Consider the following 288,358-nt stretch of genomic DNA (forward strand, 5'->3'; position numbering starts at 1 on the left):
CGCTATTAGAAAAATGTTTTTCTTAATTTTGGTGTTTCACCGAGATTCGAACCTACGTTCTCTCTGTGAATTCCGAATGGTATAAATGGGAGATACATTTTCGGGATTCTGCTAGTCTCGGGATTTTGGGGATCTTATTTTGTAATAGTAGGGTTTGTTATTAATTTTTTTTTTAAATTTGTTATACAGCAGGCTAATTTCAGTCCCGAGTTTATAAAAATTAGTAAAATTTAATTTGTCGAATCAAACAAACTCATAGGCTATGAGAGTTATAGCTTAAAATTTAATCTCAGAATATAAAAAGCGTGCATGGTTTTTATCAATCCACTATAAGAGGCCAAAAGTAAGCGTTTCGTATTTTTATTTACTGAATCGTATATCAGACTGAAATCCTAACCATTAATGAGGTAGCTGCCTGGTTGGGCAAAAATGTGACTATCTTCAGAGGTAGCCAAACGGCGATTAAATCTCTTGGAGGAGTTGCCATTTATTCTACATATCATCGCTCGCAAGTACCGGCATCTCTTAACGAGATGATGGATTACTTCCGCATTCATTTGATATGGGTGCCAGGCCATAGTGACATGCCAGGGAATTGTAAGGCAGACAAATTAACGAGAGAGGGCACTACCACTCGTCTCTCTCTTGGTATGGATATTGATGGTATACACCTTTCAATCTACAAACTGCGTGGTACAAGTAGCATTGCCCAACACGAGATGGGTTGATAGTCTGACAAGTAATACTACAAAAGATTCAACTCGTTCCAAAACTGTTCAAAATGGAACGCCAGGCGCTGAAAGACGTTACTTAATCGGTGAAGGAAAAACGTATCTATGTTAGTTGCTTTGACCACGGGCCACTATATTCTAGGTCGACAAGCCCAAAGATTGAACGCACCTCATTTCAACTAGTGTAGAAGATGCAAGAATGAGGAGGAAGAATCTGTCAGATATCTTGTTTATCACTGTCCCGCGTGGCGGGCCACTAGGTTTAGATACTTTGATTCATCGTTCTTTAATAATACAGGGTGGCTGATGAATTTTGCTACATTAAGAAACTCAAATAACTTTTTTTTTAGTGTATGGAATTCATTTATTTTTTTTTTTTTCAAGTTGAAGGTCATTAAATTTTATTAAATGTAGCTTAACTAGTTTTAAAAATAATTGAATTTAAATGCCCCCAAAAAAAAAATTCAACGACAGCAATCGAAGATTCTTCGAATTTTGACCATGTCTGACAGGTACACGAAAAATGGTGACATCCACAGGACTTTTAATATAGCAACAGTAGACGAAGAGACCAAAAAAATAGCAAGAAGCCACTTTGAAAAAATACAGGGACACAATAATGCAGAAATCAACAAACTTCTGGAAAGGGAAAAAAACACTGAAAGACGCTTAAAGAGAACTCGACCAAGCGACTTAATGAATGCTAGAAAATAATAAATGTGCAAAGGGCTTAAATTGCTGTTAAATTGTTGTAAAATTTGTATTATGTAGAGTAAAACTTGTATTGAAAATTTAATAATTGTATTTAATTGTATATAGTATTAATTCGTTTATTTTAATTTTTATCGCTTTGGCACTGGTCATAAGCGATGTATGTAAATCCTGACCAAATTGTTAAACAACGTACTTAATGTCAATGGACAGATGTATAAAATAAAGGGGATAAAAAAAAAAAACAAAAAAAAAATGCCCCCCATGCTCGTTGACACAAGTGCGGCATCTTAGTAAAAAGTTGTTCATTGCTGCTTTGAGAGTTGCGACAGGAATAGCCGCAATTGTTGCCCGAATGGATTGTTTTAGTTCATCCAAATTTGTTGGCTTTGTTTTATAAACTTCTTGTTTACATAAACCCCACAAGAAAAAGTCAGGTGCAGTAAGGTCAGGCGACCTGGGGGCCAACGAAATTCGGAGTTTCTTGAAATCAGTTTATTGGGAAATTTTCGTCGCAACTCTGTCATAACAGTCTGGGCTATGTGAGACGTTGCCCCATCTTGTTGAAACCACACAGAGTTGAAAGGAATTCTCTTTCGGCGTAGTTCTGGACAGAAAAATTCTTTCAGCTTATTCAAATAACGGTCTCCAGTAACCGTAACGGTGTGACCATTTTCTTCAAAAAAATAAGGCCCGACAATACAGCGTGAAGGAACCGCACACCACACTGTCACGCGAAGAGGATGCAATTCCGTCTCGTGGAGTATCTGTGGGTTAGAAGTACTCCATATTCGACAATTTTGTTTGTTCACATTGCCGTTTAAATCGATATGGGCCTCATCAGACATGAAAAGGCAGTTTAACATGTTTTGGTCTTCTTCCACCATTTGCAGGATCTTCTGGCAAAATTCCAAGCGAATCGGCAAGTCTGCTGCATTCAGTTTGTTAACCATATGAATTTTGTAGGGAAATAAGTCTAAATCTTTGTGCATTATTGTTTGCAAAGTCTGTCGGCTGACACCAAGTTGAGCAGATAAGCTTCTTGTTGAAACCCTTGGATTGCTTTGTATAGCTGCAGCTACAGCAGCGATCGTTTCCTCCATCCGAACTGGTGGGTTTCGATGATAAGGCCTTCTTGCAACTGTTCCTTGCTCAGCAAAATTATTCACCAGTCTCATTATGGTCCATCTGCTCGGGGGATCGCCGCCAAACATCCGCCTGTACTCTCTCTGTACCAAAACTACGGACTCCAGTGCGTGATAGCGGCGGACTATCCAAATTCATGTTTGCGTGTCCCAGTTATCCATTTTAATAAATTTTAAAGATCAATCTGCAAATTAAAACAAAAACGGAACAGATAACTTAAAAAGAAAAAAAGTTATTCAATTTTTTTTTGGTAGCGGCTTTCATCAGCCACCCTGTACTTATGACTTTGAGATACGAGTATAAATATCTGCGAGATAAATGGGTTTGCACTAAAAAAACCGTTGTTTAACGAGGAGTTGCAGGTCGGCAACTGTCTGGGTTAGGTAAGGTAGTGCTGGCTGATCTATAAAAGGATCCTCTATGGTCTATTGCGTTACCAGTTCTATGTATTTGGAGTCGGATTATTATTTTATGTAATTCTTAATGTACGTCTTCGCGAGGCTTAAGAACTCGTTCAGCTTTTTGTCGGCAATATCCCTCAAGGAAGAAAAATATGTTGATCCTAGGCACATTTCTCGATTCCTACAAAGAGCAGAACAGTGGCAGTTTTGTACGTGGTTGACTGTACCTTTTGGTGTGTTTTATTTGAAAAAAAAAGAATCAGTTCTTAGCCTCTAAAACAGCACCCGTTTAATATAAACTTGTAATAATAACAACAAGTGTTCGAGGGGATATCCTGCTGTCACAAAACCCAATAAAATATCCTAGCAAAACAAACAATGTAAACAGAAAGAAGAAACGAAATAGACTGGAAACTCAATCCACGCATATACCCTTCAAGCCAATACTCGTATGTGTGTATATGTGTATGGATGCGTGTATGTGCAATATATACAATACTTAGCGAAGGCCTTTCAAAATAATTGCAAACCTTAGAAGGATGACGGGGTACAAGAAAAAACCACTCAAATGAAATCAAATAAAATAAATGCACTCTGGTGGTAAAATAAGAAAACATTCTCACATACACACACACACACGCGTACATCGATATGTGTGCAGGCGACAATTGGGAATACTCTCGCGCAAAGCCCAACCGCATTACCAAAAACAGCAGAAAGCGAATTCTCATCATTACCAGCAACAAATAAGAAATCAAATAAAGGCTTTTGACAAAGCGTCGATTGAAAAAGAAAAAGAATATTAGAAAGAGAGAAAAAAGTAGACAGCCTCAGTGGTACAAAGCTTAGCGATGAAAGTCCCAAGGGCAGTGCCATAAAGCATTGTGCAGAGTAAATGAAAGTTTGACAACCCAGTAAGAAATGTAATACGAAGGAAAAGTTAGAGTTAAACTCGATCGTATATTACAAAAATAGGTTTTTGTATGAATAAGTTGGTAAAAACAATGGATTTACTTAAAAAACGTTGATTTGCCGGCTCGAGGCGAGACTAAAATACTCCGCTGATTGTCTTTGTCCTTTGTGTGGTTGAACCACTTTCTCGTATCAAGCGCAGGTATGTTTTTCTGCATTTCATTTTTTTCATTTTTTTTAGGCGTTCACTCATGGATGCCGTGGTGAGGGATTTTTACACTAGAACATCAAAAAAAAACTTGTTTGCAGTATTTAAGGTTATATAACAAGATAAGGTACTCCTTTCTCAAAAAGTTCGTTATCGTTTCTTCAGTAATATTTGTTTTTTTTTTAATGTTAAGAAGAGTTGAGAGAAGGAGATTCATTATTCTTGCATAACTTCAGAAGGAGCAAAAAATTAGATTTGCACCTTCAAAAACATCAAATTTTATAATAATCAACAAATTTTCAATAGCACTAAATTCTTTTCAGCATAAACTTTAAATGCAAAAGTGACCTGTTTTAGCATTTCTTTACTTATAAATTTTTTTTTTAACTCTCAGTTTTGGTAGCTTCAAATTAGAAAAAGAAACAACTACCAAACTCAAAATTGTTCGCATCTTGGCTATAAAGAAGCACAAAATTTGTTGAGAGGAGCAAAGGATTGGCAACACACTGCATTACCACACTAATGTGACGTCATGCACTCTCTGACGGGTACAATATTGATTATATCATTCCTGGCACCAACTGAGTGTGAACATAGCAAGCACTGAGCATCATCATCATTGTTTTCAAGAATCCCAAGCGGGATATAGGGCACAACACCTACGCGCCATATCGTCCGATTACTGGATAACGCTTCTAGCTTAACCCGAGTTGAGCCATCTCGCGATCCACAGTTCTTTCCATGTTTCCCTTGGCCTGCCAAGTGTTCTTCCTTTCGATGTGGCTGGGTTCCATTCCATTGCCTTTTTCGTTATGTTCACATCCATTTCTGTCTTAGAAGACACTGGAGTAGAATCCAAATGTTTAGCAGCTCCATATTTGCTTTTCCCAGAAATTCCTTTTCAAGCATTATATTTGACCAGAAACTTCGGAATATAATCCTTAGGCAGCGGTTGGCGAGAACTTGTAAGCGACTGTTTATGATTTTCTAGGTAAAGCTACTGTACAGCAGTACCGACAACACATTCGACTTGAAGAGCCTAATCTTTAAACTGGAACTCAGGTGGTTGTTTCGCCCTACAAAGTACAAGATCCCGAACGCCCCTCTGGCTTTTTCGTTTCGGGAGCGTATGTCTATGTCCATACCACCGCCCGAGGTATTTTTCCTGCCGAGATAAGTAAGTTTCTCCACTGTTGCGATAGGGTTACCTGCAATCTCTACACACCCACCCGTTTTATTTGACAGACTCTTCACCTTCGTCTCGTCAAAATTGATTTGAAGGCGAGCAGACGTGGCTTCCCTTTAAGGCGCGGAGCCCATTTCCTTAAAATCGGGTAGGCGATATGCCAAAAGGCACATAGATCGCATAGTCGATGTGTTGTAGCTTACTAGTCATCGTCCATTTAAGACCGCAGTTGTGAAGAGGGCTTAAGGCTGTTTCGAGGACGGCTCCTATTACTAAGTGGAATAACATGGGCTATAGAGTACTCCGCTTCGAACTTCGAATGATTATACACGCGTAACTCTAAATTGACCAACTCTGATCTGAAAGAGCGATGATACCGAGTAATTCCGACGCACCGAAACACTGAACTTTGGGTTTCACTGGGTCATGCAGAATGATTTCCTAGCGGGTCTTCGGCATGCCAGCAACAACTTGCACTATGTAGTGTATTAACAAAATGCACCAGCAGCAACAACAAGTCTCATACGAGCAAATCAAACCGCAACTGCTGTTAAATTTTGTGTCGCCTCATTAGGAGTCTTCCTTTGTGCCCAAACGAAGCTAGCAGGTCATTGCATAAACGAGGACACATCCACTTATACGCTTTCGCACTCACACATGCATGCAATTGAGTGTGAGTATGTCAAACAATCAACCCACTGAACGTTCAACCGAGCGGCCGATGGATGTCGCACTCTTGGAGATGTCACTGCATGTTGCCAGCCTCATTTCAAGGGTGCAATTAAGTACTCAGCCGTGTCTAATGTCGATGGGCAATGATGGGCTAAAGATGTGCGTGCATATGTGCAAACATGTGGGTATTCACACACGCACACATACCCTTACAAAAGGCACACATAATGCCGTATGCGATTCGACTTTGTCTTAGCTACTTTAGAATTTACCTTGGCACTTGTTCCAAATATTCAATTTCAAGTATAAGCCGAAATTCGCATGCAGTCACACAAAGTGCTGTATGCAAGTATATTTGTGTGTGTGTGAATGATTACCCTATTTCAAAGTTCGAAAATCTATCGTACCTACTTACATACAGACACATACATATATACATTCATATGTAGTCAGTTCCAGCACTAACCATCCATGTGCTCACCTGACCTCAAGAGATCGCAGTCCTCGTAATTGTATGTATGTACGTATGTATTTTATGTACACACACATACATGTGCATGTGTGCGGTTAAGTCATGAAATCCATTCATGTAATCACAATAGACTATTTGAATAGTTGTACTCATCAATGACAATTGTGCCCCGATGAGTATTTGAATTTGTTGCTGTTACTGTTGTCAGCTGGTCTATTGGGAAATTAAGGGTTGAAGGGTTTGCGTGTTGCATCTTCAAGTTGTTGCATGTGCTAGTGCATGTTCAAAAAGCTTACGAAAATTTCATTCAAAATATCATTTTTTGTCTAAGTAAATCCAGCCGAGCCAAAATATAAAGGAAATTATTTTTTCTATTACCCTGATGGGTTGGTAAAATCTCTGTAAAAAAAATTCATTCGTCTTAAGTTTATTTTAATTAGAAAAATACCGTTATACCAAGAATATATCTTTTTGTAAGTGTGGTTTGCGCTCCGAGCTTCGCTAAGGTATCTCAATATGCATTCCTATTATCCTTTGCACAGGACGACGTACAGGTAGAAATCGTAATTTATGTTATATGAGAGGTGGGAGTGGTTTTAGCTATTTTCAATCATTTTTATGATTATACATACCTAGAGCGGCTGCTATTACCAAATGAGTTGGTGCATGGCAAAAATTCCGTAGTGCCTAGTCTCGAAATTTCAGGTATGAAATAACAAATGATAAGAAAAATTTTTCTATTGCCCTGAAAAAGCTTCTCTTGAAAAATCATCTGATGTTCGAAGTCAGCATAAAACTGTAGGTTCCTCCATTTGTAGAAAAACATCAAGACGCGCTCCACAAATAGATGGAGGAGATCAATTAACCAATAAAGGATGTAATCGCTAATTATATATAGTATATAAAGGGTTTTCCAATAACAGGTGTTATTTTGAATAGCCCGCTATTTCGGTAGATGTCAATTTTGAAGCTGTCATTTTTTGATATTTGACAAGTAGAAACTACGCCATTAATAAAAATGGAACGATACACGATGAAACAACGCAATGAATCCACTATAAAAATGGTGAAAATTTGGCAGAGAGGGTTCGTAAAACTCGAACAGGGTCATCGATCCTTGTCGGACCGCAATACAGAAATTCGTGAAAAATTCGAGCTGTTGGGACAAGTTAGTGATGTGAAGAATAAAATCCGTGCACGTCGCTCAAGAACAACCGAAAATTGCTGTTGAAGAAAACTCAGGTTTGTCCATTCTTCGTCGTTCTTTGGAATTAGGCCCTCCCCAAACGTCATTACACCGTATTTTGCATTAAGATTTGGGTCTTAAGGCTTATAAAGTCCAGTTAACACAAGAACTCAAGCCAACCGTTCATTAACAACGTCGTTTCTTTGCTGATTGGGTCGTTGAAATGTATGAAAATGATTCGGAATTCCATCGAAAAATCATCTTGAGTGATGAGGCCCATTTCCACCTCGGTGGCTCCGTCAGCAAGCAAAATTATGGGATCTAGGGGTTCAGAAAATCTAAGAGTTATTGTTGAAAAGTCTTTCTATCCTCAACGTATGACTGTTTGGTGCGGTTTATGGTCCGGCAGAGTCGTTAGACCTTACTTTTTCGGAAATGAAGCTCCAGCAACAGTTACGGTGAATGGATTGCGATCGAGAGATGATTAACAATTTTTTATGACCGGAATTAGATGGTATTGAACTCGACAACGTTTATTTTCAACAAGATGGCGTTACGTGCCACACAAGCAATGAAACTATTTATCTTTTACGGGAATAACATGTATGTAGGTAAGTAATTTAGTAAAGTAAGCGACCTCAACCCATCGAGTCCCGAGTAATAATCAACCAAAAGCAACCGGTTTAGAAAAATGACACTAAAGCTAAGCGAATCTACGAACTATCTGGAAATAATACTCAAAAAAGATGAACTGAATTCAAAATATTCAGGAGCGGATGTGGAAGGTAATAAATTTGAGTCTGAATATCTTAATCATATACCCCAATAGGAAGAAATGTGTCGCAAGTGCCGTCCTGATGATACTTCAATCTAAAAACTGGAAACTGAAAAAATCCATCATACTAATATTCTTGCTGATCCATACGGATCAAATACAAAGGTACACGGCGTCTTCATGTTGTAGGGAGTCGTAGACCGAAACAATTTCAAGATCCGACGACTATTTTTGGTTCTGCACAGGCTAGTTAGTTTTATTGGATCATAGTGCATTGCGATCTCTGATACGTTATGTTGTGCCTTCACATTGGTCTTTATGGAAGGCTTCTAGTGAATTGAATTAGAGCACTTTTTTGGTTCTACACTAAGGGGCACAATAAGATGCCTATCCGGAAAAAACGCTTCCATACTACTGTAGCATATTTCCAGCCGAACTAGAGACATTACATGAAACTGTTAACGGCTACCTCTTAAATTTGGATTAGATTCGATTAGATTACTTCGAGGTTTGTACTTCGACTTTACAGTCTTTTGTGCCCTCTACTCATCACAGTACCTCATCTAGACGCAGTCTCCTTATTAAACTCAAGATAGAGCTCGGTTGGATTGAGCGTATGTGCCTCTCTCCTGGCTACAGTTGACTGAGATGTCTCAGCCTTCTCCGCGCTATAGCGCTACATTGATAAGATGCATTGGGGTCTCCTGGGATTGGTTGCAGAAACGACAAGAATCAGTGGACCATATCCCAATTATGTGCATATGACTACGCAGTCTACAGTGGCCTGTGGGAATGCTCGTGAGCATTCTCAGTTTATCCTTGGAGAAAGTTATGAGTTTTTAGTCGCAACAAATAATATCTACTCATAAAGCTGCGTTGCCTTCAAGACTATATCATGATTTATTGGAAAAGCAAACTGCTGCAGAATCCTTTATGTTATGAAAGAACAGTTCGTTTTTCATCTGGTATGGATAATGGAGGCCGCCGTAGCCGAATGGGTTGGTGCGTGACCACCGTTCGGAATTCACAGAAAGAATGTAGGTTGGAATCTCGGTGAAACACCAAAATTAAGAAAAACATGCAATGTCAAACCTCCGAGTGAATTTCTGCCATGAAAAAGCTCCTCATAAAAATATCTGCCGTTCGGAGTCGGCTTGAAACTGTAGTTCCCTCCATTTGTGGAACAACATCAAGACGCACACCACAAATAGGAGGAGGAGCTCGACCAAACACCCAAAAAGGGTGTATGAGCCAATTATGTATATAAGGATAATGAAGCATTGTAAAATACCAGTCAAAAAACCAAGCAACGCAAAAGACAGATAAGGTTGCAGAAAAGGATACTTCCGTAAAAATTTCACTGATCTAAATGTGTTTAGGCATACTGCACGTTTCCTGAAAGCCTTTCAATTGAGTCGCCAGTTGGACACTCCAAGTAAAGCCAAGTCCCTCTCCACCTGATCTTTCCAACGTAAAGGAGGCCTTCCTCTTCCTCTGCTACCACCAGATGGTACCACAAGGTAGACTTTCAGGGTCGGAGCGTTTGTATCCATTCGGACGACATGACCCAGCCTTTATTCACTGCGCTATGTATGTCTATCGTCGTAAAGCTCATCTGCAGTTGGTGAATTCATCGGCAACTTCATTTCTTTGAACAGCGCGGTGTTCTAGAACCCATATAAGTACAAGGTTATTCCGTCTTGCAACATAATTAAGCTTCTTCTTACTTTTTTGAAAAGTCTTTGTGGTTTACTTTGAGCTCTCCAGGGCCTTCAGTGCAGCTTGACTGTCACTCTGTTTCTCGCTCCATCTCTTCTCAATTATACATTCTGCTAATTTCAGTATGGCAAAAATTTCCTTTTGCAAAACAGTTGTAATTTCTCCCATAGGCACAGTGATACTTATTACTATTGTTTAAGTATCACCCGGCTCGAGAACCTATTTCCTTCTTGGACCCATTGGCAAAGAAAATATCCGTAAAATTTCTTTGAATGCACTCATTGCGTGAGCAGAGACATGACATCAAATTTCCTTCCAAATGATAAACAGCTACTGTACTGGAAAGGAATTTCATCTAATTTTAACAAAAATTAAATTCTGTATGTACTTTTAACACGAAAAAGAATTTTTAGAAATGCTGAAGTCGAATGGAAGGATTTTTTTTCCATATGGTAACTAGTCTAAAACTGGTTATTTTCGAAACATATTGGAATAGAATTTTTTCTTCGTATCAATTGGTATTCAACTAGTATTTTGCTGATGCATGGCTGATCAATTGACATTTCGTAGGACATCTCCATATTAAAAATTGCTTATTGGTAGCATGGAAAATAGCATGAATATAGTAGGGGAAAAGTGAACTGGTAGTATTCTAGTTCACAACTGGTATTTTTCCCTGCATGGTATGAACTGAATGAAATAGAGAAACTCATATATATGGATTTGAGTGGAAATATCTAGGTAAAATGAATGAGGTAATTATTTGCTGATCTGAAAAAAAACAATTTTTTTTTTTTTGCAAAATATGAAAGCATACTTTCTAAAAAGCAATTGAATTAGTAATAAGTTTTCAATGATTCTAAATGGTTGAAATTGTTCACGTGCATTTGTATGTATGCAGCAATTAAATAAAATTTGATGCTATAGATTCATGGCAAATGGCATTGGATTGTAAATACATTAGTATTTTTGAAAGTTGTAAGCATTTCGTGCTGTATTAATCCGTGAAAACAAAAAAAATACTAAATATTACGCAATAAATCATTTTGCAAAAACAAAAAAATGTGCGCATGTGTGATAATTTATTCAAACATTCACTGGAATAGTTTGCACTTGAAAATTAAAAATTATTGAAATGTCTCCGACATTTGTAATCGCTTGTCCCTGATACAAATTTATTCAATTGGAATGTATGAAAATATTTAAAAATGCGATTATTATACAGCTACATATATATACGAGGTGTGTTCAACTATAGATATGTATATGTGAAAGGTGTGTTCAAAAAGTATGATTACCTTTTATTTCTCTGAAAAAAATATTTATTTGTGTTCTTTACGGTTGAGTTCCATATTGAATGATGATGTTGTTTTGCTTTGGTTGGAAAATTAAAACAAAATTAGACTCCCCATCAAAATTTTCGGTAGATTTTTCATCATTGATTATTAAATTATGAAGTACTAAAGACACCATTATGGGTTGTTTAGCAATTTTTAAATCTTGGAAATTAACCTAACTCAAATATGTAATATCCTAATATCTCGAAAGAAAGGTCGAACTTGAAGCAGTGTTAAATCGTATTGGTAACAAATACCCATCGTCCATGAACGGGACCATCCGAAATATTTCCATTATGGAGGAAAAGGAATACGGTTGTCGACGATTGCGCTCATAAGCTGCCAAACAGAGTCATCATGGCAACGCTTCGGGTGACCAACAAATGCGTCTATGAATCAATAATGATAGGGCCGAGATTGCGCCCATCAGGGAGTTCGTGATGTCGTATTAGTGTAGTAGTGCAGTGTTGCCAACACTTTGCTCTCCGCAATAAATCTAGTCCATTTTCATACTCAAAATATAACAATTTTTGAGTTTGGTGCTTGTTTCTTTTTTAATTTGAAACTATCAAAATTGTGAGTTAAACAAAATGTGTAAAATTAAAAAAAGGATATAAAATGCCACTCTGTGGAGACTTTAGAGTGATTTGAAATTTGTTGATTCTTATAAAATTTGATGCTTTGAAAGTGCAAATCTCATCTTTACTCCGTTTGAGGTTATGCAAGATCTACTTCACTCAAAACTGCTTAGGTTAGGTTATGTAGCCAGGTTGCTTGTTTACGACAAGCCACTTTGAGTTCTATCCACTAACTAAGTTGTTTAAATCACTTAAATCTTTTTATGAAGGCAACAAGTGGCTCCAGTGACACATTTTGCAAATTTTCCAGGTCTTCAAAGAAATAATCGCCAAGATATTTGCCACGGCTTATTTGAAATTCTTTGGACATTTACAGAGGAGGTGTTGCAATGACTCAATTTCTTCTCCATCTTCACATTTCCTGCAGAAGTCATTGTGAGGTTCACTCATTCTACTAGGATGCTAGCATGCTAATAGTGCAGTAACACTCTCACAGGTGTTGGCTCTGGTAGTTGATTGCTTGAATCCAAGCAGAAGTTTTGTTCTTGTAAGATTCAGTTTTCGCCAGAGCGTTTTGAAGACCCTGCAGTTAGTAGTCAGATACCACCTTCCATTGGTTTTTTCGAATATGCTCAGATCCATCGCAGTGTAGAGTTCGTTTAGACGAATGCTTATGTCCTCTATCACTCGCTAAAGGTCAAACTCAGAGCCTTTCCTTGCACATTTATCCGGTCATTCATTTTCCTTCACTCCAAGGTCGCCGGGGACGCAACAAAATGTGTTGCTGTGTTGTTGGATAAGCGAGAGTGCTCTCCTGCATTCTTTAACACATCTTGAGTTGATGCGCGGTGAGGGAGGCCAGTGCCGTGATCGCTGATTGGCTATCAACAAAAACGGTAGGGCTTTCCAGAGTTAAGTTCATTAGTCTTAGTCTTCTGGGACCAGATCATATGTGACCAGATGATGAAAAAAAGTAAGGCTAAACAGAACTGAGTGAATTATTGAACCAGTTTTTAAAAAATGTATCTTTTACATAATTAAGAACATCACTTTTTAATTAGAAAAGGCTCGAAAAATGTCAGGAATAAGGAACTAAAACTCCGATTCTAAAGAGCAAAAATATGTTAAATCGAGCTGCGAAATTGGCAATCTGGTCGCACTGATCATCAATTGCGTAAGGGTGACGAAACGAAAACCAGCTGATAATGTCAAATACGCTAAGAGCAAATTAACGGTACCGCGATAGGTGCCACGTCTTGTGCCTATGAATCTGAATTAGGTATCTGCAACAGGCTATAAAAGATACAAAGGAGTAATTTGTGTATATTGCAATTAGTTTTTTAGTTATGTTAACTGAACCACAACTCAGCACGTATCTACCCTTCCTGTTGTGATAGCTAATACCGTACAGTTAGTAACATAAATAAGTATACAGGAGCCTGATTTATGGAATCGTTTGACGCTAACGCTTTCCTTAATATGTAATCAAAATATTTTACACATGTAAATGAGTACTGGGATAAGCTTTCATATGCGCCTTAATTTAGCTGTAAATTTTAGTTACCGTTATCCACGCTTTGCTTTGTCTTTGATGCCAGCGAAATTTATGTCACAAAAGTTAGTATACAGCAAACGATTGTTCAGTTAGCATAACATTTATTTTTACGCATTGATTAAAAAAGTTAAAGCTATTAAAAGGAAATAATTAAAGTGGGTATAAAAATTTAGGGAAGTACGTTTTGTATTAATTTTTGCGACATTTTTAGTAATGGCACCAAGAGGAAAAGAGCTTTCTGATGATTTAAAAAAACTGATTATAAAACATCACAAGGAACATAAATCGTTGCGAGAAAAAAGCTTAGTCTTACGGAAAATCAGGACAAACCCCAAAATAAGAGCCCCAAATTGAAATCTAAAGTTAAAAATGAGCCTGGAAAATAATTTAGCACCCAAACTATTCGCCGGGTTTTGCATAGTGCTAGTTATCATGGGCGCAATGTTAGGAAAAAGCCCTTCGTGAGTAGTGTAAATCGGAGTACACGGATTTCATTCGTAAAAGATCATGAAAAATATGATCAAACGTTTTGGAACCAAGTCATATTTTCTGATTAGTGTAAGTTCAGTATCTGTGGATCTGGTGGCCGTGAAAAAGTTTGGAGAAAAGTTAACGTAGAACTGGATCCAAACAATATGACCGGCACTGTGAAGCATGTAGGGGGCTCTGTGATGGTTTGGGGATGTATGGCTGCGAACAGGGTTGGAAACTTGGTATTTATCGAAAATATTATGGACCGATATGGTTCTTTAAATATTTTGCAAAATGATTTAAAAGAAAGCGCTACGAAATTGGGCCTTGGAAGAACGTTTATCTTCCAGCAGGATAATGACCTCAAGCACACATCCAACATCGTACGAGAGTGGCTGTTATACAATGTGCGAAAACAGCTGAAAACACCGCCACAGTCCCCGGATACCAACCCAATCGAACATTTATAGGAGCATTTAAAGCGGCAAATAAGTAAACATCCCATTAGAAATAAAGAACAACTAAAAAACGTGCTTCAAGAGGAATGGAGTAAAATACCACCAGCTGTAACTGAAAACTTGGTGAAATCAATGCCATCACGACTTAAAGCCATTGTAAAGTCGAATGGTTATCCTACCAAATACTAAGATTTGATTTTAATTATGTTTTTGATTTCACAAATTATTGTAATAATATGATGAACTGTATACTTACTTTTGAGACATGAATTTTTAAAAAGTTTAATATAAAAAGCTATAAGTTGGTTCCTTTTTAAAATTTTGTCATTATTTGGATTAAATATGATTTTTGTATTTCATTCATGTAAATAAAACACAATTTTGTTTTAACTTAGGTTGTTTGAAGGAATCGATTGGGGGAAAATTGAAAGCGCGTCCGGTGTATACTTACTTCTGTAACTAACTGTATATACTTATGGTTAAGTTTTGTAGACAGAAATTTGATTAGCTGAATTTTCAGTTGAGAAATCAGTTTTTGTGGTTTTAACGAATGCCCAGTAAGTAGTTTCACCCCCAAAAGTTAAATGATTACTAACTTCGCCAAAGCTGCTTTGGTTAGCATTTTCTAAGGGCATACTCCTGCGTAAGGTCGATTAAGATCACTTTATGAGAGTTTTGATAGACGCACATTTTCGGGAAAACGCAAACGTATTTAGTGTGAAAACATCTCGTAATATTTAAAACCTATCCTTAACCCCTCACTGACTGTTGCATAGAGAAGCATATTTTTTTGCTCTGAGCAGCCACTGTCAACATTTCAAGTCGTTTGGAATTCTTTACCAAATTTTTTTCACAAAATTTGATGCAAATTCCTAGATCACCCTTTTCGATAGCATAAAATCACCGATCACAGCAAAACTTGATTACCCTTCGCATCTGTCAAAAACAAACTTAATATGTCATACCGACACAACAAAACAAAAAAGTCTAAAAGCGAATTCGCCCGCGAAATTTTAAAAGTCATCTTATTTTTGAACAAACCTCGCACATAACTGAAGCACACACACTTGCACATACATACCCTGCCTGTATGTAGTGGATTTATTTATAATGCTTCCTTTGCACCCTTTTACCCACCGCAATTGTACTCACAAAATATTTCTCTAATTTTTGATTTTCTCCCTTTTTTCTCACCCGCAGCGACCCGCCAATATTGCAAGCCCACAACAATACCGACATCATACTGCGTCTCCCCATGGGCAAAAGGATTAAGGATATACGATGGCTATCTGTGTGGTGCAGACGATTTACGGTAAGAAGATTTACTTTGTCCTTCCTTATGTTGTGGTTCAATATGAAATATGTGCGCATGTTTGCAATCGTGGTTGCATATTTGCTTTTTGACAACTGTCAAAGTGGTTACGAAAAACTGGTCGCGTGTAAGTAACCATAATTCATTTTTAATTAAAGCTAAAAGTGCATAACCAGAAATAAATTTGAGGGAAATGTAATTAAAAATATGGACGAAAGTTGTGTAAAAGAAAGCGAAGGAAATTTAGTAGAAAATTGTGTGGAAAAGATGTGATGATCCAGTGCTATCGGGGAAGTATCAGAAAATTCATGAAGCTAAGTACGATATGCGAAAATCAGGTTACGGAAATTTCATTATAACTCGAAAACTAATAACAATGCGTTTTTCGTAAGCATACGGGTGTCTGGAAAGAGGTGACCATCTTTTAGTAACATTCGAAGCATAAATTCGTTTGGTTTTTAAATGTTCGTTTTTAGTGGCGTCGAGAAAATGAGTGACCCCCATTACAAGGAATGTGTAGTGTGTGCGAAAATGGATTCACTTTCCGAACACATGCAGAGTTTGAATGAGTCGGATAGTTAAAGATGATAAGATTTGGTTGGATGTGTGAGAACGATCCCAATATCTGTAAACACAGTCAGCAGTGGGTGGGGATATGTTGGCCTCTGGAGGCAATTTCTCAAAGTCAAAAGCGTAGATTGCATTTGAATGAGGGGATAATCTGTACTGAATCTGTACCGAGTGAAAAGTCTTTAACCTCTGTTCCAAGATAGAATCGGGAATTAGAGCAAGGGTTTTTTTTAATCAGTCAGTTTATCCATTTCCTTAAAACTGCCGAATACTTCTGGTGTTTTTCAGGCAAAAGTCTTCAATATCCTGCAGGCATGCAGAATGCTTAGGGAACGTGGGAGTGAGAAAGATATTAACAATTTTTCCGATAGTAAAGCCGCGATCAAGGCTCTGACGACGGCATGGTGCAGATCCAAAGTGATCAACCCCTATCCGGAGGAGATCACATCTCTTGGGTGTGCAGATAACACTTCTCTGATCTAGATTTCAGAACATAGAGGACATAGGAGCATAGAGAGAAATGAAACTGATGAGTTTGCCAGGAAGATGTCGACTGAATTGGTCGCAGAGGTTTCCCACCCGGTCATCGGCATCCTGCTGACTTTTGTTAAAGACGAAATACACAACTTGATTCTCAGGATAGTGCAGAAAAGAACTAGCTCCAGTTCTTCGTGCGCTATTTCGAAACCCCTTTGGCCCCAGAACAATAAGCGCCGGACGCATGAAGTCCTGGGAATGCCACGGCACTAAATTTCCAAACTCGTAGCTGTTTTTGCCGGTCATTGCACGATCGGCACTCATGCAGAAAAGCTAGGGTTACCATTTAATCTCCATTGCAAAAGCTGTGGGGCCCTTTCAAAGATGGCGACTGTTGCGCACTTTCTCTTTAAATGTCCGGGTTTGATTGCTAGACTATTAAGGTTTTTGAGTGTTCCCTTCTTTGACAGCCTGAGGCAGTGGGCCAACCTCCCATCAATCCCATCAATATTTTCCATTACATAAACAGCTCTGGCTGGCAATAAATATCTGCCTGTTGGAGGTCTCATAATGGTATCAAAATGGCACTACTTGGGAAGTGCCGGACTGGGGTTTCAACCATTTCACCTACCTGCCTAACCACAACTTTAGTCTAAGTTTATGTAATTTTAAGCAACAAATAAAGGGTGATCAATTTAGAGGTATCCGATTTTCAATTGAAATAAAACAATCGAAAATTCAAATTGATTGGGCAATCTTTATTCTTTGTATTTTTGTGTAGAACCAGTCATGACATTTAATTTTTAAATATAATTCCTTTCAAATGTTGGCCGCAACTGCGCCGTAATTGGGCTATCCGTGAGCACCAATTTTGAATGACTCACTGGAGGACTTCGGTGGGTATCTCGTGCATAACTGTAGTGATCAGGGCTTCAATGCCTGGTTTATCCAGAAAGCTTTTAAACTTTACATAACCCCACAAATAAAAATCCAAAGGTGTTATATCACCCGATCTTGGTGTCCGATCCACTGATCCGAGACGAGAGATTAATTGCTCATCGAAACGACAACGCAGTAAAGCCATTGTTTCACGGGCTGTATGGGCTGTATGGCAAGGAGCACCGTCCGCTGTCTTATTGGAACCACATATTGTGGTGATCACGGGCTTCAATTCGCGACATTTGGCAGCAAAAAGTCGTTTATCATAGCGCGATAGCGTTCGCCATTCACTATTACATTGGTGCCTGCCTCGTCTTCAAAGAAATATGGGCCGATGATTCTTCCAGCCCAGAGGCTGCACAAATGGTTGTAATCGCTGTTCTTGAATGGCTTCAGGTTGCTCTTCAGCCCAAATACGGCAATTTTGCGAATTGGCGTAGCCATTAAGCACCAAATGGGCTTCATAGCTGAACAAAAATCGGATCAGAAATGCGGATCATCGGTGAGGCCAACGACACAAATTATGACACTTTGGAAGATCGGCCGGCTTCAAGCCCACTTTAGCTGTATTTTATATGATCTCAAACAAAAATTATTGCGTGAAATCGCCCAAGTAGGGCAATAAGCTGAGCCAAGTTGTTGAGATCGGCGCTGAATCGATTATTCCGGGTCTTCGGCAAAACTCTCATTTACAGCTGCAATATTCTCTTCACTTCCGGCTGTGCGTGGTTTAGTCGATCGAGTATTATCCAATAATGTAAAATTATTCCTAATTTTGCTGATGGTTTGCCGGAGAGTGCGTTTGGTTGGACGGTTAAATAATCATAAGTTGGCCTGAGCGCGTGATGAACACTTTTCACAGAGCACCGATTTTCATGATACAAATGTACGATTTGTAAACGTTGTTGCGACCTAAGTCTTTCCATGATGAAATGTCTATGAAACTGAAAAAAATTATTTGTTTAGTTTAATAGGTGTCAAGCGTAATCTGTCAAAAAACCCCTATTAGAAAAAGTACCTCAAATCTGATCACCATTATATGCAATCTTTAATTTAATACTCAAACACACAGTTCATAGAGTCTGTGAGATTTATCTGTATACTGAAAAAAAGAAATACAAATTAAAAAATAAAAATAAAAAAATATAAAAAAGTAAAATTTATAGGTGGTCGTAAACATACAAGTACATATGTATGGATTTACCCATAAAAATACGTATCTGTGCATATTCATGTCAAATCTTCACCCTGAAACAGGTTCAAAGTCATATTGGTACAGTAATCGATTGTGTAAATATTTGTCAGCAATCACAATTCAGCTTCCTGCAGCGCTACTACTATGCGAGTACACTACAATAACAACGCGAAACGTGTGCGAGCAGCATTTAAAGCAGAACTCTGAATTCCGACCAGTGCGACATTCATTGACGGCCGATTTATGACAGGTGTGAAACGATTCGTGCTAAATAGCTGCACACAAGGGCACCAACAATTCAATTGGCATAGCTTTAATACGTTTACACACACACTAGCACACACTTGCATGCACATGGCTGGCTGTGTGTGCACAGATTTTGTTAGTCAGTTATGCGCCTTTGGGCCTGATAAAGGAAAGGAAAACACAACATCAATGCGAACTATTTAAGTTAAGGGTCTACAACAAACTTACCCATGCACATACACGTACACTCGCTTGTATGCGTGTGTGTATATGCAAATATGTAGGTATGTATCTGCAAAGCAAACAAGAGCATTCGCAGACACTTGGCACAATTGGATTTAGCGCCTGAAAATATGCAACATTTATGCGAAAGCGCAAAATAGTGTAGCCAAGTAGTACCAACAACTGCGTCTGTGGCCAGAACAGAATTATTATAAGTATTTTTTCGGGGTTAATATTCGAACCGCGCCCATTTTTGATGTGAAAGTTGCGCATTCAAGTGCGTTCACTATGATAAAGCCACTTACACCCTCAGTACAAGTGTACCGACATACCCACTATACGTGCCATGTATGCATGCGAATGTGTGTGTGTGTGTGTATGCGTGTGCTTAGCTTTCATAAATTACATTTGTTTTATGCCATTCGTGTGTAAAATGTGAAAATAAAAAATAATATTATTATTGGTGGGTGGAATAAGGAGAGAATGAATGAACGAACGAAAGCAAAACAGGAAACGGAACAGGTGCTATTTGGTGCTGAAGTGCACAAAGGAGACAAGCGAGGTGGCGTTAAGTTAGAGAATAAAAGATGGCGTCGTGGTTAAATAAATTACAGCAGACATTTTTGATTAACTGAAGTGTGTACAGAAGTAGGCGTGGAGGTGGAAAGTATGCATGTGTGTGTGTATGTGTGAGTGCATGTACATTCCCAAATAACCTCTCTATATGTATGTATGTAGGTAAATACCTATACATGCGCAGTTTGCGCGCTCAAAGTGGCTGTAGTATGTTTTACATGGAAGCGAAATACTTGCACCCATTTTTGTGAATATATGTGTGTATGTTTATGTAGTACAGGGTGTGCTAATAGTAATGTATGCAGATACGTATCACGTTTGGCGTGGTGAGTTTATTTATTGTGTGTTATAAGCAGCACAGCCGTCGTAGCCGAATGTGTTGGTGCGTGACTATCATTCGCTAGTGACGGAATTCGAAACCCACTACGGGTTTGAAGCACTAAAAATGAGAGAAACGATTTTTTTCTAATAGTGGCCACCCTAAGGCAGGCTATGGCAAATCTGCGAGTATATTTCTGTCACGAAAAAGCTCGTCATAAAAAATCATCTGCCAGTGCCGAAGGTGGCATAAAACTGTAGGTATCTCCTTTTGTGTAACAACATCAAGACGCACAACACAAACTAGAGGGGTAACTCGGCCACATACGCAACGAAGCGCGGGTGCATATATAATATGTATATTGATATTTATGCACAAGTGGACAGTAGCGATCAACTACAGTTGAACATTGATAAAATCGAATGGGCTTTACTTCTTTTTTTTGCCACTTAGTTTGCATATCTTTCTTGTAATTTTTTGAGTGTGCGATTCGTTAGTCGTGGTAAAATGCCGAACCATCAAAGAATTAGCAAAAGTTTTTTTTATTTTTCTTATATTTTTTTATGATTTTTTTTTTATTACATATACATCCGCAGCGAAAAGTGTTTACACAAAGCTGAAACTTCGCATAAAATTAAACGCTTGCCTTAATGTGGAATATACCGTTATTGTATTTGAATTCGCGCTAGTTTTCTTTGCATACTCTAAATATTTCAACAACAATAACATTTTTCAATACAGTCATTTAACAACAACAAACAATGGCCTTCTAGAAAATTTGTCTGGAGTCAACGGGTTAGGCCCGAGGTATTGGGAAGTTTGCTAGCTTCCTCATTCATGTGCCTTTGAAGGCTGAGGGACTTCTGCTCGTTTTTTAATATCTGCAGCGATCGTAGAGACCTTGAAGTCACGTGAAATATCCTTATTGCGAACGAACCAAGGTGAGTTGAGAATATCTCGAAAGATTTTATTCCGGAGTCGTTGAAGTATATTTATAATACTTAATAAATAGCGCAAATCCATAATGCGCGCCATTGAACCATACAGGTTTTATAATTTATTTATACCCTATGATCAAAAAGTAAAGTGAAGGTGATGTTGACTGTTTTCTACGATTGCCAAGGCATTAATTAGTGACTTTTTTTTTTGAGACTAATGACGTGAGATTGCTTACTGTATTGCAACTAGTCTCAAAATCAAATTTCACCACGAAAAGTCTCAATTAGTGACTTGAGACTGCTTACAGAATTCGGGCATTAGTAAGGCCATAATTGTGCCCCAAACTAATTTAAACTTCCAGTCAGCAAAAAAACTTTTTTTTTAAATACTCCAATTTAAGACTATTAAAAACTTTTAAAACTAGTTGAATAAGTGAATAGTTATTTCCACCAAGAGCCCTATATTTCATATTAAAACAGCTAAGTATATGGCCAACTGGAGTGTGATTTTACTTGACTTATTAAACAATTTCAATGAACTGGTAGTTTAAAGAAGGAAGCAACGAAAAACTTCAAGGCAAGATGACTTCCTAGTAAAAAGAGGAATTCAAAGTGACCCTACAGTTTCTTCTAATCAAATAAAAAGTGAATTAAATTTGCCAGTTAGTGCTAAGACCATTACGACGAGCAGTGAGGCCAGACGATTCAGTTGACGACCAGCGAGAAAGCCATTTATTTCGCCCAAAAACAAGAGACCAAGACTTGATTTGGCCAAATCCCGTCTTAGCAGGTCAGTTCAGAAATGGGAGAGAGTGTTGTTCTTCCATGATTCCAAACATGAATATTTTATTCAGACGGTATAAGGCGAGTAAGAAGGAGAAAACCACAACGATTAAGTTCTCGATATTGTGTCGTAATGGCAGGGGGAATTTTTGATCTAAGAAAGCTTCTCTGGGCAAGGTATCGGTTCTATTCACCGAATAGCGATTACACCCTCTGTTCGGTTTCTATATAAAAAATTTAATATACGTAATGTTGCCGTATATTTAGGAAGAAATGCCATTAAAATGCAAGTTCTACCAGGATAACAAGGATATCATAAACAAATCTATAGGCACTGAAAAACGTGGTTACAGCGAAATGATATATACGTCTTAGATTGGGTCGCTCAATCTCTCAATCGCAATCCGATTGGTAGATATTTCATGGCAGAAATACACTCGGAGGTTTGCCATTGGCTGTCGAGGGGCGACCGCTATTAGAAAACACTTTTTTTTCATTTTGGTTTTTCACCGAGACTCGAACCAACGTTCTCTCTGAATTCCGATTGGTAGTCACGCACCAACCCGTTCGGCTACATCGGCCGCTGATACTGAATTACTTTTTATATATATTTCACTAAGTGTACATACATAAAGTATGTTTCAAAGGTTCCGACTGTTTTCTTTGGAGCCACGTGAAGGAGAAGGTCTACACCAACAGCTCAGGGCCGATTCAAGACCTCAAAGATGGAATTCGTGAGGCTATCGAGGACATTTGGTTATGGAAAATTTCATGAAAATGATATTGTCCTGTAAACGTGGCCGTGGTGGTCATTTGCCTCATGTTATTTTCCACTATTAATGGCATACCTTCCTCTTTATAATGAAATAAACATCCGATCATTTATATTAAAAATAGGAATTTTCTTTGAATATTAAAATAACACCTCTGTTTGGAAAACCCTATACTAAATAATAAACGTAAATATTGTATTAAATTAGATTTTTGGGGGATTGGACTACATCCGGATAGATTACAGAAAAGGAATATTATATGGATGGTACGAGAAGGGTGCTTTAGTTTTGACCATTTAATTTTTGAGTACTCAAGATATTTCCAATTTTAGTTTTTTATATTAAATGTATTGAATAATTTGTGCTATGTTTTATTAATACTGAATTACTTTATATATATTTCACTAAGTTAGTGTACGTGCACAAACTAGGTTCCAAAGGTTCCGACTGTTATACATAACAGAGTCAAAATGCTGCTAAAATGCCAAGAACTGTTAATGTCAAGAACTGGCAAGTAACTGGAGAAGTGCTGATGCAACAGCAGATAACAAGCATTTTGCAGAGCATAGGCCTGCTAACCTAGCAAGTGTCTAGCAGGGTATCGAGCAGTGCGAATAGATCTAACTTCGCTCGAGTTTCGTTTTATGTTTCGAATTGGTGAAAAATATATATTTGTATAATAATTAACCGTTAAATGCATTTCTTTAGCTTTCCAACGAATATGAAAAATGATATATGTATGAAAAATTTGTAAAACTTAAAAAAAGAGTGCTGTCAAACAAGTTAAAATAATCAAAACAAGCTTTGCTCAAATGTCTCAAAAAAACTCGATATGCTCGATCTCATGCTCAAAAATTTTCAAATAATGAGCATCGAACCGCTATGCAGGTACTCGTTGCTCATACGCCCAGGCTGTTCGAAAATATGCGCACAAAATCGAGAGCTCCGGTATTTAGCAATGAGAATAGTTAAAAGGTCTTCCTTCATTAATAGTTGAGTTGCGAAACAAAATAGAGACTCGTTAGTTCCTAATGCAAATGCTTGCCCATACATTCACTACCACACTGCGGCATGGGGATATTATTTCACTGCATTTCCACCACAGCTGGGGAAGTTGGAGAAATAAAGTTGTATCGCATAACACGCATGCATGCATATATGTATATGCGCGCGCACATTTCTCCGCATTTGCTCTGTGTGAAGCTGATGTAGCTGCATGGCTCTACATACCTATTTTAAGGGGCATGTGATTTATGCTTGTAAATAGGTACATACATACATATACCTGCATATTGACAATAAAAACAAGAACAAGTTGTATATATACATAAAGTTTAAGCATATAATTAATCTTATGTGAATATAAATATCCATACAGTTGTTTTATTTGTGCATACGTTTATGCTATATTGCTGGTGCATATGTGAGTGCCTGTGTGTGTGTGTGCAAAAGTGGGTGTATGTACATAAAACAAATGAGAATTTTCGGCTATAATTTCGTTTGTCTGTATGCAAATATGTAAATGGTATAATTATTTTCACTAAAAATTTGCATTTTTATATCTTCATCGACTTAAATGCATTTTCCGTCAGTTTTACGATTAAAGCAGGATGCTTTTCTGGGATCACTGTGATTTTAATAAACCTGGAATTGTTGGAAAAAAGAACAAAAACAATGGAGCATGTTGCTCTTTGTTTTTAAAATGATGCAACAACTTGCCTTCCTTGTATTTGACTGATTGATTTATTTTGTGCATTTATGCATTTATCAATGACCATTTAAAGACACAGCAAAAAAAAGAAAAATACTTCTACCTACTGATTAAAGACTGGTACTTAGAGATTCATATATTTTAAATAAACCAATTTTATATAAATAGTTTCATAAATGCTGCTTAAAATATTACTTTTGTTTAAGTAAAAAATATGCAAATAAACGCATAATTAATTTGTGCCCACAATTATGAAAGTGGCCTAAGTCAAAATTAAAAAAAAATATTTATCAATCGTTTCGCACCACATTATTTTAACCTAAATTTATTAAATGTCATTTTTGTTGGTGGTTGAAATTTCAACTTTATATGAAATTCATTTAGCGGTAATTATCAAAGTGGTCAAAGACAAAAATTTTAAGAAATTATACAAACATAACTTAAAAATGGCGCATGAATCTATCTAAATGGTTAGGGGTAGTCAGAGGCCCGAAAAAATTATGATTTTCAATCTTTTTTTTTCTAGTCAAATGCTTTATAGTATTTTACAAAAATAAAAACATAGCGTTAATACATCATGTTTCGACTTGACTTTAGCAAAATTTCAACAAAAAAAAAAATAATAATTGTAAAGGTTATCGGTGTTTGTGTAGAACCTGTTTCTCCTGAAGTCCCTTGCCGTGATCACCACAAGTCCTTGGATATTCATCTAAAATCAATCGGACAAGAGAAATTATTGGGTGCGCAATTAGGTTCTCGCTGTTTTTTTGATGAATATACAACTTGATTCTGAAAAAATGAATCATTGAAAGTATTGCCCATCGCTGGCTACTACTTTTTCCCATCTTTCTGGTAGATCTCTTATAGCCTATTCATCTTTTGAGGCTATCCACGGATCAAGCCATATTTTGATGTCTTCACATGAATGAAACTGGTGGTCAGCTAGACCATGTGCCATCCACCGGAACAGGTGATAATTGGTCGGCGCAATATCTGGAGAATATGGCGGATGGAGCAGGATTTCCCATTGCAGTGCTTCCAGGTAGGTTTTAACGGGTTTGGCAACGAGAGGCCGAGCGTTGTCATACTGTAGAATCACTTTCTCATGCCTCTCCGCGTATTGCGGCCGCTTTTCAGGCAGTGTTTGGTTCAATCGCATCAATTGGAGACGATACCGATCCCCAGTGATGGTTTCGCTTGGTTTTAATAGACGGAGAAAACCCTTCCTTTTTCGCCGCTGGAGCAGTTGTTCACAGGCGAAAAAACGACGTTCAACATCCCTTGGTTTGAACTCATAAGGAAGCCAAGTCCTCTGTTTCTTCTTGCGTCTGACACGGATCCTCATTGAGCAATGCCTCCAGGCTCCAATTCAGCGTCTTTGAAGGTTTTTGGCCTTCCTTCACGCGGACGGTCGTCCACATTAAAATCACCGTCTTTGAAGCGACGGAACCAATCTCGGCACGTTGTTTCTCTTGAAGCAGCATCTCCATAAACTTTTTGTAGCTCTCGATGCGCTTCAGATGCCGATTTTTGTTTTTTGAATCGAAGAGGACAATCAACACTTCACACAAATGACGATTATTCGGCACAAAATCAGACATCTTCACAAAACCAAAAGTATATGATACCAAAACAAAATCTCTAATGTGTCGAAGCAACTTGTATACCATATGTCTAATCTTGGTTTATGATGTTTAGGTTATGTTAGAATCGATTAGCAAACACTGCTGGCGGCATCTATTGACAAACAGCGAGAACTTAGTTGTGCACCTAATAGTTTTATTAATAGATAATCTTGTGCCTGATCGAACCTTTTTTTTCAAAATTAACAATATGGCGGCCTCCGGAAATATTTTTTAGATTTTCGAGAAAAAACCGACAATTAATTGTTGAAAAAAAATCGAAATTAAAAAAAAAAATCTTTCGATCAGGCACGAGGTTTTTATGTTTTTCAAAAGCAGTATAAATTTGATTGAAATCTACCAAGCAGTTTTTAAGGGGGTGGTAGGGTTTAGCGCTAAAAAAAAACACTTTTTTTTTAATTTTTTACAGAAATATGGCTTAAGATACTTTAATAAAATCAGTTGCATGTTATTGTACATCTTTTCAATAAGTTTTTAAAAAATATTAATAATAAAATATTGACAAATAAGCCCATGACAGAGTTTTTTTGGAGATATGTTTTTCGAGAGGTGCTCTGCGGTGCCAATCGGCATTCGTCGTAGAATCATCTGAAACTAAAAAAGTCGAATTTTTCAGTTAAAGTATGACGTAATCCTCCCCCCCCCCCCCCCCCCATTAATAAAATTTTTTTTTTTTTTAATTTTTGTAGTTTTGGTGGCAAAAAAACGTAAAACGAGCATTTTTGGCGAAAAATTTCGCCATATTTGTAAGTGAAAAACAACCTTAAAAAAAAAAATAAAAAAAAAACAGTGGGAGGGGGGAGGTATTTTTGATTTATAAAACGTGTGCCAAATTTGAAAAGAATCGGTTGAATAGTTTCGAAGTTGTGATTGGCACCGACTTTTAAGAAGTCGTTTCGGGAAAAACGCGTTTGAAAAAATGACTCTGAAAAATTATCGATGCTCCGCATTCGAGGTAGAGTGCCTACAAAGGCTATAACTTTGAGAGTTCTGCTCCGATCCACTTAAAATTTTGACACAACATTCTTGAAATGATTTACTATAAGATGAGTGAAGAAAAAAAATTTCGATTTTGTGACCCTACAAGTTACATTGATCACAAGTTCGAAAAACATAGTTTTAAGAAAAACGCATCTTAAATTTTGTTATCTATTGCCGATTTGCCCGAGCGCCCTTCGTTAATTGTTGAATAACTCGAAAGGTATTTGACGGATTCGCTTCAAATTTTTACACAATATTTTTAAGATATTACACTTTAAGAAAATGCAAACTACGAAAAATCCAACTTTTAAAAAATTCTGACTACCCCTACCCCTTAACGATGCCTGTTCAGGTCAAAATCGTAGCATTAAAGTGGCTTTGACATGGATGAAAATTGCTCAGTGCTCAAATAATAATATTGAAACAAAATTTTGTTATCGAGTTATTCCTTTCCACTGAATGACCGTGATTTTGGGTTGATAAAAAAGTAAATTACTTATACAATCCAGCGCATTATTATGAATTGATGGAAAAATGTAGAGAAGAAATATATTTTCAATAAAACGAATGCTGTGGATGGATTTTCTTTCAACGAAATCATTAGAAGAGTCAACAACCAGAAGCGTTAAACGTCATATGTTCCTCGGCTGCAAATACAATGGATGAGAAATATACAATCCTGAAAAATCTACCTTATAAAATGTTGTATAAAACTTCTTTAGATGATTGTAAATTCCACGTTTGGGATTTTTCACCTAAAAGAGATAGACCAAACATAGACAGAAATGTTAAGCTACTTCCATTATATACCACTATTAGACCAGCACAGAAGAAAAACATAAATCTATCACGTGGCATTTAAAATTGCATGGCATTTATTCTTTTGAATATCAAGTCGGTCATATGTGTAAGTTCGCCGCGGCTACGAGTTACATGGTCCATTCGATCAGTCTGATTTGTGACTACTTGTTCCCATAAATCTGAATAATAAATCAAAATTAGCCCAATCAGCAAAAATGCGGCGCAGACGATGATCATTTGGCTTCAATTCTTGCACCAGAGGCACGTAGGCCAAGATCCAAGAAACACAGTTTGCCATTCCAAGCTGTCAAACCAATCTCATCAATATCGATAGTTCTCATGCAGCTGAAAAAACACCCGATACATACAAACTTAGCCCTGTAGAGAAATATGTACATATATCAGAGGGCCTGCATTAGTAGCCTCATAGCGGTACTTTGAAGTTTTTTAAATAATTTTTAATTTGTGAAGTAAGCCCAATGAATACTGTAGCTCTCATCCCGTCTCTACTTCAATTATCAAATACTACAGAAATTAGGAAGATTTCTCAGCTAAATCTTACACGTCTGAGTTTCACTGAGTGCGTACCTGGTTTACCTAACCGCCAGTTAAACAATTTCCGATTAAAGAACAGCAAACAGCTTACTCTTTATAGTGAAATTAAATAAGTACGAGGACGGTTCAACAAGTACTCGTGTTTGATGACCGAGGGCGTTCCTGAGGGAAGTTGGTTTTAGCATCGTGTGCTGCCATTTATCAAATGACGGTAAAACACATTTCGACGAACAAAAATGCGCGAAGTAACAAAGGCTATAGGTGTGTCAACCGGAACGGTAATCAATATTTTACATGATAAGTTGGCGATAAAAAAATTGTCGGCCCGACGGGTGCCGCGATTGCTCATAAGCAACAACAAGCGGATGCGGCTGTTAACTTCGAAGCAGTGTTAGGAGCCATTTAAACGAGATCTGAAGGAATTTTTGCGTCGAGTTGTCACTGTTGATGAAACCTGGGACTATCTTCGCCTTCTTTTGAGCAGATTCACGCCCAGAAATCCAATGCCTTGATTGTTGCTTAGTTTCTGGTGTGATTCATCATTACATTTTTTGAGAAAGCGGTTCAATATTGTATTGTAGTATTATCCAGTGATCGTGCTTCCTTTTTCCAAAAAATAGTTGCCATGACCTTTCCGGCCCATGGGACTATCTTCGCCTTCTTTTGAGCAGATTCACGCCGAGAAATCCAATGCCTTGATTGTTGCTTAGTTTCTGGTGTGTAATGATGAATATTGCACCGCTTTCTCAAAAAATGTAAGGAGAAACGGCGGCATTTGGCGAAAAAGTAGGCACAGTTTTGCTACGATAACGCACCAGCACATTCATCCGGAGATGTCGCCGTCAAACCGTATGAATTGCATTTTAAATTGCTGCCGCACTCCCCGTTTGCACTCGATCTCTTCGACTTTTATTGAAGAAATGAAGAACATGAAGAAATGGCTCGCGAAAAAAAAATTTAGTCGAAACGAGGAAGTCATAAGCGAAATAGAGCCATATTTTGGAGAGTTCGACAAATCCTATTTTTTTGGATGGGTTAAAAAATGGCTGGAGCGTAGGGAGAAGCGTATCTCTCTAACAGGGGAATACGTGGAAAAAAAAATATTGGTAAAAACTGGTGTATTTACGGGTACTTACTGACCCCCCTCGTATATTGTGGCTATAGAAATTGCGGTAACAGTGGCGATAATAATCTGTTTCTTTTTGGAGAAACTGAGTCAAATGATTGCTTTTACTTTTTATAAATAATCGAATTTCTCTTTACCAAATTAATTTTTACAATTGCGCACTTTCACTTTTACTGCTCGCTGCCGCATAATAATTGAGTGACAATTATTCGGTAAACAGATGGTCAAGATGCCATTGATGTTAACACAGCCACTGCCAGTAGACAATCAGGAAGATGCAAGGTAGGCAAATAGTAACAGCTTACAAAGAAAAACAGCAGCGGAGATGGTTGTTTCATGTTTCGTAAACAGGTTTTCTTGTTCATTTTTTTTCGTGTAATCTACCCCTTTCCCTGACAGAAGTAGAAAATTATGAGTGTGCGTGTTACTCACGTGCATGCTTATGTTATATTAGTATTTTTAAGAATATCCTTTTCGTTCATTGTTGATTGCCTTCGCATCCTTCTGTTAGTAATTCCCAACCACTTTGTGAGTGATCCGACTGAAGTGCTTTGCTTTGGCGTAGAAGTTAACCGGGCCCAGAGCCCGTTTCGCCATCCACTTCTGCGGCCATCAAAGCCACGGTTAGCAAATGGGTAACTACAACCCACAAGCGAGCTTGGCAGGCTGAGAGAGGCTGCAGATGGACTAAACTGATGTTACCTGTCATGTCCGATCGACTGTCGCAAACCCTTCTGTCATTAGGCAGAAGGGAGTGCAGACAGCTGATTCGACTGATGACGGGCCACTTTCTATGGGCGAAGCACATGGAAAGGTTGGGCATCTCAGACAGTGTACTCTGCCCAGCTTGTGAAGAGGAGGAGGATGAGACGGCGGACCACTTCCTGTGCGTCTGCCCCACCTTCGCTCGAATCAGGTTTGAGGCTCTTGGCACTGATGTGTTAAGAAGCGACCACCTTGGCTCCTTGGCACCACAAGATCTACTCAGATTTCTTCGGAGATCGGGTAGATTGAAAGCAAATTAAAAGGGAATCCAAGTGTAGTACAATGGACTTAATTAATGTCTGAGTGCTGCACTTGCTAGTTGTCCCGACAAAAAATAAAAAAAAACAAAACCGTGATCACAAAGGCGGTTCCTCCGGAGCGAGACTTCATCATTGCACATTCGATTGAGTTGACCTCTGCGATTGTTTCTAATGCGAATAACTCGTGCGTGTAGTTTTTGGTAGCCGGGAAGAGCGTACGCGCCGTCCCGACATTTCGAATGCATTGAAAAAAATCAGAAATATTTTAAACAAGGTTCCTGGATTTGTTTGACTACATTAGATTCTTTATGAAGTTTGCACTTGCACTTCGACCGTATATAAACAGAAAAATATAATATCATGTTGATTAGAGAGGTATGTAGGTAACTCCTTTTAGTCCCGTATGAAATCTCTTTAATGTCGACGAAGAGATGTTACTTTTTCAAGATTTGACGTGTGATAGATGTGAGAAGTAGAAGTAGAAATACCTGGTCTAAAGAAATACTACAAGTTTCAATCAGTTCATGTAAGATGGGGTTTAGTGCTAAGAAAGAAGGTGTCACGAAAACTGATTCTCGAGAGAAGTAGGCATAGATTGCATGGTAATATCCTTCTTGTGAACTGGGTACGGCGTTTTCCCGAATTCTGAGTAAGAATTGTAAACAGATGCCTTCTGGCCAAATATTATCTTGAATGCTACTTATAAGCCAAAACCCAGCTGAAGCCAATACTTTTAGAGATCCGAAAGAGAAAATGGGGCTGGATTGGCCATGTTCTACGCAGAGAAAATGGGGACTTAACAAGGGCCGACATTGACTGGAAACCCCAAGGAAGTCCCAGACGTGGAAAACCAGCGAATACCTTTAGACGACTGCTGGAGTCAGAAGCTCACGCCATGCAGCTTAGCTGGAATGAAGTTAAGAGATTGGCGCAAAGCAGACCCGAATGAAAGAAATTCTTTGAGGCACTATGTTTCACACTGAAGCTCTAGGAATTTATGGTGATGACTCAGCTGTCAGTCACATTCTTGCCATAATGGAGGATGTCGGCCACTAGATCACCATTCTTTTTCATAGTTGAAATATAATAAGTGATGTGGCCATGTCTATAATGGCCGCCGTAGCCGAATGGATTGGTGCGTGACTACCATTCGGGAGTGAGTAGGTTTGAATCTCCGTGCATGAAACAGCAAAATGATAGAAAAAGGTTTTTCTAATAGCAGTCGCCCACCGGCAGGCAATGGCAACCCTCCGAGTGTATTTCTGCCATTTGATTTATTACTCTTTTTTTATTATGACAGTTTTTGGGGTCGAGTAATCAAAAATTAGTCCGATTGGCATTAGTTCTAACTTGATTAAGCACTTTAAGAATATTATACTTACGAATGACTCTGTTTACAGTTAAAGTTCAAACGCTTCGATTGGATTACATCTCTCTCCTCGTCTTTATTTTCGTGATAGCTACTTAAGCACTTTTGGCTCAGCTTATTTCGTTTCTTTCTCGTACTAACCGGAGCCAATTGAGCACACCCAATGAAGTCAAGTCTTTCTATTTCATATCTGACCTTTCTCACGAAAGCCCTTCGTCTTCTTCTGCAAGCATCAGCAAGTAGCGCAACGAAAAAGCTGGAGCGTTTTTGTGCAATTGAACAACGTGACCTGGTCGTCGGAACTGCTAAATCTTTATTCGTTGTACTAGAGTAGAGGGTCTGGCGCTCAAAGTGTAACCAATTCAAAAGGTCACAAATTTAGTTTGGAAAATTACTTTTATCCAATTCAAAGTAAAAAATATGTGAAAATAAATCAAAATTAAGAATCAATTTACTTTTGCTATATATGACCTCCTTTTGCCTTGACTATGCCATTGAGACGGTTTAGACACGAATCGCAAGCTGCCCGAATGTGACTTGCAGGTATTTTGGCCCACTCGCGGACAATGGTTTTTTTTTCAACAAATGCAAGCGATCGTTGACGAAGGCTCTTTAAACTCAACGAGGGACCTTGCGAGGGAGCTTAATGTATCTGAGGGTCTTATCCGTCGAGTTGTCTATAAAGTTCTGCGGTATAAGTCCTACTTTATGCGCAGAAGACTGTGCATGTCGGAGCAAACACGGAAACATCGAGTTATGCGATCAAAACGCTTTCTAAACAAAATTAACACCCTATTGCCAACAGACTGTAGCCCGATAGGTAGTTCTTTCTTTGAAGAGTTATGAGAAAGTTCGTGAGTCTACCGTCAAACGATTTGTTTCGCAATGATTTTTGAAACTCTGAAGTCTTACATTTACTTCCGCTCCATTTTCGTCGGTGTTTCAACAAGAACTTTGTTTTTCAATAGAAGCAAAATCTACTTTTATGAAAATCAACATTTATGATAACTATCATTTTTTAAATGAACTCTTTTTAGAAATGTGACAATGAATTCAACTTCGCTCGAAAATCGCAATAAAATAATAAAAGTCTTGTAGATCTGTAAGAGTTACAATTCGTGATAAATTATATCGTGATAAGTGATCTCCGTAAATACGCTTGATTTTTTTTAATATTTGCATATTGAATCTGCATTGTGAAACGTAAAACTGCAGCAAATTTTGTTTCATTTAGCCTACCCCTGTTGTATGATCTCATACACAGCAGTAGACAATTGTGAATGTGTATGTATACACGAACATGCTTGTGAGAGTATTTGTTAGAATATCCTTTTCGTTCATCGTTGAATACATACGCATCCTTCTGTTAATAATTCTCAACCACTTTGTGAGTGATCTGATTTAAGTACTCTGCTTTGAGCGAAGTTAAGCATACTTACCTGGCGTAGAGGTGAACCGTGATCATGAAGGCGGTTCCTTCGGAGCGAGACTTGATCATTGCACATTCGATTGGGTTGACCTCTGCGATTATTCCTAATGTGAATAACTCGTCCGTGTAATTTTTGGTAGCCGGGAAGAGCGTACGCGCCGTCCCGACATTTTGAATATATTGAAAGATATAAAGGGTGTTTAAAAAAAAACGCCTAGGTGTGTTACTAAGGTCACCTTTGATATTTCGCACTTGTTACGTTAAAGCGTAACAACTCAAAATTTCCAATATTTAGTTTTTTGCAAGAAAACAATGTACAGTGGTCATCTCTACCCACTGTAAAAATCGTTTAGTGGTTTGTCTAGTCTTTCGTTAAAAACCCCGTTATGACTCTCTCTTTGTGTTCAGAATGACTTCTTTTGTCTCAACTAAAGAGTTACATTTTTAGTTGTCTCCAAGTGTTTGAACAAATTTGTGTCACATAAAGTGTAACATTTTGAATTGTGCCTGTTTACAACCAAACGGTTTGTTTAAGTTACGTGTTATTTTTTCAGTTAAACAGAGACAACTGAAAACAACACCACTAAGTGGATAAAAAAATTTCAGGAAAATAGTAACAACTCAAAAATTTGTTATTTTAGCGCAACTACTTAACAAATAAGAATGAAATAACCGTTATATTGTTTTTAATGATATTTTCGTGCAATTACATATTTTTTTCTTTGTAATATATTATTAATATTTACGGAAACAGTTTTTCGTCTCTACTGAAATTTTTCAGATTTTGAGTTGTTACGCTTTAACGTAACAAGTGCGATTTGTCAAGTAGGGAGATGTACAATTTTGCACGATAGAAAAACGCGTTAAAATTATTGAACCTTGTAATAAAAATGTCCTCGATCTTTGAGAATAGCATATTGCAAAATTCATGATGGTTTTGGTGGAAATAATCGTTTGATTAGTCGACAATTTAAAGGTTAAAGGAGGGCACTTTTCACATATAAATGCTTATTTATTTTATTTAATTATAGCAGTTATTTTTATTATTATTATTGACATGTGCAAAAAATATGAACATACTAGCTTTAACCCGCGGCCCCGCTCGCGTAGGAGTAGTTTTGAGGGATTTAGGATATTTATATAAAAGAATTACAAACAATAATTTCATAGAAAATAATTTTTTATTAATAACCATAATATTACAATACCCGAGATCTGTTGCTATGCCTCGTTGAATAAAATCAAAACAACCAATCAGAAAAATATCAAGCAAAATTATTTTTTATTAATTTTCTATCTCAAACCGTTTTTGAACTTTGCATTTGGGTCATATTTGAACAGCTTATGCGGATTATGAAGTCTAGAGTGTGCTATAAATAGTGGAAAATAGGAAAAACTAAGATTTTTTAGATTAAATTTAAGCAAATATTCGATTATTAGTGACGAATGAGAGTGGTGGCGCGGCCTGGGGGCTGTGGGAAGGGAATTCCATCATAAAAACATGCCTGTAACCTTCATTGGTTGAAAATATGAATGTATAAAAATGTTTACGTCATTTGATGTTGTCGTTTCGTACTGATGCGCGGACAACGTACAGACATTCACCTTTATGGTATAGATTTAGAAACTTAGTCTAGTCACAAAAGAGTTCCAACAATTTCTGTAGCGTGCTAAAGTTATTAGTTCGCTGAATGATTTGCTCGTCTCCCTGTTGATTGTCCTTCTCCACATTGTTTTCTGTCGACCGCTATTTCTTCTTCTTTGGGTGTTCCAATCCAGGTCGGCATGTGCTATTTCGCTCACAACTTTGCGTAAGGTGTGGCCAGTCCAGCCATCATATTTTGCTTTCAATTAGTTGTTGTTGTGTTAAAGACAATAGCTGCTCGTTGAAATTGTTCTCGGTCACCATAATTTTAAAATTTCTCTCTGTTAATAGAGGTTTGCAACTTATGTGCGATAGAAACCAAGCTTCGGAGCCATAAAACAGCACTGTTTCGACGGAAGCTCTACACATTTTTATTTTAATATTTAGAAGCAAGCCACATCTCCCTTTTTTAACCGGTTGGTTATGTGAATGGCGGTACCCCCCTCAGAAGTAACAATACTCCCAAGGTACTCAAATTGCGTAACGTCTTCTACTACTTTGCCGCTAATATTAAATTGAGCGTCATTGTTGACGTTGATTCGCATGGGTTTAGTTTTATTGATGTTGATGTTGAGACCCACTTTCCCACATTCTTCCGCGGGCCGGGATATCTGTGTTTGATTCAAAATCTATAAAAGTTATGTACAGGCTCGCAATTAGTTCAACTGACAGTTTGATCAATGTTCTTACTTACTTACTTACTTAGGTGGCCATAACAACCCGTTACCGAGTTACGGCCGACCTCACTAGCTCTGCTCCGCGCGCGCCTTCTCCAACTCTGTACACCAAGCGAGCATAGGGTTTCCTCCACCTGGTCTTTCCACCGGAGCAATGGTCTTCCTCTGCGTCGGCTCCCTTGGACTTCGCCCTCAAACACCTTCTTTGCTGAAGCTTCTTCATCCATACGCACGACATGCCCTAGCCAACGCAGGCGTTGGATGGCGATGCGTTGCTCGTGGTTCATTCTTGAACGGTAGTCTTCGCCAACGCGCACAGGACCGAAGATCTTACGAAGAACTTTTCTCTCGAACACCCCAAGAGCGGCTGCATCGCTTTGTGACACTACCAATGCCTCTGCGCCATAAAGCAACACTGGTGTGATGAGCGTCTTGTAAAGTGTCAGTTTGGTCATGCGAGAGAGGGCTCGACTACTCAATTGCTTACTTAGCCCACAGTAACACCTATTAGCAAGAGTGATTCTCCGTTTGATCTCCAGGCTGATATCGTTGTTGCTGTTAACGGCGGTGCCAAGATAAATAAATTCTGGCACAACTTCGAAGGTATAGTTGCCCGCAATGACGTGCGTTCCTACACGCTGTGTGTTCAGCGTTGTAGACAGCATATACTTCGTTTTACCCTCGTCGATCAGTGTTCTAATGGTACTTATATGATGAGTGCATGTTTGCCTTGGCAGAATACTGGCCGAATTCCACCCATTCGAATTTTTAGGAAAATCTTCCTCTCCAATTGAAGCATTTCTTTTTATTACACTTTTTTGGAATTTTAGCTAGTACTACTTCCTTCCAATCTGTCCGAATATTTTCTTTATTCCACACTTGCCCAAACAAGTTATGCAATTTCCGTGCGATATTATCTGCTATTGCCTTGAAACACTCTACTGGTATGTTGGTAATAATTTAAAATTGCATATATTTTATTTTGAAGAAACATCTAGACGCGTCTTTTGAAAAACCCTCTTTTATTTACTATTTATATTTCTGATCACTTTCTATCTTCCATTACAGGTTGATTTTGGTGAAGTCTTCATCCCACCTAATCTCGATGTTCCGAAGCCCCGCGTGCTACCGGAGTTCAAGCGTTTAGCGCACGGCCTACGTTCAAGCAACATAAGCGTTCTGGATGCCAAAACTTTCTACATACCAAATCTGCACTACGATGGCGCCGGTCCAGATGCCTATTTCTGGGTGGGCAATGGCAGCGAACCCAACATTATGGGTGTCAAGGTAAGTTGTTATTCATAATCTTGAACAGATGATGCTTTGAATTCATCCAACATCGCTACAGGTACCCAATGAAGTCGGCTCACTTGAGCCCCTGCGTGGTTATCAAGGCGAAGATATCGAAATCCAGCTACCCGGCTCGTTGACCGTATACGACATCGATTGGCTATCGGTTTGGTGTGTGGAGTATAGACATAATTTTGGACACGTTTTCATACCCAAAGATTTGGATGTGCCACCAGCGTTGGGTCAAACTAAAATAACGGTAATTTGTCTATTTGATTTATTGCACTTATTTAGATATGATTTGTGTATTTTTAGTTACTGTCTGCCCTCCTACAGTTTTGTACATTTGAAAGCGCATAAGTGGCGTAAATTGTAGTTGCATACATACATACGTACATATGTACAAACATATTTAGTTGACCCCACCGAATGCCCTTCCTTTCAGTTAATTCATTTCTCATGCATTTATCGAATACATTTTATGCGCGCTGTAAACTAATAATCGTCATGCAACAACAAAAAAGCACAAAACTCATTAAACATTATAATTCTTATCTTTCGTACGCATTAGCCTCCATGGTGGTATACACCTGTAAGTATTAGTTTAGACTACCAAAGCGTTTGTAGTTCATTCATACGACCTGTAATACATATACATACACACACACACACACACACATGCATACATGCATACATACGTATGTTACAATAGAAAAATCAGCATAACACATACATACACACAAACGTATTAATAAATGCAACTCTCATTGCTTCTTCCACTCTTTCAGACCACCACAACGCCACGCCCCGTTTACGCCAACTGCCGTGAAATCATACCCAACAAGTTGCAAGTCAAATGGGAGTTGCAAGGTGAATACATACAAATCGAGCTATTCGGACGTATTGGCGAGGATCAGTACATGGCTTTTGGTCTATCCGGCGCAAATGGACGCGCTCAAATGTCGCAATCCGATGTGGTTGTTGCTTTCTACGATACCACCGCACGCGTTTTCCGCGCCGAAGACTACTTCATTTCCGATTTGTCGCAATGCGATGGTCAACATGGCGCCTGTCCCGACGAACGCATCGGTGGACGCAATGATGTTGTCGTTTGTGCGTAAACCTAAGATACTAGGTTGTTCAATGAGTTTTGCGGTTCGATAAGAAAAACACAATTTTATGGTTTGAAATACAGTTTATTATTCAGTATACTCACTCTTAACCTCAATACCCTTGTTCCAACGAGATTTCAAGTTATGGATTCCGTCTCTGAAATGAAAAACTGAAAGGCTGCAAACTAATGGAAACAGATGGAAGTCGCTGAGGGCAAAATATGGTGATACTGTATCAATTCAGATACAGATATATATCAGATGCTCCGACAATTTGAACCTTAATTCATGGATTTTAGCCATTGTCAAAATGCTCTTTTGAAATGCTCGGTGCATTGTCCTGATGAAAGAGATTTTTTTCTTTTGCAAACCGGGTCTTTCCCCACGAAATTTTGCGTTCAGCTGGTCTAAAAGATTACAATAATATTCAAATTTTTTTGTTTTACCAGTTTGCAAGTAATCCACAAGCAAAATTCCTGTCGCATCCCACAAAACTTGTGCTAACACCTTCTTGGGCGATTTTAAGCGCGAACTTGCTTCAGAACCAGGTTTACACCACTCTTTAGCTTCTTATTTTGATTTACGATCATGGTGATGAACCCAAGTCTCATTCATAGGGACCGAGTACACTTTATCCTTTCGAAAACGCTCTAAGTCTTGCTGAGAAAGTCGCATTCGAATGAGTTTTTGCTCCATTTTTAGGAACGAGTTATCTGATGAAGTGGCAAATGAAGGCTCTCCAAGTATGCCACTAGGCCCTGAACCCTTTCTAGGTGTCAATTCCGCATCGATTCAACAATGGATTGAAGACTTCATGAGGTCTACCCACAGAGGTCGTTGGTCTGAGTTGAACTCGTGCAGAGTAGCCAAGGGCTTTGTGAAAGAACCAAACAGGAAAACAGCGACCTTTCTCCAAAAACTCAGCAGAAAGGACCTGAGAGTACTGGTGGGTGTAATCACAGGGCTCAACGTCTATGGTCAGCATATGGCTACCATGGGGGACGTAGACAGCCCGATATGCCTATCCTGTCTTGAGAATGACGACACTGCAGAGCATCTCTGTAGCTGTCCGCATTTTTCAGAATCAGACTTAGGATATTCGGTTGCGATATACTGAGTATGGATAAAGTTCATACTCTTCCTCTTGCGGATCTCTTAAAATTCATCAATTGCCTTTCAGTCACCCGACGATTTTTCAATACGATATCCTGTATTTTTTCTACGATTTTTGCAGTTGAATGTCCTCGACGTGGATCGTCTTCAAAGCTTGTAGGACCACGTTTAAATTGAACAACCCATCTTTCTACTGCACCAATTGATGGAATATCCGCCTAATACACTTTAGACTATCCAAAAATAAAAATCACTGCACGATACTTGATTTTTTCCATTGTAGAAAATACTACGACACGTCGATACTAAATGGCTTGTAAACAAAGAATGAATTGAGAGATGGAAATTAAACTTCACATATGTAGTTCCATATGAAGAGTGTACCAACATAATAAAAAAAATAGGCTAGAAGCAACGCACTCTATCATTTAATCGCAAAACTTATTGAACAAATTAATTTAGTTAATTTCAAAATTAAATTCATATCAACTTTTTTCGCAGTGAGCGGCGATCGTAAGAATGGCGTGACCAGCATTCGCTATAAGCGTCTGATACAAACCAATGAACCAGTTTATGATTTTGCTATACCGATCGAGCGTGAGGTTTCTGTGATCGCTGCGATCGGCCCGTTGAACAGTCGCAAGGAGGCGAATGCGCATTCACACACCGGTACCGACCACACCGTCGACGACGTGCGCATTAATTTCTCATCGCGGGTAAGTAGTGGAACGATATTTGACTCATTTAGAGTTTTCTAATAAGGATGGGTCGATGTTGAAATGCTGTGATGGCCATGTTGCTTGACAGCCTCTGTGAAATGTAATATTTATTATTTGGCTACTCATGTCCCCGGAAGTTCATGCAAATAGTAAGACTTTAGTATGCGTGATTAAAGGTACGGTTACGTTTCGTGGAGGTAACGTGAATGGGACATCAAGGTCGTGCGATTTGATCAGCATGAACGCTGCAGGGTCCTTTGAAAAGAAATCATTTTTCGAATTTCGTTAATGGTTCACACACAGCTCGCTTAATTCCATTTCGACCCATCTTTATCAGAAAATCGTATAATTCATCGCATTTATCTAATTATTTTTTCTCTGCCACCCAAGAACGATCACTCTTGTAAGAATTCACTGTACAGTCTTAAAGACGAGAGCGGTCCAACACCTTGGCCCACACGCAAAATCGATAACGCGACTGTGTTTACGGCACGTATTGGTCCCACGGGCGGCAAGCGTGGTTATACGCCAATTACTGGCATCCCGTCTTGGGGTATTTCTTGGTACTTGAACGATCAACTGATACCAGAGATAACGGTACAGCGTGGAAAAACTTATGAGTTCCATATCGAGGGCGGTGATAACCCCGCACAACCAGCCAGGTAAGAGTGCTCGATGCAGATGGCGCGGGCAAGCACTTGAAATTATTTAAAAAGTAGCCTCACTTCAAAATCTTAGCAGAGTGTTCAATATAATAATTTAAATCGCATTTTCATACCTCTACAATCTCTTTTCTTATACAGATACCATCCATTCTACATTACCGACTCACCGGAAGGTGGTCTAGGACAAAAGACTGGTCTTGAATTAAGCAAACAAAAGACTTATGCTGGTGTGGAGTTCGATGAGGATGGTAATCCAATACCGACAGCGGGTAAGTGAGATTTCTTACAATAAAAAGAAAAATTGAAATCAATTAAACTTCGTCTTTCCAGTTGGTCGCTACTGTGAATGGGTGCATCGCACTGTTGATCGTTCAGCCGAGATCGAAACCTTTGAGGAGTATATGAAGACCGTAATGCTGGAGTGTGAAGAGGGTGAGCCGGGCTATATGAATTGGACAGTACCATTGGATGCGCCGGATCTGTTGTATTATCAGGTGAGGAAATAAAAAGTATAAGCGATGAGGAAGTTATTTTCAGCTCAGTGAATTATCGGAAATGCTGTTACTTGTAAAAAATTTTTGGCACAAAATGTTTTTCAAAGGAAAAGTTTGGCATGTCAGAAAGATGTTTACTTTGCATGTGAACAAAAAAACTTTAATTGGATTGGATTTGAGTAGGCCAAAAAATCATTAAGGAAGGCACCAGCACTGAAGCGTAGATGCCCTTTGTACATTTTGTACCACGATGAAGTTATGAAAAATTAAAAGTATGGATAGGAAAAAAGGGATGATAGATTTCAAAGTTTGCTCTTTAATTATGGTGAAAAAAAGCTTGTGAGGGAACTTCGGCTGTAACGTCACGATCATTTCACATGTATTCACACACTTGTCCAATCAGTCGTTGTGCAGACAGCACCAATTGGTTGATTTTTTTCCACCAACAAAATCTCAGTTTTTTTGTATACACACCACAAGTGACATCAGCCAATCAGCTAATTCTGTGAAAATCTCTCAGAGCTGTATAACGCTCTGTTAAAGAGCCCGACTTTAAAATATTTTCACCATGGATTCATCTTAAAATATCTGACTAAAAAATACGCCTCTTTAATCTAGCGTAAAGGTCTGATTATTCAGACTTTGTATAACATGGCAGGTAGGTAGAAGTCTGGTATAAATAATATATAAAAGCCAAAATTTCTAAAAATAATCATTTGTCCGACAGTTTAAAATTTATGCGAAGTTGTGAGAAGTGCGAATAATCAGACCTTAAGCTGGACAAAACAAATAGAGTGCTTTGAAATGTATTCATCTCCCCGACAGGAGAAAAATTAAAATTAGTGGAAGTTTATGAGATTGCTCACAAATATAGGATTTTTCAGTAAGAGCGCTTCAACTTTTGAACTTTTTTGAATAAAACACAAACGGTTTGACTTTTTTAACTCATTTTTTTTTATTATCGAGTTTGAACATATACATTTAAGTATGAAATTCGATTTCTTTTGCATGACCACCGCGTGCACGTTTTACGAAGTCTAATCGTTGAACCCAATTTTCGACCACTCTTTTGCATAAATCGGCCGAAATTCCAGCAATTTCGCGTTCAATATTGGCTCTGAGCTCACAAATCGTCGCCGACTTGTTACTGTAGACCAATGACTTCACATAACCCCAAAACGGGACGGCTTGTTAAATGGACCGTAAAATGGTCGTAATGCTCTTAAAGTAGCAGCAACAGAACGATTATTTTCATAGTGTGTAGCGTTCCATGATGAAATGTATACTAATGAAGTTTACAAATGACAAGCGAAAAATAAAAAATATTGCGTCGTTCGCCCTCCCTCTCGGAAAAAAGTTGAAGCGCACCTATTGAATAACCCTATATAAGTATCCATGGTCAATTTATGTATCATATTTCAGTACGTTTTAGAGTACTTATTCTTCTAAAGTGAGGAACTCAAGGCATCTGCCATGACAAAGCGAAAGTTAGTAGGTTGAAGCGGGGGCCGACTTAAAGCGGATTCACTTACTAGGCTGTTCAATAAGTTTTGCGGGTTTTTTGTTAAGCCATGTTGGTACACTCTTCATTAGAACGTATGTGAAGTTTCATTTTAAACTGTAAATTGATTCTTTGTTTACAAGCCATTTAGTATCGACGCGTCACAATGTCATTTTTACAATGGAAAAAATCAAGTATTGTGCAGTGATTGAATTTTTATTTTTCCAAGTAAAGGAAATCTGTGAACGAGTGTTGAAAGTGTACAAGCCCTGAAGGCGATCCACGTCCCCACATCAAGAACGTCCAGAAACAGCAATAACACTAGAAATTTTTGAAAAAATACAAATCGTCGAGTGACTCAAAGAGATTTAGTAGAAGGCCTAGGCATTTCATTGGGGAGTGTAAACATCATTCTGACTGAAGTATTGGGTTTCAGAAAGCTGCGTGCACAATGGGTGCCGCATTTGCTAACAATGAATAAAAAAACACATTCGGATGCGACTTTCTCAGCAGCATTTAGAGCGTTTTCGAAAGGATAATGTAGATTTTGAGCGTCAAGTTATCACTATGGCTCTATCGCCACGATTTTTAATCAAAACAAGAGGCTAAAAAGTGGTGATAACCTAGTGTTAGCATCAGTGATGCAAAATAGCTGCGAAAGGAATTTTGTTTGTTGATTACTTGCAAACTGGTAAAATAATAAATTCTGAATGTTAATGTAACATTCTAGAGCAGCTGAAGGGAAGAATTCGTGAAGACTCTGTTTTCCAAAAGAAAAAATATTTTTCAGCAGGACAATGCACCGAGAATTTCACAGAACATTTTGACAATGGCTAAAATCCTTGAGTTAAAGTTCGAAATGTCGGAGCATCCACCGCATTGACTAGATTTGGCTCCTAGGGACTGCCATCTGTCTCCAGACCTAAAAAACTACATGCGTGGAAAGCGTTTTTCAACAAATGATGAGGTCATAAGAGCTGTGAGGTCAAAACTTATTGAACAACCTTATAGTCCTGTAGTCCTCTCTCATTTAATTTCCGTAATTGCGTCGGTTGTTTTTCTACTTGGATGGGAACTATCGATGTCGATAAAAATGGTTTGGCAGCTGACAGTGGCAAACTGTGATCTCTGTTCAGTAAGGTCTAGCAAGTCATTAAATCCAACAAAACGGCCCAACTTGCTATACAGCGCGTTTAACAATCGATTTATTGCAATAATCAAGCAACCATTGACGCCATACGTTCAGATTTTATTGAAAAGTAGTCAAAAATTGGACTAATCGAATGGACCAATGAAATTATCTACCAGTTTTAATAAAGAGAATTAAATAAAGTAGATAAACAAAACAAAATTAAAAAAAATTTATTCCAACAATATTTCAGTTTTGTATCATTTTAAGTTCTCAAGCTCTTAAAAAATACCTCTTACTAAAAGTGGCCGCCGTGGCCGAATGGGTTCGTGCGTGACTACTATTCGGAATTCAGAGAGAGAACGTCGGTTCGAATCTCGGTGAACGATCAAGAATTAAGAAAAAGTTTTTTCTAATAGCGGTCGCCCCTCGGCAGGCAATGGCAAACCTCCGAGTGCATTTCTACCATGAAAAAGCTCCTCATAAAAAAATATCGAGTATGTACGAATAATTTGACTACCACGCACGGATGTAAGACTTTGAATATTTCCATGGCAGCCGGTTCTAAAGGGTGGTTAAGTTTCCAGGGCCGGTGTTGATTTTGAATCATATACAATTTCTTCAGGAAATTATTGTCATTTCTTTTTATTATGATAATATTGGTATGGCTCAATAACGTATGGAGCAAAATATCGGCCAAATAGCCGCCGCGGCCTCTGCGGCACACCTCCATCCGATGGTACAAATTTTCGATGACGCTGAAGCTTAATTGAGGTTCTATGTCTTTAATGTGCCGAATTATCTCATTCTTTAGCTCTTGAATTGTTGCCGGCTTATCGACGTACACCTTTTCTTTCAAATAACCCCAAAGAAAGAAGTCCAACGGTGTCAAATCACATGATCTTGGCGGCAAATTGACATCGCCGCGACGTGAGATTATTCGGCCATCAAATTTTTCGCGCAAAAGAACCATTGTTTCGTTAGCTGTGTGGCAAGTGGCATCGTCCTGTTGAAGCCACATATCGTCCACATTCATATCTTCTAATTCGGGCCATAAAAAGTTCGTTATCATCTCACGATAGCGTAACTGCCTGACCGGCCTAATTTTGGAAAAAATACGGCCCAATGATACCGCCGGCCTATAAACCGCACCAAACAGTCACTCTTTGTGGGTGCATTAGTTTTTCGGCAATCACTCTTGGATTATCAATCGCCTAAATGCGGCAATTCTGCTTATTGACGAATCCACTGAGGTGAAAATGTGCCTCATCACTGAAAATGATTTTCTTCACGAAGTGCGCGATATGCATTTTGATTTGAACGCCCGTTTTCATAATAAGCCTGAATAACTTTAACGCATTGTTCGATTGTGTATCTTTCCATGGTTCAAATTGAGTTAGTCTGAAATTGAAAAATGTCAAATGAAATGCAGAAACGTTTTTCCAGATCAAGCTCGGCCGCGCCAGTATAAAAGCACTGTCTAGTGCGCTAAACACTAACCTTCGCCTACTGATATTTGAAATTAGTTTTAACAGCATTACCGCAGGGCATCGCCTAGACTATTCTGCCTTTCAAAGGTTAAACAAAAGCAACTTCTGACATACAAATTACATACATCTTTTCCAGTTATACTCATTTCCTCTTATTACTTATTTATTATAAGGCCTCAAGCACTGAAGATGCTAGTAACCAGTGTGCTAATTAAGTTAGAGTTATATTGTATACATCCCCTATAAATAATAACAATAATATAAGGCTTCGAAGGGGCCTTATTTACTTACCAAAAAAAAAAAATTTAATTAATTCTTTTAATTTTCAGTGTTTCACGCATCAAAATCTTGGCTGGAAGATACACGTAATCGACGCCAAGGACTCATCAGCTGCGCTACAATTCACCATCACAAACGCGTTTGTGTACACAATTACCGCACTTTTTGGCCTGGTTGTGACGCAAAATATTTTCAGTTTGTCCATAAATGCCTGATAGTGGACGATTTAAAACAGAAATTTGTAAATTTTTTAAACGCCAAGCGAAAAATGTTGCATGGGCCAAGCGAAATGCGCAAAATGAGGAGAAAAAAATGAATAGTAATTAAATTTTAAATTCGATTAAACTATGCAATTTGAATTCCATTTACGTGTACGAAAACATATCTCTCAAAGTAGAAGCATATCCAAGAAGAGCGCATATCGGGACTTTTGAAAATCCACATTGTCATAAATAAATAAAGCATATCCCTACTAAAACCAACGCCAAGGCAACAAAAGTGATTTAAATTGGAAAAAATAGAAAAATATAAAAATAGAAAAATAATTAAAGAAATGCTTTTGAATTGTTAATCCAACATTTTAGGTGTTTAGAAATTGATTTACTAGGAACAAAAATACAAAATCCAAAAATAAAAAATTAAAAATAATAGACTAACGGCATCTTAAGAAGAAAACAAACCTCACCTGATAACAAATTCAAACCATTTTTGCGTGCTTTGTTTTGCCCATTCGCATTCTCGCTTCAAAAGTTTCAACAAACTGAAAGTTTTGCAAACCAAACAACCAGGCTAATATCATCTAAAAACATATCTTGACAATAATTTTAAGACAACAAATATAGGAAACAAGAAAAATAGGTAAAACAAAAACAAAAACAAAAACGATTGAATTTTCGTGTGCATGGATGCATTGGATGGATGTTCAGCGAATGCGTGCGTTGTAGTGAGTGTACCGACATACTTACACACAAGTATTGTACTTACAGGCAAAGAAGAAGAAGAAGATAACAAAATCAAAAAGAAAAATTAAATAGGCGTATATAGAATTTGGTACTGGTGATGAGCGGCACAAAGCAGCAACAGTGTGCAGCTGCAAGGTTTTTTGTATTTTGTAAAACATCAAAACAAAAAAAAAAAAAGAAAACTCAAACTTAACAACTTAAATACTATAAACATTTAATATAAAGTATATTTACTTTATAGTTTCTTTTCTTAAAAATTTTTTGTATTTTTGGTCTACTGGTTTTTCGCATTATTGTACGTCGTAGCCCTATTTGTGTAAGGAAAATGGAAAATAAGCAAACCAAAATGTTATATGTATATGCGGATGTGCGTTCGATAGGAGAATGAGCACTTTTTTTATATAAATATTATGTATTGTACAATGAATTATTACAAAAACAAAAAAAACAATAAAATTTTTTAGCACTTAAGCAGACAATAAAGTTGACGCAAGACAATAATGAAGGAGTCTAGTTGCAAAATTATCAAATAAATGCAAGTACCATTGCGAGAATGTAAAGAAAAATTGTTCAATTAAATGTATGTATATGAAAAAAAAAAACTGAAACAAAAACAAAAGTAAAAACAAAATGTTAATGTGAGACAATAAAATTCACTCAAAGAAAACTGAAAATGTAATATTTAAATTTACGGTAATTAATGTATGTATGTACTTTAACTCTACACACATACATAGGTACCACATATTTACACACACATACATGCATATATACAATAAAAACAAAAAAAACTTTATCAAGCTGTGCGTGTCGGTTTCAAAAACTTGCATTGCGCTGCTTGAAAATAAATGTACGTATTTTTAGGAAGAAAAAAATGGATCTACATACAAACATACATGCACACATACACACACATATTGTACTACTAGTATTAATAACCAACGCTAGTACCAAGCTGAATTTTTTTACATTACTTGTATTGTATATTTAACTGAGGTGCATAAAACGAAAAGGAAAAATTATTGTTGAACATTTGAATATTCTACAAAGTTAATAAGAATATTTTCTATGTTAAGCCTTTAAAGAGAAACACTAGTTTACAATGATTGTGACCTGTGGCATTCAACTAGAAACAAAACAAAAAAAAAAAACAAAAAAACAAATATAAAAAGAAATTGTGCCTGAATCCGTAAATGCAGTCAGATAATGAAAACTTAGAAAACATTTTTTCGAGTTATACAGTCTGTGTCAGAAAAAAGGAATCGCGATTATTCATGAAGTATAAAATACATATATTTAAGTTTTTTTGACATGAAAGTATGTACAAAACAATACTACGAGTCCGCAGTGTAGTCTCCATCGTTGGCGAGTATAGCCTGGCATCTTCGTCATGCTTTTCTGCGTAGCTCGTCGACAAACAGGACTAGATTTTGCGAACTTGACGCACGAGTTGATGCGTTTTCATAATTTCCCACACATTTTCAATGGGGTTGGCGTCTAGGGACTAGGAATGCCAGTCCAATACTGTGACTTTTCTTGTTTCGTTGTTTCTAAATGGGTTTTTCTCAGAGCAGTGGTTTTGATGATGTGGGACTTTGGGATATGTTCGCTTCCTTCAGTCGACGTTCGATGGTGTTGATACTCACATCTATTCCCTTTTCAGCAAGAACTGATTGTGCTTGGTATAGTCACAAAGAAGGGTCCCGTTTAAATAGATGAACGATCACTTTATCCTGCTTTTTGTCGTCGCTCGCTTCAAGCCGCGCTCGAAAAAGTCATCAACATTTTTGTAAACCTTATATCGCTAATTTCACATACCAATAAACTTTTTTGATTTTTTAATCACTTTTGCAACCACGGCGTAAGATAATTTCGAATGCGTGCATAAAAATACCGCCTCAAAACGCTTCGCGTACTTCTCACTCATTTTAGTTTGGTTGCGTTTACGGGAAAGTTTCAAATAGCACTGGCGTCAAGTTAGCACTGGCGTCGTAGCCTTTGAGTGGGACTATTACGCAGCAAAAAGCAGAACGAATTATATCTTGAAGTTACAAGAAAAAACCCGGTTCTTTTCTTCTGACACAGACTATATTTAAGCTTACATTCGAAAGCGAATACGGGGGTCGTTTGAGAAGTCCGTGCAAAAATAAAAACTACTACTTTGTAGCTGGGGGTCGGCAACCTGCGACTAGCGAGCCACATGCGGCTCTTTAGTTCCCTTTAAGTTAACAAAAACAAAGAAAATCACTTGCGAATCGTTCTGAATTGCTTAGCGAGAATTAGGCTGACTGTAAAGAATTCTTAAACGAAATGGAGACTCAGTATTCCGACCTCCTCCTCACAATGAACTGCGTTGGCTCTCCAAAGTTAAGGTGTTGAAACGTTTTGCTTTGTGTTTGAATGAAATAAATACATTCCTAAATGAAAAAGGCATTATTTTTCTTCTTCTTCTTCTTTTTCTTCTTCTTCTTTTTCTTCTTCTTCTTCTTCTTCTTCTTCTTCTTCTTCTTAGCATCACAGTTCTTGGTGAACCATTGCTTCCTTCACAGCTTCTTGCCATCGATATCGATTTACAGCCACTTCCCTTTAACTTTGCACGCGCATTTTCCTAAGATCAGCTTCCACATCTTCTAGCCACCTCTTCTTTGGGCGTCCATTTTTTCCTTCTCCAATTGGGCGAAGATCTAGTGCCTTTTTCGTTGATTGCTCGCTTGGTATTCTAGCCACATATCTCAGCCATCCAAGTCGTTGATACGTGATAAATCTTATTATACTTTATTTCTTAACTATAGTATGTCTCCCAGTTCGGTATTGTGCCTAATGCGATAAGTGCCATCTGCCAGTCTAAGCGGACCTTAGATCTTCCGGAGGACTCTTCTTTCAAGGCACATTAGCTGTTTTGTCTCGTTTCAGCGTCCATAGTTAAGCACAGGTCTTATCAGTACTTTATACATTCTTAATTTTTGCTCACGCGATAATATTTTAGATCTGACCAAGATTAGATTATATGCTTTGTTGGCTGCCGCATTCCGTCATTGATTGCTACCGACATGTCGTGGTTGGCTGATAATGTAATGCCCAAGTAGGTGAACTCATTTACACACTGGAATGTGTATGCCCCACACTCCAGATCATTGGATACAATGTTTGATCTTGATCGGACCAGATACTTAGTTTTTTCTGCATTGATTATCAGTCCAGTTAGATATACTCTTTCCTCCAGCTTTTTGAACGCACCCTGCAGCTCAAAACATTAATCACCCTTAATTAGAGAACGACAAATGGTTGCAAAAATTACTTTATGATGGATAACACAGCGAAATGAAATGAGTTGAACCTTAAACTGCAACGAAAGGGAACGAATTTGCATTGGCAATTTTGAACAAAAATTAATTCCTTCAGCAGAAGTTATTCAGAGCGGTAAATTACTTCCCTTTCAATTTCTAAAGCAAAAGCAGTGCCACTGCTGACACGAATTACTTCAGCAATAAAACAAATTAAAGAATTTGATGACATATTCGAGTAATTCAAAACCAACAAAACCACTTTAGCAGTCATAATAAATCCACTCAACACAAATAGTAACGAAATCCACATTGAGCCATTTGGAATTGAGGTAGGATTACTAGAAATACAATTTTGATTAAAGTTGATCTTTCATCACAATCTTTGCCAACCGATCGCCTCCCATTCTCTTCACATGCTGGTTCCATTCTTTTCTTCTTTTGCGGCTCCATTTTACTACATCAGTGATTCTGCACATCTCTTGTTTCTCCACGTTTCTGTGTAGCCAGCTATTGCTCGCAGCTTTTAACTCATCCCGAAATGTTCACTTCATTTACTTTTCTTATATCTGACTTCATATTCGGAACCAGGAATCAGGAGCAAATATTGCCTAAGAAATGACAGTTGAATGCGGCAGGTCGGAGTTTTTTTATAATTTGTAAGCCTGTGTAACTTTTATTATAAATTTATGTTTTTTAAATCTTTTAACACGTTTTTTCGCTCAAATAAACTACTTTATTCGAATAATTTGATTTTATTTTGATTTATTTCGTAGCTTTTGCAAAACCGATTGGAGCTCAGCTCAGAATAGATGGTATTCATTTTCTTTTCTACATTAGGTAGGTAAGTAGATGAAATGGTTGAACACCAGACTGTCACTCCCCAAGTAGCACGAAAGCGCTATTTTGATACCATTTTTAGACCCCCACCACACAAATATCTACAGCCAGCCAGAATTGCTGATATAATGGAGGAGATTGATGGGATTTAGGTTGGCACACTGACCCAGGCTGTCGAAGAAAAATACACCTTAATTGCCCGGACATTTACAGAGAAAGTGCTCAAGAGTCTTCTTCTCTGAAAGGTTCCCACAACTTCTGCAATGGGGTTTAAATGGTAAACCTAGCTTTTCTGCGTGTGTACCGCTCGTCCAATGACCGGTAAACACAGCTATGAGTTTAGAAATTGAATGGCGTGGAGTCCCCAGAACTTTTTACGACCTGTGTCTATTGTACTGAGGCCAAAGGGCTTTCCAAATAGCGCAGGAAGATATGGTGCTCCATATTTTCTACGCTTTCCTGAGAAATAAGTTGTGCGAATCCCCATTAACAACAGTCAGGGATATGTCAATAACCGAGTAGGAGGTCTCTGAGACCAATTACCCACCCTTCCTTGCAAGCTCATCAGCAATTTCACTTCCCTCAATGCGCCTATGTCTTGGAACCCAGATCAGAGAAATGTTGCCTGCACACCCAAGAGATTTGATCTCCTCCTTATAGGAGTTAACTAGTTTGGATCTGCATCATGTCGACGTCAGAGCTTTGATTGCGGCTTGACTATCGGAAAAAATGTTAATATTTATATCTCTCACTCCCGCGTTCCCTAAGCATTTTGCATGCCTGCTGGATCGCAAAGACTGCTGCCTGAAAAACACTAGTAGTATTTGGAAATTTTGGATATTTTAAGGAAATAGATAAATTAGTTGATTTAGAGAAAACCCCAGCTCCGACCCCCGATCCCATCTTGGAGTCGTCAGTGAGCCAAAGTTCCAGCTCGGTACAGATTTTCCCCGCGTTCCAATCCAACCTACGTGGAAATGTTGTCCTGGCACGACCCTCAAACTCCAAGCGGGTAGAAAGATCAGTCCAAAGTTCAGAGAAATGTGCTGGAAACTGCCCAAAAATCCTACCATGTCCATTGAGAGATGGCTACATGTATATGTATATATTTTATTGATGTGTTAACTTAGATTTAAAATATTTTATATAGGTACAGAAGGCGCTACAAACGAAAGAGGCTGCTGTTTTTGCAGCAGTTCATTAAGGCAGTGCGGTGCAGACACCGATCATCATTGTCTAACTCACCTAACGGTAGGCCCAGGAATCGTGCTGTTGGGACGGGTTGGGCCCAGAGAGGTGTTAGGTGAGTGGGTTTAAGAGGACATACGAATAGGTGGTTAGTATGCTGCGGAGCCCTTTCTAATTCCGGGCATATGTATATTGAGTATGTTGGGGTCGATTTTCTATAAGTAGGAGTTTAGCCTACTTCAAAATCCAGACCGTAATTGAGCCAAAATTACAGGGTTCTTACGAGGTGGCTGAAGCTCTACGTCCGCTCCGATAATGGCATTCGGGAGTCGAGAGTTTAGGAAGTTGGTAAGATGCTCTCGATGAATGCCATTTAATGCCTGTTTGTAAACTGTCCGATCCAAGATTTGCAGTAATTGGTCCTGGATATCGTCGCGGTCCAGTCGAAAAGATGCCTCCAGATTCGCTTGAGAGGTGGGCCAGGCTCTAGTAAATCGATCTGTTGCAACCTCTGTTAGTTTGCCAAGTGTGCCCTTAGGTCTGGTTGGGTCGGAAGTGAGATGGATTTCATTGAAAAGAAAAGAAACAAATTACGAAAACAGTAAATGTCTGTCACAGCAGTCCATTTTTAAAGGTTATCTGCCCGCTTCCAATGAATGTAACTGTTTTTTAAGTTTTTTTTTTCTTGATTTTGAATCTCTTTTTCTCATGGTTTGACCTCGTTTAAATGCGTATTTATATTCAATAAAAGATAAAAATAATTTTTCAGTAATCGATGTTTACGGCTGCTACAATGCCATTTTTTCATCAGACGATTTGTATTCGTACTAAGACAATAAAAAATAATGAAACTAGTTGTAATATAAATTTTTGACAATAAAATGTACTAATAGTTGTAATTGTATTATAATTTACACTTAGGCTTAAATAAAGTAGCAAAAGCGTAGGTTAGGTAAATGCCCTAGCAGTACGAAGCTCAACTATTTTAAATTTAAAAAAATATGAAAATAAAAAAATCAATAAAAACAAGTTAAGAAAACAATAGGTTTACACGCAGTACTGAATATAATTAAAACAGCAACAATAAACGCAACAAATATGCAATTCACATTAGCTGTATTTGTAGATACAATTATTTGAACAAAAAAAGTCATAATCAAATAAAATATTTTCCTATTAAAACTATTATTTTAACACCAAGAAATATTTAAATAATATAATTAGCGAATTTCACTGTATATAAATATTCTTTAGAGGCCTAACGGTATCTCCGAATACTACTTGGAATTACTTGTATTTTGAAACCGGAAAACTAGTCTCTGCGATTTCAATATTTTATTAAAGTTAGCAATGGCTTCTTACTAAATTGTGTAAAATTATTTTCATTACTTTTTTTTTTAAATGTCAGAACGCTTAACGAAATGATATAAATTATTTTTTAAGAACTAATAAAAATTTGTATAGTCCCAAATACCACCGACACGACAGTTAAAGTTCATCAATCAGGACATTTCCACACACAAAAACATTTTTCAGTTCATTTTTATTCTTATTTAATTTTTTTATTTTTTAGGTGAATTGGTTGGCTTCGTCCACTTAAAAACGATTAAACTCTGGTTCACACTAAAGTGCTCTCATATAATTTAAATGTATTTTTGACACATTCTCTTGCATACTACAAGGTGTTCTTTTGGCTGCATGAGAACTATAGATCTCCATAACTATGGTTTGATAGCTGAGAATGGCAAGCGTTGGCAATGTTGACATTTCTGTTCAGTAAGATTTGGCTAGTCATCATGAATCGTTTAAGACCAGCACAACACTTCCAAATTGTGGAAATTTACTTTGACAGAAAAAAAAATAAAAAAAATTAAATCTGTTCGCGAAGCTCATTAAGCACTTCTTCCATTTTACGGTCTAGAGAGCACGCGATTCCCTCTGTTCTTAATCCTTTTCGCACTAATTTTACTCTTCTCGATTCAATACCAGCAACAAGACAAAGAAAAGCCAAAAAGAGTATTGCTGCTGTAGCGCGAAGTGTTGAAAAAGACGCCGAAATATCAATTCATCGTCGTTTTCAACTTATTGGCCTTTGGCCTTCGACTACGTGAAACATTTTACGTAAAGCTCGTGCAAGAATTGAAGCCAAATGACTATCGTTTGCGTCGCATATTTGGTGACTGGGCTCATTTAGATTTATTGGGAAAAGTAGTAAAGCAATGGACTGATCGAATCGATGGATGCCGCGGCCGATATACGCCGCATATGATATTCCAAAAATAAATGCCATGAAATTATCTACCAGATTATAGTAAAAAAAGTGCATGTAGCGTAGTAGACATAACAAAAGTGAAGCTTTCAAGGGAGACAAAGAAAGAGGGAGAGACCCAAGAGAGAATGGGAGAGAGAGAGAGAAAGAATATTTATCTAAATAAATTCACAAAATTTGCAAAGAATACAAATAGACAAAATTTACAAAAAACGAAGGAGGGTCGACCAGTATAGGCAAACGCCGGATACAAACCGTGGCAAATACCCGCGCACTACTCCGAGCGTTTATCACCCGCCCAGACGCAGCGATTCTGGGACCGCACCGACGGCACAAATTACCACAAGCACTAGCCAGGGAACGGAAATAAGCGCCAAAAAGTAGGCACCAAACAAAACGCTAAGAGAAAATTGGGACCAAAAAACGTCCCAAACAGTAGGCACCAAGGAAATATAACGCCAAAAAGTAGGCACCAAAAACATATTTTCTTCAAATTTGCTCCAACAAACAAGCGCCAAAAAGTAGGCAGTGTTATTTCTCACTAGAAATTAGCAACCACAAGGAAAACCCCAGGAAAAATAGCCTAAAGTGTATATAAGGTATAGCTCTCTCTCTCTCCTTTTCCTCTACGTTATATCTTTTTTCTCTCTCACGGAACGAAAAAATCATTTTAAGTTCCCAAGCTCTTGAAAAAACACCCTTTGTAAGGTGGCGCTAAATTAATTATCTTTTCGTTTTTGAATAACTTTTTTTATTAAGTAAAAAATATGATTTTAAGTAATGAATATCTTTATTTTGCCATTTGCGCTTTCCAGCCAGAAGAATGAATGGGGCAAGTTTTCAATTTTGAATTAATAGGCTGACTTAATTAACCTTTGGATGCGCTATGTTTTACCAAAATCCAATGCTATGTCGACAACTAAATCTTATAATGTGATGGAGAGAAATAGAGCCTAATGGCTTGCTGCGTGACCACCATTCGGAAGTGCGTATGCTCAAAACTCCGTGCATGAAATACCAAATGATAGAAAAAGTTATTCCTAAAAGCAGTCGCTCCTTGGCAGGCAGTGACAAGTCTCCGAGTATATTTCTGCTATGAAAAAGTAGCTCATAAAAACCATTTGCCATTAGGAGTCGGTTTGAAACTGTAGGTCCCTCCTATTGTGGAACAACATCAAGACGAACACCACAAATAGGAGGAGTACCTCGGCTAAACAGCCAAAAACGGTGTAATTATAAATATTTATAATAAACTTTCAAACTTGATTTCTCAACACTTTAATTTGTACACATTCATAATTCGGGCATAAGGGGACGATATGCTCTGGCATAGCAGGAAACAAGACGACTCTATTAAAACTATTGGCACTAGACCAGCAACAACGTTTTGCTATCATCATTTTTGTTACCAATATTGCATTCATCAGAATATCACGACAAAATAAAGCAGAGTACATTCAAAGGAAATATATCAGTTTTAAAACAAAACGGCAATTCGTCATTCATTTTGTGCTGGCATCCTAATGAACAATACAAAAGAAAAAAAATAAATCAGCTCTGACTTTTAATAGTTTCGCCTTGGCACAAAGAAGATGGAGTACGAAAATTACGAGTAAAATTTATATTTTCAAATTTAAAAAAATTCAATTTTTCGTTGTAAATTATCCATGAGCCCTGATTACTTTTAACAAAACTTTAAACTTTACAATCGAAAAACCAACCAAACACATATCACACACAGACACACACATACTTACATACATATTTTGTTAAGCAAAACTTAAAAAAAATTGAAATTTATGAAATGCCTAGATTATTTAGATACTTCGCCTCCAATAGAAACGCACAAATTTGAAATGGCTTTCCATTGCAAAGAAGAACAAGAATAAGTTTCAAAATAAAATTAAAAACGCAAATAAATAAAAAAATTAATAATAAAAATAGTAAAAATAGTAAAACAAAATGAACACAACGAGCAAGTAAATATTACATACATACATACATAAAAATTAAAGACACAAACTGCTTAGAAACATACATATCTATTGTACAGGGTGGGCCAAATAAGACCTACTAATGCCTAGCAGTATGCGCAGTTGCTCCATCTTGTTGAAATCACAAATTAGGATACTGCTCCGCCATTGGCCGCAAAAAGTTTTCAATCAATGTTCTGTAAGAAGCTCCTGAAATCGGTTCCGGCATTTCATCCTCATTTTCGAAGAAATATGGACCGATAACTCTAGTGACCATAACACCGCACCAAACAGTACATTTAGATGGGTGCAACTGATGTTGGTGTATTGCCCTCGGATTTTCAGAGCCCCACAATCTGCAGTTCTGTTTGTTGACATAACCATTTAAATGGAAACATTACTTAAAAAATCAATTTGTGTGGCTAATTGTGGAAGAATAGAAAAACTCGATAATTTTAACGCGTTGTGTTGTAATGTAGGGTTCCATAAAAAATTTCCAACAATTCAATTATAACCTACAAAAAGAGACAAATAAATATGTCAAAAAATAAAAAAAGTTATTTGTGCTTAACATTAGTAGGTCTTATTTGGCCCACCCTGTACATATATTTTGCGTAAATGAATGGGGTTTTGCATACTAAAGAATTCTCGCCGTCATTCACAAAGGTGGTATACAAATTCCTTAAGGGGTCCCGTTGGTCTAGAGCTCGAAAATTTAAGATGCTTTCAGGATTTTTATTTTAGAATAAAAAAAAGAAAAGAAAAAGAAAAGACTTTTTATTTAACTTCTTTTACATACAAAAATGATTTTTTTTTTTCATTTTAAAAATGACGTTGAAGTTGGCACTCCCGAAAAATTGGACCTTGCCGGTGTTGCCCATTTTGGCTCTTCTATTTAGCTGAAACACTAAACTCAAAAAAAATTGTTAATCAGTATGACTGTAGCTATGTCCCGTACTAGTATAAAAATAAAAAAAAATGACAAAATGGCCGCGGTTTTGAATTTGACGCTCTAAAAATCGGTTGTTCCAGTTTTTTCATCAAAAAACATATGAAATAATTGAAATAATAATATAATTCTTATACGGGCTACAGCCATTGATGTTGTGAACGACATATAAAAATGTCAGTCGATTCGGTTGAATAGTTTTTTTTTTTTGACAACACCGGGCAGAAAAAAGTCGTTTGGAGATAAATGAGTTACTGGGCTGTAAAAGCTATAATATTAGGAATTTCCGCATGAAAACTTCACAGTACATTCCTAAGATACTATACCTACTTACGAAATATCGAAAAAACAAAAAATCGGTTTTTTGAAATTTCTAGACCGCCGGGTCCCCTTATGGGCCTCGGAAAGTAAAAATTCGCTAAAACAGATTGGTTTCTTATTTACTACTTCAAAGGCGGCCGCCGTAGCCGAATAGGTTGGTGTGTAACTACCATTCGGAATTCACAGAGAGAACCTAAGTTCGAATCTCGGTGAAACACCAAAATTAAGGAAAACATTTTTCTAATGGCGGTCGACCCTTGGCGGGGGTGCTTAACCAAACATCCAAAAAGAGTGTACCCGCCAATTATATATATATAATTGCCGAAATCAGAGAGAAAACAATAGTTTTCAATATTTTTTCAACAAGGCAGTGCTGTCGGAGTGACAGTCCTTGTCCCGATATAAATCGGTGTCATTTACTACTCCATTACAACTATCTTCAATAGACGAAGTTGGTTTTTGGAATGCCAGGATGTTTGATCATAGTGTGATCTTAGACCGCCAAGGGCTTACTAGCAACTCATAAGATTTTACTACCGCTACCATCGACTTTAGTATAGAGATTAAGGTAAAGTTCTCGACGCGAAAGGAATGGGATTTATATTCAAAGTTCAGTAGCCAAAAAGCATACAACTGCACTTTACGCTTTACACTGATCCAGATGGATTGCGGCGCCGGCGCCGGTGCATATTCGAAAGACCTCGAAACTTCCAAGTCTTTTCGCCTAGGTATGTAGGTAGATGAAATGGTTGAAGTGCCAGTTTGGCACTCCTCAAATAGCACTAAAGCGCCGTTTTAATATCATTTTGAGACCTCCAACAGGCAGGTATCTACAGCCAGCTAGAGCTGTTGATGTAATGAAGAATATTAATGGGATTTAGGTTGGCGCACTGCCCCAGGCTGTCGAGGAAAAGATCACTCAGTGATCTTAATCGTCTAACTGCCAAACCCGGACATTTACAGAGAAAGTGCTCAATAGTCGTTTTCTCTGAAAGTTTCCCACAGCTTCTGCAATGATGGTTAAATGGCAAGCCGAGTTTTTCCGCCGATGAGCTGTGAGCCGATCGTCCAATGACCGCTAAACACAGCTACGAGTTTGGAAATTGAACGGCGCGAAGTCCCCTGGACTTTCTGAATACTCCTTCTGTTGTACTGAGACTAAAGGGTTTTCGAAATAGCACATTAAGAAATGGAGCTCCATCTTTTCTGCGTTTTCCTGAGAAATAATTTATGCAGTTCCCCTTTAACAACGGGCAGGGGGATGCCGATGCCCGGGTAGGAATAGTATTTTTCAAGCAGAAGTTCTCGGGATAGGAAATGTTGCAGGATAATTAGAAACCATTTACAACAACTATCGGAAGTTTGTATTTTTTTGAGACAGTCAAGCAGATAACTTTGGTTTAAAGTCACCTACAACCAATTCAAAAATCGTCGAACAATGGAAAGAAGAACGTAATGCTTTAGCGCGCATGACAGATATCATTGTCATCGAGGTACTTGGCCGTAGGAATATAAAAGGAAATAATAAAGTTGATGAACTGGCAGCTCAGGTGGCATGCTATAAAAAATCCGAAGCGGTGGAAATAGGTTGTCACCGAGGTGTGCGCAAGAGGGAGATCTTCTCGCTATTCCAGAAGCAGTCCGTTGACAGATCGTGCTAGTCGATATACTGGATACCTGCAAAATAACAAAACAAACGTGCCCCCATTTCAATAAATTCAGAACTGACGAGTTGTTAAGAAAGCCACGAGCAGACATTTCAGACTTGTGTCAACAATTACCAACTCAAGACCAGTTTAACAACACAGTAAATGAAATAATTCAATATTGTCGGCCGTCGTAGCCGAATGGGCTGGTGCCTGACTATCATTCAGAAAACGAAGGTTCGAATTTCCGCGAAGCACAAAAATGAAGAAATAAAATTTTTTAATAGCGGCAATGGCAAACCTTTCAAAGTATTTCTGCTATAAAAAAGCTTCTCATAAAAAATATCTGCCGTTCGGAGTCGGCTTGACTCGATAGGTCCCAACATCAAGACGCACGTCACAAATAAGAGGAGGAGCTCAAGCAAACACCCGAAAAAGGGACCGTATACAGAGTACTATAGAAACTTTCTCGCAACGCTGAGCAATGTTTTTCTTCCTGTCAAACTTCTTATTCAAAATAATGCCCACATTTTCAGCTTTCTTTTGTACCTGTCGTATAGGTATTTTGCCGGCATACGAGCGTAACTTTCGCATAGAGAACTCCCATATCGATTTACGCAGATTGTATGTATGTATGTAGGTGCACACATACATGAATAAACATTTCACGCTAAATAACTTGTACATATATACACGCGTACATACATACACACACACATATCCATACATATGAACTACTAGAATATGCACACAATCCGATTCTTTCCAGTTTGTAAATTAGAAATTGATGCATCAAAATAGTCTAGAAGTAAAAAACAGAAGAAGAAGAAGAAAAAGTAGGTATATATGAATGTATGTACTTCTTAGCATTAAAAATTAGCGTGTAAGTAAACGATATCTCGATATGTTTAGAAGGATTTTTAGATAGCTCTATTGTTCTCATTAAACTCACTCACTGTGAATATTTGCTAACTAATTAAAAAAAAAAGAAAATATATAAAATAAAAATTAAAAAAAAATTGAATAATTAATATAAATAATTACAAAATCATAACAATTAATCCTAAATCGCAATTCCAATTACCTTTAATAGATAAAAAGAAAATGGCGACAAAGCAACTGTTGTAACTTCACTTCAAACAAAATCAAACTTAATTATTTAAAATGCATGAACTTTTTCACTCTTCTAAACAGATATTAACTAAATACATACATACATACATATGTTTGAATACGCATAAATGCAAAGGAAAAAAACGAAAAGAAATTAAGCACACACATACATACATATTTTGCATGCATTCAAAAATAAAAATTAAAATTAAAAAAACCAATTCATAATAAGAAACTAAAAGAGTTAAGAAATCAAATGAATGGAAAAAGTTGCATTAAAATCATGAAAAAAGGAAATAATATAGAAAATTCCATTCACACACAAAAACAATTGGGATTTGTAAATAAATTCAAGCACAGCGCAGCGCATACGAAAAACAACAACAATACATTTACAAGGCATAAAAAGCAGCAAAAAATATAAAAAAATAAAAATATTTTAACTAAATCACAATTGGAAATAAAATGCAGCAAATGAAACGAATGTAAATTACAGAGGCACCCACACATACACACACACAGTGAAATTAGTAATGGCCGGATTTGTGGATTGTGAGAATATAAATAAATAGAAAAGAAGATGGAAAAGCACACAAAAGTTAGAATTCGTACTTAAAGTACAATAGTTTTGTCATTTCGCAACATTTTCATATTTGTAATAAAGAAAATAAAACTCACACACACACACGCGCACCCTTGCCCTGGCATACATTAGAAATATTATAGATGCATTGCAATATTGACAATAAACAAAATTTACGAAAATGTTTTGATCAAAATTTGCTGTTTATGTGCAAAATCCAAAAGCAATTAATTGTATTCAAAATTCAAATAAAATCAAATAAGCAAAAACTTTCGATAAATTGCATGTAGCTATTGAAAAAAACAAGAAGTAAACGAAAAATGATTACCTACATACACACAATAAAATGGTTATAAACACAAATTGCATCTGTCTTATATTGAATGTAATACGACAATTATTGAAAATAATAAATAATGAAAAAAAATTAATAAATTCTTTTCACCTTACGGCAGCGAGTAGGGTTTTCATTAAGGTGTTAGGGGTAACCATAGGCCTGAAATAATGATGGTTTTCAATCATTTCTGTTTGTGAGTCAATTGTTTTATTTCACAAAAATAAAAACATAGCATTAATACATCGTATTTCGACTTAACTTTAGCAAAATATCAAAAAAAAAATCAATAATTGTAAAAGTTATCGCTATTTGTGTAGAGCCCATTTCTCTAGAAGTCCCTTGTGGTGATAATCAGAAGTCCTTGGAGATTCATCTAACATCAATCGGACAAGAGAAATTAGTTTTATTAATAGATAATCTTGTGCCTGATGGAAGCTTTTTTTTCAAAACTAACAATATGGCAGCCTCAGGAAATATTTTTCAGATTTTCGAGCAAAAGCCGACAATTAATTGTTAAAAACAAAATTGAAATTAAAAAAAAAACAAATCCTTCGATCAGGCAAGAGTTTTTTATGATTTTCAAAAGCAGTATAAGTTTTATTGAAATCTACCAAGTGGTTTTTAAGTTACAGTGATCACTAGTTCAAAAAACATAGTTTTGAGAAAGACGCATTAAAAACGCAATCTGCTCCGGAGCACCCGAGCGCATTTTTGTTAATTGTTGAATAACACGAAAAGTATTTCTCGGATTTACTTAAAATTTTCACATAATATTTTTAAGATCTTATACTTTAAGAAAATGCTAAGAAAATGCAAAAAAATGCAATTTTTTTTAATTCTGCTGAGCCTTTCGTGCCATACTTTATCGAAAACTTGCGAAACATCAAGAAGAACGGCTGAACACACTTGAAAGTTTTATTTATTCAAAACAAACTTATTCAAAACTGGGCTCGATACACTCTCTTGCGCGAGTGTTTCGGGTCTTTGACCGGAATGTCGTTCAGGTTGTCGGTACAAGCCTTTGGGGTGGCCTCTACGGACGCAAAACGTTGTCCTTTCATGGCCAAATGCCATTGTCCGAATAGGTACGAGGGGTGCCTTTTATATGTCAGGATTTGGCAACCCTGGTGTTGCAATCTGGCAACTGACAGCTGTATCGCAAAGTTTGACATTTTTTGGCTTTTACGTACTCAGAACGTTTTGAAATACCAGCGCTATTTGTGTTGTTTACCGTAACTTAAAAGATTCATCTCGGTCCAAAAATGGAATTAAATCGTGAACATTTTCGTGCGATTATTTTTTACAACTTTCGACGTGGATTAACTCAGCAACATTGCATGGATGAACTTAATTTATTTTTTGGCGATGAAGCTCCATCAAGGACCAGTGTTTATCGATGGTATGGTGAATTCAATCGTGGTCGTAGTTCACTCCAAGACGAATTTCGTGAAGGTCGTCCAAAATCAGTTGTTGTTCCGAAAACCATTGAAGCTGTGCGCGAAGTGATATTGCAAGATCGTCATGTGACCTATCGTGAGATTGAGACAATCTTAGGCATTAGTGGGACCAGCATACATTCAATATTGCATAAACATTTGACTGTCAAAAAAATTTGTTCGCGTTGGATCCCACACAATTTGTCAATCGCTCAAAAAATGGCTCGTGTCGATTGGTCGAAGGAAATGCTCAAAAAATACGATCGCGGGGCTTCGAAACAAGTCTATGACATCGTAACAGGTGATGAATCATGGATTTACGCGTATAAGCCCGAAAGTAAACAGCAGTCGACTGTATGGGTGTTTCAAGATGAGCCAAATTCAACAAAAGTTGTTCGCGCACGAAGCACTTCCAAGCAAATGGTCGCCTGTTTTTTCGGAAAAACTGGACATGTCGCAATTGTACCACTAGAACAACGCAGAACAGTAAATTCTGAGTGGTACACAACCATTTGTTTGCCAGTTGTCTTCCAAGAAATTAGGAAAACCAATCGCCAAAGACGGATCACTCTTCACCAGGACAATGCGAGCTCTCACACATCGGCTCAAACAACTGCATTTTTGAGCACCCAAAACATCGCATTAATGGGTCATCCGCCGTATAGACCTGACTTGGCACCGAAGGACTTCTTTTTATTCCCGTACGTAAAAAACAAACTGAGAGGTCAACGTTTTTCGACACCTGAAGAAGCAGTTGCGGCATTCAGAATGCATGTTTTGGAGGTACCTCATTCAGAGTGGCAAAAGTGCTTCGACAATTGGTTCAAACGCATGCAAAAGTGTATAGATCTTCATGGAGAATGATGGTTAATATTCGATTTCTAGTCAAAAATTCAGACACAAGAGTGCATCGATGAGATGGTGCATTATGATTCAATAAGCGCCAGCTTCCTCCTTCACGGTATTCAGCGCGAATTCGACCAATGCTTTGTTGCATCGCATCGCTTTAAAACGCCAAGATAGATCTGGCCCGAACTCCTTGTGGACAATTCCCTTGCAATCGTAAAAACAAAATGAGCATCGACTTGATTTTCGACTTCTCCAAACGTGAGTTTTTGGGTGGTAGCTCGTCTGGGGCCTTCCATTCGGCACTTTGACGATTAGTTTCAGGTTCATGTTGGAAACACCACGTTTCATCACCAGTTACAATTTAGCAGTTGTAATGGAAATTCTCGTATTTTCTCACCTCTTTAATGAGGACTTTTGAATGTTGAATTCTGAGCAGTTTTTGGTGCTCAGTTAACTTGTACGGAATGAAACGTGCACAGACCTTTGACTTTTGATGATTAGAGTTTGTAAAATGCGATAAATCGATGTTTTGGAGATATTCAACTCCGATTCCATAAAATTCAACGATGATTTCGGTTAATTTTTGATAAATTTACGAACAATTTCGACGGAGTTTTCGATAATTACTGATTTTGGGCGGCCCGTATGTTCATTGTCATTTATGTCCTCACAACCATCTCTGAAACAAGTAAACCCCTCATGAACTCTAGCACGAAATATGCAATCATCGTCATAAACTTTTTTCATCAATTCAAATGTTTCGGTAAACGTTTTACCGAGTTTAAAACAAAATTTGATATTAGCTCTTTTTCCGAAACTCATTTTTGTACCGATGACACACACATACTGACACTTTAGACGCAATAACTTCGATTCCACTGAACTGAATGTCAACAAAAAAAGATGGCGCCATCGAAACCACTTTTATGACGCCAGCCTTGTTTATTTTGGACTTCACCTTGTATTTGTATTTAATCGAGCGTTGAATGATGTTTTCTAAAACCAAATTGATGAATGGGACTCTGACGTTTATTCGCAGTGAGTGACTGTAGACGTTGTAAAAGTATTTTTTTCAGAAAAGGTTCGACCTTACTGGTAGCAGAGATATTGGTCTGTAAAAGAACACTTCGTTGGGTGATTTACCAAGCTTAGGTATCAAAGTAGCTTCGGCGAATTTCCAAGATATAGTTATGTACCTAAAGCTGAGGCACTTGTTAAATAAAGTGGTCAGATAGACAATGCATTTGTTGTTTTTGGCAGATTCCGATAAAATTTGAATTTTTTTCTTTTCGATGTATTCTGCTTTGAGCGGTGGAAGTTATGAAAAACAGTTTTTTGGTTTCACTAAAAATTGCCATTTCCTAAACATCTTTAGATGGGAAAATTTTCTAAATACTTCTATTCTGAATTATTTTGTGCAGCTCCTCTCAGTTTGATGCGTGCCATATGAAAAACTTTAAATACGTTTTTTTTTTCGAATCCACATTTTTCAAGCCACCCGGAATCATAAGTCGAACAAACCTTGAACGACTAAAAAAATGTTTAACAACTATTGGTGAAACACAGAAATCTTTACTGGGATAACACAACACCGAAATTAGTACTGGGATAACGAAGCACATTAGCGGTGCAGTCACAGAACCATAGCAGTGCACTGAGTGCAACGGTAGGTCAGTTTCTTTGTTCGGTTAGATGTCCTGCTAATCAGAAGCCAATACAAAAGTGCGTGCATAAAAAATGTAAATTCAGCACTACAAACATCACGCCACCACTCGTTGTAAGCTGCAGCGAAAAATCACACCACCATATATTACCGTCTTGTTTTTCGATTTCGTCACTCACCTTTGTCATCTTTGTCATCGCCTACCTACTGCCAATAGCTTTTTATACATATTCATTCCCCGCTTTCTTTTGAAAACAGCCACGTACTTCTATAATTTTTGTCCACCGCAAATTAAGAATTCACAAACGCAGTTGGTCTGGCCGATTTGCTTCCTCAAAATGGATGAAAATTTAATGAAAGCTCTCGAGTAATTTCAATAAATCATTGCATACACTAAAATGTATTGTTTGGTGTGGTTTTTGGGCTGGCGGAAAAAAGTGCCCGTTTTTTCTTTGAAGATGGAAATGAAAGAGCTAAAAGGAAGATGTTTTTTTGTCTGAACTTGAAGGCATAGACATAGACGAACTTTACGTTTAACGGGATGGAGAAACAAGTCACACTACACGATAATACATTGCATTATTGTGATCTACGTTTCTCGGCCGACAAATTTTACGTAAAGTGGACACAAACTGGCCTCGTTGATCATGCGATCAAACTCCACTAGACTACTTTTTGTGCGTTTTTTTTCAAAATTAAAGCCTACGTGAATAAGCCAACAACAAATCCAAAGCTGAAACACAACATTCGGATCGAGAACGCTGAGCTCAATGCGATGAGTGAGCGAGTCCTTGAAAATGTTAATTCTCGTATGTCAGCCTGTAGACGTGCCCATGTAGGCCATTTTTCATGTATAATTGTTAAGAGCAGTATTTTGAATGAGAATAGTGAAGCCTGAAGGAATCCAAATTTTTAGATTCTGTATTTTAAAACATCATCTAGATACGTCTTTTGAAAGACCATTTATAATATGGACTCGAATTGAATAATTTAATTAATGATGACGTTTTCGATGGTAGTCGAGATGTGTTTGTTGTTTGTATTCTCTTAAGTTAAGTGTTTGTAAAGTTTATTTGAGACTGACTGCGCCTGCATTTTTTCTAGTTGGCGAAATTTTGCAATGGCGTCAGCTAATGTGTGAGTCATAAAGCTGATGTTGTCAATGTAATAGAAGTCACTAAGTATCTGGCTTAGCCTCCGTTGCACTCCTTCTGGAAATCTGCATTTGTGAGTTTTAAGACGTCATCAAGAATTGTTATAAACAAAAGCCGCGATAAGAGGCAGCCCTGTCGAACGTCTTAGTTTATGGTAAATTTACCGCTGAGTTTTCCTTTGAAGCGTACACTTAACATTGAATTGGAATGACATGCCTTGGCCGGATATACATTCTGTCAAAAAAATATCGGGAATTGTTCATTTAAAAAGCGCGCGTTACACATATGTCTACATTTTTTTTTTTCTGGAATGTTGGTACAACTGTCTTCTATAGTGTCGAAGAGTTTGAGCGAGATCTGTTAATTAGCCTGTTTTTGGCATTTAATTATATCAGTCAGTCGCAAGTGTGCTCTGCGATTTTCACTATGGATAAAAATATCGAACAAAAAATGTGTCTTATATTTTGTGTTTTGAACAGGATTTAACGTGCCGAATCGATGAAAATGTTGCAGAAAGCCTATGGCGAGTGTGCTTTATCAAAAATTCGGGTCTACGAGTGCTATAAGGCTTTTGCAGAGGGCCCTGAAGTCGAGGAAGATTTGCCTCAATCTGGTCACCCATCAACGTCTTCAGCGGATGAAAATGTCGACAAAGTCAAGGATATGCTGCTGGAAAACCATCATTTAAGTTTGAGGGAGGGAGCTCGTGACCTTAGCGTGTCACACGAATCAATTCGCAACATTTTACACCATCAATTGGGCATGAGTCTCGACTCGTTCCAAGAGAGTTGAATTTCTTGCAAAAAATTCATCGGAAGAAGGTGGCTGAAGACATGCTTGAGCAAGTGAATTCGGACCCAACATTTATCCAACGCATCATAACAGGTGATGAGACGTGGGTATATGAGTTTGACATGCAAACGAGTCAACAGTCAACAGGTGCCTGAATGGCGCTATCCACATGAGCCGAAACCAAAAAAAAACCGCGTCAGAGTTGGTCAAAAGTGAAAGTCATGCTACTCGTTTTCTTTTGTTATCATGGTGTTGTGCACTCGGAATTCATTCCAACTGATTCTACGGTAAATAAAGAATATTAGTTGTAAGTTGGAGAGAGAGTGTGCGTAGGAAACGGCCCAATTTGTAGAAATAAAACTCATGGATCCTGCACCATGATAACGCACCGTCCACAAGGCTCATATTGTGAACACTTTTTTGACCAAAAAAATCGACAAATATCATCGAACAACCACCGTATTTACCCGATTTAGCCCCCTGTGACTTTTTGATTTTCCCAAAACTTAAATTGCCACTCCACGGACGCCGCTTTGAGTCGATAGAGGTTATTAAGAAGAATTCCCTGAAGGAGTTGAAGAAGATCTCTCCAAACGCGTTTAAAAGGTGCTTTGATGGCTGGACTATTCGTTGGCATATGTGTATTGCTTCGAATGGAGCCTATTTTGAAGGCGACGAAATCAATTTTGATAATTACACAATTATTTCGCGTTTTATTGAACAATTCCGGGTACTTTTTTGGCAGAATATAAATCTGGATCGTTCCGATAACGTTGAACCGACAGCCGCAAGAACGACAAATCGCGGTAATATTACGTGGCTCGAACAAATCAGCATAAATATTTGATAACACATTTCTCTCCAATCCAATCGTTATGAAAGAAGCACCAGTCAGATTTTTTTTACATTTGTATTCAGTTCATTTGATCTTTATTAATCATAGAATTCAGTAAATTTAATTACACTTGTTCATTTAAATTCTAAAGATATTCAATATAAGGATTTATTTTACTTGTTTTATTTGTTTTCCACTTTTAACATTACCGTTATCATTAAATTTATACCTAGAGTTTAAAATAAACAAAGAAAACCGAAAACGTCAACGCATTAAAGGTATTTGCGAACATTCAAATTAGTTCACATTAATTGTGATTACAAACGCAGCATTAATATTGGTAATTGTTGTAACTTAGATTACTTTAAATACACTTAATGAATATGGCTTAGAAGAAAATAGCTTTGTTTATGGATGTTTCCGACTGATTATCGTTCAATGCGCCGCTCCGCTCCGCCGCTCTACCAAATAATGCTATTCAAAAAATGTGACTCAAGTTTTCTTTTTTGTATTTTCAATTTTCAAAAACTAAATAACGGTTAATTTTAATAACTGCGAAAATTGTTTGCACAACGAAAACGTAATCAAATTTTTTAACGTAACGATATGCAGAGGTTTACTGTTTGCACTTTTTTTAACAAAATAAGAAATCAGAAATTAATTTACTATAAAACGTTAGAATTTCTTCAAATGAAAACTATTTTTTTTTTAACTATATTAAAATTAAATTCATTCAAATATTTGCGTATTATCAGAAAACTGAATTTAATGAAATTTTTTTTTTTTAACTAAAATTAATTTTATAAAAATATTTGCGTATTCGCGAAAACCGAATTTGTTAAACATCCGAATTTATTGAACGAAATATTATTTAAATGTATATTTTTGTAATAAAAAATATATTTATAGCATAAACGCTTTTGATTATTTTGTTTACTGTTTTTGGCATACGATTCAATTTTGTTTCGCAAGTTTATTAATATAAATATTAAACACATGCAAATTGTGCATACAATTACGTAAATTTTTTAATTTCTAAATCCAGTTAAATGTTTATTGTTGTTTTTTGTTTTTTAATTCTAGTGGTAATTTTATTTTTACAATTACATTTGCGCATGAAGCCACATTTAGATTTTGGTTTAAATTTAGTTAAAGGATATATTTTTTTATTACTCTTTTTTTGTTTTCTTTTTCTTCTTTTATTTCCAATTTCATATATGCACATTTGTTTTTTGTTCTTTTATATTTTTAAATTATTTTGTATTTTATCGAATTAAGGAATTAAAAAGCAAGAGGGGGAGATTGTTGGAATTGCACTTAGTGGCGAATATCTCAGTTCATTAAAATTCCTTTGCCGAAAAGGGAGCTAAAACAGCGATATAAGACGGTCCAAAAGCTTTCTACGGAAATTCATCACCACAACAATATTTACGGCGAGTGTACCAAAAAAACAAAACACACAAAAAAAAAAAACAAAAATCAAAAATGTAGCTATCACTGCAACGCCCGTTGGAGATTTACGCTGATAAACTGTACATATGCGACTGCCTAACGAATAATTTTATGAATGCATGTATGCGTGTATATAGTTATGTATGGAAATGTTTAATTATATATAGAAATATTAGTTTGGGGAAAAAGAAATTCATAATTTTCTCGGTAAATGGCTGTAGTGCTCGATATCTCGTAAAGTATCGATCAAACAATTTTAAGTTTATGCTCGTTGTCAAGGTGACATTTCACACTAAACAAATTATTTTGTTGCTTTTTGCTTGTTCCATTCAGTTACGAGTTACCCTGTAACAATGGAAGCCAGCAAAGACAAAATTCGGTACATTTTACAGTTTTTCCTTGATAAAGACGAAAATGCAAGCCAGGCCGCTGAAATTGAGAATGGTACTTATGGTGCCGAAACGTAGGTTCGAATCTCGGTGAAAGACCAAAATGTAGAAAACGTTTTTTCTAATAGCAGTCGCCCCTCGGCAGGCAATGCAAACTTCCGAGTGTATTTCTATCATGAAAAAGCTCTTCGTAAAAAATATCTGCCATTCAGAGTTGACTAGAAACTGTAGGTCCCTCCATTTGTGGAACAACAACAAGACGCACGCCAAAAATAGGAGGAGGAGCTCGGCCAAATACACAAAAGGGGTGTACGCGCCAATTATATATATATGTATATATATATATATATGTATATATATATATATATATGTATATATATATATATATGTTATATATTATGCTGCCGATACTGTAACAGCCAATTGAGTGCAATTTTGGTTTCGTCGATTCCGATCGGGGATAAATATCGAAAATGTCGACAAATCACAAGTTGACCGACATGTTAGTAGTCGTAGCATCGCCCAGGAGCTAAAGAGCGACTCTAAAATAGTTTTAAAGCATTTTCGCAAAAGTTTTACGCAAAAATAATGGATTTTTCCCCTCAACTAATATTTATATATATTAATTATTATACATTTCCACACATAACTACATACATACAAACACATCCTGCATATATTCCTTCATCTACTGATTTGTAGCCTAAGCCCTAGAGTGCCTTACATTCGTAGTACTATTGGTTTGTTGTTTTTTTTTTTATCTTTTATTTCTCATTAAGCTCTAAATTCTTAAATGTTTTTGTGTATGTACGTGTGTATGCATGCTCGTGGCCCATTCGCTTTTGTGTGTTTGTGATCGTCTTAAATGGTACAATATATGTATGTATGTGTGTATATGGTATTCTCGCATCCAAGTTCTGCTTTATTATTATTCTTATTAGTTTTACGATACTTATAATTTTTACATTCCTTTACAATTCATTACAATGCATTATTTTTAGCTTTCTTTGCAGTACTACATTTTTATTTGCATTCATTATATTTGTTATTTTTTTTATTTTTTTATTTTTATATATTTTTAATTTTACTTTTATTTTGCTTTTTTGCTTTTTTTTAATCTTTTCGCTACGCTCACAAGTTACATGCGCCTCGCCTCCTTCATGTAAACTGTTACAATTTTTGTTGTTGTCGTAATACTTCTTTGTATCTCTTAATTTCCATGTATGTTTATGCATGTATAGGTATATAAATTTATTCAGTTTATATTTAAAATAATTTGTAAATATTCTGCTCGAATGGCAAATAAATTATAATTATGCCAATGCATTTGTGAATAAAACAAAAATACAAATATCAACTCAAAAAGTTTGATTATACAATAAAAGCATTAATTTTCGAAACTTCATTGAAAATCATTTCATTTCAAATGCTCTTTCCCAATAAAATGCGCTTTGTAATTACTTAGTTATGCAAGTCGCACGGATGATAACCCATAACATCTCGACCTGTATGCATTCAAAATATGTTTCAAATTCTGTTTGTATAGTTAATTAAAATATAAACTATTTTATGCTAATTTAATCTAAATTATCTTGGAAAATCAACTTAATATAGCCAGATGAACCATCCAGTGGCGTCGCACAGAAGGGACAAACTGCTTGAAAGCCATTCGTGCCATGTGGTATGTCAACATTGGCCCAGTACCTATAAAAAGTGGGGGGGGGGGGGGGGAGAAAAATTTTTGCATGAATTGAAAAAATAAAACAATTGTGAATAAAATTTAAGTAAAGCAATAAATAATTTTAAAAATCCTTATAGATGTTGGCTATAAATATAGTCTCTTATATAAGAGGTTATCTTAGGTTGAACTGCTGGGCAAGTCCAGTCACGCATAGACTAGTTCCGTCCACAGCGTTACCAGATGTAGTTCATTAGTAATGCGTTTTGAAATATTCCATAAATCGAATAGAGCCTTGATATGCAACGACCTCAAAAAACTACGTTTTGGTAGCAACTCACAAATGGGAGGAGCTCGGCCAAACACACAAAATGAGCGCCCATTATTTATTCATTTATAAGTATTGTCACATCAACTATCAAACAAACAATGTACCGAATTCAAGGAGAGGTTATGGTAACTTGGCTGATTAGCAAAGTTCAATAGACCACAACTTGTCCCTTGTGTGGCGAGAGACAGAGAACGTATGCAGAGAACGACCTAAATTTATATCCGGCCAAGAACTGTCAGCCAAAACGATCTGTTTCTTTGTGTATTCGCTTGAATCGAGGAAGCCGAGTGAGAAAACTGACCATTTATTTATCTTCCTTATATGACTAATACCGCTTAAAGAGAAAATTCGACGTAAGTGCGATAGATGTGATTTGCGAAAACAACAGTCAAAAATACTTTTAATTTCTTTGAAGCTATGGACCCTGTACCGTGGTTGGGAGCACTTCACGAAGTTCTAAAACACAAGCTATGAAAATGTCGTTGTTTAATGATCTAAGACTCCATAATTAAAGTGAAATTGTTACTATTGTAGCATCCTAAAACATCTTCCATAAAGCTGTTATCAACATTGGCTAGAGTGACGGTCTGTAGTCGCATATAAATGCGGATCATCGCGGTGTTCAAATATACTGTCCGACCTTCCCTATTTTTGTATTTTTATATTTTGGTATATGAACTAAATAAATACCTAAAAAGGGAAATAGCAGCAATGGCCCTCAACTACTGGTATGTTAAAACAGAAGCGAGGCAATTTGTCAATTGGGACAGAGATTGCATTAACCAATAGACAATATCTGTCTGTAAAGTGGCTGAAATAATTAAATTTGGGATATTCGCATGAGATAATAGGACTATGAATAAGTTCGTGCGGTTTTTTTTTTCGAAATTTGAAACTTTATTGACGTAAAATGGTTTCAAATTTAATATTCAAAGTATTGTCCATCGCTTACTACTACTTTTTCCCATCTTTCTGGCAATTCACGGATTCCCTTTGTGAAAAATTCGGTCGGTTTTGCCGCAATCCACGAATCGATCCATTTTTTGACTTCATCGTAATTACGGAAGTGCTGGTCAGCCAGGCCATGTTGCATCGATCGGAAGAGATAGTAATCGGATGGCGCAAGGTCTGGACTATACGGCGGGTGGGGTAGGACATCCCATTTGAGCGTTTCTAAGTATGTTTTGACCACTTGTGCAACATGTGGCCGCGCATTGTCATGTTGCAAAATAACTTTGTCGTGTCTATCGGCGTATTGCGGCCGTTTTTCTCGCAGTGCTCGGCTCAAACGCATCAATTGTCGTCGGTAGACATCCCCCGTAATCGTTTCATTCGGTTTCAGTAGCTCATAATACACAACACCCAGCTGGTCCCACCAGATACACAGCATAACCTTCAGGCCATGAATATTCTGCGCCGACGTCGATGTTGAAGCATGGCCAGGGTATTCATACGTTGCCCGACGTTTTGGATTGTCGTAATGGACCCACTTTTCATCGCCAGTCACAATTCGATGCAAAAAACCCTTTCTTTTGTGCCGTTGAAGCAGTTGTTCGCATGCCATAAAACGGCGTTCAACGTCTCTTGGCTTCAATTCATACGGCACCCAATGGCCTACCTTTCGGATCATTCCCATGGCTTTTAAGCGTTTGGAAATGGTTGATTGATCAACTCCCAAAGCTTTTGCAACCTCTTCTTGCGTTTGAGCCGGATCTTGATCGAGCAATTCCTCCAATTCGGTATCCATGAACTTTGGCGGCGCACCCTCGCGTTCTTCGTCTTCCAAGCCAAAATCACCACTTTTAAAGCGTGCAAACCACTTCTGGCACGTTCGCTCAGCTAGAGCATGCTCACCATAAACTTCCACCAAGATACGATGACTTTCGGCTGCTTTTTTCTTCATATTAAAATAATGAAGAAGAATTCCCCGCAAAAACACATTATTTGGCACGAAATTCGACATTTTCAAGTGTGGTAAAAATATTGTTGTTTACGCTTCAAATAAAAAACTTATACTGACGTTTGTGCCTTACGACAGTAGCTCTCCAATGAATGTTTGGAAATGTGGATCGATGGAATAATAATCAAGTTACGCCATCTGTTGTAAAACCGCACGAACTTATTCATAGTCCTATTATTTTTGAGGATCCTAATTGTAATCTTAATAACTTGTGATATCTAGTCTTAATAACTTTTCTTAAAAAAATATAACATATATAGATTTGATTTGAGGTTTGCACTACGACCTCATGTTTTTTAGGCCTTTTATTTATCACAGCGCCTTATCTCACATAAGATAGAACTGTGTTGGGCTGAACGTATATGCCTTTTTTCTGGCCGCAATTGGCCGAGATGCCTCAACCTTCTCCGCACTATAGCGCTGCTTTCAAGGATAAAGCGTATTGGTGTCTCCAGGGATTGGTCTCAGAAACGATAAGAGTCAGTGGACCATATCTAAATCCTATGCACAGTACTGCGCAATTTGTAATATCTTCTGAGAATGCCCGTGGGCTTATGCTTAAATAGGGTTATGAATTTCCTTAGCCTCATTTGATTGTAGCCCCTAGTAAGGATTTCGCCTGGCGTAACCCTATAATTTGATGCCAGCTAATCTCCCTTAGCCTTAGCTCTTCACTCTTCACCTTGATGGTGTGATGCCCCATAGCAAGGAAGAGATCGGATCCGATTAGTAATGGGGCCGCAGCCTCTCTTGCCAATGCATTCGCTACTTCATTCCTAGTTTTACCCCTGTCTCTCTCAAATTAGCTGTGTGCGATTGCACGTTCTTAACAAATGCAGTCTCTTGAGACACTCAAGGGCCGAATGCCGCCTGACTGTCGTTCGGAATGGCAATTCGCTAATTCCGGAGATTCCTGTCTGAACTGGTCCCTGCACATAATGGAAACATCTTAGGAAACCAGTAATGGAGGTGCGGTCAGTTTAGTTTAGGAATTAATTTCAGAAACAATTTACAAGTTTCGCTCTTGTGCTGATCGCTATTCTCTTCAAAAATATGGCCAAGCACCGCTTTGAAAGAAACCATACGGGATGAAATATATGTTTTGCGGTTTCATAGGTCTGCTCTGTCTATCGATTCCGAAAAGCTTTCTTCGAATTGAAACAAAACACGATTGTTATTTCGACAATTAACGATAAAGCATTTTAGTATGAAGCGGATTTATTATCTGAAAATGTTTTTTGTTTTTTAATGAACCCTGCCGTGAACCCCAGCTATTTTTTTATATTTGTGCTTACTTGACTGTCTTCTCAGTCGCCATGTGACCACATGGATTAAAAGCAAACGTGGGTGCACCGACATCGACGTAAAAGGCCGGTTCCAAACCCATACAAAGCGTAACCACCGGACCAACTTCGAGGCACATGGGACAGCGACGAGCACCAGTACTCTTATCTTGACCCCAATCATGATGACCTGCAAATGGCGCGGAAGTCAATTATTTATGTTACATGCATTCTGGCATCCGGCGATTACGTACCCTGAACATGTCCGCAATTTAAGTACACATAAGGCTGATTCACTTGATCACCAATATTCACTTTTCTAGGTATTACTAAGGTGTTCAAGCCAACCGGACATTGCGGGCGTCCAGCATTAATTTCATCGATTAACTTTTCCAAATCGCGTTTAGTCTGAAAAATTCGCATGCGAATTAGTAAGGAATATAGAAAATGAAAATTGCAAAAAAGAAAAAAAAAGGCAATCTCTTTACAAACCGGCGAATGCTGGAGACCCTCGGCTGAGCGCCAAAGCAGCGTGGCACCACACAGGTCAATCAGTGTGCCGTCTTGCAGCACATTTGACTCATCGTAAATCTGCAATTCAAAAGTCGTTGTTATATATAAAAGTCGTAATCATATATAAAATAAAGTGATACATTTTAAGAAGAAGAGAAGAAGGAGAAGATATCTTTTAAATTACCGGCTGTCCCTTTTGCTGTGCTGATCTCGATTCGCGCAGACTGAACACATCACCACCGACCGAACATTCACGCCAGAGACCGCATTTGGCATTGCCGCCGCAGAATTGACCCTTTGGATGCATTATAAGTACACCATTTGTGGTGAGACCATCGATTTCGACATTGTCCTGCCACTTAGTGGCTTTTTCCTGCAAAAGTGAAAGGGATTGCAATATTTAAATATATTCGTTTTAATTTTCGTGTTTTAAATTCTCGAATAATTTCAAACTTACGCCCAAGAAAATATTTCTGCTTGAGTCGAAGCCCGCGGCAAATATTCGCGCTTTGGACGCCTCACATCGGTTCACCAGTATTCGACATGCGAAACGTGATATTGTACTTTGCATGACCTTAGCATCTTTCTTATCGCCGGGCAATGTGTCCATAACAACAAAATCAATGGGGGACTCGGATGAACGGCCGACCTGCAAAAAACAATTATAAATTTTTTTAATGGAATTGAGATTATAATTGAATGTAATGCAAATATTTAAGTATGTGTGGATGAGTAAGAAATACATATGTAATTCAAATTTTGAAGTATATAACTGTGATAAAAAAATATTTACTCTTGATTTGAGGATTTTTAACACCCACCATTTCTTACGCCCCAACAATAACAGCTTGCAACAAATGGTAACAAATAAATATTTTTTACAGTTTGATAATTTTGTTTAATTTTTTTTCTTTTAATATTCTCTATTTTTTCATAAAAGTATAGCTTATTATCTAACAAAAAACAAAAAAATCCAAATTTCCAAAATTCCACCAACTTCTCATCATAACTCCACTGTTTTTAATTCGAATTTCAAGAAAAATGTTTAGTATGCAATTTCATAGCACATTTCAATACAATAAAGTGCAAATTTGAATTTGCTAAACAACCCGATGATTTTTTATAGTTTCTTTCCTTGACGGTGTAGCGCATTTTCTCCGTGCATTTGCTTCCGAGAACGCGGTTGATCATCGAAACGCACTCGGCTTACTTACAGCTTAAATTGGTTCAGTATTTGAAGACATACGACCACATGATTTGTCAGCTCTTCTTAGTTTGGGTCTTAGAACAACTCGATTTTGATCGCATGGTGTATTTTTTTTTTTTTTTCTAACCAACCGCATTTACAATTCGGTGGCTACATAACACACGAAAAAATTATAAGACCAACTAAATTTCTTATATTTTTATTATCAGTTTAAGGCTCAGAGTTTATGTTTTTAATATTTAAACTCTTAATGTTTTAAATAGTTACAATATATCCGGAAGTAAGCGCACATTTCACGAAACTTAAATTAATTATTAAGAAAAGTAAAATCTATACGAGTATAATGAAAAAAGTATAAAGCCAATGTTATTACATTTAAAATAAACAAATAAGTTCTTAGGGTCAGTTTATAATTTCGAGCTTACTAATTTGTGTTGGATTCTCCTTTGATTCTAACTTGTTGAAGTCGTCGAGGCATCGTTTTGATAGTTCCTTATAATATTTTGATAAATCTTTGAGACTTCGATATTAATCGCACTTCTAAGGCTTTTAGCGCTATCAGACTGCCTTCCATTAAAAAAAAAACGATTGAAAAATGATTGCCCATATATTTTCGATTGGGGCAATCAGGGCTGCAGGCAGGCCAATCTAAAATTGGCATCATCAAAAAAAAAAAAAAAAAAAAAATACGTACTACGTCCAGCAGTTGTATATACTTGACACTAGTCATTTTTGTGGATATGAAACATGTAGGCGTTCTACCTTTGGTACTAACGGTTGCCAGAAAAAAACACATGACAGAACCTTTCCGAAATTACAAGCCATTCTCTCCTCCTTTTTCTTCCGTCTATCATGCCAATACATTTGCGAGCCATCTGGTCCGCCCAGATTGAATATTTTCCATCGGATCTTTCCCATTCGTCTACCCAAAATTGGTACTTTTCTGCAGTGCCAATCTAGCCTGTTTGTGTGTTAGAATTAACTTAGGTTTAGGTACTCGTTTTACATGTTCCAGATCAGAATCTGCTTGCAAAATTTTTTGCACATAACGGGTAGTAACTTCCAAATTAAGAATGTGTTTAATTTCAGCAGAGCTATTTGATTTATTTATAGATAAACGTTGATTTCCTGAATATCTCTAGCGTTAAGTTTTGATTTTCTACCACTTCTCTTGGTGCATCCACACTTTTCTTTCAAATGGAAGTAATGTAGAACCACCGCTTTTAGTCTTTTTAATTTTGTAGCTATCTCTCGCATTGTAAGGCTTCTCTCTCTCCATGATAAATTTTTTCCCTGCTCAAATTCAGACAAAGCTTTTCCGCACGACATGTTTTTTTTTGTTTTTAAACCAAATCAACCAAATAAATATGAGAACGAGATAAAGCGATCAAAAGTACTTATAATACGTTTCAACAGAACTCGGCACCGTTTCGCAAAGCTCGAGTGAAGCAATAATGGCGAAAAAACAACGTTCCGAACTACATAACATCCATACACTGGCTCTCAAATTCAACAGACGCGAGTCTGATGGATTATTCTCTTTGGGCCATTTTGGGAACAAGGTCCGAACTAAAAGATGCATCAGTCTCGAGGCGCTGAAAAAAGCCATTGCCCGCGAGTGGTCCAAAATACCTGCAAGTCACATTCGGGCAACTTGCGATTAATTTTTGGACCGTCTCAAGGCCATAGCCAAGTGGTAATAGCGAACAAAAGTAAATTAATTCTTAATTTTGTATTAGTTTCACACATTTTGTACTTTAAATTGAATAAAACTAATTTTCCAAACTAAATTTATGGCCTTTTTAATTGGTTACACTTCGAGTGCCGGACCCTGTATAATAATAAGGTATTATAACTTTTTTATCGAAAAATTGTATTCAGCGACGAAGCTCATTTTTGGATCAATGGGTACGTAAATAAGCAGAATTGTCGATTTTGGAGTGAAGATCAGCCAGAAGAATTGCAAGAGTTACCAATGTATCCAGAATGCGGTTTATGGGTTGGAGGTATCATTGGACCGTACTTCTTCAAAGATGCTGCGAATCGTAACGTAACTGTGAATATGAGCGCTACCGTGAAATGATATCCAACTTTGTTTTGCCCAAAATGCAAAAGCTTGACTTGCATGACATGTGGTTTCAGCAACACGGTGCCACATGCCACACAGCACGCGTAACAATGGACTTGTTGTGAGGCGAGTTCGGTGAACATTTTATTTCACGTTCGGGACCTGTCAATTGGCCACCCAGATCGTGCGATATAACGCCTTTAGATTATTTTTTGTGGGGCTATGTTAAAGCTCATGTCTATTCAGACAAGCCTGCTTCAATTAACGCATTGGAAGACAACATTAAAACATTTACATATATGTGAGATACCGGCCGAAGCATTGGAAAGAGTATGCCAAAATTGGACTAAGCGGATGGACCATTTGAAGCGCAGTCGCGGTCAACATTTGCATGAAATAATCTTCAAACCTTAAATTATATGGTCTGTACTATCGATTTAAATAAGAATTTCATGCATTTTTTTGAATTTTACGTATGTTTTTTTGAAAAACTTTCCTATAGCTCTTAAAAAATCACCCTTTAAATAGTTTTTTCGTTTTTCACAGAACAAGAATTTGCGCGTTACCAAAATACCAGCAATAAATCTGAAATAATTTCCGTTATGATACCGTTTTAAACATACAATCAACGAAACGATGTTGGAGCATTTTCCTATTATTGCTTTAGTAGAAATCATCATAAACATCCTGGTCCTATAATTTTTTCGTGCGGTGCATTAACAAAAAAAAATTCGTATTCCGAAATTATGGAAAGGTAATGTCCATTTCCACGGCAGGTATGAATTTTGAATTACTGGCATTATTAACTCTTTTTCTCTAGAATATTAACGCCATTTTCGTCAATCGTGGGCACTGAAGATACCTTGATTACCAACTGTTAATAAACTGAACAAACTTCAATATTGGGAAGTGAAAAATAAGAACCCAAAAATTTTTCACTTATGTATTATCAGATACCCCTCGTAAACAAGCACAAATTTTAAAACATTTTATGCATAGTTTTACTTTATAAATTAAAATTTTACGCGAAAAATAATTTCTAATGTGGCATGACTCGTCAAAAGTGTAAAGTCTGTCGGTTTCTATCTCTAGTGGTACTTTTTTTTGTGTTGATAATGACTTCCGCAAATTCCCAAAACAAAATTATTCCAATAAGTTTAAGTGCTCTAACAATAGAATCAATTAAGCAATTTCGGCGAATTTCAAAGCCAACCACAGGATACCAATTAATACGATAATTGCAAATTGATTTTGTGTGAGTATAGACATAGAAATAATGCTAAAGGGATTAATATGATATCTCTCTTAATCCAGCCATCCGGCATTCTTGATATCTTCATAAAATTAACAAAGGCATAGAAGCTATGAACATCAGCAGGGTGGTGATAATACAAAGTGTTTAGGATGAGGCAGCAAATGGTTGAGATCCACAAATGTACAAATATATAACGGCGACCGGGTGGGGAAACGACAACATACTGATGCTTCACAGCAAAATTTCAATGTGGTGTGGTTTGTGGTGCGAAAATTATAATTAATTAAAAATTTGGGTGGCCTATGGCAACCTCGTTGGGTGGCCTATGGCAACCTCGTTGGGTATGCGCCAGTTATCAATGAGTGAAATGCAACAATAGCGCAGGGTAAGCTGAACCAGGTCATGATGGGGACGCAATACTGGTTTGACTCACATGTCGTTAGACTAGCCACTGAAAAGTCGGAGTTAATACTGCGAACAAGGAAATACATACGATTAGAAATAGACTTCAGAGTGTGGTCTGAAACCAGAAGGACGAAAACTGTTTTTGAAATACTGTTTGATGTCAGAATTGACAGTAAACTCACGCACTGGCCGCAAATTAAATATGCAGCGGAGAAATAAGCCAATCGAGGTTGATGGCAAATATTGGCGGACACAGAGCCAGCAAAAGGAAACTACTTATGGCAACTACACAATCGGTTTTGCTTTACGGGAGTGAAATTTGAGCTGATACCCCCAAAACAACAAGAATCTTTCGACTTTTGGCGAAGGTTCAAAGAACAGCTGCTCTCCGAATAACATCGACGCACTGCACCGTATCAGAAGCTGCAGCATTAGTCATAAGAGGATCGATTCCGATGGACCTTCTTGCGTTGGAACGCAAACAGCTTTGGATGCAAAAGAATAAAGCTGCGCGTTTGGAAGAACAGCATGAAATTGGAGCACAAACAATCCACAAGTGGCGAGGCAGATGGCACGCAGAAACTACAAAAAGATGGGTACATAGAATAATTGGCGACATACTATATTCAACATTGGTGCCAGCAGACCTTTCGGAGAAGTAAACTTTTACATCACACAGTTTCTCTCACGCCACAGGTATTTTACGCAACACCTGTTCAAGATGGGCAAAGTGCATTCTCCCCACTATATACAAATACGAGGACAGTTTATCAGATGACGCAATTTCCACATTTCGAAAGCAAAAGATGGCAAGAAGAACGCTAATAACTCCAAGCCCTAGTAAGAACTGTAACGGCCGAAAATATAGTCTCAAAAATTATAGAAAAAGAAGAAAATTGGGAGAAGATAGCTCTCTATATAGAAAACGTGCTACGTAGGAAGAAGCGCGACATGGACGTATAACGTGGACCCTTACCTAGTGCAATAGGGTACTCCACCCTACAGTTATGCGAGAGCCGTTCTGGGCTGGATCTAAGTCCATGATGTGGATAATGTTTTTCAGTGGGTGGGAGTCTCTCATATCACTTGCGCGACGGCACCTGTAAGATGCAGAAGGCATTTTTTAAACTCCTCGACTAAAAAAAGTGATTCTGTGCGTAATTTTCTAAGTGAAAATCGAGATATTTAATTGGAGAATCGAAATTGAAAAAATATCATATTTATTAATATGAAATATAATAATATAATATTTGAAATTGAGATAAGGTTGCAGTTTTCCGCGAATTCCGCTTTTTACGATAACAATCATCGATCAGTTTATAATTTAGCTGAAAGAATTAGAAACCGTGTCTCTTAAACGCTCCCTTAACTATGCAATAAAGTAAATGAAATTATTTATATTAACGGCTTGATTTTTCTGTTATGCAGTTCTTACACATTTTGGGTGAAATACGGCTCTTTTTTAGCAGCTATTAATTTCACACAAAAAAGTAGCTTCTCGAACTGATGAGTGGTATAAGGGAAGTCGTTGTCAGACACAAATTTTTTTGTTAGCTACTGAGGCGCGGTTGACTTATAATTTTATATTAAGTACATAAATGTGTATATCCCACGCAAATAGCAACAGCCAACGTCAAAAGGCCAGAGAGATAGCAGATAGACAGCCTAACACAGAAATCGATATGTTTACATTGAAAACGCAACAATTTCAAGTCAATATTGACAGAAAGACATAATACCATACAATGGAAGTACCACCTCTTATTTTTACTTTGGAGTGTAGTCAAATAGTTGTGAACATTAAAATTCCGACACTAAAAAAAATATTCAGTGTTTGACACAATCAATTTTGATAATTATTTTAGTTAAAAGCTGTGTGCGAAAATGGTTTCAAATAGGGTTTTCTAATATCTTTAGCGGAGTACAGAAACGCGCCTAATTCGTATAATTTGCATTTTAATCAATTATCTCATCTTTTGAAACTAAAAAAGTATAGAAAAAAATATGTTGGTAGACAAAAATTTTCAATGGTACTTGAGGCTACCAGGAGCTCCTCTATGGGAATCCTGCATGCTTCTTACTTCTCTGACTTTTTGGAAAAAGTCCAATACAAACTTTTAATAATTGACTAGTAGTTGAGTATTTCTTCCGGCAAAACCAAAAGGCTTGCCGTAATAACTATCCTAATAAGAACTTTAATAAATTAATAAAAATAAATAATATACCAACCAATTCGCCTTCACTTTTGGATTTTAAAAATTTATAATATAATAATTTTTTGCTATTAAGTGTTTCTGAATCAACAAACGCGACAAAAACTAGCTGCGGTTTGATTCTCGCGAAAGTAATTATTTTGAATGTCAGCAATTCATTTGAGTCAACAATTTGCAAAACTATCGCAATGGAAGTACTGAGGATTCTTATATCATTTAAGAAAAATGTATGCATCCACACTAAGCTTCTGCTTGATGTTTTTTGAGCTGGCGAAGTCATCGGTCAGCGGTCCGTACTTCTTCAAAACATGTCGCCGGTAGCGCTATTATGGCGAACGATAAACCTAATCGTGACATAGTGACAAATTTTTAATGGCCTGAATTAGATGGTACGGACTTGGACAAAACGTGGTTTCAACAGGATGGCGTCACTTGTCACACAGCGCATGAAATAATGGCCCAATTGCGAACGAAGTTACAAAACAATGAGGTTTACTGCGACAACAATGGACTTCTTTTTGTGGGGCTAGGTGAAAAATATGGTCTATGCCAATAAGTTCAAGCAGGTTCCAGAACTGAAGAATAAAATCATATGCGTTATAAATGATGAGCACGAACTATGCGAGAAAATCATAGACAATTTTTTTGTCAGTCATATAAAAAGCCATGGACTAAAAAACGTGATAAAACAAAAACAATAATCACTGCCAATTTCAATGTCTTACTACTCGATATTAATTGGGATATTTTATTTGCAGAACTTGACACATCTAACAGTATTTCTATTTTTAAGTCCATTTTGTCTAAACTCTTCGTGGATGATATTCCACTCAGAAAGAAAGACCCTTAATATAAATCTCTCTATTAAAATTTAAATTAAATCCTAAAACCTTCTGGAATAACATAACATCAAAGAATTGTGACAGTGTTCCCACCGGGATCTTTTTAGGTAATAGTCAAAGGTGAAGTTCAAGTGAAGCGATAAATTAGTTGCCGAGTTTTTTAAATTTCCCAAACTGAAACTGATGGTCTTTCAGCAGTTTTGAAAAAAAAAATGCCCGGCTTTGGTCTATAACCTAAAAGTAATATTCAACAAATCTTTATGGTCGGGGAGTTTTATTGACGCATGGAAGCTTTTTTCCATTTTCCATTAAAAATGACGTTCGAAAGTATAGGCCTATGGCCTATAGGCTATGGGGTATTTCCAAAATTTTTAAGCCTGCAATCAATGCAAAACTGAGCATTGCGATTAAGTCTTTAATTTGCCCAAATTAGTGTGAATTTGCTGCCAATAGATCTACGGTATCTAATCAGTGAATACTGCTTTCAAATATCTTACTCGAAAATATTTAACATGGTCTTACCACGTACAGTAACTTAACATTTCTGAAATTAAGGCCCTTGGCGTTTTCTTTGATAGCAAAATTTCTTTTATTACCGGGCGACGCGGTTTTTCAGCCGAAGGAGCACTTCTTTGTAAAATGCCGCGTTTAGAGTGCTTCCTGGAGGTACAACTCCTTGTGGACGATGCCTCGAGAGTCGAAAAAGACAACGATCGCTACATTTTCGCCACTGCAAAATCTAACACACTTTCATATGCGGAGCGATGTTGACTGCACCGCTGTTGCCAGCGACTGGGACCGGTTTCTAGTGGAAGGGGAAGGTCCAATGATCATTTTCCCCCACCAGCCGATTCGGTTGATCGCTTGGCAGACGCTCCGCGCGGGAAGGCTCATTACTTTTCAATCAAACCAACATTTGTTAGGTCTCAGTTAGAATAGGCTGTTTTTATTTGGAGAAAAAGTAGTCAGCAAACTATCAATATAATCGAAAGTGTGCAAACAATATTCCTCCAATATACGCTTCACTCTCTGAACTTTATTGATCCCATGCCATCATATTCTGCTCGTCTCAAATATGACATCATTACTGGAGTTATTGATTATCCCTAATTATTGAAGGATTCAATTTACTATTATTATTATTAATAGCAGGCCATTATGCACTGCGACCAGAGTTGATATATTGTGCAAGGCCTTTTAAATAACCCTAGAGTTTTAGGCTTTTTAAAAATTTTAACACAATTTTTGGTTTGTTGTTCCAAAGATTGCATGAAGATACTACGGTACCACCAAAGTGATGAAATCTTTGTCTGCCCAATGCAGGACATTCACAAAGCACATGTTCTGAGCTTCCTATTTCCATTTCGCAAAAGCGGTAGAGGCGTCTCAGATAGGCCAATAATATTTAACTGATACCTCCGGCTGCAGTGACCTATAAGATATCCTGTTAAAAGACGCAGATCTACTCTGTTTAGTGAGAGTAGCTTGTCAGATATTCCTTTGCTGGGACTTAGAAATTGTTTGGCTTGATGCTAATCGGCACAGTTTAGCCAGTGTGCAGCAAATTTCAATTCATCCCATTTCCTAAGAAATTCATTAATGTGGCTTTTTGTGAGTCCACATAAAGTCTTCGGACCAGTAAGTTGCATATTTGCTCCTCATCAGCCATTTCATTTCCCTTATGCTCTTCATGTTCCGGAATCCAGTCTAGTATTACTGTGTTGAGATTCCCTAACGTGCTGAGAAGGTTTAAGCAATCGTTTGCCAATTTAGAGGTGATAGTTGTTGATAGAAGGGCTTTTAGAGCCGCTTGGCTATCTGAAATTATGTAAATGTCATTTTCCATTTTCATTCTCATTTTCCTGCGAAGGCATTCTCTCCCACAAGTTTCAGTTGCATGTATTTCTGCCTGGAATACTGTTGGGTAGAGTCCCATCGGAATCAATTTTTTGAATTTATGGCCATTGATTTCTGCCCCTGTTTTATTTTCCAATTTGGACCCATCAGTGAACCATATCTGAGATTCAAGTTTGAAATTGATAGAATTAGTTCTCCAGGCTGTACGTTCATTAATAATAACTTGGAAGTTCCTGAAGAGTATTGCTTTTGGTGATAGTATGACATCCCTATGAAGAATGGAATTATATAGGAAGTCTTCTAAGATCTTTAAATGCCCCTTCATATCCCCACTTTTTTAAGAATTCGATTTAATGTCGAGGCGATCTTTTAGGAACTTCTAGCCTTTTTATGGATTAGCTTTAAAACTTCCTTTGAATTCTATATTCTATTGCAAAGTTTCCACTGAAAGCTCAACAAAAAAAAACCAAGGGAGCGAGTTCATTTATATACCATAAGTATTACGAATATTTACTATTTGGTTAGATTTTTGCTTTCATTAGACCTGCCTGTGTTTGCATGGTGCTTCCAGTTTTCTCTCTGTGTGATAGTTTAGGCTTTAGAGATTTTGTAAGAATCAATCAATATACAACCGTACCAGTTGTAACAAACCTCTCAAATGTGGAATTTTGTGACTTCGTTACCCTAACAAAATATATATGACCGTTTTGAGTGTCTTAATTAGCGAGCATCGAATTAATATTATTATTTTATAAAAAAATATATACCCACTAGCTGCCGGCTCTTCCTGTTAGCTTGGAGTAACCGCAGCTTATAGAATCTATTGATTGATCAAAAAGTGTGGCAAGCAAATACAAGTTTCAATTTAATTTCTGCTTGATTTTCTATTGATGGAAACAACAAAGAAATAATGGTAATGCATTTCTTATTTGATTAATAACATCAAGTGAGTGTGCACTTAAAAGCAATTGAATGAATTATAAAATGAATAGTGAAAACACGATATCAAATAGCATCGGCATTCTTACGCGTATGCCAGAGTGGTAATTGTGTAATGAAGTAATGAATATTAATTTCAATTTAATTGCTCTTAAAGAAATATTGACATATGCGTCTAAATTCATACTGTGCTAAGAGCCATTCTATTTTTACCATTTCTCATTTAGAATCTCATGAGTAGGAATATACGCGGTTTATTTCTAAAAATTTAACTCATGAACTTCAACTCAAGGGCAGTTTTATACTTTAGTACAGGTAGATGGTGGAGCGAGAGCATCTCACTGAAAAGTACCCAAGTGCTACCCTCCTTCTAGATTTATCGTGGGACCTTTAATAAAATTTCGGGTCTGACACCTAAAAGAGTCTTAAGGAAATACATGGCAGTGATCAGACCGATTATTGGGTATGCGTTTATGATATGACACAATAGATTAGTGTGGACGTGCTTAATGAGCTGCCTTGCTATCACAGCAGCATTTCCTATAACATAGGCGGATGCACTCAATGCTGTACCTAGTTTGCCGCCTCTAGATTTATTTCTTTTAGTTCAGGTTGAAATCGTTGGGACGAGGATAGGGTAAATGGCTGCCTACGCGGAGCTCCCACTTGGACAAACCATCGAAATTGGTCCATTGTGATACCATACAGAGAAGGAATAGAAGGAAGAGAACCAAGCAGATGAAAAAAAAGTATGAGGAGTTAGGATTGGAAGATGACGATCAATTTTTTTAACCGCTTCAAGCTATTGATGAAATTCACCAGGTATGTGATGTTTAAGCCTGCAATATCCGCAGGGTTAGCAAACAAAGTGAGGGCCTAGATGTCTGAACCTTAGCCCGACGAGGTAGGGCAGCTGAAAAGGTGCTGATTATTCCACCTCATCGTCCAGACAGCTTCTGCAGAAAGGGCTTGAAGCAATCCCAAGCTTCACGGTATGGACACCTAATGGACAATGTGCGGCTGCGACTTTGTTAGCCTTAGACGTTCCCTCGAGCGCCTCCGATCTACCCGTGGCCAGAAGGATCTCGCGACTTAACGTTTGCACACTAACCCAGCGCTCGCTGAGTAGACGCGAGGCCCATCTTTTCAGGAGTACACCACAAGTTCTCAAGGGAACCCCAATCCTCTCATTGTGCGATGAAACCGTCTCCAGAGCCCCTGAGTAGCCAGCTCATCAGCCAAGCAACTTTCCCTCTAAGCCACTGTGACCGGGAACTCAAATAAGCCTAATATCGAAGTATTCGGATGCAGTCGAGAGAGAAGTGAGGCATTTCTCATTTTCTTACAGAAGTAAGCAACCAATCCATTGCTTTCTTAATTGCGACTATCTCCACTTGAAAACAAACAGTGGTCCGGAAGCCTAAATTTGAATTTGATGGGGAGATCTTCGCACAAACCTGCCTGCAAATGTTGCATAAGGTACACTCCTACCTTGAAAGAATAGAAATGAAAAGTACCGCTCGAAACCAGCGTGGGTGTAGGTATGTAGGTAGGTAGGTAGGCCGATATGGCACTCCTCAAGTAGCACTAAAGCGCCGTTTTGATACCATTATGAGACCTCCAATAGGCAGATATCTACAGCCAGCCAGAGCTGTTGGTATAAGGGAGGAGATTGATTGGATTTAGGTTGGCGCACGGCCCCAGGCTGTCGAAGAAAGGAGCGCTCAATGACCTTAGTCGTCTAGCTGCCAAACCCGGATATTTACAGAGAAAATACTCTACAGTCTCCTTCTCTGAAAGGTCCCCACAGCTTCTGGAATGGGGATTAAATGATCACCCTAGCTTTTCCGCGTGTGTGCCGATCGTCCAGTAACCGGTAAATATAGCTACGAGTATGGAAATTGAATGGTGAGGAGTCCAAAGGACTTTCTGAGTCCTTCGTATATTGTATTGGGGTCAAAGGGTTTTCGAAATAGCACATGACGAAAGGGAGCTACATCTTTTCTGCACTTTCCTGAGAAATAATTTGTGCAGTTCCCCTTTAACAACTGTCAGGGGGATGCCGATGACCGGATAGGAGGTCTCTGAGGCCAATTCAATCACTAATTATTATACTAATTCAAGACTTCTGTTGTATACTGTCCATATTGATTTCTTTACCTGAAACATATCCGTTTCCGTGTCCTCTTTGTATTCGACAATGACAGCTTGATTGCGTGACAGTGTGTAAGATATCGAGTGTTGATTGGCATCCAATATAGCTTTCGATGTCTGTGGCGATTGGACGATATAGTGTTTGGAACGTTTCACACCGTTCGGCTCTGTGCGTTTGTATAGTACAAATTTTGAACGCCTCCGTCCGCGATCACCTTGCGGCAAATAACCATTATAACTGTAATGTAAAACAATAAAAACAGATAATAGAGTATTAGTTCAAGCTGTGTATAATGCATATGTATGTGGGTGCATATACATATATAGAACGTGGCACTAAGTGGTCATTTTGTTGGGATTTACGTTGATAACTTATTAAGTAATAATGCATGACATTCACAAATACAAAAACAGTGTATGTGCATATGTAATAAATAAATTTTCTAGGAAACGCAAATGCACTTCAGTTGAAGTATACGTAGCGGTTTTAAGGCAAAGCCACTTAAGCTTATCGCAGACAAACAAGCACAGGAATGCCGCAGCGTGTGGTGGAACATTTTAAATAAAACCCTTGGCCGTGTGCTTTTGAGGAGTTACATGAACGGAAGCGAGATGGTCTTAGGGAATATTAAATATATAAATATTATATAAAATTTCTCTTATAACTAAAACCGTTGACTTTGAATGCTCCAAGATTTTATTTATTTTTATTCCAGCACAATTTAACAAATATTTGCAGCGCGGATGTAATTTACAATTTAATTAAATAAGGATTAAATAAGAATATGAGACACAAATTTCATATATAATATATATTATATATTATTACACAAACGTAGAAAAAAGTTTCAATTCAGTTTTTTAAGAAGAGTTTTAGCAAAAACTTAGCAAAAAAAGGCGGCCGCCGTAGCCGAATGAGTTGGTGCGTGAATACCATTCGGAATTCACAGAGATCGTTAGTTAGAATCTCGGTGAAAGCAAAATAATTAAAAACATTTTTCTAATAGCGGTCGCCCCTCGGCAGGCAAACCTCCGAGTGTATTTCTGCCATGAAAAAGCACCTCATAAAAATATTTGCCGTTCGGAGTCGGCTTGAAACTGTAGGTCCCTCCATTTGTGGAACAAAATCAAGACGCACACCACAAATAGGCGGAGGAGCTCGGCCAAGCACTTAACAGAAGTGTACGCGCCAATTATTTATTTTTTATTTTTTTTTTTATTTAACAAAAACTAAACCTTTTCTAATAGTTAAGAGTGAAAAGACAGGAATTATAGCTTTCCAAATATATTCCAGCAGCTGCCAAAGTTACCAATGCCATCCAGCTGTCAAAATATTCAACAAGGTTGACCATTTCCTCACACATCGTTTCGCACTCGCTGATGCCAATGTGAATTTCGTCGTGCGGTTGGTCCTCATCATGACTTTAGTGGGCTGGCAATTCGGCACATCGTGGAAAAGATTTAGCGTCAGCACACTCTTTTGGAGCGTAAACCATCGACCAGACAGAAATTTGATAAATATAAACAAGCTGTGATTTGGTTCACTTTTGGTGCATTAAAAGTCTTCCTTATAAAGGGTAATCAGAGCGAATGTTTTTTCGACAGATAACGCGCGCCTTCTGTCAAAATAATACATTTCTTTTTTCAGTAATCACTAACATTTCATCATGGAAAAACTTACGCCTCAACAAAGTTTTAAATCGTATAATTGTACTACGAAAATTGACGTTCTGTGAAGTGTTCATGGGGCGCTCAAGCCAACTTATGGTGTACAGCGATAAGGCCCATTTTTGGTTTAATGGCTATGTCAATAAGCAAAATTGCCGTATTTGGGCTAACGAGCAGCCTGAAGCCATTCAAAGACAGTGATTACATCCAATGAAAACAACCGTTTGGTGCGGTCGATACTGGTCCATATTTCTTCAAAGACGAACGATTCAGTGAATGGCGAACGATATCGCGCCATGATAAACGACTTTGTGATGCCGGATATTCAAGCCCGTGATCTACACAACATTTGGTTCTAACAACCCATACAGTCCGTGAAACAATTGATTATTGCCTCGTCGTTTCGGTGAGCAATTTATCTCTCGTGTCGGACCAGTGAATTGGCCACAAAGATGGTGTGATATCAATCTTTTGGAGTTTTATTTGTGGGGGTATGTAAAGTCTGCTTATTGGATAAACCAGCTTCGATTGAAATTTTGGTAGCCAATATCTTTAAAGTGATTCACGAGATATCGGCCGAAGTCCTCCAGCGAGTCATTCAAAATTGGTGTTTACGGATGACCGAATTATGGCACATTTGCGAAGATACACTTTTTGTATTGTGACTAACTAAAGCTTTAGTATAAGTAATCTGAGTAGTACTTTAATTGATGAAAGAATGAATAAATAAATAAAAAAATACACACTTGAAAGGAAATATCTTTAAAAAGTAAATGTCATGAATAGTTCTACACAAAAATAATAAAGATTGCGCAATCAATTTGAATTTTCGTGTTTTTTTTTTGTATTTAAATTTAAAATCCGATACCTCAAAATTGATCACCCTTTATAAGTAAATTTACAAAACTATATTAACTCTATTCCATTTGAACTCTTTTCTTCTTTGCAATCATAATCCATATAAGCGCTCCGCATGCCTACCTAAATTTCAGGGCACGCAAGAGCTGCAGACTATTAAAATCAAAATTATTAAATTTTCCCCACATCGACTCGTTTTGTCGCATTCGCATTTTATAAATAGGCAAATATGAAAAGCCACATTAATTCGCTTAAATTATGTGCAACGTCGACCGAAATTCGTCTGAGTGCTATTGAACGCATTTGCCTCAGCGCGGTGCGAGTGTAACAAAAAAACATTCATGCACACATACATTATGCACACATATATAAAAATGTATTTTTCTCAACTTCAACTAATTCATTGGTAAATCTTTTACACAACGCAGGTCCCCAACATTTTCACTGTTGTTTTTACGTGATATGCGCGCCGGCGGCCCTGCCGTTGTTCGCTGGTCTATTTCATTTTATGCCACAAGTTTCGATGTTAACGAACTTTGATTCGTCAAAAATAGATAAACGATTGCAGATTGTGTTACGGCGTACTGTGGTGTGACGGGCTGCTGATGCTGGTCTATTTCGAATTTTGTAACTTCTAATACAGCTCGTGCCCACTGAAGTTGCCCTAACGCACGCGGTTGCGAACGTGTATGAGTGCGTGTACGTGAACTAAAATTGTTGCGCCATTGTCAGCATTTATTAGATAGATGCCTTCCATTTTCCGCATAGTACATTTTTGAATACTTTTGTTTTGCTTTGTTTTCAAATTGTGGACATTTTCCTATCTTGAATACCAAATTCATAGCCAATTACGCACAGTTGGTCAAGAAAGGGTTTTTACAAAGAGAAAAAACATGTTTTACGTTTTATTTTGTAAACAAATTGTTGGTTTATTAATGTGAATTATTTTTCTACTTTCTTATAATTAATTAGAGAATTTTGTAAAAGGGAAACAATTAACGTTAGATAAAATGACTAAAACCCTTTTCAAACATTGGTAAAGAGCATTTCGCCTGATTGACAAGAGAAAAGTGAATGAAGTGCATTCTGTCGGACTACACTTCATCCCAAAATCACTATTTCTGTGTAGCTAAACCTGCAGAGACGATTAATCACTCTGTTCTTTTACAAAATGCAAAATTACTCGCATTATTGGTTTGATGTTGGGGAGTAAGACATTGTCCAGACTTCCTTGTATAAAAGGTCGCTGGCTTCATATCCTCGCATACGCCCGTTGCATATTACTTTGGAGTCAGCTCCATGTTTTATAGATTAAATGCTACGTCTCGGCATTTACCCATTTCCACTGGATCCTTCAGGCCGCAAAGATGAACAGTAATTGTTTTTTGGGCGGTTTGGCGATAATGCAAGGCCTCTGATTATTGAAAAGTCTCCGTCACCTTGTGCTTTTGTGCTTGTTGTAGGTGCTTACTTATGGCTTTCTTGCCTGGGGCGTTGAATATTTGCGCAAAAGATCCGCGCTAAGTGTTTCATTTATATGAACTCGTCAGCCCCTCTTCTGCTCCCTTACTACACAGATCATGAACATTTGTGTGTCTATCCAGATTCTTGGAAGGCTGTGTGTCTATCCAGGTTTCCGAGGTTGGTTCTGTTTTCTGTTTTGTATTGAGAACCGCAAAATAACAAGTAAAAATTTCAACAAGGAAAAATTGCTCTTCAGGATAAGTGATTGAAACTGGTTGTAATGGTCTCCAAATACTTAGCTTTTAAATTTTTAATTTGTTAGCTCAATATCGGAACAACAATAAAGCAACAATTGAAATTGTTGTTGTTGTTTTTTTATTTGCCGATATTTCGATGCTCTATTTGAGGTCATCTTCAGGAACTCTTGGTTGTGTTGGTCCTACAGGACAGGTTTTAAATGGAGATGGGATTACTGATGAATATTGCTTGCTTATCCAAATGATTGAAATGCTGCTAGCGTTTTTTTTTTTTTTTTCAGAAATACAGAGTAATAAATTTTAAACTTTTAAAACGATTCCACGTTATGCACCCCGGATATCCAAAACTATCGAAAATATTAGAAGACCGCTCATACTAGATGCTGGAATCGAAAATTGTTGGGTAGTGGTTCATCGAAGCATGCGAGTTTCTGCCTTAAGCGCACGGCACCCTCCTAAAAAGTTACTGTTGGCAAAGAAAATGAGCCAATAAGATCTATATTGGACCACAAAATTCCAGAACAGGACAACAAAATGTTGAGGAGAAGTGATTTTTTCAGACGAGTCAAAATTCTTAACCGGACACTGTCCGATGCGAATCGGATGTAATCAGACTTCATATAATTTCGAACATCTTTGGCAGTAGCTGTATGGAGGATAAATAGGAGCTGACCTGCTTTGATTAGGCTAAAATTTAAATATTTTATCTCACTTTGTAACAAAACCTTGGGAGCTATTAGCTTTGGATATCAACCGCGTGTAGAAATGTGTTGTCAATAAGCAGCGGTAATAGGTACCTAGCTCCCGTTTGTTTGCATGCCTCCTTCCTAGTAGCACAATGGTCGGTTTATACGAGGCTTGTTCAAAAAATAAGGTGAAGGTTTAAAATTTCGCGGGCTACGTACATTCGTCTTTCTTTTATTATACGTTTTTATGTTGGTACACTCGTCTCAAAGATGTGTTCATATAAGCAATAGGTATATCATGTCTAGTTTGTTTGTGAGAGGCATAAACAAGACAATCGGTTTGCGTGCTCGGCGATTTTCTGCTATCGGCTCTTAAGTCTCCTGTACTCTTCCATTACGACGATTGGTCTTAGGTTTCGATGGCATAACCATATACCCATGGTTCGTCAGCAGTTATAACCGTTTTAAGCAAATCTGGATCATCGTTGACGTCATTTAACAATTCCAGATCAATGCTCGTGCGACGTTCCTTCGATGCCGTAAGCTTCATGCCCAAAATTTTCGAAAATACTGCATGGCATGAGCCAACCGATATGCCAACATCCTCAGCAACTTCTCTAATTGTGATTGGACGATTCTCCATAAGAATTTTCTTCACTTTCTCATCATTTTCATCGGTTGTTGATGTGCTGGGGCGTCCAGAGCGAGCGTCGTCATTCAACTCTTCTCGACCTTCTGTGAAAAGCTTGTAGGAAGAGTACTCTCACCGTACGCCACTGTCAGTCAACATTTCATTTTTTACACAAAATTTGGTGCAACTTCTTTGATCCATTTTTTTCTCACAAACAAACTGAACACTATATTGCTAAAACCGTGAGTAGATCTTCGACACGAGTGTATCAACATAAAAAAAATATATATCGAACGTCGTGTGTACGCAGCCCGCGAAATTTAAAAAGCTACCTTATTTTTTTAACAAACCTCGTATCATCTATCTGTGTAAGTGCCCTACCTCTACATTTCCATTCGAAGTGACCGTTTAACCCAGCCTTCTTCTAATCTTCCATTTCACTAGTTTTTTATTTATTTTTATTTTACTTAAATTTTCAAATGTTGAATTTCCGAGTGCTTACATTGAATTATGAAGGTGAAGTTCTTCATATTTCTGAATACTGCAAATTATTAGTCATAAAAAACTCATAACAAGCAGCTTCTGAGTCAGCCTTATTAAATCTCTTTTTTCCACGTCTAACTTCTATTAGCCAAGGTATTAGAAAAACCAACATGTAATAAAATTGGTTTTGCCAATGCTAAAGTTGTATGTATGTACGTGCTTATGCATTTGCTACTCGATTGAGCCAAGTGAAAAACTGGAAACCAAGAGGTCGAAAGCGAATGTATCTGGTTCTATGGCGAAAAACTGCTGAAGCAAGTGGTCATAACTTCCGACTTGGAAACGATAAGTGAAATGGGAAAGGAATCCATGGTTGAAAATGTACTGATTTGACGTATCGAAAACATGTATGCTGAAGTCGATCGGTTGATAAATGACAAAGTTATACAGCGTTTACATACCAACATAAAAGATGGCGCACCCTGTACAAAAAGTTGAAGAGCTGTATATAGCGGGTGCAATACGCACCGCACCTACAGCGGCACTGGACAAAATGCTTGACCTTCACCCAATTGACTGAGTAGAAAGTTCTGTAAAGAAGTCAAAAGGTATTGACAACAGTACAATCAGTTCAAAGGTCAAATGGCCTCAGCCTTATATGCAGAGGTTGAAACGCTAACTCCTTCTACGTTATTCCTCAAGCTAATTTCAAAACAGATGCAAATCTTCCTGCAGCTGGCACGGCCGAAATACAACCACCTTTCTACAAACAACGGTTGAATATTGATGCAGCAATGATTCAGGAAGCGAGCTCGAGATGGGATTCAGAAAGCAAACTCCATAAGGGAAAGAACCAGCTAATGCAGGATCGTGAAAACCATGCTACGCAGGTACAACGTTTGGTCTACAAACTATATTTTTCCAGGAAAGAGCATACTGACGGGACACTTTCTCACTTCAACGCACGCGACCAAACTGAAGCTAGCGCCAAATCAGTAATAATGTCAGCCTTGATATTCAACGGAAGATCTCTTTTGCCAGCAAGCGCTACATTGAACTAAGAAGGCGATTGACGAGTAAAATCCAAACTTTTCAGGCCTCTCATCATGGCCGTTCTATTGTATGGCTCTTGTTCGGTAAGAATATCCGATGTGCCGTCCTTTGGGGTGTTTGAGAGAAAGATTCCACGGAAGATTTTTGGACCTTTGCACGTTGGCGATAGCCAATCAACAGCCATCGTAGGCGATGCAACAATGAGCTGTATGACAGTTACGACCATAGAGACATAATGCAGCGGCTCCCCTGGCTAGGTTATGTCGACCAAATGGAAACAAACGCTCCGATTCTGAAAGTAGTCGATGCGGTACCAACTGGTGCCGGCATCGGAAGAAGGCCTCCTTTGTGTTTGAAAGAGCAGGTGGTGAAGGACTTGGCTTCACTTGGTGTGCCAGTTAACACGGGAAAGAAACGACTGGTGCGCTTTTTTAAACTGGACTAAATGGCTTAAGTGGTTACATGGGTTTCGTCGGGTAAAAAAGGCCTATTTTCAATATTTTTTTTCTATGTAAAAAAATATTTATTTCATTCAAACTTTTTTCTGTCTTATACATATTTAAAGAATAATTTCTGAAATTTTCACAAAAAAAAAAAAAAAAAATTAAAACTCCTCCATTGTGACGTCATTTCCGGTGACCCCTTGAAAAACAGGTGCGTCCGCGTTATCAGCATAACTCCTGACATGATCATCGAAAATGAAAAAACAAAAACAAATGTTTTAGTTAAGACCATAAACTCGTGCTTGAACGAAGGAAAGAAAAAAAGTAAAAATTGGAATTTTGGCAGACATTTCTCCAAAAAAAATTAAAATTTCGGTCAAATTTGCTTGACATTTTGTGTTTTTTTAAATAGTTGTAATTGAAAAAAAGTCCTTCGTCCCACCACGAGTAAATTGTATTTCGAAAACCTGAGTAAAATTTCATCAAGATCGGTTGAGTAGTTTTCGAGAACATTAGACAACCGACTTTGAAAACACGGTTCCGAGAAAAACGCGTTTAAAGTTTTGAGTAACAATAAAAGTGGCTTGGAGCACACACCTTCCAAAGGCTGTATCTCCGAAACTATTGTTCGGATCAACTTGAAAATTTAGGATTATATTCTTGAAATGTTGTAGAAATTAATGAGCCAACAAAAATCGATTTTTTAAACCCACTAAACTCATGTAACCCCTTAAGCGGTTACTGCTCCAATCAAGAAGAACAAGTAATTATGATATGTATTTTGAAAAAAAAAAATAATAAAAAACCTAATTTCATTAATTTGAGTTTAATTTCTTTAGTACTTTTACAGCTGTTAATAAGAAGCATAAACAAAATTATTTTTTGCTCAGAGTTCAGCTTCTGTTTTTCCCTTTTGAAGCTACTGAATTTTGTATGTAAGAGCTCGTATCAGAGGTCCACGCACGATTGCACTCAAGATAACAATCAAACATAATTAAAAGCTTAACTTTTGCGCACCAATGCAAGCATTTAGTTACTTCTATTTTTTTGCAGATTGGAGCCACCCGCCAACGAATCCTAAGCACCAACTATTTAAGTCGGATTTACAAGTACAACCAGTGAGTATTTTATAAATGATGTTGTTTGTTTTAATGACTTGACATTACAACTGGAAGTTTTCTTTTATTTTAGTGGTGATTTTTAATGACAGCACGTACAACCATGGTTTATGTACTGCACATACATACATATATGTATAGTTGTATATGTAGATGTGAATGTATAGTAATATGCACAAAACCACAATTAGCTGTATTCAGCGTGTGCAACGCTTAACAATGTGTGTACTCATATGTAGAATTTATTTTTGTTGGCTATCTTGAGTGTGCTTCACAAGAATGTATGCTCCGGAGTGTTGGTGCTTAAATTCATTTGCAGAAAAAGAAGAACAAGAATTGAAAAATGGTGTTGCAAACGTGTAGTGAGTCTCAGCTGACTCCTATTTGATCTCTTCCGGAATTTCTCCTTTATTTAAAAATATTTCGCCCCACAAAAAATTCTTGCTATAAATTTCACAAAAAAATCCAATGTTATTTTCCTTAAACTATTACAGAAAATAAACGACCAAATGAATATAGGTCCAACTCTGATAACTAGTTATTTGGTTTAGACCAAAAATAAGATTTACACAGGTTTATCCACTTTGAAAATCCAAAAGTAGAAGAAAAAACCGTTTCAAATTTGAATATTGATGTAACTTTTATTTCGAAATAATATGTGGACTACGCCAATAGTAGTGCAATACAGCATCTTACAAATTGTCTCTAGTGCCTCTCTCTCCACTTTCAGAGCGCAGGCCTTTTCGGCACATACGAGGATCGTTTGAAAAGTCCATGCACAGTCAGAGAGATTTCGTTTGTACCACCTCTTGGAATAACACACGCCAAGCTTCGTTCGAATCGAGGAAGTTGAGTGATTTTCAAAAAAGTCCTTTGATGATGGACACGACAAAAGCAGTTCTGGCAGCTAAATTAATGCAAATAGGGTTCCAACTCCTTTCACTTACCCGCTATTCTGCATACTTGGCTCCCTCAGATCCCTCGGCCTCATCAATTTGAAAAAATGGCTGGCGGGCGAAAGATTTTATTCTAACGAGCAAATGATTGCAGAAACGAATGCATATTTTTCAGACTTGGCCAAATCCAATCATGTTATTGGGAAAGAATCAACAGCGTAGGTTGAAATGTATGGTTCTTTGGCTCAGAAACGAGTTCGTGTCCAGAAATCGGACGAAAAAGTGTTAGCAGCAGAAAAGAATTTCGTTTGTGGATTACTTGCAAACTGGTAAAACAAAAAAAAATCTGAATACTATATTAACCTTTTGGACCACCTGAAAAATTCATGAAAAAAGATCCAGCTTGCCAAAAAAAAATAGTTCTTTTTCAGCAGGACAATGCACATCAGGACGTGCCACAAGAGCATTTTGACAACGGCTAAAATCAACGAATTACAGCTGCAATTGTTGGAGCATCCACCGTATTGACCAGATTTGGCCCCTAGGGACTACCATCTGTTTCCAGACCCAAAAAAATGCATGATGAGGTTATAACATCTGTGGATGCGTATTTTGCACCCCTTCCAGATTATCACTTCAGGGATGTCATTCATAAATTGGAATCTCTTTGGAAAAACTGTATTTATGTTTAGGGGGACAATACTGAATAATAAAGTGTATTTAAAACCATAGAATTGGGTTTTTCTTGTCGAACCGCAAAACTTATTGAACAACCTAGTATATAAATTTACCTTATTCCTTTTACACCAGGCAACGATGTTATCTAAAGCAGATTAAAGTTTTATAAAGCCGACTGTACTTGCAATCGCCGAATAGGTATATCTTTAAATCATCAGCGTACAAAAGAAAATTTGCCTTATTAAAGCAACAGGAAAGGTTATAAACAAAAATTATAAAAAGTAGAAGACCCAGTATATTTCCCTGGGTTACAACAGAGGACGCACCAAAAGAAATAGATGACGCTCCATAAAGATTAACAACAAATTTCCGAGAGGAGAGATAGGACTTAAGGTCTAGAAATTTGAAAAAAAATGGATTTTTTTTTGCATATTTTCAAAGTTTAGACCTTCAAAAATATGCCCTTCAACGGATTTTTCAAAATTCGAATTATTTTCGGAGATACAGCGGATTTTGTGACGTGGCGTCTAAGCCGGCCGAGTGGAGCGAATCGCACAATAAACGGCAGATGATACCGGACAACTTGAGGACTCGGACTTTGGAAATTGAGACCGTGTGATTAACCTAATCAAATGCTTTTGAAAATTCTGTGTAAACAGTATCAAATTGAACTTTTTGTTTTGAAAACATGATATACAATATTTAGAAAACACTGCAAGATTTGAAACAGCAGATCAACATTTCATGAAACCTGGTTGGTCTAAAGCGATTAAACGATGAACTGCAAAATAAATTTTATCTTTCACAATAAGTTCAAATAATTTTGAAATAGTGGATGATTTGGCGATTAGTCTATAATTGGCCATATTATTCTTCCACTTTTGAATAGTAGATGAATGGTTATTACTTTCCAGGCATCCATGAACTCTCCGCGTAGAGAGTTTTTGAATATTTTTAATACGGATCTGAAGTAAAGACTTTTAAGACACACAAGCTATGTAATTATAAATATTTTTAATATAATGCCTGCTAATTAAAAGAAATATATATAAAAATATTAATAACAATTAATTTTTTGATTTTAGAAGAAATTATGGCAAATGAAGTTAATCAAAAACTAATAAATTAAATAAAAACAAATAAATCAAATAAAAATTAATAAACTAAATAAAACTAAATAATAAATAAATAATAAATAAAAAATTATATTTATTAAGATTTCAAAGCTTTCTTCTTCTTGATTAGCGCTATAAACGCTTAAGCGATTTTGTCCAATTTAGTTAAGCATCGAAAATTTTCCATAATTTGTGGTAATTTTACATAAAATTAAAAAAAAAAGTACTTTTCCCCCCTATAAAACAGTCGGGAAAACTTCAGGGGCTTTGTGGCATCATTAAAACATCAACCGATTTAAATATAAAAAAAGTGTGTATTTCGCCTTTTCAATACAAAACAATTCTGGTGCTTCTAATAAATATTTAGAACTTCGACTGTTTGTGAACCATCCTAATGCACGTATGGATGCTCTTAATTTTAGTGCTTGCATAAAGGGAAACCTTAAAACAGAAAGATGTAAGAATAGCTTTTATATTACATATTGAGGAGTGAATAAAAAAAAACAAAGTTGCTTCCTTATTTGGTGTTCGCTGCTGATGGGTTAACACCAGCCAGGCGGGCAGGCATTCGTACCAAGATACATACATACATATTTACAAATGCACATAATTAATTGTCACTTTACGTATCGCATTGCGACGTATTTGTACGCCACGCACATACACAAACACACATACTCATACTACACATACATGCACATGGCTGCACGAGAACGCGCGAAACGCAAAATATAACAATAAATACCCGCAACTCCGTGCATGTGTACATACATACATATAATACAATATGAGGGCGAACAAAACAAGTGGAGCTGGCAGCACAAACAACAAACAACAACCAGCAATAAAGCCACACCAACAAAAGCGCCAAGTAACAAAAGCTTAAGATTACGCAATAAGTTTCACGCCCCCAACAAAGCGAAAAAGCGATGAGTGCGAAGCTGCCCGCTTCGATATCGGCGATTGCGAAGCTGTTGAGAAATGTATCTGCGTCGTCGTCGTCGCCGCAATAAAATCATTAATGAAAAATTAAGTTACCACATTTGGCGCCAGGCGGTCATTTGACGCTTAAAATGTTGCTGTGGGTGGAAGAAGAAATCCAATACGGCACACAGCTGCTCGTTTTAGCTTCTTTGCTTGCTTTGTGTTTTTCTTTTTTGTATTTTTGCGTACTGCCTGCTTCTTGATTGCATACCAAAGACTTATCAAATTCGAAAGCGGCAATTTTTTTTGTTTTTAGACTCAATTCCATAAGTCCGCCAGTACTGCGAATCACACACACACACACACACAATGCGCACTGAAGGAACTAATTTAATTTACCTAGACAAATTTAATTAAAACGGCAGCACAATAAAGACAAAAAAACAAAAAGCAACGGGAAAACACTAAACGCAAACAAACACAGAATTTAATTAACCGCACGCAATGCGACTATTTGAGCGATGTTAAATGCATCAGCGGCAACAATCCAATCAAAATAGTTTGGAAACTATGCCTAGTTCAGTGATGGAGGTAATGAGGTAGAGTCGTAAGGAGCAGCAGTGATGCTGTCAACTTCTTAGGCGACAAGTAACATCAATTATGTTCAAAAAATGATGTCAAATGTTTGTCGATGGCAGCATCGTCGGTCACATCACTCACTAAGTCAGCTCAAGCAGTGCGATAGTGAGCCTGAACGCCGTAAGTGGCAATGAAACGGTTGCTTCTTTTTCGCCTGCTTGCCGCAATTAGAGAAATCAAATGTTGTGAAATTTCCTAGAAGTCATAGCTTCCCAGTGTTGTTGTCATTACTTGCAATCTCTCCCATATACGTAGGCCACGAGTGGGGTCGCTGTGATGTCATCTGCAGTATCACTATTTCGTCGACGCAATGCACCAATGCAAATGCTCATATTTTAATTTATCAGATGTTTTTTAACTGCACGAGAACCATCGATATCGATAACTATGGTTTGACAGCTGAGAATGGCAAACTATGTTGCATTTCTGTTCGGTAAGATTTGGCACGTCATCATAAATCGTTTAACGTCAGAACAAATTGTGGAAATTTACTTAAAAAAAGAAATCTTTTCGCGTGGTTTATGGAGCATTGGCGACAACATCGGCCCTTATTTCTTTCGTATGAGGAAGGGGCTGCCGTTACGGTGAATGGCGAGCGCTATCGAGCTATGCTGATTGGATTTTTTATTAAGTTTACTGCAAAACCGTCAGATTTATTGGAAAACGTTGTCAAAAATTGTCAACCAGACTATAATAATAATAAATAAAATTATTCCAATAATATTTCCGTTTCATTTAAAGTTCTCAAGCTTTCAAAAAAAATACCCAATATAACATCTGGGCAAGGTTGGGGAAACATGGTTTTCAATCCCTTTCAAATCCAAAAGAAGGAAAGTTCATTTTTAGTCATAGAAATACAATGTGAGCCTGGTAGTTTTAAAAGAGGAGAGATTGATTTACAGCGCTTACGGTACTGTCCAATTCGTACAATACTCTAAAGCATTATTTTCTGAAATAAATAGGTGATTTCGATATCAATTCGTCTACTTTAGGCTAGTTTAAACGCACTACCCCAAGATCTCACATAAGTTTATAATAGCACTTACAAAATAAACATTCCTCAGTCCTCAGCAAAGTGCCAGTGCCACAGGCCAACATCAAACCGTTAATCGGCTCTCAACGATTTTGAAGGAATTTGCTGGCATAAACGAGGTTATAACAGTGGTTTGTTTCAAAAAAAACTGAGATTGTGTTAGGTTAGGTTATGGTGGTAGCCGGTCCATATGACCAACTCACTTACGTGTTGGGATACCACGCGAAAAGGGAACCCCATTTACCTTCCTTCGTGGAACCATTTTGAGGCTCTTATGAAGCGCAGGATTGGTCTAATCACCGCGCCTGATAGTTCTGTAAGAGAACTGAAAAAATGTTTACCTAGACAACCTGCTCTGATTTTAGCTAAGGCTGGACTCTTCCTCATCTCTACAACTTCTACAATATTCATGGGAGAATACTTCTAGTCTCAAGGAATGCCTGCCAAATAGCCAATGATCGGTGACACAAGCCACGACCTTCGAGATGTCATCTCTTGAGAGGCTAAGCAATTCCTTTGTCCTTTTTTTGTTTATTTACGGCCATAGTAGCCTAGCTCTTGCGCATGTATCTTCATCTTCCCATGACCTATTGGGCTCTTGGGTAATGTTGTTTTTTATTATTAGTTTATTCCTGGCCAAAGGTATTCCAATGGTACTTTTGTGTTGGTGACATATGAAAAAAAGTTCACGCAGACTATAACTTCGCTGCCGTCTGAATAAGAACTGATTGGACGAGTGTGTGAATACGTGTGAAATAAGCGGGCAGAATTTTGCTGCCGAGTCCCCGGTGACGTGGCACCCGAAGTTACCCACACAATTTTGCTTCCGATGGCCAAACCTTGGCATAATCTTTTATTCTATCATTTATGGTTACTCAATTTTTGTAAGTGGAAAATTAAGGCAAGTACTTTAGCAGGAAAGTGCATCATAGGTGTAATGAAAGGTTGGTATTTTGCTATCTACGGATTGGTGTTTCGTAATCTATGACACAAATATACGACGACATTGTGATTCTTGCGAGAAATACGAACGTTTTCACGCGGCTAGTGCAAGAGAAATCAAGAAAGGACGAAATACACGAGACGATCCTTTCATGGTAGTAACATCAGAATCGGAAGTTATATTTTCGATCTTACGCAACAGTTTAAATATTTAGGCGTAGTATTCAGCATAAATAAAGATCTGTCTTTATCAATACAAGACCGCAGCTAACGGAGCATACTTTGGCCATAACAAACATATGACGACTTCATTGATATCAAAGGAACAAAAGCTACAGATGTACAAAGTTATAAGCGGTTCTCCCCTACCGCTGTAAAAGATGGGTCCTTAAAGTTAATGAGGCGAATTAACTGATGCGATTTGAAAGAAAAATTCTCAGAAAAATATTTGGGCCTATACGATTAGAAAGCGGTACATATCACATACGGTATAACCTTAGTGTTTTAATCGCGGGACGAAATGTAATGAGGGCGCAAAGATTACGGTGGTAAGGGCACGTTCTAAGAATGAGCAACGAAAGAGCAACCGAAAAGTTTTTGAAGCAAATCCTAAATAAGCAAGAAGGAGAGGTCGGCCCAGGCGACCATGGTTGCACGACGTAGAAGACGATATACCCTATGATCAGCAAATACCGGGAATGTTTACTTGGTGATTTGTCAAATAATCCAGCACAATTTGGGCTCGGTGCGATGGCGCGTTATCATCATGCAAAATCCAAGATTTGGTTGGTCCACATTTCCGGCCGTTTGCGACGTACAGCATCCCTAAAACGCTTCAAAACGTGTGCGGTTCATTTAAATTAAACATTCCCGGTACTTTTTGATCATAGAGCGAAAGCGGGCTATTGATAAGAATGAAGGCGTATTGTAGAGGAGGCAATGGTCCACCCCGGACTGTAATGCCAACATGATGATGCTTCCCAAGTAACGGGAATGTTTCCTTTTCTAAAAAATCATTTATTATTATTCAGTATTTGAATACATTTGTATTTAAGTAACCCGTAATTGCAGTTGGGAATTTATGTAAGCACAAAAACTACAATAGCAATCCTACAATCGCCAGCAATGACGTCCATAAATCTCAAGAGTCATGAGTCTCGTTGTAGTCATGAGTATTTTGTAGAAACAAGTGTAAATCTAATTTATGAATACTTGTATAGTGACCATCAAAAGGAGTGATGTGCGGCTGGGTCAGTAGTACTATCGCTCGTCACCAGTCACTTGAAGTAAGTCTGTAAATGGACAACGGGGCGTCACTTAGCACTTGTATACCATAGCAAGTATGTGTGAGTGCGTATGTGTGCGAATGAGTGGCTGACTGGTAAATACATTAAATACCTTTTTTAGAAACCTGCAGCCAACATACGAGCATACAAAACTAACAACCAGCTAATTTAATGGGCCTCCATATGTTCTTTTTTTTTGTATATTTTCTGCTGCAACATTGTAACTTTACATGCATACATAATCATGTTTATGTCGATCTAATTTTAAATGTCAACGAATTGAAATTTAAATATTATGACAATACGTATGTATGTATGTATGTATGTATGCATATATTTGCTGCATTGACAATACTAAAAAAAGAACAGACATGTAAGCCTTCAAAGTGCCTGTGGCACTGCGGCGTATTTTATTTATTGGTGTGTTTCTATTTCTATTGTCTCTGTTTCTTCCTTTTTTGTGTTCCAGCTGACCTTTGGTGCGCACGAAAAATGGGCGAAAAAGCTAAGCTGTGAAATTCTCACATTCATTATGGAAAAAAGGTGCGCTAATGCATTCATTTCAATAAGTTTTCGGTTGACGCCGACAATGCGTGTTTAGAAAATTCAAAATAGACCAGATAAATGGTGTGGTCGAGGCAGAGGTGGAGGCCAAACAAATGCCAAAAGTCACACCAAATACTAATGTACTGGCCTATGAAGTTAACACAGAAAAGCGTGCGTGCGCATTTGTTAGTTGCAAGTTGTAAGAATAAGTTTCTCCCCAATATCAGTTACCGGCAAGCGCAGGGTCTGTCATGTTCAGTTTCACTTTTAAATTAAAATTATACAAATATTTTGCAAGGGAATTCATTATCTGTTTATTGACATACATACATACATATAGCTCATTTGCTGCTGAAGTGTCTTAGGTTAGGTTAGGTATATCTGGCTTATCTGAATAGATCTCACATAGACCACAAGGGTACGTAGTGTTACCAGTGCTGTTGGAGTCGTGTTAAACATAGTTCGTGATAAAGGGTTTTCCAATAACAGGTGTTATTGGTAAATGGATTGCGCTATCGAGAGATGATTAACGATTTTTTATGGCCGAAATTGGATGGTATTGATCTGGACAATGTTTATTTTCAACAAGACGGCGCTACGTGCCACACAAGCAACGAAACCATTAATCTTTTACGGCAAATCGGTGCATCTCTCGAAGAGATGATCACAATTGGCCATCGAGATATTCTGATTTAACACCTTCCGACTTTTTTCTTTGGGGCCACGTGAAAGAGAAGGTCTACGCCAACAGCGCAAGGTCGATTCAAGACCTGAATGATGGAATTCGTGAGGCTATCGAGGACATAGGGCAGCCACTTTGCAATTCGATTATGGAAAATTTCATGGAAAGGCTGTAAGCGTTGTCGTGGTGGTCATTTGGCTGATGTTATTTTCTACTATTAACGACATACCTTCCTCTTTAGAATGAAATAAACATCCGACCATTTATATTAAAAAATAGCATTTTTCTTTGAATATCAAAATAACACCTCTGTTTGGAAAACCCTATACATGCCTTGGCGAGTTTTAATAAACAATTTCAACTTTTATCAGCAATATCCTTCAGAGATTAAAAGTATGCCGATCCCAGGCAGTTGTAACGAGTTCTGCTTAGAGCACAGTGGCAAAGGAGGTCTTCTAACGTACTTTTTTCTTCTTCGCATAAGTTGCATGCGTGATATGGAATGAGACAATATCCCGTACTCCAACCAATAATTTACGTTCCTTCCTTGGGAGCGATAGAATACAGTTGGTTGTTTTCGTGTTGCAAGTTCGCAGCATTATTTTGGCAATTCTGTGGGAGGTCGAGGCTTCCCACGTAGACTATGCTTTCAGAGTTAGTTCCTCGTCTAGTTCTGTCTTCAAAATTGAGAGTGAAGGATATATGTTTCGCATACTCATCCCAGACTAGCAGGTGCCTGCCTTAGCCTTAGCAAGCTAGAGTGTCTTAGTAAAAAAAAAAATTTTGTTTTGTAGATAACTACATATGCAGCCGCCTTATGCTCCGACTACAAGCGAGAGATAATTCTATATGTGCAGAGAGATATTTTTTTATAGTAACGCTTTAGCTCTTCTTAAAAATGTGATCTAAAAGTACCACATTGAACAAACAATTCCCGGAACAATCGCCAGTGAACGCTCTAAGTCAACTGATTTCAGTTCCCTTTTTTTTTGTTTGGTTGCCGTATCTGTGATTATATATTACCAAAATTGTATCGTCATTGCTTGACATTTGTAATGGTTACGTCGTTCGATGTTTTTCAGTTTCAAAAATAGATTTGAATTTGCAACAACCAGTTTGTATTAAATTTTGGGTTCAAAATGGATTCAGTCAGGCGAAAACCTTAGAAATGTTGAGAAACTGTTTCGGTAATGATACTCTAAAGAAAACAACTATTTACAAATCACATGAACGCTTCGTGAGTCCATCAAGGATGACGAACGTACTGGCACAGGCAGTCCACATCTAAAACTGATGAAAACATCAATAAAGTAAAAGAAAAATTAATCAATAACAGCAAATTAATCATCAGAGAGCTGGCAGAGGAGTTGAACATTGCTAATGGATCTGAGGGCATTGTAATTAAGTATTTGAGTTCGCCGTGTTGCTGGAAAGTTGGTATCAAAAGACCTGAATTGCATGCAAAACAGAAACCGCATCGATATCGTGAAATACATTATTTCGAAGGCTAAATATTCATCAGACGACCCAACATTCACCAAACAACTCATTACTGGAGACGAGACGTAGGTTTATAAGTACAACACGCAATCCAGACCACAGACGTGAGATTCGAATGAACCAAAACCAAAAAAATCACGCCTGTTTCAGTCAAATAAAGCAGGCGATGCACACGGTTTTTGCCAGAAGGTCAGTTAATAACGCGTTATGAGACGTTCACGTGAAGCAATTCGTCAAAATTTGAATTTTTGACCAAGAACGAAACGAATACCACCCAAAAGCCATCAAATTGATGGCTCATATGACTCCCTGCAATTTTTTACTGTTTGATCGAGTCAAAAAAACACTACAGGGAACGCGTTTTAAAAGCCAAAAGGAAGTAATGGAAAAACCTAAGACGGGTCTGATGGTTATACCGAAAATAAAGTTCCCGAAATGTTTCGAGAGCTGGATCAAACGTTGGACAACGCCGTGAAAAATTTACCAGTTGCTGATATAAAAAAAGAAGGAAGGCAAGCTTGCCATGGCTCCAAATTTACTAGAAGCGAACCAGTTTAATACCAGTTTATTTTCCCGCAGGGTCTTATATATTTCTTTAGTTTGTGTGAGTGAGGTTGTAAGTCCTTGAAACTTTAAAAATTTTTATTAAGTAATATAATCTGTGTTTAATTGACTCCAAATACATACCCAAGTATAACCAGTTCTCCATATCGCACTCGCGGTTTGTCGTGTCCATCTGCATCAGATTCGACTAATATGGGAGATTCTGTACCGTCGGTGCTGCAATAAAAAGAAGAAATAAAGTCAGTATGGTATGAATAAATGATTTATACTCGCGTGATAATTTAATGTATTTTTTTTTAATGTATGTAGGTACATAAAGCTTAAATTTGAAATGTTTACAGGTGACACAGAGCCATACAGAAATACACATAAATACGAAGGTGGAGTGCAGTGACTGTCAACGTAAGTTTACGTGGTACCGAACAAACGACTTGTGAGTTTTATCAAAGTAGGTCAGCTGAGCGGCCAAACTGACATTTAAAAGAAAAGATAAAAGAAAGAAATTGAAGAAATTTTTATTTTGGTTCAAGCAATCTGATTTACTATCACCTGCAAATGCAGGCATGCATTGATATACAGAATGTCAAGAAAGTGTTTTTACAAGGAAAGCTCGTCGTTTTAAAACGCTCTAATCCCCGAGCGTATAAATCGAACGTGACAAGATTTTCATAGATAGATAAAGTAATTTTTGAGCTGGTTAAAATTTTTAGCGATAAATATTTTACGAACTTTTTATCATAAAGAAACAAACAAATATTTGGTATTACTAGTTTTGGTACAAGACTTGAGGAAAACATGAAATACATTTTAAGGAAATTGAAAAAAATGTCCCATTATTATTCGACGCATGTTATAGAAGGAAGATTTGCTTAAAAGGTGCACTACAGCTGCGCAACTCTTAAGCGTTAATAAGTGCTTCAAATTTTAAGCCATTGCAGCTGAACGAGTTGAAGGCTACTTTTTATACTGAAAATGCCACATTTTCAGATGAATTTCCAATTCCAATTTTGTGTTTGAATAATTTTTTTTACTAAATACTAAATTTTACTAAATAAAAAAAATTATTTAGGATGATGAAACCCTTTATTTTGACCTTTGTTTGGTTGTATTCTGCAGCTGCATGCTTCAAATATGATTGGCGTGCGACACCCATCTTCCGATGGGCTGATTAATTTTGTGCCACCTTGTTATTTCAAATTTTTTCTATCCTGCGTTCCAGCTTTCAGATCTGTTAATATTTGGAGAGTTAAAAGCCAAAAGCAGATTGCATCTATTCAGCAGCAAAAAATTTCAACTGTGGCTACCCTCGCCGGGTATGGGTTGGAAATATATTATTTCAGAGCATTTTTTGGTTTTCGAAATTTTAAAATAATTTTAATCACTAATTCGTATGTTCTTTATAATATATTTAATATAAAATACCTTATATAAGGTGGCACAAAATTAATCATCCTATCGGAAGATTTATAATGTATGAAAAATCAAGCATTGGAGCATGTAAAGATGAAAATTAAGATTTGAAAAACATTTTTTTAATTTAATAATATGAGAAAATTGAATAATTAATTTTGTGCCACCTTGTATAAATGACTCCATCACTCAAAATATTTTTTTTAATTTTTTTTGCTTTTTTTTTATTTAATGAAAAAGTTATTCAAGACAAAATCGGATGATTAATTTTGCGCCACCTTGTATAAGATTCAAAATCTTTTATCATCATTTTTGTTTTTTAACTTAATAAAAATTTGTTCAAAGCAAAATTGGATAAATGACTCTTTAACTCAAAATCATTTTTATTATTTTTAATAAAAAATTTAATTTTGCTTTGAATGATTTTTTTATTAAATAAAAACAAAAAATGCAAAACTAGTCATTCAATTTTGCTTTGAATATTTTATTTAATAAAAAAAATGATTCAAGGAAAATAGGGTGACTAATTTTGCCCCACTTTGTATAAGTGACTCCATCACTCAAAATTATGTTATTTTTATTCAATAAAAAAAGAGTTAAAAAAAAATTGGATGATGTATTTGCGCCACCTTGTATAAACGACTCCTTCACTCAAAATCACTTATTTTATTCAGTAAAACAGTTATTCAGTTCAATTCATTTTGCGCCGCCTTATACAATACAAAGAATTTTTGAGGCATGCAATTTTCATAACTCAACAATTTTTTTGCAGATAACCCCGTAAAAACCACTCTTCACTCCTAACATAAACATTTTATTGACAATCAGTGTGCTCGGTTACCATTGCAATTACAAATGACCACTTCCTGTGTGTGCCATTTCTCAAAAAGGGCGTGAAACGTGTTCTGCAATGGCGCACGAGGAATAGCTAATCAATAAAGTTTTAATACAATAACATCAACAAAAAGTTTTGTCTGACATGAAATACTTACGACATAAACTTCTCAAAGTATGCAGTAAAGTCTCAATAATGTTTTTCGAAAAGTATAATTTTTTATGTTACTTAAACAAAGTAGATAAAATGTAATAGACATATCTGCACTTCTCTGCGCCGCTCGTAAAGTAACTGTACCAAAGTAGTTCACAATACGGCGACGCCCAACAAGCGACCCAACTTCTTATGGCTTATTCTTACTTTCGGAAGTTGTACAGCAACTTAATGAGTGCACATACACACACCAACACTCAGCCACTTAAACAAATATGAATAATTGTTTTTGGCGAGTGCAAAACGGTGCAAATGTGTTCAACGAACTTGCGAGCTTATGCCAGGCACTTACGCCTATTTGCCACTAAAATTTCAATTAACAGCAACAGCTACAACGGCTACAAAAATACAAACAAAACAGCTTCTTTTACCATTTCCGCTGCCTGCTGCCGGCCGCCTGCCGCCTGTTGGCCACACTTTGATGGCAGACGCGCTGGCACAGGCAGCCAATTTCATTTAATACTCGGCTGATGAGTTGCCAAGACTTTTGCACAAAATTCTACATACAGACATACACATACACATAGACATAAAATATTTATTTGTTGCATTGCATTTCTGTAGCGGCAAAAAAGAGCATTTGACACTCCGAAGTCATAAAAATTCATTCATAAACAAAAGTGGCAACGCTTATTGCAAGCAAATGCATTGTGGAGCGATTTGCAATAGGAAAACAAATAAAGCCCACTCAGTTACACACACACATGCGTACGTTCAAACGCAGAACACTTGCTAGTTCGTGAAGACTATTCTTGGTAACTTTATGTAAACTTGCAACTCAAGTTACGCAAGAAAGCAAAAACAAATACAACCTGCTTTCGAACGGAAAAATAAAAAAACAAAGAGAAGAAAAGGAAAATACAAATTATGCAAAATTTATGTTTGCTCGGTGAGCACAGGCAAGCGTATCTTCCGATGGCTGTTAAGTTCGTTATGTTTTCAATACTCGGAATAGAATTATTAACAACCAGCTAAAGTAAAAACTTTTGAAACAACCCTTTCCAAAGTGCCAGTTTCGCACTTGCATAATTTGTATTTGTACTTTATTGCCACCCTACAAAACAGCAATTAGTCTAGGGAAAAACTGGGATGAAAAAATTTTTACAGGTGTGGCCAACATCAGACGGTTAACCGGCTCTCAGCAAATTTGAAAGAAACAGTTGATTGGCTCACGTAACAAGGGTCATGACAGCTTTCCCCGCCACTGGGAAAATTCAAAAAAATCGATTTTTTTTTGCATAAATTGTTAGTATAACTACTCAAGAAAATTTGGTAAAAATTTTAAAGCGAAATTCGCTTTATTCCCGATTCTATGTGCATTAAAGTGAGCGCCCGTTTTTGATACGGTGGCAACGATTTTTCGAAGACTAATGAACCAATTTTAATTTTCTTTTTTTTTTCAAAATTGTAGCTATCGCATTGGCTATTGTTGTACGTAGCCGATTTTCAAAATTTTGGAAATAACTAAATATTTTTTGGGCCTGTTGGAAATCAAAAAAATGGTGAAAAACACACATCGAAATTCAAATCATGGTGGTGTCAAAAACAAAAAAAAAAAAATAAACGGCTACGTACTACGATAGCCACAATTGTGTAGATTAATCAAATTTTTGGTTTTTTGATTTCAGATGATTATTCATTGCTGTATCGCTGCCACCAGATGGCATCATTTTTTTTATTTACATAAATTTGTCAATTTTCAATATTTTTTAATAAAAACTTACATCAACATAGTTTAATGTATATATAATAAATTGCCTTTTGTCCGATCCTCGAATAACCTTTCCTACTTACAAAAAAAAATTCCCAAAAATGGACTATTTTTTTACCTCCCACAGTGGCGTTCCCCCTTAAGGAAAAGACTGAGATTGCGTTGGTGGCATACGAGAAAAATCAACAGAGTATTTACTCATACTGCTTCGTTGCCATCTGAGCAACGACTGATTGGACGAGTGTGTAAATATGTGTGAAACGAGCAAGTCGGATCCTGCTAACGAGTCCCCTATGAGGTGGCAGCCGAAGTTACTCTCACAATTTTGTCACGAATGTATTTTCTGTTGGAATAGGGATTTTATATCATATACAGGGTGGCTGATGAAAGCCGCTACCAAAAAAAAATTTAATAACTTTTTTTCTTTTTAAGTTATCTGTTCCATTTTTGTTTTAATTTGCAGATTGATCTTTAAAATTCATTAAAATGGATAACTGGGACACGCAAACAAGAATTTGGATAGTCCGCCGCTATCACGCACTGGAGTCCGTAAATGGTGGAAGAAGACCAAAACATGTTAAACTGATGAGGCCCATTTCGATTTAAACGGCAATGTGAACAAACAAAATTGTCGAATATGGAGTACTTCTAACCCACAGATACTCCACGAGACGGAATTGCATCCTCTTCGCGTGACAGTGTGGTGTGCGGTTTCTTCACGCTGTATTGTCGGGCCTTATTTTTTTTTAAGAAAATGGTCACACCGTTACGGTTACTGGAGACCGTTATTTGAATAAGCTGAAAGAATTTTTCTGTCCAGAACTACGCCGAAAGAGAATTCCTTTCAACTCTGTGTGGTTTCAACAAGATGGGGCAACGTCTCACATAGCCCAGACTATTATGACAGAGTTGCGACGAAAATTTCCCAATAAACTGATTTCAAGAAACTCCGAATTTCGTTGGCCCCCCAGGTCGCCTGACCTTACTGCACCTGACTTTTTCTTGTGGGGTTTATGTAAACAAGAAGTTTATAAAACAAAGCCAACAAATTTGGATGAACTAAAACAATCCATTCGGGCAAGAATTGCGGCTATTCCTGTCGCAACTCTCAAAGCAGCAATGAACAACTTTTTACTAAGATGCCGCACTTGTGTCAACGAGCATGGGGGGCATTTAAATTCAATTATTTTTAAAACTAACTTTTTTTTAGTTAAGCTACATTTAATAAAATTTAATGACCTTCAACTTGAAAAAAAATAAATGAATTCTATACACTAAAAAAAAAGTTATTTGAGTTTCTTAATGTAGCAAAATTCATCAGCCACCCTGTATAAGATAGTACAGGAACTGATTGACTGCAGATGTTAAGTAAAAAATTTAGTTAACTATTTTTCTAAAATCTGAAAAAAAGAAACTTCGGTTGAGACCAATGAGAACAGTTAACACTTCGAAAGGCAATGGGGAGGTATTGATCCCAAAGGCAGGGGAAGTGTTGCTCCCTTATTGCAGGCTACATTTCTTGGCTTCTGTAAAAGCAGATGTCTTTATAACATTTATGTGCCAACAGCGCAATTCAATATAACGGAGGAAAAACGTCAACACCTTTTAGTAACTTGCAGACTTCTTTGGCACTTCGATTTCTAAAGTCTATACGATCGGTGGCCTATATTAAGGAATCGCAAACAAATTTTTAAATTTTGAGAGTAAAAGTGTTAATGTATGTGGCATTATTTCACCATCCATGAACCTGCATAAGTACATATGTATATGCATGTACAGTTAATCGGAATAACGGTTGTTAATTACTTAGTTGACTCAAGTTATTAACACTTTTGTTGAATTTTATGACTACATAAAAATGTGACGGGCATTAAAAACTGGCGGAAATAAAAGTGTTAGCACCTGAATAAAAAAAAAAAAAACATAAAACAAAATTTCTAATTTTTCTCTGTTATTACTCTAAGGAACGAACATTTATTTTTATATCGAAGTCAGTGAAAATAAAATAATAATTGCAGTACAAGCGGGTGAAGCAGATTTAGTAGAACGAGCTTAAAAAATGCCATTAATTGGTTTCGATACTAGAAAATTTATAATTCTTTAACTTTTAGTTAGATAGTCATTATTTATTTTATTGCATCTGTGGAGAATAGTAGTAACAGAGAGCGAGAATTAGAATTAAGAGAGCGAAATGTAATTAAAGTTATTTGATGTTGAATAGTGGCCATCGCAGGTGGCTCGCGCATGCCTTTTGCCATTATAAGCTGAAATATTTCGAAAACGTGACGTGCTGGGGCTATTTTGAGGCCAGGTTCGTATCACCAAGTCAAAATCCAATGGTGAAAAGACTTTTAGAGGCGTACTATCTAGCAGACCGTTATTCGGCTCTGAGCGAATTTGACAGATATGCCGACGCCATTTGTTTTGTGAGAGCTAAAGCTAAATTTTGTGAAACACAAAACGAATGAAATAGAATCCAAAGTTCCCCTCAAAAAAATTTTGTTCCATCATGCCTAACGAGTAAACCTGGTATCTATCACCTTTGTTAAAAACCTATAAGAAAAAAGGTTAGTCTAGTTCTCGGTGCTAACAGTGAATTTATCGGCCTACGCTATTAATGCTCAGAAGCCCTTCAAGCCTGGTTAGACTATCTACTAATATTTTGAAGTACACCAATGTACATAGACCTCTACACAAGGATGATAGATTTACCAGGTTTGGCCAATAAAAATGGTGAAAGTTTTGAGGGGAACTTCGGCTGCCACGTCGCTTGGGAAATTCCGCAGCCGAATTCCTCCAAAACACATATTCACACGCCGATTCTGTACCCCTGCTACAATCGCTGAGAGCCATCTAACGGTCTGACACCATTACAAATCTTTTCCCCATGACCGCCACATACCATACGGAGTATATTCAGACATGGAAGTGAGTATTTAAATTTGTATTTAACACATTTTACAAGTAAGTCGCCATATATTTAGTTTAATAATAACAACAGAAGTGCTCGCCTTTGCTATCTTATGCAAAGTGGTTCACTTTCATTTCCAGATTACTTGTGCCAACAAATTGTGCAAGGAAAACCACTTTTCATTCAATTCAGTTGTGCAAATATCCGAGAGTAATTTTGTAGCGTTAATGCGAGTACTTCGATATACAAAATTTATATACTCTCCTTTCATTTGCCGCTATGCCAATAAAATGCATATTTGCCAGTATATATACACACATACATATGTATGTATGTTTAAAGCTATATAAATTAGCACGTACGTGTGTGTGTATTTATTGATACATTTTCATGGTGAAAGGACTATTGTTCGAAAAAATCAACAAGAAGGCATGCAAATAAAAGTGCATGTCTACAACAACAATAATAACAACGATACAGTGTATTACAGGCAAGAGGTGATGGCCAGGCGTTCAACCACTTATTGCACAATTAACCGCCGACTGGCAACAAAGGAAATATGTGAGGAAGCCAGAAAGAAGAGTACTCATAAAAAAATTTAAATTGCTTGAAGATTGCAGAAGAATAAAATTAAAACGCACAAGCAACTGGAGGAGATTGTTAATTCCAAGTTGATAACAATACATTTTGCGCCAAACAAAGAGGTGAGGTTTAAACAAAAGTTTAAGAGAGTGGAAAAATTCACTTTCGAAAAGGCGCAATATGCTTGGATAATACACTGTGCTACAGAATGCTGTGGATTTCTGACAAAACAACGCAAATCGAGCAGCGCAGCCCTAAGTTACTGGTAAACATTTATATCTACTCGTGCTTGCATAGCTCAATAATCCGACTTGTTAAAGTCTTAAAAAAAAGTAAAAGTTAAAAATTGTATACGAAATGCATGACTTTTTTATATACGAGTAAAAACAGCTTAAGTCAATTAAGTATTTTTTGTCAAAATCCACAGAATTTCTTCACCGATGAGCCTTTATTATAGTTTTTTTTTTAATATACTTGACTAAAATTTCAAATTTTTTTCCTTTTTCTTTTGTCAATTTCAAAAATTCCGTTAAAAAAATTACAATAAAAAAAGAAAATCCTTCCATAAGGTACTAGATTTACTAAAGGGGTTTCCAATAACAGGTGTTATTTAAATATATAAAAGGCTATCGAGAGAGGATTAACGATTTTTTATGGCCGGAATTGGATGGTATTGATCTGGACAACGTTTATTCTCAACAAGACGGCGCTACGTGCCACACAAGCAACGAAATCATTGATCTTTTACGGCAAATCGGTGAATCTCTCGACGAGGTGATCACAATTGGCCACCGAGATCTTGTGATTTAACACCTTGTGACTTTTTTCTTTGGGGCCACGTGAAAGAGAAGGTCTACACCAACAGCGCAAGGTCGATTCAAGACCTGAATGATGGAATTCGTGAGGCTATCGAGGACATAGGGCAGCCACTTTGCAATTCGGTTATGGAAAATTTCATGAAAAGGATATTCTGCTGTAAGCGGGGTCATAGTGATCATTTGGCTGATGTTATTTTCCACTATTAACGGCATACCTTCCTCTTTATAATGAAATAAACATCCGACCATTTATATAAAAAATAGCATTTTTCTTTGAATATCAAAATAACACCTCTGTTTGGAAAACCCTTTATTGAACTCAATAATTTTCTTTGTTTGTTTGATTTTAGATGAACCAGAAAGAAAAATTGGGAAGTTGAAGGAAAGAGTTATAGAATAATTTTGGATTATTAGTTTTATAAAATAAATTAAATTAGTGTCGACATTTTCTTTATAAATACCAACATTGTTGTTGTAACAACATAAATATTATCCATCGGACCACATTTCAAAAAAGCAATTGCAATGGGAAAAACCACTTCATTTCCATGCAGAGGTCCACGCCTTAGATCTGTGTGCCAGAGAATGTATACGGAGAGGCACGCGCGGTGCAAATATTAACATTCTCACTGACAGCGAAGCAGCTCTAAAATCGCTGGATAGCTTCTCATTCCAATCAAGATTGGTCTAGGAATATTTTAAAATCCTCAACACCCTAGCATAAATAAACTTTGTTACCTTGATGTGGGTTCCGAGACATGAGGGACACGAAGGGAATGAAATTGTGGACAATTTAGCGAAAAAGGGGGCAAACACTCCCTTCACCTGACCTGAACCTTTCTACGAGGTAAACAACAGCTTCAAAAGTGCCTTTCTGCGTGAGGCCTTATCGATTACTGGAGAACCAAATCGGGCATGCGGCAATCGAAAAGAACGGATAAAGGCAGAAGTAATCTTTCACCTAAGCAGAAAGGACATAAAACTTTATATTGAACTACTAACAGGTCACCTGTAAACTTAATTATCACAAGCAAAAGATAGGTGCGATAGAAAACGATTCCTGTAGACTCTGCAAAGAGGCACAAGAAACAGCACAAGATATTCTATTCGACTGCTCAGCAGTGGCACGAGACAGACTAAATTACCTGGGAAATGCGGCTATAGATCCAAACCTCCTGGTAGAAATTAAGCCTACAGTAGTTTTAGGATTTCTTAACAGCCGAAAACTGTTTGAGTGGGCCACATGGCTGCACAATAGATCTATTCAGGTCGCAGTGCACAAACAGCCAATCAATAATAATAAAAAAATATTGACCAGAAATTAACTAATTTTTGATGCCTTTTACTAACCCAAACCAGTTTAAATTTGACTTAAATAGTTGCATGGCATTAGCGCTAAGCCATTTCTATTTTTTGAATCCTTAGCTTTTTCATCTTATCTTCATTTCTTCGTACTCCCAAGTAATAAACTTTTTCGGGGAATAAAGATTTGAAAGTATTTTAAAAGCTTTGCGTTTATGCCAAAAATCCCGGATATTTGTTGCCGAAATTCGTTGCTTAACGCCATCTATACAGTGGGGCGTTGAGCTGCCATCAATCGTCAACTTGCAATTTAAAGAGCAATTAAGCAGTTTATTGCCGCTACAACAATTTAAAATGTATATAAAATTTCAGCAAATTGCTAGCGAAAGTCAGAGGCAATGCGACTAAATCGAATAAAAAAGAGAAAATTATGGCGCCTCCAACGACCGGCAGGCAGGCAGGCGGCAAAGCGGCATAAAAGTATCAGAGCTTACATGTGATCATATGACAGCGACGTATAGCGAAACCACCCGCACCCACACACACAAACTTGCATGCACAGCAATCACGAGTGGCAGCAATAGGCAGACAAGTGCTCGAACAACAACCCTTTGGGGAAGGCGCAGGCAGTGCAGTCAATACCCGCCGCGTCCAAAAACTTGCAAAAACATCCCCTCCAAACAAAAAACCAACAAAACGTACACCATGCGGTGGGGCTAACAGACAGTCAGACATCGATTTCGTGTCGCATTTAAACTTGCTCCCCATTTTTTGCCATGCAATTTCGAGACAATTGAAGACCTAGAAGAGTGGTGCGTGTGTTTAGTGGGCGGCGGCGTCGGCGGTGGTAGCATTGCCCCAACTCCCACAAGCCCCATTCAAGGCACACATGTGGGTGGGCATGTTGTTGCAGGCGACAAACTTGTGGCTGGGTGGAGGTGAATACATATATGTACATGCATGAGTGCGTGCGTGTGTGCGCCGGCCACTTGAAAATGTGCAACGCAGACAACATTTGCCAACACCAACAACAGCAGCAGCAAAGAAAAGACTGCAAAAAAGTAGAAAAAATACGCTTGACATTTGCCGCCTTGGATGGTTGTTCGCGGCTCAACCGCCCGCCGTGGAAAATGAGCGCGCATACTAACGACTTATTACCATGGCAAAGGACCGTTACCAGGCGATTGGGGGGCGTTCATTACGCGCAGTGGGCGCGGCACATACGAACATTTACATTCACATTTATTATGTTCATATGTGTGTGTGTGTGTGTAAGCTTAGCGCCAACGGCGTTGACTTCTCTAGTAGAATGCAATGAAGGAAATTGCGAATAGAAAATTGGAAAAAGCAAAGCTGCAAAAGCAAAAAACCCACAAAACAAAAAAGTGGAATAAAAAAAGTGAATGAAAAAGAAAAGTCTGCAATGTAAGCGAAGGCAAGCAAAAATGCTAAGGGGGCGTTGGGCGGTTTTAGATTTTATACATTTTAAATCCGTCGAAGCCTCGCGCTTTGTCGCTGCCGCTGTGCAAGGAGTGCCTTGACTCTCCCCTCGCCCAGACCTGCTGTTTTGCGTAACTTTTTAAAACAATTTTCGTATGCCTTGTAAATGGATTCATTTCACTTTAATGAGGTCGTCGCGATGAGCGTGACCTCAGCTCCACACAACTTAAGCCAACTCAAACACGTTGCGCAAGCAAGTGGATTGACTAAAAACAACAAAAAAGGTATTAACAGAAAATAATGACTAAAAAATGCTAAAATTTGCTTTGCGCTGGTTGGAGACTAGTTTGTGCCCCTGTGTCCCTCTCATTGTGGCATGACATTTTCGGCATAGACACTTTAGCTGGCACCGTGGCATACTTCAGCTATGATCCATTCTCTGTTGCAACTAATTGTCACACATTTCTCTTACTGTATTTGTTTTTTTTTTTTGGCATTTCAATTTTGCTTTTAATTGTGATTCTGATTGCGACACTGATTCGCGTTGAGTAAAAGACAGGCAGCTGAACTGACGTGACCGATACGCTGTGTTGCTTTGCTGCGCTCAAGTTAGCGAGTACGAGTAAATGATGTCATCGGCCGGCCGGCGAGCCATGCAATGTGGGTGGGTGGCTGGCAGGTTGCCGCAAATTGCGGATAGCTGGTATTATAAAGCAAATTGCAGACCGGAAAATTATATTGAGGCATGGATGGGGTACACATATGAGGTATGAAATATATTTGTAATTTATTTATTTTGCTTGGTTTGAAGATCTTCATTAATTTGTATTTCTCGTTTTTAAAACCAGCTTTTGCAAAAAGTGGGCAAATCAATTTCGGCACAACTTTTTCTGCTTAAGTCTTTCTTTCGTTTATTTTTGACTCTGAGTAACTCAGAAACTGTTGGGCGTCTATAAAGAGTTACCAGATAGCTATGATGATTTTTCCAGTTCTTACGTTTGAAATCCCTTTACTTCAAGCAAACTCCGTATCAGATCGGTCTATAAGGCGCACGCCAACAGCGGATGGACCGTAGAGCCCACTTATGCGATAACTAGGCAGATTTTGGCCTAGAATGAGTGAAGACACGGTGGGTAGGCTGATAGGTATGTAGATATGGTAGTCGGTCCTTAAACCAACTTATTTTGAACTGTTGCCGACCTGCGACTCCTCGTTAAACTATTTTATTAAGTGCAAACTCATTGATCTGGCAGACACTTACATATATCCCAAAGGTCATCAGTATCATTCATGAACTATGAGCCGAAGTATCTAAATCTAGAGGCATGCCATCAAGACAGTAACAGAGAAGATGTCTGACAGACTCTTTTCCTCCTCCTCATTCTTGTAGCTTCTCCAATAGTCGAAATGACTTTTAAACTTTGAGCATGTCGACCTAGGCGATCTTGACAGTGGCCTGTGATCAAAGCATCTAACATAGAAACGCAAAACTGGGTCCCTCAGCAATCTGGATCAGCTTTCCATTAGTAAATCATCGACTAAGAAAACACAAATAAATGACTTTTTTCGGCAGCTACGAATGAAGAGGAAATGGAGAGTGTTGAATTCATTCCTATCGCATTCTGGTAAGTTGGGATGTCTAGCAAAGTTAGAATCCGCAGCCATCCTCAACATTTTATCGTTTTTAGAGAGACGAAATGGTTTTACATCGGGAATTAGAGACCCAACAAGTGGTGGCACAATGGACTTCCATACCTAAGTGGACACCGCTACGCCCTCATGGAGAGCCGCAACCACCTTAACCCAGCCTAACCTATGTTTCAACAGGTGTTAAAGGTACAATAATAATAACCCACCAAACTAAATATGACAAATTATGTAAGGAATTGCCTAGGCATTGTAATCATTATGAGTTTTATAAAAAAAAATTTAGTTTCATGACAAATAGTTGAAGATTTAAAAATTCCGATCAAAAGCACTCTTCAGAACTCGGCTGAGTATTGGACCACATCAACGTTTTTTAACAGATTGAGTCCCCAGAAAAAAATTACTCCTCTATTTCTCGTAGTTGGGCCTTCGTGACTCGAAATTGAATCTTAGGTAAGAATTTTTTTTAATTATTGTATGTGAATAACTAATCGACGAACAAAATTACATCCTACCGTATGGCGCAGAAGCTTGGACGATGACAATTTGCGATGAGGTATCCCTTGAAGTGTTTCAGAGAAAGATTCTGCGGAAGATTTTTGGCCCCCTGCACGTTAGCGACGGCGAGTATCGTAAGCGATGGAACAATGACCTGTATGAGCTTTACGACGACATAGCTATAATACAGCGAATAAAGATCCAGCGCCTACGTTGGCTTGGTCATGTCGTCCGAATGGATGCAAACGCTCCGGCTCTGAAAGTATTCGATGCGGTACCAGCTGGTGGTAGTAGAGATAGAGAAAGGACTTCTCTACGTTGAAAAGATCAGGTGGAGAAGGACTTGGCTTTAAAGAAATGTTAGGTGCGCTTTGTTAGACTCGACTAAAACCACGTTATCGCGCCAATCAAGAAGAAGAAGAAGGGAAACCTGGAGAAAAATTGATTGTGCATATAGTAATTAAATCGAGTTGATTAATTGAAAAGTATCCAGCTATTATCAATAGAACAGACTTTTTTCGCTACACTATAGTGCAAGTCCACTCTGCGCAAGAGAAACGCAGGCAAAAATTTATGGATTGGACCGGGAGGTACTGCCTCATCCACATACTCGCCCGATATTGCGTCACCGGATCTCCATTTATATCGTGCACTGCAACACTTTTTAACAAATAAAAAATGCCAAAATTTATTTGATATGAGAAATGCCATCTCCAGATATTTTACTGGAAAACTGATTTAGAAAACTTGATTCTTATTGATCCGGCGTTGAGAGTTTGCGCAAGAGGTATTTGCCAACGAGAGTGATTACATCATTGACTAATAAGCAAACTTGTAAATAATTTATTTATGCGATTTTAGTGTAAAAAAATAACATCATTTTCCGGTCCCTCTAATACTTAAAGGATTAGGTCCCTCTTCATGTCTTTTTTTGCTGGAAAATTGTAAAAAGAATTTTGATTACAAATATGCAGTCCTTTTATAGAACCATTCGTTTCAAATTGGTGGTCGCGCAGAGATCGGGATGACGATTCTGTTTTAAAAAGTGCACGGTCAAGTGTTACGTGGTCTTATCTGGGGAAAGTTTCTGATTGTGGCCTTGAGTTGACGGTTCTGTAGCAAACGGTCAAGGTCGCAACCAAACAGTTGTCTCGGATTCGCTATATAAAAGATTTTCTATTAAAAAAAGAGAAAATCTCTTGCGCGCTAGACTTAGCCATATAAAAAACAATGGCAATAAGGGTACTAAAATGCCTCGCACAGTATAATTTAAAGAAAAGAATCGTAAGCGATTGCTAAAGCATTTTTTAAAATCTTTAGGAATCACAGTTGTTTTTGCAGCAAAAAATATTAACAGCAGTAAAAATATATAGTTTTGTACCTCATTCGTGTGAATACCAAAAATAAAATATTGACAAAATAAATTTTCGCATATAAGTGAGCTACTTTCGAAAGTAAAATCAGCTCAAATTTAAAATATTTACCTACACAAAAAAAAACAAAAAACACTCATGCGACTGCTCCAGATACCACACTAGGTATTCTTCACAAAGCTGCTCAAGTAGATATGTAGACAATAAAAAATTAATTAAAAATCTGCTGGCAAAAACGCCAATGAACGAAATCACAGTTTAACATTGCCTTAACATGGCTCTGCTAATTTATTTGATTGCAAAATCATTTTTTTCCGCAGTTATGCTTTCCTACAATTGCAACTTAAGTCACGCTTGCGCACATTGCAATTTGTGTTGGTGATGCACCATCGAAGAGTTGCACAGAGACAACACGAAAGAGGAGTACGCAAGTACCTCTAGCTGTGCGTGTATATGTATGTATATATGTGAACTAGCAGTGGCATGCGAAAAAATGGTTTATGGTTGTGTTCCTTTGTCTGCGGTTCACAGTTTTTTGCTTCATTTTCTGAATTGACGCCTGGCACTGGTGTGTTTGCGCTGTTGCTTGTATCCATTCTTCCTGAAGTGCAGTTTGGCTAGCGGAACCGATTTTTTATTGACACACTTTTACAATAAGTACTGCTTATATTGATTTTTACGACTGTATGGAATGGTAGGAGGCAGATTAAAGCAGCAGGAGGGACTTTGTACGGAACTCCTTGAATAAATTTTATGAGATGAGAAGGAGATGATACAGATGATTTAAAAATACGAGCATTTTTTACCACTATTTATTAATTTTGCATGCTCGATTTTTGACACAATTTTTGCTAAAAAAAAAGTACGATTGGTTATGGATTATAAATTATTTATGGTTTTGGTAGACATAACATACAGGAGCTGTGTTTGGGAGAACACGGAGATCGAGCTTGTCCAAAACATCACTTTCATTTCCTTGACAAAGGTGATATCTCATTATCCCAGAGTACAGATCTTCATCGATTCGATGACTACCACTAGGTTAGGTTAGGTTAGGTTGAAGCGGTTGTCTACTGTGCCACACACTCAAGCTCTTAGCCCATTTTGATGCCGCATGGGGAACTTGTCCTCGGCATTTCTCCGAAGTGCTGGAAGTGCTTTTCAAAAATTTTAGAAGATCCCTGATTTTCATTCATTAAAGAATTGTCTACATAAAATTGTAAATCAACGTCTGGATGCAGCGAGACAATAGCACAGAAAGTACGAGATCGTATCTTCCTCTTCCTCATATAGACAGCTTCTGCAGAAGTCATGTCTGATCATCTGCGCGTTTAGCATTGAGAGTCGGCAACAATTGTCGGGTGATTCTGCAGGTTTTTTTTCATACGCCATCTTTCATTTGCTGCATTTAAGATTTCATAAAAGATATGCCTATGTTGTTGTCTGTGTACTCATCAGTCAACTTGGTGTCGAGTCTCGCTAGTTCAAAGGCCCTTCAGTTAACCTCAATATCAGAATGGCAAGCTGCCCATGTTAGCTTTAGATGAAAGGACTCAGCCATCTCGTTAAGAGATTCCATGGCAATCTTGGAAGTTGTCGACTATTTTGTGAGGGATTTTATGGGAAGACTAACACTAACGTGCATACGTAAAATATGGTTAGTACTCTAGGGTAAAGCAATGACGAAATGATGCGATTTAAAAATAGGCATTGGAAGAGAATCTGGCATTTTTTTGCTAACAATTCTCATTCAGAAAAACTTTCTGACTTCGAAACAACGATTTTTGAAAGAGGCTTACTGAGATGTAGGCAATTGCAGTGTATTTTTAATCTAAAATCTACGCAATTGAGATGGCTTCAAAGCTCGTAAGTATTGTGGATCTCGCTCTAGACACCTTGTCATCATTGTAGAAAGTCGATATGCGAACAAGGTATTTACATTCTATATGACTAACCTGAAATATATTCAAGAATATCTTCGATTGTACAATATTATTTTGACCTTGGAACATAGCAGTACCCCGTGAAATAAGAACGTAGACGAGTGCGAAAGACAAGGTCCTGAGACAGGATTTGGCGCAATGAGTCAAAACATACAAGCGCCGCTCAGTTTCGTGTTTACACTAGTTGAGGAAAAGACTAAAGCAGCTTGTAACTGATTATGTAGCAGATATAATACATATCTAGTTTTCCGACGATCTCTCAAGTAGAGGGGTATGCCATCTGTCTATGTGCAGAGATAAACTTAGACAGAAATATCTGGCATGAGCATATTGCCATACTGAGCGACAGTCAGGTGGCACTCAAGGTCCCGTCATCCTGTGAGATTAAGTTCACACTGATGAGTAAAGGGCACAAAAGGCCATGAGATCGAAATGCGAATCTCAAATAAATAAATGAATCAGGTACACTTATCTAGGCATCTGCAGATTATTTTGTTCGCTTCGATCAACACTGCACGAATGAAGAAAATGGAACTTACTGAAGCTCTGAAATATGAATGTACGGCTCTTTATGGGAATAATAAAGGGCAGGGGAATAAACTGGCTGTCTTGCATTTTTTTGGGAGCCTTAGTTGTGAGGAAGCCGTAGAAAGAGCTTCTTATACAAACTATACCCCATTTGGAGGCGGCATGAAACCAAAGCGGCCTATATTTGTAGAATAATATCAAGACGCACTTCAGGCCCGATTTTTATGGCTTGATGCGAAACACTATGTATTATCAACAAGATTATCGACTAGAATCGATTAAGCGATTATAACGCCAATCAAGGAGAAGAAGAAGCATATACGCTCGCCAATACTTATAGTTAGCTATTCCATATATTTCTATTTCTTTCTTACAAGCAGTTCTTTTTCCGATATATTTAGCTACTTTATTATACCATCTGGCGATGAACAAGAATCGAAAGCTGAAAACATTTATTGGAAGCGCCCACTTAGTACCAAAAACAGCGAAATACTTAAAAAATACTGAAACCAGAAATTTCTTATACTATTATAGTATTTTATCGAAAGGATACCACTTCGTGTAATTTGGTTAAACCCAGCTGCGCGAAGATGAAAATTGCTAGAGTCGAAAAAGTGTATCACCTTAATGCACTAACATTTAAGTGTACTTCTGATAAATATTTATAAATCTGAGGTGCACACCAAAATGGGTATTTGCCCAAACATGTGGTACTATGTCGATTTTGTTGTTTTCTATCAAAACAAGGCCGCTGGCGTCAACCACTTCCAGCAGGTGCGCGCGCCATTGCTTCAAGATTTTTTTTTTGGTGTGCAAGTATGTTTTTTTTGTAAGTATGTGCGCATTAGCCAATCTATACATCGCACACCGGCTGGTTGTCAGTGTTCTAATGTGTGCCTGCCTGTGTGCACTCGCCCAAATCAGCTGTTTATGTCAAAATTATTGATTTTCTCGCATAGCAGCACACACAGAACGAACCTTTGCGACTGGCACTGGAGGAGCACCTTCACACTAACTGGGACAACTAAAAGCATTTCATTTGCTTTTGTACGTCGTTTGCCATATTTTTTTTTTCACTTTTTTATATATAGATTTGTTATAATGAAAGGCTGGCGCTTGGTAACACGAGGCGAATTTGCCGGCAACAAAGGCTTAAACAAACCTGTGCATATATAAAATATGTATATAGAAATGTTTGTATTAGCGATATTAAGTAGGACGATAGGTACGAACGTGTGACTATGTACTTACATACAGATGAACAAATACACATGCATATGTACGTACGTGTATGTACAGACGTAAGCACTTGTCGAACGTCACTGGGTAAATGGAAGCCCATCAATATGCGATAATAATGTAACTATAAAAGTGTATCAAATATGCACAAATACACTCTCATGCCTGAATAATAAGCATATATGTATGCAGTTATGTGTGTGTGTATGTATTCATGTAAGTGGTTTATTAGCTTTGCGTAGCCTTTATTGCTCCATAACAATGTGGCACACAATCGATTTTCCTTTTATTCGACGAATGTTTTTCGTAAGCCTTTTTGCCCCTTGCGGTCATGTATAAAGTGCTGTTGTAAGCTTGTAGTTGTACACTAATGTTAGTGGTCGATTTTGTGGTATGCGACAGACCATGCAACCATATGGCATTGAGTGCATGCAACGTTTAAAGCAAGTACTTGGGTATGTTTATGGATAAAATTTATTTATATATGTATGTATTTATATACATGTATGTATGTAATTGTATGCAGGTATGTGCTATGTATGTGTAGGCAGACATTCTCTGCAGTAAATTTGACTTTTCTGGACTAGTGGGGAACTGGCATTTTTTTAAGGGTACCAGACCGCGCTTAACGTACCCAGCAGGAGATGTAGCAGCGACTGCTGTTTTTGATTTTTTTTTTTGTATGCACAGACATTATTTACATTATTTTATTTTTTTATTTCGAAAAACAAAAAAAAATCCCTCTTGGTACAAGGTGTCGCAAAATCAATCAATGTTTTTTGGTAAATAAAAAACAAATGATTTCGAGATGATTTTTATACAGGGTTGGACATTTTGCACTACCACTAAATTGCATTATAACTAAATTTTGAGTGGTAATTAAAATAAGGCGGCCGCCGTAGCCGAATGGGTGGGTGCGTGACTACCATTCGGAATTCACAGAGAGAACGTATGTTCGAATCTCTGAGAAACACCAAAATTAAGAAAAACATTTTTCTAATAGCGGTCGCCCCTCGGCAGGCAATGGCAAACCACTGAGTGTTCGGAGTCGGCTTAAAACTATAGGCCCCTCCAACATCAAGACGCACACCACAAATAGGAGGAAGAGCTCGGCCAAACACCCAAAAAAGGGTGTACGCGCCAATTATATATATATATAATCAAAATAAGGGTTTCATTATCACTAACTCTTCAATCCACTAAATCCGCTTATTTCACTAATTATTTAGTGCATTATGCCCAACCCTGTTTCGATCAACGAAAATCTTTATTTTGAGCTTCGATTGCTTGTCGCAGCTGTCTAGTTCACAATATGTTTGACCTAGGCCGTCATTTGCAAAACTTATGGATCTTCCAATAGGGTGATTAATTTTGCGCCACCCTGTACCAACACAGATTTTTTTCGAAACTAACTTTAACCAATTAAATAAAAAAATGCTCAAACATTCATATTTGAAAGTCTAGTTTTTCCCAAAAAAAATTAAAAAATATTAATTAAAAAATATCTAAACTATAAATTTCCATATTCAATAAAATCCAACACCATTAAAACGTTCAAAAATAATAATAACAAGTTTGAGACTTACTAGGTATTTATTATTTTACAGGAGAAAATTGGAGTGACTGGTTTTTAAAAATACCCCCCAAAAAAAAAACCAAAAACAATCGAAAATTTTTAACAAATTAAATAAGTTTTTCGTCAAACATTTGCAATGAAACTCTAGTTTTTCTTAACAACTTTCAAAAACTTTAATTCAAAAATTTCCATATTCAAAAGATTCCAAACCATCAACATTTTTAAAAACCTTTTCAGTTTACCGCTGAATATACGCCAACTTGTCTACGACAGTAATTTTTAAAATAGTTTTCCTTATTGTCCAAAATACATAAATCATTTGACATGGAATCGGTCAAGAATTTACTTGGGTTGATAAGACATAAGACAACCATGCCCATGAGAAATTGTATGCCTTAACATCTTAAGAACCATTATTTAATTGTGTTGTAATTTTTTTTTTTGCTAAATTTAATTAAATAAAAAAATTACCGCAGGTCTTAGTGAGTGCTTGTAACTTTAATAGCGCTTACTCTAATGAGTCTCCAGGCAAGCTATAAGTTTTCAAAAAATTATTTCATAAACCCGTTAAGAATTGTACGCACTGTACCAGGAATGTGAAATAAATAGTGAAACCTCCCTTGCATCCACCATTACAGTAGATGACTTCGACTCAAAATATGTACAAACTTTTGAATGTTCCTGGCATAGGACAAGACAACGCATCAGGCGAAGTATCGAATAAATTACCACCATAAGTTCAAATATAATATATAGTATGGTAAGACACAACTATCGATTCGCCGTCGTTCACAGAATTTAGAAGCTTATTTTTCTATACTGCGACGACTTTTGCGTATAGATCCAAGCCTACTATTCTCCTAGTAGAAGGCCCCTTTGTAATTTGCCACAGCAGCATCCAAAAGTTATGTTATGCTCCTATTGAAAACCCCTTTGCCCACCCATCCTATTAAACAATTAAAGTGTTTTACGGCATGGTACGTATTGAATTTATGTGCTCAGCTTGCAATAACATAACAACTTCGAGATGAAAGTGAGGCAGCGTTTGCTCTAAATCAAAAAGTCATACGCAGCAAAGGTGAATAACTGCCAAGGAATTTGGCGTCAGTGCAATAAAATGCAATTTATGTTTGTGAAAGCATTGCAAAACTTTCAAGATTTTATAGTAATATTTTCTTAAAGGTTGAAGCTCTAAAGAACTCAATGATAATAAGCAACAAGGAGCAAGGACCGAAGGAGTAGAATGAAACAATAATTTACTTGATCTTACTTCATTATGAAGGGTAGACCAGCGACTGATTTTTTTTTCTTTGCAGTCATACAAGTTTTTAAAACTTACTTTCGCATTGAGTGCTGTGTTGGTCAAACTGCGAGTTTGAGAAAAGAATTTGGACTTTTTTTTCTAGGGACATGTTGACAAACGAATTGCCATATTTGGTGATAGAAAACTCGAAAGTCGGTCTTGGCTGTTAACAAAATGATGCGCCAATCGCCTCTGCATTGCACGCCTTCACGCCAGTTAGAAACACCAAGGGCGGTCAGGTCGTCGTCGCCTTGGTCTTTCCAACATAGATGAGGTCGTCCTTTTATGCGAGTTCTACCAGTACTATTCGAAGAAGGTACCTTCTTTACTGTATCGGTCTTGCCCTTTCGCTCAACTTGACGTAGCAGTCGCTGAATTTTAATGCCCTTCACTACGTAGATCTCGGAGTAGGACTCATTCAGCTCGTGGGTCCTTCTATCTTAATCGGTATGCATTTTTCTCGCAAGAAGCTCCTGTTGGAAAGAGTTCATCTTGGCTGACGTTGTTTTTAGTGTTAATGGTGGATCACAACCTGCTGCCCAATATGCGTAGACTTTTTGGGTGTTGATACAAAGTTCTTAGTCTTCTAAAACTCGCTCGAATGGGCTTACATTTCACAATAAAAAGGAAGTTGTATACTTTTTAATGCAGCCAAAACCTTACTGTTGGCATGAAACATAGGATGCCGTCCCCCAGCAGGCAATAGCAAACCCGCGAAGTATATTTCTACCATGAAAAATCTTCGTATGCATTACTTTTTGTAGGACAACATTAAAACGCCCACCCAAACTTGGAGAAGCGCGGCCAAACACCTAGCAAAGGAGTTATGGGCCAATTACACTCACACAGTCTCTCACATGCACAAATAAAATCCATTGATACACAATAACTTGTTTTTTATTCTTTGGTGCATTAGACCTCCGGGCATTATCACTAAAACACAAAACCAAAAATAAAAAACAAAAAAAAAACTCGTTAGAACGTTAACAACGAAGGTGAAGAGACACCATTAAGTAGCTTGAGAAGCTATAAAGCAGCTTAAGCTTAAAAAGTATGGGAACCTTTTCCATATTTTTTAATTTTATTTTTCGTGTTTTCATGCGTAGTTTAGCATAAATACAAAGCTTGAAAACTGCAAAAAATTAATAGGTAAAAAGTTGCCTCCACAGCTAACTTCCACTCCTTCATCCAGCCAGCAACACACCTGCTTAACATACGATTTTTTTGGGATTTTTTATTTTGTTCCATGCTCTCCATTGTTAGAATTTTAAGCACTTACTCGGTTTGCTCTTTTTTGTTTTGGGTTTGCTCACAACCTTTGTAAACTATCGAGTTTCTCCCTGCGGTGTGTGGCAAAATCTGTGGATGCACTTCATTGAATCCATCAGCGGTTTTATGCACACACCGCACACTTACACAAATATCTGACGGAAGTTAGTCCTTGAGCGTATTTGTGGAGAATGGAGTGAAGTTCTCTGCACAAATAAAAAGTAAGAAATTTTTACGGGAAGATAAAAAACCAATGCATTACCAGGCAGGTGGTCTTTCATTCAATATATTTACTTTAATGTAAAATATGATTTTTAGTTGTATAGGGAAGTGCATCTCATTGATGATATCAAGTTACAAGTTATTCACCGCTTAAAGAAAAGTAATTATGACAATATACAGTTGCTGAAAATAAAATGCAGTCGGCATATATTTAAGTTTCAGCGGAAAATACAGTTAATTATTTTGTTTATTTTATTGACTTGTTATGGACAGTTATAAAAGTTATTTATTAAACTTTAACGAAACCTAATAAATATACGCCGAATTTAAAGAAAATTACCTAAATGGAAAAATTTAGCCTTGATCCTGTGAAAAAAAAAATTTCGCAGAAGAGTGCAAAGGTTGAAAAAAGGCAGTGTGCAGAGGTTTGAAATGAAAAGGGACTCAGGGCTTCGATAGTATAAAAAATACAAATTCAAAGAAAGCTCGGTAAATAGAGCAGAAGAGTTATTAAAAGTTCGTTTTAAAATTGCAGAAAACATTTAAAAGAAATTTAAAAAAAAGAATTGAAATAAAAAAAAATTATTTAAAAAAATTTAAATGAAAAAATAAAAAAGAATTGAAATAAAAAAAAAAAAAATATTTAAAAAAATTTAAATGAAAAAAAAATAAAAAAAAATTATATAACAAATAAAAAAGTTTTCTTTAATAAAAAAAATTATATAACAAACAATTTTTTTTTTGTTTTTGAAAAATGTATTTTATTTCAATGAAAAATGAAAATATATAAATAAAAAAATGTTTATTTTTTCAATGAGCAATTTTCAATGAACAATGAAAAAATATTATGTATATTTTTATTGAAAAAATAAAAATTTTTTTATTTATATTTTTTAATTAAAAAAACGTAAATGTTCAATAATAAATAAATGAAAATGAAAAAATATTTAAAAAACAAAAATAGAAAACATTTCAAAAACTATATGTATATAAAAAAGTAAATGGAAAAATACAAAAAAAATATAACAAATAAATTGAGATGTAAACAACATATAAATAAAAAAAATACTAAAAAAATTTATTAAAAACATATAGTGCTCTGAAGACTTCAAAATGCAGAGCACTCGTCGACCCATCAAAATACCACGTTTAACTATGCTTCGTTCTCACGGCACGTAATGCGAGGTAATTCGAGAACTACGCTGCCCCACGCTCGTTTCCGCATTCTTAATTAACTTTAACAGCTCTCTATCTTGCTGTTGTTCCCTGCTTGTTCTTGTTTTTATTTGCTGTGAACACCGGTGATGGAGAAAAAAAGTTAAAACTAAGATTCTATTTTATTTTGTAGTTCGCAAACTTTTCAAAGGACTTAAAGGTTAAACTTTTAGAGGTGAATGAGAATGTCACATTTTTTAGACGCAACTGTTCCTCTTCAGTATCTGTTTGTCTGTTTTTATTTTTTTATATTTGTGTCTGTTCGCTTTTATTATTTTTTTTTTGTTCCATTTAAACATTTATGTACTTTTTTTCATTTTGTTTTTTGATTATTTCTTTTTATTTTTATTTGTAATTTTTATTTCTATTTTTATTTTTTTTTCAAATTTTTTTTTCTTGTAATTTCGAATTTTGTTTTTCATTTTCAATTGTATTTCCTTTTTTTCATTTTCATTTGTATTTTCATTTTAATTTTTTAGTTGAATTTTTTCATTTTAGTTTTAATTTTCATTTATATTTTCCATTTTTACTTTTATTTCTGAATGTTTTCTATTTTCAATTTTTTTTTTTAATTTTTTATTTGTGTTTGTTCGATTTTATTTTATTTTTTAATTTCACTTTTAAATATTTGTTTCTTTTCCATTTTTGTTTATTTATTTGTTTTTTTTTTTCATTTGGTTTGTATTTTTATTTTAATTTTTTTAGGTTTACTTTTTTTAGTTTTACTTATACTTTTCACTTTTATTTTTATTTTTGCATTTTGTTGTCTTTCTATTTATATTATATTATATTTGTGTTTAGTCGTTTTTATTTTATTAAATGTTTTTATTTTAACATTCATTTATTTGTTTTTTTATTTTATTTGTCATACTTTTTTTTTCTTAATTTTAATTATTTTTCTTAATTTTAATTTTTATTCATATTTTCAACTTTTCCATATCTATTTTTTTATATTTTTTGCATTTTTTACATTTTCATTTTAGTTTTTATTTTAATTTTTTTTTTTCATTTTATTTCCACTTTTTGTTTCTTTTTTTTTCTTTTCATTTGAATTTTTATTTTTTTTTTCGTTTTTATTTTTTTGATTTTTATTTTTATTAAAAATTTTTTAGGTTTTATTTTTTTGTATTAAATGTTTTATTTAGTATTTTTTATTGTGTTTCAATTTCATTTCTTATCTTTATAATTTTTTTTTTACCCTGAAACCACACACATATGCATGGGTCGCAAAAACAGAAGCAAATAAATCGGTAAAAGCAACATTAAAAAAATGCCCTGCTAAATATCCGTCTTTTTTTAATTTAAAATTATTTTTACTACAAAATAAGAGTTAATATAGAAAAGTCTTGTTCCTATTAGGAAGTTTTGCAAACAAGATATTTACTCTGAAGAATGGATATTAGTTTTGCTTTTAACCGTCGATGGGGTGACTAGTTTTACTTCAAGTGAGAACCTTGCAAAAAATTAGATAGAAAATAGACTGGGCTCAAAATGGCACAGAACATCATTTAAGAGCAACTGTAAAGCTATTTAAGACGATTTTTATAAAATTTCTTTGGGAACAGTTGTGTAAATAAGTTCCCTCGCTGTTGAACGTTCGAGATATCTTAAAGATATAAAAAAATTAATACATTTCAGAGTTTGTTTCCGGTTTTTACTCACACATGTACAATACAAACACACATATATATTGTTCGAAAGCGAGACTTCAAACATTCAGCTGCAAAAAATTAGTAAAACCATAATTTTTTAGATGCCCATAGTTGAAGTCCGCGTCTAAGTGCCTGTATGAAACTTCGAATATTTTCGAATTTCTGTTTTATATAATTCCTAGTTTCCAAACTTAAGGTACTTATGGCATTTTAATACCTGTAAACCACTCAAAACCTTCGCATTTATGAAGTACCAGAAGGCTTTGTGTGGTAAGCAGTGACTTACATAAGAAATTAAATGAAACTACTTACAGTAATTCCGTGAATTTACTTGTTAATGCGTTGCAACTTAATTGCTTGAAATCACGCACTTGGGCGGCAACATTACAACATGCGCGAAAGAGGACTAAAATAAAATACTTTTTTTTATGAATTATGAATGACAGAGGCAAAATTTTGCGAAATGTAAAGGTAGCAGGAAGGAGTAAAAGTTGGCATTTTAATAGGCTGGTACAGATTGAAACAATCAAAATGGTTGTACGAGAAGTGCCTTGCTTTATTGAGATTGCCTTAATCCCCAACTTCAATTTATTATCACATAAATTAGACTATCGAAATGAAGACATAAAATGGAGATACACAGCAGGGGGTTCTCTTTGGGAAAGTCTGATACTTGAACTGCCGAACCACCGCGCTTTTGTGCATATTATTATTTTTGATGAATTTTTTGGACACTTCTTTTCAGAAAAAAGAAACGAATTACCAAGGATTATTTTGCAGGTAATGGCGTTCAAAAGTCGTTCAAATTTATCGCTCGTTTGAAGCACATTTGCTTACAGTGAATTATTGTTTTATATTTTAAATTGTTAACAACTTCTTTTAAACTCGGAAAAAGCTGGCAAACCTGTTAAAACAATGCTTTAAGATAATTTTTAACGACATCGCTTGCAACATATTTCATTAAATTTTTGTACCTATTATATATTAAATTCTTAATACATTTTTTTATACTCAAAAATAGTTGGCAACCCTGTTAAAACTATTCTTCGAGAAAATATTTATTTTATATATTAACCGGCCTCGTTTGGTACATTGAGTTTTTGTATTATATTTTTAAGTATTAACAACTTTTTTTATACTCAAAAAAAACTGGCAACCCCGTTACAAAAAATGTGGTTATGTTTCCGTTACACATTTTGCTGTATGTTATTTGTATTTTGTTGTAAAGTGTGGTTCTTTGGGGATCAAATCTCTATATATATGTAAATATGTTTATGTATAGTCATAACGGGTTGAGATATCAAAACAAAAATTGGGCTCTAGTCGTTGCCAATAACAAACGGCATAGGTTTCTCACGGATCCCCGATTTGAGATGGCTGAGTAAACTTTGGCTATAACAGAAACAGACAAAATAGTACAGAAGATGAGGCTATTCACTCGAGAGCTCTTTGAAGGAAAAGACAGCTCAGCATAAATAAACCACAGTATAACCTCTCCTAACGGACACCTCCCTTGAGCGAACATTTTTTCTATAGCAAATCTTATGTATCGGAAAAAGTTACCCTCTTGTCCTCCTCTCTTGGGCGTACAAAATGGAGGTTGCACTGTATTTAGTACTATCATTAGTTCACGAAGAGGAGCCTTACTCTTCGGAATGCCTGGGAAGGGAATAGATTAAAATTATCAAAAATTGGACGAGTTGATTTCCCTGAAGGGATTCGCATCAAAACAAAAGGGTATGAGGAAAAGGTTCAGTTGCTAGGCCCAATTGTTTGCCATTATTGTATTTTTGAATGTATGTGCATATGTATGTATGTAAGAGTTTATAGTCAGACCTATTATTACCAGCGCGCATTTAGCCCTGAGCATTTTGGCCGCAGCGATAATTATGATTATTAACTACCAACACACATACAAACAAAGCATACCAACAACGAACTAAGCACCTAAAAAAGGAGGAAGAATAAATAAATAACCGCAATTCATAGAAAAATGTTAAACTACACCCAGTGAAATTTCGAACCGGCGACGGCAAAACAACCATCAAAAACAACAAAAAAATGTATGTATAAAAACACAAAAGCAAAAACAAAACAAAAAAAAAAGAAATGCTTAGCACTCATTTTCAGCTAAGACAAAAAGTTAGCGAGACAAAAAGCAAAAGTTGGCTAAGCGCTCGACTGAGGGATTGGAAGAAACAGAGAGAAACGGCACGAAAACAAACAAACCTTCAAGCCAATTCCGCTTTCAAGCCAAGCAACTGTGGGAAAATTGCAGAAATTGCTGGTGGTGCATATGTATGTATGTATGTATGTATGTATGTATGTATGTGTGGGCTTGCATATGCACCTACAAATGTAAATGTATTGTATTTTATTAAAGCGAGCATTCGTTCGTCGATGAAAATACAGCACAGACGAAAATCCAATAAGATAACTGAAAGCCAGCAACAATGCCAAAAGGCAACACCGCAACGTATGGCAACAATAAAAAAACAGATATGGCAAAAGTTATTGTGGCAATAACAACATCAGTGACAAATAAAACAATATTTACTCACTGTGACGACAACAGACAATGCCACAAAAAAGAAAAAAAAGAACAACTCATGCTCATATGTACATATGTATGTATATACGCATTACATTCAATGCAATCGCGAAAATAAAGTTTTCAAAATAAAGCGCAAAAATAAAAGTGTCATTTACTCTCTGCAACGCTGAAAGTAAACTGCATGCACCCAGCATGATATATAATATATGCATATGTATGTGTGTATGTATGTAGGCATACTTGTATAGTTTCCGACCTTATCCAATTTCCCTGTGCCAGCAGGGAAGTAAAAAAAGCAGCATATAAGTATTAAGTTGGTAACAATTGCTACTACTTTTGTATCAAAAATATTCGATAGTTAATTTTTTGAAATGTTTTCAGTGCGACTTATTATATTTAGCTTTTTTCAGACAAGACTTGGGCATTCGATTTTCCAGCACGCCAACACACCCGCCCCATGTTGCAAATATCAAAACGCTATTCCGTTACTATCGCTATTTGCCATACTCATTACAAATTCTAACTTAGTGGGGTGGCCACTTCTATTTTTGAATAAATGGAAAATGGAGAAGAAATCCCAATATTGGACGAAGTGAGTTGGACAAAAGTTATCGCTAATATATTAAAAATCCTATTCTAACTATATTCATCGGCCTTTTTCTATAGCATTTCTTTTTAAGACCTTATAAATGTACAGTCAAATCCACTTCAGATAAAAAGGGTGATCAGATTGGAGGTACTTTTTCCACTAGTGTTCTTTGACAGATCACGCGTGATTACTAAATACATAGCTTTTTTTTTCAGTATTCATTGGCATTGCATCATGGAAAGACTTACGTCTCAACAACGTTTTCAAATCGTTTAATTGTATACGAAAATCGACGCTCGGTGAAAAGTGTTCATCGCTTGCTCAGGCCAGCTTATTGTGTGCAGCGATGAGCCCCATTTTTGGCTTAAGGCTACGTCAATAAACAATTTTTGCTGTATTTTGACTGAAGAGCAATCCAAAGCTATTCAAGAACAGCCATTGCATCCATTGAGAACAACCATTTGGTGTGGCCTATGGGCTGGAGCAATCATCGGCCCATATTTCTTCGAAGACGAGGCTAGCGTCAATGTAACAGTGAAGGGCGAACGCTGTCGCACCATGAAAAACGACCTTTTGATGGCGGAACGCATGCCAACAAGATGGCGCTTTTTGTCATACAGCTCGTGAAGCAATGGGTTTACTGCGTCGTCGTTTCGGTGAGCAATTTATCACTCGTCTTGGACCAGTGGACTGGGCACCAAGATCGTGTGATATCACAGCTTTGGACTTTTATTTGGGGGCATATGTAAAGTCTAAATGCTTTGTGGATAAACCAGCTCGACTGAGGCATTGAAGCCCCGATTACTAAAGTTATTCACGAAATACCGACCGAAGTCCTCTAGCGAGTCATTCAAAATTCGTGTTTACGGATGGCCGAATCACGGTGCACTTGCGGCCAACATTTGATTATTTTTAAAAAATAAGTATCAAGAATGATTCCACATAAAAATAATAATACAAAAAAGTAAAAAAAAAAATAATAAATAATAAAACAATAAAATAAAAAAAGTAAAAAAAGTAAAAACCAAAAATATAAAAAAATTAATAATTAAAAATAAATAAATAGTCAATGATGTACGGGGTTGCCAATATTCGACGGACCCATCTGGCAACCCTGTACCTTTTGACAGAGACGTCAGATCGCTTAATGGCATACCGCGTTGGAAGCGTCAGTATAAGCAGATTTTTACCATGGAACAGTACACGCCACGCGAGCGCTCCCAAATTGTTGAAATTTACATTCAACAAAAGAAGTCAATTGTGAAAACTCAACGTGCGTACAAAAAATTAAATAATGTGAAAAATGCGCCTTCTAAGAACATAATTAAACGTTTGTACGAAAGGTACGGCCAAGGTTTGTACGACCAAGGCGATCGGATGAGAATATTGCTCTTGTACGGGCCAGTGTTGAGACGTCGCCAAGGACATGCCAAAATCGCCGTTCTCAGCAATTGGGCATTGCCCGGACCACTTTACAACGAATTATCCGCATTGATTTGCATTTATTCCGGTATAAGATTCAATTGACGCTAAGATTGTTGCCTGCGGACAAGCCTTGTCGATTGGAATGGGCCCAAAGAGTCATCGAAATCCGTCGGGTCCGTCGAATATGGGCAACCCTGTATAAAATATGATACAGTTCAAATATCAGCCGCGGTGTCATGGATTCCACAGGCATATTTTCCAATGGCTCTGTTTCTTTATGAGAAGTTTTTCTATCGATTGCCCAGTCGTAGGTATAACCATTTCAAAGTAAAGCAAGTAAAAACAAGCCCTCCATCGAATTCAAAATTCGTCCCCGCCCTTTTTTTGTAATAATCTCATTGTGATATTGCAATTCCGAATGCGAAATGTCTATCAAAATTGCATGTTTTCCTTACTTGTTAGTTGCTTATAAATACATCCATATGTATGTATGTGCATATGTACATATCTGTTGGTTGTAAACACACTGCGCTTGTGTACTCAAATATGGAAGTGACAAGCTTTGTTGAGAGACTTTGTGAAATATCACCGAAAATTAATATATTACTTAACACAAGTAGATAACAAAACCACTCACAACGGGAACATATTTTAATATTAATTATCTCTAAGGGCGTAGATTCGATCAAATGGAATATCAGACAAGGACAAAGTGAAGAATACAAAAAAATTAAAAGGCGATTTTTGCATTAATATAATAATAATAATTCAACCCCTTCTAACGGAACTTATTGATCGAATATCTCGCAAACGAAAGAAAGTTGATGCGTGTTGCACCCAAATGCCACTAATCGATGATCACTTGTGAGCAATTTTTTGGCTAAAAATGGGAATTCAATACCGAACTAACCCCCCTTTTATAAAATTAAAAGCATACTTACTTATTTACTACTTATTTAAGACCATATTTTTCTTGTATTAAAGCAAATTCAGTGAAAGGAAAAGCGAAGTGGGCAAAGGAAGTGAAGTGTGTAAGAATAGCAAAAGAACAAAAACAACAAAAAATTATCAACAGCTTAGCAAATGGCGCAGCGAAAATTATTAGTAACGCTGAGTTTGTTTGCTTTATAAAAAACACAAAAAAAATTAAAACCAACAGTAAAAACTTGTTCGAAAAGCTTGAAAAACAGCAACAATAAGTACAAAAAACAGCAAACGGAAAAAGGAAATTGAAAAAATTAAACGTTTCAATTTCAGTTGCAAAGAACACACACATACATACATACATACATATCTGCAAGGCAAAAGTAACAATCGTAAAAAATAATAATTTCCAGTCAGTGCGCCTAACTTAATTTGAACATCGTTAAATTTTTACGGTACATTGCCAAACACATATTAGATAAGAGTATTTATTTGTATGCTAAAATGACATAAAAGAAAGTGAAGAAGCAAACAGTCAACTGCGAATTATGAGGAAAATGAATTTTACGCTGCAGTCGTAACTAAATTGAATAAAATATAAAGAGTGGGTCGTTGGTGTCTTCTTTTTAATAAAATTAAAAAGCATGAATCAATATTTTTCAGTAATTTTTGCTCTACTAGCAAGAAGAGTGAGCCATATCATTAATTTTTTCATTAGTTTGATAACTCAAAAAACCCAAATGTCGAGAAAAACGATTGCAAAATTAAACAAATTTTAAATGAGGTAATGTTAATAGATATCGTTATGAATTTTTTACACAGAATAAAACCAGTGCTTGTGGCCATTTCTGCACACTTATTTAAACAATTTTTTTTATGACACGATTGATATGGTAAAAATAATATGTGTAATTTAACTTCATTCAAATGGCTGCCATTCGACTGGCACTACAATAGCCTCCACTGTCTTCCAAAATCATGCTAATGTCTTCAAGTTCTATCTCACGAATGGATCGGTCAATATTTGTTTTAATTGCTTCTAGATTAAACGGATAACATCGACGTTTAAAGCCGACTACAAAACAGGAAAAAAAACAACATTGTTGGATCTCTCACTCCGAGATTCAAATGACATCGCCACAGTCACCTACAGTTTTAAGCCGACTCCGAATGGCAGTTATTATTTCCGGAGATTTTTCACAGAATCACACTCGAAGGTTTGCCATTGGCTGCAGAGTGCTACCGCTATTAGAAAAAACTTCTATCATTTTAGTGTTTCATGCACGGAGATTTGAACTGGCGCACTCCCGCGCACCTTCAGATATAACATAGCAGGTTTAAATATCACAAACCTGGTAAATTTCACCAGTAGCTTGAAGCTTCTTCCTTTTTTCCTCCTGTTTGGTTATTTTCCTCTGTGTGGCATCACAATGGACGAGTTTTTACTATTTGTCCAAGTCTCCTTGCGTGAGCAGCTATTTATCCTAACCTAACCTTGGATGAAGTTTTCACGGTTTTTGTCAAACCCACTCTGACATGCAGTGTTTTGAGGGGACCATCATAAATTTTCCACTTTCATTGAAAAAAAAACAACAGTATTTATTGCTTAAAAAATTGAAGAATTCCAAAAAAATATCCTTCGATCAGGTGCTATACAGTTTTTCCTGCTTTCATATTTCTATTTTTTTTTCTTTTAGATAATATTATATAATCTTTTAGATGACATTTTTACGGAGAACTAAAGAACTACTATAAAATAAAGAAATTTCACTGCATGTTATGTCGCTTCTAGTCGGAACATAGGACGGAAAAATAGGCTCTCCAACGTTTTCTGTCAGCCGCATATGTCTAATTTCGTTCCAGGTGGCGGTGGAAGAGCTCTCATCTAGGATTGTGCGCATCGAAGTTTATCGTGGGCGTCCTCTGCGCCGACTTCCATTGGAAAGCTATTTTGGCTACATTATTGTCGTATTCTCAATCCAAACCAGTTCCATTTTTGTCTTTTAATTTCAATATTGATTGGGCAGCTATCAGTGAGCAAAAGAAGCCCAGCATTGGAGACTGTTCTTGACCAAAAAATGTGGCATATAATTCTAAGGCATTTGTCGATAAACGTTTGAAGACGTCTGCTTATGTGCTCAGAGTTGAGTCAGGTGTCAGAATCACATAGAAAGTCCGATTTCACGCTAGTAAAGCAAATTCTAAGTTTTGTTCTTAGTGACATGATGAGAGAGCGCCATAATCGGTTTATCTTATGGAACGCAGTACGAGCTGCCGCCATATCAGACATTGCGCCACCATTTTTTTTTATTTTTTATTATTTGGCCAGCTTTCAATAAGCTGTATAAATTGCATTCAATTTCATCGAGTGCTTCTTTAAGTCTAATGGTCACCGACTTCAAAAACAGTTCTCAGAAAAAAAAGTTTAAAATTTTAGCCATCGGGATTATGAGAGACTCTAACTGTACGATATCTCGGAAATATTCATTTAAATACCAAAAAAAGTTTAGGAGACATTTTTTAAACATTATATTACAAGAAAAATCCATTGTTTAAAAACTCCTTAATCAAACCCCTTAACCAAAAGGCGATGTTAAAAATTTAAAGGTGGGTTCGGCTGAAGCAGTTGTCTACTTTGGGACACACTCAGGCTCATAGCCCATTGTGATGCCGCGTAGGGAACTTGTCCTCCTTATCTCTCTTAAAACCAGTGTGAACTTTCCAATTTTCCAAATTTAAAACATACCTGATTTCCGGATAACTGAGATTTTCCAATTCATTAAAATTTGTCTACCTAATAACACCCTACATCTTAATAGAGCAGAACAATGACAGAGAAGGCGCAAGATCGTATCTTCCTCTTCCTCATATAGACAACTTCTGCAGAAATCATATCTTTGCACCCCGATCCTCTGAGCGTTTCTGCCTATTAGGCAGTGGCCTGTTAAAACTGAAATTAGTGTGCAAAACTGTGCTTACTCGGGCTTAGCACAAATTCCGTGCGTTTAGCGTTGAGAGCCGGCCACAATTGTCGGGCACTGCTCCAGGTGGTTTCATTACGCCATCTTTCATTCAATGCTCTTACGATTTCCTCAAAGATAAGTAGCTTACATTTTTGTAAAGGTATGCCCTTGTCTGTGTATTCATCGATCAAATTGGGCCCGAGTTTTGCTGGTTCATCGACTCATCGCACAATGACTCAGCCATATCGTTAAGAGATGTGCGCCATTTCATGGCTACCTTGGAGGTTGACAACTGCTTTGTGAGGGATTTTGTCGCCGCCTGGCTATCAGTGAAAATGTGGATATCATCCCCAGGTAGCGCATCGCACTGTACCAGTGTCACGGCTTTCATTATTGCCATCCGTTCAGCCTGAAAGACACCGCAGTAGTGGTAGGAGTGAAAACCGAAGGAGATCCCCAGTTGTTCGGAATATGCACCTCCGCCCATACCGCCATCGAGATTTGAGCCATATGTGTATACATGGATGGACTCGCCCTGTCTTACATCGTCTTCTTGCCACTGTTTCCTCGAGGGTAGGATGTCGAAAAATTTGTAATGTCAAGTGTAGGCGCGAGTTCATAGTCCACCAGTCTAGGAAGCTCCGAAATGCCAGCCAGGATTTTACTATGATCGTAGTCCGTGTGTGACTACTCACCAAAAGTTTTCAGCCTTATTGCCGCACTGCGCGCGATATATCTTATCTGCAGATATGCCGGAAGGAATTTTAATGTCGCATAAATGCTTTCGATGGTGTGGTTGGCATTGCGCCCAATATTAAAATTCAACAAACTGACAAATTTAAAACAAATATTAAAATTCAAAGCAAAAGCTCTAAAAATAAATAACAATTCATGCGTTTTACGAATATTCCTCAACAGCCAGCATTTTTCGCTGGAATATAGTTTTTGGAAAATATTAAAAAAAGACGCTCTCTCAAAAATGAAAACTTCACATTATAAATATTATCTATAATGGGGGATATCTTTTCTATTTTTCGAAATTTTTTCGAAAGAGCTATCAGTTAGCCGGAGACCAGTCAATGGCACACCCTTTGCATAGGATTGGCTATGTGCGTAGGTATGAGCAGATATCCCATATTTGGGGCACAATAAGAAGCGCTGCTATGCTGACTCAATACCGCCTTCGTCGAATTCGTTCAAACAGACGAGTTGCCGCGCCAAGCGTTGCAAAAAATGCATAACAAAGTTTCACACCGATAACTGAGTTACGTCGTGTGGAGTGATGATTGCAGTTCTTCATTAATGCTTAACGCTCTGCTAAATAACAGATATTTTTTTTTTGTTTTTTACTTTACAGTTAAGTATTTATTAATTAATTTTTGCTCATGGTTACATCACGTTCCAGTCAACTAAACGCGGCTCTTTTAAAATGCACCCACAATGCTTACAATCACATGTACATATGTATATATGTATGTGTGCAGCAGTATTTATTTGCGCCAACAGAAAGAAGACGGCTTCATACATATAAACATAACACCTAAAGCAGAGAAGAAAAATGATGAGAACGTCAAAAATGAATGAAAGTTGTCCCAAATGGCTTTCCATTTTAGCGTAATTTTTTTTTCTTTTTTTTTTGTATTTTTCGTTTTTTTTTTTTTGCGTTTTTGGTATTAGGCTCACTCTCTACCCTCCTCCTTCAGCTTTCGCTTATACGCCTATTCTTTTCAAACATTGGTGTCTATTCATTTTCATTTGGTTTTTAATTGCCCACAAAAGCTTCACTAATACGCGAAGCAACAAACGTTTCGGCAAAATGAAAAAAAAAATGCAAAAAAACTATTAGTTTAGTTATTTCTGGATTTGTGTTTATTATAACGTCAATTATGCTTTAATTTGCGCGGGTGCAAGTGTGTGCGGGTGTTCGTGTGTAGCTCTGACATGGCACATCGTCGTCATCAACGTGAGTAAATTAACATATCGTCGGTTGTTTGTTGGAGTAGAAAAATTAAATGCCTTAATTTTATTATCATTTCCGATGTGCGATTGCACAGGTGGCAGGCGATGGGTTCAAAAAAACAAAAGATAGAGGCATTTCAAGTTAAGGCATTCGAATTTGGCTGTGCCTTTAAAAGTTTTCTTTTCCAGACGTATTCTGGAGACGAACTGGAGCGTCAATCAACAGGCAACATAAAGTTATCAGAAAAAGTTGCTCAATTTAAGGGGTCCCGGTGGTCTATTGCTCGAAAATTTAGGGTAGTTTCAGGAATTTTTTTTACAATAAATAAAATTAAAAACGATATTTAAATTTTTTAGGCTTTTTATTTAACTTCTTTTACATACAAAAATAAAAAAAATGTTATTTTATTTAATGGTGTTGTCCACTTTGGCTCTTCTATTTACCTGAAACACAAAAACGAAAAACTGTCCCGTACTAGAATACAACCAAAAAAGTGCGTGTAGCGTAGTAGACATAACAAAAGTGGAACTTTCAAGGCAGACAAAGAAAGAGGAAGTGACCCGAGAAAGAATGAGAGAGAGAGAGCGAGAGAGAAAGAATATATATCTAAATAAATTCACAACAATTGCAGAGAATACAAATAGACAAAATTTACAAAAAAACGGAGAAGTGTCGACCGGTGTAGGTAAACGCCGGAAACAAACCTTGGCAACAACGCACACGTATCACCCGCACAAACGCAGGCACCAAACAAACAAACGCCAAAAAAATTGGGATCCAAAAACACCCCAAACAGTAGGCACCAAAGAAATATAATGCCAAAAAGTAGGCACCAAAAATATATTTCCTTCAAGTTTGCACCAACAAACAAGCGCCAAAAAGTAGGCGGTGTTATTTCTCACTAGATATTAGCAACCACCAGAAAAAACTCAGGAAAACTAGCCTAAAGTGTATCTAAGGTATATATAAGGTATAGCTCTCTCCTTTTCCTCTACGTTGTATCTTTTTTCCCTCTCGCGGAACGAAAATGCCCAACGCGTTGCATGACCTTGAAATTTTACTCTCCATTCTCGCTCATCCATAGACGCCTAAGAAATTTCACTTCAAAAAAATTTGACAAAAAAGCGCGGTTTTGAATTTGACTCCTAAATATCGGTTTTTTCAGTTTTTTAATAAGAAAAATAGAAAATAATTGAAATAATAATATGATTCTTGTACGGGCGAAAACCATTTATATCGTGAACGACATATTAAAATTTCAGACGATTCGGTTGAATGTTTTTTGTTTTTTTTTTGTTGACAACACCAGGCCGAAAAAAGGCGTTTCGAGATAAATGAATTCAAAGTTTGAGGTACAGGAGCGCGCGGACCGCTCTCGACCAGATTAATGCGCTGTAGAAGCTAACGGGTGATTTTTTAGTTATTATCTTTTTAAACAGTTGGTTTAAACAGCTGACGCACGTTTCGTGTGTTGTTTCACTGTCAAACATCTTCAGTTTGGTCTATAATTTAACCATGAATCGTCTTAGAAACGAACAGCGACGAAGCTCATTTTGGGATCAATGGGTACGTAAATAAGCAGAATTGTCGATTTTGGAGTGAAGATCAGCCAGAACAATTGCAAGAGCTACCAATGCATCCAGAAAAGGTCACAGTTTGGTGCTGTTTATGGGCTGGAGGTATCATTGGAAAGTACTTCTTCAAAGATGCTGCGAATTGTAACGTAACTGTGAATGGTGAGCGCTACCGTGAAATGATATCCAACTCTTTTTTGCCCAAAATGCAAGAGCTTGACTTGACTTGTGATTTACAATTACGATTTTGGCTTACTTAAGGAATTTGTATGCCTAGGATCCACCATTAAAACCAACAACAACGTCAGCCAAGACTTCTAGCGAAGAATAACTCTTGCCAACAGGTGCTACGTTGGGCTGGGTAAGCAATTGAAAAACAGAGCCCGCTCTCGACACGCGAAAAAAACGCTCTATCAATTACTCATCCTCCCGCCTTCCTGTATGCCGCTGAGTGCTGGACATTAACGAACACCGATGGATGGTTATTAGGAGCTTTCGAGAAAAAAATTCTTCGCAACATCTATGGTCAAATTTGCGTGAATGATGCACACCGAATAAGATGGAACCAAGAGCTGTACGCCGACATCGACGTAGTGAAGCGCATTAAAATTCAGCGGCTGTGCTGGCTACGTCACGTTGAGCGAAGGGCCAAGAACGGTACAGAAAAAAAGGTACTCTCTTTAAATAGTAATGGCGGAATTCGCAAAAAGGACGTCCTCATCTATGTTGGAAAGACCAAGTCGACGACAAGCTGATCGCCCTTGGTGTCTCTAACGGGCTTCAATGCGCACAATGCAGAGGCGACTGGTTGAATATTTCGGTAGCGACCAAGACCGACCATCGGTTGTAGTTGCCAGGTAATTAAGTAAGATGTTCAGCTTATCAAGGCATTCCAGGACAAGATTTGATGTAACCTGGAAAGAGTTCAGAGCCTAGATTGCCGCCTGGCTGTGAGTAAGGGTAGCTTTACTTTTGTTGTTGTAGTTGCGTTCAAGGTTAAAGTGGGCGCATATTTCTATGGCGTAGACTTCCGCTTGAAAAAATACTTGTTTTCTACTTAGCGCTTCCGAGTATCATTTTCCCGGTAACTTTTTCTATAATATTATTTTCCTATCAAATTGATTTAAAATGTGTGTACACAAATACAAAACCACATAACAGATTTGCCACACTAACGGCTTGTCATTGGAGCATAAAACCGCACCTTCAATATTCCGCAGCTACTTGGAAGAGGTTCTTGTTCAGACACACATACATACATATTTACGTGCATGTGCCTCAGCGCTTCACCAACAAAATATAAGTTAGATGAATTTTACTATGGTTACATTTATATGCACAGGAATATCTTACTTATGCAAAAATGTTGGTGTGTTCGCAAAAATTCCTAGCCCCTGTATTTGAGGCGGAATGCATGCAAACATTCGTTGCACCTTGGTTGTTGCATAAGTAGGCACATATGAGCGCATATGTTTGTGTGTATGCGTGTAGGCAATGGCGTGACCATACACTTAGGCTGATGGTTGATGGTTATGTATGCACGTTTGGGTGATTCGTTGAAATGCACGCAATATGAACGATCGGCTTTCGCAGAAAACATATGGTTATGGGCCAGTGGAAGAGGCAGCTGCTTTGCAGCGAGCACCCGAAGGGTCGATACCGCGTTCAATGAATGAATGAATCGTAGTTGTTGTTGCTTTGATATTGCGTGCGCTGGTTCTGCTTTTCATTCTACTGCATATAATCGTGTGCTCGTATATTTTTTAACTACGCAAGATAAGTATGCGCATAATTAAATACATTTGTATGTGCATATGTATGTATGTACGTACGAGTTTAAGTGAATGCATGTAAATTGTTTGAATGAGGGAGTTTTACTGCAGAGCGTATTTAATTAGTCGACGCCTTGCCTTCACCATACGGGTGCATCTGACACCAGCATTCACTAATGCAAGGCAGGTTAGGTTAGTTTACGGTGGCTGCCACTCTCTGTAAGGGTGTAGAAGAAGCGTACTTAGGTCTGCAGGCCCATTGTGATATCACTAGTTTGGTTTCAAGTTCCTCCTCTAATCCCAATGTTAAATACTGTGAATGGTTGCCTATTCCAAGTCTGCAAGACACCCAAAAAAGTAAGCATTAGATGAAAGATAGATTTGACGCGAGGTTTGCACTTCGACCTCATGATCTTTTGTGCCCCTTTACACATCACAGTACCTCATCCAAGCCCAGTTCCCTTATTAAAGATATTAAGATAGAGCTGGGTTGGGCTGAGTGTATATGACTTTCTTCTATCACTTTCTTCGCACTATAGCATCGCATTCAAGCAGAAGATGTGTTAGTCTCCGGAGATTGCACGCAGAAACGAGTCAGTGGACCATATCCCAATTCTGTGCAGTCAATGGCCTGTAAGAATGCCCGTGAACTGAGAATGTTTATCTTTATGGAGCGTTAAGACTTTTCTAAACCTTTTTTCGTTGTACCCACCGCCGGTAAAGATTTCGCCTGACGTAGTCCCATCCCCATAGTTGGGCCTCAGCTACCCCCCTTTACATCAGCTCTTTACTCCTAGACTTTTTCTCGATAGTGTGCAGTCCTATAGGAAGGAAGGGCTCGTGTCCTATTCACAACGAGGCCACAGCCTCCTTTTTTCGGCAGAAGCGTCCGCTTTTTCGTTCGCAGTTATACCCCTGTGTCCTGAGACCCAAATTTGCCGGATGCGATTGTGTATTCCTAATAGATTCAGTTTTTCGATACACTCAAGAGCTGGTGACAGACCACTTAACCTCACAGGATGATAGTACCTTGAGTGTCCCCTGTTTATCTTTCAGAATGTCATTTCACTCATTACAGAGAGTCCTCTGCACATAGTCAGATGGAAGATGCGGAGTGTAGACAGCGATATCGCGTTCAAGAGCATGGCAGTAGCAGAGGACGTGTTCAACGATCCCCACGACCTGCTAACTGCTGCAGTTACGACAGAAGTAATTTGAGCTAAGCTCCACACACTTCTATTAGGCAGTCCTCGGTGATGTTACCAACCACCGTACTAATGGTCGAGGCCGGTCTAGATTGATGAGAGAGCTGGTTCTGTGCTCATTCGTGTTAGGCCAAACTTGTCTAATTATCTCACAAGTGGGTTCCGTGGTTCAACAGCGTTATTAACTTAAAGCTCTTGCTCAACTTTCTTCTTCTTTGTGGCTGGCACGATAACCACTTATGCGATTTTGGTAGAGTTCAACAAAGCAGCCAGTCGTTTCTTTTCCGTGCTAACCGCCGTCAGTTCGAAACACCAAGTGAAGAAAACCCCATCCCAAGCTCCACCTTATCTTTCCAATGCAAAGGAAGCCTTCCTCTTCCCACGAGGAGATTCGTAGTCGGGTAAATGTACGAAAACATATTATAAACCTTTGAAGACAATGAGAGGCAGTTCATCGAAGACTTCACGTTGCTGTGCTTAACTGTTAGGTGACATTTTCCGAACAAAATTGAGTTTAACTGCAATTAATTGATCAAAAGTAATTTTCTCAGAAGAATTGTCTTCGATTCTCATGGTACGGTCCAGAAATGAGCAGGACAAGAACATTAAGGAATGGAACAACACGCGCAAACTATATGCCGGCAGTTACTTGAGCCAAGTATGAAACCATCGATTGAAGAGCAAAATTTACAAATCCTCCCTCTATGTATCCTCCACCTCACTTCATGGTTCTCATTGCGGTAAACAATTTTAAGAATTTCTTTAATCAGTGAAAAAATTCGTCCTAGAGTAATAAGAGTGATTTGATTTGGTAATAGCCTCAGCCTCAAGCAAAAATAGATTTGAAAGAACGAACAAAGACTGTGAAATTTACAAATGAGGTGACCTTTCCATTTAATCGCAATAATATCATATATCATCATTACGATCAATTGAAACAGCAGAATACTTAAAAATATTTCACAAGAAGCAACTCCAAAATACTCCCCTCTGTTCGGTCATCATCACTTTATTTGATTGCTTTGCTCCCTACTTCTGTTTATCTGCTTCATTTTCGCCCCAATCATTTCCAACATAACATTAGCGTAGTTTGTTTACAGCAGACTTCAATTTAATTCCATTAATGGCGCTGATGAGATGCGCTTGCAGTGGACTTTAATAGTCAGCAGGGAGTTTCATGAGACAAAAAACCAAAAACCTTTCACACTCATGTTCGTGCTCACAATCATTGTTGTTCATTTTCTATGTAACTCAAAAATGTTTAAGTTGTTTAAATATTGACGCGTTTGCAATTTTCATGCTCATACATATACAGTGGGTGTCAATAAAACTCGTACATGTTTTTTGAAATGTTCACTTTTTTGTTAATTTATTAGAAAAATATAGTTTATATTTTAAGAAAAACAGTATAAATTAGAGTCCCACACATTTAAAATAACTAAAACATTTTTTTTTATATTTAAAAGAATGTTTGTTTTAAATTGTTTAATTATTTGATCTGCTTATTTAATTTTTTTTTTTATTTAATTTTTTTTTAATTAAATTTTTTTTTAATTAAATTGTTTTTTAATTAATTTTTTTTTTAATTAAATGTTTTTTAATTAATTTTTTTTTTAATTAAATGTTTTTTTTAATACAATTTTTTTTTAATTAAATTTTTTTCATGTCATTTCATACCTGCAGCAGCGCTTCATATGGGCGGACGGTGGTAAGCAGGTGTCAAAAGTTTTAAACCACGCTTCAAAAAAGTTAGCTCTGGTATGAATTACATGATTGAAGAGTTCAGTACCCTCTTATGCCGAATTAAGTCCTGTCTCGATTCGCTAAGCCTCTTAAGTCCCTATTCAAATGAGCCATCAGATGTAGAGCCTCTTATTCCTGGCCACTTTCTAGTTTGCGGACACCTCCTAGCTCCCGTGAAAATAAAAACTAGCGAGAATTCTGCCTCCTCAGTAAATCAGTGCCAGAAATCACAGGTCCTCCATCACACGAAGTGGAAGCAACCAAAACCCAACATCCAGGTAGGTAACCTTGCCGTCTTCAAAGAAGACAACCGACCACCAAACGAATGGGATGGGCGCGAGTGGTAAAACTACATCCAGGATATGACAACCAAGTATGCGTAGTGAACATCGCAACACAAAAGAGGTAAGTGACTAGTTGGAAATTGGTTATACTTTTAGACCAACGTCGTCGAAAAAAATGTTTCTTAGGCCTACCGAAAGGTGAGATTGACGGTGTCGGCCGGCGACTTCATTACACCGGATAGGGTAAACTGCTTCAGCACCTACATAGCTAAGAACCATCCAGATTACCCCATACGTAAATTAAAACAAATTTCAGCAAAATCTGTAAAGTTATTTATGAGGCGAAGAATAACAAATTCCCACATGTCACACTTTGTAAATATAGATACTGCGCAAGTTTACGGTTTTCACTGATAACTTCGCAATTTTTTCGCCATAGCAATAACGAAAATTACTTTACCGGCCAGGCATTTTTGATCTTCAAGAAAATGTCGATAATGTACCTCTTTTTCCTCAACCAATATATAAAAAATGTTACTTACTATTTATTTTAATTTTATTTTCAAGTTAGGGAATTTGATTTATACTATTCTCATTTAAAATAAACGATATGTCTGACTATGAGTTAAGGCAAACTTTTTTTTTTTTGGAAATTGCAAACTTTGCAAAAAAATAGTTGTATAATTTTTAATGGCACTCACTGTGTGTCACTTCGTCTATTTTGCATTACTCATATTTCACAAAGGGATTGTTTAGCCTTTAATCTGGTTGCGAGTTTAGTGCACACGTGCATCATTTTTCGCATCTGCTTCAACTGCTCTTCGGCATGCATTCAATTTTGCATTTTATACAGGGTGCAACACATGACTGCTGGCTACAGACCGATATGAGCATGAATTAGTAGTGTGAAACATAAAAAGAACGAACTCTTTTGAGTTTTTTTCACGGAAACCTAGTTTTACCTTTACTAGTTGTAAAGTACAGAAAATAATTGTAAAGTACTGAGAACAGTTGAAAAGCGGAAAGAATATTATCCGTCGAGAAAGATGAGTACATCAACTCCAAGAAAACATTTCTTGTTTGTCAAAAAGTTCTTACGTTTTACTCTATTTTTGAAAATGAATCAATGTACAAAGTGTACACTTGCACAAAAGTGAGCCCATTTTGAAATGTCATAAAATCAAAGACACTTTTTTTTCATTTTATTAGTGCTAAATCTGTATATATCTGATGAATTAAAGTAGTTGAAATTATTTTGTAATACTTAATTAGAAAATAAAATAAAAATTGTATATGGGCCTATTATGGGGTAAAGGGTTCATTTTAAATTTTTTTTTTTAATTCCGAAATTTTATTTAAATTTCATTTTCTTCACAATTTTGGCTTATTGTACAGAAAATTTCTTGTATTTCAACGGAATTTTTTTATTTTTAGCACTCTAAGATTTGAATTTTTTTAAAGCAAAAATCTTTGCGGACATTTTTTAGTTTTGATTTTATGCAGTCTGATGGCTGTATTCACGGCGGTTGTGAGAGAACTTAGTTTTAGAGACTTAGACTTCAGTGGATAAATCACTAAAAATCTATTATCTTTAATTAGAAAAAAAATAGTGTTTATAGATTTGACTATCCAATATCCCAAAAATTTCCTAGTTCTATGACGGTCACACCAGTTCTGTGCCAAAAGCATACCGCGTATTTATTACGGCGCTCGGCACAAAGGGTTCAAAACTACTATAAGAATTAAAGTTAGATTTAGATTTATTTTAAGATTTTTAATTTTTTTTAAGCTTGCATTTAATGTACAGAGTAAATAGTTTTTATTAATAATTACATTTTGCTCTTTTATACTAGCAAGGCAACATTTCATATGAAACTTAATTTCACTAGTCTACAAGGAAAAGTATCCGAAATAATTTAAACTAATATCTGCTTTTCTGTCCATGCAAAATTCGGATTGATAACTAAAATTAATTTATTAGTTTGAGTTTTTACGATAATCGTATCTTTCGTGTTTAATGGAACTAGGCCGACAAAATTTAACCAACATTCAGACCCAGAAACCAGACTATATATTTCCGAAGGTTTATGATGCGCTGAATCCAAATCTGGCCTCAGAATTGCTCTATCAGCTCTGGTTTTCGAGATATCCTGTTGGTTAAATTTTGTCGGCCTGTGTTTTTATTACAATATTAAAAATTTGTTGTGCTTCTTTTTACTTGGCTTTGTGTTTGCTCTAAGAGCCACTTACAGCGAATTTCAACAAATTACAGCTTTTAATTTAATTTTAATCAGAATCACTATCGATTGGCGGCGAGTAGGGTAGAGTCTCTATACTTATCAACAAAATGCAAGTGAACGTCTATAGGCGAACAGGCGGAAAATGCAGAGACAAATAGATGAATAGAAAAATAAATAATGCTAGCGGATGAATGAGTGAACGGACAAAGGCGTGAAGGAGAGAATTTATGTAAATACAAATCATTATCATGCACATTTACTGCTGCAAGACTATTGACCCATTTACGATAATTCAGTTTGTTCTACTTCCGCGCCACCGAACTGCTACATACACACACACACACACAGACACACATACAGAGGCACATGTAAGAATGGACACAAATCAATATTATAATGGGCATAGCAACAAACCGAGATGAAAGCAAGCATATTTGCTTGCATTTGTAATATTAGAATGTACTCTCTGTTCGAAAAAAATCGGACTTTTTATAAATGAAAATAATTTATGGTGCCATCTTTGGGAAGATATTCGAGTTCAATATGCAAAGTCCAGCATTGTAAATGAAACAAGTGAAATTGATATTTGTAAAGAGCTTTAGTTATTGCCTCATTTTAGCTAGAATATTTTGTTCTGTGGTCGGAAAATAAATTTCAACAAAAGCGCGACTGATTGTAAGGTTAAATTTTGTTAAGTTTAGGGTAAATCTTTTTATTTATTTATTCTGAAATCAATAAACAATTGTTCTTACTGACTACTTACTACAAAATTATCTTTAAGTGTACCAAGTCTAACCATCTTTTTGAGGCAAATACAACCAAATCTTTGCTACTACTCTGGCCAATAACAACGTTACGCTCAGCCTTTTTATTATTTTTACTCTTCTTATTTTGGCACTATGGTTGACGTTGAGCGAGAGAACGAGGCGCTGTAGCAGCAGTCACAGTTTGAGAGGAGAAGAAGCAGCATTAGGCATTTGTATAGAGTTAATACTCATAACTGGTGCAGCAATCACTTGTTGGGAGTGGAAGCATCATATTAATAAGAATTAACTGAGGCAGCAGCAGCTAGTAAGAGAGTCACTTGTCTCAGTTACAGCTAAACGGACACGATGGAAGCCGGCGAAATTGGCCACGGAGAGGTGAATAATAAATTGTTTTTGCTCTTATTAGCAGCGTGAACATGTGAGTTAGAGAGGCACTAGTCTCAGTAGAGATTATTATGTAGAAGCAAGAGAAGTTGGAGCAGGATAAATACTCGGATTGTTGGTATTGTTGGTGCTGACATTGGTACGCAAAGTATTAATTTGCGCAGGGAGAATATTGATCGACGATACTAATTTCTCAATGCAAAGCTTGCTCTTCAGTGAGTGTAGATCAGCTTGAAGTGATTCAGTCCATAAAAGACATTATTTGACAACAAGTAGTCTTACTTAAGGGGGGAAGCTGGTCTAGAGCGCAAAAAATGGGCATATTTTATGAATTTATTTTGACTCAACAAAGGAATCAATCGAAAATCTGTGAAATAGGTTTAATAATATAGCTTTCATGGTACAAATACAAAATTTTTCGTCTGAATTAATTTCAAAATGGCCGCTGTCCAGCAGTTCTCCTAAGGCGCCTTTTTTCTAGTGGGTCCATTGCCGAAGACGTAAACTCCTTAATTTTTGTCCTGGATCAAAAAATAAAATTTTTTTAGTTTCTATATAACAACAGAAAGAGACGTACGTAGGATTTTTTCGATATTTTGTTTTTTCGCGAAATGGTGCACGTTTGAACAAAAAGTTACAATTTTCACTATAAAGAACGACATAAAATTGTTGATTAAAAAAAAACTATGTAATATAAATAAAAAATCCTACGTACGTCTCCGGAGAAAGGTATTTCGAATGTATTGTCAAAATTTCGTAAGAATCGGTAAAGATTTGTTCGAGTTATGTCTTCGGCCAGTTTAAAAAAAGTGATTTCGAGAAAAACGCGTTTAAAGTTGTAAATAGCGTTCGGGGCATACCTGCGAGGCACTGCCGTCGAATGAAAAATTTGGGCATTTAGACATTTTTGCTGGCATCCCTCATTTGGTATATTATTTCTAAGACCCTAAAGCACCTTTTAAGACAAAAAAAAAATTTTCGATTTTTTCAAAATTCTAGACCAGCTTCCCCCCTTAAATGCAAAAGTGATAAATTCTTCTGTCTAACGATGACGTAAAGTGAATATATATGCATATACAAAAACCATCAAGGGGTTCGGTCCCACCTCCATGTTTTTTTTTTGGTGGTCAAGGCTTTTAGAAAAAAAATTTTTTCTGGTGGTCAAATTAAGTTTCCATTTTGTGACCAAGGCTTTTAGAAAAAATTAGAAATAAAATCTAGAGTATGAATCTCAGTTACATATAATGTTTGGGCATATGACATACAATTTCATGAGCAATTTTTTCGCTTAACATTTTAGCGTAATAGTGCCGCTCATAGTGGGTCTTTGAGACCCTTTATTGCAGAAGTACCTAAAATATTTGGTTAGAAATTGTGTTTGAGGGTTTATGGACTCTTTAAATATATTCCTTGGAAAAAATTTCACTACGACTCTTCTCTCTCGAAAATTCAAGTAATTAATAAAAATCCTTAAAAGGGCATAGGTGATTTTTAAATGCATGCAATTTGTGTATCGCAACAAAAAGCGAATTTATTGGCCTAGGAAAAAAATTTCACAAAACATAAATCTACTGGTTGTTTCCATTTGAAAGTGGTTCGAGTTTTTTTTGGCAGGGAGTGTGTGTATGTACTCGGAAATAGTACATAGTAACAGTGCAAGTGCTGCGGGTGCCAAGAATAATAGAGTAAAGAGAAAGGGATAAACAAATAAATTAATCAATCACTTAGAGAAGACAAACAAATGCAGGTCGCAAATGCAAATTCACACGCAGACGCAGACACAGACGCAAACTTGGGCACAGATCAATAGAGACACAACAACAGACTCATAGAAGAAATGAAAAAAATGAAATAAAAATAAATAACAAATAAAAATAAAATAAAAATAAATAACAAATAAATAACAAATAAAAAAAATATCAAATAAAACCACAAATGCAACCGCATGCGTGGTGGAGCGCGTGAAATGTGTCCGAGCTCGATTCTGGGACTGGGCTGTGCCTAGCCGTATTAACTACACCGTAGACGGCAAAGGCAATGGCAATGATAACAAAGAGTTTGTCTATGCCACAGGCAATTTGATTGTGTGTTTTCGTATTTTTCCCCTCTTTTTTTTATTTTTGTTAAATTTTGTCTACTACTATTTCCACGAGCCTTTAATACTCGTTGTAGACGCATACGTTATATTTTATATATGTATATACCTTAGTGCTCATGTGCAGCTATGTATGTGAGTCGATGGGTGGGCCCATGGTTGGTAGACTAAATCAATGAAGCGTTTTAAAAGCTTTAGAAAACTAAATTAGGGCAGTGAATGCGCTTTGTAAGGCAATGAAATATGGTCTTACGCCAATAAATATACTATGCATGCATACATAACTACTGCCATACATTCATACATATATTTACACATACATACATATGTATACAAGTACATATCACACTAAAAATAATGTACTTATGTTTGTTTTGAAAACTCTAAGCGGTTATTCTGGCATCGAAGTCCTTCACTCCAAGTGCGGAAAGAATCGACGCCACAAAACATTTTCAAAAACAAAATGGCGTATGGCCCACTGCATCGGTTTGTGTTGTAAACTGTAAAGACCTTAGGTCAATGTTATTCAACTTCTCTACTTCTGATTAAGTAAATTGTTGCAATTAAATGATAATTTGTGTATTGATTTTGTAGTCTTATCTGACAAACGTACTTACGAATGGCCTCATTTGGAAAAAGTGATTTGAATTTTTTTTGTTTTCTTCAGAAAATGTAGTTGTGATAATGAGTATTATTATTATTGGCGTAATGAGTTTGTAAAACATTATAAATTCGCCCTTGTGTAATATTTTCAAAGGTATGGTAGAGGCCGTGTTGCTCCATCAAATCGGGATTTGCTCCTGTGAGTAGGCTTTTCACGACAGAAATTCGCTCGTAGAATCAATTTTGGCTATTTGACATTTAAACATTTTCAAGAGCATCCATCCATTAAGGTGTTTTAGCAGGAAAATTATGAAATAATTGAAAATTAAGTTTATAGTTATGTACATTGGGCTTTGAAGAGCACAAAAAAAGTGTTGTTCTGTTTATTAATTTGAACAAAAAAAATGGAAGCTGCATGGGCGCGTGAGGGGAACCCTTTTCAACTCAAACTAGAAAAAAAAGAGTTATGTTTGCATCTCAAAAGCTCATCGTGCGAGTTTGAAGTTACTAGAAAATTCCATTGATTTTTTTATAATTTTTCGCCCTGATGGTATTGCGTATTTGCTCCATATAACAAATCCGGAATTTTTTTTTAAAGTGGAAATACGCAACACCGTCTGGAAAGAAATTATCAAAAATCAGCAATAATTTTGAGCCACTTTAAATTTGATCTTTATTGTATTAAAACGTAATGGGCTATTAAGGCCCTCGCCTCATTTGAAACGGTGTTTCTTTAAAAGCGTGTAAAACGGAAACGAAAACAGATTTTTTATTTTTGTTTTGAATATTTTATTTTTTGATCCATTGTTAAAAAATAAAAATTTTATTTTGGTCATACGAAGTTCGTTCAAAAAGTTGTCAGCCCTCAAAAAATGATCTTCACATGGACAATGGGCACAGATATAGCCGGTTCTACTGAACCGATTGTGATGAAATAAAATTGAAATGACATAAAATTTATGTCGTTATCGTGTGAACTACGATTATTCAGAAAAAAAAAATTGCAGAATTTTTTTCGGACCTTTAAAGTAAAAAAAAAAAGGTGAAAAAACGGTTTTTCATCTATGAACGTTTTGTCAATTTTTTTTAAGAGCGTAGTTCACACGGTAACGACCTTTTTGTTTCAGACACCTGTGAGTCCCGTAATCCGTGTCACCAGCGACATACATTTTTTTGGAAGACCATTTTTGAAGGCTTACAACTTTTTTAATGAACCTCGTATGGCTAAAAAAATGTTAGTACTGAAATTAAAATAAAAAAAAATTAAAATTAAAATACGGAAAGCGAAAATAAAAAATCTTTTTTCATTCCCGGTTTACACGCTTTTAACCTGTTAAGCGATTAGTTTTTCTTAGACAGCTCGATTTACTGTGCTGAATTAATTTCAAGCGAGCACTGTCGATGCAAAACCGGTTTTCAGCCAAATATTGTATTCACCGTGCGCGTTGGCTGACCGATTATGATATCGATTATCAGGAAATTCAGTGTTCATGCTTACTTTATAATGTCAAAATGACAGGGAAATTTTCGTTTTTTGCTTAACTTTAAATTTCAGAGCAAATGCAATTTCCTTTTTCGGCATGACGCACATATACGACATTAACTAAAAAATGAACTTTTGACGCATATATACGACATAATCACTTAACAGGTTAAAGGATCACCCAAAAGCCACCATTTCATCTTCAAATGAGGCGAGGGCCTCAAAAAACGTAACTGGGAAATATTCAGTACAATGCAACACTCTTCGAAAAAAGATATAAAGGGGTATAGAGGAGTGTATCCCCCACTGAAAACTGCACCCTCCGGAGGCTTATAGTTTTTACGTTATTTCTAGTTAGTGGTGTAATTTAGCGAAAAGTTGATGTTGCCAGATACCTCAAACAAGAACGAAGTTCGTATGCAGAGACGTTCATTGGAAGGATGTTTGAATATCTGGTTTGCTTCGATAAGCTTTACAAGGGGTCCTCGTAGTGTTTTACATAGAACTCCTTTCCACATTAAAACCATTAAACCAAAAATTAAAACGTCATATACATATGTGTAGTATGAAGGAACGATCAATACTGAACGGAAATACTTCATTTTTGTTCTTATTTTTATTTTCATTTCCGGGCATCCGGCAACACTATATTGTTTTCAATTAAAATGAATTGTTAGTCCCGATTTACACACCGAAACATCAGGAAGGAACACACTGGAAATTCGCTTTTGATATTTCATCCGCGGTCACACGGAAAAAATTGTTTTCGGTAACATTGGCTGCTTTGGCGTTTACTTCTTTTAGTTTGATAATACAAATAAGAAGCTCAAAGCCCGTTGCCAGTACGGGAAACAAAAAAATCCCCCTCTCTTCCCCGTCTATTCGTCTCCCATGAACAAAATGTTTCCCTGTGTAAATCGAGACTTATTCTCTTTTAAAATTGGATAGTATTGATATTGACAAATGCATTTGCATTTAATTTTCATAGAAATATTTCGAATATATGTAAGTATAAAAATAAGTAAAAGCACGCGTATTACTGTATATTTTATGAATTTATGTGAAGTTTAGAAAAAAATATATTAAATGTGCCAAACTATAATGAAGTTCCCCAAGGCACTGTGAAGGCAAATAATTGCAAAACTATAATATTATTTCCGGAATATTGGAAGTTTTAAAGGTAGTTCATGAACCACTTTTTAACATATCCACCAAGTTTTATTAAACAAATTATTATACTTTGCCTAAAATTGCCCTGCCGTATTACACTAACCCCGATCCAAAAAATGAAATAAGTAAATAGTCAGATTGTTGAGGTTTTATATTTTTTTTGCGGGCTGCATACTGAAGGAATTACCTCTTTTTTTTTTTTTTTGGCAATTTTTAATCAGTTACCGAAACATTTAATATGAGCAAACTGAGTCACTGTGAATTCCTGAAAAAGCAAGGAAGCAAACAAAACTAATAATCGCACATATCACACACTGACATCAAAAGGGGCATAACTCAAAATTGCTTGTTTACTAGAAAACGTAAAAGAAAGATTTCAACACGCTGTCACTTAGTAAAGCATGGGGAGATACAACTATTTTGGCAGAAATTTACAAACATAAGCAAATCTATTTATTGCTTATCTGCTTAGCAGCACAGACGTGCAGTATGAATAGTGAAACTGTAAAAGAATCGATTTTTGAGTTGCGACATTTATAAGAAATATGCGCGATATGTAGGGGAGATCGGGGGGTTATGAGACGGGTTTTGTTTTTTGACCATAAACATAATATAACCTATCCATTTTTCTGCACATTAAAATTTTTTAATTGTGATTAAGTATAACAACACTTTGACAAAAGATTAATTTCTTAAAATTATAGAAAAATCTCTAAGTTTTGCCTGCCTGCTCAAAAATCATTTTTTTCGGATTTTCGCATGTTCGGGGGGTTGTGAGACACAAATTTCATCAGAAAGAAAACGGCCTGATTTTATAAAAATTTTTTATTTCAATCGTTAAAAAGGCATATATTGGCTTCTACAATATAATTGATATGAACAATATGAATAATATACCTAATCAATCAAGTCAATGAATATCCGAAAAAGAAAATATTAGATTAATCAGATTCACAATGGATGCAGGTGTAATAGCCGGCTGTTAAATTTGCACATTTCAAGTGAACAGGTCTATCGCAAGTATTACAGTGAATCGAATTGTTTCGGTTTAATTTTTTGGGCATTACACCTTTGCAGATAATACAAAAGTAACACAGAAATGCGAGATACGGCTGTAGAATACTATTAAATGTTCCTAGATTACGGAAATAGCATGTCTCATGACCCCCCGAATACGCTGTCTCACGACCCCCCAATTGCTTTATTTTCAATGTGGCCACTGTTTTATGGATGCATTTAATATTTACGCAAAACTCTTGTTGTGGGTCAAAAGGCTACTCACCAAGGAAGGTTTTGATGCATGCACTTTTATAATTAGCTTGTTCAACAAAGTGTAAGAAACAACAAAAACGATTATCAGCAAAACTTTCAATCACACAAGTGGAGTCGCGGTATGAGGACACACAAATAACCTGCATGAACAAAATATTTGTCATGTAAATATTATGATTGAAAGCTAGCAAGAAGTTACGCAGATACCAGACAGATGCCGCGCTCTTCAGTTCAGGGCTGTGAGCGTGTCTCATGACCCCCCGTGTCTCACGACCCCCCGATCTCCCCTACATATGTACATACATACTTACATACTCATACATACCCATATATGGTATGCGTACATGGAGGAATTGTGTACGATCGCTACGAGTGGTGCGTGTGCTTTTTGTCACGACTGGACAAAGGCCTCAACACCCACATACAAATATATTACTCGAACCTTATATGAATTATTTATTTATTATCATTATTTTTTCACTCAGCTTCACGCTCCATAATCAGACATAATTTTGTTGAACATCATTTCAATCGCAAAATATTTAATTAGTTATTTAGCGCAAATTTTCACATCAAACACAAAATGCATGCGTAATAGCGAATAAATACGAGTGAGTGAGTATGTGCGTGAATCACTTTTTGTTGCAATTATGTTCGCAGCTTTCGGCGAACAATGCATCTCATACAGCTGCGCATCGTTTATTTAAGTATCCAAATAAATGCTATGCATGTGTGCATGTGTTTGCATGTGAGACACCCCCGAACGCGCTAAGGTCAGTGGTATCAGTTCATCGGTTGCGATCGTTCGTGGCATATCATTAGAGATGAGCGAGAGAAAACATGTGTGCTTGGTTCCAGTGACAACTAAAACTTTTATGGTCTCAAAGCATACCGTTTTTGCTTAATCTATGGGGGACCTTAAAGAATTTGTGTTAATTATTAAAACTATTTTAGATATCTCTAAAATCGCTTTAAATTTAAAGACTGAGGCAATGAAATGAAAAGTGGTACAATGAAAATGTAGTCGCCATTTTAACCTATTCTAGATCGGATAATTTTGCCAGTGATTTTTAGTTAAATTCAAATCCAAAAAAAATGTGGAGTATTTCCTATAATAATGATCAGTAAGAAAGTTGGCTACAAAAATATTCTTAATTTTAAAAATATACAATATATACATACTTTAGTTTCCGTTGTGCAGATGAATTTCAGCTGAACTCTTATTTTAATGTCTACAGCCTGCGAAAAAAATATTGCACCCTAACATTTTAAATAAGTTTGGCTATTATTTATTCATCTTTTTTGTATAAAAATATATACACCGTGAAGTCCAAAATAAACAAGACTGAGCTGAAATAGAAACGACAGCAGCTTTGTTCTGATAACTTCGAGTTTATTTATTCAAAATAGGCCCCTCCGGCCTTGATACACGTTTTGCGTGATGTAAAAGCATTTCTAAAGTGTTTCAGGTCATTGAACGGAATCCGGAATGTCCTTCAGGATGTCGGTACAAGCCGTTTGAATGGCCTCTACGGACGCAAAACGTTTTCCTTTCATGGCCCACTGCAATTTTCCGAATAGGTAGAGGTCACAGGGAGCCCTATCAGGCAAATTCGGCGAGTGATTGATGGTTAAAATGCAATTTCTAGTCAAAAAATCAGTCACAAGAGTGGATCGATGAGATAGTGCATTATCATGCAATAAGCGACAGCTACCTCCTTCGCGGTATTCAGGGCGAATTCGATGAATGCGATGCAACAAATGCATCAAAACGCCAAGATAGAAAATTGCATTGACGACGGTTGGCCCGTTGGCATGAACTCCTTGCGAAGAATTCCCTTGGAATCCAAACGCGATTTTTTGCGTGGTGGTTGGTCTGGAGCCTTCCATTCGGCACTTTGACGCTTAGTTTCATGTTTATGTTGGAATAACCACGATTTAGGAAGGAAGTTCTTTTCTTTTTTCGCCTCTTGAGGTCTTTCGAATGTTGAATTCTGAGCAATTTTTTTTCCTCAGTTAACTTGTGCGGAATGAAACGTGCACAGACCTTTCGTACACCCAAATGATCAGTTAAAATGCAATAAATCGAAGTTTTGGAGATATTCAACTCCGATTCCATAAAATTCAACGATGATTTTTGTTCATTTTAGATAAACTGAAAAAACAATTTCGATGGAGGCTTCGGTGATTACTGATTTTGGGCGACTCGTATGTTCATTGTGATTTATGTCCTCCCAACCATCTCTGAAACGCGTAAACTACTCATGAACTCTGGCATGAGATAGACAATAATCGCTATAAACTTTTTCATCAATTCAAATGTTTCAGTAAACGTTTTACCGATTTTAAAACAAAATTTGATTTTAGCTCTTTGTTCGAAACTCATTTTTGTACCGATGACACAAACATACTGACACTTTAGACGCAATAACTTCACCAAGCTTTGACTGGAAGTCAGCTAGCGAAGTAACTTCCAACGCACTAACTCATTAAAAAGATGGCGCCACTAAGAACATTTTTATGACGCCAGTCTTGTTTATTTTGGACTTCACCGTGTAAATAAAACTTTAAAACGTTGTACAAGTTTTATAAAAATTCGAAAAATGTTCCTTAAAATATGAAAATTTTTAATCAGAATTAAAAAAAATGTGTACGCAGTTTCTTAGCAGATTGAACTTTAGTATAGTAAAGCGAAAACAATGGAAAAAGAAATATCAAAAATCAACGAGAGTTTTAAGCCAGTTCTTGGAAAATTAACCCTTCAGCACGTCCAAAAGTTGTTTTCGCTTTCATTATTTTCAGTCTGTTGATACAATTTTTCACATTTTTATTATCTACGGTGTTTTTATTGAAGTAATGTCTATGGATAGAAAGTCTATGGATAAGTTCGTGCGGTTTTACAACAGATGGCGTAACTTGATTATTATTCCATCGATCCACATTTCCAAACATTCATTGGAGAGCTACTGTCGTAAGGCACAAACGTCAGTATAAGTTTTTTATTTGAAGCGTAAACAACAATATTTTTACCACACTTGAAAATGTCGAATTTCGTGCCAAATAATGTGTTTTTGCGGGGAATTCTTTAATATGAAGAAAAAAGCAGCCGAAAGTCATCGTATCTTGGTGGAAGTTTATGGTGAGCATGCTCTAGCTGAGCGAACGTGCCAGAAGTGGTTTGCACGCTTTAAAAGTGGTGATTTTGGCCGCGCCGCCAAAGTTCATGGATACCGAATTGGAGGAATTGCTCGATCAAGATCCGGCTCAAACGCAAGAAGAGGTTGCAAAAACTTTGGGAGTTGATCAATCAACCATTTCCAAACGTTTAAAAGCCATGGGAATGATCCGAAATTCAAATTTCGAAAAAAACCGCACGAACTTATTCATAGACCTATTAAAAAGTTTTAAATTTTTATTAAACCTAATTTTATTTAGGTATTTTCAAATCAACCCACACAAATCTTTGAAATTTGAAAAGGTCGATCCAAGGAGCCCCAGGGGATTTGATGTCTCCTAAAATACTCAGGCTAAAAAGCCCATTGCATTTAAAACTCTGGAAAGGGGGTAGATAGTCAAGGAGGGAAGGAGAAAAGTATCAGAAAAAGAGATAGGAAAGAATAGATAGACAGACAAATAAATCTTAATATTTTACCAAAATATTTCGGCGGCAGTTGTAAAATATAATAAATTTTATAATTCCGATGGCAAAACTGCAACTTTCTTTTTGGAGGCACCCTAATATGTAAATGTATGTGTGAGCTCCCCAAAACCGCAGGAGTAGCGATATTTTACGATAATTTCGTGACTTTGTATGTAGGTATATAACATTTCAATGCGAGAAGTTTAAGCACTCCCTTCCGAGTATTTTATACTTTGTAATATTTGTATTTCTAGTTTACACAGTCATTAGCCATATTTTCGCAAAGCAAAATATTGGGTTTTTACATTAAATAAAATAGGCGCAGACCTAAAGCGCAATTTGTCATGTCGTATGAGAATTTTCATTTAGCACTAATTTGTGGTGGATCGCTGCAAACAGGATTGCCAGACTAAAAGAGGAAATATTACGCCGAAATCTATAAAAAATGTTAGATTGAAATACAAAATGGCGCGTTTAAAGATGAAACCCGATTCATAAAACTAGAAAACAGTAGATTCTGTTTTTATGCGGTTTTTTTAAATGCATGTCGACCTATCGGGAATTGTACATATAAACAAGATTCTAAACCAGCTAAGCAAAAACTCATCACAGATTACATCAAAAATGCTAACCCTACAAGTATGGAACCGCTTGCATCACCATCCAGATCAGACGTGTACATTTTCTCAAGTGAAGGATGTGATTTTACGCCAAATCCTAAACGAATGCGCAACATGCGGGTATTGTCTGATTCTAATATATTTCTGACGATGTAAATTTATTTTTCGACTCTGACGTTTCTTAAATAAAGATATAATTTTCAAAAATAAAATTTTTAGTTTGTGCGATTTTATTTAATTATTTCAGATGCATGCGGTCTATGGAACGTATCTATTGTTATAATATGAAACGAGTACCCTTTTTTTATGCGATTTTGTTACATTATTTCAGATTTATGCGGTTCTTAGCACTTTTGAAACGTATCTATAGTTTTACCATAGAACTAGTAGCTTTTTTATGCTGTTTTTTTATACTGCTTATTGTGGAACGTATATACCGCATAAAAACAGAATATACTGTATAAGAATTTCAAAAAGGAGTCTTTGTTCGATGATATACGCGGGCTCCTACTCACGGCTTAATATATGTCATTCTATGAAGTCAACTAAACCGGTCTAATAGTGGAATGTCCTACTGGCAACTCTGGTTCTGAGCGAAACACTCAACTTGACAGAAGTTCAGCGATTTGTCAGATGTAAATTCGAAAGTAATACCAGAAGCGGAGAATTTCGCGCTAAGGGCTGTACAAATAAAGTAGTCGATGTTAATCAACAAAGCCAACAAAATAATGAATTTACTTTAGATATTAACCAAACAATATCGTTTGTCTATAGGAAAATTGAAACGTGCAAATTATCATGTCAGAACTGCAAAAAGCGATAAATAAATGCCTCATCTAAATTAAAACCAATACAAATCGCATGAAAAAACACAGCAAAGCAAACTTCAGTCTTTTATTATTATTTGTTGTAGAGCGGGTGAAAAACAGCGAGCAACAGAAAGCAATAAAGCGGAATGCCGCTGACATTAGTATGCAAAATGCATACTCGGCGTCGACGGCAGGGACAGCAACAACACCGACAGCTATTTAGCCCGTTAACCATCATTCAACCTAAGCGCCTGCAGCCCACTGACACTATTTTCAACAAAGTTTATAAGAATTTTTTCATGCAACACTATTTTGTATGTATGTACGTGCATATGTATGTATATGTGTATGCCATGCTTCACACTCATAATTGTAACTGATACATACTAAAGCTGAAATTCATTGCTGTAGCAGCATTTCAAAGCTTCCTTTTGGAAAAACATACGCCATTAAATCCTTTTAAAAAATCAATAAATTTTGCTGCAAACTGGGCGATTTGATTGTGGCGGCTATTGAAGTGTTGATATAGCAACTAATTAATATTAAGTTGTGACCACTGGTCGATATTGCATGCGAAGGTCACACTAATACACTTGCAATTGTTATAAAAACTCTACTTTATACTAAATTCAAATTTAATCGGGTTGAAAGGTTATGAGGTCACTACAACTTGTGCAACATAGTGCTGCACGTAAATACCATACTTAGATGGATAAGTGGCGCATGCTAACCTCTAAGCGGCATAACCCCAAATCGTTTTTATTTCAGAATGTACCATATAATAATTTATGCATCTGTATATGTGCATGAATATGTATACCAATGAAGCAATGGAATCAAGAGTATAACATACATAGCTAAACTGTCGCTTAGATGACTGTTCCTATAAAGGATAAACCAAGCAAATGGCCGATTGTTGGCTTGCATCGGTTTCGGCTAGCGTGCTGACCAGCTCATTCCTTTCAATTCCATAGTTACTCATCTGTCTATGATGTTAAAGTCTATAGAGTTGATAGTTATAAGTTCAGTTGCAGTTAAAAGTGGCAGTCGGCCTTTAAACCAACTCACTAAAACCGTTGCCGATCCAGTTCACCTGCTACTACTCGTTAAACCATTTTGTTTTAAGTGCAAACCCATTGACAGACATTTATATACCTAAGGCCATCTGTATCCCTGATGAACGATGAACCAAAGTGTCTAAACCTAGTGGCATGCCATGCGGGACAGTGACAGAGAAGATATCTGATAGGTATTTCCCCTCCTCAATCTTGCAAGTTTGGCAATAGTTGAGAATATGTACGTTTAAACATTGCGCATGTCGGCCTAGGAGACAGTAGCCTGTGATGAAGGCAACTAACATAGAGACGTTTTTGCTGAACCGATTAAGTATTGCCTTTGAGCTCGTGACGTCCCATTTTGGTCAAATAATTTTTGTAGCGTTACTTATCAGACTATCAACTTATCTCGTGTTGGTTGAGGTGACGTTTATAATACTAGGTGGCGTAAAATTAATCACCCTATCGGAAGATTTATAGTTTTTGCAAATGGCGTCGTACGTCAATCATATTTGACATCTCTGAACTACAAACAGACAAGCAATGGAGCGCGTAAAGCTCAAAATAAGGATTATTGTTACTCAAAACTATTTTTTTTTTAATATAAAAAGTATTTAAAAACGCAAACTATTTTTTTTATATTTACTGAAAAAGTTATTTAACCCCTTAAGTGGAAATGACGAGTGTCGCCCGCAAACATTTTCTGTGCCAAATTCGACATTGGCGGGATATGCCCGCCGCATATTTAAATGTTTCAAAAGCAGTAGTAGTAAATTTAATAAACTTAAAAACAACCGTTATAATATTTTAGTTTTATTTTCTGATAACACCCGCACAGAGTTGCATCAAAATTGAATAGTCTGAGCACGCATGTTTCTTCGAAATTAAATCGTAGGGCAAAGGGTAAAAAAAAATCGGATGATTAATTTTGCACCACCTTGTACTTGTGAAGACGCCATAGAACATTATGAGCCTTATAACATTGATCGGTGGATCAAATATGCGAGTTTAACTAATGGGGCAAAATAATTTTAATTACGAACCCCTTACACCTTACACCCTTCAGTAAATTTCAATAAAGATTTTAAGCTCTCACCGAACTTTTTCGTCAAATAATTCAAAGTTTAATATTGAATAAATTATAATTTTTCTCCTTATTATTCTTTTGCAAAAACTCTGCATTCTCCATTAGCTTTGATGACAGCACTGGCGTCAAAGAATCCTCGCCGTTAAGTGGATTTTGCGAGGTGTGATGAGACGCACATCCACGTAAAGAAACCTCCGCAACGTCTTGATTGCCTGTGAAGATTTGAGATTATTAAGGCATATTAAAGCAGTAGCAGCGGCAGCAGCAGCAGCAGAGGCATCGGACAGCAATTCAGTAAAGCGAAGAGGAGTGGCAGAGAACATGAGCTTAATATGATTCTCAAACTAATTTGCACGTCACTGCTACCCACCTTTGTACGGGCTGAGCGAGAAGATTAGTCAGATTTGTGAGCTAGCGAGTGAATGAATGAGTCGAACGTAAAGTGGGTCAAATGCCGCGCGCAAGGCAAGGCAAAGTTAAGGTAACAATGGGGCATAGAAACGTGCAAATATATGCACATACACCTACTATTACATAGAGTATAGTTGTGTATGTACTTATATACATATATACATATGTATGTGAGTGTGTAGTATTTGTGGAGCTTTGCATGATTTAAAGTTATTTGCCGCTTCAAAAGCAAACAAACAATTGGGCACCACCACACAAATATACACAAAGAATAACTCTCATTCACGCGAGCCCACTAGCAATACAGTTGCACATACACTACGTTTCATAAGTAACCATCTGTGACTTTCAAGTTGTATGCAACCTCTTTGTTTACTTTTACATTTACAGTTTAAATTTCTTTTTAAGATAGACCAGCTAAAAATGTATTAACAAGAAGTAAGAGCTTCCTCATTTGATATTCAGATGGTTATACCTATGATACTACACGGATGAGGTTCAGCGCACTAGACAGGGCTAGTTTACTGGGGCGGCAATCCTCGGTCAGGAAAAACCTCTACCCTCACATGTTCTGTTCGGAGTCTAAGTACGATATTCATCGGGGGTCTCTTACCACCTTCGTAAACTCTCGAGCGCCCAATGGCAAGACCTAGTGAACTGCTACAACAACTACAAAAAATCCAAGGATGTTTCCCAACCATATCATCATTTACAAACGTTTACGCCAGATGGCCAAATAAAAAATAGTCGATGCCGAGCAAAATTTTCAAATTTTTTTAGCAAAGGTTTCGAAAGTGGATCTTAGATTGGGGGTAGAGTACGGTACACTAGACAGGGCTAGTTTACTGGGCGGCAGCCCTTGATCGAGAAAAACCGGAGTCATTTCGGTAACGTAGAACGGGCTAACACGGGAATGCCACCACCCATTGCAGACGAAGAGCTTCAACTTCCCCGAGAGTCCCGCGTAGCCTTGGATACTGTGATTACACTACACTGACAGGCCAAAGTTACTGCTACAACAACAACAACATAGTGGATCTTACTTAAATGGGATATTTAATGGCGTTTTAGGTTGTTTCTAAAAGAGCCTCGGGAAATATTCAAATAGAGACCTCCCAAAAACTGGCGCCGATCTTACAAAATGGAGTGCGCCAGTGAATTTAGAAGGTCTTAATTAAGTAAAATCACCTATGATCTTAGTATCTCACATCACACAGAGGCTACAATCTTTCGTCAACAAATGCCGCCACATCATTTGTAGAATATTCTAACCCAGCACCGTCAGCAACAACGCGCTGTGGAGAACAACGGATGAGGAACTCATTCTATGGCAACCCAAAACGCAGAAAGTGGTGATGGATAGTTCACACGATTAGAAAATCACCAGATAGCATCACGAGAATAGCGCTGGACTGGAACCCGTAAAGGAGCAGGATCGCGGTCAGCCAAAGAATACTTAGAGAAACTGAATATTGCTCGAGCGAGCAGATGCTGAGATCACATGGGACGGCGCAAAACCGTGAACCCAACAACAGCCCTGAACCGTGTACGATGGGAGAGGCATGTCGGGACCCTATGCTCCCGAATGACAGGTGAACAAGGAAAAACAATTACGAAGCTAATAATTGCCACAAAATTACGGAGAATGCTTTCGGCTATTGCAACAACAAGTGGCTTTAGAGGAGTAAAAAGTTATGCAAGTTTAATTGACAAGAACAGAAATCCACTGCGAGTTTAATGGAATGTTAGCTGCTCGTAGAGTTTCGCTGAAAAAAAAGTTGGGTGATAAAGTAATTGGTTTTAATTAATTATTAAAATAAGCCTCTACTTTTTTTGTACGAATTTTATAAAATAAAAAATTTAACTTGACTGGTTCTGACGAATTTCCTTGATGTTGGAGAGATTTGCGCAAAGTGATGGCTATATACGGTTACTGCTCATAACGGTACTATGGTGACCTATCATTGATGTGTATGGGATGCGGGTAAGGGAAGTGTGTGCCTGATAACGCCCGATTATTAACTTTTTAGTCAAAAAAAACAGCGGAGTTTTTTCAACCTTTGAAAAAAGAATGAAATTAGAAGAAAGAACGCAAAGATCGTAAGAAACACGCTGGTCTCGATAGCATCAAAATGAAACTCCTGAATTTTTAAAAAATGTTTTGGGTGAATAACCCAGTTCCGAGTACGAGACGAGTGTGCCAATAACAAGCACTTCTAAAACTTATTAAAATACCAAATTCAAAACTAACTGAAATACCAAATTCAAAGCTAACAGGAGGCTGTGCAACGAACAGCGGCTCTTAGAGTTGCCTCAGTCTACCGCACTGTCTCAGGTGCAGCAATTTTCGTGATCAGCGCGCAGATACCCCTCGACCTCATGGTCCGGGAACGAATGGATGTGTGGGACTTCAAGAAGAAACACGCCATCACTAGCTTCTCAGAACGGAGATGCCAAACCATGCTGCGGTGACAAAGCCGATGGGACACTGAACCGAGTGTCAGAATGGACGGCAAAACTTATTCCACATCAATTGACAAATGGGTCCAAAGGAACTCCGTAGAAGTGAACTACTTCTTAACTCAGTTCCTCTCGGCCCACGGATACTTCCGGAGATACCTATACCGCAGGGGCAAGGTAAAGAAAGAAATGCTCTGAGGCAGCAGTTTGGCGACACACCGAGCAACATAATCAGCGAAATGCTCGAACGCGAGGACAGCTGGAACGCGGTAAAGAAATACATTGAGAACGTACTACGGGAAAAAAAGATTGGCCTAAACACAGTGCAACAAAACGAAGCCGCACAGATAGAGACAGAAGAAGAGGAGCCTATAGCATGAAAGCTGGCTACAAATATGGTGGGCCCAGACGTGAGTGAATAGAATTGGTTCTTTATGGACGGCATCCATCTGGGTCCTCCTGAAGTAATATAGAAAGTAGTTTCGGGAAGGGTGTCTCCCCAGAATTAGAGGAGGGGTCACGACGCAGTAGGCGACGGTAAAGATAAACCCATACTTCTATAAAAGTATGCCCAATAAAGTTTTCTAGATTTCAGAGCCAACACATTGCTGAGAAACTTAGTTTTAGCCACATTTATTGATAGTTAATATATTTATATAATAATTTTAAATGTGGTTATAAAAATTAAAAAAAAATTTTTGAATCAGTCTTTGTAGTCAAATTAATAAACTGCATAGAAAATGAGTTCAATAAAAAAACAAACCCATTAAAAGTATGTTTTACCTAACTTTTGCGTTGAAAGTATTTGTGTTGATGATATTTTTATGAAACGGAGTGTATGTAGATGTAATAAACATGTATTTGTGTGTATGTGTGTAGTTGGTAAGTAAAATCATTAAGATAAACAATTTAATTAGGACAAACGGTGTCGGCAAGCGGTGGGTGGCAATCCAGCGATGGCGGCCGTTGGCGATGATGCTGCTGATGGCCGCCGCGTGTGGGTGGCTCGATCGCTGCGGTCAGACTCACAAGCAATTTGGAGTTTTATGGAGAAAACATCATCAAAAAGTGTATGCAATTGAGGGTAATAGAGTAATAAAGGTAATAGAGTGAGTGCGATAAGTTTTGTCACAGCTACACAGATTTTAGTCGGAAAACATGCGAATTCGTATACAGTTGCGCAGAAAAGTGTTATAAACAACTTTTAATTATTTTCAATTAACTGAAATTCATTTAATTTTTATAAAAATTTAACCAAAAATTCTAAAAAGAGATTTTTCATTTCATTTCGACGATGACATTAAAAACCCGGGCATGTGCTGGAAATCACGCGTTTTCGCGTTCACGCGTTAGTTTGTGGATTTCAATGCGAATCGAAGTTAAATTCTGAACGGCTGATTTTCAGACAACAGAAATTTCTACTCAATTTGGAATTGAAGATTTGTGTTAAAATGAGAGTTTTTATTATTTTTGCTTATTTAATACATCAAAACAACTTTAAATGGCAGGAGAAGATTAAGCCACGTCTGCTAAGAGCTAATATAATCCTTTGGATATTACAAATAATAAATAAATGCGAAAAAATATATACAAAAAAGTAAATAAATAAATTCGAAAAACATTTGAAACAAAAAAAAAAAAAAAAGAACAGATAAATATTATAAAATAAATACAAAAAACAAAAAAAAAATAAGTCATAAAAAATTTTGTAATCAAAATGAATATAAAAAATTTACAAAATAATAAAAACAAATTAAACAAACATTAAAAAATAAGTACTAAAAATTGTTTTTTAAATAAAATATAAAAAAATTATCAAAATTAAAAAAAAATAAAAAATTAAAAAAAATAAAATATTAAAAAAAATATAAAAGATTTAAAAAATCATTAAAAAAATTAAAAAACAAGCTTAAAAGAAACCATCTATCACTCAAGCTCTATCTGTATGTGAGTTACCAAGCTGTGATGCTGAGATCAAGGCCATACCACAAATGAGAACTAACGACTACTCCCCATTTCCATTCCTTTTTCTCACTACCACAAGCTCCATTCTCATAATATCATTTGCAAGTTGGCGTTTAACCTTCTACAATATCCAGACCGTAATTGAGCTAAAGATACGCGGACCTCACGAGGCAGCTGCAGATCTTCGTCTGCAATATTTGTTGGTTAGACACCGAGTTCAGGAAGATGATGCGAGTCTTCCGACAAATGTCTGTCTGGCCCAGCAGTTGCAGTCGTGTTTGATCCTGGATCTCGTCGATGTAGTCGAGCACAGAAGCTTCTTTGTGAAGGTGTTGTAGAGGAAACATCAGAAGGCATCCCGTGGCTGTGCTGATAACAGTATTTTAATAGGTCTGTAGCTTTGTCCACTGCGAATCACTAGTGCTAGGCCGCCAGACGGGCGCAGCGTAATTTATTACTGGCCGGCCAATTGCTTTAAATGTCGCCAGAAACATTTCTTTATCTTTGCCCGGGGTACTACCGGCTAGCGATTTAAGGATGATGCTGGTCTTCCGATTAAATCGAGGTGCGTAGACTTTAGGTCTACAAGTTACTCTTTGAAACTTCGGAGTAGTACCTGTTAAAACTGAACAATGGATACATTTCCCAGCTACGAATGTACCATTCTTCCGTTCAGAGTATAATTGGCCGGGTCGTAGCATTGGGAGCCAAGATAAAGTAAGCCAATCACAGATCGTTCAAAGTGAGATGGAGGATTTTCTATGGGTACTTGTTTACAGCGGTATTGCGGGAAATTTTAGGCCGTTTGAACTCGTTGAAAATTATATGATCGAAAAAGAGTGTAGTGGTTCCACTGGTATTACAATGAAGAGCTGCCCTCGACCACTCTAAAGCGTGTGCCTCTTATAATGTAGCCACACCAACTTAACCCAATTTAGTTTAATTTTTGCCCAACACATAGCAAGTACGATCGCTTTTGTGTACAACTGTTTATGTATGAGCGACTCTAACATTTGGCACGAGTGGCAAATTAAATATTTAAAAGACATTGAAGCTGATTTGCATCTACAAGTGCCAACATTCATATGAAAGGCACTCAACAAATTTTAGCTTTTAGCTACACAGCAGCATGCAATAATCAGGTTGTAATTAAAACTAGTACAAACTTATGTGCATACATACCTACATACATACATCATAAATACATATATATGTGCGTATATAATACTTGATGACTTTATAATGAACAATTACGAGTGTTTTTTCCACATATTTTAGAAAGTAAATGAGTCATTAAGTTCCTTTAATTTGTTAATAAAAAAGTAGCTAAGTTGCTTATGTGTTTTTTTACTTATTTTGGACGCCAGCTAGCATTGCCTCTACTACTAAAAAATTGGGTGTATAATTAAGTGAAAGCGTATTGTAGCTAAGGTTGTTGTTGGTAAGATTATTCCATTGGTGCTGATTAACTGTGTCCGGTAAGTTGGTGTGTAGATCACCGACATCCGCCAACCGGCAGCCGAGTCAAGTCGCGGTAATTAGTTTACCTTTTATTAGGCATTTTAAATATACTTTTTAATTTTTTTTTTTTTCGGATCAATCCAAAGCAATTTATTTTTTTTTTTTTCTTAAAATCGCCCAGAGTGGTTGTTTGTGCAAAATATAATTATGTGATATTTATTTAAGTTGAACAGCTTAAATTTAGATTAATCGTTTAATTTGTTTGTTCGTTAACTTAATGAAATTTCCATTTACCAGCTTCCTTATGCTCTGTTCACACATACCCAATAATACATAAATAGATAAGACTCGAAATTTGACTTTTTACTGTGGTTTCAGAGGTGTTTGCTGAGAATTCAGAGCTCCTGGCTGTACTTAGGTTATCATAAATTTTAAATCTGGAAAGTTGTTGGATTACGAGGGAGACTAGTAATACTATCGTACCCACGGCAGTTGGTTCTACGTTACCGTAGCGACCCGCATTTATATCCGGTCAAGGACTGCAACATTCCCAGCAAGAGAACAACAACAAACTAATAATAATACTTCGATCTAAGGGGTGCTTAGCGCTATCTCATCATCTCACCACTGATAACACTAATGTGTGACTAATTTTTAGTACACCCACAATTGGTGCATTAAAAATTTTCTTGGAAACAAGTAATACCACTATGTCAACGGAATCTGAAAATTCTTGCAATTTCTAGTACCGCACTGGGACTAAATTCTTTCTTGCTAATCGTGCACATAGAAATTCAGCGTCATAAGTGAAGATGGAGTTGAGTAAAACCCAAGATGGCATCACAAGAACTGCACTAGACTGGAACCCCCAAGGGAGTCGCAGAAGCGGAAGACCACCCAACACGTGGAGGCGACAAGTTGAAGCTGAAGCGAAAAAAACAGCCCATTTCTGGAGTCCCATTAAATACATAGCTCTAAATAAATGAAATTGCATTTTGTTTAGTGAGGCTCTGTGATCCACCTAGAAGCTATAGGAAAATATATATATCTATACTGGGATTAAATACCTTGTTAAAAAAGGAACTGCGTCGAAATAAATTTTTAAAGAACGGTCATCGGGTCTTGAGGAGTATGCACCTTCATATAAATGGTAAAATATTGATTTGTGAATTTCAGCAAAGAACAGACACCCGCTCATAATGAACAGGTTGTGGGGGATGCATTCAAAGCTACGGGGTTCACAGAAATAGACAGTGCATCTTACATGTCCGGACTGAGATCCCAGTGGATTTCATCTTTTTTGTTTTAATTAAAGAAACAATTAGTTAGTGGGACGCATTTTGTTCAGCTACAAGCGACGTATGTCTATACCCGGAAAGCGGTTCGTCAATAAGTTTCAAATATATAGTTTTCTATAGACCCGCTTAAAAAAGTATCGCAGCTACAGCTAACAAGTTCGCAGGCTTTAGGAATTAACATCGGATATTTTATCACAGAAAGTGGCGAATTTGACAGCCAACTAGCAAATTTTCTTGCGGTTCTTACTTCGTTGTGGTTTTGTTTTATTTATTAAGCCAATGAATGTAATAGATTCTTACGAGCTTAGTGGACATATTTTAAAGTTAATAGGCATTAAAAAATTTAAAAAAAATGATTCAGGGATTTTATTAAACTCAATTAGGCCTCTAATAATAAGAGCATTTCGAGTACAAAGAGATTTTAAGAGACCAACATAGAAAAACTCCGAACTAAAAAGAGCTCTGGCCGGAGTATTAAAGAAAATCGGAAAACGGATCAAATCAAAAATGAAAGACAAAGATAAATTATTCTCCTGTTCTGCAATGATTTTAAGTTAATCTTTAATCCCTACTAATATTATAAATGTGAATGTAAGTTTGTTTGTTACGCTTTCACGCCAAAACTACTTAACCGATTATTACGAAACTTTGTACACATGTTTTTGGAGGTGATAGAAGTAATATAGGGTACCTATTGGTGGATAGGGTTTGAGATATATGTAGGTCAAAACGTGGACCCAGGTAACCTTCGGATGTGTATGTACAATATGGGTATCAAATGGAAGCTGTTGGAGAATCCTTTAGTTCAGAGTATTGTTCATGCCGCTCCGTGACTAGGGTCTCGAGATAGAGACCAAAACGTGGACCCTAGAATGTGTTTGTACAATATGGATATCAAATTGAAGCTGTTGGTGAATGCTTTAGTACAGAGTATTTTTTATGCCGCTCCGTGACTGGGGTCTCGAGATATAGGTCAAAACGTGGACCCCGGTAACCTTTGGTTGTGTATGTACAATATGGTTATCAAATGAAAGCTGTTGATAAGTGCTTTAATACGGGGTAATTTTCATACCTATTGATGACTGGGGTCTCGAAATATATGCCACAACGTGGACCCGCCGTGCCTTCGAACCGAATTAAACCAAACTTACACACATTGTTAAGTAGGTATTGAAGATGGTTTCCGTATAGTTTGGATACCTATTGGTAGATAGGGCTCGAGATATAGGTCAAAACGTGGACCCGGGTAACTTTCGGATGTGTATGTACAATATGGGTATCAAATGAAAGCTGTTAGTTAATGCTTTAGTTTAGAGTATTTTTCATGCCGCTCCGTGACTAGGGTCTCGAAATAGAGACCAAAACGTGGACCCTAGAGTGTGTTTGTACAATATAGATATCAAATTGAAGCTGTTGGTGAATGCTTTAGTACAGAGTATTTTTCATGCCGCTCCGTGACTGGGGTCTCGAGATATAGGTCAAAACGTGGACCCGGGTAACCTTTGGTTGTGTATGTACAATATGGGTATCAAATGAAAGCTGTTGATAAGTGCTTTAATACGGGGTAATTTTCATACCTATTGATGACTAGGGTCTCGAAATATATGCCAAAACGTGGACCCGCTGTGTCTTTGCACCGAATTAAACCAAAGTTACACACATTGTTAAGTAAGTATTGAAAATGGGTTTCGTAAAGTTTGGTTGTAATTCGGAACACTGGCAACGGGTACAGCGTTCTTTTGAACCAGCCATAATGTCGTTTACTTTTTTAACGCTTGGGGCGGAACTGAACTGTCAAATTGACAGTGTGAGTTACAATGTGTCAATATTTCTTTTTGATTTGGATGCCATAAGAAGACGTAAATGCAAAGTGTAAAAATTCTTTGTGAATTTTTTTGGATTGGATTTTGGAACATTGAAAAATTTCTTACGAAATTTGAGAATTTAATGTGAAGCTCGAATGTTCAAATGAAATTATGTGTTCGTGGAAAAAAAATTTTTTCGTTTTTTTTTTTTTTTTGAAAAATATAAATGGATAATGGTTAAAAAAGCTCCAATGCTTAATAAAACATATAAATTGAAACGAAAAATTCATGGATGATCAGGAAAAAAGACGATTTTTTCTTAGTTATTCATTTGCGTTGATTTGAAATTCACAAACAATCTTCTTTTTTCCTGATTTTCAATTTATATATTATATTTACTCAAAAACAAATAGAAAAACAAAAAATATTGTTTATGCCAAAGCGCTTGAATAAAGAATAAAGAAATAATATGAAAACCATATCTTTTCTGTTCTAAACCATATCTATTCTATTTTAGTGTGCCCAGCGAAGCGGGCCGGGTGTGCTAGTAAATCAAATATATCAAAAATAAGCGTTTTACAGAGCATGATTCCGTTTATTATTTTATCTTTTTGGTTTTTTTTTTTTTTGTGGAAGATTTTAAAAACGTATCGCCAACAAGCTTTATTTTGGCACAGCATAGTTTTTAGTATCGCAAGGTAAGTAGTATCGTTGTTGTTGTAAAAGTTCACTAGGCCTTGCCAGTGCGGTGTAGTCACCGTCTAACTCATCTACCCAAGTAGACCCAGCAAACGTGCTTTTTCGACAGTTTGGGTCCAGAGGAAGTTATAGGAGTTCAACCTGCTACAATATCTGGAGCAGGTTGGCTTACGCGGATCTTACGAGACAGTTGAAGCACTTTGTCTGCAATGGGTGGTGGTGGGACTCCGATGACGATATTCGAGATCGGGAGCTTAGAAAGGTTGTAAGAGACTCCCGATATATTTCGTTTAATGTCTGTCTGTTTAGTGTCCGATCCAGTAGTTGCAGTCGTGTCTAATCTTGGAGCTCGTCATTGTAGTCATTAGGCTTGTAACCTCCTGACTCGCCTGGGAGATAGCTAAGCTTCTAGGAACTACCTGCAGGGGTAATTCCTGCGGTAGTGTCACAACAGGAATTGATTGCTGATCATCTTACTATACTCTTTGACCTGCAGCATACTATAGAGGCACACGAGAATGACTCGGGTTTCTTCCGACCACGGGCTGACACCCCAGTAAAGTAGCCCTCCAAATTTTTATTCTGGGTTTAATTTATTCCATATTATTACATCATGCAACGTAGAAACCACAAGAGAGTAAAGGGTAAAAAAACTCTCGGACAGCCAATCAGTTCTAAAAGCTTTAGATAGCTATACCTACAGCTCAAAAACTCTCTTAGAATGCTACAAGGCACTAAATAACTTGGCATTCAAAAACAATGTCTCATTAATTTGGGTACCAGGACATGAGGGAAATGACTGCACCGAAAAGGCAGACTTTCAAGCCAAAAAAGGGGCAGATGTAAATTTCATCGGACCTAGTCCCATGTTTGGATTTAACAAAAACCGCCCAAAACAAAAAGTAAAATACTGGACTAAAACTCTAATAAATCAGCATTGGAATAACGTAGAAGGTCTTAGACACTCCAAAAAGTTCCCAAGTTTCAATGTTAAAAGATCTATTGTAACATGGCCCTCACGTTAAACAATAAGAGCATCCGCACTCTCACAGGCGCCCTCAAGGGTCACTTCACCTGCAACAAACACATAAATTAGGCATAACTAACATCAGCACCTGCAGATTTTGCTGCGAAGATGAGAAATCTATAGAACATCTCATCATCGAATGTCCGGGGTTGACGCATAGAAGGAAAAAGTTTTTAAACAAGTTCATGCTTATAGATGAAGACCTTCAATCACTCCCTCAGAAGGAGCTGATACAATTCATAAACATACTTAACACACAATAGACAGCATAGGGTGCACAATAGATCAATATGGTCGCAGTGCTAAAGGGCCATATCTTAACCCTTTACTACTATTAACCATTATTCTATATAACGCCAGACTGTTACTGTGTCCATAACAATACACTTACGAGTATATATGCATAACCGTTGCTTACACCCATTGTTTAGTTGTTTGACCTAACTTCTCCTCCGATTTTTGAGGTGCTTCTAAATGTTTTTGCCCTATTTCTAAAATTTTAGGCCGACTCGAACAGCAGAGCGTTTTTTGGCGAGCTCTCTCATGCCAGAAATACACTCGGTCTTCTTTTTATCGTTTAATGTTTCATGCCTGGGATTTCGGAACCGAGTACTACCGAGTACTACCGAATGGTAACCACGCCCCAATGTATTCGGTTCCGGCGGGTGCTGTATAGTGTTCCATAATGTTGTGGGATGAAGATGTAAATACTATATACGGCGTAAAGCACTGATCGTCAAAAGCACTTCTTTCTTCAATAAACACTCTATTCTAAAAACCCCGCATTGTTTACAATAGTACTCTTGAGAGAATAGAGAAGGCTTGAGTATATCGCGATAACATTACTGGCTTTCAGTGAATTTAACAGAATACGATTTTTGCTGTTTACAAACAACTTTTTCTCTTTATTTTCTTTTCTACTATCTTCTTGTTTACATGTATCTAATCTTAAGTTGTATTTTTGTTTACAAAAGACGATTATTTTGACACTTTGTGCATTTTTTGTCATTCTTCTGAAGACATTCTCCATGGCTGCTTCTACTCTATGTAGGCGATGGCTAGCGAAAACAACAGTTCATCAATCACCAAAACCTAATGAATACATTTTCGTCATTGTGTTGGTAATTTCTGATGGAAAGTGGAACCGAAACTGCTACAGAACATACAAAAACAAATCGGGTAAGATTAAGACGAATAATAGGGCAAGATACAGATTTCAGATTGCATGCAGTTTCGTCAACACAACAGCCGTTCGTGTGGATCTTTGTATGTCACACAGAATTAGGTTATCACTAAAAAATTTATCACAGTTTTCATATCTATTTATTCGTGTGTATTACTGGCTATGTTGATACTTTAAGTGAATAATTAGATGTTTATTTTTCGATGCAGTTCCTTCCAGTTATATTTCGTTATCAATTTTTCATAGTTTTTGAAATTATTATCATTGTCATTATCAAAGTAGTCTCGTAGCCCCGCTGATAAACTTTAAAGTGCATTCAGAATTTCTTTTAAAGCTTTTAAAAGAAAGTTACATCTTAATTATTATTTTAATTGCATTAGTGACTATTAATCAGATTTTTAGTGACTACTGATTGCTGATCTGACTATTAGTAACTACGACGGTGACCATCCGTGACTGCTAATCTGACTCTTGTTGGCTATTAATCACACTTTTAACTGACTACAAATCTGAACCTTTAAATTTTCAGGCAAAAAATGAATTTCAAATAGATTTTAATGTTCCTTCTTTTTTTTTGTTTTTGTTAAGTTCACATGTCGGCCCAAGGAAAATTTTCAACTACCGTCATCTCGAAAACCGGAGCCAATCTGACAAAAAAGGGAACGTCATTGAATTTAGAAGGCCTGAGTTACGTTTAATCAACTATCGAAACCTTTGCGCAAAAAAAGTCGAAAACCTGAGCAAATTGTAATTAGTCGCGACATTCAGTATCTACAGCCACCAATAGTAGCTGGTACCTAGTGGACTGCTTTCTGAATGCCGACACTCACTATTAATAAGTCACAGGAAGTGGCAAAACCCTAATTGATCCTATGAATTTCCGCTCGCTTAGTTTTAAATTTCAAAATTGCATTAATAGAGCAGCGAAGTGCTTTTGTAAGCGCAACAAATCTTTATGACAATTGCAGCTCTTGTGGGAAAAACTTGCACTTTCATAGGGAAACCCGCACTGGAGTAGTCAGTCATCTCATCATGCAGCAGCAAAAAAATTTGCAATTATTCACACAAAACCGCAAAGCGATGTCGTTTTAGCCGCCGCGTTCGTCACTTAATTTCAATAAGAGCTGCGTTGGCTATCTGGCAGCTTGAAGTGCAATGCAATTTCTGCACTTTACGCAATACTTTGCCCCTTAACTGATTTTTCCCATGTCTAGTTTCGGCCTTCGGACTTTAAGCGAACTCGTAATTTAAACACTGCAGTTAACATCGAACACCGTTTGATTGATACAAAGATCGTCCGTCGTGTACGCAGACTCATTGAACGCATTGCGCACCATCGAGCATTCGATCGTCATATGAGCACTACAGCATCACTCTCAAACACACAAGCAATCGCAGCTACTGTTGGCGTTGCTGCCAGTCAACACCACCAGACCCATCAGGTACGGCGGTTAGGTGTCGAAACGGAAAAAGAGAAATGCGCGCCGAAGCGAGCAAAAACATCAAAGTTGATTAGTGGCCTGCTGCATGGAGTGTACGTAGATGCTTGGAGCTTGTCCGACTGCTCTTTGTATTGACGGTCAATAGACATCGTCGCCACATTTGTTTACTGGTTTTATGCGATAAATGATTTAGCTATTTGCTTTTTATGTTGTCTTTCTTTCAACTTTTTTTCTTATCTCTCTTTTTCTTTCTAATTCGACGACTTTTTCTCTACAATTGAAAATGAAACTGAATTTTTGCATCACCTGATCGCTTCAGCGCATTTGACAGCTGCCGAGCGATTGTAAATAAAATATTGTGTGACAGACCAACTGGTCGTTAGCCCGTACTGAAACCAAACGCCGCTGACCTTTTGTCTTGTAGTGCCTGTGGCGTATGCGACCAAACTTTGGGAAGCAGCTGAAGCGTAGTTGAGACAATGGCGACAGCATCTAATGCGACTATAAATAAAATATTGTTGAAGCTCATTTATGGTTGATCTGCTCTTTGTTGTTTAAATTTGTAAATAAATACGTCTGTACCTTTGTTTTTGTGTGATCCAACGATACCTATTTACATACATACCTACATAAACATCACGTCACAAAGCACGTTTGTTTGGGTCAATAAAATAAACACATTACCGGTGGTGCCGCCAACGCTGATAATTCAGTCCTCAGCAGTGCGGCCGCTCTGTGTGCATTAATTGACAGTGCAACACACAGAAGCGCACAGTTGGACCTTCAAGTGGCTTTTCAAACAATAACAAAAACAACAAGCAAGCAAGTGCATTGGTTAGGAAATATTGAATTGTATTCAAAAGTGATTATAAAATATAATAATGTAGCAGGTGTTTTTTTAGCTGCATGGGAACTATCGATATCGATAACTATGGTTTGACAGCTGAGAATGGCAAGATGTGTTGACATTCCTGTTCAGTAAGGTTTAGAACGTCATCATGGATCGTTAAACAAAAAAACAAAAATTTGTTCGCGAAGTTCATAGAGCACTTTGTTCATTTTGCGTGGGGTTTATACGTCGGCGGCATCTTCGGTCCTTATTGCTTTCGAAATGAGGAAGGAGCTGCCGTTACGGTGAATGGTGAGTGCTATCGAGCCAAACTGACTGAATTTTTGTTTCCAAGCATTTTTTTGTTTTCAAAAATTAGTCAGCTAAACATCGACGTCATTTAGGTCCTAGAGCGCGCTTAACAATCGATGTATTGCAATATCCAAGCCACCATTGATGTCATATGGCCAGATTTATTGAGAAAATTCGTAAAAAATTGGACTGATCGAATGGGCCATGCAAACGTGTAGCCGCGGCAGACATACGCAGGATGTCATATTCAATAATTCATATAATAAAAAACATTCATTCGAACAATATTTCTTTTTTGTATTATCAATTTAAATTATCGTACTCCTAAAAAAACACCCGATGCTGCATACATATGTACGCACACATGTGACTTAAAGGAAAATGTGGCATTCATTTGTTGTTTTCCTCTGTCTTCTCCTCATTTGCTTTGATAAGAAACCAATTTTTTTTTATTCGTGCCGTGGTCATTCGCAAATGTGAGCGTACACTTTTTAATTTTTTTAAATTTAATATTTATGAAAAAGTGTGAAAAATACAATATTTACAAAGAAACTTTTAATAGCTGCTTCGTAAATAGCTACATTTAATTAAAATATTTGTAAGTTTCAACGATAACTCATATTTTTGATTAGTAGCTAATTTTACTTAAAAAATTAACTGAAAGTGTTAAAAACTAATGAAGTGTGAAAAAATACTTTAATTAAAATATATTTGCTTGTATTGATAATTCGTATTTTCCATTAGAAACTATTAAAAAAATTAACTGACATAAAATCGCATCGCAGCCTATTCTTTCAGAACCCATCACATCACACCGCATCATATCACTTCGCAAGATATCCCTCCAAATCACATATCACTTCCTTCACATCCCATCATAACTCTTCATGTCAAATCGCACCATGTGCGTAGTATTCACAAGGAAGGATTCCCTGTGTGTGTTGGATGTTTGTATGTTGCAAACTTTAAACGGCTAAAAATATATTTAAAGGGTTCGCAACGTAGATACCATACAAGTCATATTATGAATTTTCACACAGTCAAAAAATAGCTGCTTGTGGTTTCATGTCCTTTAAACATTTACTTTACCGTTGAAAACTTTATGACATAAGAAATAAGAGAAACTAAGAGGCTTACGGCACCTTGTGAACCGCTTAATTGTGTCACCTATCACATCACTTTCAATAGCAACACATAACTTCGCGTCACATCACACTGCAACCCTCACGTCACATCACACTGTACTCACCACACCACACCACATTACTTCACATCACATCGCATCATATCAATGCACAACACATTACATCACTCTTCCACCATGTATGATACATCACTCTTTATCACATCACATCACTATATATTACACCATATCCCTCACATCACATATTGTTCTAACATTAAACGTCACATCAAATCAAATCAAATGAGATCAAAGAGGGACTAAGAGAATGCGTATACTGAACACTTTTAGCTTCATTTAGTGAGCTCTAAGGTGTAAGAAAAACAGACTTTCAGAAGCGGATAAGGTGATTGGCGGAGAGGAAATCAGTGTTTATTTTTATAATTACTAACTCTGTATGGCTGTTGGTCACATAAAACCAGTTCTCAAGACTCTATCAAAATAATTATACTGTACAATCGCATTTTTGCTGGCGCAATAATTCCAACGCAGGAACAAGGATCGTAGTGATCCTGAAGAAGCATTAGAACCACACGTGAAGGAGCATTAGAACCACACGTGGGCATCATGTGTGACTCACATTCTGACAAATGCTGATTTTACAATTTCCGAATCAAGGAACCTCTAGTGAAATTTTATAGCAAATAATTTGCTAGAACATTTTAACTCTCTAGCGACCTTCAAATTGGCATTTTAATCGTAATTCCTAACAAAGGGTCCAAAAAGCCTCTTTCGTGGGAGAGCTAATGGATTAAATGTACTGCAGAATTATTCCTCGTATAATTTTACTATATGAACCTTAACAACATATTTCTCTCCGATGTGAATTTTAACTCTTTTTTTCATCTATTCTAAAAACACTTAGGCAAAATATTGAAAATTTAAAATTGCCATTGCCATGAAATTTGACCAAATAACACAAGATGATTGCAAGGTGTTGTTATGTGGGTCTAGGTCTTTCAACCAGAGTTGGAATAATGGCGCCCCCAGACAATGACCCTCAAAGAGTTATGAGCAAAACCTACTGAAACTGAAACAAAATTAAAAATTATATTTCAATAGTTTTGGCTTTAGGAAACTTAACATTATGCAAAAAAATAAAAATTGAATAAAACCAAAACGAAAATGTAAGAAAATATACAGATAAAAGCGATAAATCTCAAGCAAATAATTTGAACTATCCTGGGAATGCCTTTCATTGACTAAAAATGATCGACAAACACTTCCGCAAACATAAAAATCAAAATTGTTACATAAATTGAAGTATTGTTGCGGGCTACATAGCCAAACCGGGCATCGGTTTGAATTAATGCCTTACATTGTTATTTTATTTATAATTTACGAAAGTTTTGCGGACGTCGCAACTACTTTTTTGCTTCGAAAACATTCATATTATCCTTCGTTTTTAAGCTGACTAGAAAGTTTTGCAACAAAAACCTCTTGACAGAGCCTCTTGTCATCATGCTCCAGGAAGCAATTTTGCTCCTTCACTCTCCACAAGACACTCACGAAATTGATAGTGTAAAACTAGGATTTTTATGAGTCAGTCTGTCCTATTTTTCACTACATTGCTCACGTATAAAGAGAAAGAACGGTGTTGCCTCTACATGTACACCCGCATAGTATACATACATACATACATACATAGATACATACATACAAGCATACATACATACATGCATATGTATGTACACATGATTCCGTACTTGGAAAACCCACACATTGCACTTCACTAACATGCGCTAAATACTCTCAGGATGCTTTGCATTGGATTCCTGCAGGCGCTAGGAAGCCTCATCGACACAATGGAGTCACTGCTTGGCCACACATGCATAGATATTTGTGTGCTCAAAAGGATATCCTGTAAGTGGTGATGATGTATGGCATCAGCGTCATCGCCAACGACAACTAACATGCAACTATGCACATCAAATTGTTGGTGGTGTGGCACAAGTGTTGCGCACATTTGCGATTTGACCTTAATTCCTCATATTGAATTGATTTTTTTTCGCCTAAGCGATATTTCGACGAGCAACTGCGCTACAATACTAAGTGCTTCCTCGTAAAATGGCTATGAGTGTTAGTAAAAAGCAGCAGTTTAGCAGCTGGAGGCAGGTGGATCGCGCAGAAAGGAAGACGCGTAAGAAGCATATGGAAAAGATAGCGCTAAGGTTGGGTATCAGAGAATGTTCTTCACTTTGCTGTCTGTTTTCCGACATTCCAGCTTATCCACATTGCAACTGCAGGTTATTTCTCTTTTTTTTTTGTACTATTTTTAAGCGACTGCTGCACAAGTATCATTCTTTCTTATTGTTGTTGTGGTGTTTGTTTTTTGCCAACTTCCTGTAATGCAAGTGCAACCCTCAACGAATGTGTGTACACTCGTTTCAATTCTTATTGTAACTATGCACTTCTAAAAAACAGCACGTCCTTTCTTTCGGCAGTCTTCAATTTCGTGTCGTCCGCTTCTTCCCTCTCATACGAGGGGGGCATTGTGCGCCAAAAGGCAGCAAACTTGTTTCCGTTCTGAGTCTGTTTACTTGCGTGTGGCTTTGTGGTTGCTCTGCTCGCTGGTTGCACTCGACTCGACACGCGTGTGAAGGATGGCTTGTTGCAACAACAACACCAAAAGAAACGCACGATTCCGAGGCGCCGAACAGCTAAAGAACGCAACCGAGTGAACGTGACTGGTGTGAAGTGTGATTTGTCCCGACGTCTCTTCTTTTGTGTAACTGCTCGTTGTTGGCAGGTCATTGGTCTCCCAGCGAACAGCGAGAGCTTCTTCTCCTTTCACCATTTCCTGAGTTCGTTGTTTTTATTGTTTTACTTTGCTTTGTTGATCCTAAAATTTAGCCTAATTTTTCTTTCCGTCCGAAATGATTAATGATCTGATACAAACTTGACAGCGGCATTTCCCTCGACTGTTCACGCTAAATTTTCTATATTTTTTAAACGCGTTTTCTTCAATGGCTTTGGTTATGTTGCATTTGGTATAAATTGGAGAAGTTTTGTTTCTGACACCACATCACTACGGTGCCTCCGTAAGGTACATAGCTGAAGTAATATTTTGATTGATTATTCAAAAAAAAAAACCTACGGTTTTGCTTGTTTGTAAATATGGAATTACGTATAGAAATTTGGTGTATAGAGGTAGGTATCAGGAAATTTGCAAATATTGTTTTCCGTGCCTATATGTTGATTAGTATTTAATTAGTGAAGACGTTCATTTTTTTTTTTCGTTGTTTCCTTTTAGTTCTTGCGAACGCCGAGCTCTCTAAATCGTCTGCGGCTCCAAATCTTTTCCAAGCTAATAACCAATCCATCTCACAACCTCTTCCTCTAGGTATAACCACTTTGACATGCCCGAGTAGTTTCATTTCTCATCAGATTATCACAATAGCAGTGCTCGGTCTTAACTCAATCCTGAATCTCGGCCAGAGTCAAAACATTGTGCAAGTTTTACTTACGGTACCAATATGCAGGGTTAATATACAAATAGGTATACATACATATTTTCAAGCCGACCTTTAGTCACCGATAGATGTACCCTCAAACTTTCTAAGTATCTGATTTCTTGTGGCATTGCTCTCTTATAATTGTTCACTGCTCAGACGCTTGAAAAATTGAATCGCCTTAAAATGTGTAGTTCTATTTTCTAGTCATGTTATGTTGTCTTATGTTATGTTTTGTTATATTATGTTTTCCCTTGGTATGATACGTTTTGCTACGTTGCACTATGTTATGTTTATTTATTTCTTTTTAATTAAATTTTATCTACTTTAATTTATTTCATCTATTTAAATTTATTCTATTTTATTAATTTAAATTTTTTTCGTTTCCGTTTTCGTTTTGGCTTTGTTCACTCTTAAATCATGTTATGTTGTCTTATGCTATGTTCTGTTATGTTATGTAATGCTATGTTTTCTTACACTATGAAATAAAAAAATCTTTGTTAAGTGTCATTATGTTGTATTTTATGCTATATTATGGTACATTATGTTATGTTATCTTATCTTATACAATTTTATTTTATTTTTAATTTAATTTCATCTCTTATTTAATTTATAGAATTTATCTATTATTTTATTTATGTTTACTTAAAATTTTTTTTTTTTTTCGTTTCCATTTTCGTTTTGGTTTTATTTCATTTTAATTTTGTTATATTTTCTTATGGTTTTGTTGTGTTACGTTATTTTGTTTCATTTTCAATTTTATCTAATTTAATTTATCTGATCTATTTAGATCTATTCTATACTTGAGTCTACTATTTTATTCTCTTATTTTTTATTATTTTGTTTTCCTTCTTTTTTTCTTTTTTCTTCCTTTTTCCTTTTTTTCATGTTTTCCCCGCTGTTTTTATTTTTTCTTTCATTTTCGTTTTCGCTTTATTCTATTCTGCTATGCTTTATTAAGTTGTCTTATGTTATGTTGTGTTGTGTTATATTATGTTCAGTTGTGCTATGTTGCTTTACTTCATTTTATTTCCATATTCCATTTTTACATGTTTATCAATTCAATTTACTTCACTCAATTTTATATAACTCAGTTATGTGTAATTTAATTTGGTCAAGCCTAGTTTGATTTTAACTTCGTTTAATTTAATTTCAACTATAATTTGCTTTATTTCATTTTATTCGCCAAAATTGATATCATTTTTTCGCTCCCCATAGTTAGTCCCTGTTCTGAACGCCTGCAGCTGGCAGCCCTCATCGTCATGCTGGCATCAGAGTGCTCTATCAGATGACACAAAACCAGAAACAGGATATACCGCCGTGAGTACGAAAACAAAAGACTAACGCCTGCCTAACGCCTACCATCTATCACTACCATTGCTATTGTGAACGAATTACCCAAACCCCTTACTTTTTATTCAAGCCACTTTTTCAAATCACTTTTTCTTTTGCTGTCTTTACTTGTTTTCGATCATCGCACACTTTTCCATGTACTTAAACTCTTAAATTCCCTTTTCTTATTTCAGGAAAAAGCAGAAGTGTGAACATCCTTTTTTGAATAACTTACATATGCATGGATACTTATTCATATGCACATATCTACGTGCCCATCCAAATATGTAAAAAAAAATTCGCAAGTAGAGAAAAGTGTTTTTTGGCGCACAAAGAACTGGTTGGTCTGAGTCTTCGCCAGTTTCTTTGTCTTCACGATTTTTTGCCGACAAGTTGATACGTCGCGTGGGACAGGTTGAATGAATTGTAGTGAGTTCGGTTATTTCTTTGTTGTTCTTCTGTCGTTGAGCAAGAAATCGAGTACGAGTGTTTGTATTTAGAAAGTGTGTATGTTAACGCAGACCCTTATCAAGATTAAATTAAAAATTTCCAGTTGCCCAGAAACCTGGGATTATTGAAACCGATTCCCAGAAAGAGAAGAATCAATTCTAACTTTTATAGATCAAGAGAAGTTTGGGAAAAAGAAGGATCACTCAGTTTCAATAGACAATAACCCGTCAAGTACGTTCCATATTTACCACGCCACGTTCGTGTTGGTGATTGTACCACAGCAAGGCTAAAAGAGCAAAAGCAAGAGTAGAGAGACTCGAGGGGTAAGCTGTGATATTTGGCTTGAATAAATAAGGAAATAAACCTTTTCAGTCTCTCCAATACTTTTTTTTGCCATTCGCTTTTTAGAATAATGACCCAAGGAAAAGGAAAGGAGTTATGTGAGGAAAGTTATGTGTTGAATTAGTAAATTAAATTTATTAATTAAATTTTTTTTTTTTGCAAATTTTCTTTTAAGGAAAAAATCATATTGACCAGAAATGCTTCTTCCGATAAATCTCTTATAAAGCATAGTACTAAGTTTGCGTTTCACGTGAAATGGCTGTCAAAATTCATACAAATTGTATTGCCGTATGTACCTCACGGCAACGTAGTACGCAATTTAAGCCGTGGAAACACCGCGCACAGTCTCCAGGAACATGACGCTAGCAACATTTTTTCACCAAATTTAAATGCTCATGTCATATGAGCGAAAACTGACAGATCGTTTGCGAGTGAAGCGCCTGAGTTGGAATACTCCGAAACAATGGCATTTTTTTTAAGGGCGGCCGCCGTAACCGAATGGGTTGGTGCGTGATTACCATTCGGAATTCACAGAGAGAACGTTGGTTCGAATCTCGGTGAAACACCAAAATTAAGAAAAACATTTTTCTAATAGCGGTCGCCCCTCGGAAGGCAATGGCAAACCTCCGAGTGTATTTCTGCCATGAAAAAGCTCCTCATAAAAATATCTGCCCTTCCGAGTCGGCTTGAAACTGTAGGTCCCTCCATTTATGGAACAACATCAACACGCACACCACAAATAGGAGGAGGAGCTCGGCCAAACGCCCAAAAGGGTGTACGCGCCAATTATATATACAGGGCCGTCGAGGTAAATCCGGAAATCTGGAGCAGTAGCGTTAAATCTAAAACCGCTGATAAAGGGACATATTTTTCGTGTATTGTTTCCTGATTGACATTGGAGTGTCGGAGTAAGTGCTAGTGAACGATGAGTCGAGAGCAGGACAGAAGAACTGCGATACTAGAGTCACTTCGCGCCGGAAAAAGCCCTAAAGAGATAATTGAGTGGTTTGGCTACAAAAAAACGCAACCCTGGATGGACCGCGTGGCTGCTGGAAGAGAATATGCGTTTCAGCAGGACTCCGCACCTGCTCACAAAGCAAAGAAGACTCAGGCTTGGCTACAGAACAACCTACCCTACCACTGGTCACCAGATTTTTGGCCACCTTCAAGCCCAGACTGCAATCATCTTGATTATTACGTGTGGGGCACAGTTGAAGCAAAAGTTAACGCGAAGTCTCATAACATTAAAGACGCTCTGAAGACAACCATCGAGGAAGTGATGACCACAGTGGACAAAGAGGAGGTAGCTCGCGCATGTGGGCGCTTCAGGTCGCGGCTGGAGCAGGTAATTGCACGAGATGGAGGTTACATTGAATAATTTTCAACTATGATATGTGTACTCACATTATACAAAGTTAAGTGCAAATAAAATTATTTTTAAGTAAATATCCAATAGTTTTGTTTTTAAGTTCAACATTCCGGATTTACCTCGACGGCCCTGTATATAATGGCATTTTTAAGAAACACGTCTTCGCAAAGAGTGTAAGTAAATTTTCTTTATATTTTTTTGTGTAAATATATATGTATATATATAAGTGTATGTGTGTGATAGTTCGTTTAAAACCACTTTTTTACAAAAATTTCTAAATTTCTTCTGGGGCGATGCTCATAAATTTGACGTGTCCTCCTCCTTTGCCAATCAATGTTGCTAGCAACATTTCACTACAATTGAAGTGCGTGTTGCTGGCGAAATTTTGCAGCTGTTAAGTTAAGGATTAAAAATAAATGAAGCCTTAACGATTAAATATACCTATTTCAAGTGATTGCATTTTTGCTTAAAAATTTAATACTGCTTGTGTGTTAGTATTGGAGAGGCTGCGGTGTAATTCCAGATCATTTTGGTTTGAAACTCAGCACCACATGCGAATCATAAATTTATTCCATTTTCTGAGAACTTGTTAACTTATAAAAACTTATAAGAACTTATAAAAAGCAATCAAGAAATGTTTATGAAACATTCAACTAACTTTCACGCTGTACTCAATTCCACTCTATAAATTTTATTGTATTCAAATGTTTGACACTTTCTCTTCTCTAATCAGCCTTGACATATTGGCATTCTCCCAACTATAAAATCAACTGTAACTAACCACTTGTTTCTTCTTCGAAATGGATTAATAATTATTACCATGAAACTTTAAAACCTTTAATTTCAATATTTTATAATCACTTTGTTTGTGACAACAGCAACATTTACAGAACTCAATTATTGTCTTAATGATTTAAAATTTTAAAAACAATTTCGATTTACCAAAGTGTCAACTTACACCAGATATGTCTGACAAACACATACGAGTAACATACAAACTATAAACAGCATAAGCAATTCACAACAAAACTATGTGGAAACAAAAACGGAAAACTAAAACAAAAAAAGGTCGCTTTGAACATAAATACAGGGGTATTCAATAAGATAGTTATGTAAACTTTTTAGATATGTAACGCCTTTATGTTACTGACACTCTAAAGCTATAGAGAGCGACCAAATTTTGTGGTTAAGGCTAGTACTAACTTCACATGAAATTTCGCCAGCAACATGCATTTTAATAGCCGTGAAAAGTTACTAGCAACACTGATTGTCAACTGAGAAGAAAATAATTGAATTGTCAGAATAAAAATTGAATAAATGTAAACAAAGAAGTGTATGACAAATTTTGGTAAGAAAAGTGTTTTTAAACAAATTAACACACATCAATGTATATTGACACAAGAAAAAAATTTATAAACTAGATTTACCTACACTCTTTGTGAAGACGTTTCGCTTTAAAATACCAGGTCTTCGGCGTATTCAAACTCAGGCACTTCCCTCGCAAACGAACTGACAGTTTTGGCTCAAGTTTAAGTGATGTGCATTTTGAATAGGGTGAAAAAATGTTGCTGGTATGTTGCCCGGTGTGAACTGAGTACTATTCTGCCATGAGATGCATATGAAATTTCATGCATATTTCACCGCAATGCAATTTGTATGGATTTTGGCAGACATTTCATTATTATGATTTATGACAAGCAGTTTACAGATTGCGTACGGTATTTGAAAACTAATTAGCTTTACATTCATTGATATTCGTTTGCGATATCCGATATGAAAATTGCCCTAAGAAATTATTTAGAATTCAAGGCCATCACGCTGGAGAGTGCATTCAGGAACGAATAATTCTTCAAATAAAACATGCTCTGGACTAGGAATTGCAAGCTGAGTATATATGTATAACAATAATACTGAGACCCATTGCTACATATGGCTCGGAAATGTGGTCCATGACAGCACCCGAAGAAGAATCCCTCCGAGTCTTTGAGAAAAAAATACTCAGGATGATGTATAGTCCCACACGAAACAAAAGAGGTGATTATATAATACGAACCAACGAAGAGTTACTCTAATTCATGCACGGCGACGACGGACATTGTCAAATTCATCATCGAAGAGCAAGGGCTAAGGTGAATTGGACATTCTAAGAATGGAAGAAAACTTATACTGCAGCACAAACCTATGACAAAGAGAAATAAAAGTCGCCGCGTAGGAGACTAATGAACTACACAGAAGAAGACCTACGAACGCACAAAGTAACCAACTGGAAATATCTAGCAAGAGACAGAGAGACCTGGAAGAATATCGTAGAGAAGGCTAACAAACCCACCTCGGCTTGCAACGCCAAATGTTGAAGATGATGCTAACTTATGTGAAAAACTTCATAAATATTCTTCTAAACTAAACTAAAGGATCACACGAAGCCCATATTCGACGGACCCGACGGATATCGATGACTCTTTGGGCCCGTTCCAATCGACGAGGCTTGTCCGCAGGCAACAACCTTTGCGTCAATTGAATCTTATACGGGAATAAATGCAAATCAATGCGCATAATTTGTTATAAAGTGGTCCGAGCAATGCCCAACTGCTGAGAACGGCGATTTTGGGATGTCCTTGGCGACGCCTTGGTCGAATTTGATTTGGCCTCTTTGGATTAGAAAGAGCATCACCAGTCGAAAACCTTTCGTACAAACGTTTAATGGTGTTCTTAGAAGGCGCACTTTTCACATTATTTAATTTTTTATACGGACGTTGAGCTTTCACAATTGAATGTAAATTTGTTGAATGTAAATTTCAACAATTTGGGAGAGCTCGCGTGGCGTGTACTGTTCCATGGTAAAAATCTGCTTGGACTGACGCTTCCAACGCGGTATGTCATTAAGCGATTTGACGTCTCTCTCAAAAGATACAAGGTTGCCAGATGGGTCCGTCGAATATTGGCAACCCTGTACATATAAGCCACTGCATTTATCAGTTATATCGAACCCATTTGGTAAGCAGTCACATCGTTGAAAATTATGTCTCTACGATAGCGGTTCTAGATCAGGTCTGGATATACTCTATGGGTAAGGTAATGTAATGGAATACTATTTAATTTTCATTTAATTCCTAGCGCCTCTGAGAAAACCCTTTATTGCACATAGAAACTGACGTAGTATATCTAAGCAAGTAAATTTCTATGTGTGTGTGCATTTGTAGGTATTTAGCAGCACTGGCTCCTTTTTTTGTCGTTGACTCATATTTAGGTCAGCAGCATCGATTTATTTCAGCAGCGACAGAGCAATAAAACCATGAAAGGCAAAAACCACACAAATGGTGCTAACAAAAACAACCACAGTTAAATGAAAACCAACAACAGCAGCGCTACAATTTCAATTCTGTACTTGTAAGTACCAAAATGCATACCACTGAGTGCTGCTGGGGTCTGCTTGCTGCTGATTTTTTAGAGACACAACTGATTACAAAAAAAATAAAAATAAAAATGGAAATAGAAATAAAAATAGAAAAAAGATTAAATTAAAGTTTTTAAAGCGCCTTAACTTTATAGAGCAACTGTGAAGCTTACAGTTTTCGTTGCATTTGGGGGTAAAGAAAAAGGAATGTATTACTTTTTTATGAAAAAGGACTTATCACAACTTTTTGGGTCAATGTGCACATTCTTGAACATCGTAAATAAAACGAATAAAAGTAAAACAATAAGCGACAAAGAGCAACAGTAAAGCGCTGGGATTACACACCGAAAACTCAATTCAAAGCAGCCAGACTAGAAATCACCGCATTGACTTAGCGTAAATTGTCTTGGATTTGGTTGAGTGCTGCCACTGCTGTCTCATCTCGCACAATCCGAAACCAATTTCAACAAAATTTTCCAACAAACCAACGACACCATTAACTGTCAAACAGAACCTAGACAAACACAGACGCAAATACAAACGCATAAACAAAATGGCAGTGAGTTGTGAATAAAGAAAATGTATGTCTCAATAGTTGTTTTTGTGTTGATTAGATTTGTTAGACTGCGAAGGTTTGTGGCCTTTGTTGTCGTCCTTACGCTGATTGTCAGGCAACAGGAGGTCTATCCTCCCTTCGGATCAAAGAGAAACGATATTTCTTGAATATGTACGTGACTGCCGAGTAATTTTGTTGTTATACACAAATTCATATACACACATACATACGTACGAGTACAATAGATGATAGCTAAACCAGCGCATTGACACACAGACAACTTCTAGAGATTAAGCCAGAGCAGAGAAGCAGCAGCAAGCGCAGAGCGGCACGAAAACATGGAGATTTGCAACAAGTTTGATAAGATATTGGGGGAAGGACAAAAATCTCCAAGATAAGAAATCAAAAACAATATTTGCTAGCTTATTTGTGTAAACAAACACAAAAACATTTTATGTGGGTTTTGGGTGAAAATTCGAGGAATTTTTGAAAACAAAAAAATTTCGTGTTTGATAAAACGCTTTCAATGCGCTTAATGGCCTCGGGAGACGATCCAGCATGCTTGACTGAGCTTTGTGTGTGTTAGTGCAGTCGGGTGTCGTCGTGTCACACATACTTGTTGTCGGCTTTTGAATGATGAAAATCAAAAATTTTAGATATTAGCGTCAATCAGCCGACACGCACACATATAAAGTTCTTGTCAAACAATGCTTGACCGTCACCCGAGGCCATAACACTTTTATAAAGCTACGGCGACACGCTCATGCATTTTCTGTCCAGCAGCTTATATGTGTGCATGTCGGGTGCATAACGCTTACCCGCGAAAAAATCTAAAATTTTTGATTTTCATCATGCAAAAGCCGACAACAAGTATGTGTGACACGAAACAAGTACGTGCGTCACCCGACACGCACACATATAAACTGCTGAAGCTGCTGGACAGCAAATGCATGAGCGTGTCGCCGTAGCTTAAAGCAGATTATAACTACCGAAAGATAACAGTATTTTGAAAGCAAACCGCATCTTGCATTTATTGTAATTGATAAATGTCGGCTGCATGAAACCTCAGTTGTAATCTAGGAAAAATCGTTTGAATAAAATCCTTCTCCCGCCAGCGAATTCTTCAAATTCTTCAAAGGTTTTTCAATATATTTCAAAAAGAATTTCACTAAATGACGTTCAACGCATGCCCTTTCAAATACACTGTGCGAAAAATTGAATGTTAAGATTGGTTTTGAAAATTTGAAATGAAAAAATTGGCTTTCATAAGTTTCCATTTTTTTGATTTAGTGCGGATTTTGATTAAGCGTATGAGGTTTTTTGTGATGGAAGACCCATACTGAAATTTTGCAAGGAATAGATTTGTTGAAAGCTAGAAGGTTAAAACTAGCTCATTTTGTAATGGAACATTTTTGTACTGGTGCAATAATGAGGTCGAAGGCACCCACTTTGAGAGGCAATCGTGAACTGCTGCAACAAGAACAACAAGAAGAAAGACAACAGACAGTACCACCATTACCAACAACAACAACCACAAACAAAAAATAGCAACAGGGATAACACTACGACCAACAACAACAAATAAAAAACAAAATAACAACAACAATCATGAGTTCGCTCCCACGGCAGTCGGTTCTACGTTACCGTAGCGACCCGGATTTATATCCGGCCAGAGACTGTCACTTCAGCAGCATTCCCAGTATAGGGAATTATCAGTCCATAAGTTCGTGCGTGTTCTACACATAATTTCACTTTTGTAGGATTTTTGCGTATACAAAATTTTTCGCGGAATATAACAGAACTATTTATATTTTCTTTGATATATTGTGCATTCAACAAGTGATTTTAATCGCGGATAGAAGCGCGTGTTGTTACAAAATAAAATGGAATCTTCGAATGCGTATAAGAGGCATATTTTGTATTTTTTTATAAAATTGGTAAAAATGCAACAAATGCCAAATTTGAGAGTCGCTATGAACAGTTCACAGGCACCTGGTTCAGTTGGGAAAGGTTTGAAAGCTGGGAAAAGGGATTCCGCATAGACTTTCCGTCGCCAACCTTCAGCAGAGAGTGAATGTGTGTTCTCAGCTGCTGCAACGACTTGAATATGAAAGTTTTTTGAACCGTATCGTTACTGGTGATGAAAAATGGGTCCTTTACAATAATCCTGTTCGCAAACGCCAATGGTTAGATAAAGATGAAACACCAGAACCGACCCCTAGAGATGGCCTTCACCCCAAGAAGATTCTCCTGTCTATTTGGTGGGATATGGCCGGTATTGTTTATTATGAACTTCTGGAACCAAACCAGACGATAACTGCTGATTATTATTCCCATCAGCTATCAAACCTGAAACAGGCACTTAACAAAAATCGACCGTTTTTAGTGAATCGACGCAAAGTTTTGTTTCACCACGACAACGCAAGACCTCATACCGCAAGGCAAACATTAGGCAAGCTGAACGAGCTCGGATGGGAGCTAATGCCGCATCCACCATACTCTCCGGATATTGCACCTTGTGATTATCACCTTTTCCGTGGACTTCAATCCCATATGAGTAACAAGAACTACTCCTCAAAAGAAGCTATAAAAAGGGATGTCGAAGCGTATTTTGGCTCCAAGGATAAAAAATTGTTTGAGCAGGGAATTAAAAATTTGCCTAAACGTTGGGAAGGCACTTTTATACCGCCTCCATAAGGCAGATAGATTTTATGGGGGACCTTTTTCGTAGCAGATATACACCCAGAGGTTTGTCACTGCCTGCAGAGAGGCGACCGCTATTAAAAGTACCGAATAGTAGTCACGCACCAATCTATTCGACTAAAGCGATCGCTCTATGTAGACATAAGCCCTTAAAAAATCCCTAAGCACTTCTAAAAACAACGGAGCCAGACTTAGTGGCAGGATACATCAACAATTCTTGGGATAGAAGGAGACAGATGAGGCCGTTAAGAATTTCTTTTCGAAAAATAATGGAAATTTGCTCTTTCTAACATAGCAAAGCAAAGGAAAAGCTCAATCCTTTTATTTTGATTTTAAAAATGAATGTTGCATTTCGTCCACTCTCTAACCATTTGCTAGTTTTCTGCGATTTCTTATGCGCTTCTCTTCGTCATTATTTTGTTCTCGTTTGTGCCATTGTGCCATTTTTTTTGGCGTTGTAACCATTTATTTTAAGAAAAATGTTTATTATTTTTATCTTAAAGACCCACTTGGGTTTAAATTATTTTATTTACGCAGCAAATATCCCTCGCCAAGTGTTCCCAAAGCAAACGAAAATTGTATATTCCGTTTTAGATTTACGATTTTCAGCCATAAGCGAAAAATTAACCCATTATAAACTCGCTGGCCCACCAACCGCAAGCAATCAGAAAAATGTGAGTGAAGCGTGTGTGTGTAAAAATAAGCGTGTGGTTGTGTGTACGTAATACAAATCTAATTGCCAAGTAAACAAAAACAACGAGAGTGGAGAGCATGTGATTATAGCAAACAATTTAATCAGCAAATCATCTTGAAAATTTGTAAAGATTAAACTGCTTCAGAAAAATGAGTGAAAATCATGCCACGCACACTTATCCACAATAATTGGACTGACAACAGCAACAGCTATGTATGGGGAGATGAAAATGATTGCAGTGCAGCAGCAGCAGTGAGGAAAGCAACCAGACAACTCCCCAAAAGCTTCCCGAATCGAGCTGACGGTCCTCTGCGACTACGTGCGTTGCTGCTTCGCAAGGTGGAGTTGCACCGGTCGCGTCTCTTCCATCTAAGTTTCGTGCTAGACTCAATTATCAATCAACATGCCACAAATGAGACGCAACCAACGAGCGCTTGTGCAGTGGAGCTGAGATTAAATGCGCGACCGCTTGAATATTCGTTCAAAATTAATGCCGACCATGCCCGAGATTTGATTAACCGCAGGTCATTGCCGCCACAACAATTGCCTTCGTTTTAACTGTTGCTGTGGTGCTTCTTTTTGTTGCCTTTGCGCCGCCAATAGCGGCAGGAAAAGAGAAGCGGCGGCGGCGGCGATGGCGGTTGCATCACCACCTAAGCAGGCAGTAAGCGCGCAGGTCAATGGTCGGCCAGAGCAAATAACATTTGGTCGGTTACTCGGGCAATAAATGATGCGAGTTAACCACTTTGCAGCGAAGTGTGAAGTAAAAAAATGTCGAAATGAAAAAAGGCACCAAAGAGGACACCAAACAGACGGAGTAGTTTGTTATTTTCACAGGCAGATGTCAAGAGCTGTTATGTACTACATGGCTTAGTGAAAAAAACATTAGCCTTTTGACGCAATGTTGACTTTTGATGCCACAAAGAAATGCGAGAGCGAGATATTTTCGAAGGAATTATGTACAAAGAGGTGGGATTTCCAAAGGTTGTATTACACAAGAGTTTACTGTACACACCAAGTTTGTAAAGCTTTTAGGAAATAGTTGTTTTGCGGAAGTTATACCTAAAAAAATTTTTATAATCCGTGTAGATATTTTGATACAAGTTTTCCTGTAGATTAAAGTGTATAGTAGTGAGTGTAAAATCTATAAAAATGCTGGAAGTAGGTGCGATATTGTTTTTTGAGATTGAGAAGACATTTTGTTGTTGTTGTTGTAGCAGCATAAACATTCACCATACATGTACGGGGAATACTGCTCGACTAACAGTCCTTAGCCGGATATAAATCCGGGTCGCTCCTATAACGTGCAACCGACTCCTGTGGGAACATTAAAATAAAAACAACATAAAAACAAAAAACAAAATACGGCAATAATGCGCACTTTCGAAAAGAATGCTCGATATTTTTTTTTTTTATGTGGAAGAAAGTACCCAACACCGTCGGCAAAAAAATTGCCAAAAATAAACGAGATTTTTAAGCCACTTCAAGCTGACATTTTTATTGACTAAGATTCAATGGGCTATAAACCTGCATACTCGAAAATTTTCGACAAATTCTAATTAAAAAATTTGATATTTTAATTTTTCAATTTTCGAGATATTCGGTTTTTAAGATTATTTAAGAAAAAATTTTTTTTTTCTTTGCGTATTGTCCACTTTTGATCACTCCAGTCTATTATTGCGACAAACTCAGTACACCTTGGGAAGAACTGATTACATCGTCCCAACGGTGACTTTCGAAAGGAATTTCGTCAATCTCTTTCTGTCTATGGAAATTTGATATTCGATGATCAAAAATCCATCCATTTCACTATTTTGCCGTATTTTTATATGAAGTCGGAGCACTTACGTCGTTTATTCTTTCCTTTTACCCTGTATAGGAGCGAAGCCATCGTTGGTGACTTTATAACTCGACACGATGATGTGCCTAACCTCTTATTTTCATACTTCTTACTTTATAAAAAAGAGATAAACGACATATTTGAGTTGAAATTGGGTATCAGTATTGGCAAAATCATATTTTTCGAGATTGTGGCCCTATGTTATTAATATTTATTAATATCTTATTGACAAGTTCCGACAATTTATTTTTTTCTTAGTTCACTTCAATATTATTTTTTACAAAAATATAGTTCATTCTGCTACAAAAACCATGTACAGGTTTATCCAGGTTTCAAACTTTATGCAAATATTTATTTATTTTATTTTAAGCATAATTTTTAGAACCATTCCGAGTATGCATTTTTATAGCCCGTTAAATTCTAGTACAATAAATTACAAGTTTGAAGTGGCTGAAAACCGCATTGATTTTTGCCATTTTTTTTTATTTATCCATTTTCATTTTTTTGTCCATCCAACACCAAAGAAGTTATCTGTGTACAAATTACTTTTATTGTTATTGTTATGATTATTATCGGTATTAGTTTCTTTTATTATCTCGCCTAGACTTTTATGAAATAAATTAAAGGAAACCGTTGGCGATTAAAATGGTAAATGCAGCGTATCGAATTATCGTTTAAGGCAATATGAAATCTCAGTATGAACGCAAAGAAAAATATTAATGCAACAACAACTGCAATAAAATAATATGCCTCGGACGAGGTATTCATTATTTCATTGCTTTTACGCAGGCAGTCAGCAGTGGCAGAGGTCAGATTTATATACAGTCTGTGGCAACTGTATTATGATCGATGAATTTTTAACGTGTTTGCAGAATATAGGAAAAAAACATACACTATTTTGAACTTTCGGTTATAATGCATGGTAAAAATTGTTTTTTGTTTTTTTTTGAATTTGTCAGGAATTCAAAAACGACAAGTGAGACATGCAGAAGTGAGGCGTATCATGTGAAATAATTCTGAAGGAAATGAAGGATTCTAGACACAAAATAATGCAGGTTTTGTGGTCGTCCAACAAGAGACAAAATTTACTGGAAAAATGCATATTTAAAGAAGCTGATATTAACCCAATAACCCAGGGCAAACAACAGAAACTAACAGTTCCCACGACAGTCAGTTCTACGTAACCGGAACGACACGGACTTATGTCCGGCAAAGGACTGTCACCTCAGCAGTATTCCCCGTGTATGTATCAGACCTATCGTTCCCACGACAGTCAGTCAGTTCTACATTACCGGAACGACCCGGATTTATATTCGGACAAGGACTGTAACTGCAGCAACGTTTCATAAAAATCTATGGATATAAGTATACTAATATAGCTTATACCCGTGGGTTTCACCCCACATTTCTATCTAAAAGTATGCAATGTAAATAAAACAACTTTAACTTTTTTAAGTCAGTTTAGTTATTATTTAAAACGATCGGATATACGACATTTTTTGTTATATTATTTTGAGTATAAATAAAAAGGTTTTTCGGTGCACCAACTCTGGAGCAGGCTACATATAATTGGCCATGAGTAAAACATGAGTTGGTTAGATTGACTCCTGCTACAGCTAATGATTCTCCCTGAGCTTTATTTATCCATTGCGAAAGCCAGTCTAATAGGAAATTGGAGGCGTTTAAAATTGAAAGGTATATCCGTCGGTATCATTGGAATTCTTGGAATGAAAACTTTGTGGTTTTCAAAATTTCCTGATAAAACCATAGCTTCTATAACATTCGGTAAAAGTTTCGTGATGATTAGCCTTGTGCCATTGCATAAACGTGGAGGATCCAAATTACGCAGCATAATTATCATAGCTCCCTTTCTAAAAGCTTTTTGCGAATATAGATATTACAATGGAATGCATCAGCTGTTTTTTGTTTACATATTTACAGTGATGGCGATTAAACGATGATTTTATAACTTGTGGTGTACACTGTCAATATTTTCCGCTAGTTAAACTTGCACTTCAATTTGATGTGTGTGGTTTGCTATTTTATTAATTTGGATTATTTCATATTTAATTTCAAAATAAAACTATTTTAGCTTACATACGTAATAATATAGCTTTGAGTGTAATATTTATGTAACTAAACCGGCATTATTATCTAGGCATGGCGTAGTTTTTAAAGCATTTTTTTTAAATAAAATTGATATTTCGCTTAGATTGCTGGACTGTTTACTTACCGATAAAGCTTTACCAATAAGAGAATGCATTAAATTCAGCAATACCTCTATCGTTGATAATATAAATTCGTTTCTATATCAAATGGTCTAACCCCCATTTTTCTCTAAGCTCATATTTTTTCTAGGAATACTAAATACTAACTTCATTAAACTTTTTACAAATTTTTCGTATTATAAATGCGTCCAGTGATATGCAGTATGAAAAATCCCATTTGTATAGGAGGTGTCACGCCCCATTTCTAGCTATCACCAGTTTTCATGCAGGTGTTAGGTATTAACCTTATATAATCTCTTACCAAATTTCAGTTGTCTAGCCCAAATACATATATGGACAATGAAAAATTGCATTTATATGGGAGGTGCCAAGCCCTCTTTTTCGTTTTTCTCAGTTTTCTTGGAGGTGTTGGGGATTAACCTCATATAACCCCTTCCAAAATTTCATTGGTCTAGCCCAAATACTTCCAGAAATACGGACTGATAAAAATTCCATTTGAATGGGAGGTGCCACGCCCCCTATATATATCACAATATTTTTTAGCCCATGACCATCCCGGTAAGGTATCCAGTTCGTGTTTCAAATTTGGTTACGATCGGTTTATGCGTTTAGGACGCAAGTCGATCTATAGATACATACATAATTTGAATTTTATATATATAGATAGAAGAAGATGTTACAACAACAATAGTTTGGGAGAATCTCGTTATGAGGCCTTATTTGCATGATCTTGCTCGTGCAAATTCTATCTGGTTCTTAAAAATTGGATCAAAACGGCAAAGATTTGAATCCGTTCGAACAATGAAATATCGGCATGGAGTGTTTGCAAGGTTAAAAGAGGGATGTATATCAAACCGCACCGAAAAAAAGAGTTCGTCATACTGAGTCTGACGTATTTTTGAAAAGTAATTTCGAAAAAAAAAATTTTTTGTTAAACGTAGAGGTTGATTTTTCACATTTTACGTTATATCTGAAGCGTATAAACGGATCATAGTGTACGATATATTGAGGTGATCGAATATATCGAAGTAATGATGACATTAGAGTGGTACGTTACGGTGGTAGGAACTGAGACTTAGTGGGTAAGCATTGGAGCGGAGTTCTTAACGCCAATGCATTTTAGAACAAACATAAAATTGGCTCTCGAGGCAATCGATATATCATACGAAGCTTCAACAATCATACGAAGCATGTACAATTTTGTTTCTGAATAACTGTTTTACAAAATAAAAAAAAAACCGAGTTTGAGGGATGGAAATCTTTATTTTGACCTTTACGCGCTCCATTAGCTGTCGTTAATTTACTGCAGCAGTCTATTTGAAATATGGTTTACGTATGTACGAAATTTATAAATATTCCTGTAGGGTGATTAATTTTGCGCCACCTTGTATATAGTCTGTACATAACCATACAAACAAGTCAATGTTCCTTTTTTCATATTTTAGCACAACTTCTAGTTTAATTTTTATCAAAAGCAGAAATTCGAGTTCTTCAGTTTATAGCATCGTCCATAATTCAATGGCCAGCGACTGTAAGAATTGCCTTACCTGATGTTCTACCCATGCCACTGAATGAATGAATGAATGAATAGCGCGCGGCGAAAGATGCGTTGCTCACAGCCAACAAGAAGTGCAGACAGGCAACCACAGTTGTTGCACTGAGAACCTGATAGTTAGAAGCAACAATTCCCGAATGAAATGAAAGCAAACTGACGGCCAGGCAGCATATGTGGATATGTGTGCATAAGTGTGTGTTTGTGCACGAAGAAGCAACAAAAACGAAATTAGTGTTTTGGGATAACAAAAACAAAAAAAAGAAAAAAAAAAAACAAAAAAGTGATACATTTTCGAGGAAAATAAACTGAAACTCAACACAACTCAGGAATTAGCTTTTGGGGCAGGTTGAGGTTGAGGAGGACTAAAGCAAAATACAACAACACCAACCGCAGTAAGAACTCCGAAAATTGTACGGCAATAGCAGCTGCAACAAAGCAAAACAAAACCAACCGCATACATGCAATGGAAATCTGAAGGATTGTACAAAAACAGAAACAAAGCAAAAAATATATAAACAACAACACCAACGCCGACATCAGCTATTTATATTCCACCTTTTGGGGCATCACTTGGACACTCATTTTATCGTCACTTTAGCGTTCACAGCTGCAACTCGCTTGGATTGCCGCCGAAGCAATCGCATCCAAAAATGTATAAAATTTTATCTAAAAACAAAGCGTACGCGTTGATGTACAAAAATATGTTAGCACACGCATACAAATGTGCGCACTTACATACATATGAACACACTCGCATACTCGACATTTTCGAGTTCTCGCACAGAATTGCATTTTAGATTGAGTTGGATTGGATTGCAATTGTGGCAGAGCAGCGCATGCGTTAATTTTTCCGCAGACGCATCGCATGAAAAGCAGATTTATTTTGGATGTTGGAAGAGATGCGGTGGTGTTAGCGTTCTAATGGCGGCGCGATGCTGCTGCCTTCACTTGTGCCAATGCACGGGAATCGTATTTTTAAGGGGTTGGGTGGGTGAGTTGGTGTACGAAAAGTAGAAAGTAGGAGCAAGCCTATGGTGGGGAGATTGGCGGTGGACATTTTTGTAATACAATATCAAAGAAAAAAGCTCTGTTGAAGTAAAATTGCCGAGTAAGTGCACTCAAATTAGAAACATATAATTTATGATATCTATTTCGTGATATTTTTTTTACAACGAATGAAAACGAACGGGAAATATTTGTGGGGAAAAATATTAAAGCTAATATCGAGGAAAATTATCTAGTTTTTAACCACTTGAGGCTCGAGCGTTTTTACAAAAATATGTTACCAAAAACAGCAGGTTTTTTTATTTTGTATTTATAAGTTTATTTTGTTTAAAAATATTAAGAACAAATGACAAGTTGCGATTGGCAAGCACGATTCGTTCATGCCTCGTATGAAAGACAAACATGTCGAAACATGCGAGCAGCACTCGGGTTGGTGGGTAAAGTGAGTATATTCACCGCAAGCGCGAGCGCGGTTTGTTTAAAACCCGTTATCGGTTAAGCGATTAAGAAAATTATCAAAATATGTGAACGTAAATTTATGAGTTTAAAATGGTTTTTGTTTTATACAAAATTTTTAAATTGTATTGTATATAGCTTTTCAGAACAAAATATATACATATACAGTGAGTCACAGTCAAAGTGAGCCACACTTCCTAGTCATCAGATTTAGTAGAAATTTGTTTTAAAATACCACAGATTGGAAAAAAAGGTTTATGTGTTTTTATTGTTTGAATATTAGCTTCAATAATTCATCGCTAACATGAAGAACTTTCTTTGTTTGTTATAAAAAAATGAACAAAAACTAAAATAATTCACAAATTTATCTCACAGTGAAAGTGAGCCACCTTAGCTGAACTGAACTTAAATAACAAATTAATACTTTGTTGGGCCACCTTTGACGGAAATAACGGCTTTTAGACGTCTGGGCATTGATTTTAATAACTTACAGGTATATGTGGAAGGAATTTCACGCCACTCGTCTTGTAAGGCATCTAAAAGACTTTGTTTTGAAGAAATGCTATGTTTCCGCAGGTTTTGGTCAAGACGGAACCATAAGTTTTCAATTATATTTATATCTGGAGACTGCGGTGGTACTTCCAATACGTGGGGGCAATTATATAATAGATATTCCCGCGCAACAAACGACTTATGCTTAGGATCATTGTCCTGGTAAAAATAGAAGTCGCCTTCGATCCCTAGTTTTTCGACACTTGGCTTAAGATTTTGCTTTAAAATATCTATATAAACGTATTAATCCATTATGCCTGGAATATGTTGAAGATTTCCAGTTCCACCACCTGCCATGCAGCCCCAAACCATGACGGAGCCACCGCCGTGCTTCATACTGGGAGTTAGGTTTTTCGGCTGAAACTCAGTGTTTTTTGTCGCCATACCATATTCTTACCGTTAGAGCCAAATAAGTTAAATTTACTATCGTCTTTAAAGAGAACCTACAAAAATATTATTGTAGCCTCTACGTTGCATTATACCGTTCTGAACCTTTTGCCAGAAACTCATATCCTTGTAGACATTTTTCAGCGCAAACTCCAACCTTTTTTCGATTTTTTTGTTATTTATTAACACGGCTTGTTTCTCACCGTACGACCATTATAACCATGCTTTCTGAGAACTTTTCTTACAGTTTCGGGGTTAACGTGGATATTTAGCTGCTCCTCAACCATCTTCGTCAATTTTGGAGCACTAAGATGAGGATTTTTCTTCACTTTCCGCAAAATAAATGCCTCGTCCCTTTCTGAAAACGCCTTTTTTTTTGCTTTCTTTCTGCTTGTTTCCTACTCTTCCTCCTCTAGTAAAGCGATATATCGACTATTCACATATTCCGCAATTTTTCTTTGGGATTTTATTTTTTAAAAAGATCAATTACTAACTATCTAATTTCAACACTTGTTTGTCGACCCATCTTTATAACCCGCTTGATAATAAACAACTAAAACACTAAGAATAAGATGCAAGCGAAAATTAATATCCAAAAATACATATCCCGTTATTTTAAAAGAAACAAGGTTAGGTGGCTCACTTTGAGTGTGACGTTAGTTTGTGCGTTTGGTTTTGTTCTTCATTATTACTCTTACTTCGGCAGCAAACAAACAGAAAAAATACAGGGATTTAGACAAAAAATAATGAGTGTTTGAAAGTATTTACAAAAGTTGTTTAAACAAATATCTTCAAGGAATTGGTTTGCGCGAAACAAAGTTTGTAGTAGCATAACTCAACAAAAAATGGATTAAACGCAAGCTTATCAGTTAGTAGTCCCTAATTCGGACTGAATTTTCCAAATTCCTGGCGAGATATTAACATACTGATGATCTCCAAACAGATCCCAAAATTCTACAACAGTTCCTTGATATTTTGAAGTGCCCTGTCGACTTTAAATCCGAAGACTGAGATGGCCAATTGAGCTACTCGATTTAGTTCGTTTTCTGCAAAAAATCGAATTGCAATGGCGAGATGAGTGCTTGGGGTCTTTATCTTGATCGAATATAAACGGCGCGAGATTCTTTTTTTTTCGCGAGAAAGTGCAGTTATGACACCAATGCTTTCCACGACAGTCGGTTCTACGTTACCGAAACGACCCGGATCTATATCCGACCAAGGACTGTCCCTCCAGCAGCATTCTCCGTATGTAAATATGGACCGTTTCCACAACGATTCTACATTACCGGAACGACCAGAATCTATATATTCGTTCAAGGACTGTCACACCAGGAGCATTCCCCGTGCACGTATGAGGAACGTTTATGCTGATGCAATAACAACAACAATCAAGGATTGTTTTCGCCCAAATAAAATTGAGGTTATAGAAGGCCAGCTCAGTGCGCCGACCTCAAACCTTTAGAAAATCTGTGTGGGGACTTCAAAAGAGCTGTACACAATACCAAACCGAGTAAGAATCAACAATCAACAGCTTAGGAAAATTACTGAAGATGCGTGGCTGAAGATTCCGAAGCAGCGATTTGAGCAATTGGTGAATATTATGAATTGCTATTTTTTGTTATACAAATTTTTGTTTTTCTTTATAGAAATTATTTAAAAATGTGTTTAGTTAAAGAATAGTCAAAATAATAATAAAAGCTTTCTAATCACATCATAGATTACAATTTTTGGGACTCTTTTTTTGGTACTGCTATTTTCGTGCTCGCAACTCTATGCGTGTGCATACATATATGAACGCATTTTGGAATACATATTTCTCTTTAACAACCTTAGCACTTCAAAAAACCACTTGAATTACATTGAATAGGAACTAAGAAAATATAAGCGAAAGTTTAATATTTACTTTTTAGTGAGATCATCAAAAACAATACCAGGTGTTGAAAGAATATTAGTAGCTGAGTTGTCATACACAAAAAAGCCCGTGTTTTGAACACGTGCCGCACTGTGCTCATGTTAGTTAGCCCGTGTGCCTGTTGGACTTACTCATATTCGTAAAGAAACAAAAAACATTTTTTTTAATATGTATTTTGCTGACAAATAATCAGTACCTTTACCGAAATGTATGCATTAGCTCGCAATTCACAGATATATTTATAGTAAGCATTCAAATTCGTACGCTTTTTTGTTCAGTAAATAAAAAGTCAAAGACGCAGTTTCTCAAATCGCTCATAGACCTCAGCTGTTACACAATCGGACAATGGCACGAATGACAAGAAGCAGAATCAGACACTCGAATTGCTTTATTGCACACAGTACTCCATCACAAGGCTGATAAGCGACTGAGGATTGCTTTATAAATTTGTGCGCAATGGCAATCCAATTGGTTTTTGCATCTACGATAATTTACTGTGTGCATGCATACTTATTTACATACATATGTACACATTTATGATGTGACTGAACCGAACTGCAATTTGTTTAATCGCATTGACACGTAATTCGATAAAAATCAATTTGGCGCACTTAGCAAGTGGTTATCCACACACATCCACACATCTTTTTACGTGCCGAGAATAGACTGAGGTTTATGGCGAGCTTTAAACATGTTTTTGTTTTTGTCGTATTTCAAATCATGACTTGTGATAATTTGCTTTAATTTGATTGATAGGAGCACCACTTTAGCTCGGCATTAACTCTACAATTTGCATTGGAAATTAATTAGATATTAAAAAATATTCTTTCAAAGTAAGACTTACCGTTTCACCATTTTGTTGGTCACTCCAGAATTGTTTTCCTGTAGAGATCCAATATCGTCGGATTTATTATAATCCAGCTTTGAAAAGATTTTTATGCGCCGGAAATTAATTTTGAATTATTTTTCTTTTTTTATATATGCACGGAATTGCTTGAATAAATTCTGTAAGCAGTGAACGGACGGGAATGTGCAACAAAGGCTACAAATTTGCAATAAAAATATACAAAAGAAATAATCAATCTGAGTACAAAAAAAAATTTATAAATTTAAGTTTGACAAATTTGAATTAAAGAATCATCAACCGCCTAATTGAGCTTGAATTTTCGTTTATCGGATAGACGAGTATAGATACTAGAAAAGGCAAAATAATTCGATTTATACGATTTAAGGCAAAGAGCTGGCATTACAGCAGCATTACTCAATTTTATATGAATTATATTTTATATTTTTTACTGCATAAAAAAAACGACAAAACAGTGAATTAACGCGGTGTAAAAGGCACATAAGTATTACATGAGGGGAAAAAATAGAATTCAGTTTTTTTTTTGGTTTTTTAATTTAATTTAATTTAGTTATTTATTTTTGTTTTTGCTTTTGCTTTTTTCGAATTTAATTTAATTTTTTTCTTCTTTTTTTTTGACTTTTATTAAAGGCTTGGTGGTAGGTTGGTGATGGCTGAAGAACTCAAGGATGATAGAAATCTTTTCACCATGCTGAAGAGCTAGTTGTTGTTTTTTTTTTGTTGTGGCAGCGTATACATTTCCCATGCATGTTTTGGGAATTCTACTGGACTGACAGTCTTTGGTCGGACATAAATCCGGGTCGTCTCAGTAACGTAGAACCCAAATATGGTAGAGAACCTTGCGTAGAACCAACAGTCGTGGGAACGTTGAAGAAATTGTCACCCAGTTCGCTCGAAGTACATGCAAGTCACTATATTTTACTAGTTAGCAAGTATAGTTAACGCATTTTACATACTTCAATTTGTATATTTTTGTACAATTTTGTAAAAGAAAATCTCACATTAGTTTATTTGTTCATGTCACTCTGATATTTTGCTGCCGCCTAGACTACCACTTTATTGCCGCTACCAGCAACAATACAAATACAAACATCAGTGCCCTCTTTCCATTCTGTTCTTCCAATCCACCACCACACCACACCACACCTTCGCCGACGCCAACAATTGCGGGAGGCAGCCCCCATAGCAGACGAAAATGTTCCAATGGCGCTTGTGTTTTTCTCCTCCTTTGGCTGTTCTTCAATACAACCCCCCACTCCAAAACAGTTTTATTATGCTTATATACAATTTTCTGCTGATATGTTTGTTTGCATTGCATTGCCTTGTTCTATGCTTCGGTTTCGTTGTGCTTTCTTAGTGCTACGCCTGCATTTTTCTTTGACTTTAAATTTAATTAGCACTTTTAAACCTTAATACACCGATTCTTTTTTCTACTTAATACGATTGATTCTCCAGTGCAGATTCTTTGATTATCTTAAAATTTCAAAGCAATTTAATTTCCATAAAAGTTTAATAATTTCAATGCCAACACAACCGGAAGAAAATCGTTATTGAATTGCACCAAACCTTTCATTTCTCAACTCAACAACAAAATATGATGAATAACTCACAAAAAAAATGCAATAAGAATGCAAATGCACTTTTTTCTTTCAGCTTCCAATTTGCTGCTTCACACTTTTTATTTGATTCGCTTCTTTTTTATTTTATTTTCACTTCATCTCCAATTTGTTTGCACTACGTTTTAAACCCTCTTTCTTGCAGTTAGCTTCGATTTTTTCTGCGTCTTTAATTCTTTCGTCAGGAACACTTTGAATTCGAATTGCAATCCTTATGCCTGCTCCACCCATGCAGCGCGTAATCCACATGCGTCGTTTGTTTGAATTTATAATAAACTTGTTTTACAAAAAAATGGCTTTTTAATTGAATATATCTTCAATTATTTGTTTATTTTTTATTATTTCTCGACAAGCGCGATTTATAGAAATACACGTTAATTTCTTTCCGAAGAAAATTTATGACTGAACGCTAACTTCACCACATAACTTTATTGTTGTTGCAACAAACTGTCAAATTCCAAATTCGATTTGTTTTACCACACGTCTTCTATATGTTTCTTTGACAGTTCAGAGCAATGGCAGTGTTCATCGTGATTCGCGCGCAGGGTTGCGTTAAAACTGAAATATTTTAATAATTCTAAAAGAAAGGTTGCTGCGAAGCCAACTAGTGCAAGTAACCAAATTTACATCCACTGTTTCCATTTTAGATACTCCACTGTTTTCACTTTAGACAAATGAAGCTGAGGTGCTTAGCCCGTTCCGCTAACACAATTCGATTGGGAAATTTGTCATTTTACATTACTTACATAATTCTAATAAGTTCCAATAAGTTTTTATACAGTTCAATATTCTAACTTTATCAGGCTGCAATTTCCACTTATTCTATGTATATGTATGTATACATTATTTGTTTATAATAAAAAAAAAAAAATATTTCAAGAAACCCATACGCATACAATTAAACATATTTTATTGGTTTACGTAACATTTCGAGACTCAATTATCCTTTTTAAGACAACTCTCAAATTTAATTGAATGCAATGGCAATATTTCCAGAGTGAGCATTGTCATTAGTCAAGTATGTTGGTGTGTTGCGCGCACACTCTTGATTGCTTGAAAGCATTTTTTGATTTATACGATGAAGAGAAAATAGGACACCGAAGTTTCGGATGAATCTTTCTTTGCAAAGAATACAAATGTACCGGAAAATTGATATGGAAAACTAAACAAATATACTGTCAATGTGAGCGTCACAAAAAATACCAACTGTCTTTAAAGCATGCAAAATGGCAGATTATTGCTTCACAAATGTTGGCAATATTTGACTTAAAATATGGCATAATATGAATTGCCAACTTCATTCAATTTGCTATCTCCATTGCCAATTTCACTGAAACTGAATATTCAAAGTCATCAAAAGTTTATGGTCGAGACGTGAGACGTATAGTTAAGAATGGCAGAATAGAAAATTGCGCCGTTTCCACGACAGCGCCCGACGACAATCGGGTCTACGTTACCGGAACGAGCCGGATTGATATCTATCAAACGACTGTCAATCCATTAGTATTTCCCGTACATGTATGGGGAATGTTTATGCCTCCAAAACAACAACAACAAACAGATTGCGCTTTTCCCAAAAAATTAACAATGAAGGAATTAAGAAAGAATAGGTAGAGTAAGCGAAAATGAGTGGAAAACCAAGAATATAGAATAACTCTGCATCTGCAAGTGCATAAGTTTGCATACAAACGGTGTATTTATTTACTCTACTGACGTCACTCAATAGTCAAATATTTAAGTAATATAAAAGGAGTCAAATAGCCAATAATTAATTAGCGGTTTTCTACATCGTGACGTATGTTCAGGTATAAACCTATCTATTTCATTTCATTAAATTTATATATTCAAAATCAATTTATTTTTTTTATAAGAATATATTTATTTCCGTTAATCTGTATAGCAACTGTGTATTGGTAGGGTTGCTCAGAATTTTATTAAAATTTTTGGTTTTTTGCATGTGTCAAAAGTTTCAATGATTAAACGTTAGATGGCGCGCTCATTTTCCCCTCACCTATGTTTAATTTCCGTTCGTTGAATTTCGGCTGTTTGTTTACATGAGGAAATGAAAATCAAAGGTAGGAGATGTTCGATAAACGAATATTATTGCAGTTCAGTTTGTTTATAAAAGCAAATGATTTATTATAAACACTTGAATTCATATACACACAAACGTGCACACATATGCACATCCATTGGTATTTATTCACTTTTGTATGCACATACAAATTTCTCATCACGCTTAATTCGAGGAAGCTTTGCTTACTCAATTCTGTAAACATTTCTAGCATAAATACAACTTCACATTTTTAAGGTAGTGCAAAAAGTGCAATTGAATCAAGCGTACAGACCTGCATGACATGCAGATGTACATACAATCATATTTTCTTTGGAAAAATTATTTAACAATAAATAAGTACGTATAAATACATGCAGTGAACGAATTGCGGTTCAGGTAGAAAGGGATTTACATATATAAAATTCTTTCCGCGTTAAAAATATTAATAAACCAAAAAAATAAATGAAAACTAATTAAATTCAGATCAAAATCAAATAAAATGAACACACATAAAAAAAGAAAAACTACATGATGGAAAAAATAATGAGATGACGCCTATCGTGGTACCGTTACTTTGCGCTCAGCGAATTTGACAATGAATAACGTCGTATTAGTACCAGTATGGCCAGATTACCATTTTCGTAACTTGATTTAGCTTTTTTTTTTGTTATTTAGTGTCGGAGTTTGAGTTCTTTCTTCATGACATTTTTCTAACCTGTTCTAATTATAATGTTTATAATTTTGTAAAATATACACTCTTTAAAAATTAGTTCAATAATTCACTCAGTTGTTTTTAGCTTTACTTTTTTAACATCTGTTAGCATTGCCCTATTATGCCCTATGTCCCACTAAGGATTTAAGATCGGAAGAAACGATTACACCTCTACTGTTTTAATTCGCATTCAGTAAGTTCAAACGCTTTTTAAAATGTGGAAAAAGGTTTTTAATCTTAAGAAGAGTTGGGAGAAGAAGATTTAATATTCTTGCATAAACTTAAAAGCAACCAAAAATTAAATTTGCACTTTCAAAATATCAAATTTTATAAGAATCAACAAATTTTCATTAACACTAAAATCTTCTCAGTGTGACCTTTTTTAACCTTCTTTTGTTTAATAATACAGTTTTTTTTTAACTTACAGTTCGTTAGCTTTAAATTAAAAAACAAGAAACAAACTCCAAACTTAAAAATTTTCTCATTTTGGGTATAAAAAAGCACTAAATTTATTGCGAAGACCAAATGGTTGGCAACACTGCACAACTCGGCAAACGTGACGTCACGCACTCTCTGATGGGCGCCATTTTGTTTCTATCATTCTTGGAAAAACAATAATTTGATTTCTACTTGTCAATTATTTTCAGCAAATTATTCTAAAGCTCTTTTGTGCTGCACTATTAAACCGCTCTTGCGTACTCTTAAATATAGGGTTATTCAATAGGGCGCTTCAACTTTTTTCCGATAGGGAGGGTGAACGACGCAATATTTTTTATTTTTCGCTTGTCATTTGTAAACTTCATTAGTATACATTTCATCATGTAACGCTACACACTTGGGCAACGATTGCAAATTGTGCAAATTTTTTATGAAAATAATCGTTCTGTTGCTGCTACTTTAAGAGCATTACGGCCATTTTACGGTCCATTTAACAAGCCGTCCCGTTTTGGGGTTATGTGAAGTCATTGGTCTACAGTAACAAAAGCCGGCGACGACTTGTGAGCTCAGAGCCAATATTGAACGCGAAATTGCTGGAATTTCGGCCGATTTATGCAAAAGAGTGGTCGAAAATTGGGTTCAACGATTGGACTTCGTAAAACGTGCACGCGGTGGTCATGCAAAAGAAATCGAATTTCATACTTAAATGTATATGTTCAAACTCGATAATAAAAAAAAAATTAGTTAAAAAAGTCAAACCGTTTGTGTTTTATTCAAAAAAGTTCAAAAGTTGAAGCGCTCTTACTGAAAAACCCTTTACATTCCGTCTCACCTAATTGAGTTCAAATATTCTTCTTTGTTTTTTGTGTCAAATTTCTCTTCAGAGTCGTCAATTGTCAACATTCGACTTGTAACAATTCTCACTGTAGGTTTTGTGCAATTTCAATTGAATTATACAATGTAACTATAGAAGTCTTCTATTCGCCATTTCCCCGCTCGCTATCTCTATGGTCGATCAACTTGCCAAAAAATTTGCATGCGAAAGCAACAACAAAGTTATCGAGTAAGATTCGCTGCTGACGAGTATGGCTATAGTTCATTAGGCCGCACTGCCTTACCAACACATGTAATTTAAGGCAACTCTCTTCCCGCGTTGCCGACATATAATATGTTCATTTGTACCAGTTGCTTCATCTATTCGCCACCCACTTGCTAACTCTTGCCGTAAAGAAGAGGGCTCATACATATGAAGGTTTCAATTCGTATTGAATAAGCTACGCTATCTTTTCCAATACCTACCACTTTTCACCACAACTACGGTATTTCCAATTTATGCATTTATGCTAAGTTTCAGTTGCCCACATTGATTGATTTTAGAGATATATTGGTTTTCACATTTTGGTCTATATGCCCAGACATATTATAAGGGGTTGCTGCACTAAAGAAAGCATTTTCTTCAAATCGGTGCATGTTTTATTGAAATCGTTCGAACGGTTTGCTTAAAAAAGGGGTTTATATTATATGTATGTATATTTTAGTATAGCATTGATATCCAGAAGAGTCACGAAATTTTTACTATTTACGTGACGCTCACGTAACTTGGTCTATTCTGCAGAAATATTAAGCAAATTGCAAGGAGTAAGTTAAAGTGCGAAATGTGATCAAACATATTCATAACTCTTTCTCGGTTAGCTAACGAATAATTACTGATAATGGCAATTAATGCCTTCGGCTCTAGACGCATTTTATGGTTCTTTTACGAATCTGTAATATCAGGTCAGTCCATGAGTTCGTGCGTTTTTAAAGGTGGCTTTAAAATTAATAAAAAAGATGTTTAAAGTATTTATTAATCAATAATATATTTTCCTTCATTATTTACAATGTCTTCCCAACGTTTAAACAAATTTTTAATTCCCTGCTCAAAAAATTGCTTGTCCTTGGAGCCAGAATAGGCTTCGATATCCCTTTTTATAGCTTCTTTTGAGGAGTAGTTCTTGTTACTCATATGGGATTGAAGTCCACGGAAAAGGTGATAATCACAAGGTGCAATATCCGGAGAGTATGGTGGATGCGGCATTAGCTCCCATCCGTGCTCGTTCAGCTTGCCTAATGTTTGCCTTGCGGTATGAGGCCTTGCGTTGTCGTGGTGAAACAAAACTTTGCGTCTATTCACTAACGACGGTCGATTTTTTTAAGTGCCTCTTTCAGGTTTGATAGCTGATGGGAATAATAATCAGCAGTTATCGTCTGGTTTGGTTTCAGAAGTTCAGAATAAACAATACCGGTCATATCCCATCAAATAGACAGGAGAATCTTCTTGGGGTGAAGGTCATCTCTAGGGGTCGGTTCTGGTGTTTCATCTTTATCTAACCATTGGCGTTTGCGAACAGGATTATTGTAAAGGAGCAATTTTTCATCACCAGTAACGACACCGTTCAAAAAACTTTCATTTTCAAGCCGTTGCAGCAGCTGAGAATACACGTTCACTCTCTGCTGAAGGTTGGCGACGGAAAGTCTATGCGGAATCCCTTTTCCCAGCTTTGAAACCTTTCCCAACTGAACCAGGTGCCTGTGAACTGTTCCATGCGATGAATTTAATCTCTGAGCTATCATATCGACTGCAAATTTGGCTCAGCTTCCACGAGTTCGAGTAAGGCGTCGGAGTTAAAGACTTCAGGACGACCAGCGCGCGGGGCATCCTCCACGTTGCAGTTACTACTTCGGAATTTTGAAAACCACTTTTGCGCAGTCCTTATACTCACGGTATCCTCTCCGTGAACAGTGTTTATTTCGGTAGCAGCAGTTGTTGCATTTTTACCACTTTTATAAAAAAAATACAAAATATGCCTCTTATACGCGTTCGATTTTATTTTGCAACAACACGTGCTTCTATCCGCGATTAAAATCACTTGTTGAATGCACAAAATATCAAAGAAAATATGAATAGTTCCGTTATAGGTATTCCGCGAATAATTTTGTGTATGCAAAACTCGTACAAAAGTGAAATGATGTGTAAAATATGCACGAACTTATGGACTGAGCTGATAGTATCGCCAGTTTTTAACATACTGCGTATGTCACTCATTTCTGGTACCACTCAAGTTGCTGTGCACAAAAAAGAACAACCAAACCACCCTTATAGCTCCTGGTGACACTCAAGCATGCATGCCCAGCAGCTTATATGTGTGCATGCTTATATGTATTGAGCGTCACCAGGAGCTATTATAGCGAATCTAATCCGAATATGGTCTATGTGTTTTAAAAGGCTTTTGAATTTTTATAAAACTTAGTGTCTGGGGCGATTTGTCGCTGATTACGAATTTGGATTTGTACATGTCTATTATTTGGCCTGATTTCAAAGCCCATTATGAGCATGCAACACCAAATGATGTAGCAAATGATATAGTTGTAGCCCCTCGCCAGGTGGTTATATATTTAGCATGAAAAAGCTCGTCATAAAAATCCATTTACCGCTCGGAGACGACACAAAACTGAGTCCTTTCATTTATGGGGCAACATTAGATTCGACGGATTAGCAGCTCGGCCAAACACCTTACTTATTAATATATGAAGATAGAATACAAATTTATTTGCGGTATAATTCAGAATTGTTGGCCTACACAAATGGATGGGCCTACAGTTTTAAGCCGACACCGAACGGCAGATGTTTTTTTCGCAGATGGAGATTCGCATTCCCGAGTGGTAAAAAGTGGAAAAAAAATAATAATTCGGTTTCGACAATGGATTCTGGATTCTTATCTAAGAAACAAAAACAAAACATTTTTTGTGTGGAAAAGTATAACCTTCTAACTGCTCAATAGATGAGTATTTTTTGTCTCTCTTCTTTATAACAGAGAAATATGCGGGTGGAAATGTGTGACAGAAGGATTTGTCACAAAATTCTATTGATTCAAAGCGGAAAATTTAACTTAAACCCGTGATATAAATATGGAGAAAATTCGCAACTCCCTTAGGGAATCTTCTTCTTCTTAATTGGCGCATTAACCGCTTACGCGATTTTGCCCGAGTTTAACAAAGCGCGCCAGTCGTTCCTTTCTCGTGCTAACTGGCGCCAATTGGACACACCAAGTGAAGTCAAGTCCTTCTCCACCTGATCTTTCCAACGCAAAGGAGGCCTTCGTCTTCCTCTGCTACCGCCAGCTGGTACCGCATCAAATAATTTCAGAGCCGGAGCGTTTGTATCCATTCGGACGACATGACCCAGCCAACCTAGCCGCTGGATCTTTATTCGCTGCGCCATGTCTATGTCGTCGTAAAGCTCATATAGCTCATCGTTCCATCGTCTGCGATATTCGCCGTTGCCAACGTGCAAAGGTTCAAAAATCTTACGCAGAATCTTTCTCTCGAACACTCCAAACGTCGCTTCATCGGATGTTGTCATCGTCCAAGCTTCTGCGCCATACGTTAGGACGGGCAGGATGAGAGCCTGGTAGATTGTTAATTTTGTTCGTCGAGAGAGGGCTTTACTGCTCAATTGCCTACTTAGTCCAAAGTAGCATTTGTTGGCAAGAGAGATTCTACGTTAGATTTCAAGGCTAACATTGTTATTGGTGTTAATGCTGGTTCCTAAATATACCCAAATGGTTAGGCCAATCATACTGTATGGGGCACTAGTATGGTGGAGCAAATCTATCCAACAAACAGCGCTAACCAAACTGGGAAAAGTACAAAGGCTTGCTTTCCTATGCATAACAGGGGCTATGAGAACTACCCCAACAGCTGGCATCGAAGCATTCCTTAATCTCCCACCACTTCATATAGCAATCCAAGAGGAAGCAGCTTCGCAAGCACTCATGCTACACATGAAAGAAAATTTCAAATTAGGCAACCTCACCGGTCACCTAAGTATCCTAAATAAAATCAAAAACACCATAAGCATGGCTTAAGTCTCAGACCACATTGACTCAACCCTCTGTTTCACAAAAGGATACACAGTTACCTTTCCTGAGAGCATCGAGTGGAAAACCAACCCAAAATGGATGAATGATGATTCACAAAAATGGTACACTGATGGATCAAAAACACCTTATGGTGTAGGAGCAGGAGTAGTGGGGCCCAGAATCCACAAATCATTCACTCTCACCAGGGACACCACCATTAAGCGGAACTATACGCAATAATAGAAGCAGCAAACATCATGCAACGTAGAAACCACAAGAGAGTAAAGATCAAAATACTCTCGGACATCCAATCAGTTCTAAAAGCTTTAGATAGCTATACCTACAACTCAAAAACTCTCTTAGAATGCCACAAGGCGCTCAATAACCTGGCATCCAAAAACAATGTCTCATTAATTTGAGTACCAGGACATGAGGGATATGGCGGCAACGAAAAGGCAGACTTTCAAGCCAAAAAAGGGGCAGATGTAAACTTCATCGGACCTAGTCCCATGTTCGGATTCAACAAAAACAGCAACAACAAAACAAAAAGTAAAACACTGGGCCAAAACTCTATTAAATCAGCATTGGAACAACGTAGAGGGTCGTAGACACTCCAAAAAGTTCCTAAGTTTCAACGCTAAAAGAGCTAACATGGCCCTCACGTTAAACAAAAAGAGCATTGGCACTCTCACAGGCGCCCTCACGGGTCACTTCACCTGCAACAAACACCTACATAAATTAGGCATAACTAACACCAGCACCTGCAGATTTTGCTGCGAAGATGAGGAGTCTATAGAACATCTCATCATCGAATGTCCGGCGTTGACGCATAGAAGGAAAAAGTTTTTAAACAAGTTCATGCTTACAGATGAAGACCTTCAATCACTCCCTCAGAAGGAGCTCGTACAATTCATAAGCATACTTAACAGTCAATAGACAGCATAGGGTGCACAATAGATCAATATGGTCGCAGTGCTAAAGGGCCATACCTTAACCCTTTACTACCATTAACCATTAACCATTACAAAGTCTTTTACAACCTCGAAATCATAGCTGTCAACAGTGACGTGGAGCCGATACGCGAGTGCGCCGACTGTTTCTTTGACGACAGGAGGTACTTCGTTTTATCCTCGTTCACCACCAGACCCATTCGCTTTGCCTCTTTATCCAGTTTGGTGAAGGCAGAACTAACAGCGCGGTTGTTAAGGCCGATGATGTCAATATCAGCGGCATACGCCAACAATTGTAAGCTCTTACAAAAAATTGTGCCTGAGCGATTACAGGCAATCGCTCGTACAATCCTCTCCAACATCAGGTTAAAGAAGTCACACGACAGCGAGACACCCTGTCTGAAACCTCGTTTGGTATCAAACGGCTCGGAGAGGTCCTTCCCAATTATGACGGCGCTGCTGGTGTAGAGCAACGTCATATTGCATATCTGTATTAGTTTTGCGGGGATACCAAATTCAGACATCGCGGCATACAAGTAACTCCTTTTCGTACTGTCGAATGCTGCTTTGAAGTCGACGAAAAGATGGTGTGTGTCGATTCTCCTTTCATGGGTCTTTTCCAAGATTTGGCGTATTGTGAATATTTGGTCGATGGTAGACTTTCCAGGTCTAAAGCCACACTGATAAGGTCCAATCAGTTGGTTGACGGTGGGCTTCAGCCTTTCACACAATACGCTCGCTAGAACCTTATAGGCCATATGTATTTAAAAAACTAATCCCGCGGTAATTGGCACAGATTGCAGGATCGCCCTTCTTGTGGATTCGGCAGAGCACACTAAAATTCCAATCGGCAGGCATGCTTTCATCCGACCATATTTTGCATAGGAGCTGATGCATGCACCTTACCAGCTCCTCGCCGCCATGGTTGAATAGCTCAGCCGGCAGTCCGTCGGCGTCCGCAGCTTTGTTGTTCTTTAGCCGCGTTATCGCTATTCTCGCCTCGTCATGGTCGGGTAGCGGAACGACAATTCCGTCGTCAACGATTGGGGTATCGGGATCTTCACATTCTCTCTGACATGCGCAGCTGTCACTGTTCGACAGGTTCGAGAAGTGTTCCCTCCATAATTTAAGTATGCTCTGGATGTCAGTCACCAGATTGCCGTCTTTGTTCTTACAGGAATAAAATGATCAAAAATCAACGAGAATTTTGAGTCACTTTAACCTTGCATTTTAGTGCACTAAAATTGAATGAAACTTTTGTGGAACAACATCAAAACGCGCGCCACAAATAGGAGGATGAACTCGCCCAACACCTAACAGAAGTGTACGCGCCAATTGTTAATTATTTATTTATTTTATTTAAAATTGAATGGGGTATAAAATTGTGCATCCAAATTTTTAGAATTTTTATAAATCTTGTGCAAAGAACGATTTCGAAACGCTTAAATATTTTGAAAATTGCATTTTATTTGGTATTCCGTTAAAAAAATTAATATACAAATTAAAGTATCCTAAATATTTTTTTTAGCTGGAATGAACTAATGAACAAAATTAAAACAAATTGCACGCCCGCTTTACACGGAGTATTGACTGATACAACTGAATGTCACAAAAACAATAGTTTTTAGTCAAAACCGGATCCTAGGAAAACTGTTGCTGATAAACTTCACAAATTTCCTTTCACCTTGAAAAGTCTATAAGGAAAAGAACTGTTGCATATCGATAGCCAGTGGCTGGACTTCACGGTCATATGGCTCCCAAGAAATCATTAGTGACATCAACACAGGCATCGTCAAATGGAATTGTTTACAAAGTACATCTCATGGACACATTGACTTTGAAATAATTTATTCTGCGATGAAGCAAATAGAAATATAGTATGGGAAGGTAGGAAGTGTGTGCGTCACCCCAAATGAGCAGCGTTCGATCCCAAGTTTGTCTTACCAACAGTAAAACATGGAGGAGGTCAATAATAAAACGGAGCTTTTTCTCGTGGTGCCGGGCCAAAAAATATTTGGAAATTTTTTAAAGTGGCGCGTAATGCGATTCTGCTATCGTTCTTAAGAATTTTGCTAAGACTTTGCAGTGCGAGATTTAGGCACAATTCTTGTACTAGAGCGCTATGAAAAAAGTTTATGCTCCGCTCTAAATGCATGCATTTCGACTCTGCCGGTTTAAAGGATGTTTTCGAAATAGGCAAATATCAAAGAAAGGAAAATATTTATTCTAAATTATATTTATGTCAACAAAATGTTTAAAGTTGTATGTTTTAGTGAGTTCTATGAATCAGTGAAAGAGCTGCCAAAATAAGACTTCTAGCGTTATTTCCTGCTATGGATTATTCAGATAGAGCTTTGAAGAGTAACAATGTTAGTCCTGAATTCCAACAGAAAATCTCTCTCACCAACAAGTGATACTTAACGAAAGCGTTTTGTTGAACTCAGCCAAAATCACGCCAATCAAGAAGAAGAAAAAGAAGCTTTGAAGGGTGAGAAGAGAATAATAATTGAAGATGTTAATAAATAAATATGCTTAAAGTGGCACAAAATTAATTATCCCATCGGAAGACTTATAATTTTGGCAAAAGGCGTCGTACGCCAGTCATATATGATACTTGTGAACTGGATATCTGCGGTACACAAACAGACAAGCAATAAAAAAGCGTAAAACCCCAAATAAAGATTTCCATCAGACAAAATATTTTATTTTATTTTATTAAAAAGTTATTTTGAAACTAAATTGATGTTTTATGCGAAATAAAATGTTTCAACAGCCACTGCTAGTATGTAAATTTACTATGCGATGCTAAATTTTTCAACATTAAAAATCTCGAAAATATTAAAGTGGAACAAACCCTTAAAAAAATTATTCGATTGTGTGCCAAACTAAATCAACTAATTTATGATCATTTTATGTGACATTTTATGTTTCTCTTTTTTTTCATTTCAATATTAATTTATCAATTTTCCAATGGTATGAAACGCGCGACAAAAACAAGTTTAAAAAACATGCGAATGATTATGAAAAATTAAGAAATGAAATCGATAAAAACGCGAAAACAGAACCAATTAAACAATGAGTGGGTCATAAACAAGCTAAAACACCAGCGATCCCCAAGGAAGAGGAAGAGCATGAGACAAAGGGAGAAAACAAGTCCATTACCACATTTTTGGTGTGTCAAACACCGGCGTAACCGAACTTCAACAGCACTTTCCATCAATCAGAGCGTAGCAAAACAAATACGAGGCATTTTCATTTTCCTTTTCATTGATTTAATCTCATGCGTGCAGATGGACGCACACATATCTATGTGGGTATGTATGTATGTATGAATGCATGAATGTGAGTAAGTGTGTATGCACATACATATGCATGTAGTCTATGCAATAGTTTTTAAATGAGGAAACATTATTTATTTTTATCTCCCACCGAGTGTCTATAATTTAGCGAAATGCTTTGAGCGAATTGGAAATGCCAAGAAATGGACAAGAGATGCTTACCAAATTCACCGTACCCCAAACACTTCAGCAGGCGGCACCACATCTATTGACATACACATACATGTGTGTTTCTAAAGGTATGTGAATAGCGCTGCTTGAGGGATCGCCACTGAGCGCAGCACTTCGGCTCCTAACTGTTACTGAGAGCTTTTTCTGTAGCCAAATTATTCTGTTACAGTTTCAGAGTGTGAAAACATTCGTTTCGATCTGCAAAAATCAGAAAAGTTTTGGACGACGAGAAGAACACACGACGTTGTTCTATAGGACGGCATGGATCGGTTGTTGGTGTTTTTGAAACGGTAAAGCGGGTCTATACTTAAACGGTGAATATGTAGCGACGGGTGTTGGAACGGATATTGACTGGCTACAGTGAGCAACGAGAGGCGAGGCGGCGTAATTAAAGAGAAAAAAAAGTGAAGAAGAGTGAAAGAAGTCAAGAAAAAGTGAAATTAAAAAGTGAATAAATGAAAATTTACTTAACAATAAAAAACGTTTACACAACACTTTTGCAGTGCAATTTGAGGGGAAATTCAATGAAAATGATTTTGAAGAGGTTATTTTTAAAAACCCATTACATTTTTAAGGACTTGGCAGTGTTCGAAAAAAGCAGATATAGTTCAAAACTGGAAAATTGTATAGTAGAAGACGGTTGTAGTACATACATACATACATACATGCACACACATATCTATTCATGGATTTAAGTATACCTACAAATAGATATGTGTGCGTGCGTGTGTTTGTGCGCTGAAAGTGCACACAATTTTGAAATTATTCAGCTATTTCTGCTGCTTCTTTGTATTTTTTGTATTTTCTTTTTTATTTTTTTGATTTGATTTTAGATTTTTTTCGGGTTTTTGTTGTATTAAATGGAGAGAATTTATGGTTTGTTCTAAAAGTGGAAACAAAAAGTGTGCGTTTAGACATACATACATACATACAAACATGCCTACTTATGCACATACACACACGCAAACACACGTCTGTACGCTGGTGTATACACGAATGTGGCAAGCAGTTGGAAAACGTTTTCAAAAATTCGCGAATAAACCAGCCGAGCAAAAAAACAAAATGCGTGCGAATAGACTCAAAAAAGATTTATCACATAGTTAAGTGAAGAAAAAACCGGAAAATAAAAGTAAAAATAAAAAAAATTAAAAAAAATTAAAAACAGAGGTGAAAATTTGGCTTCAAGCAGTGCTGTAACAGCGCATAAGTTTTTCGTATTTTCGTATTGGAAAACTAAACGTTTTCGCAAATTATTTAACTACACAACTACACCCATACATGCATGCGCACATACATTCACACGAGTATGTGGTACGGCTAAGTGGGCTCTAACGATTAGCCTTAACGATTTAACCTTACCGCTCGCCCCCTCCCTTGGCCGCATGCGGAATGGCTGGCGCATGTTTTCAAAATCGCCAATAAGTGAACGTAAAAAGTTCATTGTGCTCGAAATGGGCGTGTGTGCCCCCGTCATGGTCCATTTTAGCAACACACACATACATACATGCATACAGTATGTACTATGTGAGTATGTTGAGACCCATGCACACGCATTAAATTGATTAAACCGTTATACGATACACGTTTTCGAAAACACGAAATGCACGCGCGCCGCCCTTTTCCGGTGAGAATCTACACCGTTTGCGTGCAGATTTTCGTGTTTAGAAACTTTTCGTTCATAATGCATTTCAAAACATTTCAAAATACTCACGATCGGTAGCGTGACAGCTTGATTTGGAAATCGCATTGCCCAACAGGCTAACGCGCAGTGAAAAATTTCTAATTCTTTCTTTCATATTTTTTTCGTCGCTCTCTTCTTCTTGTTGCTGCTGGCTGTGTGATTCAATCGGAAAATTCATAGCCCAAATACTTATGTGTGTATGTGTGTGTATGTATGTATGTATGCAGCTACGTTTTCTGCATATTGTTTCGCATATTTTGATCTGGACGGAGCGTGTTTATTTTTGTTTTTTCTTTCTGCGCTATAATTTGTTAGCGCATTAAATAACGGCAATTCGCGCCGTCGATGTTTAATATAAACATGCACACATTACATACATACATACGTACGTACTTGCACAACGCATTTTCCGCAACACTTTTCCAGCTCTGAACGCGCCTTTTCCACTTCACTTCATTTTGCTAAGAATACATGAGTGTGCGTATGTGTGTGAATGTGCATAAGATTCCCTGCAGGAAAAGTTTGGTGTAAATTGTGTAGTTGCTTGATAATTTTCTCTGGATTTTTGGCTTTCCCTTAAGGGGTTACATAGGTTTCGTCGGGTAAAAAAGGCCTATTTTCAATATTTTTTTCTATGTAAAAAATTATTTATTTAATTCAAACTTTTTTTCTGTCTTATAGATACATATGTAAGGAATAATTTCTGAAATTTTCAAAAAAAAAAATTATAACTCTTCCATTGTGACGTCATTTCCGGTGACCTCTCCGCGTTGTTAGCATAACTCCTGACAGGTTCTATGGGCTCCTCTTCATCACAGCAGAACCTGCGTAAACTAGTGCTTGTGTGTCCTATTGTATTGAAATGTTTATTGTAAAGTGGCCTGTAAGTGCTCCGAAGCGTAATCTTAGGCTGTTGTATTAAAGTTCAGGAACTTTTTGGAGTGATTAAAGCCATTTGTGCCGTTCCAGTATTCAATGGTTTTTATTTGGATCCATTTTTTGGTTCTCTGTTTTAGGTCGCTTTTGTTAAAGCCGAAAAATTGGATTGAACCAATAAATGGCCCTTGCGCCCCTTTCGTGGCATAAAAGTCTGCCATCTAGTTTCCTTCGTGGCCCTCGTGACCTGGTACTAAATCAGGGAGACCTCACTAAGAGTCGGTAGTTTTTTGAGTGCATTGTTGCACTCTATAAGGGCTTTTGAATTGGACGTTAATCTATTTAAGGCTTTGAAAACCGATGGACTGTCCGAAATTATTTTAATTTTTACTTTTTCGAACCCTCTTTTGTATACGATTTCCTTTATGGCGAAATGGAAAATTATGGTATCTGCTCCTACTCCCATTTTCGCGCTTTATCATGTAGCCATGTTGTGCTAGTGTTTCCCTCTTCCTTAGACGGGAAAATAATCTTGCATCACTTAGTAAAATTGAGTATAGGTTCCTCGTGGTCATTCACCAGCTGCCCAGTAAGGTCTTCAAGTTTAAATGAAGGAGGGTGCTTGCATAGTAGCTTGTCCACCAGGTCCAGGTCATTTTAGATTTACACAATCCCCTATACATTCTCTTTCCTTCACCAATCCCAGGTTGTATCTAAGGCGTTTTGCCCTTCAAGCTCTTTATGAGCCTTCGTGGTTGTCGTTAATTATTACAGAAATGTAATGACTCTGAGTTAACACTTCCAATAGCATTTTTTGCGAATAAATGAGTCAATGAGTCAACTATCACTCCCTGTCGATGCAGTGATCTTTCGGCCATAATAATATTTATTATTGGAACTCTCACCAGCGATTGAAAATAGTCACTGCTGGTTTATTCAATCTTGGTGAAGTCGCAACTAGTGCCAAACGTTCTGATCATCCCATCGAGGACACCATAACATAAGTGATCCACAAAATCCACCGTGTGATATAGGATGATCGGTGAGCGAATGTGCGCTAACTTGAAGAGGCTACAGGTTTATCAAATGGATCAAATGGAATCGTTTTCTTTAAACACCGGCCTAAGCACTGGCGCATAACTAGCAAAATAGCTTGGATTAGATTACGAATTATTCGCACAACCTACGTATTCCCTGAAACTAGGCGCTGGGCTATACCCTGTCACCGAATATGCGGCAATAACTCGGCTAGAAGATTAGGTCTTCATGGAGGAAATCAAATTGCTTGAAGTGCATTAAAAAACTTCCAAAGATGTTGATGACTTTTGCTGAATAGCAGGTTTTTGGTTTAAATTCTCATGAACTTCTTGACCGACTCTTGACTCTTCTTCTTCTTGATTGGCGCAATAACCGCCAAGTTTAAACGAGTTTAACAAAGCGCGCCTGTCGTTTCTCTCTTCGTTCTAACCAGCGTCAGTTGGACCCACCATCCAAAGCCAAGCTCCTTCCAACGCAAACGAGGTCTTCCTCTTCCTCTGCTATCACCAGCTGGTACCACATCGAATACTTTCAGAGCCGAAGTGTTTGTATCCATTCGTACCATATGACTTAGCCAACGAAGCCACTGGATATTTATTCGCTGCGCTATGTCTACAAGGTGAACGATATGAACTTCACACTGCTTCTATCTGTAAAACAGCTCAAGACATCAACGTCAAAATTGTTCTAATGACAGTTCAATATATTGTTTATAAGCCATCAAATGCATTTGCGTCTCAGTTTTGTTGAATTTTTTTTCTGTGATGGAATTCAAACGTAATAGCGTGTAATTGCGTTATATTTGCTGGAAAATCACAACCAGCCATTGTTCGTGAGCTCAGTCACCTCAAAGTGAATAAAATGTTTGTGTATCGCATTATAAAACGTTACAATGATACTGGTAGCAACAACGCCAGAAATGGTTCGGAAAGTGAAGGCTTGACTTGAACGAAACCCACGTCGAAGTGGAAGAAAAATGGCCCAAGAACTGAAAATATCGCAAGACAGCATTCGACGCATATTGAAAAATGAAGTCCGATGGGAATAGTCCATCTGGCCCATTTTGGTGATGACTAAAAAATATGCCAGTATGGATGCGTTGAAAAAAGCGATTATACGAGAATGGGCTAAAATACCTCAAGATCACATTCGTGCAGCATGAAACTCAGTTTTTGACCGTTTGAAGGCTATAGTCAAGGCAAAAGGTGGTTATATCGAGCTAAAGTGAATATATGTTAAAATTGTAATAATTTTTGAACAATTTTGTCTTTGAAATCAATAAAAACTAATTTCACGTAAAAAAGTTATGGTGTTTAGAATAGGTAACACTTCATATCGTTCACCCTGTATGTCGTCGAAAAGCTCATACAGCTCATTGTTCCATCGCCATACTCACCGTAGCCTACGTGCAAAACTCCAAAAATCTTCCGCCGAATCTTTCTCTCAAACACTCCAAGGAAAGTCTCCATTGTGATAATCATCATCGTTGCTCAAACTCCATACCTGCTTAAGGTATCCAAATATTCAGCTTTAACACCTACACAGACCAATTTTGTACCATCAAGCAAACTTTGTAAATACTTGCAAAGGTGATAATTTCTGCCAGGTTTGGGCTATACGCCAGATGCGAAGCTCTCGGAACTTCTGAAGGGTCATTAAAGATATGTGTGATTTCTGTGTGATGGAACATCAGACAACGTTTTTATCAATCTGGGCAGTCAATTCCAAGTAATTGTTAACAGAACGGGCGCAAATTGGGTATTTGGCCCAATGAGAGCAGCTCTTAATGAATAGTTCGCTTCCAAACTCACACACAGCACAACTTGTCCATTAATCCGAGCTCGGCATTCGTTTGTGCCGACTTACGGCGATGGGACCTCTATCAGCTTTAACACTTATTCTCTTAAGTGATCCACTTTCCATAGCTATTTCAAAGCCCTACCCCCCACAGGAGTGCCTTGCCTAGCCTCCACATCAACATATAAGTTCAAAACTAAAACTTTCAGTGTGATTCTAAAAAATAGTGAAGAATCATCATCTCAACTAGTACTTGGAAGAAACATTTCACTCTAATGGCTAGAATTTCCTACAAGGCATGTTCCTGCATATGCACAGATACAACGTGAATTTGTGTAGCGAACTTTGTATACTGCACGTAAATATTCTGATTTAAAAGTTTCTCTTGAAGTATCGCACCCATTCTGATGCCTTTCGTCTGGTGGTGTTTTGTATATTGAATATTTTCGCATTGTGGCACTAAAATGACGACGGACGTTATAGACATCGTTGCTCCACTTTACAAAGTGTGAAAATAATTTGTGATCCAACGTTCTTAAATGCAAGTGTATATTTGTTTGTATGTATGTAATATACGTCACTTAATTATGGTGCCAAATAGGTACTCTCGGCGCAGGCTGCAGCTATAAAAGTCCAGAGGAATTAATAAGCAATTATTGCCGAAATTTGGAGCAGCAAATTTTTAAATGAATGAACGGAAAATTCGATTGTGAATAAAAATGTTGGTGATTCCATCGAAATAAATATGACTCCACCCCGTTGCATAATTATAAACGCACAATCATCTTACTTATAATTTTTATTGTGTGTTAGAGAAAATATTTTAGCATGCACTGTTTGGACATGTATGTTAAGAGAAACAAACTTCGATAAGAAGCAACAAAAACAACATAATTTCTAAAGGGTTTTCCAATAAGAGGTGTTATTTTGATAAAAGATCAATGGTTTCGTTGCTTGTAGCGCCACCTTGTTGAAAATAAATGTGGTCCAGATCAATACCATCCAATACCTGCCATAAAAAATCGTTAATCAGCTCTCGATAGCGCAATCCACTCACCGTAACTGTTGCGCCAGCTTCATTTTCGAAAAAGTTAGGTCCAATGACTCCGCCGGACCATAAACAGTCACACATTGAGGATAGAGAGGCTTTTCAACAACAACTCTTGGCCCCAGATCCGAAAATTTTGCTTGTTGACGAAGCCACCGAGGTGGAAATGGGCCTCATCACTCAAGATGATTTTTCGATGGAATGCCGGATCATTTTCATGCATTTCAACGACCCAATCAGCAAAGACACGACGTTGTTGATGATCGGCTGGCTTGAGTTCTTGTATTAACTGAGCCTTAAGATATATTATAAGCCTTAAGACTCAAATCTTTATGCGAAATACGGTGTAATGTCGTTTGTGGAATGCCTAATTCCAAAGAACGACGAGGAATGGACAAACCTGAGTTTTCTTCAACACTTTTGGCTCCAACAGCAATATTTTTGGCTGTTCTTGAGCGACGTGCACAGGTTTTATTCCTCACATCACTAACTTGTTCCAACAGCTCGAATTTTTTTACCAATTTCTGTATTGAGATCCGACAAGGTGCTTCGAACGAAGCACGATCCGTCTGTGCCAAATTTTCACCATTTTTATAATGAATTTTAATAATTTCAATGCGTTGTTTCAGCGTGTATCGTTCCATTTTTATTAATGGCGTAGTTTCTACTTGTCAAATATCAAAAAATCACAGCTTCAAAAGTGACATCTACCGAAATAGTGGCCTATTCAAAATAACACCTGTTATTGGAAAACCCTTAATTAGGCAAGAAGAGAATAGGCAAATATAGGTGTTGCAAAATTACAAACGCACGTTGAAGGGTTTTTAAAAATATTTTTTACTTGCTCTTCCTAGTAATGTTTGGTGTAACTGCTCGAACCAATGCACCCCACACGTTCTCCGTAATATTGAAATCTGGAGAAATTGGTGCCCACTAAAGAAAGCATTGCTACTATGTTTTAAACGAGTAACAAGTGACATTCGCGTATTCTCAGGCTGTTTCCTTGCATTCCGATTACCACCGACTTTTACAACTCGATGGATTTGCATCTTCACAGGCCTTATACGATCAAATTTCCATTTAGAGAGGACTGGGAAAATGGTTTAGTATTATATGAAAATGAAGCCAGTATGTATACCGACGGTTCAAAACTCAACGATCATATGGGAGGCGATGTGTCTTCGGATACTATAGACATCAGCATACCTTTTCGATTACCTGACCATTGCAGCGTATTCCAGGCTGATGTTTTGGCGATTAATGAAGGCCCTTTACAGTCAGAAATTTCTACATACTCGTATATTCCAATAGTCAGGCAGATCTGAAATCGCTTCAATCATAGAAATGCTCTTCGAAGGTAGCGGTAGAGTGTTATGAACAATTAAGAATACTCGCACAGTTTTTCTCTATAACTCTATCTGGAAAGGCATGCCAGTAGAATTGGTGCACTATAGATCTGTGTAGAAGAAGATTGAATTCGATCTGAATCGACTTTCTGCACAACATCGCGGATGTTGCATACATCCATAAAATTAGCTAGACTAACTATTGGGTTGGCAACTAAGTAATTACGGATTTCACTCATAGATGGCTGCAGTGGAATTTTTAGGTTTGCAGACGTAGAACAAAGTAAAACACATTTTGTTATTTGATAGTTGGCAATTCAGCTATCAATCAGTAAACAAATTTTTTTATCGGTTGCGTAGTTTTCGTTTGGCGTTCCTTGAAAAATGGAAAATCAGAAGGAACATTTTTGTCATATTTTGATTTTTTATCCTATTTCCGCAAAGGGAAAACCGCATCGCAGGCCATAAAAAGTTATGTGCTGTTTATGGTGGCGAAGCCTTAAAAGAACGGCAGTGTCAAAATTAGTTTGCCAAATTTCGTTCTAGTGATTTTTCACTCAAAGATGAAAAACGCTCTGGTCGTCCAGGTGAAGTCGATGACGCCCTAATCAAAGCAATATCCGATTCGGATCGTCACAGTACAACACGTGAGATTGCAGAGAAGCTCCATGTATCACATAGATGCATTGAAAATCACTTAAAACAACTTGGCGATGTTCAAAAACTCGACACATGGGCTCCTCACGAACTGAAAGAAACACATTTAACGCAACGCATTAATAGCTGCGATTTGCTAAAGAAACGTAATGAAAATTATCCATTTTTAAAACGACTGATAACTGAAGATGAAAAATGGGTTGTTTTCAACAATATCAAGCAGAAAATATCGTGGAGCAGGCCAGGTGAATCAACTCAAATAACATCAAAAGCTGATATTCATCAAAAGAAGGTTTTGTTATCAGTTTGGGGGGATTACAAAGGAATTATCTACTTTGAACTCTTACCACCCAACCGAACGATCAATTCTGATGTCTACATTGAACAACTAACGAAATTAAGCAATGCAGGTGAAGAAAAGCGGCCCAAATTGTCAAATGGAAAAAGTATTGTATTCCATCATGGCAATGCAAGGCCACACACTTCCTTGGCCACTCGGCAAAAATTATTGGAGCTTGGTTGGAATGTTTTGCCACATCCACCATATAGTCCCAACCTTGCACCATCTGATTGCTTTTTGTATCGATCTTTACAAAACTCCTTGAATGGTAAAAATTTCAATAATGATGAGGATGTCGAATCGTATCTGATTCAGTTTTTTGCTAATAAAAACCACAAGTTTTATGAACGTGGAATTGTGATGCTGCCTGAAAGATGGCAAAAGGTCATTGATCAAAATGAGCAATACATTACAGAATAAAGTTATTTAGTTGATTCTCTAAAAAAACTTCGCAGTTGCCAACCCAATAGATTTATAAAGTCCATAGGATGGCTTAAAGAGGACCAAGTGGAGTAAGGGTGAGATAGTTCCGGTGGTATTACAAGTGGCCTCTATTTGGCCTAGCTACCTAACCTAACCTAAGAAAGGCGATTCACTGTTCAGCAAACCAACTCAAAGTGGGACGAGATGAATGACAGGCTGCATAATCTTGCTGGAAAACAAGATTTTCGTCAGAATTGGGAAATGGGAGCAATTTATCCGAAAGTAATTTTATGTATACTTCGAATTCAGGTGCGGTGATATTAAGAAACGATTTTCATGCCACGAAGGAGCAGTCTTGTAAGAGATTCACAGTGACAGACTATGGGCTGTACCACTGAACTAAGCCGTCATAACCGAATTTGACATGCCCTTCTGTACTCTCCAGTGACTTTTAAGGACAGCCTATGGCTATTGTAAAATCGCACATAGTAGGATACTACTGCTGTGATATTACCAGAATGAAGGCTGCCATATCTGTCACCTTACTTATCTTTTAATATAAGGAAGACATCTTAATTCAGCCAAAACTTGTATCTATTGTATTTCACGAAATGGAGCTTCAAGGCATGGGCACGAACTCGATTCAGAGCCGACGAACCAGGTTTACACCACTCTTAAGCTTCTTGTTTTCATTTAGGATCACCGAAGTCTGGTGGATCTATCACGCAAGTCTCATCTATAGAGATGAAACGACGCATAAATTTCCCTTTTCCTTTCAAAAACCCTTTAAATGTTGCTGAGAAAGTCGCATTCGAACGTGTTTTTGCTCCATTGCTAACGAATGCGGCACCCATTGTGCACGGCACAGCTTTGCGAAACCCAATACTGTGGTCGAAATATTACTTACAATGAGTCACTCCAGTATTTTTCTACTTTTTCTAGTGCTGTTGCCGTTTTTGGACGTTCTTGACGTGAGTCGACTTCAAGGCTTGTACGGCCACGTTTAAATTCAGCAACCCATCTTTCTACTGTACTTATTGATGCTGAAAAGTCCTGATACTCTTTCAAGATTCGTTCATATATTTTCTTTGCTTTTAAACCTTCCAAAAATAAAAATTCAATCACTGCATGATACTTAATTTTTTCCATTGTAGAAAATACTGTGACAAGATGATGACTGAATTGACAGATTGAAATGAAACTTCACATACGTTCATATAGAGAGTGTACCAACTTAAAAAAAAAAAAAAAATTAGATTGGTATCAACGCCTTCTCTTATCGAACCGCGAAACTTATTGAACAACTTAGTACTTTGAAGGTGATAATATCACTTTTGAGGAAGAAACTTTTGTTTTGAATTTTCTAAATATATTCCGGGAACATTTTGATCAAGGTGGTGTTCTGTTCAAAAAGTAGCTTCAACAAAGATCATTGAAGAATGTCGGCTGAAGTTTTTCCAAAAGTCAAATTACTACCTCGACTCGGCCGTGTCGTGTCGATAGAAAACAGACAAGAAAATTTTTGGCGAGAACTAAAGTCGATTCCAAAAAATACTTTGGAAGAATGGTTAAATTTATTATTATCAAAAAAATTATTAAGACAAAATCGATAATAGTCTCCTGTCGTTATTATGTCATCTGGATTGATACAAACGATCCAGCCGTGAAAACATGCGATAATCCATAAAAACGTTCCAACGTTTGACTATCACAAAGAAGAAGAAGACTTTGTTGTAAGAGTCAAAATCGCGCTGATGTAGAATAGAAGAAGCGTGGTCCAATATAGGGAATAAAGTAAAATTTAAGAAAAAATAGAAAGATAACTAAACAACTTAGGTCAAGCACACCGGGGCGTATGCGTGATTTTATTAGCAGTTTGCTCACCTTTTGTGGTTGAAGCTACATAAACGAATTGAAAATTTCTATGATTCATAACACAAACAAATCACTCCAGTTATTACGGAGATGAAAGAAATACGCGCAAACGTAAATATATATAAAAATTCGCATTCGCATTTGTACAGTTAGCGCTTCCATAGTCTTGCCGCTACTTATTACAATGACTGCGTATGCCAATTAAGTAAACAACACTCGTACACATCTCTCCAAATACGCGCCATGGCACACAAATATATAAACTGGCGCGGCAATGTTTATACTTTTAATGAATATTAGAGATATTGCGAAAATTTACTTGGCATAATTTTGTGCGATTAATATTGAAGGATGCCGAATGAAGTATTGAACAGATGCTTAGCGTATTAGAGAAAATTATGAAACGCATAATGGGGTATACGATCCGAAAATAAAAAAGTTTGCTTAGCCAATGCGATGACGTAGAATGCCTGATTATATTTCCCAACTCATTGGAAATAACAAACAACTGCGGCGAAGTGAATTTGATTATTTTCATAAAAATTCAAACATAACATTTTTGTGTTTTTTTTCTGAATTCCAGTGAACATTGCACACATTAACTTACATGTGAATATACATAGATACATACATGCCAGCATATCTAAAAATCCCTAGTTATGGAAAAATTGCCTGAACGTCCACTATCTGCGCGTTCACTGCCGCTCACGCCCGGCAGCGCGCACAACGCACCAACACAATCACAAACAACTTCATCGAAATCCTCATCGCGCCGCACTTCAGGCACATACGCATACGAAACGTTGCCATCACCACCACCAGATCCACGTCACACCGATAACATTTTTCAATTTCCACCTAAACCAAAAGAAGAGCTGCCAGCTGGCTACCACACGCTCTTCAATTATGTTGAAAACGAAGAGGAATTTTATAAAACACTCTACAAAATTATAGCGAGCGATTGCAAGGTGGCGCAAGAAGTAAACAAGCAGCAACAACAGCAAACACAACAACACCAACATCAATATCAACCACTATTGCAACACGAGCGCCATGAAGTGGAGCAGCCGAGTTGCGCCTACTGTCATCACATGCAGCAGGAATGCATCCAATTCATCGATCCGCTGCAGAGTCGCTTGGGCAGCAGTTTGTCTGCGTTGTTGGCAGCACACGGCGCTGTGGAGCAATTATCGCGCCTCTACGCATTGTGGGATAAGTACCTTGACGAGGCGGCGAAGTGGCGACGCCAACGGGAATGCCTGAATTACGTGAATCTACTTAACGAAAAGGTGAGATCGAGTAAAAAAAAAATCATAAAAAATGGGAAATCCTCAAAAAAATGAAACAAAATTGGGTGAAATTAAATAAACACACAAAATAAAGAACATAAATAAATAGACATTCTACTTATGCGCTCGCTTTTCTTGCTCTTTCACCCCTTTTCCCCCACTTGTCTTATATGTATGTGATTTTCCCATACATATGCGTGTATGTGTGCAGATGGAAAGCGCAAAAGAGACGCGCAGTAAGCGACTACAACAAGTGCGCCAACAACAACAACAACAACATCAACATCATCATCAGCCCCAGCACGAGCACGAGCAAGATCTCTATTCAGACACTGAGGCGGACGTGGAAGAATCGATTGCGCTCATCGAGTCAATATTGGGCGAGTCGGCAACGACGCCCGCCGCTGCAGCCGCAGCACCAGCCACTACGTCGCTCAGTTTCAGCAGTTTTGGCGGTTTCGGTGGCGGTGGCAGCAATCCCGCATCAATTAAACGTGGCGCTCTCAAACAGTGAGTATCAGTGAGTAGCAAACACCTGTTGTGAGCTAATCGAGCGACGCCGAATCAACGTGAGTGTCACTGAGAAGAGCGCGCTCACGCTTGTCGCCGGCTGTCGACAGGTGTTCGTAAGAAAACAAACTGTTGCTCATTTGTTCGGTTTCCATTGTAGGCAACGCGAGCGCAGCAAATCGATGATGATCGACGATGTGGCAGCCACATCTGCATCGACGTTATACGTGCGAGCAGATAATGAGCGCGAATCGAAAAGTTCCAGCGCATTACCGCATATGCTGCGGCGTCAAAGTACGTACAGTGAGGGAAAATCGAAGGTATCCAAGTGGACGAAGGTCAAGGCTGCATTCAAGTGGGAGCGCGCCAATGTGCCAGCGTTGGCTGACGGCGTTGGCACAAGTGGCGTTGTTGTATACAATGCTGTGCCCAAGGAGCAGGCGTCCCATAGTGTGGGTCTAACGCCCGTGAATAATGAAGTCGCAAGGTGAGCGTAGTCGCAAGGCGAAGGCACTTTATTTGTTTTTGTATTGCAAGCAAATTAACTGTATTATTTTTTTTCTTAGATATTTGCGTGTGCCGTCAATGCCTTGCGGAGGCGCGGGCAGTTCGGCTGATAGCATTTTGAGCTCATCATCGGGGCATCTACTAAGCGAAACTGGCACGCCGGGCACTATCAGCTCGGCGAGTTCAATGGACGATATTGATAGCAACTGTCGCAGCACACTGAGTAATTTGTTTACCATAAATACATTCAAATATTGATTTATTTCACTTATTTTTATTTTTATTATTGCACAAAGCAGTGAAAGAATTAAATTTAATAATAATAATAATTTAAATTCATTCATACTCCTACAGGAAGAGACTCCACAAAAAGTGATAGCCGGGTCGTTGATGACATTGACTCATCATTTTTGGAACGCTCAAAAACCGATGATGGCGAAGCACTGCACCGTTCATCGAAGAGCGACGGCAGCATGAGAGCTCTTGCAGCCAAAAAATCCTCCTCAATTAAATCTTTGCGTAAAAGTAAGAATCATAGCGATTTTGAGGTACTGCCAGAGGAGGTTGTGGCTGATTTAAAAAGCACAGCTACACGACGCACGAAGCCACCACCAAGCCCACTAAATCTTAACCTCAAACAGGTACTTGGTTTGTCTTACCACCGATGAGCTTGCTATCATGCTGATTTTTCATTTCAATTTCAGGACCTTACCGACTCGGATTTCTCTTACTCACCCTACTCACTCAAAAGTCCCAAAGATGGCACGCAGTCGTTAAATCGCTCGAAGAAAATAGGCTCACCGGGTAATTCGTCGGTACCGAGCAGTCCTTCTCGTCACTCAGATTACTTTTGTGAGTTCGGTAAGTTAGGAAAAATATTCGCCACATTTTACACAAATAGATGTATTCTCTATTCTCTTACAGAAAGTGAAGATTTATCAAGTGGTGATTTTTCGGAACCCACCACACCTAATCACCTGACATCAACCAAGTCTTTTCTCAACGAGAAAAATGAAATCAATCAACGCTATCAGATGCTGCGCGCCAAATTTGATATGGAATTCGAGGCGAAACGGCGCGAATGGGAAAAAATGAAAGCAAACACGAATGCCTGCAGAGGTGAGCTGTAGTTGTACTCATAAATAAATAAATAATTGGCGGGAGCTCCTCCTCATATCTGTGGTGTACATCTTGATGTTGTACCACAAATGGAGTGACCTATAATTTTAAGTTGTCTCCGAAGGGCAAATGGTTTTTATGAGGTGCTTTTTCATGGCAGAAATACACTCGGAGGTTTGCCATTGCCTTCCGAGAGGCGGCCACTATTGGAAAAACACTTTTCCTATTATTTGATGTTCATGCATGGAGATTCGAACCTACGCACTCCCGAATTGTAGTCAGCTACACAACCATTCGACTATGGAGATCGTTGTACTCATATACTCATGTTGGAGGAGGTCTTGTGGCCTAAAAATTTTAGCTGACCTCATCTTCATTCTTCCTCAGCCTGATTATCTTACGCTGTAAGGAACAGATTTATGTGTTCTAGCTGGTACTCTTGTTATATATCGCAAAGTCTTCCGATCACATGACAAAATTCACTGACTACAGGGTCCAGCAAGTCAGCATTCTCAAGCTGCTCGTTCAGTGTTCGATCACTTATTTAAACTTGCACCCGAATGCATTGTGGTGCGTCCAAGCACTTATTCAGCTGACGACCCCTGTTTTTGTTTTCTTTTGACTCATGCCAACATAAGTTAGGTTAGGTTTATTTAAGAAAGGTTTATTAGATGCCACATAAGTCTTATTTGATGACAAAAAAATAATTTTCTCAGTCTTATCTCAATAAGTCCTTAAAACATTGCGATTTCTTGGTAAATCCAATCAGTCTCTCCAAACAGGCTGCGCCTAAGCTGTTCAAATACTCGGTGAAGGGGTTCTCCAGAAATTTTAAACACATTATTCGCAGTGAGGGGCATGTGCACATAGACTGCTGAATGAACTCCACCTCTTCCTCGGCTTCAGAGCTCTTACGGAAATCGTGATGCGATGATCCGAGCCTGGCGGTCATATGGCCAATAGCTAAGCCTTTAGACTCTCAAAGTCAACAAAATTCCACTCGCTGATCGTCCAATACCATACCGTGAAATTCATCGATTTTATTTCTGTCATGGCGGCCATAGAGTTTGTCGTCAATTAGGCTGGTACGATCGCACCAAATAGAGAAAAGCAGTAGTGGATAATTCCAATCAACGGTAAAGAATCTCCGTAGTACTTTTCACGACTTGGCTTGAGTTACGTCATGGGGTTTTCGATCAAAAAATAGTCACATATTAGACTGCATTCGTTCAAAAGATGCTTCTTGACCAACAAAATGTTCGATTTAAGGTGGTAACGCTAATTTTCAAGAACTTAGTCAACACCCTCGTAACTTACATTTAATGAATACTTCTCCAACTTTGTATAGCTGACATTGTACATTAACCTTTTGTTCTTTGGGGAAAAACAGCAATAGCCTTAATCACACCACCCAAACCCGAAGAGCATCCGCAACATCCGGTCTTCAATAAGAATCTCTCAGCTAAACTTTTGGAGGAAAATCTCACACCGGACTTCAAAAAGAAACTACGCAAATGGCGCGTAAAGAAACAAATATCAATTGGCGGTGCGCATCTATCACAAATCTCACCTACATCACCGGGGCGTGAGAGTTCTGCAGATTCAAAACCGAAAATTGATTGGAATCTATGGAAAACTGGTCAATTGAAATTGGAGGGTCAAGGATTGACACCATTGCCCGAGCAGAAAGACTTACCAGAAGATTTTCAAAAGAAGTTGGGTATGAAGGGAATGTTAAGACATGAAAGAAGCCACTTAAAACACATTACTTTACAGAGCAATGGAATAAACTGAAACAGAGCGGCGGCACCAGCAATATTCCAAGTGGTCAGGATTCCATTAAGCGCTCCAGCAAATTCACTGACAGCATCAGGAAAAATATTGATAACAAGCCACACGATAAGGACAAACTAGAAAAGTAAGTGCGTTTGGTGTATTATACTTCTCATCTTCATAATCCCTTTCCACCCACACAGGCTAGCCAAACTCAAAGCGATCGTAACTGATCATCCCGCCAAGGAGATCGAAGTGAAGACCTCTGAAGGCGTTATGAAGTTTGAAGGCATATCGCGTAAATTCACACGCAAACTGTATGAATGGGAGAAAGCGCGCGGCATAGGACCCGAGTCATCAACATTTGCGCTATTGCATCCCGGCTATCGACCCATTGTGGTGGATCGCATCACAAAGGAAAATAACACAAGTAAGAAAAATTATGTAATTTCCTCATATGTTCTTTAAAATCTGTGATTTTCTATGCAGCTGACACCTCACCAACGCTCAGTCGTTCATTTTCATTGGATAGCATTGCACAAAATAACGTCACACTACCCGCCATCTCACAACAAGCCTCCAGCTTGTCGCTGAACGATGTGAATGAACTCAAAGAGATCGATAACCATGGCAGTTCCGATGTGATTGATGAGCATGATTACAAGAAATATGAAGAACCCGAAGCGGTTATGGTGGAAGTAGAGGATCACATTGAGGAGACTGCATCACCGTTGATTACCGCGCACACATTGGTGGAGCAGCAGACGCCAATCTACAAGTATGAAGAAGGCGCTTGCAGTGATTATTGGTGATTGAAGAATTGCGAGAGAAAAATTCCGCACTCCAATACTAAAATTATTTTTCATCGTCTCTTTCCTTACAGCAATACACGAAGAGTACAAAGTTTTGAGTCGCACACCAATTTGGCACCTCTGCTCTCTGTGCTGCAACGTACCGAAGACATTTTCACGAAACTCAAACGTTCCTCCACGGATTTGTGTCAAAATGCGGAGTTGCACCAATGTGAGACGATGCTCACATACATACGCAATATATATCCCTACTATTCGGACAATCTGATGAAGCCGAACGTTTTGAACGCAATATCGGATGTGCAAAGCGAATTGAGCAGAATGAGCGATTTGGTGAGTTCAAGAGTAGTTTAAAGAAGTCTCAATTGTTAAGAAGATCTTCAGCCTTTATAAAGAATGTTTGATAAACTTAGAGCATTGGCTGTTTCAAAAGTGCTGGTGAGGTATATAGGGGTAGGCTGGACACTAACACAAAGCTGGAAGACTGTAATATTCCTTAATAACTGTTGTGGATTGCAATAAGATGTCGATTAACTGAGGAAGGATATAGGTGTAGCCTATGCGGGGATAAGAAGACTACTAAGGGCAGATTGTTCTTATTGTAGCAGCATAAACATTCGCTATTCATATACGGGGAATGCTGCTGAAGTGGCAGTCCTTGGCCGAATATAAGTTCGAGTCATTTCGCTTACGTAGAACCGACTGTTGTGGGAACGACTTTTTTTCTCCTTGTTCACTCCTCTCGGGAGCATAGGGCCTCGACAAGATTCTTCCATCGTACACGGTTCTGTGCTGTTGCTTTTGCACCGGCATCTGCTGGTTCGCGCAGCATTGACTTTCACCAACTGTTTTTTGGTTGAGCGCGACCTCTGCTCCCTTGCGGGTTCCAGTCCATCCTCGTGATGCTCTCTGGTGGTTTTCTCAGTGTGTGACCTATCCACCGCCACTTTCTGCGCTTGATTTGCCTAAGAATGGGCTCCTCGTTCGTGAATCTTCACAGTGCGTCGTTACTGATGGTGTTTGGCTAGAATATTTTGCAGATGATGCGGAGGCATTTGTTGACGAAGGATTGTAGCCTCTGTGTGATGGTGTTAGAGACCAGCCGTGTACAACAAGACAGACTTCACGCATGAACCGAATATTCATAGTTTAGTGTGGCTGGATCTTCATCTGCTTCACCAACTGCCGTGATGATGCAGCCGAGGTAATAGAAGCGTCGAATTTCACCGGACATCCGTCGACCAATATCTGCCTTGCATTATTGTGGTTAGCTCTCATGGCCTTGGTCTTGGCGATGTTAATCTTCAGTCCGACAGTACGTGCCAGCGCGGCTAGTTTGTGCGCCTTCGCTTGCATGTCAGAGAGTTTGTGAGAGAAGAGGCAGATGTCATCGGCGAAGTCCAGCTCTTAGACACCATACACCTTAGTGAAACTCCATACGATGCTTTTTTTGTGCAGGGTCAGTTGGCTCATGACGTCAACAAGGACGATGGCGAAGAGAAGGGGCGACAGGGGATAACCTTGCGTTACGCCTGCGTTAGTAGTGAATGGATCGCTGATATCGCCTTTGTGAAGCACTGCCAGTTCTGAGTTCTCGTAGAGGGCTTTGATGAGGCGGATTATCTTGGCGGAAACTCTCTTTCTACTCAGTGGGAACCACTAAAAGCAGATTAATTTTATCCGCTTAACTTTGATAAGGCAAAGGTAGTTAGGATTTAAGAGCGTGAGACCTTCAGATCTTAGGAGAGTTTCAGTTTGGTCACCTCGGAGTGGCGGTTTGACACTGTTAGACTTTTTTGGTGGGTTTCCGTGAAGAAGAGATGTTATACGAATAATCCATTAACGCTTCAGCTCCTTAAATCGAATATCGAGCAGGCTATTCGTGAGATATCGCCAAACTCTTACCAAGGTCTTGGAACTGGGTTAACAAATGTGATACTGCGAAACCAGTCGAGGCAGCCACGTGAATGGCATCGTGTTCCATAAATAATGAGATTTTTTTTTTTTTTCGAAAAAACTTATTATAATTGGTTTATTATATAATAATACAGAGAAAAATAGATTTTGGTTTAGAAAAAAAAAAGAAAAAGTTTCGCAAAAAATCTTTTCTTTTCTGGGTTCCATAGAAAAGGTGAAAAAACACGATTATCGATCCTGTGAGGCAAGGCGGGCTATCCTGCTGTAGGGAAAGGTCGCCTAAATAAATTTCTTCAATTCCATATTTTTGGCCGATGAAACTTTTCCAGCAGAATTTGTGAAAACAATGAACCAATGATACTCATCATCATTATCAAGTAGCGATTACAGCTCAGGGTGAGCTTTAGCTGTCAGCTCCTAACTCGTAGCTTTTCTAGTCAAGCCAGGTTAACCTCGGACGTCCTCGGGTCCGGTCGTTAGCGAGTTCGTTGTTAAAAAAGATTTTTGAGCGCGGCTGTCCTCCATGCGCACAGTGCGTCCTAATCATCGATGCTACCACTCCACTACTATCATGCCATGGTTTCCTGAAGCTCAGATTCAGTAAACACCGAAATTTTAATACGACTTGTCAGATTAGATTTCAAAAAAGTTGATTTTTAATACGATTATTCCATCAATTTCATAATTTAACCGAAAAATCTGAGATCTCTGTATACCATTTTCAGATATTTGAGTAAAATTAGAAGTTTTTGATCGAATCTCAGGATAGGATTGTACACTTTCGGCACCTTCCCTCTCATCTCAACACCTACGGCAATAATCGTTTGATGGGAAGCCCATCCTCCTTCTGTGTATCCTCATTAGACAGTGTCCGGTTATTATTCCAAAGATATACGATCAAGATAACCCATGTTTGAATCTCTCTTCCAATGAAAGTGGGCCTAAGATAGTATTTGTACGATGAATGTGAGATAGGCGCAGTTTGAGCAGGCTTTACGGAGATGCCTATAGTCCAGTGATGCCATCAAATATTAGATTTTGAAGACTCTCTAACGCCAAAAAAAATTAAATGAGACTGTTTTAAAGTGAAAGAATATTTGAACCAAATACGCCCCTTTCACACACCATAGAATTTCGTCACGCCAAAGCTACGCTCATTTACCCAGTTCCAATCAGCGCAATCTCATATTCTATTGCTCTGTACTAAGGCCTTCTGTATTTCTGGCACACTAAAAAATTGAGGCTAGAGATTTTACTCAATTGCATTTCCATACTTTGTCTTAATCTTAAATTTGTCTTATTGTACTTTTATAAATTCTTTCCTAATTTCTCCGCGCTCAGTGCGAAAAATGCCCGCTCGATGAAGCTTGCTGTCAGGAAACCATCGAGGAGCGTAGTAATGCATACAATGAAGAGTTGAGCGGCCTACACGAATCTCTGACATTACTAAGGCGAAGCATACGTAAGCATACTAAAGTTTTTGGAAGTCCTTGCTAGAAAAAATCTAATTTCATATGCCTCCTTTCAGATGGTGGATCAACTCCATATCCCCGCGACATGGTACCGGACATCAATATCACCACAGCTGATGTACAAAATAGTGCTGCCGACACATCGAAAGATCAAACTTTAACCACACTCGAGGCAACGGATGAATGGAGCGCTTCGCACCCAGAATACGATGAAGGCGAGACGCCGAAAATATCACAACGCACCCAATATGCGAACAATAATGGCGCGAATGGTGCTGCTGCTGGCAAAAAGAAACTACGTCTTCGTAAAACTGGCTCACGACAGAACAGCAAAACCGAAAGCGATAGCAGCGATGTAGACAACCACAGCGTTTTAGAAACCCCGCGACGCATAAAGCGTAAGAATTTTCGCCTAAAACAGCGATCTTTCGATGATGACTATCGCAGAGGCGAAGAAGTACCTGGAGATGATGTTGTCTACGTTTTGAAAGTGAAACCAGGACATCCGATTGAACAATGCGAGAGTGTAGTTAACATGGAGCATTCTTTCTCCGAAACCAACAATTACCGACCGAGAAGTGGCAGCGATAAATGTCTCGTTACAGCAACAGTTCAGCCGAGACGGCCACTACTCGATGATCTTGAATTAAAGGAAAATTTAAATTTTAACCAAAATGAAAATGTATTTGTAAAAACTAAACGAAAAGTATTCACTGCAATCGCTGAGCCGAGTGCCAGCGGTGGCATAGCAGTTGTTGAACGCGAACTGGCGCAATCACCAACTGAGGTGGCAGCTCCCGTTGAAATGGCACTTGCAGGTGCAGCAAACACAATGCCGGAAGTTGTTGAGCAAGATGACTCCGAAACTCCAACGGAAGTTGGCAGTCTAACGCCGAAACGCTCCAATTCGACATGCAAGTCTCTAAGTCAAGGCGATATGCGAATTAATGAGTACGAATACGAGGACGAACGCAAGTGTCAAAGTGCCGAAAAGCTCGCCACTCCATCCTCGAAACAAGTGACGGACACACGTCCGCCTTTAGCATCCGACAGCTTTCGCGTTATCAACAAAAGCTGTACTAGTCTCATGCGCGACTCAGCAAGTCCAATGAAGGTCAGCATAACTGTGCTAAATCCAGTTGGCAATAGCCCGACAGAGATTCGCAAAGAACATCGTTTCAGAAAGAATACCGAAAAGTCACATTATTATGTACCCTTCTCGAAATCACAGAGTGCCACAATTAAGAAAATAGAAACCAAAATTGCGAAAACACATTCAGGTGCCTCTATCGGTGACAGCTCACCACAAACACCCGACAGATTCGACAATACTCTACCACGCATTTCTCGCAAACTCGAACGAAAATCCCTAACTCCCACCAGCATGCAGCCACTGCATTTCGATTTCCCCACACCGAACAACTCCGAGCCAACGACGCCACTGCATGCCGCAGCACAAGAGGCACCACATACACCACTTTCGGAACGCGCATTACGTTTGCAAAGAGCCAAAGAGGAGTTTCTGCAAGGCAATAATGCATTGACGCAGTTGCCGGTGAAACGACGCGATGACGCGGCACGTGAGGAAAAGTGGGAGCAACATCGTCGTAGCGATTACAGCATGAGCTCGGCAGCGGGTGAAGAAACCGATTTGCCAAAAAGCTTCAGCGTCGGTACGATAACAGCAGATTCCTACACCGAAACGCCCACACACTCGGACACCGGCACCGATTTAGATAGCAGCCTCTACGATTCGCTGCCACGTTCAGTCAGCCGTTCGGGTAAAATATCCAGCAAACTGGGTTTTGCGACACTCGCGTCAAAGTTTCGACGTGGCAAGGGTAGTAAAAAGGGAAAAGACGCACCAAAGGATACGGAAACACCAAAGAGTAGTAACAGAGCACTGTCGGCTTTGTGTCGCCAAACTTTGATGGCCGATGTTATAGCCGTTCCACAATTGGCCACCGAAAATCCACATGAAAGTGTTCAGAAGTCACAGTCTTCACCGCAAGCAGGCCGAGGTTTTGCAGGCGGTCAAAGTTCTGCGAGCTACGGCGGACTGGATCGCCGCACACTGGAGCCTCTAAATAAGTCACAAAGCGAACAATATGTGCGCCGTCATAAAGAAAGCATTGTCTAGTCAAAGTGCAACAAATGTGCCATAAAAATGCCCAAGAATTTTTTTTAACCAACAAATTACTATATTTTAAAATGAAGTTATTTATTACTTTACGAATTTACTTTATTCTTGTGTGTAAGCAACGATTGTATTGAGATTATTTAGAGATTTTTATTGGCGTTATTTTAATCTGAGTACTTGACGAGTGTACGACGACTAAACGCAAATGTGTAGAAAAGCTGTAATATAGATTTTTATATGAATGTACATATGTGTGTATGTGTTAAACAAACAAACTGCGTATTTTTTCTCAATATTCGGGAACTATCAATTTTTTTAGATTTTTTTATCAACTCAATCGGTCAAGAATAACGTCCATGAGGTCGCTGAAGTCGCGCACCACTTGTGCGAGTATTCAGGGTTTGATTGAAAAGTAATGAGCCTTATTTTTTTACAACTAATATTCTTCTAAATAGGACCCTTGAGCGTCAATACACCGCTGGTAGCGGTCCTTCCACTGCAGGAAACATTTTTTAAACTCATCCGCCGGAATCGCGTTCAATTCGGCTGTCACAGTTTTTTGGATCGCCTCAATGGAGTCGAAACGCCTCCCCTTCAGCTTTCTTTTCAGGTGCGAGAGCAAGAAGAAGTCCGGACGGGACAGGTCTGGGCTGTAGGGAGGGTGGGGAAGCACCGGAACCCCCATCTTGACCTATGCAAAGGTGTAGAGGAAGGCGGTGTGCGCCGGCGCATTGTCGTGATGAAGGGTCCAATTGTTGACGAGGTCTGGCCGAACCCGGGCGACGCGGTTTTTCAGCAGAAAGAGCACTTCCTTGTAAAATGCCGCGTTTACAGTGCTTCCTGGAGGTACAAACTCCTTCTTGGGTCGTGGCGACTGGCTCGTGTGCCACTGGGCACTGCACAGAGTCTGGTCCCCGTAAGCCTCCTTGAGTAGCCCAATGGTTTTGGTAATCGTTTTGTTTAGCTTTACGCAAAATTTAATCGAGTAACGTTGCTCCATCGATCGCTGCATTTTCGCCACTGCAAAATCCTAACACACTTTTAAAACAGCTTTCACTCGCGGAGCGATGTTGACTGCACCGCTGTTGCCAGCGAACTGGGTCCGGTTTCTAGTGGAAGGGGATGGTCCAACGATCATTTTCCTCCACCAGCCGATTCGGTTGATCGCTTGGCAGACGCTCCGCGCGAGAAGGCTCATTACTTTTCAATCAAACCCTGTAGTAAAAGGCAATTCCTTTATATTCTAGGGCGTGCGCTGTTTGAGGGATCAGGTTACGCGAAGAAATGAATATATTTTTGGATAGCGAGTTGATGATATAAAACGAAATTCGGGAAAAGGTAAATACAAATACAAAATATATGCACGCTCCTTAGTCGATTTTAATAATTCATAGTTCGTTAAAAATGGAGGTCAACATCGCTAAGATCAAGGCCATGAGAATTAACCACAATAACGCAAGGCAGATATTGATTGACTGATGCCCGGTGGACTCTGAACGCGAGACAATAAATCCTTGCAGCTCGGTTTTCATTAATTCCCACTCTTTTTCAAAATGCACAAAAGTTGTTTGTTTTTTTAAGTCGGATTCCCTTTTAATTTTCATTAAATCTACTCGACTTCCGAAGAAATCTGAGTAGATCTTGTGGTGCCAAGGAGCCAAGGTGGTCGCTTCTTAACACATCAGTTCCAAAGACCTCAGCCTTGATTCGAGCGATGGCCGGGCAGACGCACAGAAAGTGGTCCGCCGTCTCATACGCCTCCCCACATGCTGGGCAGAGTGCGCTGTCTGAGATGCCTTCCCTTTCCTTGTACTTTGCCCATAGAAAGTGGCTCGTCAGCAGTCCAACCAGCCTCCTACAGTCCCCTCTGCTTAGTGACAGGAGGAACTGCAGTCGATCGGACATGACAGGTAACATCAGTTTGGTACATCTGCATCCTCTCTCAGCCTGCCAAGCTCGCTTCTGGGTTAGAGTAATTAATCGTGGCTTTGATGGCTGCATAAGGGAGTGCAGAACGGGCTCTGAGGGCAACTTCTGGCTTAAGAGTCAGAGATCTCGTTACCCGCGATACCCACGTGTCCCGGGACCCATGTTAGAATCAGGCTATTATGTCTACCAACATAGTTTAGTCTGGATTAAAAGGACTAGACTAACCTTGAAGTGGTTGGGTGGCTGTCTAAGGCCATGAGCGCAGCTTGGCTGTAACTGCAGACACATATAAATCTGCCTCTTCATCTGTTTTCCGCAACAAAGTTCATCGCTTCTTGAACAGCATACACCTCCGGTTGAAACACAGATGCACGCATTCTAAGAGCAAAGTGCAGTTTTGTGCCGCTGGATTCCACATAGACCCCAGAGCCGGAGCCGTGTTCGGTCCTGGAGCCGTTCGTTAAAATGCGAGTTTGAGCGAGAACTGAGCCTCTGGCAGCACTACACTGTATCTCTTCTCAACTCTTGATGGCATGGAGTCAAGGGGCATGGCGAAGATCGTTGGATCGAAGTCCAAGCTTACTCTATTTTCCAATGCCAATTCCCATTCCCATTGTGTTTCAGCCTGCAGATGGCCTTCAAGGCCTCTCCTTGGAGGCCTCAAGTGGTGGTAGACCAATTAGAGCATCTAATGTCGGGCCTGAAGTACCCGCATACATACTAAAAAGTTACTTTGGAAAGAGACGTATAAAATAAAATGTACTATCGACTTAAAATTTCAGCTGGAACTAAACGAAGGTCCTTGACTTAATTGTCACATATTGCAGCTTGCGAGCGGGTATTAATAATAATTTTGTGTCTGTAGTATGCCGAATAGTCGACACTTCGACATAAAAGATCTTTTGGGTATAATAAATAACTTTAATAAATTATTTTATAACCCAGTGGAGAACTGCACGCATGTTAAAATTAAATTTCCAGTTTATTTTCTAAATACTAGTTGTTATAGAGATTTTATGTGCTTGATCTAGCAGATGCCTTTAAATGCGATAATTTAACAGTCGAGATAGTCGCAATAGTCTGGCGATCGACATATGCACCAGGGGAGGTTAGATGCCTGTCAAGGGACTCGTCCTCTGCATTAACATTGAAAAGAGAAATGGAAAAATTCATGCTGATTATGCAGGGAGTAGTCTCACGAAGGCAGCACAGCTGAGGAGCAGTTACGTAAGGTAGTCCTTAAAAAGTATTTTTTCTCATGACAAGCAAATATATTTCGACACAATGCTCTCATCTCTAACCATATCTTTATTTTATTTCTCAATATTTTTCTTGTAACAATCTTTGCCGCATATCATCCTTTGAACTTAGCTGAAATCGCGTTCACTTTCCGGTTTCAAGAAATCATAATCGTTGGTGGCCTCATCGACGTACATTATGCAAGTGGACCAATTCCCCACAGTATCCACCACTTGTGGCACGCCCGCAACAAAGTTCTTGCCGCATTGCACCGACTCCAGTGTGGCATCCGGCAACTCATTTTTCATCTTCTCAAGGGCGCTTACGCCCACTACATAGGTTTCTTTAATGTTGTTCACAACTTTCGACAGATTAAGCAACACCACTGTCAATTTCCCCAGCAATGTTTTCTTGCCGGCGATTTTCTTATAAATACTCGACAAGCTAAGGACATTCTTCCTAATGGTGCTCACCGTCTGCACCGTCTCATTCTCAACACGCGACACCAAATGCTTGGAATAGGTATAGCAATCGGCGCCTTCGTACATCAGATGCAGTGACACATTGAACTCTGGAATGTGTGAATAGGTGCAGTAGGCGGCACGCGCACCACGCACTGCTATCTTGAAGAGCGACGATAATGCCTTTACTACATACTTAACAAGTTTCTGTTTATAATTTTTCATCAACTGTGCCTCCAACTGCAGCGACCGTTGTACAATTTCGTCTATTTGTGTTTGTGCTTCGCTGAGCGCATCCTCCAACAAGCCTTCGATATCGGCGCGTTCGGCCAGCTCTTCGGCGGTTAGATCAGCACCAGGCGCACCCAACAGCTCTGCGACTGACGGCAGGGTGGTATTATATTTATCGGTGTTGTCGTTGCTATTCACATCTGCATGTTGTTGCAGCAAGTCGTCGAAATATTCTTCGAACTCTTTTTGTGTTATTGCATAAAGCGCCGAGAATTGAGTATCGATTGTTTGATCTCCGTCAGCGTCTGGGCTGCCCTGTGGCGTTTGACTCGCAATGTAATCGTATTGTTGTTGCAAGTATTCGAAAAGCGGTCGCACTTCATTTATCTCCTCTGGTGTGAGGTCAGTTGCGCTATCGAGCATGCCGCTGATCGCTTTGTAGGCGGTGATTTGCTGTAAAGAATTAGCGACTAATTAGCGTACGTCCTTGGACGAAATATTTGTTTTTAAGCCCTTACCGTTACACAAAGCAGGACAATGCAGATGTGTGTTTTCATTGTGTGGGTCATTTTGTGTAGTATTCCAAGCTGTTCTGAAACAATCCACTCAGGGCAGTCTAATTTTAATGAATGATATGCGTCACCGTTGAATTTTCAAACCAATGCTGACTATTATCGAAATAAGTTTATAAGTTTTATGATCAGCTTATCGGTGGTAGAAAGTTGATTAGTAAATACGTACCTTAATCTTAAAACAGTGGGGTACACACTCAAGATGTGCGGAAACTCCATTGCAGAGCGATGGCATTGGATGAGTATATCAAAGCCCCCAAGGGGTTCGATCTTGGTGATCAAATTAGGTTTCCATATTTGTGGCCAAGTCTCTTTCAAAAAATTAGAAATGAAGCTTAAGGCATCAATCAGGGCTAAATATAATGTTCGGGCATATGAAATAAAGTTTCAGGAAGAAGTTTTTCGTAAAAAAATTTAATCCATGATTACCTTTCATATTGGCCCTTTATTTGACAAATACCTAAAATGTCGATTTAAAAAAGTAGTTAGAGGATTCAAGTGTTCTACAAATATATTGTTCGGAATATTTCATTATGGGTCTTCTCTCACAAAATCTTCATGCGATTACTAAAAATCAAAAAAATTAAGAAGTACGTGTAGCGTAGTACACATAACAGAAATGCAACTTTCAAGGCAGACAAAGAAAGAGGAAGAGACCCGAGAGAGAATGAGAGAGAGAGGGAGAGGAATAAAGAATATATATCTAAATAAATCGGAGAAGGTCGACCGGTGTAGGTGAACGCCGAACACAAACCGTGGCAACAACGCGCACTACTCCGAGCGTGTATCACCCACACAAACGCAGCTATTCCAGGACCGCACCGCAGCAACGGCACGAATTACCGCAAGGCAATACCAATAAACCCGACGCCGGAATGCATAGCACTTTATAGTACGCACAAGTACTAGCCAGGAAACGGAAATAAGCGCCAAAAAGTAGACACCAAAAAAAAACGCCAACAAAATTGAGACCAAAAAACGCCCCAAATAGTAGGCACCAAGGAAATATAGCGCCAAAAAGTAGGCACCAAAAATATATTTCATACAAGTTTGCACCAGCAAACAAGCGCCAAAAAGTAGGCAATGTTATTTCTCTCTAGAAATTAGCAAACCCAAGGAAAAACTCAGGAAAAATAGCCTAAAGTGTATCTAAGGTATATATAAGGTATAGCTCTCTTTCTCCTTTTCCTCTACGTTATATCTTTTTTCTCTCTCGCGAAACGAAAATGCCCAAAACGTTGCATGGCCTTGAAATTTTTCTCGTCCATCGACGCCTAAGAAGTTTCACTTCAAAAAAATAAAAAAAGAATACCTGCAGTATAAGTTTTTTCATACACCTCAAGCGTGATTGATATTTTCATCAGACAAAATTTTGTTTACTCCACCAACAAATTTAGTTGCTATTGCTGCTGGTGACAATCTCCCCCTGTATCTGTAGTCGATATAAATACAAAGTACAAGAAAGCAATTGGTAACTTTAATAGTAAAATTCAGTTCTACCTTCTTCCAAAAAGCGTATCGACTTGGTAATGTAAAAATACATGCAGTCCAAATTATCATGGCAAAATAAAGACCTTATATATAGAACGACAATTGCACCGATCTGGAAATACGGAATTGAGGTTTGCGACACTGCTACAAAAAGTAATCTAAGCAAACTACAACGAGTCCAGTTTAAAATACTTAGGACCGTGACTGATGCACCTTGGCATCAATACTATTGATGAGATAATACAAAGCGCTAGCAGAAGACTCATAAGCACCCCTTTTACGCACATAATTCCTGTGATGCGAAGGCTCCGAAATAAAGAGAAATCTAGCCAAAGTCGGCTTAACCGTAACACCAAACACCAACATATCTTGCAAAATCTATGTTAATTGTCAACTAATCGTATTTGTCATTATTTGTTAGTCACTCGTTTTAAATGCTATGTACTAGGTGAAGTCCAAAATAAACAAGACTGAGCTAAAATAGAAACGACAGGAGCTTTGTTCTGATAACTTTGAGTTTATTTATTCAAAATAGTCCCCTCTGGTCTCGATACACTGTCTCGATACGCGATCGAAGCTTTTCGAAAAAGTTTTTCAGGTCATTGACCGGAATGTCCCTCAGGATGTCAGTACAAGCCTTTTGGATGGCCTCTACGGACGCAAAACGTTTTCTTTTGATGGCCAACTGCAATTTTCCGAATAGGTAGAAATCAAAAGGAAGCATATCAGGCGAATACGGTGAGTTATTGATGGTTAAAATTCGATTTCTGGTCAAAAAATCAGTCACAAGCGTGGCTCGATGAGATGATGCAATACCATGCAATAAGCGTCAGCTTCCTCCTTCGCGGTATTCAGGGCGAATTCGACGAATGCGATGCAACAAACGCTTAAAAACGCCAAGGTACAAAATTGCTTTGACGGTTGGCCCATTGGTGTGGACTCTTTATAGACAATTCCCCGTAGACACGAATGAGCATCGACTTGATTTTTGACTTCTCCAAACGTAATTTATGGGTGGTGTCTCGTCTGGGGCCTTCCATTCGACACTTTGACGCTTAGTTTCAGGTTCATGTTGGAAACATCACGTTTCATCACCAGTTACAATGTTGTAAAGGAAGTTCTCGTCTTTTCTCGCCTCTTTAATGAGGTCTTTCGAATGTTAAATTCTGAGCAATTTTTGGTCCTCAGTTAACTTGTGCGGAATGAAAGGTGCACAGAAATGATCAGTTAAAATGCGATAAATCATAAAACGATATTTTGGAGATATTCAACTCCGATTCCATAAATTTCAACGATAATTTGGGTTTATTTGTGATCAAGTTATGAACAATTTCGGTGGTTTCCGGTGATTACTGATTTTGGGCGGCCCGTATGTTCATTGTTATTTATGTCCTCACAACCATCTCTGAAACGTGTAAACTCACTCATTAACTCTGGCACGAAATAGACAATCATCGCCATAAACTTTTTTCATGAATTCAAATGTTTCAGTAAACGTTTTACCGATTTTAAAACAAAATTTTATATTAGCTCTTTGTTCGAAATTCATTTTTGTGCCGATGACTCAATCATACTGACACTTTAGACGCAATAACTTCGCTTCTACTAAACCGAATGTCACCAAGCTTTCACTGGAAGTCAGCTAGCGAAGTAACTTCGTACGCATTAACTCATTTTAAAATTAAAAAAAACATTTTTATGCCGCCAGTCTTGTTTATTTTGGACTTCACCTTGTATATAATTGGCGCGTACACCACTTCTGGGTGTTTGACCGAGCTCCTCCTCCTGTTTATGGCGTGCGCCTTGATGTTGTTCCACAAATGGAGGTACCTACAGTTTTAAGCCGATTCCACGACTTCGAACGTCAAATGGTTTTTTGTGAGGAGCTTTTTCATGGCAGAAATGCACTCGGAGTTTTGCCATTGCCTGCCGAGGGGCGACCGCTATTAGTAAAAACTTGTTTTCTTCTTTTTGGGTTTCACCGAGATTCGAACCTACGTTCTCTCTGTAAATTCCGAATGGTAGTCACGGACCAACCCATTCGGCTACGGCGGCCGTGGTGGTCATTTGCCTGATGTATATTGCCTGATGGTATTCCACTATTAACGGTATACGTTCCTCTTTATAATGAAATAAATATCCGATCATTTATATTAAAAAATAGCATTTTTCTATCAAATATCAAAATAACACCTCTGATTGGGAAACCCTTTACATTGCATATCTTTGAATTGCAAGAGAGAGAGAGAGAGAGTTGATGTTTAAAATATATCATTTTTTTGCATTTCATGCAGTTTAAATAAGTATTTCGCAAGACTTTTCCTTTTGAAAGTGGCTACTCCAAACAAAATTTTTACGGACGCCTTTGTCAGCTGCAGATTACGGTTTCAAGTGGTATTGTTTTTAGAATGGCATGAAAATATTTATACTCCTATACACACATACATATGTTCATATACATGTACATGCATATGTATGCATGCACACGGATTTACTCGCATATTCACAAATATAAGTTAGCGAAGATAATTCAGTGATAAGAACGATTTAAGAACCTATAAAACATAATTCTCATAGTGAAAATATTTATAATGTAGTATAAGAATTATTATCACCCCCTATGATCGCGGGCGACACATTCGATCCCTCTTAAAACCACTTTATTTAACTAAACACACTGCTTAACCCGCAAATGGGCCCAGTATTGTAGTTTTGATTAAATTTTATTTCCGAATTAGGTACTACAAAATAATTCAAACTATTTTAATTTCTCAAATATATTTATCAATAATAAAACGCAAGAAAATTTTCAATGATTTTATGACATTTCAAGATAACCTCACTTTTGTGGAAGTGGGTGAAAAAGCCGAAGTGCGAGTGATTCATTTTCAAAAACGATAACAGTTCCACTCTGTACTTAAATACTTTTTGACAAAACAAAAACAAAAATATTTTCATGGAGTCGATATAATCATCTTTCTCGCGGGATAATAATTTTTCCGCTCTTCAACTGTTTTCTGTACTTTATGACAATTTTTTTAATATTTTATGGTTCCATAAAAAAAAATCAAAATATAAAACTTTTTCATTATTTTTTTTTATATGTCTTATTGATAATAAAATAAAGCTATTTTATTCAACGCTTTATTAATTCATGCAGTGAAGGGTTAACTGAAATTAAGGTTGGTGCCCCACTATATTTTTGAAATTTCGTAAACATACATACACGTTAGGCCGGGTCGATTTGTGGGGAGGCAAAAAAATCGCCCAAATTGGGGGACATCAACGCTTTATTAATTCATGCAGTGAAGGGTTAACTGAAATTAAGGTTGGTGCCCCACTATATTTTTGAAATTTCGTAAACATACATACACGTTAGGCCGGGTCGATTTGTGGTGAGGCAAAAAAATCGCCCAAATTGGGGGACATCAGAATTCGTTTTAGAGGTATGGTTCCTTCGGCAAAGTTTCTTATTTTGATCCCTAGAATATGATTTTCACAGAGCAATGAGCCATTTTTAAATCGACCCGCCCTAATACACATCGTAAACATCCCTACACATATCTACACTTACATTCTATCAAAGAAGTAGCAAGAATTAGTCAAAAGACTTCAAATATTAGTTCGAATTTATTCTTCTCTTCTTCTTAATTGGCGCGATAACCGCTTACGCGATTTTGCCCGAGTTTAACAAAGCGCGCCAGTCGTTTCTTTCTCGTGCTAACCGGCGCCAATTGGACACACCAAGTGAAGTCAAGTCCTTCTCCACCTGATCTTTCCAAAGCAGAGGAGGCCTTCCTCTTCCTCTGCTACCACCAGCTGGTACCGCATCGAATACTTTCAAAGCCGGAGCGTTTGTATCCATTCGGACGACATGACCCAGCCAACGTAGCCGCTGTATCTTTATTCGCTGCGCTATGTAGCTCATACAGCTCATCGTTCCATCGTCTACGATCGGCCGAAAATTCACGCTGTGACTGTTATGCTATGTATTTGGTGGGACCAAGATGGTGTTATTTATTATGCACTTTAAAACCAAGCGAAACTATCACTGAGCTCGACATCGACTTCAATTGATGCGACTGAGCCGAGCACTGCGCGAGAAGCGGCCGCAATACGCGGAAAGGCATGAAAAAGCATGACAGCATGACAACGCTCGACCTCACGTTTCCAAACCCGTTTAAACCTACCTGGAAGCACTGACATCGGAAATCCTGCTCCATCCACCATATTCTCCAGATATTGCGCCGTCCGATTATCACCTGTTCCGATCGATGGCACTTGGTCTAGCTGACCAGCTGTTCCATTCATCTGAAGGCATCGAAAAAAGGCTTGATCCGTGGATAGCCTCAAAAGATGCACAGTTTTACCGCGACGGTATACGAGATCTACCAGAAAGATGGGAAAAAGTAGTAGCCAGCGATGGGCAATTGTTTCAATGATTCACTTGTAACCATTTTTCCAGAATATATATTTTTCATAATTTTCTAACGAAGTATATTGTAGCTTAGGGCCAACTGCATTTTTTTTTAATTTTGTATCGCTAAAATACTGTCCTAATAACTCAAAAGCTGATGTGATTTTTATAAAATTTAGATTTCATTTGGTGAATTAACTTTCTAACAAAATAGTTCCATGGCTCGAACTTCGAAAAATTTCATACCCTAATATTATTTGAAATCAGACTTACATATTTTTGACATTTCTCGAAAAAAGCCAAATATTTGGTTAATATCAAAATTGCAGGTGAAGAAATCCTCTACTGAAAGTTAATTAATCTCCCTGCTCTACTTTTTTATTTATCTATTTTTTAATATACATCTTTTTTTTAATATAATTAGCATGAAATTTCAACAGTTTCTAGTGAAATAAATGCATTTTTCTTACACCTTTTCAGTAATTAGTGAATTTGTTTGATTTTCTTGATTGACTGAAATATTTGAATGTTGAATTCAATTCCCGGCGGGTGGGTGGAATTAAGTGTGAATTGTCCACTATTTCAGTTATAAAACGTCTCCATTACTCAATTGTCACGCTGAACGAACCACAAAAAATTATACAAGTAGTGCATTTTTGTTTTTTTGACATGTAATCTCTAGTGTGAACTAAATTCTCGTTGTGACGTATTAAGAAGAAGCCTGGAAAATATATTCTATAATTGTGAAAAATTGCGAAACGCTCTTGGTCTGTTTCCCAGCAAAATTTTACATTCAATTTGGTGAATATCTACTGTATGCCAATCCGTTATGCGCTCAAATAACGCGCCTAAATATATGCAATAAATAAAGTAAGCGAAGTGATCGTGATCGAAAAGCGAAGGAAAGTAAAATTGTGTAGCAAAATTGTGTTCACCCTGTGTGAGACATCAAATTAATATTTCCTTACACTGAATCAATCTGTGCTGCTACTGAGTGATCTACAGTGTTGGCAGCGGAAAAGTTATATGTACTTGAAAATTAATGTAGAAGTGAAAAAAATATTATTGTCCATTTTGAAGGACACAAATCAGAAAATATGAAATTGCATTTGAATCGTAGAAAAATTTTACTAAATTATACAAATAAAGGAGTTATATTACAAAGTGGCGCAAAAATTCTTTTGAATAACTTTTTTACTAAATAAAAAAAGTGATTTTGATGACGGAAATCGTAATTTTGACCTTTACGGCGTTCATTTGCTAATTGACGTACGACGTCATTTGCAAAAACTGGAAATTTTACGGGTGATTAATTTTGCGCCACTTTGTACATTCCCTACATTTTATTTCGTTAAGATCCGTAAACAGAAAGAACTGGAACCTGATTTGAAAAATGTGACATATTTTTCCGGCAGAAGAACCAAAAAGGTGGTACAAGGAACAATGGGCTTTGGATATGGGATGACGACCCACAGTGGCTAATTACGTTTGTATTTATTGTTTCAAACTACTGATGAAATTCACCAGGTGTGTGATATTTAAGACCGTCATATCCGCAGGTGTGGCAAAAAAATGGGAACCAAGATGTATAAATCTTTGCCCGACCAGAACAGGGCAGCTGAGAAGAAGATGCTGAGATGATTCTTACTCATCCTCCAGGCAGCTCCTGCAGAACGGACTTGAGGCAATCCCATGTCTCACCGCATGAACACCTAACGGGCAATGTCCGGTAAGGATACCTATTAAATTCGAGAGCTGCGGCTTTGTTAGCCTCGAAAATTCCCTCGAGGGTACCCGATCTACGTCTGACCAAAAGAATTCCGACACTATGGACGTTTGCGCATAAGCCGAGTGCTCGCTGAGTTGACGCGAGGCCCATCTTACCTAGTAGAAAGGTATATCACAAATTTAAAGTTGTTGGAAAAAATTATAAATTATGTTGAAAATGATCACCTTTCAATGGGCTAAAGACGTCAATTGATGAACAGGGCGTAGAAGAAATTCACTCGTAAAGTGACGATTGGAGAAAGACCTTGTTGATATTACTGGCATATCGTGTGAATTGATAATTTGGGCTTCAAAAGCATATTACTTTGTTTGGCTAAAAAAACATTCAATTTCTTTGAAGAGGAACGTTACCTTAACCCTCCGTTGGGCACCCGGGTCTAGCCAGACTGTTTTTTCGTCTCTGGATGGGAATTTAAAATATTTCTACTACAGCTAACGACTTGAGCTTTCAGGAAGGTTCCTAAAACTGAATTTTCTATCGATTTATGCATATAACCTTTTGAGAAGGATCCTCGAACAGGACGAAAAAAAAGGTCAGATCCGGACACCCAGTCGAAGATTTTAAAAAAGGTGTCAAACGGAGGATTAACAACTGTGAAGAGATGATTTTTGACTAGTAGACGGTCTTGAAACACATCGAAACCAGAGATGGGACTTGGATCTATGGTGGGGGGCGTATTATCTCCACTTCTTTGGCTATGTATAAAGTTAAATCTTAAAAAAACTTAATAGAGGTGGGGTAAAAGTGGTGGCGTACGCTGATGATGTGGTGCTAATGGTGTCGGGACTGTGTCCCAATACGATCGTGGGATCATTCAAAAAGCGTTAGGCGAGCTTAACTCTTGGGCCACAGGATATGGCCTATATTGGTATATATATGTGGTATATATTCTCATAGACTTAGAATTAAAAAATCTGTGCGTTTCCCTAATACCAGCAGTGTCTTCAAGGCGGAAGTACTGGCAATTGGGGAAGCTTGTAGGCTATTAATCACATATTTCTCTTTTAAGGGCAATATCGCTATTCTTTTGGATAACCAAGCTGCAATTCAGGCACTGGATTCGGCTACAGCAACCTATAAACTTGGGGAATAAAGCAGAAATAGCCTTACGTCCTTGAGTGCAAACCATAAAATTACCTTTGTATGACTGGGTCCCAGGACATCGGAACATTGAACGAAACGAAACAGCGGACGAACTGGCAAGAGGGGGATCTGCCATGAATAACATTCCTTCAGAATCGGTATTAGCCCCACTGGATGCAATTCATTTTTCTCAAAACACTTACGAATCAGGAATTGTAGATGGAGAGACGACATGCAAAGTTAACAGAACGTTATGGCCCACCTAAAACCACAAACAAACGTCCACGTTGACAAATATGAAACGAAGGGATGCTTGCGGACTCCCGACAGTGATAACTGGTTTCTGACCCTTAGGAGAATAGACCCAAAATGGGTATCCATTACATTAAATACAGCCATAGTTTTACTTAACCGGAGAAAAAGGAAACAATCTTCCACTTACTCTGTGAATGCTCTGCGCTATGGAAGGCAAGGATGTTTACCCTTGGTAAACAGCTTTTTGAAAACCAGTTGTTGTTGTTGTTGTTGTAGCAGCATAAACATTCCCATACTTACATATGGGGAATGCTGCTGGAGTGACAGTCCTTGGCCGGATATAAATCCGAGGTCGTTTCGGTAACGTAGAATCGACTGTGGAAACGACTCGAGCTGGCACCTCGAAGAGCTGGCCGGCATAAACGTAAACAACCTTACAAGGTTTCTCAATCGCACAAGAAATAAACATACAACTTGTTGGGGACGAGGATGTGACAACGAAATGCTGTGGAAGCGTTAATTAAATTCTTGGAGTATCAAGTGAAGTAAACCAATCAACCTACTAACCCATAGAATCACTGATAAATAATAAAATAAATAACAAATAAACTATTTTCAATTATATTGAAATCTGATATTTTATATACCACCACGACCAATACAGCCATTAATGTCTTTATAAATACTCTCGAATTGCTGATGCAGTTCCTCAAACTCATTACAACTGTCATGCTCCAGTTCTGCACCAGCGCCTTCTAGCGCCACAGTGGCGAGCTCATCCAAAAAGTTTTCCGATGCTTCCAAGAGATGTTGCTCAAGCGCGGCAATTCGTCCAACAACACACATCATTACAACAGCTGGGTCGCTATCGCTCTTATCCCCTTTCAACGCTGACACATTGCAAGCGGCGAGAACATTGCGAGCTTCCGCAGCACCACTGCGTATAAAACGGATCTCACTGTTGGACTGATTCTGCAGCGCAGCCAAACTAACTTCTAACATTCGCTTACAACTGCGCCGTTTAGCCAGCAGGTCTCGGTCAAAAGTCGCAATCGCAAGTTCGTGTTGATGGTAGCAGTGTGCATAGGCATCGGTCGGACGTACAGCAGCAAGCATGGACTGAAGGCGGTCTTGGAGTGTATGATCGGGCTCGGCGAGCAGCGCTTGCATTTCATGCATGGCGTCCACAGATTCGTTAAGCTGAAATTCGGTTTCATTCCAGATGAACTCTGCTTGCAATTCGGCTTCCGCAATGAGCAGCTTCACACCTTCGTAGAGCGGACCATGACGCTGCGTCGGTAGCCAGGGGCTGTAGGGTATCGCCTGTGTTAGTAGCTGAAAGTAGTGAGTAGTTGAAAGATGAGTACAAGTTTTTGCGTTAGAGAATTCTATAAACTTACAAACAGCGTTGATCCAAAGTGGAAAACTAGAAAAACTGTGCTTGGCTCCATGTTGTGCTCCAATGCGCAGTTCAAACGCTTTTGGTTTCTTTGTTATTTTCTGAAAATCTAGAACGTAATTTTTGGGAGTTGTGAAATTTATTTTTCAATTAATAAATTTCATTTTCAATTAACAAATTTCGCGTAAAATGTTTTGATCGAGCTAAAAGAATTTAATTAGGCAAATGGAAAATAGCAGCACCGTTTTTGGCGATGGAAAAGATAAAAATTTATCTGCATGTTTCTTTGAAGGTTTCTTATCAGCAATTCGATGTGATCTAGCGAGACGGCTGCTAGCGTTAAACTTAGTTGCGATCTCGCATATTTATTGTCTTTCGCAGGTTCACACGAATGGTCAAAATGCAATACTTCTCGCTAATAATTTCCATTCTCGTCACTTTGGCTGCAAAGGTGAGCTTCTGTGGGAAAAAGGAAAAAAAACTAACTCTTAATTTATTTCTACTTTCCCTATTTTTCATCATTTATTAACAAATCTACAGTACGAGGCCGCCGAGGATGCTCTGGAGCCATTAATATCAATCGATGAATCACCAGTTAGTACTTCAAATGGTCCAGTCACCAGTGCCATGGAAAATTTGGCCTACAACACCGCCTCGATAGCTGATGAAATCTCTTCGCAAGTGAACTCCAAACTTGAACGCACGGCAGGCATACTTCACGGTGGTATCGAGATCCTAATCGCCACTGCCTTAGAACAGCTGGCACAGCCGATCTATCAGGCGACTCGTAAGCTGAGTAACGAAAGCTGTAATGCTACTTTGTCCTTAGCGGAGCTACGTTCGGACATCGATCTGCGCTTAGGTGTTTGCACTGAGGAGCTCTATGTTCTAATGCAGACATACAAATTGGATGCTGACCGTAGCAGCTCTGCAATAGAGAATTTCGTTAATGAAATTATTGATTTGCCAAAAGCATGTGGAAGGATGGATGATTTGCCGTCTGAAGAGGGGTTTCAAACTTTTGCGGGGAATACGCGTTGCTTCGTCGAAGGTATAGCAGCCTTAAATGAACAGATTTCTAATGAACTGAGTACCGTTAATCTGTTGCTGTCACGCACTCGCAAGCTTTCGCGGCAGAGCGAATCACAGGCGCTTCTTTGTATTGATAAATTAGTGAGTGAGTTTGTGAAGCTCATAGAGGAGAAGTTAAAAGATTGTTAAACAGAAATTGCTGATGTAAAGTTTCTTAACATTAAATTTAGAGGGCATATTTCATGAAAAATTTATTTTTGGGAAGGTGGCTAGAGGTTGGTGTTTATAATTAGGTGCAGTTTCAGATATGGCTATGGAAATTTTAAATTTATTGCATGGAAATAAATTATTTTTTTGTTTTTTTTTTTTGTGGTTCAAAATGCCTTCGCACTTACAGCGACCGTTGTCTACTTCGTTGAGTGGTGTGGCCACTAAAACAATCCCTCCTCTCCTTCTGGGGATACACCCCTTCCGGGTCTACTATCTGCATTACTTCGGGAGGGCCCAGGACGTCATTTATAAAGAACCAATTCTCTTCACCCACGACTGGGGCCACCGTATTTGTAGCTAGCTTTCCTGCTATAGACTCGTCTTCTTGTATCTCTGTCTGTGAGGCTTCACTTTGTTGCACTGTATTGAGTGCTATCTTCTTTTTCTGTAGTACATCCTCTATATATCTCCGTACCGCGTTCCAGCTGTCCTCGCGTTCTAGCATTTTACTGATTATGTAGCTTGGTTCGATTTCGCCAATTTGCTTCCTCAGAGCATCCCTTTCATCGAGTCATCTGTCACAGCTAAAAAACGTTTGCTTCTGCACTCTCAACAGACTCTGCAAGCCTGCGCTCTATGAGATGCTCAAGCAATTTCCCGGCGCTGTCCAGCAAACAAAACGCACGCCAAGCTGACGGTTGCGCTGGGTGCCTTTTAGCCTTACTGATTAGCTTCAGCTTCAGTAGTTTCCACAGCTTGAGGAAGATACTTTGGGCAATGAATGCATTGTAAATCTCAAGCATTACATCTGATCGGCTTTCCGCCACAAGTTTAAGTTTAGAAGGGATGCCGTCTGAGCCTGGAGCTTTGTTCCTAATATAAATTCCTAATAAATTAAGCATAAAATTATTTAAAATGCAAAATTTATAAGAACCTTAAAGTTATCTATTTTACTGATAATAACAAGCAACAATTTCCAAAGGTCTAATGCATTTTTCCTTATTAGAGTTATCATTTCATGATTGTTGAATGTCTCCGGTTTGTGCTGTAGAAATTATGCATCGACTAAGGGGAAGTTTCTTCGACAGCCTGGGACAGTGTGCCAACTTAAATCCCATCAATCTTCTGCATTATATCAACAGCTCTGGCTGACTGTAGATATCTGCCTGTTGGAGGTCTCATAATGGTATCACAACGGCGCTTTAGTGCTACTTGAGGAGTGTCAGACTGGCACTTCAATCATTTCACCTACCTACCTATGGGGGGTTTATTTTTAAATATTCTACAAATAAACAAAAATCAATTTGTTTCGGTATTGTTATTATTGGTTTAATCGAAATAGTAACAGTTCCATTAATTATGGAATACGTTTTTATTCATTTGACTATTCGGCTTTTTCAAGACCTTAGTGACAGTTTCTCGCTCATGAATAGGTATCTCGACACTCGCCTTAAGAGCCTGAATTGTTAATGGATTGTTAGGATAACTTCGGAGAGATGGAGACATCTTCAGTTTTTAGTCGACTCCGAACGGCAGATATTTTTATAAGGAGCTTTTTCATGGCAGAAATAAACTCGGAGATTCGTCATGCCTGTCAAGAGGCGACTAGAAGCCAGGCTTGCACTTATTGAGTAATTGCGACTCGTAGTTTTGTACATACTTTCTATAAAAAAAATTTAAATATATATCTTTTATAATTCATGAATAATCGAGGTTTATTTTTTCTGACACAGACTGTCTGTAATTGGCACCCAATTCAATTTGAAGAATAAATCGACACTATGGACATATGTACATCCATAAGTGATTCAGAAGAAGAATCTAACGAAGAAACAAATATAACTGTTGCAAAATTATAAACGCACTTTTTGTATTATTTTAAAATATTTTTTATTTGCTGTTCGGCATTGAATCAAATAACTTTTGCACGAATTACGTGCTGAGGGAGTGCCATGAATGAAGAATCGCATATTTCAACTGCTTATTTCCTCCATGAAATGCTCGAACCAATGCACACCGCACGTTCTCAATGGTATTGAGATCAAATTGCTGACCATTCAACAAAGGGGATGCATTGCATGCCACACAAGTGGCAATGCACCCGCTTCGGCGGCAGAGGTATGGATTCTGGAGGCCCCAACCATTACCCAAGCCTCTCAGCTCTATGAGCGAGAGCCCATCTTGGAGGGGACGGGGGTTGCTACCGCAATTTCCTCTTCTTCAGAGACTGAAAAACATTTCCCAGCTTGGGAAGGCCTGAGTTTTGAGGTCTCTTCGGTGGCGGCACGGCCTCCCAAAGAATCCGGGAAATCGAAGAGGATGACAAGGAGGGAAAGGAGAAAGCAGCGGGCAAGGCTCATGCGGGAGAAATCCTCATGTGGCTCTGGCGGCCCTTTTACGTCTGTGTCTTCCAAAAGACCTCGGTCGGCGGAAGTGACACACATGGAAGCTACCGAGTCCTCGGTGGGCACGGGTGCTCCCAAACTGTCTCGCTCTCGATGTAAGCGATGAAGGACAGTGGCTGCTACGGCTGTACACCTGATATACACAGGCTGTCCCCCTCGCTGCCCTGTAGCTGCCACTAATGGGCGAACCAAAACCCCCCAAGGTACGAGCTCGGTCTTAGCGCCAGTCAACGTGGCGGGAAAAGGTTCTGCTGAGCCACGCCCCTATCAGCGCCTCGACAAAAAGCCCAGCACAGCTATCTGCCCGGCGAAATTTTCATCAATGGAGGATGGTGAGCTGGACCTTCGCCCGAACGCATCCAAGGGTGCGGCCAAGCCATCCTTCAGCGAGAAGGCTGCTGGCCCACGACCTGTGGCTGTGATTGAAAAACTGGGGCCTGACCATCAACTGCGGATGCAGAAATCAAATACTGCAAAAGTCGACTGATGCGTCAGGTTATTTCGGGACGGGAAACGTCTGAGTCTCTTCTTTGGGACGGTCAGTTTTGACGTTTTTTCCAAATGTTTCGCTCGAACAGCTCCTGTAGCTACCGTCCCTTGACGGTGACACAGATTAACTTACAGCATTCCAAAACCGCTACCGCACTATTAAGTAGAAGGCTTACCCAGCTGCACGCATCACTCCACATAACAACAGAGGTGCGTTGAAAGGGGCCACGTTATTATATGTCACGATTTCCTAGGACCGGTCTTATCATCCTTTTCACTGTGATGCAATTCTGTTGTCAAGACCTAGTAGCGGTTGAGGTGTGTTATAGGGGTAGACGTGGATGGTCGAAGTTTGTGATTGCATCTGCTTATTTTCCTTACGATGCTCTCGAAGGGCCACCGCCGTGGGGTCTTTCTCCGAGCAAGGTCCTATGGATCTACACGGCTATGATACGACCTATTATCACCTATGCATCAATGGTCTTGATGAGTAGACTCCCTCTCGTGGGTGTCAGGAGGACCTACAACGCATTGTGGCCAATTGTTGCGTCGTTCTTCTCTTTAAAAGTTTCATTATTTTTCATTCACAATAGATATTAACTGTAACTTTTCGGAAATGTTGCCATTGAAAATTTCCTTACTCCGATTGAATTATGAGAATTAAGTCTAGTTGTCAATTTGCATAACTAATGCTTAACTAAAACTTAATACCTGAAATACTTCCAGTTCCGACTTACGCCACCGTCTCTCTAGGCTATATGTCAATTGGGCACTGTTAAAGACCCAATGCGCGAAATATTCCTTGAAATAAATTTTCACATTGTGACTTTTTTCCTAAAAAAATTTCGTTATGATCACACATTCATAAAATGTAAGTTAAAAAAAATACGTGTATATATACGCATGTTGTAAACATGTATGTGTATGTGTGGCAGTGCATGTCCTTAAGTGCTACCACAATCAAACTTAACAAATAATAACATTTTTTTTCTCTTAAATAATCGCTGTTTTTTTTTCGCCGTCTTCTGCTCGACTAATTCATTTTACCTAAATTCGAGTATTTGTCTGACCATCTGACGCACACGCGCCTTCGCCTTCGTAGTGCACGTGTTCAAGATCGAACGAATCGACGACGTTGTAAGCAACACTGCGCCTGCGCAGGCGCATTGAAGAGCAGCCAAATGCTCGTAAATCGTGATGGAGTAGACAAGTTGTGTATGTGTGTGTGTGTATGGATCTCGCATGTGTGTGGAGCATATCGAAGCGTATCCTTAACTAACACCTCGACAGTAACCACCATCGTTAATTTGTTCATGCGACGTGGCGTGCTAGGCTGTTTGTGTGTGCGTGTGTGTATGTATGTATGTAAATATAAAAAAACAATGTGAGCCCGAGCGCGCCATCGTTGGAGGCAACTAATTCAACTCTTTCATTGCCTGCCATACGTTCATTAATTTTTTACTTATTTTTAACTTTTTCATTTTTTTTTTCAATTTTTTTTTGTTATCAAGCAAACAGTTAGCCAATTGTAGCTTAGAGTAAAAAAGAGTACTTTTTCTCGTTGTAATTTTTAATGCTCCTTTAAGAGGCTTCCCCCAATATTGTTACGGTAATTTTTAAGACTCGCCTTTGACTCTACTCCTCTGCAGTTTTTTCCTATTCTGTGTGCAGGAGCGTATATGTTTTTTTTCGTTGTTGTTTTTTTTCTCCATTCTCACTTTGGCGTTGATCCTTTTTCCTCTTCGTTGCCACCAAAAATGATCGGAAGAAGCCAAAAGTAGTGGCAGCAACAGCAGCAGGAACGGCAACACGCCAGCCAATGCTTCCTGCTCGTGCGCACGCAGCCCCTAAGGAAGCGCACGCGGACACATTCATACGAACGATCGAAAAAGGATATCCAATTTTTGTAAGTCAAAGTGGCAACAGATGACGGCGCGCGCCTTCGATATGCCATACAAATGCATCACACACACACATACTCATTTGAGTAAATATTGTATTATATATACATACATATGTTATATGCCTTTGTGTGTGTGTGTGTGCCATTATGCGATTTGTGATCCTTGCGGCCGCCCGTTCATCCAACTGGCATGGCATATGTTGCACTTTGGCTACACAATTCACCTCCACTTCTACTCCGCCAGATCAAACCATTATCAATAAAGGTAGCAGCAGCAGCAACAACAAATACATACATAAAAATGTTAGCTCCCTAATCCACATTCATACACACATTCAGTGAACTTCACCACCGATGCTATGGCTTACATTGTTGCAGTAAACCGTCAACAGTTGGCGCAAAAGTGTTGATGCATGGAGGGATGCAAGCGATTTTCGTTAAGGATTCTTCATGCAGCATCGCTGATTGTTTTTTTGTTTTGTTTCTAAAATATATACTTATTTAACTTTTTGGGTCTAGTTGGCGCATTTTCGTCTTGAATGAGTTGCCAAATCGGTAGCAACGCTTATTTTCGTGCATCTCTCACATACAGAGCACTGTGTGTTGTTGTCAATTAAAAGGACATCAATCAAAAGCTTACACCGTAATATTGCAATGAAACCTCAGAAAGCGTTTGGTGTGTGCGCCTTTTTCGGCACGTGATGTCTTCCGGCAACTATTAAATTTTTTTTACTGTTCTTATCTTCAACAAAAGAAGTGTTGGCATTTACGTGTTCTTTAGTGAATTTAAGATGAAATGGATTTTAAAATAAATACTCGTTAAAATTCATTCAATTTGGTCACTCTGTGTTCTCTTAATTTAGCGGCAGACGTCTCTAGTTTGCCTGCAGTCCCGACATTAGTGTTGCTTCAATTAGGCTGTTCAATCCGCGGCGGCCACAAAGTTGTGCGTATTATTAAAACTATATTAAGCAAATATCCAACGGATCTTCGCAGAAACAGTTATTGATTTTGCACGCAATGCTATTTTAAGTATAATTTTTTTGCTAGAATTTTAGGTGGTTTTCTACGTTGGAGCTGATAAAAATTATGGCTTCATTTTCTGTGTACATTCCCTTTCTGCTACTCGGTGGGCTTTAAAGCTAACTAAACTTGTAAATTCAGAATTTGTAATACAGAAAGAGCCATTTCTTTCTCCTGGCACCGCAAACAGCCGCAGCACCCACAAAAATTTAAAAGATGAAGCATATGAGACCTGATCTATGAAAAGGAGACGTCAACAAATAATTTTCCACTTTTTTGCCTATTCGGGTAGAATTTTAATCTACTCTTTTAATTGGTAAAACAAAGTCATAATTTGTTGAAAAATTTACTGAGAGTAAAAAAAAAAAAAATAACAACAAACGAAACGAATTGTTTACCTTTAACAGCTGTTTTGGAGACAGCAGCATTCTAGCAGTTTTAAGTTAATTTTGTACAGGGTTGCCCATGTTCGACGGACCCGACGGATTTCGATGACTCTTTGGGCCCATTCCAATCGACGAGGCTTGTCCGCAGGCAACAATCTTTGCGTCAATTGAATCTTATACGGGAATAAATGCAAATCAATGCGGATAATTCGTTGTAAAGTGGTCCGAGCAATGCCCAACTGCTGAGAACGGCGATTTTGGCATGTCCTTGGCGACGCCTTGGTCGGTTTTAATTTGGCCTCTTAGGATTAGAAAGAGCATCACCAGTCAAAAACCTTTCGTACAAACGTTTAATGGTGTTCTTAGAAGGCGAACTTTTCACATTATTTAATTTTTTATACGCACGTTGAGTTTTCACAATTGACTTTTTTTGTTGAATGTAAATTTCAACAATTTGGGAGCACTCGCGTGGCGTGTACTGTTCCATGGTAAAAATCTGCTTTGACTGACGCTTCTAACGCGGTGTGTCAAGCGATCTGACGTCTCGCTCAAAAGACCCTGTGCATCTTCAGTTTTGGCAGGATTCCAAGTCGATTGAATTTACACCAATTTTTCAAAGACACTTAATAGAGTAGGTCTCATAATATAGAGGCGGTATAGCTGTATCTGATGCCCAATATCGAAAGGGATTTTGGTCACCTATTGGTCTGGGGTAAATCAGACTGTCTGCTAGGAGTACGAAAAATCTGCCTAGCAGACCTTAGGCCGACAGTTAACCTCTCAGCGAAACGATCTTGTCATAAAAGCAAAGCAAAAGCCTCGGAATGAACCGAAAAATGTTGAAGGCTTCGTAAATTCAAAACGCAAAAGTGACTGAAAACTTGGGTATCAACTGGCCAAAGCTCAAACAAAGCTGTAGCGCTAGCTAAGCGATGATGATGATGCTTTGATGGAGTGGCCCACAAGATCCTAATAAATACGTTAGTTGCCTCAGGCTTTCATTCATCATTCGTAGATTGTGATATTGATTATGTGTTTTCTGACCCTTTTGTGGCCGCTTCAAGTATTTCCTGAACCTCTTTTATTTTTATTTCATTAGTGATCTAAGCAATTGTTTCTCTTTTTTCATATTCTTTACCTTATGTAACCGATATTTTCACAAATGTCAAATGTCAGGGGTTCTAAGATCTATAGATCTAAGAAATTTTCAAAAGGACTTGAACGAACTGAATTTATGGCATTTAAAGTCTAGTCACTCTTGAAATATTAAAAAATGTTCTCTCTTAACGTTTTCGAGGCATCAGAAGGTTATTTCAAAGCATTATGCTATTGCTGATTCTGCGCGACAAAGTGTTATGAAAACTAAAGATTTTGGAGTTGTATAATCATAGTAATCACAAATGGAGATAACTACAGTTTTAAGCCGCCTCCGAAAGCCAGATGGTTTTCTAAGAGGAGCTTTTCCATGGTAGAAATACGCTTGAAGGTTTACACTGCCTGCCGAGAGCGACCGCTGTTAGAAATAACTTTTTCTGTCATTTGGTGATTGTGATTGGTGACCAATTAGTTTATTACCATCATTATCTAAACTTTTTGAGAAGCTCATACTTGACCGCCTTGACCCCATACTACAGGCGCGAAACTTATTTCCCTCACACCAATTTGGATTTCGTAGAAAACACTCAACAATAGAACAGGTACATAGAGTAACAAATAAAATATTATCAGAAATTGACAAAAGAAATACATGTGTTGCTGTGTATCTTGATGTAGCGAAAGCTTTCGACAGCGTGTGGCACAAGGGTTTAATATTTAAACTTAAACAGTATCTTCCACTCGACTACTATTTGTTAATGAAAAGCTATTTAGCAAACAGATTCTTTTATGTGAAATATAGAGACAAATACTCTAATATTCAACTCATGGAAGCCGGTGTACCTCAGGGCAGTGTACTAGGGCCTGTACTATATGTGCTGTACACAGCTGATATTCCCCTGCCTGCAAGTATCGACATGATAGCAACTTTTGCAGATGACACTGTCCTATTGGCAACTCATAAAACCTTAGAAGCAGCAACAAACAAGTTACAACAAATTTTGAACAAAACACTAACATAATTTAATGCTTGGGGTATACAAATCAATAGTGGCAAAACAATTCATGTAGTTTATTCCAACAAGAAAGTAAGACACAAGAATCTGACAATAAACCACTCACAAATCCCAATAGACACGAAAGCAAGATACCTTGGAATGACTATTGACTCCAAACTTCTCTGGAAAGAACATATTACGATGAAAAGAAATGAGGTAAAAAACAGATTCCGACAACTATATTGGCTACTTGGCAGGCGCTCGAAACTGTCATTGCTGAATAAAATACTTATATACAAAACTGTGATTGTGGCAATCTGGGCATACGGCATAGAAATCTGGGGTACTGCAAGCAAAAGTAACATTAACATTATTCAACGACTACAATCAAAAATACTCAGAACTATAACCAATGCACCTTGGTACATCCCAAACGAAGACATTCATCGCGATCTCAACATCGAAACAGTAGCAGAAATCATCCGCAAACGCAGCACAAATCATATTGTCCGTTTAATGAACCATTCCAATAATGACATGCGACAACTCCCAACAGCAGAAAGGGCAAACTCTAGGCGGCTCAAACGACCAACCCCAACTCAGCTGATAACTAGAATAATTTAAAGCTATGCACATACACTTGTAAACTCACACAAAAACTTAACCCAAATGTAATATTGATAATGATTAATGTTATAAAATCCAAGCTGCAGAAAGAATTACTTAGTGTCATACGACAGGTGTAATTAATAAAGGAGGCAAAAAAACAAAAAAACCAAAAAAAAAATTTGGTGATTCATGTACGGATACCCCTTACACTTTCGGCACCACGCCCATCGGCTCCGGCAGCTGCCATAATGCATCATTTGGAGGCCATATGAACAACTGTCGATAGATAGAATTGCACGCACTCAAAAAGTGTTTATTTGATAAACTTAGTCACTTTAGAAAAATAAGAACAGTTCTTTCATTACCGATTCCTTATACATTTATATTTTCCCATAGTTCCTAGATGAAACATAGGGCCTCAATAAACAAGTTATAATTTCGTTTGTTTAGAGCTAGATGTTTAATTTTCCTGCAGGAACGGCCTGCTCTGTACGCCTCTGATGCTACTTGTCGCCTCCATGTGTGGGTTGGTCGCCCGCACCGACGGCTTCCTTGGGGATTCCAGTTGTTGATTCAATCCCTTATAATACTCGTAAAATTACTATCATCTTTGATTCTTCAATTTTTCTTTAGACCACTTTTTGCTTTTGTCGTCGGCCTCAAACTCAAGCCCTTCGCATTTGTTCCACACCCTTTACCCATACCTCCTAACTTTCGATATTAAGAATGAAACTTGATAATGAATATGTCTAGCCATAACAAACTCCAATATGATTTATCTGGAAGGTGGCATGGATTATTTTCCAAACTTATCACTTTTGGCTATTTGTATGGTACTGATATTACATATATACAGCTGCACTAAGTTCCAATATCTGATCTTAAGTGGTTTCAGAGATAAAAGGTATTTTTGTGAATGTTGACACGCCCCCTTTTGCAATACTTAATTCATATTTGTGGATTAGATAATAAAATTAGTTTGACCTGAAAGATTTATTGTGTCCCCTTCATAGATTCAGAGTATTTCTCTGAGACCAACTTCTTCAATCAATTTTAGTTTTTGCCATATTTTATTGAGTTTTATTTCCATCGAAGCATATTCCTAGGTTAATATTTTACCTACAACGTCCTGTTACAATTTCGGTGATGGCTTTTTGGACGCACTTATATATCTTATTCTTAATTGGCGTCGCTAACTGGCGCTAGTACGACGCAGAAAGTGAAGCCAAGTCCTTCGCTGCCTTATTTTTCTAACGCAAAGGTACCTTTCAGCCATCGTCAAGGCGCAAAAGTGGAAAAATTTTCCGTAGAATCTTTCTCTCGAACATGGTTCAATGCAATACATGGTGCGCCATACAATAGGACGGACATGATGAGAGACTTATAAAGCGTGATTTTTATTCGTCAAACGAGAACTTTACTAAATATTTAGTTGGTTGCTTGCTCCCAAGTTCGATTTCAAGCCTCGCGGTAATTACATTTGTCAACAGAACATCATTGCTTGCAACAAAATGGTGCGGAAGCGCTAGTTGGCTTCTGGATGCATCACCACTTTAACCAACCATTACTTCATGGATCGGATACCCCTGCTGCAAAAATCTGGGAATGCAGACCAACTTTTCCGCATTGAGTTTTTGAACAATTTACTACTGCTTTCACTCTCACATAATACAGCATTTCTTCTCGCTTGGATTGCTTAAAGCATCCGTTCTAATAAAAGCTTCACTTACATTTTTAAAAACTTTATTTGAATTCGACATCAGGGTATCTAAATTATTTCAACTAAAATTCCCAAAAACATTTTTCAAATACATTGTTTAAGATCAATTAAATTTATGATGAATTTTTTTATATAATTCTTAATTATGTACTACAATAAAGTGGAAGTTTGAAGTGGCTCAAAAATTGCATTGATTTCGGATCTTTTGTTTGGTATTGTGCATTTTCTCAAATGCTGGAGATCTCTTATGTGGAAGAAAGCAATTTTCACCGTAAAAGAAATGAACATGTCAAATGACTTGAATGCATGTAAATGAAATGTTCAGTCCCTTAATAGGGAAGGGACTAGATCGACTAGAAGATGGCTTCTTAAGATCAAGGCTAACATCGCTGCCATCCAAGAGATGCGATGAACGGGGCAAGGCAAGAAAAAGTCCACTACTGTTGCCATGTAAAGAAGCGTAAGTTCAAAGTCTGATCAAGCACTTTCTTTCACTCCGCTGAATGAGAGTTTCGACGGATTCAAAACGCGATTCTTCAAAAAAATATTTCATTTGCGCTCCAGCCCAGCACTCCTCGACGGAAGAGAATTCACTTGTGAACGCTACTCCTGCGACGGCAATCAAATTTAACTTAGCGATTTGCGAACTCCATAGTTTGCAAGGAAGGGATCTTTGATAACAGAGTCGAAATATTCAACTTCCACGAAATAACCCTGCTAACGAACTGAGTGTAAGGACTGAGTCGGATTCATTTCATTTGTGACCGAAATATGGCAGTCTGTAGGTGCTACTCTCCAGCACAGAAAATTAATTTAACCATATGGCTTTGAGTACATATTTTTTTTTTTTTTTTGGAAGGAGGTTCAAATCAAAATGTCAGAAACATCTCAAAGGTGCCGTTACATCAATGGTATGTGGAACACGCTCCCACTAATATTATAACAATCCTCCACCTCGGCTATTTCTACCCTGGGACCACAAAAGTATAACTTCTGGGTAGAGCCGCGTTTATGTCCGAAGACACAACAGGTACCTGCGTCCAGGTTCGACTCCTGCAGGCATATGAAGCCTAGAAGGCTATAAACCGTCGATAGTCCCAAATTACTCCGACTGTGTTTATAGGTGGTTCCAAAGTAAAGGAGACATCGGAAAACTTGCAGTAGTGTTATCTTAACTCACTACCGTCTTGTCTTCTGTTCGATACTGTATTGAGTGTTTCACTCAAACATCTGTGCTTGTTGTCGGTTCGTCAGAAACTGTCCGCCTTCTCTGTTGCTGAAACTGTTACTGAAACGCAACTGTTATTGAAACGCCTTGCGTTCCCAATCAATATGGCGAAGTCGCGTCATAATCTTACCTGCGAACGTTTGCGCTGCTTCCCACTTGCCACTGGTTGCGCACATATCTCGTATGAGGGTGCTGGAGGACGCTTGATGACCCAGGGCTTGCTCCAGGATAGTTCGCTACTCTCTGAAGCGATCGCATTAAAACATGACGTGTTCTGCGTTTTCGTCAGTATTCGGGCCGTTTGGACAGAAAGGGCTGTCTGCCAGCTTAAAACTGTGCAGATATTCCTGGAAACAGCCATGTCCGCTGAGCAACTGCGAAAGGTGATAGTCGGTGTCTCCATGTTTTCTCATTAACCACTCATCAACACGTGGTATGAATTTGTAGAACCAATTTCCGCTTTGTGACTCATCCCACTGCTGCTGCCACGGCCTATTGTCAGCAGTCGCTCCGCTGCTTTTTCTCCTGGTGGGGGCCGCGCTCTTTGTCCGTTATAGAGCCGAAACATTTCATCTGTCAAGAGGTTCAGAGGTATCTTTCTAGCTATTACGCAGATTGCATCATCCGACACCGTTCTATACGCGCAAGCTACACGCAGCGCGCCTTGCCTGTATGTCTGGGTGACTTCCCGTAGATTAGACTTTCTGGTCACCGCCCAGATAGGTGCTGCATAAAGAATTATAGAGTCAGCAACCTATGACAGTAGTCGTCTGCGAATACATATGTATATATATATACGTATATATAGAATGTATGTAATAGACATGTAAGCACTCCCTTCTTAGCGGCACTATTTACTTGGTTTTTATGTTTGCTTCAATTATGGAGTAAATGTATGTATGTATATTTGATTGTTGTGTATTCACATGCATATACAGCAAATATTCTTGTTCATATATGCATATATGTATGTATGTGTGTACATATTTAAGATGTTCGTCCATAAATGTCTGTATACCCATGTCGGACATCTGTGATGAAGTCAAGCAATTTGAGAGTTACTTTTACAGGTTTGCATGTGTGTACACCTATATTGAAACAGAGGCAATTTGCTGTGCATGTATTTGTTGCCACGTGCCGCACACACCACACACACACAATTACACAAAGGACTCAAACATTTCATCGTTGACTAGACACTGGACACGCTTAGCAGATCAACAAGTTTCAGTAACCGGAAATAGGGTAGAGGTGCTCGCTATTTCTGTACTACATAGCGTCTAAATAAATATATACATCTAGGATACATCTAATATATATATAAGTATATAGGAATTTTTTTAGCTTGCAATACATTTAAGTTGCATAGGATGTGCAATACATACATAATTATTCGTATACATTGAAATGTGTCATTGTATGTAAATCTATCTCTTGCATCCATCTACAAGCGCGCATACATCTGTACATACTAATACAGCTCTAAAAATATTGAGTTAGTCTATAATAATGCAAAATTATTCATTACTATTTAACAACCAGCCCAAATAGAAAGTTTTTGTGGAGCTCGTAAGTCAAAGGTGCGTTTCGCAGTTATTTCTCCTTTCTTCCCCTTTTTTCGTATGAGTAGCCGTGTCAGAATGGCGGCAGCTGGACCATCGATCAAAAACTTGTCAAATAAATGTCACAGCAAATTTGCAACTACAATCAATCGTTTGTTCAATGAATTTTAAATAGTTACTCCTATTGTGCCAAAATGTATGCGAATACATTTCAATCGATGGACTCCATTTAGTACAACAACGTTAATGTGCAAAAATATGACGATTCGGCCCCAATGAATAATCGATTGTGTGCAACTTGACTTGCTTCTGCGGTTGCGGTTGCGGTTTTGGTCAATCGCATGCAAATTTTAATTTCATGCACCCTTAAAGTAAGAAAAGGGTAGCTTTTTTTCTGTATACCGGGACGCTGTGTAGTAACAACGAATATCCGGTGCGAATGAGTGGAAGTCAGTAAGTTTTAGAAGTTGAATTTGAGAAGTCGAAAAAGGTGTTTTGAAATGATCGCAGTTCACTCTATTTATTTCTTTTCCCAATATGCGAACCAAATTTTACATTTCTAGCCATCAATTTAATGCAATTCTGCTTCATTTTCTTTTGCGGCTCCTCTCAAAAATGTCTATGGTTCTCCAATTTTTATTTAATTTTCTTTTTACTTTTTTTATCATTATATGCAGTGACTCAACTTTTCGATCGAATAAAATCGAAATTTTATTTTTTATACATACAAGGTGGCGCAAATTTAATTACCCTATCGGAAGGTGTTATATAATATTTGCAAATCGTATTTGACACTTTTGAACTAGACTACATTATATTTGACATCATTCGAGAAGTGCAAGTTTTATTGTACGAGGGGGGGTTCAGTAAGTACACGTGTTAGAAATGAAGTCACCAATTTTTTTTATTTTTCAACATAGTCCCCTTTTAGAAAGATAAACTTCTCCCAACCCTTCGTCCATTTTTTAACTCCACCAAAAAATAGGATCTGTTGAACTCTCCAAAATACGCCTCGGCGATGACCTCCTCGTTTCAACTAAATTTTTTCCACGCGAGCCATTTATTTATGTTAAGAAACAAGCAGGGAGCCACATCGGGTGCGGCAGCAATTCATAACGCAATTCATGCAGTTTGACGGCGACAACTTCGGATGAATGTGCTGGTGCCTTATCGTGGTGAAAATACGGTCGTACCTCTTTCAATTTTTTGTGAAAGCGGGCCAATCACTCACTTTCGTAGTGTCTAGTGATCGTTCTTCCTTTTTCTAAAATATCCATGAGGATGACACCATTCGCATAGCAAAAAATCGTCGCCTTGACCTTTCCGGCTCATGGCACTGTCTTCGCCATCTTTTGAGCAGATTCATCACGAGAAACCCATTGTTTTGATTGTTGCTTAGTTTCTGGTGTGTAATGATGAATCCAATTTCATCAACGTTGACAACTGGACGCAAAAATTCCTTCGGATCTCGCTTAAATTGCTCCAAACACTGCTTCGAAGTTAACAGCCGCATCCGCTTGTTGTTGCTTATGAGCAATCGCAGCCCCCATCGGGCAGGCAATTTTTTCAACGCCAACTTATCATGTAAAATATTGATTGCCGTTCCGGTAGACACACCTATGGCGTCGTTACTTCGCGCACTTTCATTCGTCGATCAGCGAAAATCATGCCGTGGAGTTTTTGAATGTTGTCCTTGGTAACCCCGTCAGCCGGGCGCCCTGGTCGCTCCTCATCAAAAACGGATGTTCGCCCACGTTGGGAATAGATGGCGAAGCGTCCCCACAGACGGTACCCAACTTTGCTTTTATCTCCTCGCATTTTTTTCCATTAAAAATAAAAAGCGAATTACCGAACGATACCTACTCTTTATCCATCTTAATCAAATGACGAAGCACGTCTTACTCGAATAGCTGCCAAATCCTAACTAACCTATCAACCTCTCTGAAATTTATTTTGCCGCCGTTGGATCGTAAATAAATAAATTTTTTAACCCTTTCAAACGCTATTCCCCGCTGAAGTTGGCCAAATTAAGCCTTTGCATTTGTTTTATGTTTTTCCAAAGTTTTTAAAATTTTTCGCCCCACTGTAACAGAAGTCGTCAACCTCATTATAGTAGAGCATAATTTTGGCTTTATTGTAGAAAACTAAGTCATTCCAATAAATAATTATTTTTAAAACATCTCGTGCCATTTCATAGGAAAATATTTCTTAATATACATACAAATCCTGGTTTTTATTCAAGAATGATAGAAAGAAGATTGCGCCCATCAGAGAGTACGTGACGTGACGTCTTTCCAAGTTGTGCAGTATTGCCAACCATTTGCTCTTTGCAATAAATTTAGTGCTTTTTTATACCGAAAATGCGAAAATTTTGAAGTTTCGTGTTTATTTCTTTTTTTTTAATTTAAAGTTACCGAAACTTTAAGTTAAAAAAAGTTGTATTATTATACAAAAGAAGGTTAAAAAAGGCCACTCTTAGAAGATTTTAGTGTTAATGAAAATTAGTTGGTTATTATAAAATTTGATATTTTGAAAGTGTGAATTTAATTTTTTGCTCCTTTTAAGGTTATGCAAGAATATTAAATATGTCTCTCTCAACTCTTCTTAAGATTGAAAACCTTTTTACACATTTTAAAAGGCGTTTGAATTTACTGAATGCGGATTAAAACCAAAGAGGTGTAATCGTTTCTTCCGGCCGTCAATCCTTAGTGGGACATAGGGCATCAAGAGGTGTATTCATTGTAAAAATAAGCAACCAAATACCAGAAAATACTAAAGAAACCATTTTTACAAAAATACTACCTTATCTAGTTGCATAACCTCAAATATAGCAAATAAGTCGTTCTGCTTAAAAAAAAATCATAAATTTAATTGTACATAAGCATAACACATATATTAAAAAAAAACGCACATTTTAAAGACAATTTGTCACGCATACAAAGTTCTTTAAGTGATTCAATAAAAATTTGTTGGGTTATTTTCTTTGAACGGGCATTTTAACATAGTGCGTTTTTATATCCAAAGCTAGGCAACACTGCAGTAGCGGGAGAGAGATTTGACTGCCGAAAGCAGAAGAACACCAACAACACCTGCAATCGCGGACAATGCCACCAGATGTTAAAAAAAAGTAAAGCTAAATAAAACTGGGTGAATTATTTAAATAATTATTAAAAAATGTATATTTTACAAAATTATAAACATTACATTTTAATTAGAACAGACTAAAAAAATGTCATGAAGAAAGAACTAAAACTCCGAGACTAAATAACAAAAAAAAAAGCTAAATCAAGTTACGAAAATGATAATCTGGCCATACTGGAGCTAAAATCACGTAACGATAGGCGCCATCTCATTATTATTTCCATCATGGTTTTTATTTACTTTCCGTCTTCTTTTTCTCTCCTCTTGATCAGATGTATTAAGTCGCCGAGACGCAGGGAAAGCTTTTGCAGTTTTTCATTCAGATTTCAATAAAATATTGTAAATTCTTTGTCTGCTTAAAGAGAGCATTGCAGCCAGCTCTTGGATAACTTTCCGAATATGATAACTTTTGTATCCCATCTGGGAATCATCTAATAGCGTTCTGTTGATAGATATTTTACGTGCGCACTTTAAAAGAAAATACTTTAAGCTAATTGATTATTCCTCCCAATGCGCATGCCGGAACGGAAAACGAACTCGGGACGTCATCGGAACTAAATTCCCGTCTAAGCCAACCGCTTTTAAAAAGCTTCTGAATAGCCTTAGTGATTTTAATTGGCTGGAGACGATGAAAAACAAGGTACGTGGACTATCTCCAGAAAGCATCGACAAAGCGTTTGATTTAAAATTATAATATAATAATAGTAATATTTAATAGGTTAGGTTAGGTTAGCCTGGTTGGCATTAAGCCACGCTAGCGATACCAGATAGAGACCGACCTCTATGACTACTGAAAGTAGACATCATGTAGGATGTCAACATTTTTGGCAAATCTAAGCAGAGCTGAGAGCTCTGCTTTTAAGACGTCCTCCAGACCCTCAAACAGTGGGGTTCCCAGGCATTTTAAACGCGTTTTTAATAATGCCGGACAAACGCACAGAAGGTGTTCTGAAGTTTCCTCAACATCCTCTCTGCATTTCCTGCATTTGTGGGTGTTAACAATCCCTATCTTGTACGCATGTGCAGCCAATAGATTATGACCTGTCAGCATACCTATGATAGTTCTGCAACCTTTCCGCGAGAGCGTAAGTACGAATTGAGTCAGTTTTTTGTCGTTAGTTCAAAACATGACTTTTGCTGTTTTGCATGTGGTCAGATTAGTCCACGTAGCTTTCACTCGCTTTTTCATGTAGTCGTCCATTTCATTGTATACTGCATTTAGCGGTTTTGGTATGTCGTTCTCTTGTTCAAATGGTAGTCTAACAGCACTTTTTGGTATCACATCTACTATTTCGTTCCCCATAATGCCTTTGTGACCAGGTACCCAATAGATATGCAGCCTACGGTTTGCGGCTAGCCTTTCTATGGCCTCCCTGCTCCGTTGAACATTTTTGGACTTAATGCAATATGAGCTAATTGCTTTTATTGCTGTTTGACTGCCCACGTATATATTAATTCTTGAGTTCTTTCTTGTTCTTGTGAGGCTAGTTCCGCGGCTTTCCCCTGCTCTGTTCTGGCAGTTTGATACGCTGCCTAATCCCTAGTTTTGATCAGAAAATGCCCGCTCCCACTCCATCTAAAGTTTTAAAGCCGTCTGTGTACATGCGAAAAGTGCTATAACCAGCCTTCATGCCTTTGCGCTATCCCTACTCTTCAATTGTAGTACGAAACCTTCTCTCCTAATTAAAATACGGAGTCATGTAGTCTGTGCAACCTGAACTCCTCTTTCCTATTGAGCTATGTACGAAGGTTCTAAAGGTGAATACTCCAGCAGGCACTAACCTCCCCGTGGATTTCGCTCCCAGATTTTCCACCATACGGTCAATAGGTGACATGATGAGTATCATTTCCAGCGTCGCCGTTGGAGTGGTTTTCATCGCTCCTGTTGTGCACAGAGCAGCAAGTCGCTGAATCCTTTCCAATAGCATTACGTATGTCAGTTTTCTCGTCGCATTTCACCATACTAAGGCCCCATACAACAAAATCGGTCTAACTACTGCCGTGAAGCACCAATGCATCAGTGAAGGTGATAGACGACAAGTAATATTTAATAAGGACCGATAAGAATTGATAAAAAAAGTCTCACAAAATATGTACTGGCTATTTTCATTTGTAAAAAACCCGTTTTCTTTTGGAATTGAAAATGTATGTACTCTATGAGTCGTATTTTCAAAGTTCCCACCATATTTGAAATGTAAATTAAATTTATGACACAAAATTAGATCCTGCATCGTCAAATCAAATACACTCTTCCGTATGTCTGAATACATCTTAAAGGACTTCCGACAAACCATCGTAATTGCGTTAAGCCCCCCCAGTATTATCAGATTGAAAGGCTGCCGCCGCAGCCGCCTTCACTTACTAATTAATTATTTCGGCAAATAAATTTCCAATCAAATTTTCCCACTACTAAAATCGCAAAGATACACACCCAACATTGATACCACAGAAGACACGACCACAAAGAGCCACAAAACCAAAAAAAAAGAATATAAAATAATACTCGAAGCAAAAATAATATTAATAATAATAATAAAATTAAATAAAGACTCATAACTGTCAGTGGGAAATCAAAAATCAATCGTTTTCATCGGCGCAATTCAGCGACCACACCGAGCGAGCCAGCTATGGCATTCGAGGCGATAGACGATAGGCGAGCGTAATAGCCTTCCTCTGAGTGCCTCTTCAGTGTTGCCCCGCTGACAGTGATGCCTGTTTATTATGTTAGGGGCGTGTACGGCCTGTCAACATTTTATGTTGGTGGTCATTTCACTGACCATTTTTACCAACAAGTACAAATCACAGGCCAGAATTCGAGCTCTAAAATCGACATGTAATGCAATGTTGCGCTTGCTGTTACTGGTACGAGTACTGCTGCTGGTGCTGACAATTTCGATCCTGATACTGCTGCTGTTGCACTTAATCCTTATTTTGAGTGTTTCCTTTGAGCTCGAACAATGGCTCATAATGTGCGTCGAGAGCCACACACAATAACAGCAACAACTGAAACAAAAGCCTTAGAAATAGCAAAACAAAAGAAAGACAATGGGACTGCTTTGTTGTGTGATGGTAGGCATTATGATGCAAGGACCTTTGCCTTCACACACTCTGCGGCTGTGCGACTATTTCTTCACCTAACCACTTTATATCCTTTTTTGACTTTTGCGGTCAGTGCACGCACAGTGTAAGCGATTTGATTCATTACTTTATTTTGTGTGGCTGCTCGCACTGCATTAAATAATTTGGGAAATGCTTGAAATTGCAGCGCATCCTTTGGAAAATGTTTGAACCAAAACTAATTTTATTGCTTAATTTTTTGGTAGAAACGCGAGTATCCTTTTTGACTTCGCGCAGCGGCACTACAAAAAGGAACAACTTTAATAATTCACTTCTCCTGTAGTGGCTAATTGAAATCTACTACGACAGCGCTGGTCAGTGGCTATGGGAGAGTCCTTTAACGGCATGGGAAAAGGATTTTGTAAATGTTTCTACTGCAGCGCTGGAAAATTTTCAATATTTTAAAATAGTTTTCATAATATATTATATAAAAAGTAATTATTTATTTTTGCTGCTCTTTTGTTGTTCATGACTAATTTCCATAAGTTCGCGCATGTAATTTGACTGATTGTCCTGGCGGCGATTTATTTGTTCGTTCTAATTTATTTTTTCACGCTACCCGCGCGAATTGTTTTCAATTTCACACTTTCTTTTTCGAAATAAATATAAACTATTATTGTATTTTTCAGGATTTCTTTTGTTGAGGAAAATGTGAGATCCATTAGAATGAAAACAAATGTATTCTTTGCATTTCCAAAGCGTGGGAGGAAAGTCATAAGATTCGCTGTAAATTTCAATTTCATACTCATTATCGGTCTAATTTAGTCGCTTTTTTCGTACTAAGGGCAGCACTGGCACAAAACTTGGTTGGTGTTATTCTCCAAATACACGAGGTGTGTTCAAAAAGTATAATGAATTTTGTGATTTTTCAAAAATTTATTTATTCATTAATATTTATTTTGTCCCCTTCAAAGTAATCCCCAACGTTTTTTCCAATCTTCGAAGCACCTCAAAAAATCATTTTTTTTTATCTTGTTCAGCTCCTCCTTCGATGCCGTCTTTATCTCGTCAATCGTAGCGTAGCGTCGTCCTTTCGTGGGTCTCTTCAGTTTGGGGAAAAAGAAAAAGTCACAAGGGGGCCAGATCTGGGGAATTCGGTAGCTGTGGCATCATTAGTGTGTTGTTTTTGGACAAAAAGTCGCGCACAAGCAACGATGTATGAGCAGGGGCGTTATCGTGAAGCAAGAGCCAATTTTTGTTCTGTTATTGACCGTTTTACCCTGTGACAAGAACTCATGAAGCACAACACCCCTGCAGTCGAAGAAAACGGTAAGAAAACTTTTACATTCGACCGAACTTGGCGCGCTTTTTTCGGTTTTGGTTCGAGCGGCAGCTTCCATTGAGATGATTGGGCTTTGGTTTCCACATCATAACCAGAAACCCACGATTCGTTACCAGTTATGACCCTCTGGAGCAAATTTGGTTCGTCGTGGGCAGAGTCCAACATCTCATTAGCAATGTTCATGCGATTTTGCTTTTGGCCGAAATTGAGCAGTTTTGGTACGAATTTTGCGGCGACCCGTCTCATGCCCAAATCATCGAAAAAAATCGAATGGGACGAGCCAATCGATATGTCTAAGTCCTCAGCAACTTCTCTAACGGTGATTCGACGATTGGCCAATACCATTTTCTTCACTTCATCAATTTTTTCGTCTGTTATTGAAGTGATTGGGCGTACGACACGCTTTTCGTCGTTCACATCTTCTCGGCCTTCTGAAAACATTTTGTACCACCGATAAACGTTGCTTTGCTCCAAAGTAGCTTCTCCGTATGACACAGTCAACATTCGGAATGCATGCGCGCACTTAATTTCGATTTTCACACAAAATTTGATACAGGTTCTTTGATCCATCTTTTTCAATAGATAAAAATCGAAGACGAGCCGAAACACGTGCAAGCAAAGCAACTGTCAACATTTCTATTCAACGCGTGAAGCCAACAACCTATTTTCTTGAGACGAACATTTCGTGACCAATTACACAAAAAAACAAAATCGCACTTTTTGTCTGATGAATGACTTTTGATACTTGATGTTTACTAATTTGACAACGCTGATTCTAAATATACCCTCATTTTTTTTGTAACAGCTCTTGTTTACGAGTTATAGCTATCACAAAAAAATCACTATATTTCAGTGTTAATTGACGAATATTTAAACAAATATTAAGTTTTCTTAATATTATTTGTTATGGCATCGTCAAGACGAGTTTGTATAAATGACCGGAATAGTTTTTGTTTTATTTGCGGAGAGTATATGTTTCAAGAAAACCGTTTGAATGTGACATCGTTCGTAAATGAGGCGTACAAAAATTACTTCGGTCAGCCAATGGAAATGAAAAATAAGCCTTGGATTCCACAAAAGGTATGCAAATGGGAATATCCTTCTATACGATCGGCACATAGACGTGTTTTGAGCCCTACGATATTATCTGAACCTCAACCTGGTGCTTCACAGGAAGAACCTTTACATTTTGAGGGAAAAACAGACAATAGCGATAGTGACTTTGATTGTGACCTGGGAACACCAAAACCATTTAACCAAGATGATTTAAACGACCTCTTTAGAGATCTGGGACTGTCAAAGACTGGTTCAGAAATTTTGGCGTCTAGATCAAAAGAAAGAAACTTAGTCACAAATGAAACTAAAACTTCTTACTATCGCAGAAGAAAACAAACTTTCCTTGAATATTTTGCTGAAGAAGATAACTTTGTATTTTGTAAAAATGTACCTGGGTTAATGGATGCAATGGGATTACAAAATTAAGTTTCTAGAGAGTGGCGTTTATTTATAGATTCATCAAAACGGAGTTTAAAATGTGTTCTCTTACACAATGGGAACAAATTACTAAAGTAAAAGAAGAATATACAACTATTGCTCTGGTCTTAGACAAAATTAAATATGCGGAACACAATTGGGTCATATGTGTCGATTTAAAAATGGTAAACTTTCTTTTAGGCCAACAAGGTGGTTACACAAAGTTTCCCTGTTTTCTTTGCTTATGGGATAGTAGAGCTAAAAATCAACATTGGATTAAAAAAGATTGGTCTGCTCGGGAAGCATTAGTACCAGGACAACAGAACGTGATAAACCCACCTTTAGTATCAAGGGATCGTATAATTTTACCTCCGTTACATATAAAACTGGGGCTTATAAAACAATTTGTTAAAGCTCTTGACAAAAATGGAAATTGTTTTCTTTGTCTAAAATGTTTCCAAAATTAAGTGCAGAAAAGATAAAAGCGGGTATTTTTGACGGGCCACAGATAAGGTCGTTAATAAAAGACTCAAATTTCATAGACACTATGACAGTGATTGAGAAAATGGCATGGAATGAGTTTGTTTGGCTTGTTCAAAATTTCTTAGGTAATGAGAAAAGTTCTGACTATTCTCAGCACGTCGAACAACTAATGGGTCACTTCCAGAGGGTTGGATATAATATGAGCATAAAGTTACACTTTCTTCACAACCATCTGGACTATTTTCCAGCCAATCTTGGAGATCTCAGCGAAGAACAGGGCGAGCGATTCCACCAGGACCTTCGTACGATGAAGGAACACTATCAAGGTTACTGGAACACACACATGATGGCCGACTATTGTTGGAGCATTAACAACAGTTCTATGCCTTCAACTTCAGCAAGGAAATGATATAAAAGAAAATTTTTTTTAACTTAAGAAGGCAATAAAGGAATTTCAGTTACAGATTCGAAATTGTCATTAAAATTTGGACTAAAAACATGTATCATAACCCAATCATCAGAAATGCTGTTGTGCAGTGTTATCTCAAGAAAATGGTCTGTCTATTAGATGCTTAGGTGACTCGATTCCTTTGCATTTAGTTCTCGAGGATACATCAAAACGTTGGTTAATGCTGACAAGCTCGGAAGCCAACATTTAGCGAGCTATCAGCGGGAACCATTCCCCAACGGTTCGAAATTAACGGTTTTAGTTGATATTATTTTTCAAAGATTTGGAATGAAAGAAATATTGAAAGAAAATTAACATAAATCGAAATTATGGATGAATCCCAGCCTTCCGCGATTACATTAGAAATATCCCGAATTTTCGGGATCAACAATGACTGCTTATGTTTGCCGCCACAATGAATTAAAAAAAATATCTCGGGATAAAATTAAAAATATAGCGAAAATTCGATATAGAAAATTGCCGTTTATATTGGTAAATGCAGTTGTAATTGATTTTTTACTGAAAATAAAGAAAATAATACCCAGGGATGACATTAAAAATATGCCGAAACGCCGGGAACAATAATAGCCGCTAATACTAGCATTGTATTTGTTACTGAATTTTTACTGAAAATGGAAAAATACACTATGTTTAAAATATTAATCTCGAAATTCCGGGATGCTGACGGCCATCATATACCAGAAATTATTAAGAAGAAAAATTATTGCCTTAAAACTTTCATGCTAATAATGCCAAAATATTTCCCACTTGTTTTGGGTTTTATTTGAAAAAGTTATGTACCTAAACAGTGCCCGTTATAATCGTAAACTACCCTATTTAAATAATCTCTACATAAAGTGAAAATTCGGTTGAGCTGATTTGCCACAAATTGATTACTAGTAAAAAACTAACTTACAAGTATTTAAGATTTTTGCAATATATTTTTTATTTATTTATTTTTTTATTATTAATGCATATATTTATCAATATTTTTAGTTTCATTTCAAACCGATTATTTTACCGAATTTTGCTTCACAACCGCAATTTGTTAAAATCAAATTATGTGAGTATCCTTCACGTTCCACAATGTTAGAGCATCACAAATTGTTTTAGAATTTCTTTCCCTAAACCACCAAGGCCTAATTAAAGCGCATAATTACTTCCGAATTAGCCATTCCTTGCGCTTGCGTGTGGTCACTACTTCAAAAAGAAATGCGCACTCGTAAACTGAAATCCCCAATTAAGTTGCAAAGTAGCACTGCCCAGCGGGAACTGACTAATACGGAAGGACACAAAATCACAGTCGCCACACCCACAAGACAAGGGAAAGAAAAAAATTGCCGCAAAAGGTAATGAGCAACTAGAATACCTGCATACACATACATACGTACATGGGAGAATAACTAAAGCAAGAAATCAATTGCACTTATAAATGCTAGGTTGCAGAAATCAATTTAGGAAGAAGGCACAATAGTAGCAAAGTCGATGTGACCTATAAGAATACTCAGGAGCAATAACTATTTGCGTTTGTTCACTTTTTCGACTCCTTTTTTTGGGAGACTTTTTAACAATATTGGTTAAACAATATCATAGTTGGATATTTCATATTTTCGAGGGCTTTTTTGGACCCAACGAAATATCCTGTCGGGGTCTGAAAGTTTGTTTGGAGAAGTTTCATAAACATTTCATTATTATTCAAATAATAAATGGAATGAATAAAAAATCACAACTTAATTAAATGAAAGCGTTGATTGAATTTTAAATGGAAATAGAAGTTTTAAAGAAATCAAAAAATACATTAAATCTGTTAATAAAAATTACATCAATATTCATCTTATCATCCTCCATCTTATAAATCATTGAATATATCGAGAGGATTTTTTGGGGTGTATCGATATTCGTTAGGTCACTTGTCGGTTATCCCTTTCAGGACCCTGATGCTTTAGTTGTACTCGTTGGTTGAATTTTTTATAAATTCATGTGCCGCGTCGGAAAGTGCGGTCAATATTAATCGATTGAGCATCTCTTTCTCTTTATATCTGCAATAATAAATAATAAAAACACATCCAAGATATTGAGAGGATCACCAGCGAATCTGTAAATAGGATCAGGGTTTGGTTGATGTTCATGAACCTTGAATTAGCTGAGCACAAAACTGATGTGGTTTTAATAAGCAGCAGGAAGGCAGTGGAATTTATGAAGACAAGTGTTTAGACGACAAAAACTTGCTTTTAAATATCTAAAGCTGATAATTGATAGCCATTCAAACTTTCAAACTCACCTAGAATATGCAGTGAAGAAGGCATCGAATGTGTAGGCCCGTCTGGCACGAATAATGCCAAAAAACGGTGGCCCTAGCCATAGCACAAGGCTACTACAGGGTGGGCCATATAGCGTTTGCTTTTTGAACCACCTATGTTTTTGAGAATGGTAACACAAATGACATGTCAAATGTGTTCATAATTTACTTAAAGGTTTGACATTTACGAAATGGGACGCTATACGCTTGAACAAAATTGGGAAATATTGAAAACCTATTTCCAAAGTGGTGAGTCTTCTTCTTCTTCCGCGGTTACAGTAAATGGCGAGCGTTACCGTGACATGCTCAACGAGTTTTTGTTTTCAAAAATTGAAGAGAATGACATGAACGACATTTGGTTTCAACAGGACGGTGCAACTTGTCACACTGCCAAACTTACACTCGAACTTTTGGCTACCGTTTTTGAAAACCGAATCAATTGGCCGGTTCGGAGCTGTGATTTGAGCCCGTTGGACTATTTTTTGTGGGGAGCCGTTAAGGACAAATGCTATGCGAACCATACAGAAACGATTGATGCTTTAAAACACGAAATCGAAGTTGCCATTCATGAAATTGGAGGCCAAACAATCGAAAATGTGCTTAAAAATTGGGTTGATCGAATGGCCTACTGTAAAGCCAGTCGTGGCAGTCATTTGAACGATAGTATTTTTCATTCATAAATGACAATATTCAATCTTCAAAATAAAAAAAAAAAGTTTGAAAAAATATTGATTCGTTTTTTTTTATAGCCGATTCAAAAAGCAAATTTTACATGGCCCACCCTATATATACATGGTCCGGCACTCGAAGAGTAACCAATTAAAAAGGCCATAAATTTAGTGTGGAAAGTTACACTTATGTAGCTCGATATAACCACCTTTTGCCTT

The 288,358-nt window shown here is 37.6% G+C and overlaps 6 protein-coding genes, 1 long non-coding RNA gene and 2 other non-coding genes across 12 annotated transcripts in view; 5 read left to right on the top strand and 4 right to left on the bottom strand.

Annotated features, from left to right (window-relative positions):
- LOC129242158 (protein Skeletor, isoforms B/C) overlaps positions 1–46,505 on the top strand; it is a 167,672-nt gene extending 121,167 nt beyond the window's left edge. Inside the window, exons 4-12 of the mRNA XM_054878723.1 lie at positions 15,719–15,830; positions 36,899–37,117; positions 37,179–37,379; positions 37,909–38,233; positions 39,847–40,061; positions 40,455–40,726; positions 40,868–40,998; positions 41,060–41,223; positions 45,673–46,505. Coding sequence (XP_054734698.1) covers positions 15,719–15,830; positions 36,899–37,117; positions 37,179–37,379; positions 37,909–38,233; positions 39,847–40,061; positions 40,455–40,726; positions 40,868–40,998; positions 41,060–41,223; positions 45,673–45,837 — 1,804 coding nt within the window. The 3' untranslated portion in view covers positions 45,838–46,505. The remainder of the gene's footprint in view (positions 1–15,718; positions 15,831–36,898; positions 37,118–37,178; positions 37,380–37,908; positions 38,234–39,846; positions 40,062–40,454; positions 40,727–40,867; positions 40,999–41,059; positions 41,224–45,672) is intronic.
- LOC129236637 (U1 spliceosomal RNA) lies at positions 30,782–30,942 on the top strand. Its single transcript, XR_008581694.1, has one exon. It is a non-coding gene; the product is annotated as a U1 spliceosomal RNA (small nuclear RNA).
- LOC129236636 (U1 spliceosomal RNA) lies at positions 33,511–33,676 on the top strand. Its single transcript, XR_008581693.1, has one exon. It is a non-coding gene; the product is annotated as a U1 spliceosomal RNA (small nuclear RNA).
- A 23,893-nt stretch (positions 46,506–70,398) lies between the features above and the next one.
- Positions 70,399–206,410, bottom strand: LOC129238766 (protein pellino). Its single transcript, XM_054873945.1, has 10 exons — positions 206,327–206,410; positions 198,648–198,844; positions 107,952–108,044; positions 88,369–88,600; positions 75,880–76,071; positions 75,607–75,795; positions 75,402–75,500; positions 75,164–75,317; positions 74,922–75,099; positions 70,399–71,361 (listed from the first exon to the last, which is right to left on the bottom strand). The coding sequence occupies exons 1-10, from the start codon at positions 206,408–206,410 to the stop codon at positions 71,235–71,237; spliced, it is 1,545 nt and encodes a 514-aa protein (XP_054729920.1). The 3' UTR covers positions 70,399–71,234.
- A 1,840-nt stretch (positions 206,411–208,250) lies between these two features.
- Positions 208,251–210,953, bottom strand: LOC129242166 (uncharacterized). 3 transcript variants are annotated; one of them, XR_008582169.1, is made up of 3 exons: positions 210,511–210,953; positions 208,880–209,077; positions 208,251–208,818 (listed from the first exon to the last, which is right to left on the bottom strand). It is a non-coding gene; the product is annotated as an uncharacterized LOC129242166 (long non-coding RNA). The 3 variants fall into 3 exon arrangements; XR_008582168.1 differs by having other exon boundaries at positions 210,467–210,953; XR_008582170.1 differs by lacking the exon at positions 210,511–210,953 and adding an exon at positions 209,902–209,981.
- Positions 210,954–223,305: 12,352 nt separating this feature from the next.
- LOC129242179 (uncharacterized) lies at positions 223,306–245,944 on the top strand. 2 transcript variants are annotated; one of them, XM_054878749.1, is made up of 15 exons: positions 223,306–223,372; positions 234,747–235,452; positions 235,664–235,962; positions 236,123–236,449; positions 236,529–236,692; positions 236,824–237,110; positions 237,174–237,330; positions 237,394–237,588; positions 238,979–239,308; positions 239,365–239,506; positions 239,565–239,791; positions 239,851–240,169; positions 240,245–240,506; positions 243,432–243,552; positions 243,619–245,944. In XM_054878749.1, exons 2-15 carry the CDS (start codon positions 234,823–234,825, stop codon positions 245,700–245,702), a joined length of 5,544 nt encoding a protein of 1,847 aa, XP_054734724.1. In that variant the 5' UTR covers positions 223,306–223,372; positions 234,747–234,822; the 3' UTR covers positions 245,703–245,944. The 2 variants fall into 2 exon arrangements, with proteins under 2 accessions (XP_054734724.1, XP_054734719.1); XM_054878744.1 differs by having other exon boundaries at positions 223,315–223,626.
- A 3,045-nt stretch (positions 245,945–248,989) lies between these two features.
- Positions 248,990–250,158, bottom strand: LOC129235878 (uncharacterized). The gene is made up of 2 exons (XM_054869936.1): positions 250,081–250,158; positions 248,990–250,015 (listed from the first exon to the last, which is right to left on the bottom strand). Exons 1-2 carry the CDS (start codon positions 250,129–250,131, stop codon positions 248,999–249,001), a joined length of 1,068 nt encoding a protein of 355 aa, XP_054725911.1. The 5' UTR covers positions 250,132–250,158; the 3' UTR covers positions 248,990–248,998.
- Positions 250,159–259,808: 9,650 nt separating this feature from the next.
- Positions 259,809–260,620, bottom strand: LOC129246102 (uncharacterized). Its single transcript, XM_054884651.1, has 2 exons — positions 260,570–260,620; positions 259,809–260,504 (listed from the first exon to the last, which is right to left on the bottom strand). Exons 1-2 carry the CDS (start codon positions 260,618–260,620, stop codon positions 259,809–259,811), a joined length of 747 nt encoding a protein of 248 aa, XP_054740626.1.
- A 348-nt stretch (positions 260,621–260,968) lies between these two features.
- LOC129238776 (uncharacterized) lies at positions 260,969–261,789 on the top strand. Its single transcript, XM_054873956.1, has 2 exons — positions 260,969–261,019; positions 261,109–261,789. The coding sequence occupies exons 1-2, from the start codon at positions 260,969–260,971 to the stop codon at positions 261,787–261,789; spliced, it is 732 nt and encodes a 243-aa protein (XP_054729931.1).
- The last annotated feature ends 26,569 nt before the right edge of the window (positions 261,790–288,358 follow it).

The sequence above is a fragment of the Anastrepha obliqua genome, chromosome 1, assembly GCF_027943255.1.
Source record: "Anastrepha obliqua isolate idAnaObli1 chromosome 1, idAnaObli1_1.0, whole genome shotgun sequence".
Taxonomy (NCBI): Eukaryota; Metazoa; Arthropoda; class Insecta; order Diptera; family Tephritidae; genus Anastrepha; species Anastrepha obliqua.

What these genes read in the sequence shown, in the direction of transcription:
- LOC129238766 (XM_054873945.1), bottom strand. Translation starts at nt 206,410, where the DNA reads ATGGTTGAGGAGCAGCTAAATATCCACGTTAACCCCGAAACTGTAAGA. An exon ending in GGAGAACTGGTTATACTTGG is followed by an intron (nt 88,601 to 107,951) that starts GTATGTATTTGG and finishes TTTACATTACAG; the next exon opens with TTATAATGGTTATTTGCCGC. An exon ending in AGGGTCTCCAGCATTCGCCG is followed by an intron (nt 75,318 to 75,401) that starts GTTTGTAAAGAG and finishes CGAATTTTTCAG; the next exon opens with ACTAAACGCGATTTGGAAAA.
- LOC129242179 (XM_054878749.1), top strand. Translation starts at nt 234,823, where the DNA reads ATGGAAAAATTGCCTGAACGTCCACTATCTGCGCGTTCACTGCCGCTC. An exon ending in AGATTTTCAAAAGAAGTTGG is followed by an intron (nt 239,309 to 239,364) that starts GTATGAAGGGAA and finishes ATTACTTTACAG; the next exon opens with AGCAATGGAATAAACTGAAA. An exon ending in GATAAGGACAAACTAGAAAA is followed by an intron (nt 239,507 to 239,564) that starts GTAAGTGCGTTT and finishes CCACCCACACAG; the next exon opens with GCTAGCCAAACTCAAAGCGA.
- LOC129235878 (XM_054869936.1), bottom strand. Translation starts at nt 250,131, where the DNA reads ATGACCCACACAATGAAAACACACATCTGCATTGTCCTGCTTTGTGTA. An exon ending in TTGTCCTGCTTTGTGTAACG is followed by an intron (nt 250,016 to 250,080) that starts GTAAGGGCTTAA and finishes AATTCTTTACAG; the next exon opens with CAAATCACCGCCTACAAAGC.
- LOC129246102 (XM_054884651.1), bottom strand. Translation starts at nt 260,620, where the DNA reads ATGGAGCCAAGCACAGTTTTTCTAGTTTTCCACTTTGGATCAACGCTG. An exon ending in ACTTTGGATCAACGCTGTTT is followed by an intron (nt 260,505 to 260,569) that starts GTAAGTTTATAG and finishes CACTACTTTCAG; the next exon opens with CTACTAACACAGGCGATACC.
- LOC129238776 (XM_054873956.1), top strand. Translation starts at nt 260,969, where the DNA reads ATGCAATACTTCTCGCTAATAATTTCCATTCTCGTCACTTTGGCTGCA. An exon ending in TCGTCACTTTGGCTGCAAAG is followed by an intron (nt 261,020 to 261,108) that starts GTGAGCTTCTGT and finishes ACAAATCTACAG; the next exon opens with TACGAGGCCGCCGAGGATGC.